This window comes from Pleurodeles waltl, chromosome 10 (assembly GCF_031143425.1).
Source record: "Pleurodeles waltl isolate 20211129_DDA chromosome 10, aPleWal1.hap1.20221129, whole genome shotgun sequence".
Lineage (NCBI taxonomy): Eukaryota > Metazoa > Chordata > Amphibia > Caudata > Salamandridae > Pleurodeles > Pleurodeles waltl.
Genome location: NC_090449.1, coordinates 640171448 through 640459805, shown reverse-complemented (window position 1 = coordinate 640459805; position 288358 = coordinate 640171448). Strand labels below are relative to the sequence as shown.

Here is a 288358-nt window from a genome sequence, read left to right as displayed (position 1 = left end):
TGCAACATTATACTCAAACCCATGAATTCTTGGGGACCTAAACATTTGGTTTGACATACCCAATATACCCCAACCAAAAGCTATCACCACTGGCCTAGCCACATTGAACCTACATCAGATTGTACACAATTCTACACACATTTTTGCAAACCCTGAACTAGTTACTGTTCAAATCATCATACCAATCACATGCTCAGACCACCTTTTGGTAACTTTCTGACATAAAACACCACAAATCAACACACCCGAAAAAAGTACCTTACATACATGCATCTATTGACCATGGAGCAAACTCAATTTTGAAGACTTAGAAACACACCTAACAGCCAACACAGATCTAGACACAATTAAGTTTGTTCCAAAACTTTGAGCGGCTACAGGAAGCTTTCGATATCCTAATACCACTCTTAAAAACTAAAGAAGACAAAAGAAAACCAACACCTTGGAGAAACACAGAACTTAAAAAGATAAATCAACAAATCAGAAGGCTGCAACTGACATGGCTCAAAACACTCAAGACAAACGTCAGCTTCACAAACTTAACAGAATATACAAATTATCAATCAAAAAAGCTAAAAAAAAGGTACTACTCAGACAGATTTCTAAATGCTAAATCTGCAACTAAAGAATTGTATAAAATTCTCAATGAATTTCAAAAACCTAAATGCATGGAAGGAAGTCTACCCACTACTCAAGATTTCACAAACAAACTGGCAACTCATTACATAACTAAGGCAGACATATTGGACTCCTATTTAAAATAGAAGAAAACCATCATCACCAATCTGTTTCCTAAAATCCCCTCCAAGAGTAAACCAACCCAGCCTCTGCACTCCTTCAAACAGATAGCACAAGGTGAATTTATGGATTTGGACAAAACAAAGAGGCCTTCCGGCTGCCCTTCCTGTGCACCACACATGTTAAAGAACATTCTTCTATCTACTTCTGCTGCCACACCTGCAGGAAGAATCATTAATAAATCTTTAACCACAGGAACTTTTCCTGAAGACCTGAAAAAGGCATACATATGTCAGTTATTAAAGAAAACAAACCTAGACCTGCATGACCCCATCAACTACAGACCAATTACAAATGGACCTTTGCTGAGCAAACTGATAGAAAGAGTAGCTTTCGCCCCCACATGTCACAATTCATTGAAGACAACTCCATACTTTCAGACTACCAAACTGGATTCCGCCCAGGAAGAGGCACTGAATTGGCACTCATAGCAATCTGGAATTATCTTAAAAACACAGTTGACCGCAATGGAGTTGTTGCACAACTTCTCTTGGACCTCTAAGTTGCCTTTGATACTGTTGACCATGACACCCTAATTCAAAGACTCCACAAGCCGGCATAGAAGGGACTGCTCTCGACTGGATTACATCCTACCTCCAAAACAGAACTAATATTATCTATTCTCCCCCCTTTCTCATCCAAACCCTACTTCACAAAAGCAGGGAACCCCCAAGGATCAATCATCTCACTTATTTTTTTCAACATCTACATGATGTCATTATCAGAACTGATCAATGATTTTCAACTCACATGCAACAACTATGCAGATGACACGCACATTCTACTTAAATTGGAATGCCCCAAAGACATTGAAAAGTCACAAATCTTCAGTTGCCTCAGAGCCGTTGATCAGTGGATGTCATGGAGCCATCTCAAACTGAATGCTCCCAAAACAGAAATACTGACATGTGGTGACTGAAAAAATGATGACCCATTGTGCGCCTGGCCTGATGATTTGGGACCACCTCCTCAAGTACCCAAAAAAGTTAAAAACCTTGGAATTATCAGGGACTCCAAGTTAAAAATGAATGCCCAAGTGGACAAATTAGCACGATCAAGCTTCATCACCTTTAAGACTCTGCAATGCATCTTCCCCCACATTGTATTTCCACACAAGGTGCAGACTACTATCTCTCTTTTACTATCTAAACTGGATTATGCCAATGGCCTCTACCATGGATCATCTCTATCTATTATGAAAAAACTACAACATATTTAGAACTCAGCTGACAGGCTACTACTACATGTAAAACCACAAACTCACATTTCCCCTGCCATGAGAGCACTACACTGGTTACTGGTTGCCAGCAGATCTACCTTCAAGCTGCTTTGTATTATCCACACAGCTATACATGGAACACAACTGCTTTTCATCTGAAACAAAATAACCAAATACATTCAACAAAGAAACCTCATCTCAAGATTGGCACCCTGCCTTAAAACACCACCATACAATAAAAAGACAACAGGTGGTACATGCTTCTCTGTTCAAGCAGCCAAACTATGGAATTCATTACCCCCAAGTATAAGATCCTCAGATAACTATCTTGTCTTCAGAAGACTTCTCAAGAGTTAGCTCTTTCCTTCATAACCATCTTATTCAAACAGCAATGGACTGCAAATGCCTGTGTTGATAAATATTTATAATCTGATGATGACATTCGAGTTATTTAAGGAATATGTATAGTTACTATTTCATAATATTCAATTATACACATGCTCTTTAAGCCTGTTTAACAAATGTAGATTTACTCACGGTTAAATATATATGTATGTGTGTATGCTTGCGGGTGCATGTGTGTGTGTGTACATATATATACATATGTGTGTGTGTGTGCATACAAGTATGTGTTTTTATTCTATGCTTAACATGTTCATAGGTCATTGGATAACTTCTAGATACGTTGTTATATTAGATACTTATTAATCCCTGCTTTCTTTTTTATATCACAATAGGCAAATGTTATCTTAACTATTTAACAGCAAGCATTTCGCTATTAAAAAATGGAGGAAAGATAAATTAATTTTATAAAAGTACACTTATTAATTAACATCAAATGTTAAAAGTCTGTGTTCGTACAATACAACTTTACTTCTCTAATTATTATACCCATTCTTCTATTCCTTTCAGATGTATTCCCTTACTATGTATTTACATATCTATGTATTTATTACTCTAGTCCTACTGTACCAGAGAAAAATAAATAAAAATAAATAAAATTAAATCTATCAATAAAATAATTAAATAAATAAATAAAAAATAATATAAATGTTATTCTCACGTAACTTTTAATCTGTCGCCCCATCACCCAATGTCTCCATCAATCTATCCTCCATCAACACTGTGACTCATCCCAAACCTATTCTACTACTTTGATCTCCAAAATAACCCTGCCTAAGCTTTTCCCTACTCTACCGCATCTAGCTCACCCCAAACCTCAGTTTACTACAATAATCTCCCAAACAACCCTACTAAATTCTCCCTCGTTTCTCACATTTGACTCATCCAAAACCCTTTCTGCTACTATGATCTCCCTAACCCTTTCCACAGATTCTTCCCTCCTCTATCTCTCCCAATTAACACTTCTGGATTCTTTCCTATTCTATCCCTCCATTACTGTAGTCAATCAAACTAACAAACTCACATATTCTCTGCTCAAAATTAAATCATACTAATAGCAATACTGTACTCATATTTCCCTATACTAATCCACCACTAATTCCTCTTAGTTTGCAGAGTAGCGTGCTACTCACCGAGATGTGCTTTGATGCCTCGTCAGGAGTAGTGAGTGCTATATAAATACAATTACAATTACAATATTAAGGAGTGCAGCAGATGATGCCTTTAAGCCCCCTGCTTGTGGCTTTCTTTACCTCCGACTAGGAATAGTTTGCCAGCATACAATCCTGCCTACTACTCTGTTAGTTTGTAATCTAGGTTTTCAACTTGACATACATTTTTTTGATTTTCAATTGATTTATTGTCCTCTGTCAACCCTGTATGATGATGTACTGAAGTGTCAGGCTTTCATCCCTCAGGCTGCAGGTGATCTGAAGTAAGGTGCAAGCTATGCGCGCAAATGATTTCAGATTTAGAGTTGTGCAACATTACTGCAGTACAAGATTTTTTCACAGCATAAATTGCTTGAGATGGAATTAGGACAAATCTGCATTGGAAAGGCAGGTCAGAACAATGCAACCCATGTGGAATTTCTAAACAATAAGATAGATGGTAGTCAATATCCCACACTGCCTCCTGAAAACACAGTAATGACTGGTAAAATTGCCCTGGGAATATTCCAGTTGGTGCAGAAACAGGTCCACCCTGGGGCGATTTCAAAGCCCAATAATTTCAACACATGCAAGACGAGGGATTAAGGGCCGGATGTAGCAAACGTTTTGCGACTCGCAAACGGCAAAATTTGCCGTTTGCGAGTCGCAAAACGCGTATCCCAATGCAGAAATGCATTTTGCGAGTCGTTACCGACTCGCAAAATGCATTTCAGACTCGCAAATAGGAAGGGGTGTTCCCTTCCTATTTGAGAGTCGCATTGGGATGCAATACCATTTGCGACCGCATATGCGGTCGCAAATGGCATCGCAGTTACCATCCACTTCAAGTGGATGGTAACCCAATCGCAAATTGGAAGGGGTCCCCGTGGGACCCCTTCCAGTTTGTGACTGGAGCCAAAAATATTTTTTCAGGGCAGGGAGTGGTCCAAGGGACCACTCCCTGCCCTGAAAAAAAAACGAAACTAAAGGTTTCGTTTTTTTTTTAAGTGCAGCTCGTTTTCCCTTAGGGAAAACGGGCTACACTCCAAAAAAAAAAAACTTCTTTATTTAAAAGCAGGTCGCTAACATGGAGGTCTGCTGACGTCAGCAGGCCTCCATGTTAGCGAGTGCCTATACTCGCAATGGGGCCGCAATTTGCGACCCACCTCATGAATATTCATGAGGTGGGTCATTGTGACCCCATTGCGAGTTGCAGTCGGTGTCTGAGACACCGTACTGCATAGCAATTTGCGACTTGCACATTGCGAGTCGCAGGGACTCGCAATTTGCAAGTCGCAAATTGCTTTTTTCCTACATCTGGCCCTAAGTGAAGCACATCTATCTTGATCTCATTCCAGTGGGCTGTATTTTTCATATGTTCCTTAGAATACAATGGCTCACAAAGTGGTTGCCCTGCCCTGTGACCCTGGGTACCACCACAGTGACCCACTGGTCTCAGGAAGGAAAATTAGAGCATGTTCCTCTCAAATCAGGCACATTTGCCCTTGAGAGTTTGATTGCTGAAAAGTAAAAGAGAATGCCAAAAAACATGGTGGCCTGCCTGGCATTCAAGTGTGATGAAAGTACATCACCAGTAAAATGGGGTTCTCTAAATATGGTGAGCCATGGGGACCACAGTAATCATTAGTAATTTGAACCATATTGGTCTTTAAAACTAATGAATGATGTCATCAATGATGTCATTTAAAGTCATTTGAGATGTAATATGTGACGCCATAAGCAGTGCATGATGGGTTTCAAGTTATAGTTAATGGATTAACCTATAACAGGTGTATTTCCATGGTATTTGTTTTTTACAATGTTAGTTCTTGTCTCATTAGAACACCTAACCTTAATGTCACTATAGTCTTTTTTCATTGAATTTCAGTTTTTTTTTATCATATTCTAAATTGGTACAGTGCCTAACCATGCACGAACTCCTAATCACCGCTGCCCAGGGCCTTTAGCCATGCACTGCAGGAGTTGGTTGCAGAGCCTGGCCTCAAAAACTGACCCTGAGTCAAACCACCACATGGCACCAAACCAATGTTGTGCACTTCCTCTGGCCATCTCAGTCTGGGTTTGCCACAGGGCCCAGCCTCAGGATGAGGTAATGCACCAAACCCTAAGGAGGTATCAACCCCTACAGTGCACAGCCTCTGGCTGTCCGCAGCAGGGATTGACCAGTGGGCCTGCATCCACTTCTGATGTGGTGTCCCTCAGTGGGGGCCTAACCACCACTGCACACAAAGTTTGTCCACCAAAATCTTTACTATATTAAAATTATGGAGCTGTGAAGTGACTGAGAAAATAAGTAGGTGATGTAAACAGATGGGGTAAGTGGGTACTGTATATATGCAGACATCTCCCACTTACACTAATTTTAACCCATTTAGGTCCACTATGTCTCCAATTACTAAAATCCATACCCCCTCACATGTTTAACTTGCTGCTTTCAAACTGCTTTAAAATGCAAAATGTTAGAGTTCGGTTACAAAATGTCACTTTCTGCAGGATCATCCCAAAATAATTTTGCCTTCTTCCTCCTAATTTTACTCTGCTCTAAACATGGTAGTATTGGCTTATCCCACATTTGGCATATTTTATTTACTTATAAGCCCCTAGTAAAGTGTACTACATGTGCTTAGGGCCTGTAAATGTATTTTAAATGTTGCCTGTGAGCCTGCAGCACTGATTTTGCCATCCACTTAAGTAGCACTTTGACCATGTCTCAGGCCTGCCAATGCAGAGCCTGTGTGTGCAGTTTACATTGCCATGTCGACCTGGCAAAATAACCCTTTTGCCAGGCCCAAACCTTCCCTTTTTATACTTATAAGTCACCCCAAAAGTAGGCCCTGGACAACCCAGAGGGCAGGGTGCAATGTATTTAAAAGGCAGAACATGTACATTTAAGCTTTATATGTTCGGGAAGTGAAAAACTTGCAAATTTGTTTTTCACTACTGCAAGGCCATAGGATAACATTGGGATTAACTCATTACATTTTATTAGTGCAATTCCCAATAGTGTGGTGTCTCTGAAATCACAATTTAAAATTGAAACTTATAGTGAAGTCGGATTTTTAAGTGCAATTCTGAAAATGCCACTTTTAGAAAATTGGCATTGTCTTACTTTAGCCATTTCGTGCCTGCTGCCTGTCTCTTATCACATCTGGGGTGGGTGACAGCTAGGCTTTGTGTATTCCTCCTAGACACCCACACGCAATGGGAGCTTAGGTGTCACTTGATGGGCCATCCGGGCAGAATGGGAGGGAGGAGCTGAACTTAGCCTCACTTACACCTGATTAGGCTGTGTCCTGTCCTGCCCCCACACAGAGGGTTGCATACCCCCCTATAGTGAGTCTGGAGCCAGGGCACCAAGGGCAGGACCTTTGTCGACTTAAAAGGCCTGTCTTTGAAATCTCCTCAACTTCAAAGGCCCAACTGGGTAATAGTACTGGACCTCAGACACCACGCTTCAGTGCACTTCTGGACCTGTGAATATTCTGTCAAGAAGAAGGACTGTTGTGCTGCTGAAGGACTGCCACTCCGCTGGATTGCTGCTTTGCTTGACTCCTGCCTTGCTGTGCTGCCCTGCTGCCTGCTGCTACCCTGCCTGATTGAGAAGGACTGGATCTGTATCACTTGAACCCAGAGTGTCTCCAAGGTCTAGCTAACTGGCCTTCTGATCAGAAGTCTCCAGCACCTGGACTCTGCCATCTGTGAGTCTGCCCTGCCAGGTGGAGCCAGCTCAGTCCTGGACCCTTGAAAGCCTAGGGTGTTTTCTCCAGGAACAGAATCAATGCATCACCACTACTGCGAGGATCAGAACTGGTGCATAGCCGCCACTGCATGAACCGACACAATCAATCAATCAATCAATCAGGGGATTTTAAAGTGCACTACTCACCCGTGAGGGTCTCAAGGCACTGAGGAGGTGGGGGGAAAAGGTGAGGGGGGAGGTGCTGCTACTGCTCGAACAGCCAGGTCTTGAGAAGTTTCCTGAAGGTAAGGAGGTCTTTGGTCTGGCGCAGGTGGGTGGGAAGAGTGTTCCATGTTTTGGCGGCGAGGTGAGAAAATGATCTACTGCCGGTTGTAGTTGTGAGGACACGTGGGACGGTTGCGAGGGCGAGGTCGGTGGAGCAGAGATGCTGGGTCGGGGTATAGAAGGAGAGTCATCTGTTGAGGTATTCTGGTCCAGTGTTGTGCAGTGCTTTGTGAGCATGGGTGAGGAGTTTGAATGTGGTTCTATTGTTGACTGGGAGCCAGTGCAGGTTTTTCAGGTGGTCTGTGATGTGGCAGTGGCTGGGGATGTCCAGGATGAGATGTGCAGAGGTGTTCTGGATGCGTTGCAGCCTCTTCTGGAGTTTGCCCGTGGTTCCTGCGTAGAGGGCATTGCCATAGGCCAGTCTGCTGCTTACGAGGGCTTCGGTGACTGTTCTTCTGGTTTTGGTGGGTATCAGATCTTGGAACTAGAACGGAGCCTTCAGGACTGCCACTGCATGATGCCTCTCCCGGCTCCAGGTCCTTGCATCCCCCATCAATAGCAGCCTAGTCAATGATGCTGAAATTCCTCAACGCAGCTTCACCGCTCATTGCAACCGACCCATCGCCTTGACTGCACAATACATCCTCGACACCGGTCTTCACAGCTCAAGCCCTGTCAGCAAGATCCTTGACGTCGACACACTGTAGGACCTCGCATTGGAGCCCCACTGCATCTCAGAACCAATGCATCCTCTCGGCTGCACGGCTAATCTGTTTCGGACTGACACAATGCTCCGCAACCAGTATTTAAGGTACCTTGGTTCATCTTTTCTGAGCCCTGTAGCCGGTGAGCGCTCCATCGAGCTCGGCCTAAACTTTTGACTTTATCCCAGTGCGGTGCAGCCAGATATCTCTGGTTGCTGCTTCTTGCTTGTAAGTGCTATTTTACAGCTTATTATTCAAAAAGTCATAACTTTAGTTCTACTTATTGGATTTTTGTATTGTTCTTGTTTTATTTATTAAATTCAGATATAATTTTCTAACCCGGTGTGAAATCTTTTTCTGTGGCGTTTTCACTGTTTGAAGTTTTGCACAAATACTTTACACATTGCCTCTAAGTTCAGCCTGTCCGCTCTGTGCTAAGCTGCCAGAGGGTGAGTACAGGTTAAATTAGGATTTGTCGGACTCTCAACATGACTAGGATTGTGGTTGTTGCTTGACCCTCAGTCAACCACCAACTGAATTTCTAATGTGTTCTAGTTGTTCTTTAGAACGCTGAAGTTGATCACTAGGGAACTAACTGACAGGTTGCTGCTGCTGTTGGAAGTGCATGTTTCGCTCTGCATGTCAGTATTTTTTACTGGCACGGATGAGGGAGGGATTTGAGAACTCATAAAATATATGGTGATTTTAGCTTTCTAAACCACTAACTATACTTACCATGCAAAAAGCAACTCCTCATTTCTTCATTCACTGCTGTATCCTCTGTAGCAAATGATTTCACTTTTACACCTTTGATTCCATCAAGATGGCATTTAGGTGTGGCACACTTTAGCTGTTCATTAGGACACGATGGTGAAGCCTGCAGTAGAACAATGGGGATCAACTGACAGGCTATTGCTGATGCTGAAAGTACATGTTTTACTCAGAATACCAGTTGTTTAGACATAATCTATAGATATGTCTCCTTATTTTAGATGTCACCAATGATGTCACTTAACATGTCATGAGTGATGTAATATGTGAGGTCATAAGCAATGCATGGTGGGGTGCAAGTTATAGTCATCTCACGGAACGTTAAGTCTAGAATTTCAGCCAATCACCACCTCCTGTCTTCCCTTCATTGCCTGTGTGCATTCCCCTATCACCTCCCTGCTTCCCTCTATGGTGCCTTGTGCTTCTACGGTACCTCCTGCCTGCCCTACATTAGTAACTTGCTGCTCATGCCCCCCTCTCCTCTGCCATATGTTGTCCATCTGTGGGCACCTGCCCCTCTCTCCTGTTCTCCATGTTCTGTGTACTGCCAGTGTCACGCCTGCCTGCCATGAATGGTCAGTTGCGGCTCTTGCCACCGCCACATTGCTCTCCATTATCAGTGTGCACGCCCCTGCCCCCTCCATCCTACACTCCATGGACTGTTGTGCTGAATCTGTCCCTCCCACCTTCCCTACATGCTCTGTTGTGCTGATATTGACCATTTTGCCTGCGCGTGTGGTCAGCTTGCTGCCCCTGTCACCTACCTCCTGTGCTCCTTTGTCTGAGTCCAGGCCCATACCCCATTCTTCCTGCCCACCACGGTTCGTTGTGCTGCCACTGTCCACCCTCCTGTCTCCCAGGATTCATTGTGCAGTCATAGCCTTTCTCATCTGTCCTGCATGGTAGGCTTGTTACCCCTGCGCCAGCTCCCTGCCCTCTGGTTCATTGTTCTGCCACTACCCCTCCTGCCAGCCCTATATGGTCCGGTTGCTGCCCCTGCCACCTACTTCCAGCTCTGCATTGCCTGAGTTTGTGCCTCTTCCCCGTTCCTCCTTCCCTCCACAGTCCGTTGTAGCATCCACCTCCTCTGTCTTTGCCCTTTGTAGCTCATTCAAAGCCTCTCATTGTTAATTTCCGTTGTGAATTGAGAACAAAAGCAGTGGATCAGCGTCTTCTACATGAAAGATCAAAAGAACAGAAAAGGGATATTTCTGTTGAACTGGAATTATAGCTGAATATCCTAGGGTGCCTTGATCTGACCTGTCTTCCACCTGTCCTAACCAAATCATATCCTTGTAAAACTCTTTCTTGAAAGTTATACTTTCATGTGGCTCAAAAGGGCTTTAATCAATTAGAAATGAAGCAGTAGGAACTGACACGAAGACAGGTTACTGTATTCTTGCCAAACACAAAAGCCTACAACCAATCTTGTTCCGTACACACAGAATATATCAAATGAAATTACAGGGAATGTGACCGAAGACAATGTTAAGGGAAGCGGCAATACAAGAAACTCAGATCAAAGCGTACAAGAGCAAAAACTCGCAAAAAGGTCCTGCTTCTCAGAACTGCTACAGGTGCATTCGACCAAAAAAAGCTCAAGAGGGGGAAATTTACAATGTCTGGTTCACCAGTTAAACCCTCTAAAAAGATGTATCTCAGAAACGTGTGCTATGTATTGTATGAAGTCCACATCAGGCAGCTTTCCCTTACACTTAGATAAAGGTTTTCTTGGAGATTTTTTTTTTATAACAAAAGCCTATGTCAAGGTGCCCAATTGATGTAACTTAAAACAGCCTGACTGCCCTTTTCAATAAAACCATATTTAAAAAGACCACTTTCAGTCTGCCCAATACAAATATTTGGGATTTAGTGGTATAAATATGCTGTGTTTACACATTTATATGCACATAAAGTAGGAAGATGAAGGAATTTGAAATTGAGGTTTAAAGCTTAAGTTTGTTTCCTTAGCTTGATTCTTGGGAGCAGCATAGTTAGAGTAGAAAATCTAATATGCATGATTGCTGGCCTCAATTAGTTTGTGTTTGTGAGTTAAATAAAATATTTCATAATTTATGTACTTGTTTCATGTATACTTCTTTCTGTATTTGTGTGTATTGTTCGGATGCTCAAATAGTAAAAATTGTTTAGGCAGGGTGGTAAAATCCGATGTCCTAGGAAAATGACTGTTGCAGAACAAATTCCCTTTTTGGGAGCAATGCAGATCTGCGCCCTATGGACATTGTGAACCTAACCATCTTGTCCGCCTCCATTCATGGCTGAACACAACGAAACGAATTAGACAACTAAGATAGCTGATAGAAATCCCTACATAAAAAGGTAGTAGCATTGGATACTGCCTCCATCTATTGCTAAAATTTAGGACGAGTGAAGGCGCTCCTCCTGAACATAAAATGAGGAAAACTGATAGTAACAGCATGGGTTGTTCCAAATCAAGATCAAGTGGATCGAGTTGACTGACCACTCAAATCCTCCGGGGACCTCCAAAGGACACATGGGTGAGTATGGGCAACTGTAGTGCGCATCCCTCCTGCTGAAGCACTTTTGCATCCTTTATTCTTTTCTGCACCCTAGAAATAGTCAAATTTGTCAGCCTCTCCAGAGGTATCACCTTCTGTGCTGCACAAAAGTTCAAGAATAATGTCTCTTAAATGTCTCCCACACTTTACTTGGGCAGGCAGTTTAAGATCTATGTTATTGGTCTCTATCACTATTTTTTAGAAGTTGTACTTGCTGCACAGATTTCCCTGGGTATCAAGCATTAATGATTTCACTGAATCATAAAACCACTAACACATCTCTTTGCATTGAAGTCTAGGGCACAATTCTACCACAGCTCCACATCCTCAGGGCACTAACTCAACATATTGCATTCTACCATGCAGACAAAATGTAAATACCATGCTGAACTGCTTTAAAACGTCACTGCCAGGTGAAACTGGAGTGCATCTCTTCTAATGCATTATGTCATGTGGGATTTAATGAATACATTATTCCTGTTGGCAGCTACTATGTTATTCTTTGGCGTATTAGGTCATTGTACCTCAAACCTTCAAATATGAAAATTGATTTTAATTATTTCTTAAAGTTTATAGTTTTCCCAACCACACTTAATTGAAGTAATAGCTCCAAATTCTTATCCTCATGTAATGTATTTAGCTACTACCACTGCCCTTGATGGGAGCCACTGTTATCTGTAAAATATTTGGATATACATCTCTGTGCAGTCAGCGTTGCCTGCTGCAGAACTTACCTTATTTGTGTGTGTATGATTGTCAGATATCCAGAGAGATCCATTTGACCACCGGATAATTGTCATTTGACTAGGGTCAAGACAGGGAAGAATTGGTGGGCCTGTAACAATTGAGTTGGAAGATGTGACTACTTTCTACATTATTATCATTTTCATTTAACTTCTTGTGCGCTTTTAATTTCTTTGTTTCTTTAACCCCATTGGGGTTGGCTGGTTTGGTGCACACAAGAGCAGTCTTACATTTTTTTGCCTCACTGGTTCAGTCACTGCTGACAATGATGACCTAATATTGCATATTATGAAATCTCTTTTTAATTGTGTGTCTTTCTACTTATGAGGCATGGAAACATAGGCCCTCATTATGACATTGGCGGTAAATCCCACTTACCGCCATGCTGACTGCCACCAACATAGCGCTGCCACGGCGGATATCCGCTAACCATATTATGACACAAACCCCCAATCCGTCTCTATTCAGCCACACACACAAATCCGCCAGCCCAAAGGTCAGTGATAAACAAAACCCAGACCGTTACGCCAAAAGAACTACGCCCACAACATTATGATCCACAAATCACCACGGCAGACATTCAATGGCAGTACATACCGCCGCACTCAAAATACACCCACTCAAACAAAACAGCACCACATTGGACACTTTAAATAACACACACCTTACATTCATACACACAACACACCCACACCACTATAAAACACACACCCACACTACCCACAACCCCTTATGACTACAAATAATTGCCAGCAGAGAGAGCCAGCAAGAGCACTCACACAACCAAAGCCACATACCACCATCACCTATACACCACCCACGCACCTTACATCACACACCCCAACACATCACCCTACACATCCTCAACCACACCACTCACACTATAGCCATAGCACCACAACGACACCCCCGATTCTCTGAGGAGGAGCTAAGGGTCATGGTGGAGGAAATCATCTGGGTAGAGCCACAGCTATTTGGATGAAAGGTGCAGCAGATATCCATTGCTAGGAAGATGGAGCTATGGCAGAGAATCGTGGACAGGGTCAACGCCATGGGACAGCACCTAACAACAGGGGATGATATCAGGAAGAGGTGGAAAGACCTACGGGGGAAGGTATGTTCCATTGCAGCAAGACACCAACTCGTTGTACTGAGGACTGGCGGTGGACCCCCACTGCATCCCCCACAACTAACAACATGGGAGGAGCAAGTCTTGGCAATCATGCATCCTGCCATGGCCAGGGCCTGGCAGGAGTAGCAGGAGGACTGGACTCTGGTAAGTCAACTCTCTATTACTATCACCCCCCTACCTGCATGCCATCATATACCCCCACCTTCACTTCCATCACCCCACCACCTCTCACATACCCCACCATCACAACCCACTCATCCCAATGCCAAGCCCTGAATGCCCTACCAATGCATGGACACCACTCACAGACCTGCATGGACACCTATCACTACAGCATGCACACTAGAGACAATCACCTAGCCCACCAAATAACAACTCACACAAGGCAAAGCTGCCAGGGCAATAACAACCGTAGAGGGCAACCCACCCATGCACAATATGTCACACACAGAAACACTAACACTGCATTTACATCCCCAAAGGTATCCCAGCCAATGTCACTGGAGAAGAGGTGCCAGCAACATCCAGTCCCCCCACAGAAGAGGCCCACAGTGATGACAGCAGCTCTGGTCGCCTGGATCTGGATGACCAATCTGGCCCATCAGGGACCTCCGGACAGTCAGTTACCCAGGCACAGTCTCATACCACCACAGAGCCTCCCCCCTCAGGAAACACCACCATTGCACCCACCCAGCAGGCCATACCTCTGTCACGAGGACAAGTCAATCAGCAGTGTGTCTACCACTACAGGGACCCCAGGGCACACCACAAACACAGGACGATCAGGGCCCTGGGGTCAGTGGCAGTGGGCACATGGTTTAGGGGACAGAGGCACAGGACAACAGGGAAGCTGGGAGGACTGCTGTGCACCAGGGGGAGGACAGGCCCAGGGATCCGACTCTCTAGGAGGCACCGCGATCCTGGGAGCATACCAACATTCCCAGGATACGCTGGGCCAGATCCTGGACAAGATGCAGGAGAATATGCGGCTGCAGGAGGTACAATACCTGGGGATCAGGAAGACTTGACGTCCATTAACACCAACTTGGTCTCCATTGCAGGGGTGCTGGCAGACGTGACCAACATGATGAGGGAGGCAGTGGCACAACAGCGGGCCCTGACACTAGCCAGACTACTGAACAACCCTCCACCTCCGCTGCTGCTACTGGACAGGAGGCCCTGCCACAGGACCAACAGGCCACCAGCATCCCTCCCTCTGCAGAAAGAGAACCACCCCGCAAACGTTCCCTGCGATCCAGGCAGAAACCAAAGACTATTGCCAAGACCCCCGCTAGGAAATAGGACTCTCCTGATTGTCACCCTTGTGTCCCACTATGTTACCCTGGCCACCTTGAACTGCCATTGCTCCCCTTCCTTTGCCCCCTGGATATTGCACCTGTGCTACAAATAGGCTGGACTCTAACCTGGACTTTCCTACATCATCATCTCAGCCTATTGCACTCCCCCTTTTTGTCAGAGCTCTGCAGTAAACACACTTTGAAGAAATACAAGTATGGAGTATGTCAAATGATTTCAAAATGTATCCGTCTAACACCGTTCAAACATTGCAATTCAACTGTACAGTAATGTTTACATAGGAAAGACCTGTAGTTGGCTGCACTGAACACACCAGGAGCAATAGTGGGGCACCAACATCTTCAAAAAGAGATGCCAATGGGTACAGTGAGTGGGCATAGAAGTAGGAATTCACAGCCTGCCAGTGACGATGTCACATACCAAACTGTCAATGAAATGAGAAATAACACTGTCTTACCTGTGTATCATTGGAAGTATTGATGAATGACTGCACTTCTGTTGTCCTCATCCTCTGCCTCCACATCTTCACTGTCCAAAGGGTCCACTGCTGCTACCCGGCCATCTCCAGCCTTCCCCTCCTGCAGAAAAGGCACATGGTGTCACAAGGCAAGGTTGTGCAACATAAAGCATGCCACGATGATCTGGCAGACCTTCTTGGGTGAGTAGCACAGGGATCCACCTGTTAGATGGAGGCAACGAAACCTGGCCTTCAGGAGGCCGAAGGTCCCTTCTATTATCCTTCTCGTTCGCCCATGTGCCTCATTGTAACATTCCTCTGCCCTTGTCCTGGGATTCCTTACAGGGGTCAGCAGGCATGAGAGGTTGGGGTAACCAGAGTCACCTGCAAATATCGAGGGCCACACTCTATCCTACATGGCCCACACCATGCCCATACACCAACATCCACTGGGTGGGAACCAGGGCTCACCTATTAGCCACAACCTGTGCCTCTGGAGTTGGGCCATCAGATTTGGGATGCTGCTATTCCACAGGATAAAAGCATCATGCACCAAGCCTGGATACTTAGCATTGACATGGGAGATGTACTGGTCCACCAAACAAACCATCTGCACATTAATCGATTGATAACTTTTTCGATTTCTGAAGACCTTTTCATTTTGCCGGGGGGGGGGACAAATGCAATATGTGTCCCATTAATTGGACCATTGATGTTGGGGATATGTCCCATAGCATAGCCTTCACTGTGGCAAAATCCTCCACCTGGGGGAAAACGATGTAGCTGCACATGTGTTTCATCGGGGCAGCCAACACTCTGGTCCACACTATTGAGAACACTGGCTGTGACATTCCTGCTGCCAAGCCCACTGTCACTTGGAAATAACCAGTTGCCAAGAAATGGAGCACAGATAGGACTTGCACAAGAGGGGGGATCCAAGTGGGGTGACGGATAGCAGATGTCAAGTCAGGCTCCAATTGGGCATGCAGCTCTGTGATTGTGGACCTGTCTAGTCTATAGGTGAGGATAATGTGCCTGTCCTCCATTGTTGCCAAGTCCACCAGGGGTCTGTACACGGGGGATGTCTCCATCTCCTATTCGTCCGCAGCGGTTGCATTCTATGGGGTAAAAGAGTGAGCAGCTGGTCATTATCTGTACATTGTAACCACCACAGTTCAATGCATATTGTGATTGTTACAATATTTAGGTGGCATATGTCCAGAATGTGAAATTGTGAACTGTGATGCAGTTAGGAACCATGGCCTGCCCCCCTTCCCCCACCCCCGGAAATGGCGTCCACCTGTCCAGTATGGAGGGACAGGTGGAAATTAGGTCATTCTGCTGATGCTGTGCGCCGTTGCGGGAAGAGGTCGAGAACCGCCATGCAACTCCGCATTGGTTATCATTGGGCCCTAGGGGTTACAGTGGCCAATGGTGATGTATGCCGGCGGTGACGGTACGCACCGCCGTGGACGTGACAGCCATTTTCTATCTGTTCACTCACTTGCTACCTAACCTTCAACAGGAGAGGATCTACACTGCATGTGCTGCTGTGATCTTTGCCTGGAACCTATCATGGTGCATGTGACTGGGGAAAGGGCCCCTGCCTTCACCTCGACGGAGTTGGAGCGACTGGTGGATGAGGTCCTACCCCTGTACTGACTGCTGTATGGGCCCCTAGACCAACAGGTGAGTACACTGTGAGCACGATGCATGGGGCATGAATGCATGGACTCAGTAGGAGACCCCACCACCAACCATGGTGGTGCAGCCATCCGAGGCTGCAGGGGATGGGCTGGAGCTTCCCCCCACCACCACCAGCAGCAGCATCAGCAGCACCATCAGCACCAGTGGGCAGCTGTCTGAGGCTGCAGGGGATGGACTGGAGCCTCCCCCTCCACCACCACCAGCAGCACCGCCACCAGCACCACCAGCACCAGTGGGCAGCCGTCCGAGGCTGCAGGGGATGGGCTGGAGCCTCCTCCCACCACCACCACCAGCTCCACCAGCACCACTGCCACCAGCACCACCAGCACCACCACCAGCACCAGTGGGCAGCCGTCCCAGGCTGCAGGGGGATGGGCTGGATCTTCCCCCCACCACCAGCACCAGTGGGCAGCCGCCCGAGGCTCTAGGGGATGGGCAGGAGCCTCCCCCCACCACTACCAGCAGCACCACCACCAGCAGTGGGCAGTCGTCCGAGGCTGCAGGGGATGGGCTGGTGCCTCCCGCCACCACTACCAGCAGCAGCACCACCACCACAACAGCAGCAGCAGCAGCACCACCACTGCCACCACTGAACAGCCATCCTCGCCGGCGGACATTCTGTAGACCTGCATCCATGGGCTGTTGTGCGGCCTGCCCCCTGCAAATCCAGTGGGTATGACACCCACCTGGGAGACTGTGACCATGCACTCCACAAGATCTACATCACAGGGCACAATGCTCCCTCCAGAACCAGTGGAGATGCCATCCACTCACTCCATCCTCCCCAGGATGAAGCTCCCTGGGCACGATGCCCCCTCTAGAACTAGTGGAGATGCCATCCACTCACCCCATCCTCCTCAGGATGACGCTCACAGGGCACGATGCCCCCTCTAGAACCAGTGGAGAAGCCATCCACTCACCCCATCCTCACCAGAATGAAGAGCACAGGGCATGTTGGCCCCTCCAGATCAAGTGGGCAAGTCACCCACTTGAGAGCCTGTGGCCTTGCACTCCCGAGGACCAGGAACAGGACATGTTTCCCCCTCCAGAGCCAGTGGGCAAGACACCCACTAGAGAGACTGTGGCCTTGCACTCCCCAGAACAGAGTAATGGGCATTTTGGCCCCTCCAGAGCATGTGGGCAAGTCACCCACTTGAGAGGCTGTGGCCTTGCACTCCCCAGGACAGAGTTATGGCCATGTTGACCCCTCCAGAGCATGCGGGCAAGTCACCACTTGAGAGACTGTGGCCTTGCACTCCCCAGGACCAAGCACAGGGCATGGTGCCCCCTCCAGGGCCAGTGGTGTTATACGATCTTCCAGCTGTGGTGCCCCACATGTTCCCCCTTCCCCTGAGGTGCCTGCCTATTTTCGACCTGATGCCCCTGAGGTGTGGTCTCCGTGTTGTTGCAGGAGTAAAGTGGTGCCTTGGACTTTGTAATGTGGCCCTGTGGTCCACGAACATTGAGGACTGGGCAGTGTCCCTACATTTGTAAATATGTATATACATTTTGATTTGGATACATGTATTGCTACTATTTTATCTTATTACACTCTTTTTACTCTATTGTAGTTGTCCATGCATTATTCCTGAGGTGTACGGGGTAAATATGTTATGTTGCTGCATCTGCTTGTGTGTATGGTGTTGGGGTGGGGGTGTTGCGTGTGTGTGTCACTCTCTTTTTCCTCCCTCCCTCCCATGTGTGCTAGGCGGCTGTACTCACCGTCGACGTCTTTGCCGTCATTGGTGTTCGTAATAGAGCAGCACGTAGAAGAGCATTGGGAAGACATGCAGCTCTGGCTCCATGGAGGCGTAGTTGTTCCCTGAGTCTCCACAGGTGAGTTGTTTCCCTTCTGTGCAGTGTTTCTGCCAGGCTTTTGATGTCGTTGGTACAGCCCCAGAAAAGGTGGTGGATTGGTGTGTCTTAATACAGTGGGCGGAACATTGCCTTCCACCTGGCTGTAGGCAGTTACCACCGTGCTGGCTGTTGTTTCCGCCCTGGGGTCAGTGTGTTAAAGTGGCTGTCTGTCTGAGCTGTTCCCGCCATGGTCATCATTTGGCGGTATTTACCGCCAGCCTGTTGGCGGTATTTACCGCCACTTTATCACCAACCGCCAGGGTTGTAATGAGGGCCATAGTTTTGCGACATGTTTTGGGCACTCCAATGTTACTGATTGAGACCCGTCGTGGTAACTCACTCTGACTCTTTTGAGTCCCTTTTCATCCCTGCTTTCTCCCTTTGTTATAGCTTTTCTGTCTTTCTCTTCTTCCTTCTTCCCCCCTTTGTGGTTTTCTCTCTTTTGCTCTGGGTCAAAGTCTGATGAGGAAAAAGAAATGCCATGCCCCAAAATTGAGTGTGTGTGGGCTCCACCTGCAGCCACAGGCTCAAATTAAGCACTGGGTTGGTTAGAGAAATGTACCTCTTTGTAGTTGCTTGCTTGCTTGATATTTTTTGGGTGAGTTGTGCACATGACAAAGGTGGTAAGGGATAGAAAACCCAAGGTCAAATGTAGAATCACATGCATTTTGCCAAGTGCTCACTCAGCAATGGACAGCTGTAAATCAATCGGATTTCTTCCATGGACTGAAGGGAGGGATGAGAGCTCTCACACCCTTTGAAAAGTACCTCCTATATTGCATGTATGATAAACATTTGATTTAAATCACATAGAACATGCTACACACTACACAAAATCCTCTACCCGTGTGCCTGGTAGGTATTACACTAGACTATGATCAATGGGTAGAAGTGTTGATCCGAGCAACCAACTATGTGTCTCACTCTACAGGGAGGGAAACCATCTTTAAAATACTATACCCCACCCAGCCTCGCCAAGATGAAGGGAGGTCACTGCCCTCTTTGCTTGAGGGGCTGTGGGAAGGAGGAATTAATTACACACTTTCTCTAGTTGTTAGAAATGGGGTCTTTGGTTGACAGTCAGGTTACCCCCTGTTTAAGCAAGGACCCTCACTCTAGTCAGGGTAAAAGAGAATCGCCCTCAGCTAACCCCTGCCTACCCCCTTGGTAGCTTGGCAGAGCAGTAGGTTTAACTTCAGAGTGCTAGGTGTAAAGTATTTGTACCAACACACACAGTAAAGTAATGAAAACACTACAAAATGACACAACACCAGTTTAGAAATATAGGGAATATTTATCTACACAAAACAAGACCAAAACGACAAAAATCCGACATACACAAGTCAAGTTATGAATTTTTAAAGATTAAACTCAAAAATAGCGCTTTGAAACACAAAATGCTTCGATGAGGTGTTAACACGGCGTAGTGACGAAGTCGTTCCCAACAAGCCGACACCTGTGGCGCTGGACACGGAGTTGCATAGACCCCCAAGTACAGTACCTATGGTGAAGAGTGAAAACAAGTCGATGCACAAAGTCGGGGATCGCGGCGCCTGTGCGAAACGTTGAATCCGCGCACTTTGAGCGTCGTCAGTCACGATGTGGTACAGCGACTTCCACGGAGTCATGGACTTCAGTGGGGCTGCAGCGGCGTCGAGCCTGTGAAGATCGACACGTTCCAGCGAAGGTCATGGCGTCGGGTGCAGGCGGCGTCACCGGATTCAGCAGCAGCGGCGGTCCAACGTCATCCGAAGTCGATTTCTTAGATTTCCACCAGCTTTCCTTTCAAGGGCCCAGGGACTGGATAGGGCACCATTTGTCAAGGCAGGAGTCTCTCCAGAGACTCCAGGTGCTGGCAGAGAGAAGTCTTTGCTGTCCCTGAGACTTCAAACAACAGGAGGCAAGCTCTAAATCAATCCCTTGGAGATTTCTTCACAAGATGGAAGGCACACAAAGTCCAGTATTTGCCCTCTTACTCTGGCAGAAGCAGCAACTGCAGGATAGCTCCACAAAGCATAGTCACAGGCAGGGCAGCTCTTCTTCCTCAGCTATTCAGCTCTTCTCCAGGCAGAGGTTCCTCTTGTGTCCAGAAGTGTTCTAAAGTCTGTGGTTTTGGGTGCCCTTCTTATACCCAATTTCTCCTTTGAAGTAGGCCTACTTCAAAGTAAAGTCTCTTTTGAATGTGAAATCCTGCCCTTCCCAGGCCCCAGACGCTCACCAGGGGGTCGGAGATGGCATTGTGTGAGGACAGGCACAGCCCTTTCAGGTGTAAGTGACCACTCCACCCCTCCCTCCTAGCACAGATGGCTCATCAGAGAATGCAGACTACACCCCAGCTCCTTTTGTGTCACTGTCTAATGTGAGGTGCAACCAGCCCAACTGTCAAACTGACCCAGACAGGGAAGCCACAAACAGGCAGAGTCACAGAAATGGTATAAGCAAGAAAATGCTCACTTTCTAAAAGTGGCATTTTCAAACACACAATTCTAAAATCAACTTAACTAAAAGATGTATTTTTAAATTGTGAGCTCAGAGACCCCAAACTCCACATGTCCATCCGCTCCCAAAGGGAATCTACACTTTAATCAGATTTAAAGGTAGCCCCCATGTTAACCTATGAGAGGGACAGGCCTTGCAACAGTGAAAAACGAATTTAGCAATATTTCACTGTCAGGACATATAAAACACATTACTATATGTCCTACCTTAACCAGACACTGCACCCTGTCCCTGGGGCTACCTAGGGCCTACCATAGGGGTGCCTTGCAAGTAAGAAAAGGGAAGGTTTGGGCCTGACAAGTGGGTACACTTGCCAAGTCGAATTCACAGTTAAAACTGCACACACAGACACTGCAGTGGCAGGTCTGAGACATGATTACATAGCTACTTATGTGGGTGGCACAACCAGTGCTGCAGGCCCACTAGTAGCATTTGATTTACAGGCCCTGGCACCTCTAGTGAACTTTACTAGGCACTTACTAGTAAATCAAATATCCCAATCATGGATAAACCAATTACATATAATTTTACACAGAGAGCATATGCACTTTAGCACTGGTTAGCAGTTGTAAAGTGCTCGGAGTTCAAAAGCCAACAGCAACAGCTCAGAAAAAAATAGGAGGCAGGAGGCAAAAAGACTGGGGATGACCCTGCAAAAAGGGCCATTTCCAACACTAGCCATGCCCCAAGATAAAACCCTTCTGGACCTTAATACTTTCCACAAAAGAACACATCACAGGATCTGATCTAGCCAGGGGTGCTGATGTGACTTTGTTGGGTCGCCCAATGCCAGACAATTACCCGCTGTTTGGTTCACTAGATGAATTGATATCCCACCTACTGCTGGCAGGTAAACAAACCACTTCTGGGGACAATCAGCCATAACATCTGAGCACAAATTGATCAACCAATTTTGGTGGAGACGTTGTCGAAGCTTGTCCGAAGCTTGTACAAGGGAAGGGCAAAACATTTACTAAACAATCGGGACACCTCCTAGACCACCTGAAGTAACATAGAGAACCAATTTAAACATAATTATTTTTTAAAGGTACATTTATTTTAAAATTAAAAAAATGCTATTAAAATAATTTCTATGTTGTGGAATGGTTTAAAGCAGAGCGGAGTGGCTTAGAGGGTGTTGTGTAGAGTGGAGATGAATGTTGTACAGTAGAGTGACGTTCTTAGAAATGGGGTCTTTGGTTGGCAGTCAGGTTACCCCCTGTCCAAGCAAGGACCCTCACTCTAGTCAGGGTAAAGGAGAATCACCCTCAGCTAACACCTGCTCACCCCCTTGGTAGCTTGGCACGAACAGGCAGGCTTAACTTCAGTTTGCTAGGTGTAAAGTATTTGTACCAACACACACAGTAAATTAATGAAAACACCACAAAATGAAACAACACAGTTTTTAAAAAATAGACAATATTTATCTAAACAAAACAAGACCAAAATGACAAAAATCCACCATACACAAGTCAAGTTATTAATTAAAATGCAAAAAAGACTCTTCATATTTTTTTAAACACAACGCTAACCCTGTTAGCGTGGAAATGTACATGGGTCGAGTCAAAATAACACACACAGGTGAGTGTGCGTCGAAAGAGATAAGCGGTGCGTCGATTTCTTACCTGCAAGCAAGCTCGTGCGTCATTTCTCCTCCTCCAGTCGGACCGGTGTGCGTTGTTTTTACTCCCCGCAGGGGAGCGATGCATCGATCCGGCCAGCACTCGGGTCCGGGCAGTTGTTGCGTTGTTTTTCCATGCCCAGCAAGGTTTGCGTCGAAACTCCTGCCGCAAGATCTCAGCAAAACCACGCAATGTGGGTTGCGGCGTTAACAGCCTCCGTCAGCGGGTGTGAGCGTCGTTCTTCCAGCTCCATGCATCGATTTTCCAGCCGCGATTCCGGTGGAGCATTGATTTCTGCTGTGATGCCGGTGGAGCTTCAATTTCTGCTGCGAATCTGGCGGCGCATCGTTTTTCAGCCGCGTCTCGGAGGCTGTGTCTAATTTTTCCCCGTACGGCGGTCTGTGTGTGGATTTTCAGTCTTGGTCTGCCAGCTTCACTTTGCAAGGCCCCAGGAACTGGATAGGGCACCACTTGGCAGGGCAGGAGTCTCAGAAGAGAGCCCAGGTGCTGGCAGGAGAAGTCTTTGATGGCCCTGAGACTTCAACAACAGAAGGCAAGCTCAGGACAAGCCCTAGGGGATTTCTTCATAAGCAGGAAGGCACACAAAGTCCAGTCTTTGTCCTCTTGCACAGGCAGAAGCAGCAACTGCAGGATAGCTCCACAGGGCAGCACTTCTCCTCAGCTCTTCTCCAGGCAGACGTTCCTCTTCATATCCAGAAGAGATCTAAAGTCTGTGGTTTTGGGTGCCCTTCTGATACCCATTTTGTCCTTTGAAGAAGAATGCATTGTGTGAGGGCGGGCACAGCCCTTTCAGGTGTAAGTGACCACTCCCCCCCCCTTCCTAGCACAGATGGCTCAGGAAATACAGACTACACCCCAGCTCCCTTTGTGTCACTGTCTAGAGAGAGGTGCAAACAGTCCAACTGTCAAACTGACCCAGACAGGGAATCCACAAACAGGCAGAGTCACAGAAATGGTTTAAGCAAGAAAATGCCCACTTTCTGAAAGTGGCATTTTCAAACACACAATCTTAAAACCGACTTTACTAAAAGATGTATTTTAAAATTGTGAGCTCAGAGACCCAAAACTCCACATACCTTTGTGCTCCCAAAGGGAATCTATGCTTTAATCATTTTTAAAGGTAGCCCCATGTTAACCTATGAGAGAGATAGGCCTTGCAACAGTGAAAACCGAATTTGGCAGTATTTCACTGTCAGGACATATAAAACACATTAGTAGATGTCCTGCCTTAACCACACACTGCACCCTGCCCATGGGGCTACCTAGGCCTACCTTAGGGGTGTCTTACATGTAAGAAAAGGGAAGGTTTAGGCCTGGCAAGTGGGTACACTTGCCAAGTCGAATTGGCAGTTTAAAACTACACACAGACACTGCAGTGGCAGGTCTGAGCCATGTTTACAGAGCTACTAATGTGGGTGACACAACCAGTGCTGCAGGCCCACTAGTAGCATTTGATTTATAGGCCCTGGTCACCTCTAGTGCACTGTACTAGGGACTTACCAGTAAATCAAATATGCCAATCATGGACAGCCAATTACATACACATTTTGTACAGGAGCACTTGCACTTTAGCACTGGATAGCAGTGGTAAAGTGCCCAGAGTAACACAAACAGCAAAAACAGAGTCCAGCAGACATCAACAACCTGGGAAACAGAGGCACAAAGTCAGGGGAAACCACGCCAAGGATGAAAAGTTTAACAGACGTAGAGCAGAGTAAATTGTCAAAGAGTAGAGTGGCATAGAGTGGAGTAGTGTAGGAGAGTAGAATGGCATAGAGTGGAGTAGAGTTGTAGAGTTGAGTGGTGTAGAGTAGAGTGGAGTGGCACAAAGAGTGTCAGAGTGAAGTGGCATAGAGTGGAGTGGAAGTGGAGTGGCATAAAATGGAGCAATGGAGTGGAGTAGAGTGCAACAGAGTGTTGTAGAATGGAGTGGAGTAAAATGGCATGAAGTTGCATAGAGGGAGCTGCTTTGAGTGTTGTAGAGTGGAGTAGTGTTGTAGAGTGGCATGGAGTGGAGTATCATGGAGTGAAGCGAGTGGAATGACGTAGAGTGGGATAGAGTGGACTAGAGTGAAGTGGCATAAATACAGTGGTGCAGAGTAGATTGGCACTGAGTGCATTGGTTTCAAGTAGAGTGCTGTAGAGTCCATTAAAGTAGAATGCTGAGACATAGAGTAGAGTGGTGCAGAGTACATTGCAGTGGTGTAGAGTGCAAGGAGGGAGAGTGGAGTGGTACAGATTGGAGTAGAGTGACATAGGGTGTAGTAGTGTACAGTAAAGTGTTGCAGAGTGGAGTGGTGCAGGGTAGAGTGTAGAGGTGTAGAATAGAGCGGCCTAGAGTGCAGCAGCATTGAGTAGAACAGAGTGGTGTAGAGTGCAGTGGCATGGATTGCAGTGACGCAGAATAGATTAGAGTGACATAGAGTGGAGTGTGACGTAGAGTGTAGTGGCATAGAGTCCATTGGCGTAGAATGCAGTAGAGTGGTGCAGAGTAGAGTGCAGAGGCTTAGCGTGCAGTGGCATAAATTGCAGCCGCATAGAGTGCAGTGTCATTGATGTCCTTTATTGTATGATTAATAAAAATCTTTACAATATATGATGTTGCATTAATCCAAGCAGTAAAACACTGGTACATACAATCAATAAAACCCAAAACTTATAAGAGGATAAAATGTACCATTGGCAAGAGTCTCTTTAAACAATTATTAAAGTGCAGAATTTGAAATATGATTGACCTGGGGAAAATAAAAATAAGGCAGTGTTGAGTAAGTGCAAACACTACCTTAAAGTGCTTTGTCAAAGATGCTTACAATCATCTTTCAGGTTTCGTCTCTCGCTACCAGGTTAAGATGATTGGCTGCTATAATCCCTGCACAGGGCACCAGAGAACCATGTATTGCAGCTTAGAGTCTTTTGCCAGCAAGGCTATAAGGTGCTTGAAGATACTTGTTTCTTTACTAAGGAGTGTCTTAGCCAAGCAGATCAGGCACAATTATTTGTCGAAGGATAGTCAGTTCCAATGCCGCGGTCTCTAGGAGTAATAATACTGCTGTACTTTGCCACTTCTATGCATTGATCATTAGCCTCATTCCACGTTCAAGTGCCAAGGGCAAGAAAAAGTGGTAGCAAAAGTGACGGATAACAGCATAGCAGGTGATTGAAAGAATAGTACTTATAGTTGCAGAGTCTAGAGTGTGAGGGACAGCCATCTCAGATTGACTTACTTAGTTTGTAAGCCCATTAGACTTGCAAATATGATTTGTTTAAAGCAGCCTTTGTGAGGTGCACTGGAGAGACACGGTTGTGGCCTGAGCCAATCCAAATTGTGCGCTAATGTATGACAGCCCCATCACTTGCAGTATTCTTGAATTTTTAAGCTTATCCATGTCATTTACCTTCGATAAACTTTTGTGTTTTTTCAGTGTGGTTTTAAGCGTGACACACATGAGATATAGTTTATTTAATACAGTCTGATCAATTTGAAAGGTGTCAATTGAGCGATGTAAGTATTGCGACCAGGGATTCCCTTCTGGAGAGAAGATGGGCTGGAGGACGCTTTTCATGGTGTTAGGACCCCATGTTCGCTCCCAAGCCCGAATTCCAGCCTTATCAGGCAGCTCCAAAGATACTATGGAAATCTGAAGACCCTTTCATATACCTTGACTTGGTATTTGTCCAAGATGCAAACTAGCTGACCCGGGTAGGCTTCCTAGCTGTATTTAATAGTTGGTAATAGGGTTGCAGCCAATACACGTCTTATTAGACCAGTAGACGTGCTTTCCAGAGAGTTATTCATTGTGCACTCAGTGATTATTATTGAATCTGCCTTGGTAGAGGCATGCCTCCGTAGCTTTTTCGGCCCTCCTTTTGATGTTATCCAGACACCCAAGTAGTTGTAAACGTCGGCTATCTCGATTTTTAGGGGTCCCAGGCTCCAGCTGAAGTTTGGGTTTTTGATAGGGTTACCAAAGACTAGGATTTTGGTCTTTGAGCCGTTTGCCACCATTTTGTTTCCCATGTTTAGTTATGCAAGGCATTAAGAGCTCTGTGTAGGCCTATTCTAGAATGATTCAAGAGGACGTGTAGGCTCTCATTATTCTAATGAGACTACTGGATTTCGAGCTGCAGAATTGCCTGCGGTGTGGGAGACTGAGTCTGACCCTCTACAGGTGACATCTGTCACTGCAATCCGGGTTTTGCTCCGGCTAACTAGCAGTGTCTCATCTCCACCCAAGGGTGGGATGATTGGGCACCCGAGCACATTACATAATTGATTTCTCAGGGAAACCGTGGTCACTCAGGTCTCATCTATTTCTCTCGATTACATTGGTCTCATATACACAATAACAAACAGAGGCAGTATATGTTTCAATAATGTTTTAATGAAGCGACTGCATCTTAGATAGCAAACCATGGGCTGCAATAACCAGGACGATACAGCATGACAAGATTAAAATTGTGACAAGGAGAGTAAAGCATAGAAATAACGCTATCATATTGTCACTGGAGTCAATAGACCAATTCCTACCTAGGCTATAATAGAGCACAGCGTGTCAAGCTCTAATTTTGCCCTTCTGGTTCCCCTGGGAAGACATCATCCCCCGTACCTGAGCAAAGGCCTGAAGTCTGCATAAGCAGCTGTAGCAAAGCTTTCAGCAATCAGCATACAGTTGTGGTTCTCTGGCGGGAATCTCCCTCTAACGTGTAAGGGACAGGGAAGTGTTTTTATAATAAACCAGCTGATGTTCTGAGAAAATGTCCCTACGTAAGAATGTGTGTTTTCTATGAATGTCAGAGACAAAACTTTATACCACGTTCACCGGCAACCTATCTTACTGCAGCCTTGGAAGAAGCTCAGAGTGAGCAAGAATGTCTTGTTTGAGAATAGAGTGCTGGCCTAGGCAAAAATTGTTAGAGAGAAATAAAACAAGACTGTAAAAGTGGCTATTGTAACAATAATAAAGCGATGCCAAATAAAATATATCTAGGTTAAAGTGCACAGCGGCAGGCCTAGTATGTTAAAATAACGTGCATGGAACCATAACTAAAATGGCTACACAACACCCTCCCCTTGTTGGTCAAAGGTGGTTCAAAGTCTAAATATACATAAAAGTTACTCAAACTCAACCTAAGATATATATGTAAAAAATATCAATAATGACAAGTTAAAGGGACACATGAGCATATATAAAAGGACAATTTAAAATGTTGATATGCGGCATAAAAAGGACCGAATTTCAAGAGTCAGAATTATTTTTAGTATTTCCAATCGATTCCGGGACAATGGATGACAGGAAATCTTCCACTTCAGCAGGTGTTAAAGTTGGAAAGGCATCGCTGAGAAGGACCAAGGAACAGTTGTGTTCCATAGCCTGAGCCTCAGCCAAGGCAGCATTCCGTGGTGTGCCCAATAATGACTTAAGAGTCACATCTTCCAGGAATGGCAACTCATAAGCAGCTTCCCGTAGCAAACGCACCCTCAATGCGCATGACTGGTAATGAGCCCTCAGCGAGAACATCAACAGATCAGCATCCAATGAAAGCAAGTGCTGCGTAGAAAGACAAACTTCCAATGCATGTTCGAAAGAGCACCAGAGGCACCGAAACAAGGGCTGCACACAATGCAAGACCGGTCTGAATGACAGGGACCAGCCACACTCCAATTGCTCCAGGAGTGTTGCTCCATGCATCGTCGTGTCGTGAATGCATGCATCATGCATTCACGACACAGCTGTGCTGATGGGAGCGCTTTCATTCCCCCTTGTTGCGGCGGGACAGCCATTGCGTATAAAAAATAGCAACAGCAAAACACCAACTATCATAACCAAAATTATTGGAAATCACCTGAAAATGCTGGAGAGTATTGAGTGGATGGCTGATGGTATTAAACCGAATATGGAGGAGAAGGTGTGACCGAAACCAGAACCAACAGCCGTAAAGAAATTTGCGATTCCAGTGGTACCGGACGCATTAACTATTCATCCCACAAGTTCACCAAGGTGTCTCGGAAAGTTGGTACTTAAAAGGAACTGTATCTCTGCTGACGGCCTTGCCACCTGAAGTGCGTAGGTCCTGCGTGCAGATGTGAGACCCACATGTTTTTGAAACAATGAAGACTTGAGTCTGCTCAACTTGTCAAAATTCACATTAGAAGTAGCAATGAAGCCAAATGTCAGCTACCTCTTTTATTCTAGTGGGAGGAAAACGTATATTCCTGCAGCATGTAACAATCCTAGAGACCGAAACAACATAAACTATTCTGGCTCGCATCCCACAACAGTCTTCACCATTGAGGAGGACATAGCTGCCGTTTGAAAGCACCTGGAACCTAGGTCTAATCAAGGGGACTGGAACTCCCTTCAGATAACAAGCCAAGTTTGCTGTAGATGCGTTGCACGCCACATGCAAGGACAGCTGTTCACAAACCATTGAATGGCTGACAGAAGTCTTGCATTCACTACCACTAAGAAAGACTTCTTTCATGCCACTGAGACATTTGTACGAGAAGGGTAGCTCCCACACATCATGGATGTAACTATCTTCCAGCCTTTCATATCTGCCTACTGGAATGTGTTTTAAACAGGACGTGAATTGTAATGTGGAAATAGGCAGTTTAATAACTCATGTATTAACCACTCAGCCACAATAAAAGGCAACTTTTCGATGTTTAGCATGACATAAGTTGCTTCTTTCTTAGCCATTAGTTGTTGTTGACGCGTTAAATTCAAAGTAGAAAATATTTCCCTTGCGCTGACGTGTTGCCAGGGAACGCGACCTGCCTTCAGTGTTTGAAGTGTCCAACCCAACTGCATAATGGACCTTAGCTGACTCTGTCCATGATGTAAGGAAGACATATCTGTTTGTATAATGTCTATTGCAGAAGAGACAATGTTATTTAAGGTATATATCCGGTCGTACAGGGTATTATTCCCATTATCTACAACATCTAATGCCTTCTGTAAATTGTCCTGGTCTATTTGCCTTAACCGGGCAGCAGCTTCTTGTTGTGAAAGCTTCCAAATTTCATTATATACTTCATATAGGAAGCGTTTTCTGCGTTGTTTTCTGGGGCCTAACAGGAAGTCCTGTAAGTCAGAGTTATTAGACAGGAGACCGAGGTGTTCTCTAACCCCATCTAGTGAGGAACTCTTCAACCACTGGTGGCATAGTTTCCCTACACTGTACGTTGTTACTATACCTGCATGATCGGACGATATATAGCGAGGGACCGGCCTACTAGTTCTAAAACCCCCCGAGGAGTTTATAAAACGTTTATGACACCCATTGGTATCTACTGGCCACAATAACCACCCGCCAGGACATGACAGTGAAACATTAAACGTGGCATTCTGGACCCATTCATCGAGCTGGTCTTCAGTTGCATTAATATATTTTTGCCATTTATAAAATTTTGCAGGGGCAGGTACACTGGGCGTATTCAATTCCTTCATCTTTGCTAAGCCTAAACAACTCATTTGTTCTACAGTTTCATTTAAAAAGATCATTTGAACAGGTATCAGGCATGCTCTAAATAAAGCTTCCTTCCCACATATTTGCCAATTTCTAGTTCCCCACACACTTTTTAAGACAATCGACTTCAGCCAATATTCATAGCCCTCTATAGCCAACCGGGAAACAAAGGAATCGGAATAAATACATTTCGTATTTGTCAACAGTGTGCGTACATTTGCTGTAGGTGGCAATTTAAAATAACATGACTCGTTAATAGAAAGTTGAAGCACATATGGTATTTGAATGACCTCTGTAGTGCCGTGTATATCGAATGTTACTTTATCCCAAACAATCCCATCAGGAATTGGTATGGCGGAAATGTTCATAAAAGACAAGTCTCTGCGGACCTTGTGAGAGAAAAATTTGTTTTTAGGACCTCATCCACCAGTTCAACAGTTGGTTTTGGAGGAGGAAAATGACCATGTATTAACAAAACGAATGTTATAACAAACCCAATCCAAAGCAGGAAAGCCAGTACAGTCAAGGAAAGCCACAGTCAGATCCATGGAAGAATAAAATAAGCCAATTTATCAGCTTACGTGTTTTTGACAGTTCAGTTGTCGAAGAGGCGAATGAGTCCGAAAAGTCATCGTTGATGTCGGCAAAATATCCAGAAGCAGTTTGTGCCAAAACTGGAGCCGTGTTTATAGGTGGTGTTGGTGTTTCCTGCGGTGGCACAGAATAAATGGCACCATCCGTCTGTGTTGAAGTTGTGTCAAATCGATCAGTTATCTCTATATTATTTGATGTCAGTTGTACTAATACAAGATCATTTTCCACCCTCCCCAAGCTCGAAGAGGTATCTGAGTTGCTACTTACAACTTGTAGAGGAACTTCTTGACCAGTAGTGAGAGGGATTCGGGGACTACTGGCTGTTCCTTTTGGTCGGCTGTGCAGGATCGGCCACATGGTGTAGTTTGACACTGTCAATGGAGACAAAACGATTTTCTTTGGCACCTGCCAATGGTGGTGGAATGACAGTTCTGGAGCTGTGTATTCCCAAGACTGGGACTGGTGCATGATAAGAAGGACCAAATGCCTTTTTCTCAGCAACTTTTTCACGTACTAGATCACCAACTTTAGGAATCCAGCATGTAGGCATTACAGTTGCATCCTTAATTCCTGTGGAGGCAGCACTGGCAGAAGCGTTGTTGTCACGGAACTGTTGCAATTCCTGTAAGACAGTGACAATTTCATTTATGTCACAGGGTGTTTCTGCCACCTCTACGCCAGGACCATCAAGATCTGGGACATACATTTGATTTCTGAACAGGCACTCATATGAAGTATGATCCCCCAGGGACCTTCTAGGCAGACTGTTAAGTGCTCTCTGGACTCCATACAGGTGGTTAAACCAACTACGACCCGAACCTAGGACTCTGGCTGTTAAGGATTGCTTTAAATCACAGTTTAATCACTCCACAACACTATTTCCCTCGGGATGAAATGGAGACGAGTACTGGAGTTGGACCCCCAACAAAGCCATGGAGTCCCTGAATGCCCTTGAGGCGAAAGCAGGGCCCTGGTCCGAGGGGAAAGCCTCAACTGCATCTGTACCGATAAAGACTCGGAAATCTTTAATAACAGTCCGAGCGTCAGCCGAGCGCTGTGGCCACACCCATAGAAATCTGGAGCAGGAATCAACAGCGACTAAGATGTATTTGTATGCACTGTCCGGTGTTAGGGGACCGCAAGGGTCCAAGTACACACATTGTAAAGGTTTGTTGGAGATTAGGAGGGGTGTCTGCAGTGGGCGTTTAGCAGTGGAAACTTTAAATTGTTGGCAGATGTCACAACAAAGGACATACTGCTTGGCCTCTTTGTATAGGCCTGGCCACCAATAATGGGCTTGTAGCAAAGATATCGCAGCCGCCACACTAGCATGGGCAGATGCTACCCCCTCATGCGTTGTTTTAATCAACTCTGGTCTTACATCTCTGTTGGGAATATCTCAAACCCCTACACCTGGTATCTTAACCTTAGCGTTTAGGCAGCCTCCCATCCGGTAGGAATATTTAGCAGGAAATGCTTTTGGATAGGGCGTACCATCAGCCGTAGCTTTCACGGCAGCCCATATGTCTTCGTCCGGTTTCGCACTTAAGTGGGTTACTGCAGCAACAGTGGCCATAGCAACTGCTGACTTTGCGGCTTTATCAGCCAGTGTATTCCCAGCCATGTGTATTGCAACACACTGGTGTCCAAGTGTATGTACAACATGAACATTTAGTAGCGTTTCCTTCAGATCCAAATCTCTGAACCCATTCTGAAGCCAGTAATGCAGGTATTCATTGAAGGACTGGACACAATACTACGAATCACAAACAATCAGCGTTAGCTGTGCAGGATCCGTATGTTCCAGTGCCATCACTAGAGCTTTTAGCTCTGCTAGTTCTGCTGTGCAATCCCCTAGGGTTTGCGTGAATGTATGTTGGGGACAAAATGTATTGTCCTCCATGTAGCCACATACGTCTGCGCAAGCAGCGGAGTATTGATGTTTTGTGCCAATTGCAGGTTGCGCTGAGCCATCGGTGTACATGACTCTTTGATATTGATCAATAGGCAGTGTGTTTGCTGGAACTGGGTATTCTAGTTTATATTGCAAAAATTCTTGAGTTTGTAATTTTGGGTCAAAAATGTAGTCTACATCAGTGGCTGTCAAAGACGTTGCCAATTGTATCCAACGTGGATGTAATGCTTTAGCGTTAGGAACGCTGGCTTTTGTGATAGCCTCAAGATGTGGAATGGGAGAAACGACTATAATGCGTTTACCCTGGGCTAGAGGTCTTTCTTTAATGACAGCCGTCTGAACAGCAGTGAGAATTTTCTCAGTGGGAGAAAAGCGATGCTCTGCTGCTGAGTACAAGTGTGATTTGTATGCAGTTAGGACGGTCTCACCCTCATTAAAAGTTACATAGGTGAAACCAATGGCACCAGCAATTACTCTGATGACCAAGTGTGTTTTATTGTCCCTTGTGTGTAGATATTGTACTGCAAGTGACAGGAATCCCCAAGGTGCCTCCTGCGTTATCTGTCAGCATCCACAGGGATTAGGGTTAAATCATATCTCTGTTCTTGGTTAAACCTTCATGTTTCTAAGTAAACATAGGGGGTCATTCTGACCCTGGCGGTAGACTACCGCCAGGCCAACGACCGCGGATGCACCGCCAACAGGCTGGCGGTGCATTCATGGGCATTCTCAGAAACGGAAAACCGGCGGTGTCCCGCCGGTTTCCCGCTGCCCTGGGGAATCCTCCATGGCGGCGCTGCAGGCAGCGCCGCCATGGGGATTCCGACCCCCTTACCGCCAGCCTGGCTCTGGCGGTTTTGACCGCCAGAACCTGGCTGGCGGTAACGGGTGTCGCAGGGCCCCTGGGGGCCCCTGCAGTGCCCATGCCACTGGCATGGGCACTGCAGGGGCCCCCTAACAGGGCCCCACCAAGATTTTCAGTGTCTGCCAAGCAGACACTGAAAATCGCGATGGGTGCAACTGCACCCGTCGCACCCCTTCCACTCCGCCGGCTCCATTCGGAGCCGGCATCCTCATGGAAGGGGGTTTCCCGCTGGGCTGGCGGGCGGCCTTCTGGCGGTCGCCCGCCAGCCCAGCGGGAAACTCAGAATTACCGCGGCGGTCTTCTGACTGCGCAGCGGTATTCTGACGGCGGTACTTTGGCGGGCAGCCTCCGCCGCCCGCCAAAGTCAGAATGACCCCCATAATGTGCTGTGTTACACAATTGGTTTGATCAATGCTTGTTTTACCAATGCTTGTTTGCTAATGTGAGCAGGTGTAGCCATGTGCTTCTAATTGGGTGTGGTGTAGACATGTGCTTCTAATTGGGCGTGGTGACTCATCCACATGTGGAAACTCAACTGCTTTCCTGATTGGCTATAAATAGCAGAGTGAAGCATGCCTCCCTGCTTGGCTTTGTTTTGCTTCCTGATCTCAGCATCTGATTTGGCAGTCCAGCCCCTGCTGTCATCCTCGTATTCAGGACTTTTGAGGCAATTCTTTTCTTCGTTCCTGTACCAGCTGACACCAGGCATTCATCCAGCACTCTGGGAAAGACTGCAGCTAAGTGACTAGTATTCTCCAGGGAGTTTGTTCTTTGAGCGCCACGCTTTCCTAGAACAGCTGGTGTATTTTAGACCTCGTATTTTGGCAGAGTGCTTATCTTGAAGAATCAAATGCATTTCTGAACATTCTACATTATTATTGTAGTTATTTGCCTAAATGTGCTTCAGGAAATATGCTTGAGCTCAAGTGCTACAAAAAGTGACAGTGCAATTTTAAAAGACCATTTACGTGACTTTTCTTTATCTAATAGCATAACTCTTGGATTTAAATTGTCATTCATGCCTGTGTTTCAGGTTTGAGGAATTTCCTTTTGAAGGGTTTTTCACACACACAGTGAAACCAAACCAAACTGTGCCATCCTAAGTGTTTAAACCCAGAGTGGACATTTGTATTTCTTGGATTGTTTTTGTTCCTTTTAGTTTAACCCTATGCATGCAGGAAAGTTATACGTGATATAATGAATGCCCTTGTTTGTCTTTCTTGTGCATGATAAGTGCAACCACAGTTCTAATTGTAATGTGCAACAGTGAATCTCTGTGAAGCCAGCCCTAGTGTAGCAGTACTTATTGTTATGGTACTCAGTTTGGGTTTTTGTAATGCAGTGTTAGTAATTGTATTATTATCCAAGAAAAGTGCTGGAGCATCCCGGTGGTCTTTGACCGCTCCCGTGCCCATATCAGAAAGAGAGATTCAGTTTCAAGGAAGTTGAGTGCACTAACTCTACTATCACTCTATCAGCAACAGCCTGCACCCCGAAGATACAGGGTGCCTGGCTGGACCGGCAAGACGTGGCAGTGTTTTGTCTCTTTCTCTTCCACTCCCCCTTTCCTTTTGGGACACCTGCTGGGGTTTCCGTATCCACCAGGAAGTGCTGAGAGGTGTTCCAGGAGGTCGGGGGCATACCATCGCCCCTGCAGCATCCTGATTTTCAGGTGAGTGGCCCGTCATGACAGCAAGCATGTCCCAGAAACAGGACTCTGAGAAAGGCTATTTTTGTTTTTTTAAGTTGAATTTGTAACCAAATTCAGCAAATCCCCCAACAATGCGGGCTACCCCTCTTAAATGTTGTAGCAATTCATCATCTGTGAGATAGATATCATCAACGTAGGACAATGCTTCAGGGTCAATGTCATTGGACAAAATTGTAGTCACACGAGCTGCGAACATTCCTGGACTGTTCTTGTACCCCTGGGGTAAACTACAGAATTTTTTCTAGGAGCCTAGTGTGCTGAAGCTTATTAAGTCTCTACTCTCAGGTGCTATATTCTGGCAGAAGAAACCATTGGAAATGTCCAGTGTTGTTTTGTATTATTTGCGCACTCTGTTATTCATCAGTGCTGTGCTCTGTGAGATTTGTATAGCATATGTGCGTGTATGACTGTTTAGGTGTCTGTAGTCTAAGACTATTCTATATGAATAGCCCGGTTTAGCTACTGGGAATAAAGGATTATTCATTGGGGAGACACAGGGTTCAATCACGCCCTGGTACTCTAGTTGTGTGACGATTTCTCTCACGGGTGCTTTTGCATCATGTTTTATTGGATACTGAGGTTGAGGTTGGGGTTGATTTTTAATAGGAATTACATGGTAGGGGGACTCTTCATCCCATCCTACGTGATTGTGATATAATGCTGGTGCCTGCGCCAATGCCCGATCGATGGCATAGGATTCACTGAGTTCCTCCGGAACAAGGGGGGGAGGAAGAAGGTTTAATAACATCTTTCACATATGGCCAGGTATGGACAAAATCAGGTGGCCAATCTTGTTCGGCCAACAAAACATCATATATATTTACCACGCGATCCCAAAAGATTGCATCTATTGTGTGTTCAGTGTCTCCTTCTAACTGTAGCGTTACTTTATACACCCTATCAGGCATGGAGACACGCATGTCCACAGTTTCTGCTTGTAGAAAGTCATCAGTTGCTTTCACCTCCAGATGCTCTAGAAGACTCCGGTGAACTATTGTGACCTCTGTTGCGCTGTCTAGCAGCGCTAGTGCCCACTTCCTGTTCTTCAAGAGGACCCTCTTCTTGAGTGGCATGTTGAACTGCAATTGCTGCCACCTTTTTCTTTTGAAAATGGGGTTTCTGTTGGGGAGGTTTCTCTTCCTTTTTGACAGAAACCTCTGTTGAGCGTTGCGATTTCTGTCTCGGTTTCACATACTCTGTTCTTCGCTCTGACCGCCCACCTCTCTCACTGTGTTTTTCCGATGAGTCCTGAAAGGAACGAGATTGGCCTGTATCAGTATATTGATATCTATATCTATCAGGCTTTTTTATATTATCTCTATTTCGGAGATTAAATCTATTCTGTGGGGTCTCCATACACAAAGATTCTCCCCTTTCTTTTTTAGGAGTTTTTTTTTTTTATCCCAGCGTTTCTTGTTACCCTCAGAAGCTTGCTTGGAAAAATCTTTATTAGATTTTCCCTGAAATTGTGGTTCAGGTGGTCTGGCCCCTAGACTATCTCGACCAATACTAGAATAGGTCTTTGCGATAATCTTTGGCAGCTCGCATTCTTGATCCTGTTGAGGAACATCCCGGAGCTGCATGTGCACTGCTAGTGCGACCACTTCCCCTTTAAGGTTACTCAAAATAATTGAGGATACTGTGGCAAAGTTGCCCATTAATTGCATCCCCAAGTCTAGGGCTGGGGGAGCCCCGTATTCATCTTGAATTTGTTTCAACACTTCCGGCAAGTTGGCAAGTGTTGGTGTACCTTGTGCAGTGGTGTAGTGCGCGGCAAATACTGTGCCCCATGTATTACAGTTATATACTGTGGGAATCATCCCAAATGGCAAGCATATTGTTAGAATTCTTCATCCTGAGGTCCTTTATGGGGAAATACTGCTTTCAGTGCATTTATTTTTTGAGCTAGCCAAAACGGAATTTGTACCTTACCCATAATCGAATGTACAGTTGCAGGGTTAATACCTGGCGTCACTGCATGTGGTTGCACTGGAGCAGCATGTGCTGGGTTTGTATTCAATGTATGCATTACAAACTCTATTAATTGTCTATATCTATGGCCAGTAAGGACCATCATTACTTAGAGGACTTAACCTAACTGGTACAATCATGTGGGGTAGGGTGCCATCAAGCCAATTATTATGTTCTTGATAAGATAAAGGTATTTCTAAATATGCATATGCTCTGTATTGTCCAGGTGCGTTTGCAAGCATATAGTGATGAAATGTGTTTGTGTTCCCATCAACTGCTGGAAATGTGACCCAAGAATAAAAAAGTTCTGTTCTATAAGCTGCATGTGCGTCCACCACAAATGTGACTGGCCCCCCGGGCCGGTAGGCCATTTGCCAATAAATGTGCAGTCAGGGGTTGTCTCATATTGACTGCAATTGCTACCTGTTGCGGATTCGCCATATTAGATGGTAGATTTGTTCAGAGATTAGCACCCCAAATGGGGATTTTCCTTTTAGGGTTCAAGCTTGAACAACCTCCAGCATCATATAGGTGTTCCCTATTTAGCTGAGGAGAAAATCCTTGATACCACGGACATCTCTGTATATAGTACTGAGGTGTCTTTGTATATAGTGAGACAGAGATACTCAGGAGGACCAGAAAATTAGAGCCTGACCAAACATTGGCAGCGCCATGTCGTGCAGGCTCTCATTATTCTAATGAGACTACTGGATTTCGAACGGCAGAATCGCCTGCGGTGTGGGAGACTGAGCCTGACCCACAACAGGTGACACCTGTTGCTCCAATCCGGGTTTTGCTCCGGCTAACCAGCAGTGCCTCATCCCCACCCAAGGGCGGGATGATTGGGCATCCGAGCGCATGACATAATTGATTTCTCAGGGAAACCGTGGTCACTCAGGTCTCATCCGTTTCTCTCGATTACATTGGTCTCACATACACAATGACAAACAGGGGCAGTATATGTTTCAATAATGTTTTAATGAAGCAACTGCATCTTAGATAGCAAAGCATGGGCTGCAATAACAAGGACGATACAGCATGACAAGATTAAAATTGTGACAACGAGAGTAAAGCATAGAAATAACGCTACCATATTGTCACTAGAGTCAATAGACTAATTCCTACCTAGACTATAATAGATCACAGCGTATTAAGCTCTAATTCTGCCCTTCAGGTTCCCCTGGGAAGACATCATCCCCCACACTCGAGCAAAGGCTTGAAGTCTGCATAAGCATCTGTAGCGAAGCATTCAGCAATCAGCATACAGTTGTGGTTCTCTGGCTGGAATCTCCCTCTAATGTGTAAGGTACAGAGAAGTGTTTTTATAATAAAACAGCTGATGTTCTGAGAAAATGTCCCTACGTAAGGATATGTGTTTTCTATGAATGTCAGAGACAAAACTTTATACCACGTTCACAAGCAACCTATCTTACTGCAGCCTTGGTAGAAGCCCAGAGTGAGCAAGAGTGTCTTGTTTGAGAACAGAGTGCTTGCCTAGGCAAAAACAGTTAGATAGAGAGGAATAAAACAAGACTGTAAAAGTGGCTATTGTAACAATAATAAAGTGAAGCCGAACAAAATATATCTAGGTTAAAGTGCACAGCGGCAGGCCTAGAATGTTAAAATAACGTGCATGGAGATATAACTAAAATGGCTACACAACGTCATCAGCATATTGTAGTATTGTGACCTTGGTCCTTCCAAATTTTCAGGGGGTGAGGTGTGCTTGTTTCAGCACTGCACTCATGTCAGCAGTGAACAGGTTGAATACCAGGGACACAAGCACACAGCCTTGCTTGAGTCTGTCATCCGTCCTGATCTTTCTGGAGACCGTCATTTGAGTTAGCTTGACTCTGATCCATGTAGAGGTATATAGAAATATAATGGCTAGGAGCAGGGCATCCAGGATGCCCCAGCCTATGAGCTTTCTCCACAGGCTAATCCTGTCGTCTCTGTCAAAGGCTGCTGAATAGTGCACAAAACAGGTGAAGAGCAGGAGTTGATTACTGGTCTTTGCCCCGTTGGTTAGGTAGGAAAGGGCCACAATATTATCCTGTGTAGAAGAGTCTGCCTTAAAACCTGTTTGGATGAACGGAATTATGTCATTTGCTTCCGCCCAAAACTCCAGTTCCTTCAGAAGGGTTGAAACATAGGCCTTGGATTCAATGTCCAAGAGGGCAATGAGGTGATAGTTGGACGGGTCCGCCATATCACCCTTCTTGTAAATGGGGTTTAAAATGGAACCCCTGAACTTCTTTGGAACCTGCACGATCAGTAGACAGGGTTGGTAGAGGGGAAACAATATTGCAGACCACAGGTCAGGATTTCCTTTAAAGACCTGTGTCATTACACCATTTGTGCCAGAAGTCCCAATTTTTCTAATCTTTTTCTGAATTTTGGAAATATCATTTCCCGAAAACAGCGATCCCAGATGCTGGATTTCAGGGCTGCCATTCTGAGGCTCTGTGTCCTCATCGGGTGCTTTTTTAACTGCATATTGATTTTGTACGTTGTTATTCAGAGACAACGTTAACTCTTGCCATATCAGGGCTTATTTTGTTCTTAAAATACCGCCAGAGGTCAGCGGGGCACCATTACACATTTACCTGCACGATCAGTAGACAGGTTTGGTGGAGGGGAAACAATATTGCAATATTGCAGATCACAGGTTAGGATTTTCTTTAAAGACCTTTACCAGTACACCATTTGGGCCAGAAGCCCCAGTTTTTCTAATATTTTTCAGAAGTGTGGAAATATAATTTTCCGAAAACAGCAATCCCAGATGCTGGATTTCAGAGCAGTCATTCTGAGGCTCTGTGTCCTCATCTGGTGTTTTTTTAACTGCATAGAGATTTTGTACATTGTGATTCAGAGACAACGTTCACTCTTGCAATGGTAGGGCTTATTTTGTTCCTAAAATACCTCCACAGGACAGCGTAACCCTATTTACCCATCAGTGAATAGAGATGCATAAATTCTCTTTCTATCTGCTAATGTTTTGCGATCCAGACCACCGGATTACACTGTTTGTTTACGCTTTGTTTAGGATCTGCAACCTTGCTTTCAGTTCGGCCTTGGTAGTAGTTTTCCATTCCTTTTGGTAGGATTTCTAAAGCCTACATAGCCTCAATTTACTAGCAGTAATATCAGTTTTTTGTTTTTTTTAAATGTGTGTAACATTAGCAGATGCAGTTTTAGAGCATAGGTTGTTACCAAACACTCAGTGCATTTCACTGATAACTGATTCCGAGATGGCCAGGAGACGTTTACTGCTTAAGGTGTTAAGGTGGATGCCTCTGGACAACTCCCAGACTCTAAATTTCTGAAATTTCACTCGCCCCCATTAAATCCTTCTAATTAGATTGTGGCTTTCCTGGAGTCAGCTACTATCCTCAGGTTTTTGTGCCTGTTAGAGCTAACTTTTAAGGAAGTAGAAGTGGGAAGTGTTCACTCTCTGGGGAGACGGTATATCAAAGCTTGCTACAGTAGCTTGGATCCTTGCTGTGGTGAACACACTGTCCAAAATGCATAATCTCTTATAAGATTTTTGGAAAAACTAAGCTTTGAATATGTGCTTTTGATGGTGTGCTAGATTGATTTCAGACTATGTGCTTGGAAGAGAGTGGCTAGCAGGATAGTGGTGTTGCATCCCATTGTCAAATTTGCCAGGTCGGTTCCTAGGAATCTCTGATTGAAGTTACCACATGTGATAACTTCTTGTGTTGTATTTTCAAACAGGACTGATTCAAATGAGTCTCGAAGCTGGGGCAACCTTTCTGTGCGTCCTGCACCAAAACAACTGAAGAATACGTTAACAAGCAAAATCTTCATAAGTTGGTCACACAGTCTCAAACCTTATTACACTATACTCCAACCTCTGCATTCTTGGGGATCTAAACATTTGGTTTGACAAACCCAATATGCCCCATCCAAAAGCTATCACCACTGGCCTAGTCGCATTGAACCTACATCAGATTGAACACAATCCCACACACATCGCTGTTCACATCCTAGATGTCATTTTTGCTAAGCCTGAACTAGTTACTATTCATAGCATCATGCCAATCACTTGGTCAGACCACCATATGATAACTTTCCAACATACAAATCCACAAATCAACACACCCCACAACTACTTACATACATACACCTATCGTTCATGGAGCAAACTCAATTTGGATCACTTAGAAACACAACTACCAGCAAACATAGATCTAGATACAATTAATTCTGTGCCAAAACTTTATGAGTGGCTACAGGAAGCTTTTGATATCCTAATACCACTCAGAAAAACTAAACACAACAAAAGAAAACCAACACCTTGGAGAAACACAGAACTTAAAAAGATAAAGCAACAAATCAGAAAGTTGCAGCGGACCTGGCTCAAAACAAACAACAGTCAAGACAAACTGCAGTTACACAAACTTAACAGGATATACAAATCATCAATCAAAAAAGCTAAAAAAAGATACTACTCAGACAGAATTCAAAATGCTCAATCTACAACAAAGGAATTTTATAAAATTCTCAATGAATTTCGAAAACCTACTTGCATGGAAGGAAGTCATCCCACTACTCAAGATTTCACAAACAAATTGGCAACTCAGTACACAACCAAGGCAGACACATTGGACTCCTATTTAAAACAGAAGAAAACCATCAGCACCAACCCCTTTCCTAAAATACCCTCTAAGAATAAACCAACCCAACCTCTACAGTCCTTCAAACAAATATCCCAGGATGAATTTATGGATTTGGTCAAAGCAAGCAGACCTTCTGGTTGCCCTTCTGACCCTTGCCCACCACAAATCTTCAAGAACATTCTTCTATCTACTTCTGCTGCCACACCTGTAAGAAGAATCATCAACAACTCTTTAACTTCAGGAACTTTTCCTGTAGACCTGAAAAAGGCATACATACGACCTTTATGAAAGAAAACAAACCTAGACCCGCAAGACCCCAACAACTACAGACAAATCACAAATGGACCTTTCCTGGGCAAATTGATAGAAAGAGCAGCATTCGCCCAGATGTCACAATTCATTGAAGACAATTCTATACTTTCAGACTTCCAAACTGGATTCCGCCCAGGAAGAAGCACTGAATCGGCACTCATAGCAATCTGGGATGATCTTAAAAACACAGTCGACCAAAATGGAGTTGCTGCACTACTTCTCTTGGACCTTTCAGCTGCCTTTGATACGGTTGACCATGACACCCTAACTCAAAGACTCCACGAAGCCGGCATACAAGGGATTGCTCTCAACTGGATTACTTCCTATCTTCAAAAAAGATCGAATATCATCCACTCACCCCCCTTCTCGTCCGAACCCTACCTCACAAAAGCAGGGGTCCCCCAAGGGTCAATCATCTCACCTTTGCTTTTCAACATCTACATGATATCTTTACCAGAACTGATCAATGATTTCCATCTTGAATGCTACAACTCTGCAGATGACACACAAATACTACTTAAATTAGAATGCCCCAAAAACATTGAAAACTCACAAATCTTCAGTTGCCTCAGAGCCGTTGATCAGTGGATGACCTGGAGCCATCTCAAACTAAATACCTCCAAAACAGAAATACTCATATGTGGTGACTGGAAACGTTATGACCCTCTGTGCGTCTGGCCTGACGATCTCGGACCACCTCCTCAATTATCCAAGGAAGTTAAAAACCTAGGAATCACCATGGATTCCAAGTTAACTATGAATGCCCAAGTGGACAAATTAGCACGAACAAGCTTCATCACCTTGAAGACTTTACGACGCATCTTCTCCCACCTCAGATTTCCACACAAGGTGCAAGCTACTATTTCGCTTGTACTATCCAAACTGGATTATGCCAATGGCCTCTATCATGGATCATCTCTATCTGTTATGAAAAAACTACAACGTATCCAGAATTCCGCAGCCAGGCTACTATTACATGTAAAGCCGCAAGCCCACATCTCCCCTGCCTTGAGAGCACTACACTGATTACCCGTTGCCAGAAGATGCACTTTCAAGCTGCTTTGTATCACCCACAAAGCTATACATGGAACAGGACTGCTTTTTATCAGAAACAAAATTACCAAATACATCCAACAAAGAAACCTCTGCTCAAGATTGGCACCCCGCCTTAGAACACCACCATACAAGAAAAAGACTATAGGTGGTACATCCTTCTCCGTCCAAGCAGCCAAACTATGGAATTAATTTCCCCCAACTATAAGAGCCACAGATAACTTTCTTCTCTTCAGAAAACTAATCAAAAGTTGTCTCTTTCCTTCATAACCACCATATTCAAACAACTATGAACTGCATATGCCTATGTTGATAAATATTTTTTTAAGATGATGTGTATATTTCTTTTTATTTATAGTTTCTTTAGAAAATATGTATCACTACTATGTCATAACAATAAAATACACACACACTCTTTAAACCTGTTTGACTAAGTATATTTTACCCATGGTTCTAATTATGTATTGTATGTGCATATGTGTGTGTATTCATGTGTGTGTGTGTGTATATATATATATATATATATATATATATATATATATATATATATATGTATATATATATATATATATGTATGTATGTATGTGTATATATTGTTTCTGTGCTTGGCATGTTCGTGGATCATTGCATGGCTCCTGGGTGGGTTGTTATACTAGATATCTATGAATTCCTGCTCTCATCTTATCACACTTATCTACTCATCATCATATGTCATGTCTCTATCAAACTATCCTCCATTCTCACTCTGACTCATCCCAAATCCCTTCTACTACTTTCATCTCCTAAATAACTCTGCCTAAGCTCTTCCCTCCGCTTCCACATCTAACTCACCAAACCTCACTCTACTACTGTGACCTCCCACACAACCCTACTAAATTCTCCTGCATTTATCTCACTCTGCTACTATGCTCTCCCTAACCCTTCCACATACTCTTCCCTCCTCCACCCCCCTTTACTCATCCCAAGCCTTTGGGTTGAGTAAATGAAGGATGTACTCCCAATTAACACTTCTGGATTTCTTTCCTCCTCCACCCCTCCATTACTCCAGTCAATCTAACTAACAAACTCTCATATCCGCGGTTCAAATTAACTCATAATAATACTAAAACTGTACTCATTATTTCCCGATACTAATCCATCACTAATTCTTGTTGTGTTCCAGAGTAGCGTGCTACTCATCGAAAAGCGCTTTGACGCCTCGTCAGGGGTAGTAAGCGCTATATAAATACGATTACAATACAATAGAGTGCAGTGGTGCAGAGTAGAGTGGTGTTGAGTTCAGTGGTGGAGAGTGCAGTCTTGCAGAGTAGTGTGCTATAGAGTGCAGTGTCATAGTGAGCAGTGGCTTTGAGGGCAGTGGTGTAGAATAGAGAGGCACAGAGTACAGTGCTGCAGATTACAGTGGCGCAGTGGCGAAGAGTGAAGTGGTGCATAGTAGATTTGGGCGGAGTGCACTGGCATAGAGTGGAGGGGTGCAGAACAGAGTAGAGAGGTGTAAGTGGCATAGAGTGCAGTCCCATAGAGTACAGTGGTGCACAGTAGATTGGATTGGTGTAGAGTGAATTGGCGTAGACTGTAGTGGCATGTAGTGTATTGGTGTACAGTGCATTGGCGTAGAGTAGAGTGGTGCAGAGTAGAGTGCAGTGGTGCAGAGTAGACTGGTGCAGAGTTCAGGGCAGACAGCATAGTGTTGCACAGTAGAGTGTTGTAGAGTGCAGTGGTGTAGGGTAGAGTGGTACAGAGTGCATTGGGTGTGCAGAGCAAAGTGATGTAGAGTGCAATGGCGTAGAGTAGCGTGCCATAGAGTGCAGTGGCATAGAGTAGAGTGTTGCAGAGTAGAGTATAGTGGTAAACAATGCAGAAGTGAAGAGCAGATTAGAGTGTATTGGTTGTGAGCAAACTGGTGCAGAGTGCATTGCGTAGTGCAGTGGCATAGAAAAGAGTGACGTAAGGTGCAGTGGGGTGGCTCAGAGTAAATTGCAGCGGGGCAGGGAGGAGTGGAGTAGAGTGGAAGTGCACAAAGTGTTAAAGAGTGGCATAGAGTGCATTGGCATAAAGCAGATTTTTTTAGAGTGGCGTAGAGTGCAGTGTCACAGAGTCCAGTGGTGCAAAATAGGTTAGAGTGGGTTAGACTGAATTGGCGTACAGTACAGTGTTAAGGAGTGCAGTGATGCATAGCATAGTAGTGTGGTGTAGAGTGCATTGACATAGAGGTGAGTGGTGTAGAGTAGAGCAGTGTTGAGTGAAGTGCCATAGAATGGTGCAAAGTATAGTATAGTGATGCAGTGTGCAGTACAGTGGCATGGCATAGTGTGTAGTGGTGCACAGTAGAGTGCAGAGACATGGAGTTGTGCAGCGCAGCGGCGGTCAACATAAATTATAAGTGGTGGGGGTGTGATGGGAGGCCGCAGGGGGGAACGCGAGGGTGGAGCGTGGGGGGAGTTAATAAACAAAAACACGTGGTGCTGCCAGCCACCTCGCACTCCTCTGCTTCCTGGTCACAACAGTCCCTGGGACAGCATGAAAGGCTCTCTGGCAATCGCATTGCTGCTCTCATGCTATTACCTACCATGAGAGCTGCACAGGGATTGGCCTGAGCGGGCTGGTTTGACACTCGCTCAGGCACAGGGAGTCTGTGCTGTTTCTCCAAGATGGTTGTCAAATACAGCTGGGTGGGAGAAACCTAACTGCGCATGTCTGTTCGGCTGACCTAGAACGGTGGGTCAAACAGATATGAGCACTCAGGGGCACACTCCACTCCCCCCCCCCCCCCCCCCCCCCATACTCCCTCCCATGGGCCAGCCCGGTGCTTGCTGGCTCAGCCAGCAGCAGAAAAATAAAACAATATGAATAATTTTCTTATTTTTCTGCTGCTTGCTCTGAGCCAGCAGGGCAATACTCCTCTGTCATTGCGGAGGAGCTGCCGCTGGTGTAGGGTAGTGTGGAGTGGGGTAAAGTGGAGTATGCATGACATGGTAACGCACTGTCATTACAGACAACACATCTTCAATTGCAATGAGCATTACATTTGAGCAGCCATACAGTTTTACTGGTAAAAGTGTGTGAGCGCGTCTGGCCTTATTTGTTTTTCTATAATCTATTGATAGGGGAACACGTTAGAGGTTCGATGGACCTTTTGACTACGCTTAGAGTGATTCCACCATATACACAATCTTTACTCATATTCTGACCAACAACATAACATGTTCAACGAGTCACTTTATCAGAAACTTTGAGTCAGTAATCTTTACGCACCATGACCCATGTGGCCATCAATAACCACTCTTTTTAGTAAAATTAGAAAGTTTATTTCCCTATATTCACAAAGCTAGTATCACATAAATTAGCCTCAACACCAAATGATAAGCATATACAAACAATACAGGCTGACCAAAAAAATCAGAAGAATCTCAATTTAACTCATGCATTTATAATTAGGCACTCAAGAGTTACAGTACAAATTAATAACATCAATAACTGAACAACAGAGATGGCATACATCTAGGTTCAAAAGGTGAACCAAATCAATTTCTTGTTAATAACATTTCCAACACATTGGGCATACTAACTAACCCTCAAATTAGAATAGCATGTTTGGGCTTCATGCAAGACCAATTTAGTCAAAAGTTAATTTGGAAACCAACTAACTAGGGCTCTATCAAAATAGAGGTTGGTACCTAAAAGAAAGAACAACATTTACAACAGAAACAATAGCATTTTGTTATACCTCTCCTCAATGGATCAGCAAGCTGCGATTTCTCTTCGTCAGTTGGACATCCGTCTGGTCAGCGTCAGCAACAGGAGAGTGGAAAGGATTGGCTCAGCCACGGTTGGGCTCTAAATTAACTGAACCAACTTAAGGAACGTTAAACTAAGGAATCAGCATCTACCATTAACAGACAAGTCAATTAAGCTAAAGTTAGGAAGGAAAGACATCAGGAACTGCTCAGCTCCTTGAAAAGGATTTCTAAAGGGTAGAGAATGCGACAGAACAACCGAACTGTTAGACAAAGGACAGGGAATAATAGGTTCTAACAGGTCTACAAAGGGAAAGCAGCTGCACTCCCTTCTGCAAAGTGTAGCCTGGATATATCAAAATCCATAAAACATTTTCTCATGCCGTCATTGGTCAGAAAATCGTAGGTTTACAGTTAATAGTCTCTGAATTCTAAATTTAAAATATAACTAGATAGTCTTTTACATGTCGATGACTGGCTCCTCTTCTCCCTTCCCATCATCAGGTAACTTTTTTTGTTGCAATCCTAGCTCCAGTCAGTGTGGCTATTGTCCAAGCCTGGGAAGGTCTTTGTCTCATGCATCAAATCTACAAAGTATTGACTTCTAATACAAGACAGTTCAACAGTTTTCATGAGAAAAGTTTAAGACATTTATAAATCGCTTGGTCAGCGCAGTGTGAACAATGAACAATATTAATTTTTTCCTTTCCCAAGACATTTCCGAACATTTATTAGGCCATGGAACTTAATATGAGGATCAGTCGACTAGGCCCAACCCTCGAAATTAATTAATGTCTAACATTATCTAAACAAATGCATAACATCAATTTATTAATATGATCCATTAGTACATTTTATTCTACATTGCGCATTATTTAGCCTATAAGTGTGAATTCTTTAGTAATTGTCGCAAGCGTTATGCTGGCCACTCAAGTGGGCACATTCTCCAAGGTACACATTATTCTCTATGTAAACCTAATTTATGTAAATTCTTAACTATTAATCATTACAAATTCATTAGTAATTAATTCAGCTTTCACATGTGTCCAGAGCACAAACGATAATGTGTAGAAATGGCATCATCTAGGGTACTGATTTGTTTTGATCACATTAAAAAAAAAATTCCCACCACACTTCACAATTACCAAAAAATTTGCTTTATTTTGCATTCCTTATTCTGATATATTCTAAAATATCTGTAGAGTTCATTTATAAACATTTAAATGTTGTTTTGTGCAGAGAAAAAAAATAACATCGTACAGCACACCTGAGTAACCTCACTTTGCAGTTAGCGAAAGAAAAGTAAACGTCAAGGTCCATAGAAGACAGAGCCTAACATGTGATCTCTGTCTTTGAATGGACAGCAAATGTGATAAGATAAGAACAAGATTTAAAGGCCTGTTTACAGAAATTCAGTACTGATGGAAGAATACAAAAAAAAATCAGTAAACAGGTTTTGGACAAGGTGAAGGACAAAGTGAAGCTGGACAGCCTAACAAATAAAGCCAGAAAATAGAAAGTAAGCAAATGTGAGTTACAAACTGGAAAGCAAACGAAAAGCAACGGGTGGAATGCATTCCCAAGGAAACTTTCCAAATGTCTCCAAGATGTTGTTAGCAAACCAGACTGCTGTGCTGTATGGTAGGCTTTGACGGGAAAAAAAGCCAAGAACATTTTTTGAAAAATGAAGCTAAATAACATTGTCACTGTAGGAGGCTGGCCTGGCTTGTAGTGGGTACCAAGGGGTACTTACACTTTGTACCAGGTCCAGTTATCCCTTATTAGTGTAGAAGAGGTGTCTAGCAGCTTTGGCTGATAGAAAAGGGTAGCTTAGCAGAGCAGCTTAGGCTGAACTAGGAGACATGCAAAGCTCCCACTATACCACTAGTGTCATATGCACAATATCATAAGAAAACACAATACACAGATACACTAAAAAAAAAGGTACTTTATTTTTATGACAATATGCCAAAAGTATCTCAGTGAGTACTCTCAGTATGAGGATAGCAAATATACACAAGATATATGTACACAATACCAAAAATATGCAGTAATAGCAATAGAAAGCAATGCAAGCAATGTACAGTCACAATAGATTGCAATGAGAGCACATAGGTATAGGGGCAACACAAACCATATACTCTAGAAGCGGAATGCGAACCACAAATGGACCCCAAACCTATGTGAGCTTGTAGAGGGTCGCTGGGACTGTAAGAAAACAGTGAGGGTTAGAAAAATAGCCCACCCCAAGACCCTGAAAAGTGGGTGCAAAGTGCACCTAAGTTCCCCAGAGAGCACAGAAGTTGTGATAGGGGAATTCTGCAAGGAAGACCAACACCAGCAATGCAACAACAATGGATTTCCAGACGAGAGTACCTGTGGAACAAGGGGACCAAGTCCAAGAGTCACACTCAAGTCGGGAGTGGGCAGATGCCCAGGAAATGCCAGCTGTGGGTGCAAAGAAGCTGCCACTGGATGGTAGAAGCTGTGGATTCTGTAAGAACGAAAAGGACTAGGAACTTCCCCTTTGGAGGATGGATGTCCCATGTTGTGAAGAAGCTTGCAGAGGTGTTTCCGTGCAGAAAGACCGCAAGCAATCCTTGCTAGCTGCAAGGGTCGCGGTTAGGGTTTTTGGATGCTGCTGTGGCCCAGGAGGGACCAGGATGTCGCCAATTGCGTGAGGAGACAGAGGGGCGCCCAGCAAGACAAGGAGCCCACTCAGAAGCAGGCAGCACCCACAGAAGTGCCGGAACAGGCACTACGAAGAAGAGTGAACCGGAGCTCACCCGAAGTCACAAAAGAAGGTCCCACGACGCCGGAGGACAACTCAGGAGGTCGTGCACTGCAGGTTAGAGTGTAGGGGACCCAGGCTTGGCTGTGCACAAAGGAAATCCTGGAAGAGTGCACAGGAGCTGGAGCAGCTGCAAATCACGCGGTACCCAGCAATGCAGTCTGGCGTGGGGAGGCAAGGACTTACCTCCACCAAACTTGGACTGAAGAGTCACTGGACTGTGGGAGTCACTTGGACAGAGTTGCTGAGTTCCAGGGACCACGCTCGTCGTGCTGAGAGGGGACCCAGAGGACCGGTGATGCAGTCTTTTGGTGCCTGCGGTTGCAGGGGGAAGATTCCGTCGACCCACTGGAGATTTCTTCGGAGCTTCTAGTGCAGAGAGGAGGCAGACTACCCCCACAGCATGCACCACCAGGAAAACAGTCGAGAAGGCGGCAGGATCAGCGATACAAGGTTGCAGTAGTCGTCTTTGCTACTTTGTTGCGGTTTTGCAGGCTTCCAGCGCAGTCAGCGGTCGATTCCTTGGCAGAAGGTGAAGAGAGAGATGCAGAGGAACTCTGATGAGCTCTTGCATTCGTTATCTAAAGAATTCCCCAAAGCAAATCAAATCAAATCATTAGCATTTATAAAGCGCGCTACTCACCCGTGCGGGTCTCAAGGCGCTAGGGACAAAGGGGGTGGTTATCGCTGCTCGAACAGCCAGGTCTTTAGGAGTCTCCGGAAAGCGGAGTGGTTCTGGGTGGTCCTGAGGCTGGTGGGGAGGGAGTTCCAGGTCTTGGCCGCCAGGAAGGAGAAAGATCTCCCACCCGCCGTGGAGCGTCGGATGCGGGGGACGGCGGCGAGTGCGAGGCCAGAGGAGCGGAGGGGGCGGGTGGGGACGTAGAAGTTGAGGCGTCTGTTGAGGTATTCCGGTCCCTTGTCGTGGAGGGCTTTGTGTGCGTGGGTGAGAAGTCGGAAGGTGATCCTTTTGCTGACTGGGAGCCAATGCAGGTGTCTCAGGTGTGCGGAGATGTGGCTGCTGCGGGGTACGTCGAGGATGAGGCGGGCCGAGGCGTTTTGAATGCGTTGTAGGCGATTTTGGAGTTTGGCTGTGGTCCCGGCGTAGAGGGTGTTGCCGTAGTCCAGGCGGCTCGTGACGAGGGCGTGGGTCACGGTTTTTCTGGTGTCGGCGGAGATCCAGCGGAAGATCTTGCGGAGCATGCGGAGGGTGAGGAAGCAGGCGGAGGACACGGCGTTGACTTGCTTGGTCATGGTGAGAAGAGGGTCCAAGATGAAGCCGAGGTTGCGGGCGTGGTCTGCGGGGGTCGGTGCGGTGCCGAGGGCCGTGGGCCACCAGGAGTCGTCCCAGGCGGACGGGGTGTTGCCGAGGATGAGGACTTCAGTTTTTTCAGAGTTCAGCTTTAGGCGGCTGAGCCTCATCCAATCTGCGACGTCCTTCATACCCTCTTGTAGGTTGGTCTTGGCGCTGGCGGGGTCCTTGGTGAGGGAGAGTATAAGTTGGGTGTCGTCGGCGTAGGAGGTGATGATGATGTCGTGCTTGCGTACGATGTTGGCGAGGGGGCTCATGTAGACATTGAAGAGTGTCGGGCTGAGTGATGAGCCTTGAGGTACGGCGCAGATGATCTCAGTGGGTTCTGAGCGAAACGGAGGGAGGTAGACTCTTTGGGAGCGGTTTGCGAGGAAGGAGGCGATCCAGTCCAGGGCCTGGTCTTGGATCCCGGTGGAGCAGAGGCGGGTGATTAGGGTGCGGTGACAGACGGTGTCAAAGGCAGCTGAGAGGTCGAGAAGAATGAGGGCGACTGTTTCACCGTTGTCCATCAGGGTTCTGATGTCGTCTGTGACTGAGATCAGGGCGGTTTCAGTGCTGTGGTTGGTTCGGAATCGCAGAGACCCTAAATAGCCAGAAAAGGAGGTTTGGCTACCTAGGAAGGAGGATAGGCTAGCAAGACAGGTAAGAGCCTATCTGAAGGGGTCTCTGACGCCACCTGCTGGCACTGGCCACTCAGAGCAGTCCAGTGTGCCAGCAGCACCTCTGTTTCCAAGATGGCAGAGGTCTGGAGCACACTGGAGGAGCTCTGGGCACCTCCCCTGGGAGGTGCAGGTCAGGGGAGTGGTCACTCCCCTTTCCTTTGTCCAGTTTCGCGCCAGAGCAGGGCTGGGGGATCCCTGAACCGGTGTAGACTGGCTTATGCAGAGATGGGCACCATCTGTGCCCATCAAAGCATTTCCAGAGGCTGGGGGAGGCTACAGTCTCAAGCGGTCCAAGGAGAGGACGAAATAGGCGCACGGCGAGCGTCCCCTTTGATGTATGTGTGACTATAAGGGGACACTCCCCCTCCTGGATACCAGAGGCTAGCAGCCTCTAAGAAAAGGGCCGCCTCAAGGTAATTCCTTGGGTAAGGTAGATCATTCATTTTTCATTTTTTCACTCTTTGATTTCCCCATAGAGTATTTTCCTCCAACGTGAGACGTAGGGATCCTAGGCCCTGACGAATGCCCCGAGACCTTCATTGGCTCACTTCTGAGGGCAGAAACATGTTGGCTATTAATTAGTTAGGTGACCCTGTGAGTCCTTGTCCTCACAGAGGTGTCCCAACCCCCCTTTTTAACTACACCAGTCAGACACCACCATTAAATTTGTTGCTCTTCACAGGTGTCTGCTTAGGTGTTTTTAGTTTTTTCAGTAGATTAGCTGGATCCCGATCTTTCCAGAAACAAGTTTATTTACGCACTCCCTCCTGTTCCTTTAACAGTGAGGTTGAGTCCGCCCAGGTGGCACTGTCCTACCTGGGTGGGTCTAGGTGGTCAAATGATGAAGCATGACACTATATAGTGTGTGAGACCACCTAGTCCGTAAAAGGAAATCCCTTTCTTCCCACCCCCCGTTGTTCCTCTCCGTATATGTACTCGGCAATTTCCAACTGACATTCCACTGACTTTACCCTTCCAAATAGGAATACATACAACCCAGGGCTACGCTAATATCCGCGACGTCCTCTTTTAGAGAACCCCGTACTTTCGTGTGTATTTTGGAGGCTACTCCTCCCCAGCCCTGACACCTTTTTCCAAAGGGAGAGGGTGTAACACCCTCTCTCTGAGGAAGTCCTTTGTTCTTCCTTCCTGGGCCAAGCCTGGCTGGACCCCAGGAGGGCAGAAACCTGTCTGAGGGGTTGGCAGCAGCAGCAGCTGCAGTGAAACCCCGGGAAAGGAAGTTTGGCCGTACCCGGGTCTGTGCTAGAGACTCAGGGGATCATGGAATTGTCCCCCCAATACCAGAATGGCATTGGGGTGACAATTCCATGATCTTAGACATGTTACATGGCCATGTTCGGAGTTACCATTGTGACGCTATACATAGGTAGTGACCTATGTATAGTGCACGCGTGTAATGGTGTCCCCGCACTCACCAAGTCCGGGGAATTTGCCCTGAACGATGTGGGGGCACCTTGGCTAGTGCCAGGGTGCCCACACACTAAGTAACTTAGCACCCAACCTTTACCAGGTAAAGGTTAGACATATAGGTGACTTATAAGTTACTTAAGTGCAGTGGTAAATGGCTGTGAAATAACGTGGGCATTATTTCACTCAGGCTGCAGTGGCAGGCCTGTGTAAGAATTGTCAGAGCTCCCTATGGGTGGCAAAAGAAATGCTGCAGCCCATAGGGATCTCCTGGAACCCCAATACCCTGGGTACCTCAGTACCATATACTAGGGAATTATAAGGGTGTTCCAGTATGCCAATGTGAATTGGTGAAATTGGTCACTAGCCTGTTAGTGACAATTTGTACAGAGAGAGCATAACCACTGAGGTTCTGGTTAGCAGAGCCTCAGTGAGACAGTTAGCCATCACACAGGGAACACATACATGTAGGTCACAAACTTATGAGCACTGGGGTCCTGACTAGCAGGGTCCCAGCGACACATAACAACATACTGAAAACATAGGGTTTTCACTATGAGCACTGGGCCCTGGCTAGCAGGATCCCAGTGAGACAGTGAAAACACCCTGACATACACTCACAAACAGGCCAAAAGTGGGGGTAACAAGGCTAGAAAGAGGCTACTTTCCCCCACAGTCACCCAGCTGAGTTTTCTCACTCTTGCAATGTATTTCACATTAATGCAAATGAATAGTAAATTGTAATTCTTCCAATTTCTCTTTTCAAAGGTCTATCTTTTTTTCTAAAGTGTTAGCATTCTATATGCATACAAAACACACAATGAAAACACACAATGAAACATACGTCACAGACTTATCTGTTTGAAAAACATGGCTATTATGTATAACATATAGCAACACAAATTATACATTCAAATCATACACCTCAGACAACAATAAATTATACATCCCAAACTCATACATGCCAACATTTTGAAACTTTAGCAACACAAAAGGATGGTGGAAGGAGTGCTTAACAATGCAAACACTCACCCCCAGTCACAGATCTGGGTTTAATCCATCGTTCTTTTGCTCACCATGCCACCACAGTTTGGACCCAGCCATATGCAAATCAATCTTGACCCTGTTCCTCAAGGGACATTTTGAAACAAGCAAGAGGGACATTTTTAAAGAAGAATGGGGGGCTTAATTTTCCCCATTGCCTTACATTGAAGGAAAGGCAAATTTAGGCACGCGGCTGCCAAAATTAAGCTTTTTTTGGCTTAGAAAATGGGGAGCCTCCTACTTGAATCAGGTCTATTAGAATCTATACAAACTGTTATGCCAACCACAAATACACACAATTTGAGGTCAGATACACTTACAAAAACACAAACCTGGTTGTTTTGTTAATGCTTGTAAATCAAATTAGGTTTTTCTTTGGAATACAGGGACGTACATGTCAACATTTTACAAGGGGAAAGTGGATGATTTTGAAAAACATCGGGATAATGCATTTTCCCCATCGACATGCATTGCATCAGAGACAGTTTCAGGCGGGAAACCGGTCAAACAAAAACATATTTTGCTTCAAAAATCGGGAGTCGCCCCTCTGAATAAGGTCTACGGGGATGCCTAATTTTGTTTCGGTGCTGTTTGTTACAGTTTCAAAGGTAGCGTGGTGCTTTTCTCTAGTTGGAACTTAACAACCCCTAAGATGGCGATCACATGGATCCAACCCTTGTGCTTCCGTTCTAGAATTGAGAATAACCTCGCTCGCAGCTAGTGTCTGAAGCTGTCAGAAGGGCGGAAACTATAAACACACGTAGGACGGCGTTAGGGGTTGGCACTGCAGTCGGCCCGCCCCCCTTTTACTCAAAAGGCGCCTTTTTCACCACTTCCCATGCTCCAGTTTTGTTTCTCTTCCAGTCTAGGTGCTCTTTCTTCCGCCTGTACCATTTGAAGAGGGTTAATCGTTTTACAGTAAAATCAGGCATGCTATCACAAAAATGAATAACAGTCACAAATGTCTTGCAATGTAGGTGAACACGTCCCTGTTAAATACAGTGGCTGCATAGCAAACGCGGTAACGAGTGAACCTTTAGGTCTACTTTGTGGCTGTTCCCACCTCTAAAGCCAGCACAATGGTACAGGCCGAGGCGCGCGCTGGCCCTGGCGGTTCGGTGCCTGCAGGGGGCGGGGCGCTTCAGTCTGTGGCGCGGAAAGAACACGCTGGGCTTGGCTGTCGGGGCCCTGGAAGCAGGTTCTACTGATGTTGGGTTAGGGAGAGCGAAACTACGGGCCGAGGCCATGGAAGAGCTGAAGGTCCCAGAGGACATGTTTAAAGATGTCAAGTTCTACCCCGTCGGAGAGCTGGATCCTCAGGTACTTGGACAGGATGGACTCGGGCTTAGTGAGAGAGAAGGAGAAGTATCTGCTCAGTGCTTGCCGGCCTGGGCGGCTAGAGAGGACGACCCGGGCACTACAAGGCTGTGGCTTCGTCCTACTCTTAAAGGTTTACCGCCATAGGAGGCCTATGTTAGGAGCTGCTCTGGGTGCAATCGACCTGTTCACCTGCTGTTGGCCCGGGGCCCTAGTATGTCTCTCCCGGGTCTGGGTGGACAGGGCTGTGTTTGGTTTCCAATGTAGGGCCTTTGAGGCCACCGTCTTTCTTCGTAGGGAGACTACAGTGTGCTGCGCGAAAACTGCGCTTGCATTGCAGCTACAGGTGGGAACTTGAGAATCGGTTGGCGAAAAAGACTTGGTCTGTCCTGACACTACAGTCAGGATGCGTCTTGTTGTGTCCCCATCATTCTTTATGCCTTCGCCTTACACTAACATTGCACAGACTAAATGTATCCTTACCTGCACTAAGACAACAACCCCCCTCTGCAATTAGAAGGCAGAAGTACTTATACGTTTATTTGAAACTTGAAACAAATGTTTTAAGCAGAAGGTGAAATTATGTGCCATGCAGGTAGATCATTTTGGGACAGTAGAGACATGTAGAAAGCTTTCGTACCGTCGGGTAACTTTTTCGCCTCCAACGTGACAGCATCCCCCCCCTCTTTTCGGAGATCACACCTAGTTCTTCATGAGGCAACTTGAAAGCAAGCAGGTGTGGCTCTGGTGCATGTATGTTTCTTTATTGGCGGGCAGTGTTTGTCCATAATACCGGAAAGTATTTTGTTTGCACACTTTTTCTCGTAATGTGTCTGCAGGTTAAGTTGTGGATCGTGTTGCCTGCACGTTCTACCTGAATATGGGAGCCCTCTGCACATTATGCCTGTATATAGTGATGTCCTGGAAGTGATTGCCATTTCAATTGAAATAGCATATTCAGAAACAAGGCCATAGATCGAGGTTTGTTAGCCCCTGCCATTGCAGTTATATCTGAACCAGAATTATGACTGTATTTAGTGGCAAAACAAATGGGACCCTAGTGGTCGCCAAACAAAATGTGACACTAGTAAGTTTGCAGCGGAAGCCCAGAAAGGTGTTCTCATTCATTTACATTGAGCTGTTGTCAGTTCATATAATTAAAGTGTTAGCTTATGCAGTTGTTTGATATTAATATGCCGGCATCAAAAGGTTTGTAAAAGGCTGAATCAGATTTTACATAGAGATTAACTATTTCCTGCAGATCATTTCACCTCTGAAAATTCTAGTAGAGCGAAGAGCCTTGCACACTTTTCAGATTATGCTAAACATGCTACTACCCAAAGAGTTACCAATTATGGTTGTCAGTTGCTTTAAGTGGCCAGCCCCTTTATGAAATAGTCATCTTGAGCAGTAGCTGGCAGAAAATATATTTATATTGTAGTTCTATTAAAACCAGTGGTTTTGATAAAGGTGCCCTGGATAAACACATGGTAGTAGTGATTTGCACCGGGTACAAAGGCATTTTTAAAATGTTTCAGAAAAGCAAGGTGATTAGTGGTGACCTGAATTGGAGTTGGCGGAGAATTTCAGGATTTAGCACCTACAATGGAAGAGAGGCTACTGTGGCCTGGTTTTTGATACTTGGGAACGTTCAGCAGACAGGCAAAATATGATGATCAAATGTTCAGGGTACCATGATAACAGAAAACAGGGCCTTTCATAAATTGGGGTATTTTGCCATACATATTGGCACTATGCAAACTTCATATCCCAGATCCATTAGTCAGATAATACTTGTTGAGAAAAGTACACTTACTGCCAGTCTTGCATAATACAGGATTGTCGTGTGCCATTTTTCTCACCAAGTGGAATATTCTCACGGACGTGATGGGGGCACATTCGGAATCCTCCTATTTTCAGTTCCTCATATACAGTGATCAGTTCCCTTAGTGCATTTATTGATACAGATCTCATTTGATTTAAGCTAAATAAATATTTGTAGTGTGAATAGGTTACAGTTTATATGTAGCATACTTTTAAAGACTTTTGGTTTGAAGACCTATTGTGTACAAGATCAATACATAAAGGGAGCTTTGGGTCAGCTCATTGCATATTATTGATTGGATTTCTTTTCTGTTTCATGACTTGCTTCTTATTCAGTGGCTTTCCTTTCACCTATTGTATTAGGCTTCTGGAGCATATCCGCTTTACCACCTCTTGAAGTGGATAAATCGTATCTATCCACTGCTTGCATTCAGGGAACTACTTTTTCTTTTTGATTGTAACATTCCGTTGGAGATTCCTAGTGCTCTTCTGTGTGCCTCCCCCTTCACTGGTCAGAATAAAAAAATGTATGAATGAAGTACCTTGCTTAGATAACATTGTGCATATGCTTTTCATTCGTCTCCAAGATTGGCTACTTTTAACCCTAACTGGACAGAACATCTGTCAAACTTTTGCTTGCATTCATGTCTCCTTCTTTTTTTTTTTTTTTTTTTTTTGGAACATTTTTCTAGCCTATTAAGAACAATTTGTGCTGATTTAGTGGTGTAATCGCCATCGCGTGAATGTAAATTGAATGCTTACTTTCCTTCCTACTTTGAAGATGTGTTCATGTTACCCTGAGATCTTTGGCCACTTGAAATTTCTTCCATGAACTTTTATCACCCAAACACTGCGCCCTTTACACTGAAAGCAATACTTACAGTGCTCCCTAGATGTAGGAAAGTACCATCTTGCCTGGAATGTAACCCCCATATTTCACTGTATGTATGTTGTTTTAGTCCTTGTGTCACTGGGACCCTGCCAGGCAGGGCCCCAGTGCTCATAGTATGTGCCCTGTATGTGTTCCCTCTGTGATGCCGAACTGTCTCACTGAGGCTCTGCTAACCAGAACCTCAGTGGTTATGCTCTCTCTGCTTTCCAAATTTGTCACTAACAGGCTTGTGACTAAATTTACCAATTCACATTGGCATACTGGTACACCCATATAATTCCCTTGTATATGGTACTGAGGTACCCAGGCTATTGGGGTTCCAGGAGATCCCTATGGGCTGCAGCATTTCTTTTGCCCCCCATAGGGAGCTCTGACAATTCTTACACAGGCCTGCCACTGAAGCCTGCGTGAAATAATGTCCACGTTATTTCACAGCCATTTACCACTGCACATAAGTAACTTATAAGTCACCTATATGTCTTACCTTCACCTGGTGAAGGTTGGGTGCCAAATTACTTAGTGTGTGGGCACCCTGGCACTAGCCAAGGTGCCCCCACATCGTTCAGGACAAATTCCCCGGACTTTGTGAGTGCGGGGACACCATTACACGCGTGCACTATAATGGTAACTCCGAACATGGCCATGTAACATGTCTAAGATCATGGAATTGTCACCCAATACCATTCTGGTATTGGGGGGGACTATTCCATGATCCCCCGGGTCTCTAGCACAGAACCCGGGTACTGCCAAACTGCCTTTCCGGGGTCTCTACTACTGCTGCTGCCAACCCCTCAGACAGGTTTCTGCCCTCCTGTGGTCCAGGCAGCCCTGGCCCAGGAAGGCAGAACAAAGGATTTCCTCTGAGAGAAGGTGTTACACCCTCTTCCTTTGGAAATAGGTGTGAAGGGCTGAGGAGGAGTAGCCTCCCCCAGCCTCTGGAAATGCTTTGACGGGAACAGATGGTGCCCATCTGTGCATAAGCCAGTCTACACCGGTTCAGGGATCCCCCAGCCCTGCTCTGGCGCGAAACTGGACAAAGGAAAGGGGAGTGACCACTCCCCTGACCAGTACCTCCCAGGGGAGGCCCAGAGCTCCTCCAGTGTGTCCCAGACCTCTGCCATTTGGAAACAGAGGTGTTGGGGGCACACTGGACTGCTCTGAGTGGCCAGTGCCAGCAGGTGACGTCAGAGGCTCCTTCTGATAGGCTCTTACCTGTCTTGGTAGCCAATCCTCCCTCCTTGGTAGCCGAACCTCCTTTTCTGGCTATTTAGGGTCTCTGCTTTGGGGAATTCTTCAGATAACGAATGCAAGAGCTCACCAGAGTTCCTCTGCATCTCCCTCTTCACCTTCGACCGCTGACTGCTCCAGGATGCCTGCAAAACCGCAACAAAGTAGCAAGACGACTACCAGCAACATTGTAGCGCCTAATCCTGCCAGCTTTCTCGACTGTTTCCTGGTGGTGCATGCTCTGGGGGTAGCCTGCCTTCACCCTGCACCAGAAGCTCCGAAGAAATCTCCTGTGGGTCGACGGAATCTTCCCCCTGCCAACGCAGGCACCAAAAGACTGCATCACTGGTCCTCTGGGTCCCCTCTCATCCTGACGAGCGTGGTCCCTGAACACACCAACTCTGTCCAAGTGACTCCCACCGTCCAGTGACTCTTCAGTCCAAGTTTGGTGGAGGTAAGTCCTTGCCTCCCCACGCTAGACTGCATTGCTGTGTACTGCGTGATTTGCAGCTGCTCCGGCTCCTGTGCACTCTTCCAGGATTTCCTTCGTGCACAGCCTAGCCTGGGTCCCCAGCACTCCGTCCTGCAGTGCACAACCTTCTGAGTTGGCCTCTGACGTCGTGGGACCCTCTTTTGTAACTTCGCGTGGACTCCGGTTCACTCTTCTTTCAAGTGCCTTTTGGGGTACTTCTGCGGGTGCTGCCTGCTTCTGTGAGGGCTCTCTGAGTTGCTGATCGCCCCCTCTGTCTCCTCCAAAAGGAGACATCCTGGTCCTCAGCAGCACCCAAAAACCTCTACCGCGACCCTTGCAGCTAGCAAGGCTTGTTTGCGTTATTTCTGCGTGGGAACACCTCTGCAAGCTTCATCGCGACGTGGGACATCAGTCTTCCAAAGGAGAAGTCCCTAGTCCTCTTCTTTCTTGCAGAACTCCAAGCTTCTTCCAACCGGAGGCAGCTTTCTTGCACCTTCATCCGGGGTTTCCTGGGCTCCTGCCCCCCCTGGACACTGTCGCAACTAGTAGACTTGGTCCCCTTGCCTTGCAGGTCCTCAGGTCCGGAAATCCGTTGTCCGTGCACTGCTGGTGTTTGTTGTTCTTGCAGAATCCCCCTATCACTACTATTGTGCTCTCTGGGGGTAGTAGGTGCACTTTACTCCTACTTTTCAGGGTCTTGGGGTGGGGTATTGTGGTAACCCTCACTGTTTTCTTACAGTCCCAGTGACCCTCTACAAGCTCACATAGGTCTGGGGTCCATTCGTGGTTCGCATTCCACTTTTGGAGTATATGGTTTGTGTTGCCCCTATACCTATGTTCTCCTATTGTAATTCTACACTGTTTGCATTACTTTTCTTGCTCTTACTTACCTGATTTGGGTTTGTGTACATATAACTTGTGTATATTACTTACCTTCTTACTGAGGGTACTCACTGAGATACTTGTGGCATATTGTCATAAAAATGAAGTACCTTTATTTTTAGTAACTGTGTATTGTGTTTTCTTATGATATTGTGCATATGATACAAGTGGTATAGTAGGAGCTTTGCATGTCTCCTAGTTCAGCCTTAGCTGCTTTGCCATAGCTACCTTCTATCAGTCTAAGCTGCTAGAAACACCTCTTCTCTACTAATAAGGGATAACTGGACCTGGCACAAGGTGTAATTACCTTTGGTACCGACTACAAGCCAGGCCAGCCTCCTACACTAGACATATACTGTGTTTGGAATTTTTTGAAGGTAAGAGGGAGAGGCAAATGGATAATCTTTCCTCTACCTCCAGAGAGGCTTTCATTGGAAAACACCCACCACTTTATGGGAATCAAAGTAGATTGTGCTGATGATTCCTACTTTGTTGTAAAATAAAAGCTTTGTGAAGCTACGCCTTCAGTTAGCGAGAAAATGCTGTGTTCAAAAGTGTTAGGTTTATTTGTGACCCATAACCTCCAATCCTGCATACTCCATGACCTAATTCTTTTTCTGGAATAAGAGCTCCTTTTGCAAGAGCCCATCTAGAGAGTACCAAATTTTGATACCGCTACGCTTATATATTTCAGAGTTGCCTATAGCGTCTCTGTAGTTAAGGTTAGGCCAGGGTGTCTATTAAAATGAATTTTTGTTTTGTTTTCTGAATAACTTTGGCGCAGTTTGAATTCGGACAAAAGTCTCCAAAATAACTGCAACCATTTTGCATTCTTCCTGGCAAGTTTTTAGCGATCCATCGAACAGGGTCCCAAAAGGAATGGTAAAGGTGTGTCCCAAAGAGACTTTTTCCATTTTAACTCTCATACAATTCTTTTGTCCTCAATACAGCAAAACAACTAAATGGAATTACACCACATATGTCATGTAAATGGAAATTTACTCATAGAAGAGTCTTTCCTTGGTTTGGTGTAAATCCGTTCAGTAGTTTTCAAGAAGTTTGTGTTTGAAAAAAATGGTTCCAGTCTGGACTAAAATAGGTTACCTGTTTAGAGGTAACTGTACCTTTAATTTATGGATCGTCCAGATTTGCAAGTTCGTGCAGGTTTTGTAAATTCAGTTCAAAAGTAAAGGCACACCATTATACGAGGCACTTTTTCTCATTTTGTGCATTGCGGATTTGCAAATATGTAGCTCTCAATCGGCTGTTCTTCACAGATAATTTGTTTTGCTCATCAGTAAAAAAAAAAAAGACAAAGAAATACGGGCACTGGGGACAGGATGAACCTACTGTCTTGCCCCAGGCCCAGTGTCTGGAACCCCCAGAAATTAACATTAAACAAACAAAAAAATATATAATTGGATTCAATAATCCTGTGCTATGTTCACAAATCTCAGTCTGCTGGACCCAGAGAGGGTCCACAATTTGCAAAACCAAAACTAGATATGCAATTCCTGATTTTTATTTTTTATTTTTTTTATTTATACTTCTATTTACTGCTTTACTGTTCTTGGCATGATGGGGCTCTGAGGGCACCTCCTGCTGTGCACAGATGGAGGCCTTGTGCAACAGGCGGTGACTGAAAGTTGGACATATTGCCTGAAGCTGAAGCTCGGCTATGCATTAATAAAGTTAATGTGTAGAAGAGGTTGGTCTCCTTTTGGATGGTTGTGTGGCGGGTCTGGCCCAAGACCAAGCTTTGTGGCTTACTCCCTTAATGCCATTTAAAGGCTGTGTTTAGTGTGGTTGACTGCCTGCTCTGGCTTGGGTGCAGGGCCTTGGCATCAGCCATTCACTTTGGCCGAACCCCCCACTGTTGCCATCCTGCCATGAACATTGAGTTTGTGTGTGACTGGCTGCATTTACCTTAAGTGCCATGCCCCTTAGTCTTAGCATGCATGCGTTTATAGTTCTCAATGAAGAAGCATTTTTAAAGGAGTTGTATTGTCTCTGCAACCATCACATACTTATCTACAATATACTTTAAATGAAATTCCATGAAACATTTGTTGAAGGGAAGCTTTGGCTACTTCCCAGAATTAACAATTTATAGTTGGATGGGCAGTTCTAATGTCCGAAGCCATGTTTTTCTGTGTTGACAAAGGAATTCCCCAATTCCATCACTGATGCTTCATAATTTTGTACCTTATTCATGTTGGCACTTTTTAACGGTGTGTCTAATATTTATGGCTAATTAGTGGTAGTCTGAGACCGTATAATGGAGTTTTTCGGACCATGACACCACTTCTTAGATGTGACAGTACATAATGGGCATATGAAGGCACTTAGGAGAATGATGCCATTTTTTATTTAGAATTATGCCAGCTTTTGGGCATGTAACTGCATGTTCTAGGGAAGTAACAGGAAGCTTGGGCTTGTGTCACTTCATCAGTGTGATTGCTACTAGTGAGAATATCTTAGTCGAATTGCAGCCTTTGGTCCCCATGTATTGTCTTTGAACACATTGGCTTGTAAGTTGAATAGTCTCCTTTCAGCTTAATGTCATGTTATCTGCTGTGACACAAATAGTGCTTTCGTGTTTAATGACACATGGGGAATTTCAGTGGTTTTAAGATATTTGAATCCAAATCATAAAGCCCCTCAACAGGGGTGCAGAATTTAATAAAATAGTAAAATATCTACTTATCCATGCAGGTAGCTTAATAAATTTACTTGCCCCTTTGGTGCCATGTTGTGCGGCGACAAATTATGGCAGCAATCTCATTATATAAGATCTCTGATAATAGCCTCTCTGATTATGCCAGGGCTCATGCTATAGTAGGGCTTTAATACTAGCAAATTCCTTACTATGCCATCTTTCCACAGACCTACATACTGGGGCTGGAGGTAGCAGTAAGCAATAGTTCCAGGGTTGGAATGCCCTTTTGAGTCTATGCAAACCTACTAACTTTCATGTTGTAAGGGCTTTCACCAGCTGTTCTCTAACCTTTTCCCATACTGAGAGAGGTTGTAAATGTACTCTTGACAAGGGCAGAAGTAACGCTTCTTAAGGGTTGGGGGGAAAAAAGTGGTTGGAGGGAAAGTGAACTTGTAAACGCCCAACAAGTTCTCGCATGAGCAAATCTACACATGCCTATTTGCTTCTGCTAAAATCAGTTCACAAATACTTTCTAGGAGTACAATTTCCTGGCCTACTTCTGTAAATTCTTGTGAATTCATGAAATACATAAATTTGCACTAATACAACAACATATACCATTGGTGCACATTTGTAACATTCTTAACGAATTGGGCGCCTAATTAGGTATAGCTTTTACCAAGACCTTTTGTTCTTATGAAACATTTGTTTGTCTGGCTTCACTGTCAGTGACAGCGGTCTGCTATTTCACAAAGAACATATTGGCACACAAAGTAGTTTTGTTCAGTGCCAGAAACTACTGTGGCAATGTGTGCTTTTTGGGACTAAAAAATATATTTTGCTTTTTGCCAATGTTTGTTACAATTGTGAGGGCCAGCAGCTCCCACAACAATAACGTTTTTTTGTTACAAAAGTAATGTCAAAACAAGACATACATTGACAAAACCAAAAGACTGACCACCAATGTCAGACTTATTGGCTTTGCCAATGCTTGTATATTTTCATGTTTCTCATAGACTTGTTGAAACTGGTTACACAGATGTTTTTCAATTATGAATATTTTTTGGAAGTACTAGCATGCATCAACTCATTTAATTAAATGAGACTTGAAAGAAATGGTATCTAAAATTTCACAGTTATTTAGCAAAACCTTTTTTCCTAGTTGAATTTTTGTGTGAACGTTTTATTTTGACAGCAAAGAATCATCCGTCTTGCTTTCAAGTATCTGCAAATATGTGTATCTAATCAGAGAACATTTTGGGACAATTATATGTTGCCTCATATTGGTAAACTTTGCAAGTGCGTTTACACATTTTTTTTTGGACTTGGTAGTGCAGTCCGAGGTTACAACATTTATTTACAATGTTCACCCTAATTATAAAGGCTTTGCATTAATGAACTATAAATACAAGTTTGAACAGAAATAACAAAACAAATATTACCTTAACTGCAGACAATGCCCTCCCTGCCCTATAATGTGGTACTGTAGACTGGCAGTCAAAAGGTTAGTGCTGCAGGGGTTTGGGCTTACGTGTCCCAAGAAAAGATAAACCTGAGACCTTGTTGTCCTCACCCCAAATAAAATGTCCTGGGTGTTGGGCTATAGGAATTCCAGACCCCTACCTTAAACGTTTATTACAATTTGACTTTTTCGTACAGGTTGGTACATCATCTTAGTAGAAAACATAGTTTCCCTTTGTTTTTCTCCCTTTTTCAGTTAGTGTATTGGGCTTTGTAATTCCCTTCTTTGTGCACTGCTTAAACACCCAAAGGTGGTGCTGTAGCTTGAGGATGGTAGATGCAGAAAATGGTATTTGGCCATACTCTGTAAACTGTGTCGGTGCCTAAAGAATCCATAGTCTTCTGCCTGTGTTCATTGAACCAACTGTAACGCGATTAGAGGACCTGGGCATACATATTCAGGGCCCTGATGATGGGCCAATGATCTTAAATGCATTGAGCTAAATAGTACTGACTGAAGACAACACAGAATGAAAAATGGCGGTTACATGCCACCAATATATAGGTGTTGATTCTGTATGGTCAAGAGATTTTCAGCCCTTTACCTTTGACCGGAGTTAAAGATGTGATACTAAAACAAAAATAAGAGTGCAAAGAACAAATCTTAAAAGTGACAATCCTAAGCAACTTCAACTGTGATCCCCAGCATACCGGAACCATTTGAATTATTATTGTCCTTCCCATATATGAGTACAATGAGGGGCATATTTATACTCTGTTTGCGCCGGATTTGCGTCGTTTTTTTTGACGCAAATCAGACGCAAAACTAACTCCATATTTATACTTTGGCGTTAGACCCGTCTAGCGCCAAAGATCCTGGAGTTTGCGTCATTTTTTAGCGTGGACACCTTCCTTGCGTTAATGATATGCAAGGTAGGCGTTCCCGTCTAAAAAATGACTCCGAGGCATGTGCGCCGTATTTACACTCCCGGCAAAAATGACGCCCGGGAGTGGGCGGGTCAAAAAAAATGACGTCCAGCCGCTTTAGTGTCATTTTCTAACGCCTGGTCAGGGCAGGCGTTAAGGGACCTGTGGGCTCGGAAGGAGCCCAGTGGTGCCCTCCCATGCCCCCAGGGCCACACTTGCCCACCCCAGGAGGACGCCCAAGGATGGAGGGACCCATCCCAGGGAACTTAAGGTAAGTTTTTTTTTTTTTTTTTTTTTTTTTTGTGGCATAGGGGGGGGGGCCTGATTTGTGCCCCCCTACATGCCACTATGCCCAATGACCATGCCCAGGGGACATAAGTCCCCTGAGCATGGCCATTGGGCAAGGGGGCATGACTCCTGTCTTTGCTAAGACAGGAGTCATTTGAATGGGGGTTGGGAGTAAAAAAAAATGGCGCTAATCGGGTTGAGGCGAAAATTTTGCCTCAGCCTGACTTGCCCCATTTTTTGGCGCCCAAGCTCCATTTTCCCCTACGCTGGCGCTGCCTGGTGTAAGTCATTTTTTTTGACGCACACCAGGCAGCTCCACCGGCTAACGTCATTCCATAAATAAGGCGCCTGCATGGCGCTTTGGAATGGCGTTAGCCGGCGTTAAATTTTTTGACGCACAACTGCGTTGGCGCAGTTGTGCGCCAAAAAGTATAAATACGGCCCTAAATCCTGTTCTATTCATGCTTTTGTCATTTGGATATTCCAGTAGTCCTTGTTCTGTTGGTTTGTTCCATAGATGTGCACTGGGTTGAGAGTTGTGTTCCCTTGTAGGTGTCTGCTGATACCTTTCATGAGTCTGACTTTCTGTATATACACTATCTTTGTGTGCAAGGCACATTTTCTTATGCCCAGGCTTGGGAGCTTGTATGAGCTCAAAAGAAGGAGAAGATGGGGCAAGCAGGCCCTAGAGTGAGAAGGCAGAGCAGGAGCAGACATTAAAGTACAATAGTTGGAGCAAACAGGCTAAGTAAAGCAGGGTAGATGAAGGATTAAGGTAGAGCCGATATGAGGGGGAGAAGGTAGAGTTAAAAGGCAGGTGTCACAAGTAGAGAAGGAGTTGGAGGGAAGAAGGGTATGTAGATTAAGCAACAGGTGGAATAAGGAGAAAGATGGGAATAGTAGAAGTAAGGTCAGGAAGTGCACTGAGAAGGGAGGCGAAGGAAGATGAGTAAGGTGATGAAGTGAGAATGGGAAAGGACGGATGGAACAGTTGGGAGACGATTTATGTTTTTTATTATAAAGAGGGCTCACTGACTAGGATTCTTTGCATTTTAAGAATAAAAAGTTACTGTGGAACCAATCCAGAAATCTGTGTGAGGAGAAACCAGTTCCACAGCTTAACCAGACAGATTACCAGACCCTACCTGAACTTCAGTAGACTGCACTTTGTTTGTAGTATGAGGAGGAGAGAATTCAAGATTTAACTATGATAGAATAAAACAACGGGTTTTCAGGACTCAGTGATTTGGCCCTTGATACTATGGAAAGGGAGTGATTAAAAGAATGTAGGGCCACCTTTTGCTTTCTGCAGCACATGCTGCTGAAACTTAGATGCCCAGACTACACAGGGGTTTCAGCAACATAGATAGCACTGTGTACACAGGGGTGTGGAATTTATTAAAATATCTACTTGTCCACGGGACAGGTTGCTTCTCAAATCTACTTGTCCTGTAAAAAGATCTACTTGTCCCTTTGGTGCCATGTAGTGTGGCGCCAAATTATAGCAGCAATCTCATTATGTAAGAGCTCTGATAATAGCCTCTCTGATTATGCCAGGGCTACTACCATAGTAGGGCTTGAATACTAACAGTTTCAATCCCTACTGTAGCAACTTCCTTATTTTTCCACCTTTCTGCAGATCTGCATACTGGGGCTGGAGGAAGCAGTAAGCAATAGTTCCAGGGCTGGAATGCCTTTGAGTCTGCAAACCTACTAACCTGCATGTTTTAAAGATTTTCACCAGCTTCTCTCTAATATTTTCCCATAATAAGAAAGGTTGGACATTTACTCCTGACAATGGCAGAATTAGAACTTCTTCCAGGGTTGGGAAGAAAGTGGCTGGAGGGAAAATGAACTTGCAAATGCTCAATAGATTTTCACATGAGCAAATCTACACATGCGTATTTACCCATGCTAAAATACAGTTCACAAATATTTTATAGGGGTACGACATATACCATGGGTGCACTTTTGTGACTTTCTTTAAGAATTTGGGGCCACATGTAGGTAGGTTCAGATTTGTGACCCGCAAATTGCGAGTCGCAAATCCGAATGTAGGATGGTGTCCCTGACACCATCTGTGATTCGCAAGGGCTTCGCAAATGCTCACCTCATGAATAATCATTAGGTGGGTCGCAATTTTCGACCCCCTTGAGAATGGCTGTCTCAGGGATGGTGGCCTGCTGGAGACAGCAGACCACCATGTCTGTGACTGCTTTTCAATAAAGCAGTTTTTTTTTTATTTTATTTTTTTTGTAATGCAGCCCGTTTTCCTTAAAGGAAAACGAGATGCATTACAAAAACGAAAAATGAAACGTTTTCGTTTCATTTTTTCAGAGCAGGCAGTGGTCCGCAGGACCACTGCCTGCTCTGAAAAAATGTTTACAGTGACATTCACAATGGGGAAGGGGTCCCAGAGGGACCCCTTCCCTTTTGTGAAAGTGTTAGCACCCATTTGAAATGGGTGCAAACTGAGATTGGTTTGCGCCCGCATTCGCAAAACAATCCTACATTGCACTGCGAGTCGCAATTAGGAAGGGAACACCCCTTCCTAATTGCGAGTCACAAACCCGTTTTGCGATTCGGTAACCAGGTTACCGAATCGCAAAACTGGGTTTGTGCATCGCAATGTGCTTTTTGCACGTCGCAAACAGCGAAAGTCGCTGTTTGCGACATGCAAAAAGCTACCTACATGTGGGTCATGGTCCCTAATTAGGTCTGGTGTTAACAAAGACATTTTGTTTTTTATTAAACTTCTATTTCTCTCTCTTTCGGCTGGCTTTACTGTGAGTGATCGCATTCTTCTCTTCCACAAGGAGCATATTGGCACACAAAGTAGTTTTGTTCAGTGTCAGGAACTACAGTGGCAATCAGTGACGTAATGAAACTGGAGGGTGCCCCTTTGCAAAGAACATGGAGGAGCCCCCTCTCCAGACTCACTCAGGGCAGGTGCTGTGCTGAAGGGGCCCCCTGGAGGGCGGCTGCGGGGCCTTTGGTATGCCACTGGTGGCAACATGTGCTTTTAGAGTTCAAAAACGTTTTGGGGGGTTTTTGCCAGTGTTTGTTACAATGTTGAGGACCTGGTAGCTCCCACAACAATAAAGTGTTACAAAAGCCATGTCAAAACAAGACACGCATTGATGAAACTAAAAGACTTATAAAAAAATATGTCAGATCAGTTGGCTTTGTCAGTGTTTGTTTATTTTCATGCTTCCCATAATCGTGTTGAAAATGGTTACACTGATTTTCCATTAGAAATATTTTTGGGAAATACTAGCATGCATCAAAACATTTTACTAAATGACACTTCATTTGCATATAATCAGAGAGCATTCTGGGAGCATTATACTTAGCCTCATAGACTAAACTTTTCAAACATGAGTATACACGTTTTTTTTTTTTATACTGGAACCAACGTCAGTAGTGAAGTGTGACATTAAAACATTTATTTACAGCACTCACCCTAATAATGAAGGTTTTCAAATAATGAACCATAAATACAAGTTCGAACAGCATTATCTCTTGGAAACACATTACCTCAACTGCAGAGAGTTCCACTCTCTGTAAACAGGCAGCCAAAGGGTTTGTGCTGCAGAGGGTTGGGTCTACTTGTCCCAAGGACAAAGTAAACATAAAATCTTGTTGCCCTTGACCCCAAACAAGATGTCCGATAGGAATTCCACATCCCTGTGTACAGTTGGCATGACCTTGAACTGACCTCTGTCAATAGAGAGATACTGGTGAGATCTAAATACAGGGAACATGTGATCTGATTTGGGGAATGAGTTGGGCGGACATATTTTAAGCAGTCTTGTGGAGGTTGACCGAGTTTTACCAGGGACTTACTTTGAATTGGCACAGTTCACTCTCTATTGTATCAGTGAACATATCACTGTGATTTATATGTGGCATTCAGTGAATTTAAATTATTCTGTTAAGGATTCTCAACCATATGAAAATGGTATTAGCAGTTTTGGGCACCTGTTTCCAGACACAGGTTAGAGTATACATAGACTGCTAAGTTATGAACTGAATTGGCAAGTGGGACAGTTGGCTTCTGCCGGCAGCATTGTTCAAACCTGACCGCACCTGGAGTGGTTAGCAGGACTTCTGTTTTAGTTAAAACAAATTTGACCTTCATAGCCTGGTAATGGTCTAGTGTTTGCCAAACTTTCCTGATCCTCCTGCACATCAGAAGTGCCTGTCTGCATTGATAAAAAAGATTAGCTGCTGTATTTGTTCTGTGTCAATACTGTGCCACTGCATGGTGGAGTGGTTTGGCCAAGGGGCGCATATACAGCTTGCAAAGTGCATTGGGTGTGATGGGCGGGGGGAGGTGTAAAATAGACCTCTGCGTGGCCCTTACAAATGGGTTATTTGCTATTGGAGGTAAGAGGAAGTGCACTAGTCATCACTATTATCAATTGGTCTTCATGGATCATAAAGAACTGATATCCCCAATACCTTAGTGTTGTGCCACGTACAGCAGACTTCCTGGAAAGGGTAGATAAGTCTATTCTTTTTAGATTTCTTTACAGTGCATGAATGCATGTTTTTCTGTCACCTGCCCAAAATAAGGGAGTAGAAAAAGAGGGTGAAAATTACCCATATGATTGATTTTCAGGAAAGGCATTTGAAGCAATATTTTAACCTCAGCTGATCTAATCTAATCACTAGTGACTATGCCTGAGTAAGCAGATGGGTGGAGCGGGATGAGTACCCATGTTGAGAGTGATGGGCACATGAGGAATGAGAACAAATCTGTTTGCCTAATGACCCATAGGGCGCTGTATGGAACGTTAGGAGGATCACTTTTTCTCTGGAGTATACGTAATTTGGAGACCATTTAATTAATACTCCCAAGAACTGACCGAATATCAGGAAAATGTTCTTGTATACTGGTGAGAACGAATATGACTTAGAGCAAACTGTATAGTCGTTGGATTATGAAACATTTTGAAATGTATGTATAGTAACCAGAGGGAATAAGGCACATGGTCCCTTGTTGGGAAGGAGTGACCTCATTAAGTTAGTCATGTTTTGTCCCACGTTCAAAAGGACTTGTAATTTTTATGTGATAGTGTATGAGTGGTGCACAAGAGGGAGTGATTTGACTGGAATGGATGGTTGTGTCGTTTTGAGAGCGATGAGAGAGGGAGTATGTGCTGTGATCTGATATTAGTGGTGCGACTTATATTTTGAAATTTGTATATTATTTCTGGAAAAAGAAATGTAAAGATAAAGTAAATGAAAGGATTTGTAATTAATAAAACAGTCTTTTTGTGTATATTTTTCTGCCTTGTACATTGTTGTCACAGCTCCACTGTCTATATTGTGAAAAAATAAGGGATTGGCCCTATTTATTTATTACAGTGAGACAGCCTTTTTACTTAGTCTTTTTTTGTACTATCCCAGTGTAAAGCAGATTGGCTATGGCAACAATCAGACTTTCTGCTAGCCACTAGAAAATGGTAACCTTGCTGAGAAATGTCAGGACTTTTAAAAGTAGAGCAACACCCCCTTGTGAATTACTGATAATGTGCCCGGATGTGTGGGTTCCAACTTTTTTTTTAGTTGTGAGGTGTTGCTGTTCCTATTTTTAGGTCGAGCGTAGCAGCGTACAAGCACTGCTTTTCCGATGTGTTCGTATGTATCTGGGCTTTCAACAACGCCCACCTTACGCCCATCACTAACACTCGTTCGTGAGCTTGCCCTTCAAAAGTCCTTTGATTACATTGGTAAATGGTTTATGTTTGTCCCTCCTTGGGGAGGTTTTGTTACAGCCTTGGCCATCGTCCCTGTTACATGGCTAATTGCACGTGTGCCATAAGTTTGACTGGGAGCTAACTTCTTTTACCTTTTGTGTGTCTCTTCATGCTGATACTCATGGCGGCCGTGTTGCTGTGAATCAGCTTGCTTATTTTAATTTTCAATTTATGTGGCAAGAATAATCTGGTTAGGAGTTTACAACGCTATTAGCTCTAACTCCAGCAAATGCGAGACCCTTTGCGTTGCAAATGCTTGTTTATCTCTGAGGCCTGAAGTCTGTTGACCATGCCTCTTTTTCAATACAAATAAGTTCCCTATTGAAGCCCTTTTTAATAGGGGATTGGCCTGACTCTTGGTGACAAACCTTTCAGGGGCCTTGGGGCAAGCTGGGATTACTGGGCCTCAGCCAAGGTGGCTGGGGCCTTTTACCACTGCTGCCCCATTATCTGACATACTGTGGCTCTGCACACTGTGCAGTAAGTATGCCTTTTGTGCACTTAGCACTAAGAATAGGGAGTGTTGAGACATCAAAGGCTTTTAGAGAGGTATTGTGGAAAGCAGAGACTTTGGCATGTGTGAGCAGCGTTCACGATCCCCACAGGCTGTTCACTCTCATCCTACTATTAAAGAGCTCTCCTACTACCAACTTTTGTAGAACAGAATCACCGCCACATATTTATTGATAGGTGCACACTGTCCTTGTTCTGTTCACTTAGTTAGGGGAGAGGGGGTGGTTGCATCTTCCTCATCGCGCTTCTCCAGCAACACAGGGGGTGGGAGGTCCTACTTCTTGTTTTCCCTCCTGTGTTGATCATGGAGGTTGCATCTCCTGTTGGACAGCTGAGGGACAGATGCTGTACCACACATAACAAACAAGGCGGTCCATCCACCTCCTGGGTTCTCCGACTGCCGTACCAGCTCACTTGGGAATCAGCACAAGATGTTCCTCTCTTGCTGGTGTCTACAATGTCATGATCGGAAAGGAGGTTGCTTTCTTAAGCTGTCTGTTGCACTGGCATGCGATTATATGACCAGACCCACTTCTAGGTTGGGCCACTGCCAGGTAGACTTAGAAGCTTATATATATTATTTCAATGTGCTTTATTTTATTAAGCTGGAATTTGAAAACTTGCCTGTTAATTGACACTCAGCGCATTAATCTGTATCGTAAAGCAATAAAATCGGATCTAGAAAATCAATTACTTTGAATTGTTATTGCTAGAAAAATAACCACAGTTTGGTTGGGTTTCGTCTTTGAAATCCTAGCGTATGTCTTAATTTGCCCCTCCAGTGGATACAGATGATTAAAAAATGGTCTTAATGTAAAGACTAGATTTAACATGCTGGAGTTAATTTGTTTGGGAGTGGGGATGTGGAACGTTGATGCTTGGTGCAGATAATTAACCAGCAATTTTGTCAAAAATAAAGCAAACTGCAAAAATTGCTGCTGGTAAACTTTGGTGAGTTTCGTGCGAAGCCATTACATTTAAAGAGACACGTTGTTTTCAGGGGTGTGGAATTAAATAAAATATTTACCTGTCCATGGGACAGGCTGCTTCTTGAATCTACTTGTCTCTTTGGTGCCATGTAGTGCGGCGACAAATTATGGCAGCAATCTCATTATGTAAGAGTTCTGATAATAGCCCCCTCTGATTATGCCAGGGCTACTACTATAGTAGGGCTGGAATACTTGCAAGCTCAATCTGCACTGTAGCAATTTCTTTATTTTGGCACCTTTCCGCAGATCTACATACTGGGGCTGGAGGAAGCCGTAAGCAATAGTTCCAAGGCTTGAATGCCATTGAGTCTGCACACCTACTAACTTTCATGTTTTAAAGATTTTCACCAGCTCTTCTCTATTTTTTTCCCTTAATGAGAAAGGTTGGAAATTTACTCCTGACAATGGCAGTAGAAGCTTTTGCAGGGTTGGGAAAAACGTGGTTGGAGAGAAAGTGAACTTGAAAACGCTCAATAGATTTTCACTTCAGCAAATCTATACATGCATATTTGCTCGTGCTAAAATACAGTTCACAAATATTTTGTAAGAATAAAATTTCCTGATCTACTTCTGTAAGTTCTTCAGAATTCATGAAATGCACTAATTCAAAAACATATACTATGGGTGAACTTGTGTGTCTTTCTTTAACAATTGGGTCCATAATTAGGTCTGGTGTTAACAAAGACATTTTGTTTTTATTAAACTTCTATTTATGTCTCTATCTTTTGGCTGGCTTTACTGTGAGTGATCGCATTCTGCTCTTCCACAAGGAGCATATTGGCACACAAACCTTTGTTCAGTGCCAGGAACTACTGTGGCAATCAGTATTTTAACGAAACTGGAGGTGGCCCCCCTGAAAAGAACATGGAGGGGGACCCTCTCACCACCCACCCCAGACTCCCTCAGCGCAGGTGCCGTGCTGAGTGGGCCCTCTGGAGGGGGGCTGCGGGGCCTTTGTTAGGCCACTGTGGGCAATGTGTGCTTTTTGAGACCAAAAAAACTTTTTTTGCTTTTTGCCAATGTTTTTTTTACAATGGTGAGGGCCTGGCAGCTCCCAGAACAATAAAGGGTTGCAAAAGCCATGTCAAAACAAGACCTGCATTGATGAAACCAAAAGACTCACAAAACTGTTGGATCGGTTGGCTTTGCAGGTGTTTGTTTTATTTTCATGCTTCCCATACACTCAGTGAAAATAGTTACACTGATTTTCCATTAGGAATACTTTTTAGAAATACTAGCATGCATTAACACATTTTACTAAAAGACGCTTTAAAGAAATAGCACCTAAAATTTCATTTCATAGTAGCAAAACTTTTTTTTCCCTACTTGCATTTTTTCTGAACTCATGCTTACAAGCTTCTGCAAATATTTGCATCTAATCTGAGAGCATTCTGGGAGCATAATACTTCGCATCATATTGTTAAACTTTTCAAACATGTATGTACACTTTTTTTTTTTTTTATTGGAACCACTGTCAGTAAGTGCAGTGTGACCATAAAACGTTTATTTACAGCGCACACCCTAATAATGAAGTCTATTCATTAATGAACCATAAATACAAGTTTGAACAGCATTAACACATGGACACATTACTTCAACTGCAGACACTTCACTTCTCTGTAAACTGGCAGCCAAATTGTTTTTGCTGCAGGGGGTTGGGCCTACTTGGCCTAAGGACAAAATAAACATGAAAACTTGTTGTCCTTGACCTCAAACAATATGTCCTGGGCATCGAGCAATAGGAATTCCACATCCCTAGTCTTTTCCACTCGTGTTTGTCCACTTTGTCATGCGTAGTGGTGGATCCATCATACCCTCAGTCAGATTGTTCTCTCTTGGTTATCACACTGGAGAGGTTCTGGTGAATAATAAGCTAGTGTCTTGCTGAATCAAAAACTCGTGTAGGGAGAGTGAACATGGGACACCACATCTCTTTGAACTCCTGCCTTATATGTATTTGGATTTATGGTTCTTAGACAGTTAAAACAGATAGCTAAACTGTTTAATGATATCCCTGTGATTTATTGTATTGGTCCAAACATGGAAAAGGGAATAGGTGTAAATGTCACTGTAGTTTTTGATATATGTATCACAGTATGGTCACCACTTCTCCACTAGTACTAGCCTGTACTGTAGTTTTACTGTATTCCACCCAGCCGTGTAGCCTCTCCCCCCACCCCCCTTTTACATTTCCAGTCGGGTTTTCTGTACTACTCCACCTGTTATCTCAGTTATTGCAGCCCTCCCTGGGCACCATGCTATTCAGAAGGTGATAGAGTTGCTGGTATCGCTGAAGCGTCTTATTGCTAAAACAATATGTCAACTATCCAATTTGTTACTGTTTAACAGCTTTTCCCAATCATTAAGTTGTTAATTTAGTCATTTTTTATTTTATTTAGGTGATTCAGCTTCTGAAAACTGGAAAAGCTAAGGAGGTGTCCTACAATGCATTGGCGACTCATATTATTGCAGAAGATGGGGATAATCCTGAAGTAGGAGAAGCTCGTGAGGTGTTTGATCTCCCTGTGGTAAAAGTAAGTGTATTATGACATGGATTTATGTTCATGATTTGACATAGAAGTTTTTTTTTAAGGGAATCCCCCAGTGGTGCCGCATTGCAGTGTCATTGATGTGAAACATTAGGTTGTTATCCCAGAAATTAGATTGTTCTCCCAGAAAATGAGAGCGGGAGTGGGTGTGTGTGTCATATTTGACAGCTAAGTGCACACGTGTTCGCCTCCTCTCCAGGCTGCCAAACGCGCACACCTGCCCGTCCCCTCCTCAGTTGGCTGAGCGGTACGTCCCTACCTTCTGCCTGGAGCTGTGATTGGTAACCCTCTAAATCACCTACAGTAAGCATCAGCCCATCATTCTGTCGACATACAAGAGAGGCACCCTTAAGCTCAACGCCAACTGCTCACAGGAAGGATATTTAAATATAATATAGAATTCCGACAGCAGTGTGTGTGTGTGTGTGTGTGTGTGTGTGTGTGTGTGTCCATGGCTTGCTACTGAGCCTTGGCCGTTGTTTAAAATGCATTTTTGTTATTGCTTTAAAAAAGGGTTTATTCATTTTTTTTTCCCCCCATTTTTTTCGTAGATGACATTTGTTTGCTTTAATGTGTGAAGAATTCGAAAGCTTTTTTAATATTGAATACTTTAAGTTATTTTATGTCATTATTTGCGAGATTATAAGAAGGATGTTGTTAACGTTTAATAATTATTTTGCAGCCTTCGTGGGTAATTTTATCAGTTCGATGTGGAGTTCGTTTGCCGTATCCTTTGCCCCTTTTTGTAACTGTGGAATGCTTTACTAATGAAGCTGAACAGAATGTGAAGGGTTTTGTTGGTATTTTCAGGTACTGAATTTGTTGTGCGTTCTGCTTTGTGATGAAACAATATTGTATCCACCCCAAAGCTCAGTATGATTGCCGCACTTTCTAAATGTTCTGCTTTCATAACCACCTGAACCACTGTTATTTTCTATGTTGATTTGCCATTTTATAGTATGTTGTCCGGTTTCATTTTCATCATTCAGGCAGTTGTTAGGTTGCAACCCATAATTTTTCTGAAGGTACATATGTAGAATTTAGGTACACGTAGATACCATGACACATTTTTGCTTTCCATGAGGGCGTGGGGTTGATTTGAGCTGAAATTGTGTCACAGGAACAGTGAAACGGAATGTTTCACTTTAAATGTACTTCAATAGCAATGTTTACGACATGACTTCAGAAACTGAAGGACAGTACATTGAACTGGTCTCTTGCTTGCCTTTTGTATTTGTAGTTATACCTCAAATTCACTTGTTCATGTAGACGACCACCACCATGCTGGCAAAACGTCTTTTGAGCAAGAGATAAAACCGCCTCTGTTGTGATTGGATATACCTGTAACTAGTCCTAAAAGTCCCAAAATGACAGAAAATAAAATCCCATATAACCACATTGTAGTGGTAATTTCTTTGGACACCTGTGGCATTTTCCAGATTAGATTGTGTACTTGTGGGTGTTTTTCTGCTGCACAAAATGCAGTGGTATTAAAAACTCCATATTTCACAGGGACCATGAAATGAGTTCTTCATCATAATGTCATAGCCCCTAAACCACTCTGCTGAGCTTCATCTTTGTTAGGGTTACTAAGATTATATGACAGTTGAGGGCCGAATTGTGCCCGAGTTATATAAATTATGCACAAGTAAAGGACAATTATGTAAAATCGTGGGTAATCCGTAATTGTGTGGTAAAAATGCTAAAGTCACAGAATCTCAATACTCATTTGTTTTAGCAGTGATAGTCATGAAAGGTAAACACCCTAAACTTTCTAATTCCATTCGTTGCCTATTGTTAGCTGCACATTGAGAATAGTTTCAACAATCTCTCCTTTCTACAGAAATAAATTGTTGTGTTTATAACAAGGGTGTTCATTCCTTCAATCCTACTTTCTTAACCTACAACTAAGCATCACTCTCCCTTATTTGTATGCAGACAGTATACTTCAGTATGGTACATTAGAACCCTGGAATGTTAAGAGCTCCATGGTATTGAAGGGAATAGCTTCAAGCTTATAATGTTTGGTATAAGCTCAGAGCCCCAACATTCCAGTGTTTAACTTCATGTTTCTCCATTTTTAATTTAGAACATTCTCCCTTTAGTAGCTTTAAAGATCTTATGCCATGGGCTGTTAAAGGCCTTCTCCCTCATTATAGGCCCTCGTCTGCGGCTCAGGCTATAACTCTGGTTCAGGGCCTTTTAACAACCGGTATAGCCCTTGCCAGCGGGCTATAATGGTTTGTTCACAATTCTCAATGAATATTTCCCTGACTGACATTTTTCAAGCAAAGTACCCAGACTATATGTGTGATATAAAAAAAAACATAATGGGTAACCTGTGTTAAATAGTCCTATATCTTGGGATTCTGATGACATTTACTAACCAATCTGCCTTTGGCTTCATGGTATGAGATATCCCCCTTTATTGGCCTACGTTACTCATAATGTATTGCCCCTTGTGCGGCTTGCACACCTGCACTCTCACCGTCTCTCTCTCTCATTTTTTATATCTATATATTATACTCACAAATGGGCAGTGTAGTATGCTATTTATTACCATTGTTGACTGAGTGGAGAGGGCAATGATGCAAAACAGGCAGAGTCTTGAATGGCTCAGCATGCCCCTCCCCCGCAATGATTGCACGCTGCTTATCTGCATATATGGTTTATGCCATGACATTTTTCATGTGTATTTGTTTAAAAAAAATAGTTTTTATCAAAACCATGTATCAGCGCGGAGATACATTTGTGCAGTAAGTTATAATCACTTTGTACCTTATTATCAGAGTTGCTTCCATGTGTGTTGTGGTTGTAATGTGCTAGATTTTAGGCAGTCACCAATGTTTTCTCATATGTTTTGACCTACTCTGGTAATAAAATTAGATACACTTTTACGTGACTCCCCATTTTCATAAACACACACAAACTACACAATCTTCCATTCCTGATATGAGCTTCTTAAATTGCTCCGTAGGTATTCTAGTTTCCAGTGAGGAGCAATATCAGTGTTTGGTCTGAGTGGTATTGGGACATTCTGACCTTCTCATTTGTGCTTTAGAACTTGCAAACTCTGGGTTCCAGGTTTTATAAATGAAATCGTAGCAGTAAGAGAAGCCATATAACTGCAAGCATTACTGTATTTTTCCTGTATGCCTTAATTTAACCTTAACTTGTGTTGTCAAGGGAGACTGGCTTCTCTCCAGAATCGGGGCAGATCTTTTTTGGAGTCACCGCCTGCCTTTCTCAGGTAAGAATCTGTGCTTTTAACAATTCACTGCTGTAGCTGCATTTTCAAGATTGAGCTGCTTGTTCATATTAGTGTGGCCCGAGGAAATGTTCTCCACAGTGCATGGCATCTTCAATCAGAAAATAAGATCTTTATCTGTTGGTGTATGCTAGGAGTGAATTCTCTTCGACCCATTTTGTAGGAAGCTGGCTCTGTATATACTGTACCAAAGTAAGGTATAGAGTGCAAAGTGTCCAATGGATCCCCAGAGGATTTACGGAGGCTAAAGTAGATAATAATGATGCTCTCTTTTGTGGTAATGTGGGCGAGCAGTTAGGCCTAACAGAGGGTAGTTCTAAGCATTTGTTGTACACACAGTCAAGAAATGAGGCACACACACAATGACTAACTCCAGCCCAATGTTTTATGCATCAAAAATATATTTTTGTTACCTTATTTCTAGAACCAAAAGGGTTTTTGTTGCAGTTAAGTACAGTTTCAGGTATGTATCACTTCTTAAGTTTCAAATGCACTTTGTTTAGAATCCACAGTTAAAGCTGTTTTCAGGTAAGTAATACTTTTCAATTTCAAAAGTAGACACTTAGTGCAATTTTCATAGAAAGCAATGCAGTCCTAGGGGAGGAGAAGTATCAACACAGTTTGCAGGTAAGTACTCAACGATCCCAGTCTTCAGGGGTTAAGGTGTCCACAGAGCAAAGTTTAGGAATGGGTGCATTACCAGCTACATGGGGCCTTCGGGGTGCTGAACTCAAAGTTGGTTTTGGGCGCCCAATGGAGTCATATGGAGACTGGGGGTCCCTTAGAAAGAAACACCCTGCAGGTAAGTACCTGTGACTTCAGGGCACACACCTGGGGTGTTTAGATCAGCAGGGGCCACAGGTCAGCACCAAACATACACCTTCAGCGGCACTGGGGTGGCAGAGCACAGGGTGCAAACACAGCATTGGACCCCAATGCTTTTCAATAGAGTAACCCCTTTGGAGGGGGAGGAATATGTCGCAAAGATGCTGCAGACTTGGTCCAGGGACTCGACTGAAGAAGACAAAAGGCTGGACAGTTAAGTAGAAAGCCCACTGGATGTTGCTGGATTGTCGGTTGAGTTCCGCAAGGCCTGGGGCAGTGGGTGTAGGTGTACCTTTTAGGCATCAGGAAGACTTCACCAGAGCCAGTCACTGTCAATGAGGTCTTTTGGATTTAGGCTGCAGGCGTTCAACCCAGGGTGGACTCAAGGGCAGAATCGCCTGGGGACCATCTCTGGAATGGTGAGCCACCGGGACTTCGGCAGTGGGCATCTGGTCTGGAGTCCTCCTTGGAGTCCTTTTGTGGACAAGGCCACTGTCATCAGGAGATCTTGGTACTTGAGGTAGGCAGGCAGTCCTCACGGGGTTTGTAGAGGTCCCTGTTCTTGCAGGATGCATCGCCTTTTTGTAGCAAGAGTCTTGAAGCTGCAGACAGGCTGGTAGGGCTGCCACCAAGTCAGTTGTCATCTGAAGCTCTTGAGTTATTCTTCTTCTTTGAGGTTGCCAGGAAGCTGGAGAGCAAGGTTCAGGGGTGCCTCTAAATACTAGATATAGGGACGTTATAGAGGTGAGACAGAGGTAGCTGATGGCTACTGCCCTTGAGAGTGGCTACACCCTTCCTGTGCCCACTTCGAATGGGGAGGGGGGACACATTCCTCACCCTATTTGCTATCTTCCTCCAAAACAAGATGGATTCTGCCAGGAAGGGTTCACCTCTGCTTTGGGCACCCTAGGGGTGGTCCCAGCTGGGAGGGACACTCCTCCTTGTGTTTACTAATCTTCCAGCGGGATCTGCCCCAAAAAGTGGGCCTTGGTCCAGTGGGACGGGCATCTCCACTAGCTGGAGTACCCTGAGGCAGCAGAACAAAAGGCAGGAGCCTTTGAGGCTCACCGCCAAGTGTTGCTCTACCTGCCGGGGGTGGGAGGGTGAAGCACCTCCATCCATAGCAGGTTTTGTCCCGAAGAGCACAAAAGCCCTCACCCCATGGGTCAGAAACTCATCTGGTAGTGGCAGGCGCCATAATCCGGTCAGCCATACACTAGAGAGTAGAGTTGGGTGGATTTCAGGGGGCATCTCTAAGATGCTCCCTCTTTGCATTTTTCAATAAATCCAACACTAGCATCAGTGTGAGTTTATTGAGCTGGGAAGTTTGATACCAAACTTCCCATCATTCAGTGAAGCCGTCATGGAGCTGTGGACTTCGTAATGACAAACACCCAGCCAATGTACTCAAAATGGTTACATTTACAGGGTCTAAGAATGGACTTACACACTGTAGGGGCATATTGCTCATGCATCTGTGCCCTCATCTGAGGTATAGTGCACCCTGCCTTAAGGCTGTAAAGCCTGCTAGAGGGGTGGCTTACCTATTCCACAGGCAGTGGTTTGTGGGCATGGCACCCAGAGAGGGATGCCATGTTGACTGTACCGTTTTTCTCCCCACCAACACACACAGTCTGCAATGGCAATGTGTATGGTGTATGGTGAGAGGGTCCCTTGGGATGGCACAGTAAATGCTACAGCCCTTAAAGTCCTTCCCTGGCCATCGTGCCCTTGGGAACACTGGTACTTTTTTACAAGGGACTTAACTATTTGCCAGAGGTGTGTCAATTGTGGAAGCAATGGTTCAGTTTAGGGAAAGAAGACAGATGCTGGGCCCTGGTTGGCAGGATCCCAACATACAGTCAAGTTAGCATCAAATACCAGGCACAAAGCGTATGGGTGGTACTGTAACACAGGCTAGTTTCCTACAGCTGTCATCTAAAATTGCTCTCGTCCAAAATGTTTATGGTATCTATTTTTTAGTAGTGACGCCTGATAGTTTATTATATTCCTTGGTGGCAGAGCTGCACAAAGATAAAATTATTACTTTTGGAAAAAAAAAAAATCTACAATCTGATCTAGTTCAGTAGTCGAAGGTTAAAAAAAAAAACAGCATGGTTTGCTATATTCAGTCTTTCCCACTTACACAGAGCCACACTGTCTGCTTCCTTCACACTATTACCTGGCGAGGAGCAAATATCACACATCCTGAGTGAGCAGCTTTCTGGTTAATTGTTTGGAGGCTGTATGCAGCCAACATTCATTCCAGGACGAGAAACGTCTATTTTTTTTGTGTGTCTTAAGGGGAGGAGGGTTTGAGGTAGAATGTGTCAGGCTGCGCATGACCCAGTCCTGCCCCTCCCAAACCCCAATCCTCTCTTCATACTCTGAAATTGTTTTCGGAGGTTGGCCGGTCTCTATTGCTTTTTCAATTTTTTTGTTGTTGTGGGAATTCAGTTGTATAACGTATAATATGTTCATTTTTTAAAGTAAGTATTTCATTGTAGAATGTTTTCATATACCTTGGTCACATTTTTTTTATGCCTTGCGACGTCTTCCAGGCACAACAAAAGTTGGTTGAGTTTATCCTTTCCTTTTTAGCTGCCCCTATGCCATATTAAATCTCTTAATAGAACTCGAATCACACAAACTGAAAAAATCACGATTACACAAAACACAGCAATGAATAAAATAAGTTATTTTAAAGAACTACTATTATTGCCAAAAAACACATTTGTCATTGACATTTGATACCCCTAAAATGTCATTCTCTTGAAGCTGCACACCGAAGCATTTCTATTGTGATTTATACAGTTAAGGTTATTCTAAATTAAAACAGTATAGTTGATAACAAAAACAGTTGAAATTATAAGACTTCGTTCATTCTGCAGCATGAAACAAAGTTGGACCACAATTAACTGAATAAAAAAAGTATGCAGGAAACTTTGTGTGCTTTGAATACTAAATGAAATGTAAGGTTTATTCTCAGAAATTGTGGGTGAAACCGTCGACGCTCTCCCTATCTTGGAGAGGCGCCCCGAGTTTCAGTTGAGCATTTAATAAAACTGTAAAACTTATCTAATCAAGCAAAGTACAGATACAAGGATACTGATTGCGTTATTCAATTATGTCTCAACAAACGACATGTCTGCAGCTCCATCTCGGAAAGACTTTCCATAGCCTCTTTGATATATAAAGGGTGGTACAAAGAGATGGATTCCTTCCTAGCTTTTCATCCTTAACTCAAACCTCTCAGCTTAACCATGAGTTTTAATCCCTGATGAGTATTACTTTCCCTATTTTGACAAATTTCTTGAATCTCTCACTGAAATGTGGAAATCTCATTTTTGGGACCGGTTATTTCAGTATTTTCTATTTTTAAACGTCGACGAAGTTCGGGTTGTTCCCGTTCTCCAAGATTGCTTCATATTTCAACTTCTGAAGGCGAACTCCATATTTATCGACAGTTGCATGACCAAAGAACGGATGAAAGACTAAAATTTGCATACTTCCATACAGAAATGCATAAAAAATAGATATGCTTCATTTATGTAAATTGTTTTTTTTTTTTCAGCCGAAGGAGGTTTTCAAAGGGTCCTCGTAAAATGTTTTCACATGAGAACATTTCTTGGAAACGCAAGATTCCCAATCTTCTCTTCATCGTTTGTTTCAGCCGTCTAGTTTTGGAATGTGGTTTAGTGCAGGGGGACTTTACAAGAAACCATCCATGTTTATTGCACCAGCTTGAAGAATGCTTAAACATTTCCAGTGGCATAAACCCGTAGTGCCAGTTGTAGTTCAGATGCCTACATTTTTTATTTCAATCTGTTCCAGTTCCATCCTCTGCTAGTTTCTCAAGTTTTGAATTTCTTACCACACATTTTAAATGAAATGAGAAACACGAGTAATACAACTCAATAACATGAGAAATGTGCCATTTTCTTATATTTCAGGCAACCGAGGTTCTTATTTTGAGTCTTTAGTTAGCTGGATAATTGCTCTTGCCGTCTGGTTTGACTCCCTGCTTACCCTGTATCCCTATTCCAGACTATTTTCCGCTCCTCTAGCCTGCTCATATTCAATTTACTTTGCACTTCTTATATTTCTTCTCTTTTTGTCTCTTTGCTTGTTCTCTTTAAATTCTGTTCTTTTGTGCCACGTATACCTGTATACACAAACCTGCCTCCTCTTGCTTATTTTGACTTGGTACAGTCTACGGCCCTGCTTATAACCTAGTTACCCCTCACCTTCACTTCATCTACCCCTGTCATCCTGGTCTCATCTGTTCTATCTCTAGTCTTTGATTCTTCCAATTATCTAAAATTTTACTTGAGGTTTTCTTTTTATATTTGTACTATTTTAAATCAATGTACATACCGTTAGCGAAGGCACTTAACAAATCCTTTAAATTTAAATTAAGTGTAGCAACTCCATATTGTGGACATCTTATCCTTCCACACAGTTAAGCCTTTCAATGGTTATATAGAAATCAAGAGTAGCGGTCAGGTGTTGCACATGGAGAGAAGGTGGTTACTTGAATTTGCAACCTCTCCACATATTAACTGTCTTGTAATGTTAGCACCAGCCACACACATCCTAGCGATTATTATGGAAATGGAGTAAGTCTACAGGAGTTAGATTTACTTCCCCTTTATTTGACTATTAATGCTAGTTTTCTCCTTCTAAATGTATACACCACCATAATCTCATTGGTGGAAATGCCAAAAATGGAATTGTGATCAGTACTTAATCATGCCAGGGAATGCAAGGATGGTGGTGTCTTTTTGGCTTTTTATAAGTATCTATATACCTCAAGCTCAGTCACCTCTTTTTAATGCCATATAGAATTATTTGGTTGGATCCTCCATCTGTGTATTGAATTAGGTAAATATTAAACGTTGCCGACTTTGAATCTCAACTTTGGGTAGGGTATAGCATCTGTTTTTGTGACTGACTTTGTCAAGTTTTCAATATTAAATTGTTTCCGACTGCAAATGTACTTAAATCTGTTTTTTTTTTTCTTCTCTGGTACCCAAAGATTTCCTGTTCTGACAGATGTCTGTACTTTTTCTGTTAGTTTTCGCCGGAGGACCGTAATGCGATCTGGGCTTTGATTACATTTTATGGAGGCAATTGCCAGTTGAGCCTCAACAAGAAATGCACTCATCTTATTGTTCCTGAACCAAAAGGGGTATGTTAACTGCATAGTTTTAATACAGTAAAAGCTTTTAGATAAGAGATCTAATGTGGTTCTTGTAATTTTTGCTATCGTTTTACAAGTATTTTTTTATTTAATGGTACCTGTACTTGTTGCTAATTTAACTTGCTAAAATTTGTAGCGCTTGGAATTGCACATGGGTAAATCATGTCTGCTGTCACCTCAGCCTCCATTCAATTCCTTTAAAGGTAAAATACCATTAGTACTGCTTTCAGTCGTGTTTAGGGAAGGCCCTCTTGCAGATATCTTTTGATATAGGTAAATATTAAATGTGCTGTTAGTGCTTTGTGTTTTTGTATGCAGAAATCAGACATATCACTAACATTTTAAACTCTGCTTGACATTACAATGATATCCTGAAGTCAAGTGTTTCGTTATATGGGATCAGGTTACACCGTTTATCACTGGACTCTTGAGGAGCATTTGTCCTTTTGGATGCTCTCCTGTTATGTCGTTCTTATCTTTAACAGTTCTAAAACACTATGTGCAAATTGGTGCCTTTCTGTATTACAAAACATTTAGATTCTCCCCAGTAGGGTTGTTAGGCATTGTCTGAATCTCTTCAAGGGTCAGGTGGCAAACGGGTGTTAGTGCACCAAAACCCAGTGGTTTTGCAGCCGTCTGCTTTTTTTCTTCTGTCCCATGTCATGGCCAATGGCTGCACTGCAAACTAGGCACCAAGTGCACCCTTTCCATAGTTGACTGCTAGGGTGGTAAGGACAAACAGTCCAAGACTTCTCATGGAGGTAGTGTGGGGGTAGAGACTCAGGACACTGTTGCTCAATAAATGCCTAAGCATACAAATATTCAGGCATTAATAGGGCACAGGCGCACGGTCATTAAAGTATGGTGCCAAGCAGCTTGTCTGGTTCTGTGACCCACAGTCCTGTCTGTATAGGTGTCGCTGTTTAGGTTCTTTACATGTTTAAGTCCTACTGCTTAAATGCTTAACCCCTTCGCTGCCAGGCCTTTTCCCCCTCAAGTAGCAAGCCTTTTTTTGGCTTTTTGGGGAAGTTTGCGCTTAGGCCCTCATAACTTTTTGTCCACATAAGCTACCCACGCCAAATTTGCGTCCTTTTTTTTCCATCATCCTAGGGATTTTAGAGGTACCCAGACTTTGTGGGTTCCCCTGAAGGAGACCAAGAAATTAGCCAAAACACAGCGAAAATGTTGTTTAAAAAAAAAAAATGAGATGAAAGGGCTGCAGAAGAAGGCTTGTGGTTTTTCCCTGAAAATGGCATCAACAAAGGGTTTGCGGTGCTAAAATCACCAGCTTTCAGGAACAGGCATACTTAAATCAGAAAACCCAATTTTTCAACACAATTTTGGCATTTTACTGGGGCATACCCCATTTTTATTATTTTTTGTGCTTTCAGCTTCCTTCCACCTAGTGACAGAAATGGGTGTGAAACCAATGCTGGATCCCAGAAAGCTAAACATTTCTGAAAAGTAGACAAAATTCTTAATTATTTGTGTAGATCCTACAAGGGTTTCCTACAGAAAATAACAGCTGAAATAAAAAAATATTGAAATTGAGGTGAAAAAAACAGCCATTTTTCTCCACGTTTTACTCTAACTTTTTCCTGCGATGTCAGATTTTTTTAAAGCAATACATCGTTACGTCTGCTGGACTCTTCTAGTTGTGGGGATATATAGGGCTTGTAGGTTCATCAAGAACCATAGGTACCCAGAGCCAATAAATGAGCTGCACCTTGCAATGGGTTTTCATTCTATACCCGGTATACAGCAATTCATTTGCTGAAATATAAAAAGTGAAAAATAGGTATCAAGAAAACCTTTGTATTTCCAAAATGGGCACAAGATAAGGTGATGAGAAGCAATGGTTATTTGCACATCTTTGAATTCCTGGGTGCCCATGCTAGCATGTGAATTACAGGGCATTTCTCAAATTGAAGTCTTTTTTACACACTGTCTTAAATTTGGAAGCGAAACATGTAGAGCAAGACAAGGGGCAATAACACTTGTTTTGCTATTCTGTGTTCCTCTAAGTCTCCCGATAAAAATGGTACTTAACTTGCGTGGGTCTAATGGGCCTAATGCTCGCGACAGGAAACGCAACATGGACACATCCCATTTTTACATTGAAATCTGACATGTTTTTTGTAAAGTGCCTACCTGTAGGTTTTGGCCTCTAGCTCAGCCGTCACCTAATGAAACCTACCAAACCTGTGCATTTTTGAAAACTAGACACCTAGGAGAATCCAAGATGGGGTGACTTGTGGGGCTCTGACCTGGTTCTGTTACCTAGAATCCTTTGCAAACCTCAAAATATGGCCCAAGAAATACTTTTTCCTCTTATGTCAGTGACCGAAAGTTCTGGAATCTGAGAGGAGCCACAAATTTCCTTCCACCCAGCGTTCCCACCAAGTCTCCCAATAAAAATTGTACCTCACTTGTGTAGGTAGGCCTAGCGCCCGCGACAGGAAATGCCCCAAAATACAATGTGGACACATCATATTTTCCCAAAGAAAACAGAGCTGTTTTTTGCAAAGTGCCTAGCTGTGGATTTTGGCCTCTAGCTCAGCCGGCACCTAGGAAAACCTAGCAAACCTGTGCATTTTTAAAAACTAGACACATAGGGGAATCCAAGATTGGGTGACGTGTGGGGCTCTGACCAGGTTCTGTTACCCAGAGTCCTTTGCAAACCTCAAAATTTGGCCAAAAAAACACTTTTTCCTCTGATTTCGATGACAAAGTTCTGGAATCTGAGAGGAGCCACAAATTTCCTTCCACCCAGCGTTTCCCCCAAGTCTCCCGATAAAAATGGTACCTCACTTGTGTGTTTAGGCCTAGTGCTCGCGAAAGGAAATGCCCTAAAACACTATCTGGACCCATCAAAATTATCAAATACAAAACTACCTGTTTTTTTGGGGTGGAGGGGGGCGGGCACCTGCGTTTTTGGTCCTGGGCTCAGCAGCCATCTAGGGAAAACTACCAAACCCAGACATTTCTGAAAACTAGACACCGAGGGAGTCCAGGGAGGTGTCTTCCGTGGATCCCCCAATGATTTCTTACCCCGAATCCTCAGCAAACCTAAAATTTAGCTAAAAAATCACTTTTTTCCCACATTTCTGTGTGGGATCACCGCACCAGGACAAATTTACTACCACCCCACCCAACGTTCCCCTCAGTCTCCCGGTAAAAATGATACCTCACTTGTGTAGGTGGGCCAAAGGCCTATGACAGAGAAGAGCCAAAAACATGACAAAATTGAGGGGGAACCAAAGCAGGTCCAAAAGGGCAGTTAAAAAAAAAAATCATTTTTAGGCTGACAAGTGCAGCAGAATTTTTATTGGTATAGATGAGACAATGTTGGGTGGTAGGAATTTTGTGGATCCCTGCAGATTCCGGAAGGTTCCATCTCAAAAATGTGGGAAAAATGTGTGATTTCCAGCAAAGTTGGAGGTTTGCAGGTCATTGTGGGTACGAAAATGGTGCTGGGTGCATGTGAAGCACACCACCCTGGAATCAACCAGATGTTTAGGTTTCAGATGTGTCTGGGTCTTGTGGATTTTTCTACATGGCAGCGTCCCAAAGTAAAAAAAAAAAAAAAAAAAAAAAAAAAGTGCAGCCTTAACATTCCAAGTGGGACGATTTTGAGTTACCAAGCTCTCATGGCCCAAATGTAAAACCAAAACCCAAAATAATCAGTATTCTTGCTTGCTGTGGGATAAGATGTTTAAGTGAGCGGGGGGAGAGCTGAAAGACTGTTACCCCCTTCAGTTGGGGTGGGGGCATAACCAGGCCCATACTGGTTGGTAGCCACCACCCAACTATTTTTTATTTATTTTTATTCCTTGCCATCTAGTATAATTTCTGCCCTTCTCTCTCCCCCCCCCCCCCCCCCCCCCCCCACACACACACTTCCCCGGGGTGTGGATCGGGGGTAATTGTCCCATCTGCCCACTGGTGGGCAGAACAATTTTGGCCCCATTTATTTGGGATGGGGGTATGGCCATACCCCCACCCTCTTATTTTGAAAAAAAAATCTTCCCTGGTCTCTGGTGGGCTTTCTTATCCCCCTTGGGGGCAGATGGGCCTTACAAAAATAGTCCGATCTGCCCCCAAGGGGGGCAGATATGGCCAACAGTAATGTGCCCCATGGGGAGCGACCCTTGCCCAAGGGGGAGGGCAGAAAAGGGCAAAAAATATGTTGCCCCCAACCCCTAATACCCCCATCCCCTAATACCCCCATCCCCCCACCCCCACCCCACCTCCCGGTAGCCGCCCTTGCCCAAATGTGTTAGTATTAAAAACAAAAAAAATCCCTGGTGTTTAGTGGCTTCTGCCCCCGGAGGGCAGAAATGGCCTAAAAATAATTTGGCCTCCCGGGGAGCGACCCTTGCCTAAGGGGTCGCTCCCCTCATGTCCATTTCAAAGGGGGAAAAAATTCCCTGGTGTCTAGTGGGCATTTCTGATGCGATCGGGCAGCAGAAATGCTTGCAGAGACATGAAAGGAAAGGCCTTTCCTTTCATGCCTCTGCTGGCCCCCTCCTCCCGAGCGGAAGAGAAATGCTGGGCATTTCTCTTCCGCAATCGCGATGGGAGGTGACCTCTGATGAGGTCAGCACGCTCTTGCGTGCTGACGTCATCAGACGTCACGGGGTGGGGGGGTCAGAGGAGGAAGTGGAAGCGATTACCCTTCCAGCCCTGACCTGGGGTGTTAAAGGGGTGGCCCTCGGGGGGAGCACTAGCACTTCCCCCGAGGGCCAGTAATTTGACGTAAAGGTTACATCCGTGGCGCCCGAGTGGTGCAGCCATGGTCGTAACCATTACGTCCTTGGCCCTCAAGGGGTTAAACTCTAGCATGTTATTTAACTCTGAGAGAGAGACGCAGTATGTGTTCAAGTTCATGCAACTCAAGTTACCTGGTTGATCGGGCTCTTAAAACTCAAAACTGTTCAGCAGCTGGTAACTGCAGTACAGGCCAGTGAATCTAATCTCGGCTCCCAGGGGTGCGGGCTGGTAGCCACACCTCCTCAGATTCAGTGCTGGTACTTGAGCACAGTTGCTCTAGCGTGGGTCTGGCTCCCCCCTTAAGTCAGGTTCTTCTGGGGTGCACCACACTCCAAGCTCAGTGGCTGGGGATCTCCTTCTCGTGCAATCTCTTCCTGCTGGGTCAGGTGTTGATTCCCCCCTTTTGCAGGCCAGGCCACTGACAGATCCAAAGCTGTCCAGTAGATACAGACTTCAGGTGATGTCCAATCACATCTGGGAGACTGGTTATCAAGGAGGCCGGCCCTGGATCTCTGCATTCTTTCAAGTACTCTGAGGAGCACTCCCTCACTTGGTCACTGAAGGACGTCAAACTGGCACCAAGTTTGAGTCCCGAGTTTGTACGCATTTTCCAGACAGTGGATGTTGACCTCACTGTCATTATAGGGGAACTAGTTTGGAGCTGTTCCTTTTCATAGGTTAATTTTTGTTCTGCAGAGCCTGCGCATTCTTTGGCAAAATTGATGGGTCTTGCTGTAGGCCAGCTCAAACTGAAGCACCCAAACATGAGCACATGAAACTTGAAGACACTGCACTTGGATGATGTAAGCCTTTTGGACTATCACTTATGGGGAGGAGGGAGTCGGGTAAAAGCCCTGGTGGGAAAATGTCCTCCATAAGACAATGCTGGCTCACCTCCCCTTCTCTAGTATCCACCCAAATGGTAGTGCTCAGGAAGAGATACTCATCAGATTTATTTTTGCAGTTTTATATAACAAGAACCTGGCGCAGTGGCATCAGAGCACCTTTCATGAGCACCTGTTACATTTCACAAGGTCAGATTAATGTTTTTTGGCATATGGAGATTGATTAATCTGCCCAGAACCAATGGATGTTAATACAACACCTGGACTCAAACCTAGTTCCCCAGTTCAAAAGTCAGCAGGTCTGGCCGTAAAGTCACATCCTCTTCCATTATATAAATTCCTTGCTAACAGGTCACGATTGATTAACTATGGTAATCACCTCTCCATCCTCTGACACTTCTTTGTCTAAGGCTAAACTCTCTAGCTCAGGAATGCAAGCAGTGCGGCATCACTGTCTGGGGTGGCTGTTCCTCAACCTCCATCTTTTACTATGATTTACGAGGGATATCCAAAATGTATCCCCCTGGTGTCTACACTCGCACTCACACACAAACACTCACTCCTGCTACCACTGCTGTCACCAATCGTACAACAGGCACATGGGTCGCACACAGATGTCAATGCAAGGTCAGGGTGACACATTCAAGAGGGCCTGCTGACATGGAAAAACTCTGGTCAGTATTCTTATTGAAAATATTGGCACACTCCCACCACCACTTAATGTTTATGACCCACCACGTTGAGAGCGGTCCCGTGTCTACTAGGGGCATGCTTTGTACACCCCTCCAGAGCATGGACCGAGACCCTGAAAAACCATAATAAAAAGCCTAGGTCGTACTGCACATGCATGATTTTCGTGTGCAGTGGGGAAAAAAATCATAACACCGCATAACCTACATCTGGGATGACTCTGGGCAGGGTTGCAACTCTGTAAGAGGTCATACTAGTCACAACAACCCTCATTTGTTGTTTGGCTCCTCCATGTAAGAATTATTTGCAGTCCCCACTCTTTCCAGTAGTTTAAGGGGTTACACTGAGTTTTGGCTTCTGAGCTTTTCCAGCCAATGACTTCTATTTACTTGCAACTGCATTGCATGGATATTCTATCTGCTGATACTGCTACTCAGAATTGAGGCTCTTTCAGCAGGGCAGCATTTTATGGTCTTTCACAAAGACGGCATTTTAAAATCCACATTAGTTACCCATCCTCCTCCTCCTGTCCAAATCCTCATTTGGACCCAGAAAAGGACACCATGGAGTTCACGTTGGTGGGTCCTCAAGTTCGTAAGCTCTGTTTGCTGAGTTTGCAATTTTTCATGACTTACAGTGGTCCTTTGCTTTGTAGGCAAGAATAGAATACTGCAGCTGCCTGGTGGATTGTTTAGTTAATACTGCAGTCTTATTTGTTGAGGGGACCGCCCTTCCCATGTGATCATCAACAGAGACTGCTTTAAGCGATTGCCCATTTAAGCTATAGTTCAGTTCTCCAAGTGTTTAGCATCCCTGGTGTGCTAGCTGCGAGTTCTAGAGTCAATTTTCATTTATGCCACGTGTAAGGAAATGCCTCCTTGGCATGGTTGCCCCCTGACTTTTTGCCTTTGCTGATGCTATGTTTACAATTGAAAGTGTGCTGAGGCCTGCTAACCAGGCCCCAGCACCAGTGTTCTTTCCCTAACCTGTACTTTTGTATCCACAATTGGCAGACCCTGGCATCCAGATAAGTCCCTTGTAACTGGTACTTCTAGTACCAAGGGCCCTGATGCCAAGGAAGGTCTCTAAGGGCTGCAGCATGTCTTATGCCACCCTGGAGACCTCTCACTCAGCACAGACACACTGCTTGCCAGCTTGTGTGTGCTAGTGAGGACAACACGAGTAAGTCGACATGGCACTCCCCTCAGGGTGCCATGCCAGCCTCTCACTGCCTATGCAGTATAGGTAAGGCACCCCTCTAGCAGGCCTTACAGCCCTAAGGCAGGGTGCACTATACCATAGGTGAGGGTACCAGTGCATGAGCATGGTACCCCTACAGTGTCTAAACAAAACCTTAGACATTGTAAGTGCAGGGTAGCCATAAGAGTATATGGTCTGGGAGTCTGTCAAACACGAACTCCACAGCACCATAATGGCTACACTGAAAACTGGGAAGTTTGGTATCAAACTTCTCAGCACAATAAATGCACACTGATGCCAGTGTACATTTTATTGTAAAATACACCCCAGAGGGCACCTTAGAGGTGCCCCCTGAAACTTAACCGACTATCTGTGTAGGCTGACTAGTTTTAGCAGCCTGCCACAAACCGAGACATGTTGCTGGCCCCATGGGGAGAGTGCCTTTGTCACTCTGAGGCCAGTAACAAAGCCTGCACTGGGTGGAGATGCTAACACCTCCCCCAGGCAGGAATTGTCACACCTGGCGGTGAGCCTCAAAGGCTCACCTCCTTTGTGCCAACCCAGCAGGACACTCCAGCTAGTGGAGTTGCCCGCCCCCTCCGGCCAGGCCCCACTTTTGGCGGCAAGGCCGGAGAAAATAATGAGAAAAACAAGGAGGAGTCACTGGCCAGTCAGGACAGCCCCTAAGGTGTCCTGAGCTGAAGTGACTCTAACTTTTAGAAATCCTCCATCTTGCAGATGGAGGATTCCCCCAATAGGGTTAGGATTGTGACCCCCTCCCCTTGGGAGGAGGCACAAAGAGGGTGTACCCACCCTCAGGGCTAGTAGCCATTGGCTACTAACCCCCCAGACCTAAACACGCCCTTAAATTTAGTATTTAAGGGCTACCCTGAACCCTAGAAAATTAGATTCCTGCAACTACAAGAAGAAGGACTGCCCAGCTGAAAACCCCTGCAGCGGAAGACCAGAAGACGACAACTGCCTTGGCTCCAGAAACTCACCGGCCTGTCTCCTGCCTTCCAAAGATCCTGCTCCAGCGACGCCTTCCAAAGGGACCAGCGACCTCGACATCCTCTGAGGACTGCCCCTGCTTCGAAAAGACAAGAAACTCCCGAGGACAGCGGACCTGCTCCAAGAAAAGCTGCAACTTTGTTTCCAGCAACTTTAAAGAACCCTGCAAGCTCCCCGCAAGAAGCGTGAGACTTGCAACACTGCACCCGGCGACCCCGACTCGGCTGGTGGCGATCCAACACCTCAGGAGGGACCCCAGGACTACTCTGATACTGTGAGTACCAAAACCTGTCCCCCCTGAGCCCCCACAGCGCCGCCTGCAGAGGGAATCCCGAGGCTTCCCCTGACCGCGACTCTTTGAACCTAAAGTCCCGACGCCTGGGAGAGACCCTGCACCCGCAGCCCCCAGGACCTGAAGGACCGGACTTTCACTGGAGAAGTGACCCCCAGGAGTCCCTCTCCCTTGCCCAAGTGGAGGTTTCCCCGAGGAATCCCCCCCTTGCCTGCCTGCAGCGCTGAAGAGATCCCGAGATCTCTCATAGACTAACATTGCGAACCTGACGCTTGTTTCTACACTGCACCCGGCCGCCCCCGCGCCGCTGAGGGTGAAATTTCTGTGTGGGCTTGTGTCCCCCCCGGTGCCCTACAAAACCCCCCTGGTCTGCCCTCCGAAGACGCGGGTACTTACCTGCAAGCAGACCGGAACCGGGGCACCCCCTTCTCTCCATTCTAGCCTATGCGTTTTGGGCACCACTTGGAACTCTGCACCTGACCGGCCCTGAGCTGCTGGTGTGGCGACTTTGGGGTTGCTCTGAACCCCCAACGGTGGGCTACCTTGGACCAAGAACTAAGCCCTGTAAGTGTCTTACTTACCTGGTTAACCTAACAAATACTTACCTCCCCTAGGAACTGTGAAAATTGCACTAAGTGTCCACTTTTAAAACAGCTATTTGTCAATAACTTGAAAAGTATACATGCAATTTTGATGATTTGAAGTTCCTAAAGTACTTACCTGCAATACCTTTCGAATGAGATATTACATGTAGAATTTGAACCTGTGGTTCTTAAAATAAACTAAGAAAAGATATTTTTCTATACAAAAACCTATTGGCTGGATTTGTCTCTGAGTGTGTGTACCTCATTTATTGTCTATGTGTATGTACAACAAATGCTTAACACTACTCCTTGGATAAGCCTACTGCTCGACCACACTACCACAAAATAGAGCATTAGTATTATCTATTTTTACCACTATTTTACCTCTAAGGGGAACCCTTGGACTCTGTGCATGCTATTCCTTACTTTGAAATAGCACATACAGAGCCAACTTCCTACATTGGTGGATCAGCGGTGGGGTACAAGACTTTGCATTTGCTGGACTACTCAGCCAATACCTGATCACACGACAAATTCCAAAATTGTCATTAGAAATTGATTTTTGCAATTTGAAAAGTTTTCTAAATTCTTAAAAGACCTGCTAGGGCCTTGTGTTAGATCCTGTTTAGCATTTCTTTTAGAGTTTAAAAGTTTGTAAAAGTTTGAATTAGATTCTAGAACCAGTTGTAGATTCTTAAAAAGTATTCCAACTTTTAGAAGCAAAATGTCTAGCACAGATGTGACTGTGGTGGAACTCGACACCACACCTTACCTCCATCTTAAGATGAGGGAGCTAAGGTCACTCTGTAAAATAAAGAAAATAACAATGGGCCCCAAACCTACCAAAATACAGCTCCAGGAGCTTTTGGCAGAGTTTGAAAAGGCCAACCCCTCTGAGGGTGGCAACTCAGAGGAAGAGGATAGTGACTTGGAGGAAAATTCCCCCCTACCAGTCCTATCTAGGGAGGACAGGGTCCCTCAAACCCTGACTCCAAAAATAATAGTCAGAGATGCTGGTTCCCTCACAGGAGAGACCAACACCTCTGAAATCACTGAGGATAGCCCCAGTGAAGAGGACATCCAGTTAGCCAGGATGGCCAAAAGATTGGCTTTGGAAAGACAGATCCTAGCCATAGAGAGGGAAAGACAAGAGATGGGCCTAGGACCCATCAATGGTGGCAGCAACATAAATAGGGTCAGAGATTCTCCTGACATGTTGAAAATCCCTAAAGGGATTGTAACTAAATATGAAGATGGTGATGACATCACCAAATGGTTCACAGCTTTTGAGAGGGCTTGTGTAACCAGAAAAGTGAACAGATCTCACTGGGGTGCTCTCCTTTGGGAAATGTTCACAGGAAAGTGTAGGGATAGACTCCTCACACTCTCTGGACCAGATGCAGAATCTTATGACCTCATGAAGGGTACCCTGATTGAGGGCTTTGGATTCTCCACTGAGGAGTACAGGATTAGGTTCAGGGGGGCTCAAAAATCCTCGAGCCAGACCTGGGTTGACTTTGTTGACTACTCAGTGAAAACACTAGATGGTTGGATTCAAGGCAGTGGTGTAAGTAATTATGATGGGCTGTACAATTTATTTGTGAAAGAACACCTGTTAAGTAATTGTTTCAATGATAAACTGCATCAGCATCTGGTAGACCTAGGACCAATTTCTCCCCAAGAATTGGGAAAGAAGGCGGACCATTGGGTCAAGACAAGGGTGTCCAAGACTTCAACAGGGGGTGACCAAAAGAAAGGGGTCACAAAGACTCCCCAGGGGAAGAGTGATGAGACAACCAAAACTAAAAATAGTAAAGAGTCTTCTACAGGCCCCCAAAAACCTGCACAGGAGGGTGGGCCCAGAGCCTCTTCACAAAACAATGGGTACAAGGGTAAAAACTTTGATCCCAAAAAGGCCTGGTGTCATAGCTGTAAACAGCATGGACACCAAACTGGAGACAAGGCCTGTCCCAAGAAAGATTCCACTCCAAACTCCCATCCAGGTAACACTGGTATGGCTAGTCTCCAAGTGGGATCAACAGTGTGCCCAGAGCAAATCAGGGTCCACACTGAAGCTACTCTAGTTTCTGAGGGTGGGGTGGATTTAGCCACACTAGCTGTCTGGCCGCCTAACATGCAAAAATACAGACAGCAACTCTTAATTAATGGGACTAGAATAGAGGGCCTGAGGGATACAGGTGCCAGTGTCACCATGGTGACAGAGAAACTGGTTTCCCCTGGCCAATACCTGACTGGAAAAACTTACACAGTCACCAACGCTGACAATCAGAGAAAAGTACATCCCATGGCAATGGTTACTTTAGAATGGGGAGGGGTCAATGGCCTGAAACAGGTGGTGGTCTCCTCAAATATCCCAGTGGACTGTCTGCTTGGAAATGACCTGGAGTCCTCAGCATGGGCTGAGGTAGAACTAAAAACCCATGCAGCAATGCTGGGTATCCCTGAACTGGTGTGTGTGAAAACAAGAGCACAGTGCAAGGCACAGGGTGAAAAAGTAGAGCTGGAGTCTGGAAAAATGGCCCAGCCTACCAAGAGAACAGGAAAGTCAGTTGGGAAACCAACTGCAACACAGCAAAAGAAAGGGAACCTCTCTTCTCAGGAAGAAGTTCTGCCCTCTGAGGGAACTGAGCCTTTGGAGCTTGAACCTTACCAGGTTGAGCTCTTAGGCCCAGGGGGACCCTCAAGGGAGGAGCTGTGTAAGGGACAAGAAACCTGTCCCTCTCTTGAAGGCCTTAGGCAGCAAGCTGCTGAAGAGTCCAAAGGCAAGAAAAATGGAACGCATAGGGTCTATTGGGAGGATGGACTCCTGTACACTGAGGCCGGAGACCCCAAACCTGGTGCCACTAGGAGAGTGGTAGTGCCTCAGCTGTTCAGGAAGTTCATCCTAACATTGGCCCATGACATTCCCCTTGCTGGACATTTGGGACAAACCAAGACGTGGGAGAGGTTAGTCAACCACTTCTACTGGCCCAATATGTCCAACATGGTTAAGGAGTTTTGCCTCTCCTGCCCCACCTGTCAAGCCAGTGGTAAGACAGGTGGGCATCCAAAGGCCCCCCTCATTCCACTTCCAGTGGTGGGGGTTCCCTTTGAAAGAGTGGGTGTGGACATAGTTGGTCCACTAGAACCTCCCACAGCCTCAGGAAATATGTATATCCTGGTAGTAGTGGATCATGCTACCAGGTATCCTGAAGCTATTCCCCTTAGGTCGACTACTGCCCCTGCAGTAGCCAAGGCCCTCATTGGTATCTTTACCAGAGTGGGTTTCCCTAAGGAGGTGGTGTCTGACAGAGGTACCAACTTCATGTCAGCATACCTAAAGCACATGTGGAATGAGTGTGGAGTGACTTATAAATTCACTACACCATACCATCCACAAACTAATGGCTTGGTTGAGAGATTCAACAAGACATTAAAAGGCATGATCATGGGGCTCCCAGAAAAGCTCAAAAGGAGATGGGATGTCCTCTTGCCATGTCTGCTTTTCGCTTACAGAGAGGTGCCACAGAAGGGAGTAGGATTCTCACCCTTTGAACTTCTGTTTGGTCATCCTGTAAGGGGACCACTTGCCCTTGTTAAAGAAGGCTGGGAGAGACCTCTCCATGAGCCTAAACAGGACATAGTGGACTATGTACTTGGCCTTCGCTCTAGAATGGCAGAGTACATGGAAAAGGCAACCAAAAACCTTGAGGCCAGCCAACAGCTCCAGAAGTTTCGGTATGACCAAAAGGCTGCACTGGTTGAGTTCCAACCAGGGCAGAAAGTCTGGGTTCTGGAGCCTGTGGCTCCCAGGGCACTCCAGGACAAATGGAGTGGCCCTTACCCAGTACTAGAAAGGAAGAGTCAGGTCACCTACCTGGTGGACCTGGGCACAAGCAGGAGCCCCAAGAGGGTGATCCATGTAAACCGCCTTAAGCTCTTCCACGACAGGGCTGATGTCAATCTGTTGATGGTAACAGATGAGGATCAGGAGGCAGAGAGTGAACCTCTCCCTGATCTTCTGTCATCAGACCCAAAAGATGGCACAGTAGATGGAGTGATCTACTCAGACACCCTCTCTGGCCAACAGCAAGCTGATTGTAGGAGAGTCCTACAACAGTTTCCTGAACTCTTCTCCTTAACCCCTGGTCAGACACACCTGTGTACCCATGATGTGGACACAGGAGACAGCATGCCTGTCAAGAACAAAATCTTTAGACAATCTGACCATGTTAAGGAAAGCATCAAGGTGGAAGTCCTCAAGATGCTGGAATTGGGAGTAATTGAGCGCTCTGACAGCCCCTGGGCTAGCCCAGTGGTCTTAGTCCCCAAACCTCACACCAAAGATGGAAAGAAAGAGATGAGGTTTTGTGTGGACTACAGGGGGCTCAATTCTGTCACCAAGACAGATGCTCATCCAATTCCAAGAGCTGATGAGCTCATAGACAAATTAGGTGCTGCCAAATTCTTAAGTACCTTTGACTTGACAGCAGGGTACTGGCAAATAAAAATGGCACCTGGAGCAAAAGAGAAAACAGCATTCTCCACACCTGATGGGCATTATCAGTTTACTGTTATGCCCTTTGGTTTAAAGAATGCCCCTGCCACCTTCCAAAGGTTGGTGAATCAAGTCCTTGCTGGCTTGGAGTCCTTTAGCACAGCTTATCTTGATGATATTGCTGTCTTTAGCTCCACCTGGCAGGATCACCTGGTCCACCTGAAGAAGGTTTTGAAGGCTCTGCAATCTGCAAGCCTCTCTATCAAGGCATCCAAATGCCAGATAGGGCAGGGAACTGTGGTTTACTTGGGCCACCTTGTAGGTGGAGGCCAAGTTCAGCCACTCCAACCCAAGATCCAGACTATTCTGGACTGGGTAGCTCCAAAAACCCAGACTCAAGTCAGGGCATTCCTTGGCTTGACTGGGTATTACAGGAGGTTTGTGAAGGGATATGGATCCATTGTGACAGCCCTCACTGAACTCACCTCCAAGAAAATGCCCAAGAAAGTGAACTGGACTGTGGAATGCCAACAGGCCTTTGACACCCTGAAACAAGCAATGTGCTCAGCACCAGTTCTAAAAGCTCCAGATTATTCTAAGCAGTTCATTGTGCAGACAGATGCCTCTGAACATGGGATAGGGGCAGTTTTGTCCCAAACAAATGATGATGGCCTTGACCAGCCTGTTGCTTTCATTAGCAGGAGGTTACTCCCCAGGGAGCAGCGTTGGAGTGCCATTGAGAGGGAGGCCTTTGCTGTGGTTTGGTCCCTGAAGAAGCTGAGACCATACCTCTTTGGGACTCACTTCCTAGTTCAAACTGACCACAGACCTCTCAAATGGCTGATGCAAATGAAAGGTGAAAATCCTAAACTGTTGAGGTGGTCCATCTCCCTACAGGGAATGGACTTTATAGTGGAACACAGACCTGGGACTGCCCATGCCAATGCAGATGGCCTTTCCAGGTTCTTCCACTTAGAAAATGAAGACTCTCTTGGGAAAGGTTAGTCTCATCCTCTTTCGTTTGGGGGGGGGTTGTGTAAGGAAATGCCTCCTTGGCATGGTTTCCCCCTGACTTTTTGCCTTTGCTGATGCTATGTTTACAATTGAAAGTGTGCTGAGGCCTGCTAACCAGGCCCCAGCACCAGTGTTCTTTCCCTAACCTGTACTTTTGTATCCACAATTGGCAGACCCTGGCATCCAGATAAGTCCCTTGTAACTGGTACTTCTAGTACCAAGGGCCCTGATGCCAAGGAAGGTCTCTAAGGGCTGCAGCATGTCTTAAGCCACCCTGGAGACCTCTCACTCAGCACAGACACACTGCTTGCCAGCTTGTGTGTGCTAGTGAGGACAACACGAGTAAGTCGACATGGCACTCCCCTCAGGGTGCCATGCCAGCCTCTCACTGCCTATGCAGTATAGGTAAGGCACCCCTCTAGCAGGCCTTACAGCCCTAAGGCAGGGTGCACTATACCATAGGTGAGGGTACCAGTGCATGAGCATGGTACCCCTACAGTGTCTAAACAAAACCTTAGACATTGTAAGTGCAGGGTAGCCATAAGAGTATATGGTCTGGGAGTCTGTCAAACACGAACTCCACAGCACCATAATGGCTACACTGAAAACTGGGAAGTTTGGTATCAAACTTCTCAGCACAATAAATGCACACTGATGCCAGTGTACATTTTATTGTAAAATACACCCCAGAGGGCACCTTAGAGGTGCCCCCTGAAACTTAACCGACTATCTGTGTAGGCTGACTAGTTTTAGCAGCCTGCCACAAACCGAGACATGTTGCTGGCCCCATGGGGAGAGTGCCTTTGTCACTCTGAGGCCAGTAACAAAGCCTGCACTGGGTGGAGATGCTAACACCTCCCCCAGGCAGGAATTGTCACACCTGGCGGTGAGCCTCAAAGGCTCACCTCCTTTGTGCCAACCCAGCAGGACACTCCAGCTAGTGGAGTTGCCCGCCCCCTCCGGCCAGGCCCCACTTTTGGCGGCAAGGCCGGAGAAAATAATGAGAAAAACAAGGAGGAGTCACTGGCCAGTCAGGGCAGCCCCTAAGGTGTCCTGAGCTGAAGTGACTCTAACTTTTAGAAATCCTCCATCTTGCAGATGGAGGATTCCCCCAATAGGGTTAGGATTGTGACCCCCTCCCCTTGGGAGGAGGCACAAAGAGGGTGTACCCACCCTCAGGGCTAGTAGCCATTGGCTACTAACCCCCCAGACCTAAACACGCCCTTAAATTTAGTATTTAAGGGCTACCCTGAACCCTAGAAAATTAGATTCCTGCAACTACAAGAAGAAGGACTGCCCAGCTGAAAACCCCTGCAGCGGAAGACCAGAAGACAACTGCCTTGGCTCCAGAAACTCACCGGCCTGTCTCCTGCCTTCCAAAGATCCTGCTCCAGCGACGCCTTCCAAAGGGACCAGCGACCTCGACATCCTCTGAGGACTGCCCCTGCTTCGAAAAGACAAGAAACTCCCGAGGACAGCGGACCTGCTCCAAGAAAAGCTGCAACTTTGTTTCCAGCAACTTTAAAGAACCCTGCAAGCTCCCCGCAAGAAGCGTGAGACTTGCAACACTGCACCCGGCGACCCCGACTCGGCTGGTGGCGATCCAACACCTCAGGAGGGACCCCAGGACTACTCTGATACTGTGAGTACCAAAACCTGTCCCCCCTGAGCCCCCACAGCGCCGCCTGCAGAGGGAATCCCGAGGCTTCCCCTGACCGCGACTCTTTGAACCTAAAGTCCCGACGCCTGGGAGAGACCCTGCACCCGCAGCCCCCAGGACCTGAAGGACCGGACTTTCACTGGAGAAGTGACCCCCAGGAGTCCCTCTCCCTTGCCCAAGTGGAGGTTTCCCCGAGGAATCCCCCCCTTGCCTGCCTGCAGCGCTGAAGAGATCCCGAGATCTCTCATAGACTAACATTGCGAACCCGACGCTTGTTTCTACACTGCACCCGGCCGCCCCCGCGCCGCTGAGGGTGAAATTTCTGTGTGGGCTTGTGTCCCCCCCGGTGCCCTACAAAACCCCCCTGGTCTGCCCTCCGAAGACGCGGGTACTTACCTGCAAGCAGACCGGAACCGGGGCACCCCCTTCTCTCCATTCTAGCCTATGCGTTTTGGGCACCACTTGGAACTCTGCACCTGACCGGCCCTGAGCTGCTGGTGTGGCGACTTTGGGGTTGCTCTGAACCCCCAACGGTGGGCTACCTTGGACCAAGAACTAAGCCCTGTAAGTGTCTTACTTACCTGGTTAACCTAACAAATACTTACCTCCCCTAGGAACTGTGAAAATTGCACTAAGTGTCCACTTTTAAAACAGCTATTTGTCAATAACTTGAAAAGTATACATGCAATTTTGATGATTTGAAGTTCCTAAAGTACTTACCTGCAATACCTTTCGAATGAGATATTACATGTAGAATTTGAACCTGTGGTTCTTAAAATAAACTAAGAAAAGATATTTTTCTATACAAAAACCTATTGGCTGGATTTGTCTCTGAGTGTGTGTACCTCATTTATTGTCTATGTGTATGTACAACAAATGCTTAACACTACTCCTTGGATAAGCCTACTGCTCGACCACACTACCACAAAATAGAGCATTAGTATTATCTATTTTTACCACTATTTTACCTCTAAGGGGAACCCTTGGACTCTGTGCATGCTATTCCTTACTTTGAAATAGCACATACAGAGCCAACTTCCTACATTGGTGGATCAGCGGTGGGGTACAAGACTTTGCATTTGCTGGACTACTCAGCCAATACCTGATCACACGACAAATTCCAAAATTGTCATTAGAAATTGATTTTTGCAATTTGAAAAGTTTTCTAAATTCTTAAAAGACCTGCTAGGGCCTTGTGTTAGATCCTGTTTAGCATTTCTTTTAGAGTTTAAAAGTTTGTAAAAGTTTGAATTAGATTCTAGAACCAGTTGTAGATTCTTAAAAAGTATTCCAACTTTTAGAAGCAAAATGTCTAGCACAGATGTGACTGTGGTGGAACTCGACACCACACCTTACCTCCATCTTAAGATGAGGGAGCTAAGGTCACTCTGTAAAATAAAGAAAATAACAATGGGCCCCAAACCTACCAAAATACAGCTCCAGGAGCTTTTGGCAGAGTTTGAAAAGGCCAACCCCTCTGAGGGTGGCAACTCAGAGGAAGAGGATAGTGACTTGGAGGAAAATTCCCCCCTACCAGTCCTATCTAGGGAGGACAGGGTCCCTCAAACCCTGACTCCAAAAATAATAGTCAGAGATGCTGGTTCCCTCACAGGAGAGACCAACACCTCTGAAATCACTGAGGATAGCCCCAGTGAAGAGGACATCCAGTTAGCCAGGATGGCCAAAAGATTGGCTTTGGAAAGACAGATCCTAGCCATAGAGAGGGAAAGACAAGAGATGGGCCTAGGACCCATCAATGGTGGCAGCAACATAAATAGGGTCAGAGATTCTCCTGACATGTTGAAAATCCCTAAAGGGATTGTAACTAAATATGAAGATGGTGATGACATCACCAAATGGTTCACAGCTTTTGAGAGGGCTTGTGTAACCAGAAAAGTGAACAGATCTCACTGGGGTGCTCTCCTTTGGGAAATGTTCACAGGAAAGTGTAGGGATAGACTCCTCACACTCTCTGGACCAGATGCAGAATCTTATGACCTCATGAAGGGTACCCTGATTGAGGGCTTTGGATTCTCCACTGAGGAGTACAGGATTAGGTTCAGGGGGGCTCAAAAATCCTCGAGCCAGACCTGGGTTGACTTTGTTGACTACTCAGTGAAAACACTAGATGGTTGGATTCAAGGCAGTGGTGTAAGTAATTATGATGGGCTGTACAATTTATTTGTGAAAGAACACCTGTTAAGTAATTGTTTCAATGATAAACTGCATCAGCATCTGGTAGACCTAGGACCAATTTCTCCCCAAGAATTGGGAAAGAAGGCAGACCATTGGGTCAAGACAAGGGTGTCCAAGACTTCAACAGGGGGTGACCAAAAGAAAGGGGTCACAAAGACTCCCCAGGGGAAGAGTGATGAGACAACCAAAACTAAAAATAGTAAAGAGTCTTCTACAGGCCCCCAAAAACCTGCACAGGAGGGTGGGCCCAGAGCCTCTTCACAAAACAATGGGTACAAGGGTAAAAACTTTGATCCCAAAAAGGCCTGGTGTCATAGCTGTAAACAGCATGGACACCAAACTGGAGACAAGGCCTGTCCCAAGAAAGATTCCACTCCAAACTCCCATCCAGGTAACACTGGTATGGCTAGTCTCCAAGTGGGATCAACAGTGTGCCCAGAGCAAATCAGGGTCCACACTGAAGCTACTCTAGTTTCTGAGGGTGGGGTGGATTTAGCCACACTAGCTGTCTGGCCGCCTAACATGCAAAAATACAGACAGCAACTCTTAATTAATGGGACTAGAATAGAGGGCCTGAGGGATACAGGTGCCAGTGTCACCATGGTGACAGAGAAACTGGTTTCCCCTGGCCAATACCTGACTGGAAAAACTTACACAGTCACCAACGCTGACAATCAGAGAAAAGTACATCCCATGGCAATGGTTACTTTAGAATGGGGAGGGGTCAATGGCCTGAAACAGGTGGTGGTCTCCTCAAATATCCCAGTGGACTGTCTGCTTGGAAATGACCTGGAGTCCTCAGCATGGGCTGAGGTAGAACTAAAAACCCATGCAGCAATGCTGGGTATCCCTGAACTGGTGTGTGTGAAAACAAGAGCACAGTGCAAGGCACAGGGTGAAAAAGTAGAGCTGGAGTCTGGAAAAATGGCCCAGCCTACCAAGAGAACAGGAAAGTCAGTTGGGAAACCAACTGCAACACAGCAAAAGAAAGGGAACCTCTCTTCTCAGGAAGAAGTTCTGCCCTCTGAGGGAACTGAGCCTTTGGAGCTTGAACCTTACCAGGTTGAGCTCTTAGGCCCAGGGGGACCCTCAAGGGAGGAGCTGTGTAAGGGACAAGAAACCTGTCCCTCTCTTGAAGGCCTTAGGCAGCAAGCTGCTGAAGAGTCCAAAGGCAAGAAAAATGGAACGCATAGGGTCTATTGGGAGGATGGACTCCTGTACACTGAGGCCGGAGACCCCAAACCTGGTGCCACTAGGAGAGTGGTAGTGCCTCAGCTGTTCAGGAAGTTCATCCTAACATTGGCCCATGACATTCCCCTTGCTGGACATTTGGGACAAACCAAGACGTGGGAGAGGTTAGTCAACCACTTCTACTGGCCCAATATGTCCAACATGGTTAAGGAGTTTTGCCTCTCCTGCCCCACCTGTCAAGCCAGTGGTAAGACAGGTGGGCATCCAAAGGCCCCCCTCATTCCACTTCCAGTGGTGGGGGTTCCCTTTGAAAGAGTGGGTGTGGACATAGTTGGTCCACTAGAACCTCCCACAGCCTCAGGAAATATGTATATCCTGGTAGTAGTGGATCATGCTACCAGGTATCCTGAAGCTATTCCCCTTAGGTCGACTACTGCCCCTGCAGTAGCCAAGGCCCTCATTGGTATCTTTACCAGAGTGGGTTTCCCTAAGGAGGTGGTGTCTGACAGAGGTACCAACTTCATGTCAGCATACCTAAAGCACATGTGGAATGAGTGTGGAGTGACTTATAAATTCACTACACCATACCATCCACAAACTAATGGCTTGGTTGAGAGATTCAACAAGACATTAAAAGGCATGATCATGGGGCTCCCAGAAAAGCTCAAAAGGAGATGGGATGTCCTCTTGCCATGTCTGCTTTTCGCTTACAGAGAGGTGCCACAGAAGGGAGTAGGATTCTCACCCTTTGAACTTCTGTTTGGTCATCCTGTAAGGGGACCACTTGCCCTTGTTAAAGAAGGCTGGGAGAGACCTCTCCATGAGCCTAAACAGGACATAGTGGACTATGTACTTGGCCTTCGCTCTAGAATGGCAGAGTACATGGAAAAGGCAACCAAAAACCTTGAGGCCAGCCAACAGCTCCAGAAGTTTCGGTATGACCAAAAGGCTGCACTGGTTGAGTTCCAACCAGGGCAGAAAGTCTGGGTTCTGGAGCCTGTGGCTCCCAGGGCACTCCAGGACAAATGGAGTGGCCCTTACCCAGTACTAGAAAGGAAGAGTCAGGTCACCTACCTGGTGGACCTGGGCACAAGCAGGAGCCCCAAGAGGGTGATCCATGTAAACCGCCTTAAGCTCTTCCACGACAGGGCTGATGTCAATCTGTTGATGGTAACAGATGAGGATCAGGAGGCAGAGAGTGAACCTCTCCCTGATCTTCTGTCATCAGACCCAAAAGATGGCACAGTAGATGGAGTGATCTACTCAGACACCCTCTCTGGCCAACAGCAAGCTGATTGTAGGAGAGTCCTACAACAGTTTCCTGAACTCTTCTCCTTAACCCCTGGTCAGACACACCTGTGTACCCATGATGTGGACACAGGAGACAGCATGCCTGTCAAGAACAAAATCTTTAGACAATCTGACCATGTTAAGGAAAGCATCAAGGTGGAAGTCCTCAAGATGCTGGAATTGGGAGTAATTGAGCGCTCTGACAGCCCCTGGGCTAGCCCAGTGGTCTTAGTCCCCAAACCTCACACCAAAGATGGAAAGAAAGAGATGAGGTTTTGTGTGGACTACAGGGGGCTCAATTCTGTCACCAAGACAGATGCTCATCCAATTCCAAGAGCTGATGAGCTCATAGACAAATTAGGTGCTGCCAAATTCTTAAGTACCTTTGACTTGACAGCAGGGTACTGGCAAATAAAAATGGCACCTGGAGCAAAAGAGAAAACAGCATTCTCCACACCTGATGGGCATTATCAGTTTACTGTTATGCCCTTTGGTTTAAAGAATGCCCCTGCCACCTTCCAAAGGTTGGTGAATCAAGTCCTTGCTGGCTTGGAGTCCTTTAGCACAGCTTATCTTGATGATATTGCTGTCTTTAGCTCCACCTGGCAGGATCACCTGGTCCACCTGAAGAAGGTTTTGAAGGCTCTGCAATCTGCAGGCCTCTCTATCAAGGCATCCAAATGCCAGATAGGGCAGGGAACTGTGGTTTACTTGGGCCACCTTGTAGGTGGAGGCCAAGTTCAGCCACTCCAACCCAAGATCCAGACTATTCTGGACTGGGTAGCTCCAAAAACCCAGACTCAAGTCAGGGCATTCCTTGGCTTGACTGGGTATTACAGGAGGTTTGTGAAGGGATATGGATCCATTGTGACAGCCCTCACTGAACTCACCTCCAAGAAAATGCCCAAGAAAGTGAACTGGACTGTGGAATGCCAACAGGCCTTTGACACCCTGAAACAAGCAATGTGCTCAGCACCAGTTCTAAAAGCTCCAGATTATTCTAAGCAGTTCATTGTGCAGACAGATGCCTCTGAACATGGGATAGGGGCAGTTTTGTCCCAAACAAATGATGATGGCCTTGACCAGCCTGTTGCTTTCATTAGCAGGAGGTTACTCCCCAGGGAGCAGCGTTGGAGTGCCATTGAGAGGGAGGCCTTTGCTGTGGTTTGGTCCCTGAAGAAGCTGAGACCATACCTCTTTGGGACTCACTTCCTAGTTCAAACTGACCACAGACCTCTCAAATGGCTGATGCAAATGAAAGGTGAAAATCCTAAACTGTTGAGGTGGTCCATCTCCCTACAGGGAATGGACTTTATAGTGGAACACAGACCTGGGACTGCCCATGCCAATGCAGATGGCCTTTCCAGGTTCTTCCACTTAGAAAATGAAGACTCTCTTGGGAAAGGTTAGTCTCATCCTCTTTCGTTTGGGGGGGGGGTTGTGTAAGGAAATGCCTCCTTGGCATGGTTGCCCCCTGACTTTTTGCCTTTGCTGATGCTATGTTTACAATTGAAAGTGTGCTGAGGCCTGCTAACCAGGCCCCAGCACCAGTGTTCTTTCCCTAACCTGTACTTTTGTATCCACAATTGGCAGACCCTGGCATCCAGATAAGTCCCTTGTAACTGGTACTTCTAGTACCAAGGGCCCTGATGCCAAGGAAGGTCTCTAAGGGCTGCAGCATGTCTTAAGCCACCCTGGAGACCTCTCACTCAGCACAGACACACTGCTTGCCAGCTTGTGTGTGCTAGTGAGGACAACACGAGTAAGTCGACATGGCACTCCCCTCAGGGTGCCATGCCAGCCTCTCACTGCCTATGCAGTATAGGTAAGGCACCCCTCTAGCAGGCCTTACAGCCCTAAGGCAGGGTGCACTATACCATAGGTGAGGGTACCAGTGCATGAGCATGGTACCCCTACAGTGTCTAAACAAAACCTTAGACATTGTAAGTGCAGGGTAGCCATAAGAGTATATGGTCTGGGAGTCTGTCAAACACGAACTCCACAGCACCATAATGGCTACACTGAAAACTGGGAAGTTTGGTATCAAACTTCTCAGCACAATAAATGCACACTGATGCCAGTGTACATTTTATTGTAAAATACACCCCAGAGGGCACCTTAGAGGTGCCCCCTGAAACTTAACCGACTATCTGTGTAGGCTGACTAGTTTTAGCAGCCTGCCACAAACCGAGACATGTTGCTGGCCCCATGGGGAGAGTGCCTTTGTCACTCTGAGGCCAGTAACAAAGCCTGCACTGGGTGGAGATGCTAACACCTCCCCCAGGCAGGAATTGTCACACCTGGCGGTGAGCCTCAAAGGCTCACCTCCTTTGTGCCAACCCAGCAGGACACTCCAGCTAGTGGAGTTGCCCGCCCCCTCCGGCCAGGCCCCACTTTTGGCGGCAAGGCCGGAGAAAATAATGAGAAAAACAAGGAGGAGTCACTGGCCAGTCAGGGCAGCCCCTAAGGTGTCCTGAGCTGAAGTGACTCTAACTTTTAGAAATCCTCCATCTTGCAGATGGAGGATTCCCCCAATAGGGTTAGGATTGTGACCCCCTCCCCTTGGGAGGAGGCACAAAGAGGGTGTACCCACCCTCAGGGCTAGTAGCCATTGGCTACTAACCCCCCAGACCTAAACACGCCCTTAAATTTTGTATTTAAGGGCTACCCTGAACCCTAGAAAATTAGATTCCTGCAACTACAAGAAGAAGGACTGCCCAGCTGAAAACCCCTGCAGCGGAAGACCAGAAGACGACAACTGCCTTGGCTCCAGAAACTCACCGGCCTGTCTCCTGCCTTCCAAAGATCCTGCTCCAGCGACGCCTTCCAAAGGGACCAGCGACCTCGACATCCTCTGAGGACTGCCCCTGCTTCGAAAAGACAAGAAACTCCCGAGGACAGCGGACCTGCTCCAAGAAAAGCTGCAACTTTGTTTCCAGCAACTTTAAAGAACCCTGCAAGCTCCCCGCAAGAAGCGTGAGACTTGCAACACTGCACCCGGCGACCCCGACTCGGCTGGTGGCGATCCAACACCTCAGGAGGGACCCCAGGACTACTCTGATACTGTGAGTACCAAAACCTGTCCCCCCTGAGCCCCCACAGCGCCGCCTGCAGAGGGAATCCCGAGGCTTCCCCTGACCGCGACTCTTTGAACCTAAAGTCCCGACGCCTGGGAGAGACCCTGCACCCGCAGCCCCCAGGACCTGAAGGACCGGACTTTCACTGGAGAAGTGACCCCCAGGAGTCCCTCTCCCTTGCCCAAGTGGAGGTTTCCCCGAGGAATCCCCCCCTTGCCTGCCTGCAGCGCTGAAGAGATCCCGAGATCTCTCATAGACTAACATTGCGAACCCGACGCTTGTTTCTACACTGCACCCGGCCGCCCCCGCGCCGCTGAGGGTGAAATTTCTGTGTGGGCTTGTGTCCCCCCCGGTGCCCTACAAAACCCCCCTGGTCTGCCCTCCGAAGACGCGGGTACTTACCTGCAAGCAGACCGGAACCGGGGCACCCCCTTCTCTCCATTCTAGCCTATGCGTTTTGGGCACCACTTGGAACTCTGCACCTGACCGGCCCTGAGCTGCTGGTGTGGCGACTTTGGGGTTGCTCTGAACCCCCAACGGTGGGCTACCTTGGACCAAGAACTAAGCCCTGTAAGTGTCTTACTTACCTGGTTAACCTAACAAATACTTACCTCCCCTAGGAACTGTGAAAATTGCACTAAGTGTCCACTTTTAAAACAGCTATTTGTCAATAACTTGAAAAGTATACATGCAATTTTGATGATTTGAAGTTCCTAAAGTACTTACCTGCAATACCTTTCGAATGAGATATTACATGTAGAATTTGAACCTGTGGTTCTTAAAATAAACTAAGAAAAGATATTTTTCTATACAAAAACCTATTGGCTGGATTTGTCTCTGAGTGTGTGTACCTCATTTATTGTCTATGTGTATGTACAACAAATGCTTAACACTACTCCTTGGATAAGCCTACTGCTCGACCACACTACCACAAAATAGAGCATTAGTATTATCTATTTTTACCACTATTTTACCTCTAAGGGGAACCCTTGGACTCTGTGCATGCTATTCCTTACTTTGAAATAGCACATACAGAGCCAACTTCCTACACCAGGCATTAATAGAGCATCTTTCTTGAGCCTGCTTGGACTTTTGTTCAGGAGCTATTCTCGGTGAGTTATTTGCCTTCCAGCACTTAGAAATGGAAGTAACAGGAGCCTGAGGGTGTCCAATCAGCCAAAGTTACTCCACATAACCACTCCTTTCCTCTTGGTTATAGGAGCTGTCTTTATGCAGCTCTTTAACCGTCTCTCCCCCCGGGACTGAGCGGTGCCGATTCATCTATTGGCTGGTGGGTGCTGGAGCTTGGGCTGTGGGAGGCGGTTAGCTAGTCTTGCACTTGGGCGTCCAGTGTGCCTCGGCAAAGTGTTCTAATCTCTCCCTGTACTGAAAACTGACCAGTTAATAAAAAATAAAAAAATAAATTGGTGAAAGGACTGAGATGAAACACTGTGAGCCCGAGTCCTAGTGGTGAGTAACGTGTACTTCTTAATCACGATGTCTTTATTGATACTCTTAAACACTGAATAGTCCTGCCCATGTACTAGATCCTAACTAAGATTTAAAAAAAAAAAAAAAAAGAGTTCAACATTTGTAAACTTTTATTTGTTTAATGGAGTTAAGTCTTTCTCATTTAGCTGGCATGGTAAGGAGAGATCTTGATGTTTGGAAGAGCTTCATAGAAGAGGGTTACCGTCATTCCCCTTTATGCACTGAGTGTGCTGGGTGCTTGGTCATCCGTTATGTAGTTTCCCAAAGATTCTCCTTGCCTTGTTTTTAACATCAGGTGCAGCATCTCCGTCAATGTAATAGCACTGTTGATGTGTTGTAGTTTTTTATGTCAGGGGCCCTGTCAGGTTCGATTGTAATTATGTTTTTTTCTATTTCTAGGAAAAATATATATGTGCTTCAGAAAGGGAAAGTATTAAAACGGTGACTCCAGAGTGGGTATTGGATTCCATATCCGATAAAGTAAGAAAAGATGAAGCTTCTTACCACCCACGTCTCATCATTTACGAAGAAGAGGAGGAGGAGGAAGAAGAAGAGGAGGAGGAGGAAGAGGAATATGATGAAGTGGATAATGAAGATCAATATTCTGAAAACGAAGCGAGTGGTGATGAAAAATATTCCTCTAGGTCAAGTCCCATCTCTTCCCGAGAAGGCTCTCCCGTGGGTGACCAGGAGTCTTCACCAAAACCTGATAGTGCAGAGAAAACCAAAGGAGAATTAATGTTCGACGATTCTTCAGACTCTTCCCCAGAAAAGCAGGAGAGAAACTTGAATTGGACTCCAGCTGAAATTCCTCAAACTGCCACAGCCAAGCGCCGGCTACCCCAGGGCAAGGACTCCGGACTAATTAACTTGTGCGCTAATGTTCCACCAGTGCCCGGCAATATATTACCTCCAGAGGTTCGTGGTAATTTAGTGCCTACGGGACAAAATGCCCAAACTACTGAACGCCCGGAAGTGCCATCCTGGAGCCCAGCAGCAAGGACGCTTAGGAACATTACAAATAGTGCTGATATTCAGCAGATAAATCGCCCATCAAATGTTGCTCATGTAAGTCCGCTCTATAATGTCCAGCCACGTAGCATGTTTTCAGTGAGTGTTTCATAATTGTTGACGTTTGGGGATTATTTCATGCTTTCTTTCAGCTTAAGTTTGGAATATACACTCTTAAATGTTGCAGTGCTTAAAATAAGTTTCACATGACTATTTTATTAGTTTTGTTCTTTTATTCTCACTGCACGGAGTGTGTGGAACTACTCGTGTTGGGATTCACAGCATGTTTAATTGTTTATTTCATGCTGTGGAATTCATGTTGTTTATGAGTAGATAGATGAAATGGTAGGCTGTTTGTTGAGACTCCTAAATACCTTGCTACTTCTCTTCCACTGAATTTCATTATTTTAGAGCAAGGTTGGTAAACCAAGAATGCTAACCATCAGCTGATCCAAAAGGAGACCTATGTCAAGCCTGATTGGTTCTTCTGTTTGTTCTAGACTATATCCAGCGGTGAAGGCCTTGGGTGTAGGCCGTGTGAATGGTAATATGACACTGGGATATAGTTTTTATTCAGTTAGGGGGTCAGCAATAGCTTTGGGTGGTGAAACATGGCTGTGAAGCTGACAGTCTGATGCTTGTGTGCTGTACCTTTACCCATTTACATTTGGAACTTGCTCTTAGTCACATTATATTATCTAATGCCTCCATTAAATATGGAATGGATATCGAAATATTTAAATATGCCATTTATACCTAATGGCTTAGGGACCTTTGCAGTAACTTTCTTTTATGGTCCATTCAGGGAAAACCTCTGAAGTGTTCACATCATATTTAGAGTGCAGGCTCTTAAAGTGCAATTTGTAAATACTGAAAAGCTGTAAACGTACTCAAAAGTGCAATTTGTGAATCAGGCCCTAAGTATTTGGACCAGCTTGGAAGGAAGGCTTTGCCTCGGAGAGCCCGGTGCTTAAGTCCACAAACATAGCCTGGTCCTTGTAAGATATTCCCGTGATCATCGAGAAGTGGCAATATTACTAGTGCCAAGCTTACTAGAGTCCATGCCCAGTCTTTTATGGATTTATGTAATGATGGGATCGACACTGTAAACTAACTCGTGCCATCTGAACTTAACATGGTGGATTTTGTCCCAATTCTTGAGCTTGCCCTTGGTTTTCAATCTTCCTTCATGAATAAGAACAGTTTAGTTTTCAAGGGATGGCCAGGTACAGTTGCTGGATATTCTCCATTGTGCCTTTTCACCAGCAAAGTTTTTAAAACTTGTTATTTACTTGTGTGTGTGAAACATAGGAAGGTGACAGCTAAAGCTTTAGGCCTATCTTCTTTGGCTAGATCGCCTTATAAAAAATGCTGTAATTACCATAGTTACACCCCTCATTTCGCAACAGGGATGCAGGCCAGCTTGCTGCTGCAGCAGTACTCCCTGTAATTTCATGGACAAAGGCTGGCAACCAACTCCTCCCCCCCCCCCCCCCCCCCCCCCAACCACAACACATTTCTTCCATTCCCACAAATAACAAGTTTTTATAACTCTGTCCAGCATAAAACACGTGCAGTGTTACTACATTAGAGAGAGAAGCTTGAGAGGAAGCGAGCAGACAGAGAAGCCTATAGCTGTGAAGTAGACACTCATGCAGGTCAGTACAAGCACTGACATGGTGGGGGCACAACCATACACTTAATAGCATCAGATGACAGACGAATTCTTTACTTCGACTAACCTGTTAGTGTCATTGGCTGGGGAACAACCAGCCATTGGTTGTACAGGATGAGCGAAGAATGCCAGTTGTTGAAAGAGGTGAACCCAAAGTCTGCTGTTTGTATATTGTTAGCCACAGATCTGTTTAGCAGCTAATCTGTCAAAACCCAAACCTTTAAAAACATTGGACCCTGAGACTGATTCTGGATCTCAAATTCCTCATTACGGTTTTGTAGGATAATTGATTATTCTTTGCAGTGGACAAGTATTCATCTCCGATAATAAGGCCACCTCCTGATAGGTATCATACAAGGGAAATAAACTAAATCCATGCTCGATCCTTAGTAAGGTGACACAAAGCAGTCTGCCTTAAATCAAAGGCAATGTGTAAAGTATTTAAGCAGTGCATACACGGTGGAAAAAGCCACAAAAAACACAAAGCTTCAAACCAATTTTAAAATTAAGAAAAAAAAAATGTACGAGAAAATTAAGTAAAAATAACACCTAAAAGCACAGTGCTTCAGTGTTGGTCTATGGAAGTGGTAGACCATGACCTAGAAAAGATATGAGGCCAACTGCAATGGTACCCTGACTGGCTACAAGTGGACTGGTCTGGGTGACAGCCTGGAAACTAAAAATCTCGAAACAGATTCCAAGTAGTCTTAACATAGAAAGGGACTTTGTCAGTTCTTGAGAAGAAAAACCTCTCTGAACATGCCGATGCTGAAATTGGAGCCATCATTGTGGAACCGAAGGCCAGATAAAATACCTATTGTAGGAGGTTGGCTCTGTATGTGCTATTTCAAAGTAAGGAATAGCATGCACAGAGTCCAAGGGTTCCCCTTAGAGGTAAAATAGTGGTAAAAATAGATAATACTAATGCTCTATTTTGTGGTAGTGTGGTCGAGCAGTAGGCTTATCCAAGGAGTAGTGTTAAGCATTTGTTGTACATACACATAGACAATAAATGAGGTACACACACTCAGAGACAAATCCAGCCAATAGGTTTTTGTATAGAAAAATATATTTTCTTAGTTTATTTTAAGAACCACAGGTTCAAATTCTACATGTAATATCTCATTCGAAAGGTATTGCAGGTAAGTACTTTAGGAACTTCAAATCATCAAAATTGCATGTATACTTTTCAAGTTATTCACAAATAGCTGTTTTAAAAGTGGACACTTAGTGCAATTTTCACAGTTCCTAGGGGAGGTAAGTATTTGTTAGGTTAACCAGGTAAGTAAGACACTTACAGGGCTTAGTTCTTGGTCCAAGGTAGCCCACCGTTGGGGGTTCAGAGCAACCCCAAAGTCACCACACCAGCAGCTCAGGGCCGGTCAGGTGCAGAGTTCAAAGTGGTGCCCAAAACACATAGGCTAGAATGGAGAGAAGGGGGTGCCCCGGTTCCGGTCTGCTTGCAGGTAAGTACCCGCGTCTTCGGAGGGCAGACCAGGGGGGTTTTGTAGGGCACCGGGGAGGGACACAAGTCCACACAGAAATTTCACCCTCAGCAGCGCGGGGCGGCCGGGTGCAGTGTAGAAACAAGCGTCGGGTTCGCAATGTTAGTCTATGAGAGATCTAGGGATCTCTTCAGCGCTGCAGGCAGGCAAGGGGGGGGTTCCTCGGGGAAACCTCCACTTGGTCAAGGGAGAGGGACTCCTGGGGGTCACTCCTCCAGTGAAAGTCCGGTCCTTCAGGTCCTGGGGGCTGCGGATGCAGGGTCTCTCCCAGGTGTCGGGACTTAGGATTCAAAGAGTCGCGGTCAGGGGAAGCCTCGGGATTCCCTCTGCAGGCGGCGCTGTGGGGGCTCAGGGGGGACAGGTTTTTGTACTCACAGTCTTAGAGTAGTCCTGGGGTCCCTCCTGAGGTGTTGGATCGCCACCAGCCTAGTCGGGGTCGCCGGGTGCAGTGTTGCAAGTCTCACGCTTCTTGCGGGGAGCTTGCAGGGTTCTTTAAAGCTGCTGGAAACAAAGTTGCAGCTTTTCTTGGAGCAGGTCCGCTGTCCTCGGGAGTTTCTTGTCTTTTCGAAGCCGGGGCAGTCCTCAGAGGATGTCGAGGTCGCTGGTCCCTTTGGAAGGCGTCGCTGGAGCAGGATCTTTGGAAGGCAGGAGACAGGCCGGTGAGTTTCTGGAGCCAAGGCAGTTGTCGTCTTCTGGTCTTCCTCTGCAGGGGTTTTCAGCTAGGCAGTCCTTCTTCTTGTAGTTGCAGGAATCTAATTTTCTAGGGTTCAGGGTAGCCCTTAAATACTAAATTTAAGGGCGTGTTTAGGTCTGGGGGGTTAGTAGCCAATGGCTACTAGCCCTGAGGGTGGGTACACCCTCTTTGTGCCTCCTCCCAAGGGGAGGGGATCACAATCCTAACCCTATTGGGGGAATCCTCCATCTGCAAGATGGAGGATTTCTAAAAGTTAGTCACTTCAGCTCAGGACACCTTAGGGGCTGTCCTGACTGGCCAGTGACTCCTCCTTGTTGCTTTCTTTGTTCCCTCCAGCCTTGCCGCCAAAAGTGGGGGCCGTGGCCGGAGGGGGCGGGCAACTCCACTAAGCTGGAGTGCCCTGCTGGGCTGTGACAAAGGGGTGAGCCTTTGAGGCTCACCGCCAGGTGTCACAGCTCCTGCCTGGGGGAGGTGTTAGCATCTCCACCCAGTGCAGGCTTTGTTACTGGCCTCAGAGTGACAAAGGCACTCTCCCCATGGGGCCAGCAACATGTCTCTAGTGTGGCAGGCTGCTGGAACCAGTCAGCCTACACAGATAGTTGGTTAAGTTTCAGGGGGCACCTCTAAGGTGCCCTCTGTGGTGTATTTTACAATAAAATGTACACTGGCATCAGTGTGCATTTATTGTGCTGAGAAGTTTGATACCAAACTTCCCAGTTTTCAGTGTAGCCATTATGGTGCTGTGGAGTTCGTGTAAAACAGACTCCCAGACCATATACTCTTATGGCTACCCTGCACTTACAATGTCTAAGGTTTTGTTTAGACACTGTAGGGGCACAGTGCTCATGCACTGGTACCCTCACCTATGGTATAGTGCACCCTGCCTTAGGGCTGTAAGGCCTGCTAGAGGGGTGTCTTACCTATACTGCATAGGCAGTGAGAGGCTGGCATGGCACCCTGAGGGGAGTGCCATGTCGACTTACTCATTTTGTTCTCACCAGCACACACAGGCTGGCAAGCAGTGTGTCTGTGCTGAGTGAGGGGTCTCTAGGGTGGCATAAGACATGCTGCAGCCCTTAGAGACCTTCCTTGGCATCAGGGCCCTTGGTACTAGAAGTACCAGTTACAAGGGACTTATCTGAATGCCAGGGTGTGCCAATTGTGGATACAATGGTACATTTTAGGTGAAGGAACACTGGTGCTGGGGCCTGGTTAGCAGGGTCCCAGCACACTTCTCAGTCAAGTCCGCATCAGTATCAGGCAAAAAGTGGGGGGTAACTGCAACAGGGAGCCATTTCTTTACACCTATTCAAAATGGTACTTAGTCGTATTTTTGGAGGTGCTGGAAGGAATCTGGGATGGAATTCAATGCCATGGTACTGCCACTTCAATATTTTTTCCTGCAGGCCCCCTGCAGCTGTGGAGGAAAAGTTTTCAGAAGTTCCAAACTTTCTTCTGATGCCCAAACTACCACAGGAGTACATACACTTCTAAGACCTCAGTGGCGGGCACTTAGAGACTCTCATGCTATTAGGCTGATACCAACAACAAAATCCAGTCAAGGTCCAGTTGCCACTGGTCAGCTGGGCGTTGCCAGGAAAAATACTCTTGCAGCTTCTGTCTGTGTGGCCATTTAGGAGTTCAGCCAATTGACCACTGAAGTCCAGTTTTTTGTCCTGGATACAAAAAGGAGCAGGACTAAAGATCTCCGTTAGCAGGCCCAGCCCTCTTTTGATCATCTGGTCCAGTAAGTGTTCTGAAGTTGTTTCCCAGTGATGCCACGGTTACCCCTGGTACCAGCTAGTTGGCAGGGGTGCCTCCTGGGCACTCCCTAGCCAATGGGGTAAAGGTCTCCAGGGTCAGCCCTAGTCACTTTTGACAGTTCCTGATCGCCGTACTGCAAACAATCCCAAAGTGCCCCTCACTCCTTGTGCAGAGCCTGTGTGCTCACCAAGGGATGTGGCCAGGGTAATGAGCACTCCCCTCGTCTGTGACAACTCAAAACCGGTTCATGGGGTAGTGTTCTTCCCACTGGGTTTGATGCCAGCCTGACTAGGTGGACAAAAACTGAGGCCTTTCAAGGTGTCACCTAACATTTACTTGTAACATTGAAGGCCCCTTTGTGGTAAATTAAATTGGCTGCCCACCCCAACTCATCTTTCTGCCTATTGAAGAAAACATCTCACCACTCCCAGACCATTTTCTCTACTCTGGGGGCAGCCATCGTACCTTTTTCCACCTATTTTAAGCCGAATACAGGTTGGGCAGTTGCTGCAGAGCTGGTGGAAATTAGCCCATGCTTGCCATGCTTCATGCATAGTAAAGCTAACTTTCTAAAGGCTACATTTCCAATATATTTAATAAAAATCTATCTTCACCATTTATATTGGAGTTTTATTAAATATAAAAAAAAGTCATTGAGTGGTGTGTGTAGCAGGCACAGTTCATAAATTATTAAAGTGTGTAATCTATACCTATTTTTCCTATGTGCCAACTACAACCTGATAAGTAATTCATTTTGATCCTAACTACTGTGCTTGGGGTGACATACTTAATATTTAAATCTGGTTTTCCTACCTGTAAAGAGTGATTTTTGACAGGTCGGGGCAGCCAGATTGCAGCAGCAGCTGTTAGACTAAACAGGATAGGCCTGAAACAGTTTTCACTGCCACTGTACTGGAAGGCACGATGGGGCCTGCAGTTCACAAGTGACAATTGGATTTCCATGGCATTGGTGTGTTTCTGCACCATGTGCTATGGCCTTATAGGAAAGTTAAATAGGTCAAGCAGGTTGTAATTAAATTTCAACATGTCTTAGGGGCCAGAACACATACTCTAGGCAATGGATAGCAGTGTTTAAGTGCTAAAGTTCAAGATCATCAGCAGGTGGGTCCCCAAAAAATGAAAACATTGGGTTACTATCCAAAAAGTGTTAACTTTGCAGAAAAAGAAAGGCTTGGAGTGGTAACCCTTAAGTACATATCCTCACAGATGTTCAGTTTCAGGAATGTCTTTTCTCACTGAATTTGAAGGACTTCTATTTTCACACACATGTCCACATCACACAGGTTTTAAGATTCAATTTTGAAGACCTTCAGTGGTCTTTTCAGGATGTTTTCCCCTCCAAGAGTCTGCAGTAAGGCAGTGCGGTAGTTGCTCTTGACTGTCAGGGTATCCATATCTCTGTGCAGCGACTGGCTTCTGAGGGGAAGTTTCCTGGAAGCTCCACAGTAGTGTCTGCATTATCACCCCTGCTTAAGTCTGTGTTAAAGCAAATAAATCATTTTTTTCCCTGCATATATCCCCTCCACTTGTAGGATGTGTATATATCCCCAACACAAGAGCAACTCAACCACATTATCCCAGTCGTACATGAAACTGCAAGCTGTTTTGAGGCTGCTGGTTTGATGGCCTTTTTGAATTCTTAACTGTGAATATTTAACTGTTAACATTAAAAGTTGAGACCCATCCGTTTACTGCTATCCATACATTGTGTCAACAATACTTGGCATTTCAATATAGAGAAAAATAGGAAAAATTTAAACAGTCGTAATATTAGTCTCCCCTCCCATAAATCCCTGTTATTACTGAATAATCGCTTTCCTTAACTATCCCTCATCTTGCTTCATTTTCCACTTATTCAAGAATCCCCCAAAGTGTCTTCAAACTTAATTGATCATTTAACTTGTATATCGTGTTCTCATGACTTGCCCTTCTTGAACATGTTTTAGCCAGGAGTTTCCTTGTTACCCTAGATTTTCTAGTGCCTCAGTATTTCAATTTTTGCCATTGATGTAACAAACCAACTTTGTTGTTTGTATGTAATTGTTGGGAGTGTGTGGATGTCACCCAGTAATGTCACTGATGCTGAGAATGCTATGTGATTACCACCTAGTCATTTATTGTGTTCTATGCCAGTGGTTCCTAGCCTTTTGACTTCTGTGGACCCCCACTTTATCGTTACTGGAACCTGGTGACCCCCACTGAATTATTGTTGGAATCTGGGGACCGCACACTGAGACATTACTGGAAGCTGAGGACCCAGGCATAAAGATTGTCAATTATTTGAACCGCAAAAAAATACACAAATAATACGGAAACAAGTGTTCCATCAAACACATACACAAATGATAACACATGTTATTTAATTTGCAAACAAAATTTAAAAAGTTAACTTTTTAAATTTTAGTAGGAAGGTTAAAGCTTTTCTAAATTCAATTGAAACCACACATCGTCCATACTGTATTCTGTTTGATGCACCTGCACTTCTCCCACAAATCAATCTGAGTGTTCTAATTTAATTTTTAGCCTCCAATTTCAGATTCATTGACATTTAAAGTATGTTTTAAAATTTTCAGTTCTACATTTAGCCAATTTATTTCTATACACTTTATTAATCTGTTAATATTAGTTAATTTTCTAAGTAGTCACAGACCCCCTGAGGAGGCTTCGCGGAACCCTTAAGGTCCCCGGACTACAGGTTGGGAACCACTGTTCTATGCAGTTGAGCAATATTGTTTGAGTCTTAATACATTCCCAGACTATGTGCACTGTATCACATCTGTGTTTGCCATTTTGACCATAGAGCTATGTGAGCTGTTTGTAATGTGTGTGGTGACCAACTAACTCTATTTTAATTTTGCTTCCCATAAAATGTAAAATATTGATTTCTTCCCATTCCTCACCTGCGTATTCAATTGATAACCATTTTCCCACCAGTCCGTTGATGTATGTTGGGAGAATAGATGATTAACGATAGTCCCTTAGGAACTCAAGTCAGATGCTTTCTTATGTTTGTCTAGTGCAGTAAATATAGCTTCACATGAAGCTTCATCAGTGGTTCTGAGATGACAATGAACCATATTCTTCTCAATACAAGCTTGCAGTGCCTGCTGTCTGAACAGTTAACGCTATCCCAGCCTGTTTATTGTGGAGCCAATTAAAGCCTATTGACCACTTCTCACATTAATGACTGTTGGATGAGTCCCTCCAGTGCTGGAAAGCAAGTGCTTTTGGGTCAGCTAGCCCTCATCCACTCCAGGTGGAGTGCTGTCTTCATGTCTGCCTGCTGGAATGGAAGACGATAATGTTAGCACAGAGACCATAGAGCTATGTGAGCTGTTTGTAATGTGTGTGGTGACCAACTAACTCTATTTTAATTTAGCTTCCCATAAAATGTAAAATATTGATTTCTTCCCATTCCTCACCTGCGTATTCAATTGATAACCATTTTCCCACCAGTCCGTTGATGTATGTTGGGAGAATAGATGATCAACGATAGTCCCTTAGGAACTCAAGTCAGATGCTTTCTTATGTTTGTCTAGTGCAGTAAATATAGCTTCACATGAAGCTTCATCAGTGGTTCTGAAATGACAATGAACCATATTCTTCTCAATACAAGCTTGCAGTGCCTGCTGTCTGAACAGTTAACGCTATCCCAGCCTGTTTATTGTGGAGCCAATTAAAGCCTATTGACCACTTCTCACATTAATGACTGTTGGATGAGTCCCTCCAGTGCTGGAAAGCAAGTGCTTTTGGGTCAGCTAGCCCTCATCCACTCCAGGTGGAGTGCTGTCTTCATGTCTGCCTGCTGGAATGGAAGACGATAATGTTAGCACAGAGACCATAGAGCTATGTGAGCTGTTTGTAATGTGTGTGGTGACCAACTAACTCTATTTTAATTTAGCTTCCCATAAAATGTAAAATATTGATTTCTTCCCATTCCTCACCTGCGTATTCAATTGATAACCATTTTCCCACCAGTCCGTTGATGTATGTTGGGAGAATAGATGATCAACGATAGTCCCTTAGGAACTCAAGTCAGATGCTTTCTTATGTTTGTCTAGTGCAGTAAATATAGCTTCACATGAAGCTTCATCAGTGGTTCTGAAATGACAATGAACCATATTCTTCTCAATACAAGCTTGCAGTGCCTGCTGTCTGAACAGTTAACGCTATCCCAGCCTGTTTATTGTGGAGCCAATTAAAGCCTATTGACCACTTCTCACATTAATGACTGTTGGAAGAGTCCCTCCAGTGCTGGAAAGCAAGTGCTTTTGGGTCAGCTAGCCCTCATCCACTCCAGGTGGAGTGCTGTCTTCATGTCTGCCTGCTGGAATGGAAGACGATAATGTTAGCACAGAGACTACTTCTACTGAGAAAAACAAAACGATGATGGTTGAATGTTTGAATTAATCTCCAATACTGGTAAATATCTCTGGTCACATTCATCTTGATGGTTCCTTTGCCCACTGTGCCACTCCAGATGAAAAGCAAGCTTATCTTGCATTTGTCCTGCTCCAATAGTAACTATGCAGCTTGAGCTGCTGGGCAAGGTACCTTCTGAATGGGAAAGGACCAATCCAGTACAACTTACAAATGTGAAAGGTATTGTACCAAAAACTTCTGCTGATTTTTTTATTTTATTTTTTATAGCAGAGTTACTTTCCTGGACACCTAATTTAGCAAACAATTTCTCCAGCTATTTGTTTTAAATCGCGTGATATTTTACAAAGATTAAGTACCAAAAAAAACTTCAACGGCCTCAAAGTTTGCTCATGCCACAGAGAGCTACAGTCGACAGGGAGGCCTGCAGGAGTGAAGTCTCAACATATGTTCGCCACTGCGTGTGCATCCCTCACCTTAATTGCACGTGCGCTGTAACTTTGACCTTGTCTACAGATTTTCAGCTGTGTGTTTTGAGAACGACTTACAGGTGGTATTGAAAAATATTGATTCAGCCTATACCTGAAGAATGGTTTACCTGTCTCAACAAGGATAGAAGAGACATTGTACCAAATGTAACATGCTTTTCTGTCAAATAGGGTGTAGTGTAGGTTTCAGGTCTGCTTCCCTGCTACACACGGATTTAAATCACACAGCGTATGTATATTTGACTCGTAATACACATTTCTTAACTGTATCTCCATGAACTCAGAATGGATGTCTAAGATTACTGTGAGGCTAGTTAGATCTATGTCTAAATGTTGCTCATCGAAAAGCTTTTCATCTGCTTCATGCTCCTGATACCCAGTAGAGTCCTAGGGACTGCATATAATAACGGGTAGTTCTGCAGTACATAGCCAATCCATTAAATTCTCAAAATGCCTCCCCGGCCTGCCGAGTGATATATACTAGAGACGTGACTCAAAAAGAAGAGTGAAGATGTAAAGAAAACAAGCAAGGAATGCATAATGTGGGAGCCAGAAAACGGAGTGTGTAACTTGAGCCTTCTACAGTTGGTTGGTACCATGTGGCCTGTGATTTGCTATTGCCTATTTCTCTAAAACGCATGCTACAATATTCTGTTTATTTAGGTTGGTTGGAACCTGTACTGTGCCGAAGGTGAATGCACCTACCTATATACCTGGACAGCACAATAATAATGAGAGTCCTTCTCGCAATAGTGTTGTGGGTACATAAGAAGCTACAGTTAATTAATGAAAGCTACTCTACTCCAGTTTCTCTCTAGTTCTGATATTAATCCTTTTTTCCATGCTTAAGAGGGGAACCCAGAGCCAGTGGTCCTTACAGAGGTAATCTGCACAACCCCTTTCCAGGAGTGTGGCCTCCACAATGGCCATTCAGATTAAAACTATGCAGTATGTGCCCACAGTCTAATGTGAACGAGTGCTATGCTGGTGCTAGCTCTCAGGTGATGAAATACAGCACCGCAAAGCAAGGCCCATTCTCTTCATGAAAAGTGACAGCTTGCTAACTGCTGAGGTACCTGCTTCTTTCTGGAGGACCTCGTAGCTGAAAACACTTGAACTAATGAACACACTAAAGAGCTTTATCATGTGGTGAGTAATTGTCTGTGTTCGTTACCAACCATTCTGTCAAGAGACATCAAGCTTTTAATCAGGCTCCTTGAGTTTAGGTGCCAACAAGGCCTCCGCTCCACACATAGCCCACTTGACTGGAAACCGCTGGACTTCGTACCTTTTCTTCTGCTCTATTACCCCCATCATGCTTTTGTGTAGTATCTTGTAAGTAACCTGTTCCAAACTCCAAAGGACTACTTTGTCTGCACTAGAACATTTGTTTGACCAGCCATCTCTACACGGTAATGTTTAATAAGTATTTACAGTCAGCGACATTTTTTTGTTTTTTTTACTTTTTTCAGTACGCAACAGAGGGCTGATTGCATTAGCTACAAAGCACACTGACATAACAAGATGGAAAGGTGCCATAAAGGATATTAAAGGAAGACTTAAAATAATTGGTGTAGTGCTAATAAGAAATTACTTTGCATTACCCTTCAAGTCTCTCAAAATACAAATATCTTTTAATGTGTATATTATACTGTTCTGTTGAATTATCTGCTCTGATGCTCATATTTTTCCCTTAGATTTTGCAGTCCCTTTCGGCTTCAACGAAAAACTTAGAACAAGTAAATCCTAGTCAGCAAGGGCATCCAAATACAGTGGCCTTAAACCAAGTAAAACAGTTAACACCAGAGCCACATTTATTACCACAGTCGCATCAAACTCCACCACAGCAACAACCTCCACAGCAGCACCACCCTGTCATACAGCTTCAGCCACAGCAGCTAATGCAGCTTCAACAGCAACAGATAACACAACAAACATTTCAACAGCAACAACCTCATCGGTTCTCGCAACAGCAACAACCGCAGCAACAGCAGCAAGTTCATCAGCAGCACCAGTTTCCGCAGCAGCAGCTGCAGTTCTCACAGCAGTTGCACCCTCAGCAGCAGTTGCACCCTCAGCAACAGTTGCACCGTCCGCCACAACAACAACCACAACAGCAACAACAGCAGCAGCAGCAGCTTCAACAGTTCCAGCAACAACATGCCTTGCAACAACAGCTTCAGCAGTTGCAACAACAACAGTTGCAGCAACAACAGCTCCAACAAATGCAGCAACAGAACCTCCAACAACAACTTCATCAGCAACAGATGCAACAGCAGCAGCACCAATTACAGCAACAACATTTACAAAGGCTGCACCAGCAGCATCAGCAGCAACAGCTGCAGAACCAGACCCCTCCACGTCAAGCACCTCAGCAAGTGCTACATAAAGTTGTTCCACAGCAGCTGCAACAGCCTCAATCCAATCAGTTATTTGGGCATGAACCTGGTGTAGAGAGTAAGTGTGCTTAAATTAATATTTTGCTTGAGAGTACCGATTTCTAGGGTTCTAAAAACGTTGTATCCTTTGTCTAGTCCCATTCAAATTAATAGGGGATGTTGCCCATGCAGTTGTTTAATAATTTTAGTAAGTCTGGGTGCCATTCATAACATTATTACAGAAGATCTATGTGTGCACGAGCAAGTCTATTTATACTTTACAGCATCATGATAGGGCATAGAGGTTATGAAAGATTTTATGCTTCTAGTATTTACTTTTTTTGGTCTCTACCTTCATTGGCCACCTTAACTTCATTTTGTACGGTGACCCTGAATTCCACCACCTACATATATTGTTTGTTATAGTGTAGATGCCATGTTGGTCTGAACCGAACTATAGTTACTTTAACGGCCTTCAGTTTTACATGCTAGTTTATGATATGTTAATGCTAGTATTGTGAGAATTGAACCATGTGTAAACTTATCCTTACGAGTTCGATGTGACACGTTACGTGGAGCAATTTCTAATGGACATTAGGTCACATGTTTTGGCGCACAGTGTAAGCTCACATTGACAAATTTAAAAGTGCTGGTCATATCTTTAAGTATTATGTTCATTTTACTGTGGTGCTTGAAATGGGCCTCTTACTTTGGTTGCCTTAGGAGAAAGGTATTGAAGGTTGTTGAATGGTGGGCACTGAAGGTAATCATGAGTGGGTATATTTAATCTCCGTCAACAGTGGCATTGATAGACGTTCAATGCAGTGGCTTCAGAGTGCAGCATATACAATTGGTTACAATCGGAACATGCTGGCAGAGTCGTAGCTTAAAAACAAAACCTAATAAAATGTACCGTGGAAGTCACTGAAATGATCTGAGCCTATGTACCATGCGATAAAAGGCCTTCATATTTGGGGTTGAGATGCAAGTTCCTGCTCTGTTGGTCTCCGAAGTGCAGTGCACAACATAATAAGACACTACCAATTAGTTAAATCCCCTATCAACACGTCTTTCACAGTTATAAACGATAAGCCTGGTCAGCTATGTTTCTGTGTTCTCCACGAAGCAATGTTTCCCAAGATCGAAGCCTTTGGCTGTAAAGGTGTTGTACTGCAATAGTCTCTTCAAAAGGGCATCCGTATGGCAGAAACTTAAGTTTCACAAAATCTCAGCTCCCCTTTTTCTCTCTCCTTGGGGTGTTGTGAAGGAGAATTTGACTGATATGCTTCCAAATGCAGCTTTCCAGCCAGGCTTGGTAGTAGAGAGGGCTCCTCAAGTGCTTTTTGCCTACCCCCTTCCCTGACTTCATCATGTGTTCTCCACCATTTGAAGCGATGCAAACAAATTAATTAGGCGGAGCCCCACTGAGCCTTGCATGTTTGGCTGGCTGTTTCATAGCCAGCTTTTATGTCCCCACACAAGTAATATGTATTTTATAGAAATTTTGAACTAGTCACCTCCATTGTTAAAACAAGAGCACTAGTCACTTAGCCTCTACCCTCCGGCTTCTTTCTCTTTCCTACACCCATACATGTTGCACGTTCTGGCTTACGTTAAACATTATCTGTAATGGAAATATACCAAACATGTGTCTCAATTGTATTTGCAGCCCTCATAGAGTTACAGCAGCTGTCGACAGTACAGTTGTATAAGGTGGTAAATTGTATACATTAAAAATAGGTTACATTGATGGAGTAAGGTGCTTTGTTAACTTGGTACACAAGAAATACAAATGCATGTCCAGTGTTCCCTCGTCACGTAATACATCAAGCCTCTTCTGCCGCTAACTAACCCTTTTATATTTGTGAATTGAACACATATGTGCCCTTGTTTTGATTAACAGTAGGTGGTGTAGCTGCAACCGTTTCAGTTAATATTTGTGTCACTTTGACTTTGGTAGAAAGGTACCCATTGTTTCACGTGGTCCTATTTCTCTGGTTACCCCCCATGGTGGAAATACCCTCTTCCAGACTGGTGTTCGCTTTCGGAATGTTTTGTGCATGATTTGAAATCATCAGTAGCAAAGATCGTGATTGAGCGTGTTGCGAGTCCCTCTGTAATTTTTTTTAGCATCTCATACTTATTTCGAAATCAAGGGTTCTTAACCTGTGGCCGGGGGGGAGGGGTTTGGGAAGGAGGGGTGCTGGAGAACCAGAAATCCTGCTCGAGGTTCCCCACCTGTTTAGAAATTACATTTTAAAAGATTAATAAAAGTGTATATACATGAAGAAGCCTAATGTAAAATTGAAAATGTTAAAACGCTCTATAAACAAGAAGGAATTTGAATTTGGATGCTAAAAATTAAGATAGTATCTTCAGATTGATTTGTTGGAGCAGTGCAACTGCATCAAACTGAATATAGTTTGAACGAAGACTGCCCTCAATTGAATTTAGAAGAGCGTCAACCTTTCCATTAATTTTGATTTTTATCATATTTGTGAATTAACATATTTGTTTGTGCATTTGGCTTCTTGTTACGCCTGTTTTTTATGGGTTTTTTTTTTGGTTGGTTCACATGATCTAAAATGCTTAGGCCAAGGTCCCCAGTTTCTAGTAATGACCCAGTGGGGGTGCTCGGATTCCAATAATGATTCAGAGCCCCTGTGTTCCAGTAATGATTAAGTGGGGGTCCACAGAAATCAAAAGGTTAAGAACCGCTGATCTGCATGTTTCCTCTGGCCCAAAGGGAGCAAGATCAGTAAATAGAGGCTGCCTGTGTTCTGTGAAGCTTGGGGTGGGGAGGAGGAAGGTCTTGGATAAAGCAAATGACCGTAAATTATAACTAAATACTATCTATTGGAATATTGGTTTCTGAATACAAGCCACATTTGTCAGGGATGCCTTAGAATGATCTGTGCACGTCTGTCTGTATCAGAGTCCCTAGATGGAGGCAATAATTGGCAAATCAGAATTAAGGTACTTGTTGTAGGGGATTTATTAGCAGGGAGCAAATTGTTGGGGAGGACTGGCAGAATGCAGCTTTTTTGTAGGTATTTTTTGTTGTCTTATGCCATTTGTGAGAAGGTAGCCTCTTTCTAGCCTTGTTACCCCCACTTTTGGCCTGTTTGTGAGTGTATGTCAGGGTGTTTGTCACTGTTTTCACTGTCTCACTGGGATCCTGATAGCCAGGCCTCAGTGCTCATAGTGAAAACACTATGTTTTCAGTATGTTTGTTATGGGTCACTGGGATCCTGCTTGTCAGGACCCCAGTGCTCATAGGTTTGTGGCCTATATGTATGTGTCACTGGGACCCTGTCACACAGGGCCCCAGTGCTCATAGGCGTGCATGTATATGTTCCCTGTGTGGTGCCTAACTGTCTCACTGAGGCTCTGCTAACCAGAACCTCAGTGGTTATGCTCTCTCATTACTTTCAAATTGTCACTAACAGGCTAGTGACCAATTTTACCAATTTACATTGGCTTACTGGAACACCCTTATAATTCCCTAGTATATGGTACTGAGGTACCCAGGGTATTGGGGTTCCAGGAGATCCCTATGGGCTGCAGCATTTCTTTTGCCACCCATAGGGAGCTCTGACAATTCTTACACAGGCCTGCCACTGCAGCCTGAGTGAAATAACGTCCACGTTATTTCACAGCCATTTTACACTGCACTTAAGTAACTTATAAGTCACCTATATGTCTAACCTTTACCTGGTAAAGGTTAGGTGCAAAGTTACTTAGTGTGAGGGCACCCTGGCACTAGCCAAGGTGCCCCCACATTGTTCAGAGCCAATTCACTGAACTTTGTGAGTGCGGGGACACCATTACACGCGTGCACTACATATAGGTCACTACCTATATGTAGCTTCACCATGGTAACTCCGAATATGGCCATGTAACATGTCTATGATCATGGAATTGCCCCCTCTATGCCATCCTGGCATTGTTGGTACAATTCCATGATCCCAGTGGTCTGTAGCACAGACCCTGGTACTGCCAAACTGCCCTTCCTGGGGTTTCTCTGCAGCTGCTGCTGCTGCCAACCCCTCAGACAGGCATCTGCCCTCCTGGGGTCCAGCCAGGCCTGGCCCAGGATGGCAGAACAAAGAACTTCCTCTGAGAGAGGGTGTAACACCCTCTCCCTTTGGAAAATGGTGTGAAGGCAGGGGAGGAGTAGCCTCCCCCAGCCTCTGGAAATGCTTTGTTGGGCACAGAGGTGCCCAATTCTGCATAAGCCAGTCTACACCGGTTCAGGGACCCCTTAGCCCCTGCTCTGGCGCGAAACTGGACAAAGGAAAGGGGAGTGACCACTCCCCTGACCTGCACCTCCCCTGGGAGGTGTCCAGAGCTCCTCCAGTGTGCTCCAGACCTCTGCCATCTTGGAAACAGAGGTGCTGCTGGCACACTGGACTGCTCTGAGTGGCCAGTGCCACCAGGTGACGTCAGAGACTCCTTGTGATAGGCTCCTTCAGGTGTTAGTAGCCTTTCCTCTCTCCTAGGTAGCCAAACCCTCTTTTCTGGCTATTTAGGGTCTCTGTCTCTGGGGAAACTTCAGATAACGAATGCATGAGCTCAGCCGAGTTCCTCTGCATCTCCCTCTTCACCTTCTGATAAGGAATCGACCGCTGACCGCGCTGGAAGCCTGCAAACCTGCAACATAGTAGCAAAGACGACTACTGCAACTCTGTAACGCTGATCCTGCCGCCTTCTCGACTGTTTTCCTGCTTGTGCATGCTGTGGGGGTAGTCTGCCTCCTCTCTGCACCAGAAGATCCGAAGAAATCTCCCGTGGGTCGACGGAATCTTCCCCCTGCAACCGCAGGCACCAAAAAGCTGCATCTCCGGTCCCTTGGGTCTCCTCTCAGCACGACGAGCGAGGTCCCTCGAATCCAGCGACACCGTCCAAGTGACCCCCACGGTCCAGTGACTCTTCAGCCCAAGTTTGGTGGAGGTAAGTCCTTGCCTCACCTCGCTGGGCTGCATTGCTGGGAACCGCGACTTTGCAAGCTTCTCCGGCCCCTGTGCACTTCCGGCGGAAATCCTTCGTGCACAGCCAAGCCTGGGTCCACGGCACTCTAACCTGCATTGCACGACTTTCTAAGTTGGTCTCCGGCGACGTGGGACTCCTTTGTGCAACTTCGGCGAGCACCGTTTCACGCATCCTCGTAGTGCCTGTTTCTGGCACTTCTCCGGGTGCTACCTGCTTCAGTGAGGGCTCTTTGTCTTGCTCGACGTCCCCTCTCTCTACAGGTCCAATTTGCGACCTCCTGGTCCCTCCTGGGCCCCAGCAGCGTCCAAAAACGCCAAACGCACGATTTGCGTGTAGCAAGGCTTGTTGGCGTCCATCCGGCGGGAAAACACTTCTGCACGACTCTCCAAGGCGTGGGGGATCCATCCTCCAAAGGGGAAGTCTCTAGCCCTTGTCGTTCCTGCAGTATTCACAGTTCTTCAGCCTAGTAAGAGCTTCTTTGCACCAACCGCTGGCATTTCTTGGGCATCTGCCCATCTCCGAGCTGCTTGTAACTTTTGGACTTGGTCCCCTTGTTCCACAGGTACCCTCAGTCAGGAATCCATCGTTGTTGCATTGCTGATTTGTGTTTTCCTTGCATTTTCCCTCTAACACGACTATTTTGTCCTTAGGGGAACTTTGGTGCACTTTGCACTCACTTTTCAGGGTCTTGGGGAGGGTTATTTTTCTAACTCTCACTATTTTCTAATAGTCCCAGCGACCCTCTACAAGGTCACATAGGTTTGGGGTCCATTCGTGGTTCGCATTCCACTTCTGGAGTATATGGTTTGTGTTGCCCCTATCCCTATGTTTCCCCATTGCATCCTATTGTAACTATACATTGTTTGCACTGTTTTCTAAGACTATACTGCATATTTTTGCTATTGTGTATATATATCTTGTGTATATTTCCTATCCTCTCACTGAGGGTACACTCTAAGATACTTTGGCATATTGTCATAAAAATAAAGTACCTTTATTTTTAGTATAACTGTGTATTGTGTTTTCTTATGATATTGTGCATATGACACTAAGTGGTACTGTAGTAGCTTCACACGTCTCCTAGTTCAGCCTGAGCTGCTTTGCTAAGCTACCATTATCTATCAGCCTAAGCTGCTAGACACCCTATACACTAATAAGGGATAACTGGGCCTGGTGCAAGGTGCAAGTACCCCTTGGTACTCACTACAAACCAGTCCAGCCTCCTACACCATTGACCTAAGGTTCGATGTTGAAAATTAATGCTGCCATAATTGTTAATGCTTTGCTTCGACACAACTTGGAAGCTGTGCAAGTTCTCCCATTTCCAAGAAATAGGATGGAAGCCTACCCAGTGACGAAAAGGAGGCTTATTATGCTGTATAAGCAGGCAAAAACACGGGCATTGCTATGGTACGCAGGTGTTAGGATAACCTCCCCTTGACAGCAGGAGTGCCTTCAATTTCTGCTGTTAAACATCGCAACTTTGAGAAGGGAACAAACTGACACGTGGGCTTTAAAGAACTTCGTTATTTTGTTAATAGATTCCATGCATTTAATCAAATTATGCAGTAAGTAGAGGTAGGAGGGATTGAAGAACAATGCTGGACACCAGCAGTAGAGACGTTCTTATAAGGGTACAGAAGCATGCCACTTTAGCTCGCAGTAATCCAACAGCTAGTCACCATAGAAGATGGGGGTAGTTGAATGTAGGAGAAGCCTGCACCCCGCAACATTACTAAAATTACTTTCGGATTAAAACCTTTTTACTTTGCTAAAAAGTTTGTGAAGCAGAACCATTGGAGGCAAACTATGACTGCATGAAAACAAAGATACGTGACGCAGCTATAATAGGCAGGAAAAAAGGGGAAAATTGTGAAGATCAGTATGGTCTATTGTGCAAATACTAACTTGAAATATACACACAGTAGATTATTTTGGCAGCCGCTTTGGTTAAAAAACGAACTTTCTTACATTACTGTTTTTTTTTTTTTTTTAAATAATTCCAGTTCCAGAAGACTACTTCTTATTGGGCTGTGTCTTTGCAATTGCGGATTATCCAGAACAAATGTCAGATAAACAGCTCCTAGCAACATGGAAGCGGGTAAGATGCTGTATTTTCAAGCGAAAAAATGTGCATCATGTCATTTAGCTGTGGAATTATTAAAGATTTGCCCAGTCAAAATGCCACCTGTGACACCTGCAGACAACAGAGGTCAAGAATGCCGTAAAGGGTGTCATGAACGTCTTGTTAGCCATGACTGCTAACTTTTTCAGAGTAGAAAAGAACAAGAACTACCCAGAGTAAACGTGTTATGCCTTCAGCAATTCAAAACTATATTCTGCACTCTCATTAATCTTTTCATCCATCCATACACCCACACGTGCCATTTTCTCATAATCCGCCCATGTACTCTGACGCTCATCTATTCACCGTCTCTCACACTTTCATCCATAAAATCTCTCATATATTCATCCACCCCTATGCTGCCCAATGGTAATTGCAAAAAAGCCAGACCTTTTGTGTAGGACGTTGGCTCTGTATATACTATCTCAAAGTAAGAGATAGTGTGCACAGAGTCCAAGGGTTCCCCTTAGAGGTAAGATAGTGGCAAAATTAGATAATTCGAATGCTCTATTTTGTGGTAGTGTGGTCGAGCAGTAGGCTTATCAGAGGGTAGTGTTAACATTTGTTGTACACACACATGCAATAAATGAGGAACACACACTCAAAGACTTAACTCCAGGCCAATAGTTTTTATATAGAAAAATATATTTTCTTTATTTTTAGAACCACAAGTTCAAGATTTGAAGTAAATACATAAAATGCAAGGTACTCCACACAGGTAAGTTAGGAATTTTGAATTAGAGCAATAACATATAGTTTTTGTTTAAATGGCAATAAGCTATTTTAAAAGTGGAGACAGTGCACAAATCAACAGTTCCTGGGGGAGGTAAGTATTGGTTAGATTGTGAGGTAAGTAAGACACTTACAAGTCTCAGTTCCTAGGCATAGGCAGCCCACCGTTGGGGGTTCAAGGCGACCCCAAAGTTACCACACCAGCAGCTCAGGGCCGGTCAGGTGCAGAGGTCAAAGAGGTGCCCAAAACACATAGGCGCTTATGAAGAACAGGGGTGCTCCGGTTCCAGTCTGCCAGCAGGTAAGTACCCGCGTCCTCAGGGGGCAGACCAGGGGGGGTTTTGTAGAGCACGGGGCGGGGACACAAGTAGGCACACAAAACACACCCTCAGCAGCACAGGGGCGGCCGGGTGCAGTGTGCAAAGCAGGCGTCTGGTTTTGTATTGGTTTCATTGGAGGGACCCTGGGGGGTCACTCTAGCGGTGCAGGCAGGGCACAGGGGGGCTTCTCTGGCCAGCCACCACCTGGGCTAGGCAGAGGGTCGCCTGGGGGTCACTCCCGCCCTGAGGTTCGGTTCCTTCTGGTCCTGGGGGCTGCAGGTGCAGTGCTTGGTCCAGGTGTCGGTCCCTTGTTACAGGCAGTCGCGGTCAGGGGGTGCCTCTGGATTCTCTCTGCAGGCGTCACTGTGGGGGTCGTCTCTGGCTACTCACGGGGTCGCAGTTGCCGCGGAGTCCTCTCTGTGGTGTTGGTTCCCTGGATCTCGAGCCGGGGGTGTTGAGTGCAGGGTGTGAAGTCTCAAGCTTCCGGCGGGAAGAATGAGGTCTTTGAAGTTGTAGAAAAGTTGCAAGTTTGTTGCTGGTTGTTGAGCAGAGCCGCTGCTCACAGGAGTTTCTTGGTCCTGGGATTGAGGGCAGTCCTCTGAGGCATCAGAGGTCGCTGATCCCTGTTGGATGCGTCGCTGGTTGCAGGTTTTCGAGTCAGGAGACAGGCTGGTAGGGCTGGGGCCAAAGCAGTTGTCGTCTTCTGTCATCTCTGCAGGCTTGTAGGTCAACAGTCCTCCTTCTTTAGTTCAGGTTGCAGGAATTTGATTTCCTGGGTTCTGGGATGCACCTAAATTTAGTGGGGGTGTTTAGGTCTGAGAGGGTGGGGGGCACATCCCTAATCCTATTGGGGTAATCCTCCAAAACTAAGATGGAGGATTTCTAAAGGCAGGGGTCACCTCAGCTCACGGCACCTTAGGGGCTGTCCTGACTGATGGGTGACTTCTCCTTGTTTTCCTGACTATCTCCTCCAGCCTTGCTGCCAAAAGTAGGGGCAGTGGCCGGAGGGGCGGGCATCTCCAGTAGCTGGGATGCCGTGTGGCGCTGTAACAAAGGGGGTGAGTCTTTGAGACTCACCACCAGGTGTTAGTTCCTGCAGGGGGAGGTGAGAAGCACCACCACCCAGTACAGGCTTTGTTCCTGGCCACAGAGTGACAAAGGCACCCTCCCCATGTGGCCAGCAACTCGTCTGGATGTGGCAGGCTGGCAGAAACTGGTCAGCCCCACATTAGAAGTCTGATTGGTATTCAGGGGGCACCTATAAGATGCCCTCTGGGTGCATGTTACAATAAACTCCACACTGGAGTTTATTGTAGGCAGGGATCACCTCCGCTCAGGACACCATCGGGGCTGTCCTGACCGGTGGGTGACTCCTCCTTGTTTTTCTCATTATGTCCTTCAGCCTTGCCACCAAAAGTGGGGGCAGTGGCCGGAGGGGTGGGCATCTCCACTAGCTGGGATGCCCTGGGGGTGCTGTAACAAAAGGGGTGAGCCTTTGAGGCTCACAGCCAGGTGTTAAAGTTCCTGCAGGGGGAGGTGAGAAGCACCTCCACCCAGTACAGGCTTTGTTCCTGGCCACAGAGTGACAAAGGCACTCTCCCCCATGTGGCCAGCAACATGTCTGGTGTGTGGCAGGCTGGCAGGAACTGATCAGCCTACATTGGAAGTCAGGTATGTTTTCAGGGGGCATCTCTAAGATGCCCTCTGGGTGTATTTTTACAATAAATTGCATACTGGCATCAGTGTGCATTTATTGTGCTGAGAAGTTTGATACCAAACTTCCCAGATTTCAGTGTACCCATTATGGAACTGTGGAGTTTGTGTTTGACAAACTCCCAGACCATATATTCTTATGGCTACCCTGCAATTACAATATCTAAGGTTTTGCTTAGAAACTGTAGGGGCATAGTGCTCATTCACATAAGCCCTCACCTGTGGTATAGTGCACCCTGCCTTAGGGCTGTAAGGCCTGCTAGAGGGGTGACTTACCTGTGCCACAGGCAGTGTGAGGTTGGCATGGCACTCTGAGGGGAGTGACATGTCGACTTAGTCATTTTCTCCCCACCAGCACACACAAGCTGTGAGGCAGTGTGCATGTGCTGAGTGAGTGGTCCCCAGGGTGGCATAGACATGCTTCAGCCCTTAGAGACCTTCCCTGGCATCAGGGCCCTTGGTACCAGGGCTACCAGTTACAAGGGGCGTATCTGAGTGCCAGGGCTGTGCCAATTGTGGAAGCAAAGGTACAGTTTAGGGAAAGAACACTGGTGCTGGGGCCCAGTTAGCAGGGTCCCAGCACACTTTCAATCATAACTTAGCATCAGCAAAGGCAAAATGTCAGGGGGTAACCATGCCAAGGAGGCATTTCCTTACATTTTGCCTTTGTCAGTTTCTGTTTTAACAAATCCTCTGTGCTGCCTTCTAACAATCTAATGCGTGTTCCCCCGTCATGAGCCACAGCCTAGCCACAGCCTACCGTTGGAATTCATTATATTAGTGCCATTAGCACATACTCCTGGCGACCACTGGCTTTTAGGGTTGAACTGGAGGGCATCGTGGTAATTCCTTTCACATCAGTGCACAGTATTAGTAGCGAGTTCATTTGGCAGCAGCGCCTAGTTTCAGATCCAGCAGCAATGATAAGTCACACTTGATGGTGTTTATTTGGCCTTACATTGTGCATCCCTCTACAAGCGTGCTGCAGAGCACTGATTTGTAACCTTTCTGCAGTGTCTGTCTCTTTGGGCGCGTGATCATATATATATCTGATTGCTGTTAATCTGGTTTGGAGGAGCAAATAAAACCTATGCTTTTCTGTCTAAGCGAGAGGCATTTGTACCCGAGAATAACCGCGCTCAATAAAATTGCTGTAGTATTTGTCATTAATTCGAAGCCAGTCGTACTTTTTGTACTTGCTAACTTAAGTACTGCCTTGTTTACTATATATTGCTGTTTATAAAGCACCAGAATTCCTGCCGAACGTCTGATATTAGCTTGCACAAACTCTTGGGTAATGATGTATTTTTGTTACCTGTATCTGTCTGACTTTAAAGGAACAAGATATAAAGTTAGACAAACAGGCAATTACTATCTTTAGTATGAAAAACAAATTCTTGCTTGTAAGAATTGTCTGTCTTAACACGACAGAATCATGTATTGTTGAGAACTGTGACCGGTAGATCTATTTCCCTGTGCTATTTGGCGAGAATGTTTTTTTTCTTAGACTGAAATTATTGTAAAACAGCATATGATTTTAATACAAATCTCCTGTAATTCATACTTGCAGTTAAATGCGTTACATCTCGCCGCCAATTGATACCATTGATGGTCACGTGATGCAGACAAAAATTAAAGTTGCTTTCCTTCCTCTACAGATAATCCACAGTCACGGTGGCACTGTGGAACCTACTCTTAGCACTAGATGTACTCACCTTCTGTGCGAGAGCCAAGTGAGCAACATGTATGCACAGGTAAGTAGAAACCATGTGCTAGAGGGGACATCAGATCTGCTGTTAGTTATGGATTGAAACTTTTCTTTTGACCATTCAGGTTTGACCTTTTAATACAGTTCGCCTGTAATAACTTGTTTCCGAATTTTGTCTTTCTTTGTTTTCGCACAACCGTTCTTGCTGCTCATTTTTTCTTAATTTCTCCTTGTGTTTCAGCACTCTTGCTGCAATATGTTAAAAAAAGAAAAACTGGAAGTAATGAAGGCTGTTAAGAAAAATATATTACATAGCCTGTCGTGATTTGTTGCTGTTTCCTTCACTGCGGCGCATAACTTCCTTTCATTTTTCAGGCCCTTCCATTGAGAAACCTAGTCCTTGTGTAGCCCAAAATGAAAAATTCTAAAAATGGCATACAACTCGAAATCTCTGTTTGTTGTGTGCAGACCTTGACAGATTGTACATGCTCACGACACAGTGCTGCCTTTTAGTTTATAAAGACACTGCAGACTCATACAGCAAATAGGTTACATAAATCCTATGAACTAAGGTCTCTAAAACAGAAGAACAAACCATGTTTTAATTTTGTTGAAATAAACACATTTTCCCAAAATTAGACCTTATGATTTTGTTGAATAACGCGCAATCCTAAAATAAATGCTTTTAGTAAATTCGAGTTAGATGCACATCGATATTTAATGTTCATCACATACTCACGTTTACCTTCCCACACCCAAATTCTGCCTTTCCGGCATCACCACGTCATTCATTGGATGCCCACAATATTCATAGCATTGCCACCATTATAGCTGGGTGAACCCCCTTTCTATGGAAGTCAACAGAATACCGGACATTACCACTATTATACATGGGCTTCGATTATATTAGGGTGAAGCTAGACATATTTAACAGTCTCTTACAGCAGCCATATCACTCAGGAATGGAGACCTCACAAGTCTGGAAAGACAGGTTACACCAGTTTTATTTGATAGGACGACAGAAAGCAAGAGCAGTTAGCATTGAATGTCTGCTTTATATGCAATCCCTTTAGTTTCAAATATCTGGGTGGGCGACACACACTCTTGTTATTTTCTTCACCTCACCCGGATCTTGCTTTTTGTGATCTGCTCTAATGGATTTTCACTTATTGGCAGAAGCTGTGCACACGGTAATTTTGATTGAATCTGCTGTGCCTCTAATGCACCTATAAGAGATGGTGCTGCACAGCTCAATGCCCTTTGGAATAACCGCGAAAATTATAACTTAAATAATGAAAATAGCATTTTAGATTGGTACATGGCATCTAATGACTGAACAGTTAAAACAAAGCGAGCAGCACCATGGTCGTTATGTTGGGGACCTTTTCACTCATTTTACTAATTTCACTCTGCTGTACATGTGATCTTCAGTGGTTTCTCGTTCAGAAAGACGAGGTGGTTTCATCATACTCGTACCTGCTCAAAGAGAAAATGATGAGGAGATAATTTTATTAATTGAATGTCATAGCTTGAACATAGTATTTCCATAATTATGTGAAAGAGTAAACGTTTTGTAAGGTATTTGAAGACAGAAATATTTTGTATGTAGAAGAGATGCATTTAAGAGCATTTTTTGGAAGAAACTTATGATCAAAAAGGGAAGCTTTAGCACAGCATTTCACCTTTTCTGTTTGCTGTATTGATGCGTAGTTGTGACTGTCCTTGGGTGAAAAGTTTTGCAAAAAACGAAATCGTTGAAATCCACTTTTTTATAATGTCTGTCTGCGAATGATTTTGGTTTGAAAAACTGCCGGATCTGTTTTTGGGCAGCCTCAGAGAAGGATGGGGTGTTATGTCTGAACAAAGAAACCCACCGATATTTGGCTGGCCCGTTTTCCCTAATCCATCTGCCCTCTTTTTTAATTTGCTGCTGGCAACAAACTGAGAAGGTTTATAGCACCGTCTCCTACATTACTCAAAATGGTGCCCACTCAGATTTATGTTTTTATCACTTTGAATGACCCCCCTTCCATGCTGCCAGTGTGAATAAAGCCCATTGTCATGTACTTCTTGAATGGCTGCCAGTAGTCAATCAAATTCGTTATTTCACACACTTTCTGCAACATATTTGTTGACCGGCAATCTCGCAGCAGTCCGTGAACTGGTGTTCAAAGGCCTACCGTTGTCCCAGCTGCTGCAGAGGGCTATCCAAATGTTCAGGCATGGCTAAACATGTGCCATTATGGGCACATAATAACTATCACTTGGGTTACCAAGAAGAGGCATTTGCAAACCTTTTCCCCCAAAATGTATGTATTGATGCCATCAAATGAACCGGTATTGGAAACATGCCTACTGTATGGTGTGTTGTTGTGTTTTTTTTTTTTTTTTTTTTTTTTTTAATTCCTTAGCAGAAACAGAGTTCCCGAAAGACCGATTTAGCCGCCGTTCTACTTCAGTTTACTGTGGATTTTTAGAAAAAGACATTTGCCAAGCCTTTGTTGCGATAGCTCTGCTTTAAGTGCAGTTTTTGCTCGATAACGTCTGAGCTAAATTATAGCTTCAGAGGTTGCAAATGTGAAATGGAACGTTATCTGTACTGCATGAATACCTTTTCCGTAGGGCTATCGTTTGAAAACTGGATGTGTAAGGTACTGCTTACTAACCGTGATTAATATTGCAACAGTCTCATTTTGCTTTGTTTTCTGTTACCTGCCTTGTAGAGCACAAAGGTCCTTATTGCTTTTGCCACAGTACAAATGTTTTTCATTCAGCTTGTAAATATTTTGTAAGTAAGTCTTATAAAGCTAACTTTATTTGCATTCATTTCCATATGAACATTGTGTGTGGTGTATTTTTTTGTTTTTAATTTCTGTCATATTTTTTGGTAGGCAATGAGGGAGCGGAAGCGATGCATCACAGCACATTGGCTTAATTGTGTCCTGAAGAAGAAAAAAATTGTGCCACCCCACCGAGCTCTACATTTTCCTGTCGCGTTTCCACCCGGGGGAAAACCTTGTTCTCAACATGTGAGATTTGAAAATGGCCTTTTATAGTAAAACTTAAGTTTGTATGCCTAGTGATATGTTTTTAGGATTTATAGTGTACCTTGAGACATAAGGGCCATTGAAAGGAGATTACAGTTGTCCATCCGATGCACCGAACATTTGATTTTGGTAGGTCCTTTGGTCATAGCAATTGATAATCAACAGTTTCTGTTTGACTCCCAACGTATCTTGGGTGTTCGTTTGCTGTCTACTGTAGATTGAGTTCAACAGGAAATATTATTTTTTTCTTTTAAAACTTTCTTTTTTTGTACTTTAACTTTTAGACTAAGTGGTTGACGGATTTTGTAGGAATGACTTCGAATATTAAGTTTCTTTAATGATTCCCCTCTGCTTAATATCCAATTTCAGTTTTCTTTACCTGCTTAGGAAATTTCCACACCCCGATATTTCAGTAGTCCTTCACTTGCTGTAGTAGAGCTGTAAGTCCATTCAAGTTTTGGAATAGTATCATATAGAAGTGCTCTTGAGTCTGAGATTTCACTGCCTTTTATCCCACTACTAGAATGGCAGGAGTTGCTGGTGGTATTGTTGTTTGGAATCGTTTGTGTTACCCGTGTCATTTAGTAACCATATGTTCGATGCCATCTGTCGCTGTAGATACGCATGTTTTGCATAGCTCACCATCTGGTGTTGGGCCGGAGTGTTACAAGTTGTTTTTCTTCGAAGAAGTCTTTCGAGTCACGGGACCGAGTGACTCCTCCTTTTGTCTCCATTGCGCAGGGGCGTCGACTCCATCTTCGATTGTTTTTTTTCCGCCATCGGGTTCGGACGTGTTCCTGTCGCTCCGAGTTTCGGAACGGAAAGATAGCTAATTTCGGAAGATTTTCGTCGGTATTGTTGCGTTCAGGGTCGGCGTAGTTAGATTCAACACCGCGTCTAAGATCGAAGAGCTCCAGTGCCCTTCGGGGTAAATTTTTCGATCCCCCGTAGGGGCCTGGTCGGCCCGACCGCCTGCAGAAGAACGCCGATGGAACGGACCCCGTTCCGTTTCTGTCCCAAATGCCACAATAAATATCCCTATACAGACCAACACTTGGTCTGCAACCTGTGCCTGTCACCTGAGCACAGTGAAGACACCTGCGAGGCCTGTCGTGCGTTCCGGTCCCGAAAAACTCTCCGAGACCGTCGAGCCAGAAGACTTCAGATGGCGTCCGCGCCGACAGCCCACCGGGAGTTCGAGGAACAAGAAGAGGAGGGAACCTTTTCGATCCAAGAATCGGACTCCGAAGGATTCGACGATACACAAACCGTGAGTAGGACGTCGAAAACCACTCAGAAGAAGATTTACAAGGCCCAGGGGACGCCACTGCCACCAGGCCATGGCTCGACCCATAAATTCGGTGACCGACCGTCGGCACCGAAAAAGGCCCAAACAGTGCCGAGATCATCCGACTCCGGTCGAGACACCGGCACGCAGCCTTCTCGGGACCGAGAAAGTGCTGGAGACAAGCATCGACATCGAGATACCGGTGTAGACACGGCTCGACGCCGAGACAGCGGCACCGAAGAAGATCGACGGCGAGAGGTTTCGGCCCCGAAAAATTAAAAAAGTCACCTCGGAGCCGAAAAAAGATGCAGACAGGGTTTCGGTGCCAAAACAAACTGCAACCGACCCAGTTTCAGGCTCTTATACAGAAGAGCACTCGCTAACCTCCCAAATGCAAAAGCATAGGTTTGAGGAAGAACTACACTCAACGGATGTAGACCATACGCAAAAGTGTATTTTCATACAGCAGGGGACAGGAAAAATAAGCACCCTTCCCCCTATTAGAAGAAAGAGAAGATTGGAGTTCCAAACTGAACAAACACCACAAACAAAAGTGGTGAAAAAAGTTACCCCACCACCTTCTCCTCCACCTGTGATTAACGTCTCACCAGCACAAACTCCATCACATTCCCCAGCTCACACCACCATGAGCCAGGGTGACCAAGATCAAGACGCATGGGACTTATACGACGCCCCAGTGTTAGATAACAGTCCGGAGGCATACCCTACGAAGCCATCTCCACCAGAGGACAGCACTGCGTATTCTCAAGTGGTGGCTAGAGCAGCACAATTTCACAATGTAAGCCTCCACTCAGAACAGGTCGAGGATGACTTTTTATTCAACACACTCTCCTCCACCCACAGCTCCTACCAAAGCCTGCCTATGCTCCCTGGTATGCTCCGGCACGCAAAAGAAATCTTTAAGGAGCCGGTCAAAAGTAGGGCAATCACACCAAGAGTGGAAAAGAAGTATAAGGCGCCTCCTACAGACCCGGCTTTCATCACTACACAGCTGCCACCAGACTCTGTCGTTGTAGGAGCAGCTAGGAAAAGGGCCAACTCCCACACATCTGGAGATGCACCACCCCCAGATAAAGAAAGCCGCAAGTTCGATGCAGCTGGTAAAAGAGTAGCAGCACAAGCTGAAAACCAGTGGCGCATCGCTAACTCCCAGGCACTACTTGGGCGCTATGACAGAGCCCATTGGGATGAGATGCAACATCTCATTGACCATCTGCCCAAGGACCTACAAAATAGGGCAAAACAAGTGGTTGAGGGGGGACAGACCATTTCCAACAACCAAATCCGCTCCTCCATGGACGCTGCAGATACAGCTGCACGGACAATTAATACATCTGTAACTATCAGAAGGCATGCATGGCTCCGAACGTCTGGATTTAAACCAGAGATTCAGCAAGCAGTTCTCAATATGCCTTTTAACGAAAAAGAACTGTTCGGTCCAGAAGTGGACACAGCGATTGAGAAACTCAAAAAAGACACGGACACTGCTAAAGCCATGGGCGCACTCTACTCCCCGCAGAGCAGAGGGAATTACAGCACATTCCGTAAAACACCCTTTAGAGGGGGGTTTCGGGGTCAGAGCACACAAGCCAGCACCTCACAGGCAACACCGTCCAGTTACCAGGGACAGTACAGAGGAGGTTTTCGGGGACAATATAGAGGAGGGCAATTCCCTAGGAATAGAGGAAAATTTCAAAGCCCCAAAACCCCTACTACTAAGCAGTGACTCACATGTCACTCACCCCCTCCACACAACACCAGTGGGGGGAAGAATAAGTCATTATTACAAAGCATGGGAGGAAATCACTACAGACACTTGGGTTCTAGCAATTATCCAACATGGTTATTGCATAGAATTTCTACAATTCCCTCCAAACATACCACCAAAAGCACAAAATTTGACAAAACATCATTCCAATCTCCTGGAGATAGAAGTGCAGGCACTATTGCAAAAGAATGCAATCGAATTAGTGCCAAACACACAAATAAACACAGGAGTTTACTCACTGTACTTTCTGATACCAAAGAAGGACAAAACGCTGAGACCAATCCTAGACCTCAGAATAGTGAACACATTCATCAAATCAGACCACTTTCACATGGTCACACTACAAGAAGTATTACCATTGCTAAAACTACACGACTACATGTCAACTTTAGACCTCAAGGACGCGTATTTCCATATACCAATACACCCATCGCACAGGAAATACCTAAGGTTTGTATTCAAAGGAATACATTACCAATTCAAGGTACTGCCTTTCGGATTAACAACCGCACCAAGAGTCTTTACCAAATGTCTAGCGGTAGTCGCTGCACACATCAGAAGGCAGCAAATACATGTGTTCCCATATCTAGACGACTGGCTAATCAAGGCCCATTCGTTAATAGAGTGCTCAAATCACACAAATCAGATCATACAAACCCTCTTCAAACTAGGGTTCACCGTCAACTTCACGAAATCCAACATTCTGCCGTGCAAGGTACAACAATACCTAGGAGCCATAATAGACACAACAAAAGGAGTAGCCACTCCAAGTCCCCAAAGAATTCAAAATTTCAACACCATCATACAACGCATGTATCCAACACAAAAGATACAAGCAAAGATGATATTACAACTCCTAGGCATGATGTCTTCATGCATAGCCATTGTCCCAAACGCAAGACTGCACATGAGGCCCTTACAACAGTGCCTAGCATCACAGTGGTCTCAAGCACAGGGTCATCTTCTAGATCTGGTGTTAATAGACCGCCAAACTTACCTCTCGCTTCTGTGGTGGAACAACATAAATTTAAACAAAGGGCAGCCTTTCCAAGACCCAGTGCCACAATACGTAATAACAGATGCTTCCATGACAGGGTGGGGAGCACACCTCGATCAACACAGCATACAAGGACAATGGAACGTACATCAAACAAAACTGCATATAAATCACCTAGAACTTCTAGCAGTTTTTCAAGCACTAAAAGCTTTCCAACCAATAATAGTTCACAAATACATTCTCGTCAAGACAGACAACATGACAACAATGTATTATCTAAACAAGCAAGGGGGGACACACTCCACGCAGTTAAGCCTGCTAGCACAAAAAATTTGGCGTTGGGCAATTCACAACCAAATTCGCCTAATAGCACAATTTATACCAGGGATCCAAAATCAACTCGCAGACAACCTCTCTCGAGATCACCAACAGGTCCACGAATGGGAAATTCACCCCCAAATTCTGAACACCTATTTCAAACTCTGGGGAACACCCCAAATAGACTTGTTTGCGACGAAGGAGAACGCAAAATGCCAAAACTTCGCATCCAGATACCCACACAAACAGTCCCAAGGCAATGCCCTATGGATGAACTGGTCAGGGATATTTGCTTGCGCTTTTCCTCCTCTCCCTCTCCTTCCTTACCTGGTAAACAAACTCAGTCAAAACAAACTCATATTAATAGCACCAACTTGGGCAAGGCAACCCTGGTACACAACGCTGCTAGACCTATCAGTAGTACCCTACATCAAATTGCCCAACAGGCCAGATCTGTTGACACAACACAACCAAAAGATCAGACACCCAGATCCAGCATCGCTGAATCTAGCAATCTGGCTCCTGAGATCCTAGAGTTCGGGCACTTACAACTTACCCAAGAATGTATGGAAGTCATAAAGCAAGCCAGAAGGCCATCCACCAGGCACTGCTATGCAAGTAAATGGAAGAGGTTTGTTTGCTACTGCCATATTAATCAAATACAACCTTTACATACAACTCCAGAACATGTAGTGGGCTACTTGCTTCACTTACAAAAATCTAACCTGGCTTTCTCTTCCATTAAAATACACCTTGCAGCAATATCTGCATACCTGCAGACTACCTATTCAACTTCCCTATATAAGATACCAGTCATTAAAGCATTCATGGAGGGCCTTAGGAGAATTATACCACCAAGAACGCCGCCTGTTCCTTCATGGAACCTAAATGTTGTCCTAACTAGACTTATGGGTCCACCTTTTGAACCCATGCACTCCTGCGAAATACAGTTCCTAACCTGGAAGGTTGCATTTCTCATCGCCATTACTTCCCTAAGAAGAGTAAGCGAGATTCAGGCGTTTACAGTACAAGAACCTTTTATATAACTACACAAGAATAAGGTCGTCCTAAGGACTAATCCTAAATTTTTGCCAAAGGTTATTTCACCGTTCCATCTAAATCAAACAGTGGAACTTCCAGTGTTCTTTCCACAGCCAGATACCGTAGCTGAAAGGGCACTACATACATTAGATGTCAAAAGAGCATTAATGTATTACATTGACAGAACAAAGAACATCAGAAAGACTAAACAACTATTTATTGCATTTCAAAAACCTCATGCAGGAAACCCAATATCAAAACAAGGTATAGCCAGATGGATAGTTAAATGCATCCAAATCTGCTACCTTAAAGCTAAACGACAGCTGCCCATTACACCAAGGGCACACTCAACCAGAAAGAAGGGTGCTACCATGGCCTTTCTAGGAAACATCCCAATGCAAGAAATATGTAAGGCAGCCACATGGTCTACGCCTCACACATTCACCAAGCACTACTGTGTAGATGTGTTATCCGCACAACAAGCCACAGTAGGTCAAGCCGTATTAAGAACATTATTTCAAACTACTTCCACTCCTACAGGCTGAGCCACCGCTTTTGGGGAGATAACTGCTTACTAGTCTATGCAAAACATGCGTATCTACAGCGACAGATGCCATCGAACTGAAAATGTCACTTACCCAGTGTACATCTGTTTGTGGCATCAGTCGCTGTAGATTCGCATGTGCCCACCCGCCTCCCCGGGAGCCTGTAGCAGTTTGGAAGTTACCTTCAACTATTTGTATATGTATCATCTCAACCTTAAATAGGTACATACTTAGTCACTCCATTGCATGGGCACTATTACTACAATTCAACTCCTACCTCACCCTCTGCGGGGAAAAACAATCGAAGATGGAGTCGACGCCCATGCGCAATGGAGACAAAAGGAGGAGTCACTCGGTCCCGTGACTCGAAAGACTTCTTCGAAGAAAAACAACTTGTAACACTCCGGCCCAACATCAGATGGCGAGATATGCAAAACATGCGAATCTACAGCGACTGATGCCACGAACAGATGTACACTGGGTAAGTGACATTTTCATTATTGAAGGTCCGGTTTTGGGCACAATTCTGGAGCTTTGTGATTTTCATTACTGGAGAAGCACTGGGTCCCGCAGGTCAGGTTTTATCTGCCTTGATAGAAGTGTGTTTGGTTCCCATACCTGCTACAGTGGATTACAATTGATGTACATTGGAATATTTGTGCATGGTTAGTGTTAAGTTTCTTCATTAGGCCAGTTTTCTTGATGTCTTTATCTCAAAGTGACTTCAAGGCTCTGTGAGAACAAAGCACACATTGAGTAAGTATTTTCAGCTGATGGTCCCCTGATTTTTTATTTTTTTTACATGGAATTTCATTAGGAGCCACTTACCGACTAAGCCAACGACCCACCATTTTCTTAGCTTCTACAACGGGCAATGCAGTGGTGTAGGCCTTGCTTAATACTTGGTGGCTTTGTGGGCACATAGTGACTACTAATTAAATTACTGAATAAGATGAAGTTTCAAAATTGATAACTTTTCCTGCTATTTCCACGACACGTGTGATGGATGCATGCCGTTATGAATATATTTCTCCCAAATTTAAAGTGATGCCACCATAGGATGAATTGGTGTAATTTCAATTGGTGTCTTCAGTTGATAGAATTGTTGTGCTGTCTTGATCATGCAACTTCTTTTTTTAATTCCAGATCATTTCAGTGACTGGCTTTACAGATAGTGATAGAGATGACCTGAAGCTAATGGCCTACTTGGCGGGAGCCAAGTATACAGGCTATCTGTGCCGTAGCAACACTGTACTAATCTGCAAAGAGTAAGTTATACCTTTATGTTGAGATTTGTTGATTGTAGGAATTTAGCACATTTGGTTGTTGTTAAATACTGTCCTAAATAGATTTCCTTAAATCGTTTTAACAGTGGTTGCGTCATTGCCCCAGCTCTAAAAAGGGCATTATACAAAATGTAAAGAGTTTCAGCATTATTATGTAATGACTGTGGCATCTTGGTTTTATTGTTTTTAGGGATGTTTGGTTTATAAACTTAGTATCCTTAAACCACACTGTTGTATCATCTCGTGATGATCCTAGACACACCAAAATTAGTGGAAGACCTTTTTGTAGAGGCCGCATGCATCAGAAACCTGCACAACTCTCCCTCACGTTTCTTGTACACTTACTGTAGAAGGTTGGATCGTTTGCTGTTTTCTCCAAATTGAGTACTTCGGAGCCCATGGGTTCTTCCCTCTGTGCTTTAACTTTTAGTATAGGTGTGCAGTCCGTCTTTTTTTAGCACTCTCAATGTTGGTTTATGGTGTAACTGAAGCAAAGATAAGTAGATTGCTCCATAGCTCACCAGGTATCGAAGTAGATGAGTAGTGACTAAAGCCTAGTTTTCATCTTTCTGTTACCAATTTTAGTTTTCAAAGCAGGAATATAATACATTGGAAATATCTGAATGAGAAGTGAAGCTGCAGATTCCTTATCTTTTTTTTTTTTTAATTACTTCTTTTAACCTTTAGTGAAAGTATGGTGTGCATTCTTTTCCAACTTTTTTCAGAGATGTTCCCGAAAATAATCCACAAGGTTCAAACCTTGTGGCACCTGCAATCAACAGATGTCGGTGACATGCCTCCACTTGGTATGTCTGTGGTGCCTGGAGAGGAACCACAACTTTGCGTCATGTGTGGATTGCAAGTCCATGAACCCCAAGGCCATCTGCATGAGAGACAGGAAGCTCTTGGCCGCTTGTCATGCGACTCCATGTTGCTCCAAGTCCCGTTCACGTCAGAGGTCTCAGAATCACGCTTGTCTGTCCTCGTTCCACTCCAGTACTACTACTTCTGAGTCTCACAACAAGAAATCTGCGAAGTTGAAGTGCTCTTTGACTTTTCTGCTTTGCTTCCATTCTTCAGACGAATTGAAAGAATGACACCACAAGTCCGAACCTCAATTTCCGGTGGTACGTGTGCAATCAGTTTCACTGAATTCACTGGAGCCGGAGCAACTACCACCTACCTCCAAGAGTTTTGAAGCCATGAGCCTCATTTGTGGGCGGTCTAACCCCTCTGGACCACCTTAGGGTCTCACAAGTTTGGGAGGGTTTTCAAATAGAGCTTTGCTGGCAAGTTCTTCCCCTGTGCCATTCAGCCCCGACTGTGAATTTTTAACCTCATTTGGGGGACTGTTCCAGTGCACAGTTCCTGGCGCTGCCGACGCCCAACAAGTGGCGCCAAACTCATTGTGATTCCTGATTCTGATACAGACGTCTATTCTGGCGCCGACCAGGCCACATGGACTGAATTGGAAGACCAAGCCCTATTTCATTGAAAGCCTTACTGATGAACACAAATGGGGAGGGGGGTCTGAGGATCCCTATTCCTATTGTGATCCCCCTAGCAGAGTCCATGGCTGATGACAACTGGTATGAGGACCTGGTTGACGCCAATGGTCTGGACACCACCAGACCCTGGCCTCCTCACTCCTCCCACAGTGGCTATGGAGGAAGGGGCCTCCTTTATGATAGTGGTTCGGAGGGTGACTGAGGTCCTGGTCCTACAGCTGGCTAAGGTTCATGTCAAAACAAATGTTTTTACACAAGTGCTTTGACCTGGAGGTATTCCCATCGGAATCCTTACTACCCTTCAAAGAAGCCCACACTGATGTCTTGCTCAGGGCCATGCCCTGCACAGGACCCTTTGCCCGCATCACCCTGCTGCTGGGGACCCCTTTGTATCATATTACACTATCCCTGAGAGTCTGGTATTCAGGTCTCAACATCCCTACTACGCCACCCCATAGGGAATCCAAGATGCTAGATACCTTCAGAGAGAGGAGTTTTCTTCAGTCTCCTCTCACTGTGATCTGTGAACCATGCATGCTTATTGGGCTGTTATTCCCATACTGTGTGGGACATGGTTGATGAAGTGCTACCTTTGATTCTAGATGAAGCCCAGGCCATACTTTTCCAACTGCAAAAGACCTGCTGTGATGGCTCATTCACTGTGATTAGGTAAACGGCAGACCACTCGCTGTTCCCCACCTATAGCTCACAGTGATGACAGATGTCTCTCCTGCATTGGGGAGGCCATTTGGGAGAGGTAAAGATCAAAGGACTCTGGTCTATGATGGAGAACAGGCTTCAAATCATCTTGCTGGAGCTTCAGGCGAACTAGTAAGACACTGAAAGCTTTTCTTGCTGCGATCAAGGGAAGGCTAATGCAGGTGTCCGCAGACAAGATCACCGCCATGTGGTACAGCAACAAGGAGGTCCTATGCCTCTAGACTTGGGTGGAATGTCTTGGCATTTCCCTGGTGGTTCAACACATAGCTGATTATCTGAGTGCCAGAGCCGACAAACTCAGCCATTGAAGTCTAGTGGATCGCAAATGGCGTCTTCATCCGGAGGTGATACAAGGTCTCTTCAGAGATTGGGGAGAGCCTTCGTTAGACCTATTCGCTACCGCCAAGAACACGCAATGACAGCTTTTTTGTACTCTGGAGTTTCCAAAGTGACTCTGTTCAATATGCATGTCGTCTTGAGTGGAGCTCAGGATTTGTACGCTTTTTCACTTGTACCACTCTGTCCAGAGTTCTCAAGTAGATCAAGAATGACTGTGCCTGAGTTATCCTAGATGAAGAAGTTACTTACCTGTGGTGGTAACACTTTATTGGTAGAGACTCTAGCAGCAGATTACTTATCGGCCTCCCTCATCCTCCTCAGATCCTTTTTATTTTGCTAACTGTCTTCTCTCAATAAAGAGATTATATGGGCCCTCACTGGCACACTAGTCATTTCTTCTCAGTTTGGCTCCATGCTTCTGGTACAAAAAACGTTCATGAACTTGGGTGGCACCTATATAGGCACCACTCATGTCCTTATCAGCAAGAACAAAGCTACGCTGAGCCAAAACGAACAACTTGCCGGCACGCAAGGGGGATTGCTAAAAAAATTCCATATCCAGTCTGAATCCTGCAAATGTTCTAATGTAAGGAATCTGCTGCTAGATAGTCTCTACCAGATAAAACGTTACCAAAGGTAAGTAACTTGTCAGCTCAGGCTGCACCAAGCAGGTGATGGGTTCACAACCACTTTGGTGTACCAAAAACATAATTACAGACGTTAAAGTGGTACCATTGCTAACTGAAGAGGGGGAAACACTTAAGTTGTGTATTTAGCAAATTACCTGTGTCATATTCAACAATTGGGAGTGCAGATCCACAGGGTAATTTATGTACATTAATTATTCAGTACTGTCGAAGTTTCTGAAGACAAAGCATCAGGCAGATAAAGCAACTTGTTCATTCAAATTTTTTAGATAAATAATTTTCCAGTTTATATAATATAATCCTAAACTTGTGTACAGTCTTGGGCCTCATCCATATAGTCACAGCTTTCATGTATTCCTTTACTGTGGAAACTCCTTTATGACCCAGTGTTGTTCTCATACCTAATACACCACACAATTCTTCAACCACATCTTTTCAAAGTGCACATGTTCTTGTATGTTCAAAAATCAGGCATAACATGCCATCTCGAAGTCCTTTGTTTAGGGTTTGAAAAGTCCCCATCCAGGTGAATCTTATGTAGTCTGTCAGGTTTTAAATGTTTGTTGAAGTGTGGTGAATTGAGGAACATTAAATCTAGCCTTGCTGAAAACGTATTCACATGCTGCCTGTACTCCACCAGCTGTGTCAGACTCTGTATATACTTGTTGTCATTGTTTTCACTGCTTAGCAGCGCAGATTCATTGTCCAGATAGTTCCCCCTTCCTCATTTACCTGTCAGAGTATTAGACATTTGGAAATCATCAGGACACACGTTTGATATACCTGAGTATCTATAAATCATTTCCCTCTGAAATCAATACTATTTTTCTACTAAATTCTACGTTATTTCTGCCTCGCTTGTTTCCTCTTAGTTAATTAGTTATTTCCTTGTTTCCTTTGTATCACTAACTGCCTCTATTTTTGTGTCCTTAAAAGCGTCATATCTCAACTCCTCTGGGCTTCCTTTCTCTAGCTCGCACACCTCCCCTCTGAAAGTTTTTTTCCTCTGTTGCCCTCACTTACCACCTCACTATAACCACATCACTCCCTACTTATATTTCAGTCCATCTCTACCCATACCACTTCCCCCATTCTTACTTCCTCTCCTTCTCACTCACTCTGCCATCTCTACATTCACTTACTTTATCTTGTTGTTTATTTTAATTTAGTCTCTTGTGTAATTTTCCTTCCTCTGTCAGAAAGATGACTTTTTCTTCTCCCTTATTTTATTTCCACTTTCCATTAATTGTTCATTGTATCCCTCCTTTAGTCTTGTTCCCTCTCGTTGTTTTTTAGTACCCCTTTCTTGCGTTCACCCTTTTGTCTGTTATCTTTTCCCATTATCCCCATCCTCCTTCCTCTTTTTTTCCTTTAGACCTATTTCATTCTTGCATGTACCTCTCCACTTTTCTCCTCCTTCTCTTCTCTACCCACTCTTCCCTTGATACCCCACCACATCCTCCTCCTCTATTTATATCCTAAACAACAGTTGACCTCTCCCACTCATGGTCTGAACATAAATGTAGAGGAGATGGAGTTCACGTTACCTTCTGCAGTATATCCAGGGTGTTATCTGTGGTTATGCTGCTGCTCGCTGAGAGCTCCATACTTTCTGTTTGATTCCTCACCATAGCAGCTGCAAGTGCTCCATGCTTGGTATCCATTTTAGACTCTGGGTGCTAAGGCTTCGATTCATAGCTTGACAGGGCACCCGGCCTCATCTTTTCCCGATGTGACAGTGGCCTTTTTGAGCTTAAGCCCTAGTGTTGTTCAGGGCTGGGCTTTCTGATTGGTGGATCTCAAGAACCAACTCTTTAAGCCTTTTTTTGACAGACAACGTATATCTTTTAGTGCGTAGAAGGTGACAGCGGGCTTCTGGGGAGGCGTTTTGTCATAAACTCAGTTGTACCCGTGGATTTATGAATTGCTTAGTGGGGAGATAATTGAACTGCCCAAATTACCCACTTGTCCCAACTCACATGAACACTTTTTTTTTTTTTTAACACTTCCTCCCTGCTAACATGGATATCTAAATAGTCTTATTGCTCATCAGATTAGTCAGATTACAATCCACCTGCGTCTCATTAGTGTGGGCTGCTCACGGGAAGAGGATGGTGCAAGACTGTCCCCTCAGACATGCAAACTACACATTGTTATTGCATTCTGTATCGAAAATAGAAAATCTTGCGGATCTCAGCACTAATGGCCCTGACAGAAATTTTCCCCTTAAGCAGTCAGACCAGAAGATGTGTACACAATTAGGATTTGTCTAGGTCCTTGCTCTGAACGTGATTGTGTTTATTAGGAACCCAGAGAACTAGTTCTTTTCTGCTCTGTCGGTCGTTTGCAATCTGGTTTGCACACAGTTACTAAGAATGTAAAATGTCATAGCTGTCGTAACAGAAAGTTGCAATTCTATTAAAGACACAGAATTGAGGATTAGGCTAATCTTTCTTTACTTTATTTGCCAAAAGCCATTAACGAACCACAATAACAGTGATAAACAAAACTTAATTTCACATGAGGCTTAGGGAAATGAATAAAACACAGTCCATCCAATCAGGATCCAACATATTTCCTCAAGAACCTCTGTAGACCTTCTTTCCTCTCTTTCTTTTGCGACGCATGCCGATGAAGATACACTTTAGTCCTGTCTAGAAGACTCTTCCCTAGGGGAAAAATGTAAAACTTGTGAAAACCGTCGTGTCCCAATGTCCAGACAAATACACAGCTTTTTTTTTTGTTTTTTCCCAGTCTGGAAACAAGAAAAAAAACTTTTGTCACCTTAACTGCAAACATTCACAAGAGTAAACAGAGCAGGCTCGACTGCAACAATAAAAGGTTGTGAAGTTACTTACATTCAAAGTAGTTGTCAGTCAGACATGATTATCCCATCCTTACCTGGGGAGGGATATTCCTCGCCTTCTTGACATTAATAACATTAATAGAATTGAAACATTCCATTACGATAGCAAGGACATTTTACATTCTATGTCCGGACCAGAGGCGAGCATTAGTCTGGTTCAAAGCTTTTCCACCACCAGCGACCCAAAATTAAGAATTGGTTTAAAGTAAAACCTTTTAAGGGTAGAATCTGAAGACCAGTCCGCTGCATTAAGGATGCCTTCAAGGCATGCTCCCAGGTTAGAAGCTTTGCAGGCCATAGCCTCCCGTGCTCAATGTGTCTCAAACATGCAAGTGTCAGTACCTGCTTCCTGCATGACCGATTTTACCCATCTGGCAATGGTGGGGGAGGAAACTGCCTTATGGGGCTTTCTCAAAGCAATTAACAGCTGGTATTCCTCCGGGGGATGAATATTCTCTATCCAGGATTCATATCTTAACGATCTGTACCACATATAACTTTGGTAGATCCAGAAAACTAGTATATGAATTACACTTAGTTCTCCTTGAAATATGAAAAGTATCTCCATCTTGGGTAAATACTTTACCTGTTACGTCTAACGCTCAGACATCTGAATCACTCCTGCAAGATATGAGGCATAACAAGGTAGCCAGTGTTGCTGACATTTATGTGTCAGATACTTATTAGAAGGTCATGAGACGAATATGTTCAAAACTTTGACATATCACAATGTGGAGCATCTAGGTTCTGGATCAGTGGACAGCCAAATCCTCCTGAGGAGTTTGCCTCCCCCACAAGATAATTAGCAATCTGGACTGCAGAGCTCACTGAACAGAAGGTATTGATGGACCTATCTGCTAATACCTCAGATGCTAGAGAGGCAAGAAAATTCAAAATATGCACAATGTTGGTCCCCAAGGGATCCAGATGTCTTTGACACCAACTCAGCCCTCTAGTCCAAGCTGATCGGTACCGTTTGAGAGTGCTATCTGCCCATGCCTTTGAAAGTCCTCAGCTTGTCTCGAAAGTCCTGGGACTTTCCAGCATTCCCTGTAATTCTCCATGAGATTCAGAGAACCATCCAACACTAAATTGTGATTGTTGCCCAGGAGAGCCGGAAATAGGGCTAGACGGATTGGAGAATCCCAAATAAGTTCCATCAGATCTGGAAGCCATATCTGGGTTCTTCTGAAATCACCACGTCCGCTTGCTGTCATCTGACTTGGGTGGAGAGTCTTATGATTATGGCGAACGGTGGAAAAGCATACCCAGTCTCGTTTCTTCAGTCTTGTAGGAATACAACTGTTGCCACTGCAAAGGGAACTGGCCTCTAGCTGAAGTATCTGGCCACTTGGTGGTCCTAACGGGAGGTGAAAAGACCCACCTGAAAGGACACCACAGTCCCTGAACAGATAAGGACCCAGTTTACGTAGGCTTGTCATGCCAATAGCGGAATTGCCAATCCCCCAACGGATTTGACTGACGAGGGAGATGATCTACTGCCATCAAAATCTGATTCCGTAGGCAGTATTGCGAAAACATCTGTGCTGAGCTTTGGACCTTGTCCCCATGAGGCGAATGATAGACCCATTGTCAATTTTCAGAAGGACACAGCATTGAATCCGGTCCCTGACAACTTATGTGGTGGAGCTTCTTCTCTGCGGAAGACCACTTTCCTCTGGTAGAGTACTCCCCACAACATGCTCCCCATCCGGTGTTGCTGCCATCGAATTTGATTACCAGATTGGGCGGAGATCAGAAGTTTGCCCAGGGGTTCCAGGCTTTCATATGCATAATCCACCATCTCTGTTCTTCCCTGGCTTCCTCTGACAGCGGAACCTGTTGTGTGTAGATAAGGCAGTGTCTGAGGTAGAAGGCCTTCAGACACTGAAAAGCCCAGAACTGCAGGGGCCCTGGAAATATGACCTGAATGGAGGATGATAGGAGACCGGGCGAAATTCCATAGGGTTGTAGAGGATTTGTCCTCTGTCCTTCTTAGCACGTGTTTTTTTTTATTCGTCAGTTCCCGAGAGTGAAGGCTGAGGATCGCATTGACCACATCCACCACAAAGCACAGCAAGACTAAAGAGTGGCTTGGTGACGGTACTGTTTTGTGATCGCTGATGACAAATCCTAGGGACTCCAGGAGGTCTATCATCATCTGCAATTTTTATGTCAGTTTTATCGGACATTGACCAATCAGAAGGATGTCCGCTAGGTAGACTGTGAGACGTATATCCCTGGCCTGAAGATGCTCCACCACATGCTTCAAGTTTTTCGTGAAGCACCATGGTGCCAAGAAGAGACCAAAGGGGAGTGTTGTGAAATCCATCGTCTGACCGTGCCACTGGAATTATAGAAAGCGGCGATGTGGAGGGTAGATGCACCATCCAGTCGTTCACTTGCAAGAGGTCCCGGAGAAGATGGATCCCCTCCATCTTGAAGTGGTGGCAAACAAGCCACAAGTTGAATTCCCTCAGGTTGTTCACGCGTCATTGACCTCCATCCTTTTTTCTATCAGAAAAAGGTTACTGAGGAAATCTCTGGGGTGCATTTGAGTCAGAGCAATCATGCCTTTGGTAGGAGGTCCTCCACTTCCAAGTCCCTTAAAATAAAAATTACAAAGACTGTATTTGGGCCTGAATTAGCCACTCCAAGTAAGGTCTCAGCCTTTTTACCCTGTCATTTATTGGACTAGAAGAGTCAGACGACGAAGGGACTTTTGGAGATGCACACAGTCCTTCAGAGCTCCGGGTCAAATACCAGAAGGAAGATTATGACGACGAGAACGAACAGCAGTGGTAGGAACTGTACTATGCCTCTCCTAGACATCATTATGAACAGTAAGAGTATCACCCACATCCTCAACCTAGGCAAGATGTCGTGCAGATGCCTACTTCGATAATCCAGGATCTACATGCCATGCTGCAAGATTGTAGAAAAGATTTCCTGAACTTACAAAGGAACAGCAGCCCGACCCACCCCAGCCTGTTTCTCCTACACCACAAAGCATCCCTCTTCCAGTTAAGCCCAGAATGACACCAGTCTAGACTACTGCAGCACCTCGTAGAGAAGATCATTCTTCCACAGAAAATGAGAGAAAGGAACATCCACAGGACAAATGGGAGACTACCTTCTTCTTACTACGTCTCTTCCCCCAGAAGACATTGGGGGTTTTCACAACCTAATGGACCATGCAGCTGCAGATCTTGAGGCGTCAAGGATTGCTAGAGGCTACGCCTTTTAGACCAGAGGCCCAATCAAAAATCCTAGACATTGTCTACAAAGGCAAAACTCAATTTAGCAAATAAATTGATGGCACCTTCTTGGCTATAAAAACAGACACCGCTAGGTCTCTTGGCACTCTCCAGTTCAAAAAGTTGCCCTTTTGAGGGATTAGAGGGCAAGGTTTATCCACATAGAGAAGAGGCTATCACAACCTATGCAATACCAGCTGCAATCTCAATATAGACCCTCTTAACATCAGGTCTACCACCAACCACCCTCTGCAACCTAAGGCAAGTAAGTCGCGCACCAAAACCAAACCCCCCAAGGCCACGACACTGACCACAAAGAATGACCTGGATAAGGTACCACCTACATCCGTCCCTTTACCACAGGTGGGGGGCAAACAGTTCCAACTACCTTCCCCAATGGAAGGAGAGAACATCGGCCAAATGGATGTTGGACTTACTTAACTATGGCCATACCTTGGAGTTTGTACAGAAACTGCCAAACAACCCTCCGAAAGGAGCACACCCACCTCATCTTCACTTACCGAGGAAAGAAGCCCTAATGATGATGACCAAGGATGTAATAGAAAATGTTCCTTATCAAAAAAAGACATGGTATTGTACTCCTGTTTTTTCCTTGTAAGAAAGAAGACCGCGGAATGGAGACCTGTCTTGGACCTCAGGAAACTGAACATGTTTTTGCACAAACAATCTTTAAGTATGATCACTCTATCCGACATCCTGCACCTGTTAAACAGTGGAGATTACATAATGTCCCTAGACTTTCAAGATGCTTACTTCCACATTCTCATACATTCCAAGCATCACAAGTATCTCCATAGCTGGTACCCATTACCGATTCAAGGTCCTTCCCTTCGACCTAAAATCTGCACCTCAAATTTTCACCATATGTCTTGCCCTGGTAGCAGCCACACTCCCCAAGCAAGTCTCACTCTTAAAGTTTCCCCATATGGAATGCTATAGATCCAGTTTTCAGGGAGAAAACCTGTGGCATGTAAAAGTGTGTCACCTGTGTCATCCTACTGAGGTCCTATTCCTAGATTTAATAGTATATGTAAGAGATAATCGGTTGTATACAAAACTGTTTAGAAAACCTACAGCTGGTATAGGGAAACTTAAAGGGTGAGATAACTGTAGTGAGAAGGTAGAGGAAGAGCAGGCAATACAAGAGTTATCCATACAATTTTTGGAAATGAGTTATAATGATAATTGTATCAATGAAGCAAGTCACAAGGTGAAAGCAAAATCACTGGAGAGAATCCTGTTTGGCCAAAATAAGTGAAAAACTGAATAAATTCGAATCTAGTTATAGATTTGTGACCAACTTCAATAATCAGGAAGGGGCAATATGCTCCATTCTGAACAAACATTGGCACTTAATTAAGAGTGATCCAGTGATGGGTAATCTGGTTCCACATAGACCAGGTATAACCTTCAAGAGTGCAAGGTCAATGAGAGATGCTCTGATCTAAAAAAAAAAAAAAAAAAAAAAAAAAAAATTGCCCTGAGACTGTCAGTATGGAAAAACAGATCTGGATTAGCCAAACTCGAGGTTTTACGAGATGTGGAAAGTGTAAGGCTTGTATTTATGGAAGGAATAGTTCAGAGTATAGCTCTGCGCTCAAACACAAAAAATATAAAATCAAAGGAGCATATCATTGTAAAACAAATTTTGTTAATATATGTATTACATTGTCCATGTAATCTAATGTACATAGGCTGTGCTATACTGCTTGTGGACGAGAGAATGCTCCAATATCTACGTGCCATCAGGAATAAGGACCAGACAAACCCAGTAGCCCAACACTTAGAAATTTGTCATCGGGGGACACTGAGGGTCTGAGATATTATGTGATTGATTCCCTGCCTGGCAGCATAAGAGGGCCCTTAAAAGAATGGAATCAATGTATGTAATTAAACTTAATATGAAGAGCCCATGTGGTTTGAATAGTGAATAAGATCTTCTCTCACATTTATAAAAAGCTGTTTGCACTTGTACAGGACCTCAGGAGGGATAGTTTAAATAATGCGGATTTACTAGTAGTAACTGTAAAAAGTTATAATTTTTTTAATTCTTAAAAAAATATTAGCTATCACTTTTGGAATTTTGTCCTTATTAAAGGTTTTAAGCTTAGTTGCACAAGGTGGGTGTAGGAAGTTGGCTCTGTATATACTATTTCAAAGTAAGAAATAGTGTGTACAGAGTCCAAGGGTTCCCCTTAGAGGTAAGATAGTGGCTAAAGTAGATAATTCTAATGCTCTATTTTGTGGGGGTGTGGTCGAGCAGTAGGCTTATCAGAGGGTAGTGTTAAGCATTTGTTGTACACGCACAGGCAATAAATGAGGAACAAACACTCAGACTTAACTCCAGGCCAATAGGTTTTTATATTGAAAAATATATTTTCTTAGTTTATTTTAAGAACCACAGGTTCAAGATTTACAAGTAATACTTTAAATGTGAGGTACTTCACTTAGATACATTAGGAACTTTGAATAAAAGCAATATCATATATAGTCTTTGTAAAAATGGCAATAAGCTTTTTTCAAAGTGGGCACTGCAAAAATCAACAGTTCCTGGGGAGGTAAGTAAAGGTTAGGTTTGCAGGTAAGTAAAACACAAGTCTCAAAGTTGGGGCCAAGGTAGCCCACCGTTGGGGGTTCAAGGCAACCCCAAAGTTACCACACCAGCAGCTCAGGGCCGGTCAGGTGCAGAGGTCAAAGAGGTGTCCAAAACACATAGGCTTCAATGGAGAACAGGGGTGCCCCGGTTCCAGTTTGCCAGCAGGAAAGTACCCGTGTCCTCGGGGGCAGACCAGGGGGGTTTTGTAGGGCACCCGGGGGGACACAAGCAGGCACAGGAAGTACACCCTCGGCGGCACAGGGGCGGCCGGGTGCAGAGTGCAAACAAGCGTCGGGTTTTAGATTGAAAACAATGGAGGGACCCGGGGGTCACTTCAACTATGCAGGCAGGCATGGGGGGGGCTCCTCTGGGTAGCCACCACCTGGGCTAGGCAAAGGGTCGCCTGGGGATCTCTCCTACACTGGCGTTCGGTTCCTTAAGGTCCTGGGGGCTGCGGGTGCAGTGTTGGTTCCAGGCGTCGGGTCCCTTGTTCCAGGCAGTCACAGTCAGGGGAGCCTCTGGATTCTCTCTGCCGGCGTCGCTGTGGGGGCTCAGGGGGTTGTCTCTTATTACTCACGGGCTCGCAGTCGCCGGGGAGTCCTGCCTGAGGTGTTTGTTTTCTGCAGGTCGAGCCGGGGGCGTCGGGTGCAGAGTGGAAAGTCACACTTCCGGCGGGAAACGTGAAGTCTTTAAAGTTGCTTCTTTGTTGCAAAGGAGTTGCAGAATTTTGAACAGAGCTGCTGTTCACAGGAGTTTCTTGGTCCTTGGGTGCAGGGCAGTCCTCTGAGGCTTCAGAGGTCGCTGGTCCCTGTTGGATGTGTCGCTGTTGCAGTTTTCTTCGAAGTTGGGAGACCGGCCGCTAGGGCTGGGGCCAAAGCAGTTGTCGTCTCCGTCTTCTCTGCAGGGCTTCAGGTCGGCAGTCCTCCTTCTTGTTAAGGTTGCAGGAATCTAGTTTTCTAGGTTCTGGGGTGCCCCTAAATACTAGATTTAGGGGTGTGTTTAGGTCTGGGAGAGCAGTAGCCAATGGCTACTGTCCTTGAGGGTGGCTACACCCTCTTTGTGCCTCCTCCCTGTGGGGAGGGGGGCACATCCCTAATCCTATTGGGGGAATTCTCCAAACTCAAGATGGAGGATTTCTCAAGGCAGGGATCACCTCCGCTCAGGACACCATCGGGGCTGTCCTGACCGGTGGGTGACTCCTCCTTGTTTTTCTCATTATGTCCTCCAGCCTTGCCACCAAAAGTGGGGGCAGTGGCCGGAGGGGTGGGCATCTCCACTAGCTGGGATGCCCTGGGGGCGCTGTAACAAAAGGAATGAGCCTTTGAGGCTCACAGCCAGGTGTTAAAGTTCCTGCAGGGGGAGGTGAGAAGCACCTCCACCCAGTACAGGCTTTGTTCCTGGCCACAGAGTGACAAAGGCACTCTCCCCCATGTGGCCAGCAACATGTCTGGTGTGTGGCAGGCTGGCAGGAACTGATCAGCCTACATTGGAAGTCAGGTATGTTTTCAGGGGGCATCTCTAAGATGCCCTCTGGGTGTATTTTTACAATAAATTGCATACTGGCATCAGTCAAATCAAATCATTAACATTTATAAAGCGCGCTACTCACCCGTGCGGGTCTCAAGGCGCTAGGGGAAAAAGGGGGGGGTTATCGCTGTTCGAACAGCCAGGTCTTTAGGAGTCTCCGGAAAGCGGAGTGGTCCTGGGTGGTCCTGAGGCTGGTGGGGAGGGAGTTCCTGGTCTTGGCCGCCAGGAAGGAGAAAGATCTCCCACCTGCCGTGGAGCGGCGGATGTGAGGGACAGCAGCGAGTGCGAGGCCAGAGGAGCGGAGGAGGCGGGTGGGGACGTAGAAGCTGAGGTGTCTGTTGAGGTATTCCGGTCCCTTGTCGTAGAGGGCTTTGTGTGCGTGGGTGAGAATTTGGAAGGTGATCCTTTTGCTGACAGGGAGCCAATGCAGGTGTCTCAGGTGTGCGGAGATGTGGCTGCTGCGGGGTATGTCGAGGATGAGGTGGGCCGAGGCGTTTTGAATGCGTTGCAGGCGATTTTGGAGTTTGGCTGTGGTCCCGGCGTAGAGGGTGTTGCCGTAGTCCAGGCGGCTCGTGACGAGGGCGTGGGTCACGGTTTTTCTGGTGTCGGCGGGGATCCAGCGGAAGATCTTGCGGAGGGTGAGGAAGCAGGCGGAGGACACGGCGTTGACTTGCTTGGTCATGGTGAGAAGAGGGTCCAAGATGAAGCCGAGGTTGTGGGCGTGGTCTGTGGGGGTCGGTGCGGTGCCGTGGGCCACCAGGAGTTGTCCCAGGCGGACGCGGTGTTGCCGAGGATGAGGACTTCCGTTTTTTCAGAGTTCAGCTTTAGGCGGCTGAGCCTCATCCAATCTGCGACGTCCTTCATACCCTCTTGTAGGTTGGTCTTGGCGCTGGCGGGGTCCTTGGTGAGGGAGGGTATAAGTGTGCATTTATTGTGCTGAGAAGTTTGATACCAAACTTCCCAGTTTTCAGTGTAGCCATTATGGTACTGTGGAGTTTGTGTTTGACAAACTCCCAGACCATATACTCTTATGGCTACCCTGCACTTACAATGTCTAAGGTTTTACTTAGACACTGTAGGGGCATAGTGCTCATGCACATATGCCCTCGCCTGTGGTATAGTGCACCCTGCCTTAGGGCTGTAAGGCCTGCTAGAGTGGTGACTTACCTATGCCGCAGGCAGTGTGAGGTTGGGATGGCACTCTGAGGGGAGTGCCATGTCGACTTAGTCATTTTCTCCCCACCAGCACACACCAGCTGAGAGGCAGTATGCATGTGCTGAGTGAGGGGTCCCTAGGATGGCATAAGGCATGCTGCAGCCCTTAGAGACACCCCCCCCCCCCAAAATCAGGGCCTTTGGTACCAGTTACAAAGGACTTACCTGGGTGCCAGGGTTGTGCCAATTGTGGAGACAAAAGTACAGTTTAGGGAAAGAATACTGGTGCTGGGGCCTGGTTAGCAGGGTCCCAGCACACTTTCAAATCATAACTTAGCATCAGCAAAGGCAAAAAGTCAGGGGGTAACCATGCCAAGGAGGCATTTCCTTACAGTGGGTAATAGTTAAAGGTGACTTTGAGCATAAATTAATTCTTGATAGGTGATTGAGTAGATAAATATATTAATAGCTCTTTTTACTTCATTGGGTATATGTAATATGATCATCTTCTGCGATATTGTGGCTACATAAAGGATAGATTTAGAATATTTACCCCACTTGGGTGTGATTGTTAACCAAATGCAATTCTGACCCTTCTGCGATGTTTTAATTCCTTGATTTCAGTTATTTTGGATAAAGCATGAGATAACAGAGGACTATTGCGTTCTATACTTATGAACTGTTAGGTATGTTTTCCCTTTGTAGTAGTGGATATTTTTGCCACTTAGTCTTTTTACAGTTTCAATGTGTACGTCACAGGTTACATGTATGTGTTAAAGGATTATGAGACCTATTCCCTTTTATCAGTGATCAAGGAAGCGGCGGTGACTGAAATGGTTTTGATAGCAGACACAGAATAAATATTTTTGAGTGTCGGAGCCTTTGTGTATACATAATGAAGCATTTGGGACGATATTACGGAGTGCGCAGACTTAGTTTGTTCCGATGCGTGCTTCAGTTTGGAGCATGCGGCTGGCAGCGAATTGGAGAGAATATGTATGTGTATATATATATATATATATATATATTTGTATTTATTTTTTGTTTGAACTCCTATAAAGTGTATTGTTTGTACCCACCATCCTCTGTGGGTACTTAAATTACCTACCATACTGCTTGCTATTCTGATTCAAGCATGTGAATCTATGAACGATCCAATACCGGATAAGAAAATAAGTTACCTAACTGTAACTGCAGTTATCCAGTATAGGTATCTTTCATAGATTCACATGAAACCCACCCCCTCACCTGAGAGGCTCCCCTTAAAATTAGGGAGGTTATTCCTAATTGTGTGTGAAAATCTGAGGGAATCCGACTCTCTCAGGAGTGTTCTAGAGGGTGGTAACACCTGATTGGTCATAGTTCAAGTTTGGGCCTTTTTTTCAAAAAAGGGCCTAGATAGGCTGTTAAGCTAATGGCCTATTGCCATTACAGCCTATGATAGTTTTACATGCTGCTTTACTATGGTACCGTGGGACTCCCATAATGACAACAGGGAATGATTCAAGCATGTGAATATATGAAAGATGGGCCAATAACTAAAAAGAAAGGAAAAAGTGTGAAAGCTTTTCTTAAAGTGGGTTAGAGGAAGCATCTCAGAGGTGCGTATGGGAGCAAAAACAACTCCTGGAATGGGAGGCAGAAGCACTAATGGCTCGGGTGTGGGGCCTTTTCTTTTTGTTTTAATTGGGTGGGGAAAGCAACATAGGGTGGAACAACAGTGCCAGGTGGGGGTAAGCAACACGGGCATTGGAGGGGGAACGAAAGCAACATAGTCGAGATTGGGGGGGGGAAGCAAAACTGGGCAAGGGTGTTGGATCAAACGGGCAAAAGAGAATAGCTTGGAGATGGTGGAGAGAAGGCACACTACACTGGTGAGAAGGCACAGAGTGGGAGAGAAACACACTGGTGAGATAAAGAACACAGCACGCCTAGACATGAGGGAGACCGCAGTAAAACGCATGCACTCTTATGGAGTGCTTAAACAAAAAGAAAAAAGTAGCATGCGAAAAAGCGGGTAGTGAAGAACATAGTAATTAGCCCATTCTCCAGGTGTGGAACAAACAAGACGAGGAGGAAAATCTCACACAGAAGAAACAGAAGCAAGCGAGTGAGTGACACTCTATCTAATGGTAAGCAATGGGTGGGCTCTCAGCCCACCGTAAGATAACTGTCTTGCAACAGACAGCTACTGGACAGTCTCAGGCGAGGCGTAAAAGGTATTCATTTGTGCTGCATACTGTGTGTGAAGCGATATAGAATGCGTGCACTCTATCAGAATGCGGTTGCCCCTAAACATCCACCATATTCAGATCAAACAGTTCTTCTCAAATCAACTTGAGATTGGACACCCTTGCTAAGGATATCAGTTTTACCCTAATTTGGACACCTACTGTTAAATGACATTTGTATAGCTGTTGCATGGATTTTAGTGCATATTCTGGCAATATAACTGTCTGGACTCCAGACTAGGAATGGCGGTTGAGTTAGTCTTAAAAATGTGTCAATAAATGCTTCAAAATCGAAGCCTTTAATCTACGGGTTACTACTATATAACAGCATAGTTATAATAGTGTATCTCCTAGTTCTAGTATGTGTTTGTCAAAACCTTTAATTTACGGACGACTATTATAATTGAGCCATTCTGCAAAAATTTATCTTACTCATGCAATTGTCTGTAACGTCTATTTCTGCTATTGATTTATCTTCACCCAACTCGCTTGTTTTGAAGAGGACTGCATGATTTAAGTTGGTTTTATGTGATTGTGAAATAAATAAATGTGAAGCTGCTGTCGACCTGAGGGGCATTGTGGCACTGTGATCAGTATCAAGGCATGTCAACCACTCAGGAGATTTAAAACCCTTTTCATTAATGCTTTCCTTAAGTGTTTCACACCATTTATTAGATGGCAAGATTATGCACAGCATATGAATCTGAAACAAAACATTCAAGCAACAGTATTATTGCTACAGATGCCGAATGTCTGACGCCAGTCGTCTGGTTCCTAAATTTAGAAAAAAGTAGCCTGGCACAAGGTTGGTACTTGTGTTAGTGTTAATTTTGAGAAACTGAGCCTAACGAGGGGAACTTTAAGCTTGCTCATAATAACCAAGGCCAGCTTTTAAAACCTGTTTTTTCTTATTCTAAAAGGCCCACAAACCTGAAGTATGAGAAAGCTAAAGAGTGGAGGATACCTTGTGTGAATGCACAGTGGCTCTGTGACATACTTCTTGGAAACTTTGACGCATTACGACAGATTCAACACAGCCGGTATACAGTCTTTAATCTTCAGGATCCACTTGCCCCTTCGCAACCCTTGGTTTCAAACCTTCTTGGTAAGTTTAAACCCTTACATTGAGTTTAACAATGCAATTGAAGGCTAGATAACGTACATATTTATGATGTGCACGGTAGGGATTGTATGAATGATTTACTTTACGTCACAGGTAATGCAACTAACGTATTGTAGCTGCAGTATTTTAATGTGGTTTTGTGTATAGCCTAAAAAGAAATAACGTCTTTGAAACCTTTAAACATTAAAAAAAATGTGTTTTTTCTACTTGTCCCATACTGTATTATTATTTTGTCCAATTTTTTAAAACTGATATATTTTTGTGTTCTCTTCATCTAGATTCTTGGAGAGTGCCAATAAAGGTATCCCAAGAGCTCTTAATGGTATGTTGTGTTATTGCCAGTTTAATTTCCATTCAAAGTAAATATTAATCATTTTATGAAAAGGGAATCATATTTAGGAACGTATTACCACATTGAGAGGACCCAACCTTTTCTTCTACTAGGCCTTTCAGAGACGTGCATTTACTTGTGATATTTTCATTGAGAAATTATTTCACAAATTAACATGCTTAGAGCTCACATGTATAATTTTTATTTCAATACGAAAATATTGAACAGTCGTAATGTTGTTGCTATTATGGATCAAATAGGTATTGGGTGCATTGAATTCTCACTGGTTTTACTTTTTTCTGCTGAAGTTACTTATTTTACGTTTTGGTTTGTCAGTGAGGGCTAGGGAGAGCTTTTCTGACTTAAAATTGTTACCCCGTGATCGTTTTCATATTTTGAGTAACTCAGATGTTGCAGTAGTCCGTGTTCGTATCAATGACCAGTTGATAAGTTGCTACACTTGTTTGAGTTGTAAATGTCAAATCAGTTTACTTCTTGTTGAGGAGGCATGGGAGTTTTCTATTTATTTAAGTAATACATGGAATAATGAACATCGATTTGTTTTATATTATCATTGAAATACAATTATTTTTATTGTACTGCCAATAACTGCGACAACTCTTAGAAATCTGGAGGTTTATTTCTACACTGATTTATCTTTCTATTCATGTCAATAAACTATCCTGCACTTGTTTTGGACATTTTAGGACACTTCTGAAAATACTACCACTATTACCATTGCATCTTCGCCCACTTGTAGTGCAGAGTAGCGTCCTGAGTAAACTTGACTATGGCAGTGCTCTGTTTCTAGGGTCACCCGGCTGTTTTCTTCGGCGCTTGCATTGTGTACCGGCTGCCACAACAAAACTTGCACACTCTTTGCCGCGTTACTCCTTAACTTCAGGGGATTTGAACACTCTACTTTGGATTTCAGGACCAAAGCAAATTGAATTGAAATTACTATGCATAAGCACACCAAGCTTTTCATTCCAGTGTACCGCATCGGCTCAGTCATAAACTGCACCATTACACATCTCTTAGATTGCTATGCTTTGTCAATGCCAATTTATTGAAGGTCCCTAATTTTTTTTTTTTTTTTTTAAATCATACTGGCAGCAGAGCGTTCTCTGTGCAGGCGGCTGGTCTTTGGAATAGCTCGCCCATTGACAACCTTTATACTTTCAGGAAAACTTTGAAGACCTGGCTTTAAAATCTATAGGCCTTGAAATACATATCACATTGGTCACTAATAGGGAGAGTCACGATTACTGTCTTGGTAACAGTTTGCACTTTACAAGTGAACTAATAGTTATTGTATTGGATATTTGTAATATGCCTTTGCATTTTAAGAAGTTGCTTCAGAATAACACTTCTGGCTTCATACTTTATAGATTCCCTTTTGGAATATTTTACTTATTTTCTGTCCCGTAACGTTCCAGATTACGGGGACCACTCTAACGATGTAATGCATTTATTTTGGTAACAGATTGGTTAAAGATGCCCATAATGCAATTTGAGCATTGTTACCAGCAACCTAATCCATGACCACAGGGATCTTCACATGTTTACGCAATCTCACGCATATGGCCACTCAAATATTCACTTTCATAAATCAGAACTCACGGTAAAAGCACTAGGTATAAAAGTGCAGCCTTACCGAATGGTGTGTGGTCTGTTGGAATACCAAAAAGAACAGTAGGTTTATTCATAGGTACTTGGTGACAAGTCCTTTTGGTAATTTTCTTACCACCATCTTTCAAAAGCAGATTAAAGCAGGACAAGCTAAGCGTTTACTTAAGACATTTCTAAATTGTGAACATGCTCACACTGTATCTGTGTTCATCATATTTATTTTTGCTGGAGACAGATACAGCCTATGGACGGTATAGAAGTGATTTTGCTTTAACTTGACAGTCCGATCCAGGCAAAGGTACTTGCCGTATGTCATCCAAGTTATCATCTGGATGCAGTGGCAGGAGTGGTTTCCAAGTGTGAGGGGGAAATCATCTGTCCTTCAGTCTACAGCAAGCACCCATCCATGGGTGCCAATTCACCTAGAGCACCAATACTAAAAAGATCTTCTATCGTTAAAAGGGCTTCAGGGTGCAGCCCTAAAAGTAGGCATATGGTATTTTGAACTATGAGAAACTATTCTTGCCTGTATATCTTCCCATCCAAATATGGGTGTTACGTGCTAACCCCGCAACTTCCTTGGGATTTATAAATAATTGTTGCAACAGAACACACAAAAAGTGTCTTTAAAGATGCTCTGGGGACCTGGTAGGAGATCCGTAAATGTTGACCCTAAGAATAGCAACAAAAAAAAAGTAAATATCTCTTGCATACATCTCTCCTTTTACTCAACCGTAAGTGCAGGGCCTACTATTTGACTTGTGTTTTTTATAGCTACCATACTGAAGGGTGCAAAACTTGTCCATAACCCCTGTCTGTCTCTAAACTGGATCATGGACAGACATAAGTTATATTTCTTTATTGTTGCACATTCCCTTAAAGAAGGACAAATCTGGCCCAAGTTGAATCCTCCAGCAATAAAGCAAAGACCTAAAAAGGCAAGGTGGCCTCTTCAAAAGACCCTTTCTAAGCTTTTTGCTATTCAAAAACCATTATTTACCCATATAAGTTGAACCAATGTAGATTATACTTGTAGTGTTAACTTTCCAGAATAGAAAGGACTTGCCTAAAAACATTTTATTATAACTCTACCAATAATAGTTTGGGGTTACCTTTTCCAGGACACAAGCTTTGTTTTGATAACGTTCAACAATTTGTCCAAACTTAAATTCACCAAAATTCCAAGATTATTTGTAATATAGATTGCTCAATATTTAAGAATTGTTGAACGCAATGGATTTAGATACTTGGAGTCTGAGCAAAGTGTCCAGACCTAAAACCAAGTTAGATATACTTAAAATCTGGACAAAAGTCCTCAAACTAACCCCATTTACATTCTGTCAAGAAAAAAGGGTCGACATTAGATTATGTAATGCTAGGAAATAATAATGACGGGTTTGAAGTATAAAATATCTTTGGCTTACAGGGCACTTTTACTCTCCCATGTAAAAAAAACTACCTGTTTTTGATGAATACCAACTGCAGATCGCTCACCTTTAAAATATATCCCGGTGCCATTCTGGATACTGATATTTTTCTTAGCAGTGCTCCTAAGCATCTGTAGGTGCTTTGTGTGGCTCTGCGAAGAATGTGATGCCTTGACAGTGATAGAGTAGTTCTGTATATAAGTGGATGTTACTTCCTTTCTTTCTGCGTCCTTTGATGTGGAATGGAAGGTCTGCTCCCAACCTTTTCAGTCTCATAGTAGGATTTTCAAAAGTGTGCTAGGGAACAATGTCCTCATCAAAAACAACAGCCTTCAAACTGTGCCAGGAGTGCAAGAAGCAGATGTCAGTCACCAACCTACAAGAGGTATGTCTTAAGTGTTTGGGCTCTGGTGAAGACTAGAAATTGTGAAACATGTGTGCCGTCATACACCTGAAGGTGACCTGAAGCTGGGAGCCGAAAACACAGTTTGTAGTTGAAGCATAGCTTCTTCTGCTTCAAGTTGCTGGCTTGCTTCTGGTCTCTGTGTTCTCCTGCGAACGATCTACTTCCTGTCTGAAGTTTTCTGGTAAGTTGAAGTCCAGCACAAACAAAAAGGTGCCACTTGAAATACAATGAGAATACTTTGGGTATTCATGATACAAATCAAACCCCTTCAAAGTCCCCAGAATCTGAATCAGTTCTGCAGTTGGTCCCAATACTGTATTTGTTACTCTGACAGTCCCCGACTCCCCAGCAAGGAGGCAATGATGCAGGTTTTTATGCAATTCCAGCTCTCTCTAGTGTGTCTTTTGGACCCCTCGGAGCCAAATATGTCTTTAGTGGGACTACTGTTGGCTGGCCAACCCCTGACGCTGGTTGCCCTGTTGCACCCATTCAGACCTGCTACCAGACCCCGACAGACTCCGGTACAGACTTTTGCTCCAGCACCAAGGTCCATATCTGTGTCTTCCATACTGGTGCCAAAACCACTTCCTCGGTTACTGATAGAAAACATGGTTCTGGCATTAATCTGACCCTTAGTCAATATCGGCCAGACAGATGTTGTACTAAGAAATCACAAAAGCTTTACAGCTGTCATACAGCCTCACTCTAATCCAAGAACTGTCCCTTAAGGGCTCTCCCAAAAGAGACTCCATTTGGTTATTGTTTCTGACTTTGAACCAGTACAGGAGGCACATATTGCCCCTCTGGATATTAATAAGGAGTTGGATTGCTTACCCCTCATTATACTGATTGTACTACATGTATAGACCTATTGTGCCAGTTGACTAGATGAATCACCTGAAACATAACTTCACTCGCCTTATGGATCAACAACAGAAGAACGTGCCTCGTTTGCAGTGGTGGTTTGTAGGGCAGTTGAAACACTAGAACTGGAGTTACCCACTGTGGAGTTAAAAAAAAATCTTCTGATTCAGATTCTCCAACCAAGGCCTGTTTCAACACAGCCACTGTTTAAAGAAGCATTTATTGATACCCTTATGGCTATGTGGTCCAAACCATGTTCATGTCCACCAATCAGTTAACTGGTGGTTTGGTGATGTAACTCAGCTTCAGATCATCCAGACTTTCTAACTAAACTCCTGACAATGGACAGCATGATCATTCAAACCTCAACAAGTAAGGTCAGCTGAAAAATTCCAATTCTCAGATAAGGAATCCAAAAGGTTTGAGGCTCTTGGATAGAATGCTTTCATCAGTTAGCCTAGCCCTTAGATCCATGAATACTGTTTGCTTATTGGGCAAGTACACACATGCATTATGGAACATGGTTAGTGGAAACATGCGGGCATTCTCAGAAGACCTTTGGGCCCCACTGGCCCAGACGTTACATGATGTCAAAGTAAGTTCTCTAGGCTGGATGAGCTGTTGGCACCCTTTTTTTGCTGTGAAATAATTTGTGGATGAGGTCAACAAGGTTATCTGTTGACGTGCAAGCATCTCTAATGGATATGCCCACTGGTATTCTCAGACTAATGGCTAATTTTGGGCAAGAGCAATTCAGACAGTTGCAACACAGCATGAACTTTGGGATTGATTGGCCAGCTGCAAGGCCTACGAAGCCACTTCAGTTTTCCCTCAGCACTAGGCCAGCAGTAACTAGGATTCAACATTTCCTCCGCAGCTGGATATCCATCATCTCAGACAGATCGGCCTTACAGACTTATAAAAATGGCTACCTTTCACCCATTATTTTCCCATCCACCCTTCCTTCCACACCAGAGCTAATTTCGGAGGAGCACTGTTCAATCCCGATGCAAGAGGTCAATCTGTTACTCTCCAAGGTTTTCATTCAGTTAGTACCAGACTCTATGTAGGGTGCTATTTATGTACTTAATAATTTCAAAGGGGGGTGTGTGTCTCGGGCCTAATTTGATCTGCCCGTTAAAGGCCTTTTCCACAGAAAGACCAATTTAAAATAATCACGTTGGCTCCCATCCTGTCTGCTCTGGACCCAGATGACTGGATGGTGTCTTTGGACTTGCAGCACAAGTGCTTCCATATACCTGCCCTGAATTCATGCAGGCATTACCTGCAGTTCAAGGTATGCTAATTATTGTTTCAATTTGCTGTTTTCCAGTTCAGCCTTACCATGTTTCCTCAAGTGTTACCAAAAGTCATGACAGTAGTTGCTGCACCTCTTCAGAGTTTAGAAGTACATGTAGGGCCAAATGTAGGAACACATTTTCCCATAGGCATAGAATGGGTAAAACCCTTTGTTATATCTGGCCCGTAATGCCATACCGTGATGACTGTCTGCTAAATGCAGGCTTGCTGCAGTCAGACTACCTCCAGAAGATGGCCGAACTCCTTACATCTTTGGGATGCACTATCAGTGAGCAGAAGTCCCACTTCAGCGCCATGCAAAGGATCTCATTCATTGAGGCATTCCTGGACAAGGTGGTGTTCAGGGCTTTTCTTCAGTCGCAGGTAGTATGGGACAACGAGGGTATGATCCTGATAATATGAGGATCAGTCCTGAGTTTCAGTGAGGATGGCTCTGGGGCTTCTCGTACTACTGACCGCATGCATCCTTCTCATCCCACATGACTGCTCAGGATCGGCAGTGGTGGTGGGCGGACACCAACCTGAAATCAGCCAAATCAACACTGTCTACACTAACGTCAAACATTTGTGTGACTTTTTTATGTTTGAAAGAATTATGAAAATCTGCCTTGTGACTGATCACTTAGACTGGCTGTCCTGGTGTATCACATATCTCTTGGCTTCCTACCCAAAGCTGTACTTAAGCCGTGACTAGAATTTCCGACATTCTGGATTTTTTTTATTTGTGATTTTGATGTGAAAACCGTAGCCTTGCTCACCTGACAAAGTTTTTTTGTGAACACGCATGTGCTTTTCTAGAAGCTAATAATACCTGTAAAAGTGTAAAAAAACTGGTCAACATATATTTTTTTTGCTGACATTATGAATATTCTAATATAAAATTATCTAAATTGTCTTCAATCGTTTCAGTATCCAATCCGATGGATTGTCATGCTCTTCAACAACTACACTTAACTTTATTTTTCAGTTCTCAGTACTATTTATTCCGTAGAGTGCTAGTCTACAGTTTAGAATTCATATGATCGAGACCTCACATTTTGTGAGCGAGCATCACTCTGTCACACAAAACAAAATCTACTAGTACAAAGTTATTTAAAATCTGATTCTCATTTTATGCTGCAGTTTGTGTTTTTAGTTGAGGTTATTATTCGTAGATCTTTGTCTCTCATTGCCCATGACCATTTTCACTTTAACCTGCGTGAGTTGCTACAGCCCGGATACATTTTATCCTTCAGCAAAAGATCTTCCCCTATTCATAGCTGTAGCATCATTTGAGGCTTCTCCAGGGGATACCTGATTCAATTGAATGTATTGTATTTTAAGACAAACGTGTTATTACTTTGCACTTCTTAAACAAACACTGGCAAAGCCAGTCTGTCTCGATATGCCAATGGACCGTGATCCCCACTGTTGGATGTGCCATTGGCCAGTGCTTTTAGAGTGTGGCTGCCATTTTAAAAATATAGAAAACCATGTTTTTATACTTTCAAGATGGCCCCCACGTTGTGCGACGCAAACTCATGGCAACACAGTCATCTTGAGCGTTTGAAAACGTTGTTTTCTAGGCCTTCATAGAAGGGCTAGAATTGTGACAGATACCCAGCAACTTTCTTAAGTGTGTATCATCCCTGCTTCTATGCCAACTTGCATTGTCATGCAGCTTGCTAGTCTATCTCCGATAATCGTGTAATTAAAATACCCAATGCTAAGGAAGAGAAACCTACTTACCTCGAACTATAGACTTGCATATATACATTCTTCCTCACTTCTCGCGCTTTTCAGAGTTTCTTCCACATGGTTCCGCTTACGTCTGTACTCTGATGGCCTCTAGTGGCAATGGTGTTCATTGCACATGTATCCTACAGGCTATAGTTGGCTTTTAGGAATGTACTGAATAAGTGTCTAAAGAAGACACTTCTATCTTAATTTTGCTGCTTCTACTCTTACCACAGACTTCAGAATGATAATGCTTGATGTCTCATGCCTGTGTATGTATAGTTCCACAAGAAAGGATGCATAAATAAAGTGCTAAAGGGCCATAATGGTTGAAAGTGCTATGCAGATGGCTGTAGAATAACATAGGATGGTAACGTGGGATAAATGTTTACAGGTAAATAACTTTTTCTCGCTGCTCAAGTCCTCTAAGTGTCTTTCTGCAATCATACAGGAAGACATTTTACATCTCTTTCAGCTGTTGGATTGATTTCTGTTATGCTGCTTATGAAGATGACCGCTTTCATTTGTGCTTTTTTTTTCCCAGACATAGATCAGAAATTACCAATCTCCTATATTGATTTTTATTGTTTGTTTATAGAATTTTCCTCTTGATAGTAACATTAAACAAAATGACACTTGTTGACAGTCTTATTTTCGTTTGTAGTGTTGACCATTAGTCATTAGAATGATGAAAGTGGTAATGCTAGTAAGCACTTACCCTCCAGCACACATTTGCTGCTGGCACTACCAGACCACCTTGGCATTTTACAAATGGCATGTAATTGGCTACTTTGTCTTCTTGTTTTTTTCTGCTGCGGAAGAAGGAGGAAATATATTTTATTTATTAGGCAGTGAGTGTGCCCCTGAGTGTTTGTGATCCATTGTCAAGAAATGGAAAGTCCGTTCCAAACCTTGTTATTGTTGTGGTGGCCTCCCCTAATGAATCTGGGGAGCTCAGAGTGGGAAAATGTGGCGTTAACGTTAGATTAGGACGTGGTGCAGATATTGGTTTCGCCTGGGTGTTTAAAATGTTGAAGACGCAGTGGTACTTAGCTACGTGGGCATATGGGATGAATTCAGGTAGTCTAGCTGTGTTGCCATTCAGGCATGTGTAGTTCATCTATCTGCTCTACTACTTTCTGTTATAGTTGACACTTGTTGCAGCTTTTATCCTAATTTTTTGCACAGCACTTTGAAAACTGAAGGCGCAGAACACAATTTGCAAGTCGATTTGTTTCATAGTTAGATAAGGTATTTTTTTTTTTACTTGTGGAAGATCGCGGGCTTCTAGATCCTGGACTACGAAATCAGTGAAAGACAATACGTGTATTTTATTTTATTTGTCAGACTTTGGCGTTGATAACACTGCATAGAAAAAGATTCCATGTAGGTGGTTTGAAAGCCAAGATATTTTGCATGTTGTCTAACAAGTGGTATTGTGCCAATTAAACTACAGGGAACAATTGCATTTGTGTTCACATTTACTTTGTGTAAACTTTTTAAAATTATTTTTCTGTAAAAGTTTCTGTTCGCTAGGTTTGTTACAAATAGTAAAATTTGTATTTCAGGGGATAAGATTGCCTCTTAAACCAAAGCAAAATGAACCTAGTTTCCAGCCTTCTTCCAAGAAAGCAAGGTAAATTTAAAAATAGAGCATCTACGTGACAGTTATGTAATTTTTGTCAACTATTTATACATTTTTTTGTTTTGTTTTTGTTGTTAATTTTTGTTTGATTTCCTTTTTTATACCTGTGTTTTATGCCCTTGGCAATTATTTTTTTGAATTGGGTTAGAACCTTGAGCGCCCACTACAGAAACGATTAAGAGAATATAAAGCTTGCTGCAAGTTTGTGATTGTTTAACCCAGCTTCCCATCACTAAGCCCCATGAATAATTCATGAAAATTTTTCTGCCACAGTGAAATTTAATAGTGATTTATTACGTGCTTTTATTACAGGACTGTAAAGCATGATAAACGCTCACCTTAATTTTTATCACAAATGTTGCTTTTTCGACATCTTACTTTCCAGGAGTCCCTGGTTTATTTTGACAGTTTTCTTCTTTGTGTGAACATTGGGTGTCAAGCAGAGAGCCAAGACTACATTGGAGAACCTTGAGCTGCTCTCTGATCCCGAGTAGCTTGCTTAAAGTGCATTTAGCGAGTAGCTTGCTTAAAGTGCATTTAGCAAATAGCTTCCTGTTAGACCTGACAGCCTTAGGATGGTCACCCCTAACTTTTTGCCTGCCTCCCCCCACTTTTTAGATACTGTTTTTGCTGGTTTTAAGACTCTGCTCACTCTACCACTGCTAACCAGTGCTAAAGTACATATGCTCTCTCCCTTTAAACATGGTAACATTGGACCATACCCAATTGGACTATTTAATCTACTTATAAGTCCCTAGTAAAGTGCACTATATGTGCCCATGGCCTGTAGATTAAATGCTACTAGTGGACCTGCAGCACTGATTGTGCCCTCCCCACTTCAGTAGCCACTTAACCTTGTCTCTGGCCTGCCATTGCAAGGCCTGTGTGTGCAGTTTTACTACCAATTCGACTTGGCATTTAAAAGTACTTGCCAAGCCTAAAACTCCCCTTTTTCTACATATGACACCCCTAAGGTATGCCCTAGGTAACCCATAGGGCAGGGTGCTGTGTAGGCATAAGGCAGGACATGTACCTATGTAGTTTACATGTCCTGGTAGTGTAAAACTCTGAAATTCATTTTTACACTGCTGTGAGGCCTGCTTCCTTCATAGGCTAACATTGGGGCTGCCCTCATACATTGTTTGAGTGGTAGCTGCTGATCTAAAAGGAGTAGGAAGGTCATATTTAATATGGCCATAATGGTGACATTAAATCCCGCTGACTGGTGAAGTTGGATTTAATATTACTATTTTAGAAATGCCACTTTTAGAAACTGAGCATTTCTCTGCACTTAAATCTTTCTGTGCCTTACAGTCCACGCCTGGCTGGGTTTAGGTGACAGCTTCCTTATGCATTCTCTGACACACCCCAACCACACAATACTCAGCCTCACTTGCATACATCTGCATTTTGAATCGGTCTTCCTGGGCTGGGAGGGTGGAGGGCCTGCTCTCAAACAAAGGACAGCCACACCCACAACTGGGACCCTGGCAGACAGGATTGAACTGAAAGGGAACCTGGTGCACTTCTAAGCCACTCTTTGAAGTATCCCCACTGCAAAGGCACATTTGGGTACATTAACAGGGCCTTGCCCCTACCAACTCGAACACTTCCTGGAGAAGAAACTTGTAACCAGAACCTGCATCCTGCCAAGAAGAACTGCCTGGCTGCCCAAAGGACTCACCTGACTGCTTTCTGTGAAGAACTGCTTCCTTGCTGTTGCCTTGCTGCTCTCTGGCTTTGGTGAAGAAGTACTCCCCAAGGGCTTGGATAGAGATTGCCTCCTGCTCCCTGAAGTCTCAGGACCAAAAAGACTTCATCTCTTCAAGAAGGACTCCTTGTGCGGCGAAATTCGACGCACAGCCTGCCAGGAACGACGCACAGCCTGCACCGCAGTGAAAATTTCACTGCCCGCCGAACCGGAACAACGCAGCCCATCTTCGCAACAAGATCGACATTGCGCCAGTGTAGTGACCGGAAATTCGGCGCACGCCCCACTGGATCGACGCATAGCTGAGCCGGAACGATGCTGCCTGACTTCCAGAGAGGAATCGACGCAGCATCTACCATGCGGTAGAAATTTTGACGCAACGCCCACTGGATCGTCGCAGCTCCTGTTACTTCATCCTGCCAGCACAGGAAATCCACGCACCGTCCCTAGGGCGTCTGAAAACCCCGCAACCGAAGAGGATCCACGACCGAGCGCCGGAAATCCACGCAGAGCCGACCTTGCGTGGAAACAAAACAACACATCACCGTGTGTGGCCTGAGAAATTGGCGCACACACCTTTGTTTCCACGCTTCTCCTCCTCTGCGGCCCTTTGTGGAGATTTTTCACGCAACCAGGTACTTTGTGCTTGAAAGAGACTTTGTTTGCTTTTAAAAGACTTACGACTCTTTATCACTTTTCAGCGATATCTCTAAGTTTACTTATTGCATCTTTGATCGTTTTGGCCTGCATTTAACCAGATAAATATTATATATTTTTCTAAACACTGTGTGGTGTATTTTTGTGGTGCTATATGGTGTTATTGTATGATTTATTGCACAAATACTTTACACATTGCCTTCTAAGTTAAGCCTGACTGCTCAGTGCAAAGCTACCAGAGGGTAAGCACAGGATAATTTGCATTGTGTGTGACTTACCCTGACTAGAGTGCTTGCTTGGACGGGGTAACCTGACTGCCAACCAAAGATCCAATTGCTACACTTCCCTTTAACTTCTTTCTCTCAGAAACTTTCTCACACTGTTATCAGCTGGATGCAAATCACGTTCCACAAGATGGCTTCAAATTGTTGACTGGCTGATCTCTATGCTCGATGTTGGAGACAAGACCCCTGTTGCTTGATCGATTTTTACATTATTACTTTTCTCCATGCAGTCACTTTGCTTCTGTGAACTCCGTTTTTAGGATTAATAGTGTATTGCATGTAGCTGTACTTGCACATGTCAATAGAATATTTTTGTAGTTGCATCACAGATCCTGCTTTTATAGTGCCATTTAAATCCTTCTACTTCTGCAATCCTATCATGAGACTATAAGCAATCCAAATGCACATTTGTTGTGGATACTTCTAGATGCTGAATCTTCACCTCTTAAATGTATCTTGAGGTGCCAGACTGAATCCAAAACATCATAGCTGTCCTCTGCCAGCATGTGGTGCTTACTCCATCAGAGCACCGGAAGCGGTACAATTATGTCACTGGAGACATGAAGCACCACACCAGTGTACCAAAGTCAGTTCCTTTTTTTTTTTCCCCCACCCCTTTTGACGTGGATCCAGGACAGCTCTCTGATTTTGCACACTGTAGGAAAGTGCATCTTTTTGATATGCTTACAATTATCTCCCCTCTGCCCCCCTCAACATATCACTCACATTTTTGCCTTGTACGTGATGCGATTTTGACCGAAGGTGCACTGGGTTCCTGCAAACGAGGTCCCCAGTGACAGAGCTCTTTCCAAAACTGCACAGTTGTTTCCCCAATTGGCAAAACTTATAGTACCACTTTAAGTCCCTAGTAAATGGTACACCTGTTACCTGTGGCCTGGGGTACTAAAGGAGGTCCCTAATGACTGCAGCATGAATTGTGCCACCCTAAGTGACCACACACCAAGCACATGGCAAGCTGCAATTGCAGGCTGCATGTATTGATGCAGACAGAAGTGAATTAGAAGAAATAACCCCCTAGGGGAATTAGCATGCTAGCCACCACCCAATTCTCTTCTTACACATTCATTCACTCAAATGATCAGTCTTAATAAAGGAATATAAAAAAATCATATATAATAAATAATACTATACTCAATCAAAAAAATTAAAAACAATCAATCATAAAAAAGCCAACAGGCCCCACGGTGGACCTCTGTACAATCTCTCGCCTAACAAAATTGGGAGACCACACACAAGGCACCCTCCCTGGTCTATTGTCTTTTTGCTGTCCCAAATCAGGTATACAGTGGACAATTGATTCATGCAACTAATATCTCATCTATTTGTGGCCAATTCCAATGAGTCCAGCAATTCAACTTGCGTCAATACGTTTGTGGTTTTTCACAGTCCTTTTTATCACCTTCCTCAGGGTGATTTTTTTATTTTCCCAATCCATATTCATTCCATATCTGCATTCATAGAGGATTATACTAATATCAAAATTCAGTGGTAGTCACCAAATCGTATCCTTATCCAGAGGGTATTTCTCAATTTTTTTTTCCCAAGGCGAATCTCCTCATATATTCCACTCTTTCAGCAAATTCATAAAATTATTTTAAAAGGAGTACTGTGCCGTTAGTTTGGCTCTCAGTCTCAAATCTTGTCGGCTGAACCATATTCTCATCCATTCTTTCTTCAACAATGAATGACACCGCATACAATATATGTAAGTCACCCCTCTAGCAGCCCTAAGGCAAGATACACATGTTAGGGCATATCCGCATGAGAAGATATAACCCTGCTATGACTTTGGCAACTCTCAGGTATAGTAAGTGACCAAGGAAGCCATTTTAATGACATGTGCTAGCCTCGGGTCAATATGAGTTCCCCAGCTACATGATGGCTTCCCAGAAGATAGGGATTTTCAGTATCAAACATTTCATATTGGTGAACCCACACCGTTGTCAGTGTTAACATATACCAATACAAGCACCCAGAGGGCACCTTAGAGGTGCCCCTGAAATCCTACCAGCTTCTGGTGTGCTCACTGACTTGTTTCTATCGGCCTGCCACCAGAGACACCTTTCTTGACCCCTGAGGTTAGAGCTTTCTGCTCTCGGGAGGCCCAGAGCAAAGGCCTGTCCAGGAAGTGAGTGTAACACACCCTCTCACAAGATGACCTGCTGATTGGCCTTCATAAGGTGGCAAGCCTTTAAAATGTGAATCTGGCTCCTCTCACAGCAGAGGAAGCCACCTCCCCCATCCAGAGCCTATTCGCCTTCTGGACAGGCAGAAAAATTAACTAGTCAGGTAGGCGTGCCACCTCCAGGCTAGTACTACCCCTAATGTGGGCTACTGCGTGGTGGACATGATTTTTCAAAGATAGCCATATTGGAGATGGCATACCTAGGAATTCTGGGACAGGGTAATGCCCACTTCCCACAGGAAGTGGTCATATAGAGGGCGTACTAACCCCAAGGGTCAGTAGCACATTGGCTACTACCATACACACCACTAACTCCCCATAAATACTGAACTTAGGGGTGCCCCTGGCACTAGAGAAGCAGATCCTGATGACCTAAGAAGACCAAGGGGACTGGAGGCGTGAGAGCAGAAGAGTAGCAAAGCAGTTGACTTGATACCAACCCCGCTGGCCTGTCTGCATCCCTCGACGAAATCTGCACCAAAGGTGACACGTCCTGCAGCTGTGACTCCAGAAACCTGGTAGGACTGCCTGCTTTCGAAAAAAACCTCAAGATCTCCTGTGAACAGAAGACCTGTTCTCCAACAACCTCCAAAGCAGGGACACTTTAACTGCCCAAAACCCAACACATGAAGTCACCACTGCTCTCGCTGTTTCCAACCTGAGTTGAAGTGTACCACTGGTGCCAACAAGGTTCTCCAACCCTCCAGAGTCTGAGTCATTGTGGTTTCACCTCTCTTGGACTCTCCCCGACATCTGCAGCCTCTGTGCGCAGCCCCCCTCCACTGTGACTCCTCCGGTCAAGAAAACCGGACACCCAAGGACACCTCTGCACCGGTCAACCATGAGCTGTATAGAAGAGGACCAAAGGTGCCTACCTGAACCCGAGAATCACTGTTTGTTCAGCCCAACTGGCCTTCTGGCCAGAGCCTTCAGCCTCTTTCCGCAGTGATCGGTCTCCATAGGAACGCACTGGGCACCCAATGCTGTTTTGCACTTTTCACCCAGCCACCCCCAGGCTGCTGAGGATATACTGCAAGTGCTGCCTTGGACCTTGCCCACTACTTACCTTAACCCCAGGAGATTGGTTTTGTAAGTTGGTGTACTCTTCCTGTTTGCAGAACTTGTTTTTCCTCCCTTATGATAACATTGCAGAACTCAGAAACTGCCCACTTTTTAAAGTGAAAAGAATTCCTATTTAAAAACGTACTTACCGGAATGATTTGCCTCTGATGCCTAAATATGTATAAAGATACCTGCTATTTTTTTTATAAATTGTTGTGGATCTTCTTCTTGAGTAGTGTGTTTTATTTATCAATTATTGTGTGTATCTGTAGATGTCCTGCACTCCGCTGTGTTAAGCCTAAGGCTGCTCGGCCACACTACCTCTAAATAGAGCACTTTGGTATTGTACAGAAGGTCTTGTCTACTCACAGAGGAACCCCTGAACCTTTTACACGGCATTCACATATCACATAAAGGGCCAGCTTCCTACACAGACTCTCCCATGTTTTACATATGTTTTTTACCAAATTCTACGTGTGGTGCATAGGGATATATCCTCCGGAAAAATCAGGATTCAAAGCCTGTCGCTCCTGCAATGAACAGATGCCTGCCCTTGGTGTCTGGAGGCCAAAGCACAACTTGAAGTTATGCAACAAAGGAGGACTCATGCACACCAGTGCCCTTGAAGACCAAACTCTGTTGCCTGCAACAAGTGTCTGGCTCTACCCCGGTCAAAGTTTGGTTCGAAGTCCCATTCCTTTCTGTGTGCCAAATCCTCAAAGGTGAAAAGGAAGAAGCACAAGAAGAGGGGACATTGTGACACTCCTCAACGTCACTCAGGCTGTCAGGATAGTTTACCTCAACACAATCTGCTTCCAGCGGACTCCTGTTCGAAGCCAAAGTTCATGGATAACAGCTTGCCCGAGGAACCTGATGCAGGTGCCGCAGACACTGACATCCACCACAGGGCCAGTCCCCCAGCCCTCTGCTACCTTTAGTGTTTGTGGCACCATTGCAGATGTCTATCTGAAATTCACAATGCCTGGAGCTGATCCAACTCAATTCCTCAATGCCATAATGGTGTAATTCAGACAGACCACAGTCCCCTATAGTGCGTCTTCGTGATCCATGTGGTCATGTGGCTGCCTGGCCAGCCCACTGAACCTTTTTTGCCTCTGCTGGCACCATGGCTTTTGTGAACAACTCCTCCATCCGTGCCATTACTGACTCCTCACTCGGCTCTGACACCAGTGACTGTCCAGGAAAAGTAAAAACACCTGAAGATCTTAACAGTTTCAATGCAGTCTAGGTGAGGAGCCCAGAGGTTAGCTGAAGAGGCCAGAGTCAGAAGTTTTGCAATCTGAGCCCTCACCGTACCTAAATCATATTACCTCTTCAGGTTAGACTCAGATCATATCCAGATGACTGACCCACTAGTTCATGATGATGACCATAGTGAGCTATTGCATTTGCTGCCTCCTCCATCTTCTGACACCGCAGACTATTTGGCATTACAAGACACCTGTGGGGCTGGGTGGAGAGCACTGTGCTTCCATACCTAGACGACACTCATCGTAGATGGTGTTGGACCATCTGCAGGCAACTGCATTCTTCCTGTTTGACTTGGGCTTTCCATCAACATGCCCCCAAACAAATCTTTCTTAAAGCCCCTTCAGCGCCTTCTGCTCATAAGGGCAGTACTACCCACAACATGCGTGAGAGCTTTCCGATTCCGATGTTTTAGAAGACTACTGAAGTTCCAGTCCCGACTATTCTTTGTCTGCTAGGTCTCCTAGCTTACTGTATCCCATCTTAATAAGGTTCAAAGTTAGTTGTTGCACCGCAAAATTATCAATATGATGTTACGTTTGTCTCTGTCTCTAAGGACATGGCAAAACTGGACAGGAATTGACGTTTGTGCACCAGGGTGGCAATATATGACTCCAGTGATGTCACATCTGCGCCCCTTCCAATGTCATGATATCTCCTCATGCTAGCAGAGGAGAGCCATGAAACATTTCCAGATTTGGATTAGTGCTGTGGGTATTCAGTAGGTGTGGGACTTGCATGTAGATGGAGTATCCTCAAGAAAGTGGTTAGCAAGGTTTGTAATGTTTCTCTTAAACTCATGAACTCTAACTTAATTCCTGTCATTCTCATCAAGTTATAAAACATTAATTTTATTCTTGTATATATATATTTTTTATTCTGTTTGGAATTGTTCCTTCTGTAGAATTGAAGACATACCACCACCGTCAAAAAAATTGGCACCAGAATTGACACCTCTTGTGCTGTTCACAGGATTTGAACCTGCTCAAGTACAACAATACATCAAGGTACAGTATTTATTTTTCTGTTCGTTATAGTACATTATAATTTCTTATTGTTTCTAATTATGCTCCGCCCAAGTGCTGATATAATTGTTGTGGAGTAACATGCATTGGCTACTACAAGAAAACTGTGGTCTCATTCAAGAATTTGCCCGAATCATAATAGGAAGGGATATTACCACAAACTCAATCTGATCTTCACCCATCTTACCTCCTTGGATAAAAGGATTCTGCCAATGTACGACAGTTCTAAATATGTGACCAACAGTTTTTATTTTTTAATGGATCATAATAATTACAGCTATTACTGAATGCAACAGCTGTTGGTTGTACCATTGTCGAGTAATCCGACACCTTGTCTAATGCAAAGTCGAGTCCATGTCATATTAGACAAGAGAAACCAAAAATTGTGCAATGAATAACCGTTACACAGCAATTGAACTATTCAGTTAACATTTGTCTACAGGTTTATATTTGAATCATATTGTGATATCTCTTTATGGAGTTGCTGTTTGCAGAGGTTTCCTTTTCATCAACATGATCATGAAACTGCAGAGCTGGTAAATAATGGCATAAATGGAACGCCTTCTTTGCACATTAAAATTACCTAATTGTTCTCAATATATTTCGTTGTTATAATAGATGTGCAGTATAACAAAAAAACAATGTATTAAATCAATCAAATTTAATTGTGGTAGGATGTTGTATCTCATTCATATTTTTGTAATAATTGCTAGTGTGAAAACTCTGTTTAAATGCAATAAATTAACTACCCTAGTCGACATCTCAAGTCTTCCTGGTTTTCAAGGGCAGAACTTGTCCAGCCTTGATGCCACTAGCTTCAGAGTGAAATTTTTTTTATTGTTTAAATTACTTTAAGGATGACTAGCAGAAGCACTTGAAGCTTTCAAAATGAGGATGATTAGGCAAATAAAATAAAAAGTTACTTGGAACAGCGTGTCAGTCATTGCACTTGCCTGCTAAAATATCATCCACCAATTGTTTTAGAATGGCATCTATTACTTTCTAACTAGGCTTGAAGTGCTAACATACGTCCACTCGTCAGCCCTATTTACATACCATTCATGCAACAACATGTTACACAGATAAAAGAGAAAGCTAGTTATTACTGCACACTAAACACAAAATTATGCTTTTATCTCATTTTTCAACTTCCCAATTGGCTTTTGTCATATCTAATATGCTAACATTCTTTAGCCTATAGGCTTCTAAAACACAGAATTATTCTTGGTTCATTCCTGGGCAATTAGATTCCTATCCATATCTTTCCTTCTACCTTAACCTCCTTGTATCCCTTCCCATTGTTAAAGTGTACCTTGCTCCTTTCCTTACATTCCTTAACAAATGTTGAACCTTAACCACAATCCTATCTTCTTCATACATGTATGTTTTAACTTGGATGCTTGTCTTTTCTTTTTTTTCTTTTCCCCTCATGACCTAGCCCCAGTCAAAACTCTGACCTAGTAGTAGCACAGAGATGGTCTCTCTGGATGTCTAGCTGCTCTTGATTGTTTTTCTGGATAAAATTGACCTTGCTTTGTTGGTGTTTGACTTTACTCCAGTATTGGATCTTCCATAGAGTCACATGCTTGAGTCCTTCCCCGTCGTCGAGATGGGAGTCCCCGGTGTAATACAGAAGCTATGCCCAATTGCATATAAACATTACATGCATTAGGCCATTATCTTAGAAACATATCAGTGATTTTGTGAAAAAAAGGACCAAACATTAGAAACAACCAATCAGGTTACACCACCCTCTAGAACCCTCCTGGAGCAGCTTCCTTCCCTCAGATTTTCCACCGCACATTGTGCTCCTGAGCTCTGCTCAGTTTTCTCTCAGATATACTTTCTCTGAGGTGTTTGGATTGACGTTTTCTTCAGAAATTCTCATCATTTGGGTGCTTCAACTGACAACCATGTCAGACATCTAAAAAGGGGCTTTTTAGAGCCTGTGCTACCTGCATGAAGAAGAGGCTACATGTGGATGACCAGCATAAGGACTGCATATGCTGTCTCTATCCTAAACCATAAAACCAGGGACTGTAAGGTATGTAGGACATTTTTAACTAAAACTAAAGGACAGAGGGGGGTCGTCTTCTACTTTGTCTGCAAAAGTTGAAATCTAGAGACAATCCGGTCTCTGAAGATGACCATGCCTTATCTTCTAGGTCTGTCACCTAGTCACCTGTAAAGAGACATTCTGAGGAATCTACTGCCACTGACGAACCTCCTAGAAAGGCACCTAAAAATTCATCTGAGGGTCCCTCAAAAATTCGTAGCCAATCAAAGAAGCATTTGTCTCAGTCGGGAAATCTAAGGAGTCAGATTCCCTCTTAAAAGCCAAAAAGAAAACCCTCTCTGAGCCCTCAATGCCACCTGTGTGGATAAAGCATACTTTCAAGAAGCCAGCCTCTGCACCGTTGACGGCACCATCATCGACAATATCTTCGGCGACGGCTCACACATCGACAACATCTACCGCTGTCACCATATCTATGTCAGCGGCAGCTTCAGCAGAGTCCTCTTCGACTATGCGCCCCATTTCGTCACCGCGACTACAGTCTCTATCGACTCTGCTTATCTCGTCAACGATCCTACCTTCGACGCTTCCGTCAACGGAACACTTGTTGAGGCTCCCACAATCGACGACGCCTCTGTCGATGATCACCTTGTCGACATAGTCAACGATGGCGATCCACCTCTCGTTGACGATCAAGGAAACACCGTCACACCTTTTGGATGAAGCTGACTCTGAGGATGATGGACTACATGGGGTCGCCAAAAGTCCTTCACAATTACGAGTCAAATGTCAGGAATACTCGGATGATGATTCTTACTATGACCAGCAATATTACGAGCAGCCACAACGGCAACAGCAAGGGCTGGTATGTCTACTTTCGGGCTTAGTATTGGACTTGCAAGCAGTGTTGGCGGATTACAGGGAATGTTTTCCACCAATACCTACATTGTTGCAGCAACCAACAATTCCCACCATACCATCAACCCCTCAGCAGTTTCAGCAGCTGCAGGTTTTAACTCCCTTCTCACCCACTGGCTTCCCCCAGTCTGTACCTGAGCAAGTTCAAACCTCTTTGCACGAAGTTGAGGAGGATGAAATTCATACACCCCAAGATAAATGAGATGAGTATATAATTCCAGCACCTACCACTCCTGGAACACCTATAGTGTTATCTCCGCCTGAGGATTTCGGTGGGTTTCATAACCTGCTAGAAAGGGCAGCCGCACGATTCAATTTACTGATGCCTGCAACTCAGCAGGACTGTTTCCTGTACGATTTCAAAGAACCTCACAGGAAAACGGACAGGGCTATTCCAATAATTGCCCATGTTTGGAGTCCGGGTTTGAAAATAATGCGTAAACCTGCAACAGTAGCTGCGGTCTTACCTAAGTTGGACATTCCTGCCTGCCTAACGGGCCATCCAAAACTGAATTCCGTCATCTCACAGGCGGCACAACTGCGCTCCAGGAATCCTTCTACAACATTAAGTGCGCTGCCAGATACGGAAGGGATGCGTCTTGATAACATTGGGAAGCGTTTTTCCTCAATGTCCGCCATTGTGGTGCGAGCTGCCAATTCTTTAGCGCTCCTTGGCAGATACGATAGGCAACTGTAGTCAGACTTAACTCAGTGTTTGGAAGAACTTCCGGAGACTAAAAAGGTGCTCATGGAGGGACAACATTCCTGTGCAGAAATTAACTGTGCACTTGACATCGCCGCCGTGGGCGTTAGACTGCTAGCTGGAACAGCAGTTTTGAGGCGTCAAGGGTGGCTCAAAGATTTAAGATCTTCCCTTTGATGGAGAGGTGCTATTTGGGAAGCATGTTGATGACGCGCTTCAAACCATAAAGTCGGACACTAAGACCGCCAGATCGTTGGGCACTCTGCAGTATAGGATAGTGCCTTTTCATGGAGCCAAGGGCAGAGGGCAACCTTCATTTCGTGGAGGATACCAACAGTACAGATTTCTATTGTACTCCACCACCTTCCACACGTCCAGGCCCCAATATCAGCAAAGGCAGTCGCCCCCAGCGGCTTACAGCAGACCTTCTTGCAGAGGAAAGCCTGGAAGGCAATCTAAAGAAGCCGCCTGTGTGCAATGACTGTCTTCAAGCACCGACTGTGTCTCATTCTTCCTTTTCAGCGAATGTTGAAATATCATATTAATTGTTGGCGTCAAATAACCAAGGACAAATATGTACTGGATGTAATACAATTTGGCCACCTCCTAGAGTTCCTTCAGATACTCCCAGTGACGCCACTGCCCCAGGTGCAACAAAGACATCTGCGTCTACTCAGCTTAAAAGTGGAGGCCATGTTGAGCAATGGAGCAATAGAAGTTGTACCCTATTACCAGAGGGGGAGAGGTGTCTACTCCCGCTTCTTCCTCATTCAAAAAAAAATCTTGTTTGTGGACGCCAATCTTAGACTTACGAGATCTGAACAAATACGTGAAAAAGCAAACATTCCGTATGGTCACGTTGCAAGACATCCTGTAGGTTCTAAACAGAGCAGACAACATGGCTTCCATGGATCTTCAAGACTCCTACTCCCATATTCCCATTCACCCAAGAGAGAGAAAGTTCCTGAGATTCATGGTAGCGGGCAGGCACTTTCAATTCAAGGTCCTTCCCTTTGGCCTCAAGTCCGCACCGCGGATCTTTAACAAATGTCTGGCTCCGGTCGCAGCCTACCTGAGATGCAAGAGAGACAAATTTTTCCCTATCTAGACGACTGGCTAGTAAAAGCTCCTGACTTCCAGTCAGAACGCAGGTCCATCAGAGCGACCTTAGTCCTTTTCAAGGACTTGGGCCTCACTCTCAACCAGGAGAACACATTACTCAAACTTCGACAAGGATAGCCTTTCTGGGTGCTATAATAGACACAGAACAAACCAAAGCCTACCCAACACTGGACAGACAGGAGAAGCTAATCTCCCTAGCGAAACAAATTCAAGGAAGAAAGTCTTTCAGTTCGACACTACAAATCATTACTAGGGATGATGTCATCTTGTATAAACCTCATTCCCCATTGTCGCCTTCATATGTGTCCAATTCAAGAGGAGCTGGACAAGCAATGGAAACAAGTGCAGGGATCCTTCGAGGACATAATCCAAATAACTCCGCTCATTATAGCTTCTCTCGATTGGTGGACAGTTACCAAAAACATTTCAAGAGGACTACACTTCTTTCCTCAGATTCCTCCGCTAACCAACGACAGATACGTCAATGAACGGATGGGGCACTTGCCTGCAGGACCTTCAAGTAGGCGGCAAGTGGCCTCCTTCTCCCCACACTTTTCATATCAACCTTCTAAAACTGAGAGCAGTGTATTTTGCATTGCAAGCCTTCCTCCCAAGAATTCGCGTATCAGCAGTGCTTGTCAGGACAAACAATACCACCACAATGCACTGTCTCAACAAACAAGGAGGAACTCGCTTGCACCTACTGTCCCGAGAAGTGCAAACCATTTGGAGTTGCTGCATTCAACACCCAGTGCACATAACAGCAGAGCATTTTCCAGGCCTTCAGGTTCAGGCCATTGCAGATTCGCTAAGCAGGTTAAAGACATCTCCTCACGAGTGGGAATTGGACCAGAGGACCCTGGACAGAATATTCTCCTAGTGGGACAAACTGAACCTGGATCTTTTTGCAACCTCCCAGAATGCCAAATGCCCATATTACGTAAGTTGGCATCACCAACAAGGCTTGTTGGGTAGGGGGATGTCTTTTTGATTGCATGGTCAGGGATTTATGCATAAGCCTTTCCTCCAATTCCCCTCTTCCTAAGAGTAATCAGGAAAATCAAGTCAGAACCCTGCCAGATAATTCTAATAGCTCGAGCGTGGCTAAGTCAACTTTGGTACATGGAGTTACTGCTACTATCTTCATGTCCGCCCATCAAGATAAAGCCAGTTCCAGAATTGCTCACCATCAACCAGGGACAAGTAAGACACCCGGATCCCAAATCTCAGAGCTTATTGGCATGGCTCCTAAATTCTACAAATTCGGCCTGTTAGACATACCAAAGGATTGCAAGGACATCCTTGCTAAAGCACGGGCGGATAGCACAAATGTCTTAAAGTGGAAACTATTTTGTTTGTGGTGCGAGTCCATGAATATACACCCTCTCTCCTCTGCCCCGGGAAAAAGTCTTACCATACTTGTTACAGCAAGCATGCTCAGGGCTTGCCCATGCGTCCATCATAGTTTATCTGGCAGCTATTTCTCGATTATAGGAGAATGTCTGGGAAACCACCTCTGTGTTCGCAAAGGCTGATAAAACAATTCTTGAAAGGTCTTTTCAGATCCTTTCCTCTGGTGAAAGACCCTCCTCCAGCATTGTAACTTAACACAGTCCTAGGCCAGCTGATGAAAAAAGCCCTTCGAGCCCATACATAGGGCGGACATCAAGTACCTCACCTGGAAGGTGGCACTCCTCCTCGCCCTTACTTCGGCACGTAGGGTCAGGGAAATCTAGGCTTTTACAATACAGGAATCCTCCTTACAATTCAAAAACGACAGTTATTTCACACACCAACCCTACATTCATCCCCAAGGTGCCTTCAGACTTTCATATTAGTGAACCTGTAGTACTGAAGTCATTCTTCCCAAACCCCCGGACTGCTGCAGAGAGATCCCTTCATTCACTTGATCTAAAGAGGTGCATCAAGTTTTATTTGGACAAAATCCTTTAGAAGAACAAACAAGCTGTTCTTTGCCTTTAGTGCCCCAAGAAAAGGATACCCTGCAACTAAACAGACTATTTCTCGAAGGATTAAAAATGCAATCGTCTTTTGCCATCAGAAAGCTCGTCGACCATTGGATACTAAGGTGCGTGCACATTCCGCCGTATCCACGTCCTGTGCATTGTTTTCAGGTGGATCGATACTGGACATCTGTCGAGCTGCAACCTGGACACAGACACTCCAAGGTGCAGCGGTTTCACAAGCAGTCTGTAGACATCTGTTCCAATAAAGGTGAGCCATTTGTTGTTCCCTCCGTCCGCTTGTAGTGTTTCATGCCACATTTTCTATAGCGTAATAACTTTCTGTTCTCCAGACTCTAAACTACAAACAAAAGCTGTAAGAACTGTGCATGCTGTCTCTTAAATAACAGTATGTGGGTATTGTACATGCAGTAAATGTGCTACTCACTGCTTGCTATTCTGATTCAAGCATGTGAATCTATTAAAGTTCTAATACTGGAGTAAGAAATAAGTTACTTACCTGTAACTGTAGTTCTCTAGTATTGGGAACTTTCATAGATTCACATGCAATCCCACTCCCCTTCCCGGAGAAGCTCACTTTTCTCTCTTTCTCTCTTATCCTCTCTTTAACACACTTGTGCTTGGAAAATCTGAGGTGCTGGAGCGTCTCTCAGGAGGATTCTAGAGGGTGGTGTTGTCTGATTGGTGGATGCTCAAGTTTGGTCCTTTTCCTAAAATGACTCTGATAGACTGTTAAATTGAAGAGGCCTTGTGTAATTTGTACCGGGGGCTCCCACCTCGACGACGGGGAATGATTCAAGCATGTGAATCTATGAAAGATTCCAATAATGGATAACTACAGTTACAGGTAAGTAACTAATTTTCTTTTTGTCTATATAAGTGATCCAAGCCAGATTTGTGTCCTTTTTTCCAACACACTGGGGATTCTAAAGGTACCCAGGGTTTGTGGATTTTCCTTGAGGGAACTGAAACAATAGCAAAAATATAACTAATGAGCTTTTGGGGATAAATAGGAAAAAAGTGCTCTCTATAAAAGTGTCCTGTTTTTTCATAAAAATGGCATAAATGAACTGATTGATGTGCTAAAGTTTCCATCTTCCCAGCTTTCAGGAACACACAGAGTTGAAATAAAAAAAAATCGAATTTTTGTTTTACCACAGTTTTGGAATTTTTCAAAGAGGTAGCCCATTTTTCCTATTTTTTTGTGCTTTCAATCTACTCCAGTTTGTTGTGCAAACCAGGTGACCCTGGGAAGCTAAATATTTCTGAAAAGTAGACAGAATTCTGTATTCAGCAAGGGATCAGATGTGTGTAGGTCCTTCAAGGTTTCCCTACAGAAACTATTAAAATAAATATTGAAAACGAGTGGGGGAAAACACAGCAGTTTGTGACAATGTTTTCATCTGAAACTTTTTGTCACAATGGCTGATTTACATAAGCAGTGCACCATTACGTTCACTAGACCCAGATGATTCTGGAGAAATATAGGGGTTGTAGGTATTCCAAGAACCTGAGGTACCCAGGGCTAACAACTGAGCCCCACCGTACAATGTGTTTTTCATTGTGTAGCGTATAGACCAATTCATATGGTGAAATGTGTAGAGTGAAAAATGGATGTCAAGGACACCGATTTATTTTTGAAATGGGCACAAGATGTGCAGTTTAGGAGCAGTGGTTATTAGTACATCTGATTTTTTTTTTTTTTAGTTTTTTTTTTTCTGGGTGCCAGTATGAGCACATGATTTAGAGGGTATGCTTAAAATTTCTTTTTTCTTACACACTGGCTTACATTTCAACCACAAAAATGCAGCGAAATCCAATTGGTAGTAAAGAATATTCTACTGTTCTACGCTCCCACATGTTTTTTGATAGCAAACATTTGCAAAGTCAATAGTTTTCGCCTTTGCAACTTCTATTGGCTTTGTCCATGTTCCTTTTACGTGTCGCACAGCAGTTGCACTGTTGTGCCACATGTTTTAAAATAAAATAAAAAAACAGCCATGTTGCACAGCAGCTCAACTTCTTTGCAATATGAAAAAAACACTGACAAAGTCAATAGAATTTGCATAGGCAAAAACTATTGGTTTTGCTAGTGCTTGTTATGAAACATGCCTTACATCTGTCAAAAGCTTAGTCAAATGCTATCAACAAGGTAACCTCCAATTTATATTGAAACCTCTGGGGACCCATGGCTTTGAGCACTGTCACCAGGCCTGGGTGTATTTTAGGTGAAAGCAAGTGGATGAATAGTAGGAGGTTTTGAGTGGATTGGGGAAAGCTGCTGGGCGGGGAGGGGGTAAACGCTGATAGGTGGAAAGTAGTGGAAGGGATGGTTCAAGTAACAGTGGTATGTGTGTGGGATGGGAGAGGGATACTTTAAAACACCAAGCAGAAAGGGTCTGGGTGCAGTGGACCTTGGGCACGGATGGCGTCTCAATCAAAAACAAATAGTTTGTTAGTTGCTTTTTTAATCACTGCTTGTGTCATGTGATGATGTTTCCTTGAAAGCCATTATTTGCTTTATTTCCCTTTGAATTGCATTTTAATTGTACTTCATGTGCATCTGGTTCTTAATTTATATTGCTTTTAGTAGTGTAACAGTGCGTGATAAATAGTGTTGGGACCCTCCTCTCACTCGACTGGACTCTACCTTTATCCTTGCTCTTTACTGCATTTCCATCTTGACAAAGTGCTGTGAAGGAGCCTCGAGGAGCTATGTAGCACCAAGATAAATAACCTTAAAAACAACACAGCTCTGTTCAATTTAAGAAACCTTATATGTACAGGAGACCTTTTGATGAGAAGCAGTTATGTTGAAAGATTACCACAGAAAATCTTTACTAGGTTTTCGAAAACAATAATTTTTAATCCCCCTGTACGAGAAAGATAAACAGTTGTACTGTATTCAGGGACTAGATTCATTGTGAGACTGTTGTCATTCATGTTGAAATGCGATGACATTACCAAAGTATAATCGCCACAGATTAGCTGGTCACTGTTCTGCTCGTAGCAGAAAGAGGAAGCATCAGGGCATGGAAAGCGTAAGCAGGGATGAGAGGAAGATGGTGGAAGGAACGAGGGGGCAGGTGCAAGCGGTCACCTGCAGACACATGTACTGTCAGTGCATATTCAAAAGTAAATTAAAAAAAAAAAGTGAACCTGCAGACTAGTGAAAGGCCACAGGAAGCAGTACTTGGTCCAATCTTCAACGCATGGACGAAGGATCCAAAGAGCTGGAGGAAGTCGGATGCCTGGAGTAGCTGCTGACTAGTAGGAAGCAAGGAAACAAGACACATTTGGGGAACCAGCTAATGGTGAATAGTCACATGGGATTAGCCAATGGTAAGTAGAGGTAAGTAATGGGCGGGCTTTAGCCCACTTTTAAGATTTTTCTATTTTTTATTAAACACTATAGATTTCACAAGCACAGCACAAGCGGTGTACAGGTGAAACATAAAAATGGTACCTCACTAGTGCGTCTAGGCCCTGTGCCTGCGGCGAGAAACGGCCCAAAATGCAACCTGGATACATCACATTTTTCCACTGAAAACAGACCTGTTTTTTGCAACGTGGGTATCTTTGGTTTTAAGGCATAGCTCAGCCTACACCTAAGGAAAACTAGCAAACCTGTACTGTTTTTTTTTAAAACTAGACCCTTGAGGGAATCTAGGATGGAGTGACTTGTGTGGCTCTCACCAGGTTGTTTACCCATAACAGCTTGCAAACTTCAAACTTTGACTATAATCACATTTTCCTCATTTGATTTTGATGGTCTGTGATTGAAAGTTCTGGAATCTAGGGGGACCCACATACTTCCTTCCTCCCAGCATTCCTCTAAGGCTTCTGATAAAAATGATAGTTAATTTCTGTGGGTAGGCCTAGTACCTGCAGCAGGAAAGGCCCCAAAATACAATATAGAGACATCAACATTTCCTGTCACAAAAATGATCTGATTTGGCAGTGGGGGTAGCAGTGTTTGTTTAGCGGGGGATAGACAGCCATTCAGGGAAACCTGCCAAACTCCAGTATTTCAGATAACTAGACATCCGGGGGAGTCCAGGGTGGTATTCCTTGTGTGGATCCTACAATATTTCTAATGCCACCCATTTTGATGCGATGATGGCCTAGGGCTGTCCTTCGCATTCGAGGACATGTGTGGAGAACAGCCTAGACCTGTCCTCGGCACCAAAGCAGTTGGCTACTAAGAATTCAGATAGGCCGCTGAAATGAGTTCAGTTAAAGAAAACATTTAAGGAACAAAGATGGGAGATACTAGCCAGAAAGAAGGGAAAATATCTGCAAAAATTGAATGAGAAGGAAGGAAATAAAAACACATTTCTTTATAAGCACTGGAAAAACACCATCCCCATGATTCCCTGTGGTACAAAAAGAGAGTTAAACATTAATAATCAAATTTTTTACCCTTTTCGGTTTTTATATAAAATGTGACACATTGAAAAAACCCTAGTGGAGTTCACAAGAAATAGAAACTGAAAACAGGAAAGCATATCTATATGCAGTTGTGGGTGGAAGCAAAATGTTAACAGACCTGTGGGTGAAAAGGGCTGACCCCAAGCACATCTGTATATGCATGTGTATTTTATTTATTTATTTTAAATTATCCATGTGGTATTTCTAAAGCGCAAACCTAGCCAAAAAGCAGTATGGCTACGTACATGGCTGAACATAAATTCAACGGGAGATAAAATTGGCTAGTTTGTAGACTGTTAATGCTTTATGATGTAGCGCTCTTTCAAGAGGTGCATGTTCAACTCTTTTTATTATATCTTAATGGTGAGACAGTATAAGCTGTACCTAGACCAGACTTAAAAATACATGCATAATAGTATGTATATACATACTTTGGTTGAGCCTTTCAAAGTTTTAACAGCTAACACATCTTTGAGGTTTTGCGTTAAGAAACCATTGTTGATTGTGCACTCTATGAATTGATTTAACTTAACAGATACACATACCTAGAGGGGCTTTCAGTCAGGGTCAAGCTGTATGTTCAGCTCTCATTCACATTTTATTTCGGCGCAGCAAAAAATCATTGATGTGACTGTGGTGCAGCCCATATTAGCCATTGACTGACTTGCACTGAGTGGCAGCATTTTTACTGATCACATCCGCGTAAAAAGATGTGCTCATCTGCCTTAAAAATGTGCACTTTAATGCCAGGGTTCTGAGCCAGTAAATTATTTTCCCAGTGTTGTTTTCTTTGTATCCTTTATTCATTTTAAAAAAATAACCCTTGGGCGTTTAAACTATTTTTAAGGTTGCAATAGTTTAAGGACAACAGCACTTTTTTTTCTGTCAGTCCTATATATACCTGTGATCTGTATTAACACTCAAAAGGGTTTCTGAATCTGTTTTAACTACACCTGCCAGGTGGAAAGCATGCATAATGTTCTATTTAAATTCTATGCGATGGTTAATTTTTTTAGAATGTATAACTTTTATTGGAAGGGTATGGCTGCTACGTTTAGGAAACGATATGTGTACTTTTTTCTTTTTTAGTATGCTGGTTGTTATGCCTTATAAAAATAAAAATCACCTCAACTTGCCTGCGGCGGGCCTATTAACTTTACAAAGACTTGTTCAGCAGTCTGTTTTTTTAGATACTGCATTTGATGGGGACTTCGGCAGCAGTAGCTTTGTAATACTATTTGAGCTTTCACTTTTGAATTCAACTGAAAATGTTTTGTATTTCAGAAGCTGTATTTTCTTGGAGGAGAGGTTGCAGACTCAGCCCACAAATGCACTCACTTGGTTGCCAGCAAAGTTACACGAACTGTTAAGTTTCTCACTGCGATTTCCATAGCAAAGCATATTGTGACTCCGGAATGGTTAGACGAGAGCTGCAAATGCCAAAAATTTGTTGGTGAGTAGATATTTGAGAACTTACCAATAACAATGCAAAATGTTTGAACTTGATATTTCTACAAAAAGTATATGTTCGATGGCATCTGTCGCTGTAGATACGCATGTTTTGCATAGCTCGCCATCTGGTGTTGGGCCGGAGTGTTACAAGTTGTTTTTCTTGAAGAAGTCTTTCGAGTCACGGGACCGAGTGACTCCTCCTTTTGTCTCCATTGCGCATGGGCGTCGACTCCATCTTCGATTGTTTTTTTTCCGCCATCGGGTTCGGACGTGTTCCTGTCGCTCCGAGTTTCGGAATGGAAAGATAGCTTATTTCGGAAGATTTTCGTCGGTATTGTTGCGTTCGGGGTCGGCGTAGTTAGATTCAACACCGCGTCTAAGATCGAAGAGCTCCGGTGCCCTTCGGGGTAATTTTTTCGATCCCCCGTCGGGGCCTGGTCGGCCCGACCGCGTGCAGAAGAACGCCGATGGAACGGACCCCGTTCCGTTTCTGTCCCAAATGCCACAATAAATACCCCTATACAGACCAACACTTGGTCTGCAACCTGTGCCTGTCACCTGAGCACAGTGAAGACACCTGCGAGGCCTGTCGTGCGTTCCGGTCCCGAAAAACTCTCCGAGACCGTCGAGCCAGAAGACTTCAGATGGCGTCCGCGCCGACAGCCCACCGGGAGTTCGAGGAACAAGAAGAGGAGGGAACCTTTTCGATCCAAGAATCGGACTCCGAAGGATTCGACGATACACAAACCGTGAGTAGGACGTCGAAAACCACTCAGAAGAAGATTTACAAGGCCCAGGGGACGCCACTGCCACCAGGCCATGGCTCGACCCATAAATTCGGTGACCGACCGTCGGCACCGAAAAAGGCCCAAACAGTGCCGAGATCGTCCGACTCCGGTCGAGGCACCGGCACGCAGCCTTCTCGGGACCGAGAAAGTGCTGGAGACAAGCATCGACACCGAGATACCGGTGTAGACACGGCTCGACGCTGAGACAGCGGCACCGAAGAAGATCGACGCCGAGAGGTTTCGGCCCCGAAAAAGAAAAAAGTCACCTCGGAGCCGAAAAAAGAGGCAGACAGGGTTTCGGTGCCAAAACAAACTGCAACCGACCCAGTTTCAGGCTCTTATACAGAAGAGCACTCGCTAACCTCCCAAATGCAAAAGCATAGGTTTGAGGAAGAACTACACTCAACGGATGTAGACCATACGCAAAAGCGTATTTTCATACAGCAGGGGACAGGAAAAATAAGCACCCTTCCCCCTATTAGAAGAAAGCGAAGATTGGAGTTCCAAACTGAACAAACACCACAAACAAAAGTGGTGAAAAAAGTTACCCCACCACCCTCTCCTCCACCTGTGATTAACGTCTCACCAGCACAAACTCAATCACATTCCCCAGCTCACACCACCATGAGCCAGGGTGACCAAGATCAAGACGCATGGGACTTATACGACGCCCCAGTGTCAGATAACAGTCCGGAGGCATACCCTACGAAGCCATCTCCACCAGAGGACAGCACTGCGTATTCTCAAGTGGTGGCTAGAGCAGCACAATTTCACAATGTAAGCCTCCACTCAGAACAGGTCGAGGATGACTTTTTATTCAACACACTCTCCTCCACCCACAGCTCCTACCAAAGCCTGCCTATGCTCCCTGGTATGCTCCGGCACGCAAAAGAAATCTTTAAGGAGCCGGTCAAAAGTAGGGCAATCACACCAAGAGTGGAAAAGAAGTATAAGGCGCCTCCTACAGACCCGGCTTTCATCACTACACAGCTGCCACCAGACTCTGTCGTTGTAGGAGCAGCTAGGAAAAGGGCCAACTCCCACACATCTGGAGATGCACCACCCCCAGATAAAGAAAGCCGCAAGTTCGATGCAGCTGGTAAAAGAGTCGCAGCACAAGCTGCAAACCAGTGGCGCATCGCTAACTCCCAGGCACTACTTGCGCGCTATGACAGAGCCCATTGGGATGAGATGCAACATCTTATTGACCATCTGCCCAAGGACCTACAAAATAGGGCAAAACAAGTGGTTGAGGAGGGACAGACCATTTCCAACAACCAAATCCGCTCCTCCATGGATGCTGCAGATACAGCGGCACGGACAATTAATACATCTGTAACTATCAGAAGGCATGCATGGCTCCGAACGTCTGGATTTAAACCAGAGATTCAGCAAGCAGTTCTCAATATGCCTTTTAACGAAAAAGAACTGTTCGGTCCAAAAGTGGACACAGCGATTGAGAAACTCAAAAAAGACACGGACACTGCTAAAGCCATGGGCGCACTCTACTCCCCGCAGAGCAGAGGGAATTACAGCACATTCCGTAAAACACCCTTTAGAGGGGGGTTTCGGGGTCAGAGCACACAAGCCAGCACCTCACAGGCAACACCGTCCAGTTACCAGGGACAGTACAGAGGAGGTTTTCGGGGACAATATAGAGGAGGGCAATTCCCTAGGAATAGAGGAAAATTTCAAAGCCCCAAAACCCCTACTACTTAGCAGTGACTCACATGTCACTCACCCCCTCCACACAACACCAGTGGGGGGAAGAATAAGTCATTATTACAAAGCATGGGAGGAAATCACTACAGACACTTGGGTTCTAGCAATTATCCAACATGGTTATTGCATAGAATTTCTACAATTCCCTCCAAACATACCACCAAAAGCACAAAATTTGACAAAACATCATTCCAATCTCCTGGAGATAGAAGTGCAGGCACTATTGCAAAAGAATGCAATCAAATTAGTGCCAAACACACAAATAAACACAGGAGTTTACTCACTGTACTTTCTGATACCAAAGAAGGACAAAACGCTGAGACCAATCCTAGACCTCAGAATAGTGAACACATTCATCAAATCAGACCACTTTCACATGGTCACACTACAAGAAGTATTACCATTGCTAAAACTACACGACTACATGTCAACTTTAGACCTCAAGGACGCGTATTTCCATATACCAATACACCCATCGCACAGGAAATACCTAAGGTTTGTATTCAAAGGAATACATTACCAATTCAAGGTACTGCCTTTCGGATTAACAACCGCACCAAGAGTCTTTACCAAATGTCTAGAGGTAGTCGCTGCACACATCAGAAGGCAGCAAATACATGTGTTCCCATATCTAGACGACTGGCTAATCAAGGCCCATTTGTTAATAGAGTGCTCAAATCACACAAATCAGATCATACAAACCCTCTTCAAACTAGGGTTCACCGTCAACTTCACGAAATCCAACATTCTGCCGTGCAAGGTACAACAATACCTAGGAGCCATAATAGACACAACAAAAGGAGTAGCCACTCCAAGTCCACAAAGAATTCAAAATTTCAACACCATCATACAACGCATGTATCCAACACAAAAGATACAAGCAAAGATGATATTACAACTCCTAGGCATGATGTCTTCATGCATAGCCATTGTCCCAAACGCAAGACTGCACATGAGGCCCTTACAAAAGTGCCTAGCATCACAGTGGTCTCAAGCACAGGATCATCTTCTAGATCTGGTGTTAATAGACCGCCAAACTTACCTCTCGCTTCTGTGGTGGAACAACATAAATTTAAACAAAGGGCGGCCTTTCCAAGACCCAGTGCCACAATACGTAATAACAGATGCTTCCATGACAGGGTGGGGAGCACACCTCGATCAACACAGCATACAAGGACAATGGAACGTACATCAAACAAAACTGCATATAAATCACCTAGAACTTCTAGCAGTTTTTCAAGCACTAAAAGCTTTCCAACCAATAATAGTTCACAAATACATTCTCGTCAAGACAGACAACATGACAACAATGTATTATCTAAACAAGCAAGGGGGGGACACACTCCACGCAGTTAAGCCTGCTAGCACAAAAAATTTGGCGTTGGGCAATTCACAACCAAATTCGCCTAATAGCACAATTTATACCAGGGATCCAAAATCAACTCGCAGACAACCTCTCTCGAGATCACCAACAGGTCCACGAATGGGAAATTCACCCCCAAATTCTGAACACCTATTTCAAACTCTGGGGAACACCTCAAATAGACTTGTTTGCGACAAAGGAGAACGCAAAATGCCAAAACTTCGCATCCAGATACCCACACAAACAGTCCCAAGGCAATGCCCTATGGATGAACTGGTCAGGGATATTTGCTTACGCTTTTCCTCCTCTCCCTCTCCTTCCTTACCTGGTAAACAAACTCAGTCAAAACAAACTCAAACTCATATTAATAGCACCAACTTGGGCAAGGCAACCCTGGTACACAACGCTGCTAGACCTATCAGTAGTAACCTACATCAAATTGCCCAACAGGCCAGATCTGTTGACACAACACAACCAAAAGATCAGACACCCAGATCCAGCATCGCTGAATCTAGCAATCTGGCTCCTGAGATCCTAGAATTCGGGCACTTACAACTTACCCAAGAATGTATGGAAGTCATAAAGCAAGCCAGAAGGCCATCCACCAGGCACTGCTATGCAAGTAAATGGAAGAGGTTTGTTTGCTACTGCCATATTAATCAAATACAACCTTTACACACAACTCCAGAACATGTAGTGGGCTACTTGCTTCACTTACAAAAATCTAACCTGGCTTTCTCTTCCATTAAAATACACCTTGCAGCAATATCTGCATACCTGCAGACTACCTATTCAACTTCCCTATATAAGATACCAGTCATTAAAGCATTCATGGAGGGCCTTAGGAGAATTATACCACCAAGAACGCTGCCTGTTCCTTCATGGAACCTAAATGTTGTCCTAACTAGACTTATGGGTCCACCTTTTGAACCCATGCACTCCTGCGAAATACAGTTCCTAACCTGGAAGGTTGCATTTCTCATCGCCATTACTTCCCTAAGAAGAGTAAGCGAGATTCAGGCGTTTACAATACAAGAACCTTTTATACAACTACACAAGAATAAGGTCGTCCTAAGGACTAAACCTAAATTTTTGCCAAAGGTTATTTCACCGTTCCATCTAAATCAAACAGTGGAACTTCCAGTGTTCTTTCCACAGCCAGATACCGTAGCTGAAAGGGCACTACATACATTAGATGTCAAAAGAGCATTAATGTATTACATTGACAGAACAAAGAACATCAGAAAGACTAAACAACTATTTATTGCATTTCAAAAACCTCATGCAGGAAACCCAATATCAAAACAAGGTATAGCCAGATGGATAGTTAAATGCATCCAAATCTGCTACCTTAAAGCTAAACGACAGCTGCCCATTACACCAAGGGCACACTCAACCAGAAAGAAGGGTGCTACCATGGCCTTTCTAGGAAACATCCCAATGCAAGAAATATGTAAGGCAGCCACATGGTCTACGCCTCACACATTCACCAAGCACTACTGTGTAGATGTGTTATCCGCACAACAAGCCACAGTAGGTCAAGCCGTATTAAGAACATTATTTCAAACTACTTCCACTCCTACAGGCTGAGCCACCGCTTTTGGGGAGATAACTGCTTACTAGTCTATGCAAAACATGCGTATCTACAGCGACAGATGCCATCGAACTGAAAATGTCACTTACCCAGTGTACATCTGTTCGTGGCATCAGTCGCTGTAGATTCGCATGTGCCCACCCGCCTCCCCGGGAGCCTGTAGCAGTTTGGAAGTTACCTTCAACTATTTGTATATGTATCATCTCAACCTTAAATAGGTACATACTTAGTCACTCCATTGCATGGGCACTATTACTACAATTCAACTCCTACCTCACCCTCTGCGGGGAAAAACAATCGAAGATGGAGTCGACGCCCATGCGCAATGGAGACAAAAGGAGGAGTCACTCGGTCCCGTGACTCGAAAGACTTCTTCGAAGAAAAACAACTTGTAACACTCCGGCCCAACACCAGATGGCGAGCTATGCAAAACATGCGAATCTACAGCGACTGATGCCACGAACAGATGTACACTGGGTAAGTGACATTTTCATTTTTTTACATTTCTTTTAGATTCATGTAAACCCATCAGATTGAAGAACAGTTGCAAAATGTATGCCTAAAGTTAGCTTGGTGATTGTATTTTGATGTATTTTTTTGCTTGATGTGCATTTTTGAGCTGGGTGTATGATAAATCCGCTCAGTACAGACTCATAGTGGATACTTTGAGTTAAACATGACCACAATTTTGGACTTTTGTTGACAGAAAAGTTTGACTTGTACGTATTCCAGAAAAATACAAACATTGTAGAATTAAATTTACAAGTAACTTTTTAATATGCTATGGCCCACACCAACACGGGTCCCACGTGTGCTTCCAAACCTAAAAAAAAAGTGCCTTACAAGGGACCTTGGGTTTACTTCCTAAACATTGAACTTTGAACCTAGCACCATATCAAAATAATGTTGGCAATCCCATAGCAAGACATATTAGTAACCTTCACTGCAACCACACTAGTGTCTGCGGGACGACTCCTGTTGGAACCCTTAAATGCTATGGAACCCCTAAATGCTATGGTCGGAGGACACTTGCATATTGTCAGGCTTCTCTGTAAGGGCAGGCACTTTAGTCATTCAGTGCTTTGGCCTTGTAGACTGTTCCCATTGCTGAGGTTTGAGAAGCACATAGAGATTTTCGGACTTTTTCACACTAAGTATCCTTCTGGAATGCCTTTTTTTCAAAGTGAATGCTTTCTTTATGGCAGATAAATTAGCTACATTTACTCATCAGAGGCTAAGCAGTCAACTGCGTTAGTAGTGACATCACAAAGGCCGGTAGACTTGTTTACTGGACGGTGGAGCGATATTCGCCATTGAATGTGCTTTACAATTGCAGGGTTAATTTTGCTTTTTAAGGTTAAATTTAGCCCACTTGGCCTCGTTGGATTCTGTTGCCATGACTTTAAGAATGCTCCTGTTTGCTTTATGCTTCCTGAAATGTAATTTTCGCAGTGAGTAAATTGCTGGTTTAATTGGACTTGTTTCTTTTTTGTCAATACGTAGCTCCTATGCAATGTTATTATGGATAAAGAAAATCCTACAGCATTTGTGCATATTTTTTATTAAGATGCGCTGTGCAGACCCTGACAACTTGTAAACCATCATTTTTAGTATTAACAATGCATTAGTCCTGTTCGAGAACACGATCTGATTAGAGAGTAAGTCTGGTGACTATTGTAGTATAATCAAACACTTTATTTGACAGATTTGGAACATATCACACATTAACTGTTGTCTTTTGTGTGACTGGATGCTAGCATCCCTGTATTGTTTTTATAGTTGCTTTGTTTAATTAAGTCACTTCTTGTCTGCCCTACAACCAGCACTTTTCTGTGCTCGTATTAAATAGGAACAAAGAGTGTAGCACCCACACTAAATGTCATGCAAAGTTTAGTTTACCCAGTGTTTTGAATAGGGGAACCCATTATGCAAATGTGTGCAGTTGTTCCTGTGTGTACGGGGGTAGGAGAAGTGAAGATTTTTAGCCTGATTGTTGCACATGAAGGTGGCATTGGATCTCCGAAAGCTAATGCACTGAACCGTTGTTATATTTTATTACTCCAGTATTGGAACTTTCGTAGATTCACATGCTTGAATCATTCCCCGTCGTCGAGATGGGAGTCCCGGTACAATTTTCACAAGTAATGTTAAAACATATTGAAGAGAAAGGCCCTAGGCCTCTTCAATTTCATAGTCTATCAGTCATTTTGTGAAAAGGACCAAACCTGATCCTCCACCAATCAGGCGACAGCACCCTTCAGAACCTCCTGAGAGAAGCTCTAGCACCTCAGATTTTCTACCGCACGTCGTGCTAGGGAGTCTCCTCAGAGCTCTGCTCTGTCTTCTCACCTTTATTCAGCTCTTTTTCTCTCAGAGAAACTCATTTATTTGGATTTGTCAGCTATTTTTCAACTATGTCTGACAAGGAAAAGAAGAGTCTCTTCAGAGACTGCAAGACTTGTGGGAAGAAAAGACTTCATTCTGAAGACCCTTATCAAGACTGCATTTACTGCCTGTACCCAGATCATTCAGCCAAGGACTGTAAGATTTGCCGTACTTTTTCTTCTAAGACCTTAAAAGATAGAGAAGGCAGATTATTAATATGGCTGCAGAAACTAAAACATAGGAAGGATCCAGTTTCTGGTTCTGAGAGTGAGGAATCATCAACATCTAAGAGATCAGCTAAAAGGGCAAGATCACGCTCTAGATCTCCCTCACAAATCTCAAGAAAAGCCCTCTAAAAGGCTGCTTCAAGGTCTTATAAGGGTCGCAGCCCATCTTCTTCCCCAACTAAACTCTCAAGTAAAGAGGGGAAAAGACATTCTTCCAGTTCTGAGAGGCACAGGAAATCTTCATCTGTTCCACCATCTGTATCTTTCAAAAAGCCATCCTCTGTGACTGGAAAAAAGGCCTCGTCGACGGATTCCCCGTCGACGGCACCGTCGATGGGCGCATTGCCGACGACAACAGCTACTTCAGGATTTCCATCGTCAACGGCTCCGTCGGCGACATCGTCGACGAGGACAAGTACACCACCGTCGACGAGAACTGCAACGACGACATCAGCGCCGACGACCGTCTACACCTCGTCATCGGTGCTGATGTCAGTGTCCGCCCTACCGTCGTCGACGGTAGACTCGTCGGCGAAGCTTTCTGCTATTAAAATAACTGTGCGTCCAGCGTCGACGGCACCGTCCATGACAAAGTCGATTTACACGTCGTCGACGAGGGAAAAACATCAAAAAAGAGGAGAAAAGTTAACTCCAACCCACACATCACCTAGTAAGGTATCCTCCCTGGTGCCAGTACATCTTTTGGAGGGAGATGAAGATTCAGATGAAGACGGGCCTTTTGGAACAGCCCACAGCCCGTTCTGAATTGAATGTAAAATACCAGGAAGAGGAGGAATATGAGGAAGCTTATGATCCCCAGGCTTACTCTGAGCATCAGCAGTATCAGCAGGGAGCGTATATTCCTTCCGACCTGCTTACTGGCCTTAGAGCGATGTTAGTGGATTACAACAGAAGGTTTCCTCCACAAGGAGAACAGCCTCCTCCATCACCTATTTTTGGTGTTTCTACTCCACATCAAAGACCAACGTCTTTGCATCTCACAGATGTGGCCACTCCGGACATGACAATTCCCCAAGACACCGACATCTCAGAAGGAGATCAGGAAGAAGGAGAGCTCGTAGACACTCACTCAGAGTGGGACGAGTACATTATTCCTGCTCCATCTTCTCCTTCTCATTCGAAGGTGGAATCCCCACCTGAAGACATTGGAGGTTTTCACAATCTCCTAGAGAGGGCAGCCTAGCGTTTTGCTTTACCGCTACCTACGAAGCAAACAGATTGTTTCCTATATGATTTTAAAGAGCCCTTTCAAAAGTCTGTGCGCTCTATCCCGATGGTGAACTACCTGTGGGAAGAGGGCCTTAAAGTCATGAATAATCTGGCAACAGTCACGGCAGTTTTGCCACGTCTGGATAAGAAATACAAAGCTCCTGATGATGCACCAACATGCTTGACAGGACATCCTCCTCCGGATTCAGTAGTAGCTCAGGCAGCTCAAAGAAGATCAAAAAATCCTTCTGCCCCGATTTCCGCACCCCCAGACAAGGAGGGTAGGCGGCTAGATAACATAGGGAAAAGATTTTCGTCTATGGCCAGCCTAGTGCTTAGAGCTGCCAACTCCTTGGCTATTTTGTCTCGATACGACAGACAGCTTTGGGCGGATATTGCACCTTTTATTAATCAACTGCCAGAAGACGTAAAATCAGAGGCAAATAAAACTGTACAAGAAGGTCAACGCACGTCTGCAGAGCTTATAGACTGTGCAATGGATATAGCGACCACTGCTTTCAGACAGCTTGCAGGTGCTGCTGTATTAAGAAGACAGGGCTGGCTTAAAGCCACCTAATTTCGCCCAGAAGTCCAGAATAAAATCCTAGACTTACCCTTTGATGGCCAAGCGCTATTTGGGAAACATGTGGACGAAGCCCTACAGTCACTCAAAACGGACACGGCAAGGTCATTAGGGACCCTGCAATATCGAAGATCGTCCTAGGGGGAGTGGCCAACCTTCTTACAGAGGGGGATATCAACAACAGAGATATTCTTCCTATCCATCATCTTCACAACAATATCGTCCATACTACTTCCAAAGGCAACAGACTTAACCAGCCTATAGTAGACCGGCAGGCCGTGGACATTCAACCCACCCGGCCAAAGATTCAGCTCATAGAACCTGATGTTTTCGAGGCGCTGGCTACGCTCAGTCCTCCTCCTGTCACCCTGGGCGGGAGAATTTCCTTATTCCTCAGTCAATGGCAAACCATTACGACAGACAAGTGGGTCCTACAATTAGTGGAACGGGGCCATACTTTAGAATTTATCCAGATACCTCCCTCCAACCCCCCCCTCAGGACTCCTTCAAGATATCCTCAGCAACTCAAAGAAGAAGTCGACAAGCTGCTTCTCAAGGGAGCTATAGAGAAGGTGCCTCGGGCTCAACGAGGAACAGGATTTTATTCCAGGTTCTTCATCATTCGAAAAAAGTGGAAGGATTGGAGGCCGATCCTCGATTTAAGGAAACTAAATGTATACCTAAAAAAAGCAATCGTTTCGAATGATCAGCCTGCAAGACGTCCTTCTGCGTCTCAATCAAAGAGATTTTATGTCATCACTAGACCTCAAAGACACATACTTCCACATACCCATCCACCCTGCCCACAGAAAGTATTTGAGATTCACCGTAGCCGGGAGCCATTATCAATATCGCGTCCTTCCCTTCGGACTCAAATCAGCCCCAAGAATATTTACCAAATGCCTAGCACCAGTCGCAGCCTTTCTCAGGAAAAGAAAGCACCAGGTTTTTCCATACTTAGACTGGTTAATAAAGGCAAAGACTTACACAGGAGCACACAAGTCAACAAGAAAGTGCATTTCCCTACTGACCAATCTCGGATTCACAATCAACTGGGAGAAGTCCAACCCTCTACCAGTACGCAGTATTACTTTTCTGGGAGCAAAACTGAACACTGAATCCGGCATGGCATGTCCCACGTTAGAGAGACAACAAAGATCACTACCCCTAGGGAGTTCCATACACACAAGACGAAAGGTTACTGTCCGTCTCTTCAAATCACTGTTGGGCATGATGTCTTCATGCATACCTCTGATCCCTCTGTGTCGGCTAAAGATGCGCCCCTTGCAGGAGCAGCTAAACCGTCAATGGCTCCAAGTATCAGGCACTTTCGAAGACCAGATACAAATAACTCCGATAATGATCAAAACTGTCAAATGGTGGTCTCAAAAGCATCATCTGTCAATCGGTCTCTCGTTTCTTCAACAGCCAGCCCCGTGGACCATAACAACAGATGCCTCACTGGAAGGCTGGGGCGCAGTATTACAGGACCTGAAAATAAGTGGCAAATGGCCAATCCATCTGGCATCAATGCATATCAATTGGCTAGAACTCAGGGCAGTGCACCTCGCCTTACAAGCGTTTCTCCCAAGAATCTCAGGATTGCGAGTGGTGAGGAGAACGGACAACACCACTACGATGCACTATCTCAACAAACAAGGAGGTACAAGATCTCTCACCCTCTTCAGGGAAGCCCAAGCGATCTGGAACTGGGCCTCACAGCAAGGCATCACACTATCGGCGGTACACTTGCCGGGAATAAACAACAAGGCAGCAGATGCACTCAGCAGGCAGAAAGGGACTGCCACGAGTGGGAGCTAGACCAGACAGTACTGACCCAGATTTTTTCCCAGTGGGGAACACCAACAGTGGATCTGTTTGCGAAGAAGGACAACGCCAAATGCCAGTTCTTCGCAAGTTGGCATCACCAAAAGGGATCTTGGGGGAATGCGTTTTCGATAGTCTGGTCAGACATCTTTGCTTACGCCTTTCCTCCCATTCCGTTGATCCCAAGGGTCCTCACGAAGATGAAAACCGAACCGTGCACTTTCTTACTGATAGCCCCGTACTGGCCGCGCCAACATTGGTTCACGTAGCTCCTCATTCTGTCAGTCAAACCTCATATTCCACTGGAGCTGTTACCTCATTTACTAACAATGAACAACGGCCAAGTTCGGCACCCCGATCCGCAGTCAATGCGGTTGTCAGCATGGCTCCTCACCACAGAGAGTTTGCGCATTTGAACATCCCGCAGGACTGCAGGGATATTTTGTCAAAGGCCAGAGCGGATAGCACTAACAAGACGTATCAGTGTAAATGGAAAAGATTCTATGCCTGGTGTCATCCGCGTCAAATCGACCCTCTACTCTCACCACCAGAAGAAATATTGCCGTATCTCTTACAGTTAGCTCAATCTGGCCTAGCACACTCGTCCATTAAAGTTCATGTAGCAGCTATAGCTGCATACAGACGTTCAGATGACACACCCTCGCTCTTCTCTTCTCGGCTGATTAAGAGATTTCTAAAGAGGCTTTTCAGGGTTTACCCTCCTTTCAGACCACCACCTCCTCCGTGGAATTTGAATTTTGTTTTGGCACAACTGATGAAGCATCCATTTGAACCGATCCACCGTGCTTCCCTCAAATACTTGTCGTGGAAGGTTGCCTTATTGATAGCTCTTACATCAGCTAGGCGGGTCAGTGAGGTGCAAGCGCTGTCCATCCAAGAGCCATTTCTGCAGCTTAAACAAGATAGACTATTAATGCGCACTAACCCGCATTTTATTCCAAAGGTTCCGTCAGACTTTCACATGAACGAACCTTAAGTCTTCAAGTCTTTTTTCCCTCATCCATCTACTCTGGCGGAGAGGGCATTACACTCTTTAGACGTGAAAAGATGCGTTCAATTTTATTTGGACAGGACTAAATCTTTTCGGCGCTCTAATCAGCTATTTGTGGCGTACAGTGCTCCTAGGAAGCGGTGCCCGCTATCCAAGCAGAGTATTTCTAGAGGGATCGCCTCTGCTATTCGCTTTTGCCATCAGGCAGCGGGCAAACCTTTGCAGTCATCTGTGCATGCTCACTCGACGAGAAAAGTCTCATCGTCAGCGGCACTGTTTGCCACTACAAGACATATGTAGGGCAGCAACATGGAAGAGCTGTCATACCTTCACTAAGCACTACTGCTTGGAGTCCCTCTCGCACGGAGAGGTAGCAGTGGGCCAGGCGGTTCTCAGGAATCTCTTCAGGTGAAGGTGAGCCATTTCTCCTACATCCCTCCATCCTAGAACAGGTATGCACATTGTTTAAAAAAAAAAAAAAAGAAATGCATGTAAGGATAAGAGAACGCTATCATAATCCCATAAGTAAGCGGGTTTTCAGACATTGATCATGTTACAGTAGTGTCTTATGATGATTTCTATTACTGTTTTGTTCTTCAAATTTCATCATGTATCTTCACAGGTATATCTCTATGTTCGATGGCATGTGTAGCTGCAGATACACATGCTGTGCACAGTCCGCCATCTGGTGTTGGGCTCGGAGTGTTACAAGTTGTTTTTCTTCGAAGAAGTCTTTTCGAGTCACGAGACCGAGGGACTCCTCCCATTTCGAATCCATTGCGCATGGGCGTCGACTCCATCTTAGATAGTTTTTTTTCCGCCATGGGGTTCGGACGTGTTCCTTTTCGCTCCGTGTTTCGGGTCGGAAAGTTAGTTAGAATCTCGGAAAAAATCGTCGGTATTGTTTGCGTTCGGTATCGGGTTAGTTAGAACAAATCGACACCGAATTTTGAAGTTCTCCGGTGGCCCTTCGGGGTTTTTTCGATCCCCCGTCGGGGCCTGGTCGGCCCAGCCACGTGCGACTTCAAGGCTGATGGAACGGACCCCATTCCGCATCTGCCCAAAATGCCATAACAAGTATCCGTATACGGATCAGCATCTGGTCTGTAACTTGTGCTTGTCCCCCGAGCACAAGGAGGATACTTGTGAAGCCTGTCGAGCGTTTCGGTCGAGGAAGACGCTGAGAGACCGAAGAGCCAGGAGACTACAAATGGCGTCCACGCCGACAGGTCAAGAACGTTTCGAGGAGGAAGAAGCAGCTTTCTCCATCCGCGAGTCGGATTCTGAAGAACTCGACGCCGAAGAAACACACCAAACCGTGAGTAAGACGTCAAAAATCAAGACTCACGAGAAGTCCACAAAAGCCCAGGGGACGCCACCGCCAACAGGCCATGGCTTAACCCGAAAACTAGGTGACCGATCCAAGGCACCGAAAAAGGGCATGCTGGTGTCGAAGTCATCGGACTCCGGTCGAGATACCGCCACACAGCAACCTCGGAGCTGAGACCGCAGCTCCGTGAAACTTCGGCACAGAGACAGCGGCACCGAAGACTTTCGGCACCGAGACACCACGCCGAAAACAAAGAAGGTTTCTTCGGAGCCTAAAAAGACTTCCGAAAAGGTTTCGGTTCCGAAACATCCAGCCTCGGAGCCGAAAACTAGTTCCTATACAGAGGAACAAGGATTAACCTCCCAATTACATAGATTTGGAGAGGAGCTTCAAGCAGTAGAGCCTGACTACACGCAAAGAAGGCTTCATATTCATGAGGACACTGGGAAGATAACCACTCTTCCCCCAATCAAAATAAAAAGGAAACTTGCCTTTCAACAAAAGGACAAGCAACCACAGGCAAAAGTGGTGAGAAAAACAACCCCGCCACCGTCTCCACCACCATCAACACATGCATCACCAGCAACAACTCCACCACTGATGCACTCACCAGCTCATACTACAATGAGTCAGGATGATCCCGATGCATGGGACCTTTATGATGCTCCAGTGTCTGACAACAGCCCAGACTCCTATCCCACAAAACCGTCCCCACCTGAGGACAGTACATCCTACACACAGGTGGTCGCAAGGGCAGCCGAATTTCACAACGTCACCTTACATTCTGAACCAATTGAGGATGACTTTCTGTTTAACACCCTATCCTCCACCCATAGCCAGTACCAAAGCCTTCCCATGCTCCCAGGAATGCTAAAACATTCAAAGCAAATATTTCAGGATCCAGTTAAAGGCAGAGCCATAACTCCAAGGGTGGAGAAAAAGTACAAGCCACCGCCAACAGATCCAATCTATATTACAACACAACTAACACCAGACTCAGTAGTTGTCGGGGCAGCTCGTAAGAGAGCCAACTCTCATACCTCAGGAGACGCACCACCTCCAGACAAAGAGAGCCGCAAATTTGATGCTACGGGAAAAAGGGTTGCAGCACAAGCAGCAAATCAATGGCGTATTGCCAATTCACAAGCACTTTTGGCAAGATACGACAGAGCTCATTGGGATGAAATGCAACATTTCATCGAACACTTACCCAAGGAGTTCAAAAAGAGAGCGCAACAGGTGGTAGAAGAGGGACAAAGTATCTCAAATAATCAGATACGGTCTGCCATGGATGCAGCAGATACAGCTGCAAGGACAATAAACACTGCAATCACGATACGAAGGCACGCATGGCTGCGCACTTCAGGGTTCAAACCGGAAATCCAACAAGCTGTGCTCAATATGCCATTTAATGAACAGCAATTGTTTGGGCCGGAGGTTGACACTGCCATTGAGAAACTCAAAAAAGACACCGATACAGCCAAAGCCATGGGCGCACTGTACTCCCCGCAGAGCAGAGGCACATTTCGGAAAACACCTTTTAGGGGAGGGTTTCGAGGTCAACCCACAGAAACTACAACCTCACAAACAAGGCCTACTTACCAGGGTCAATATCAAAGGGGAGGTTTTCGGGGACAATATAGAGGGGGCCAATTCCCAAGAAATCGATGAAAATTCCAAGGCCCCAAAACTCCTCAAAATAAACAGTGACTCACAAGTCACGCAACCCCATCACATAACACCTGTGGGGGGGAGACTAAGCCAATTTTACAAACTTTGGGAGAAAATAACAACAGACGCCTGGGTCTTAGCAATTATCCAGCATGGTTATTGCATAGAATTTCACCAATTCCCTCCAAACGTCCCACCGAAAACACACAATATGTCAAAACAACATATAGATCTTCTAGGACTAGAAGTTCAAGCATTGCTACAAAAGGACGCAATAGAAGTAGTGCCAAATCTACAAAAAAACACAGGAGTTTACTCACTGTACTTTCTAATACCCAAAAAGGACAAAACTCTGAGACCAATACTAGATCTCAGAACACTAAATACCTACATCAAATCAGACCACTTTCACATGGTCACGTTACAAGACGTAATCCCACTGCTCAAACAGCAAGATTACATGACAACATTAGACCTAAAAGATGCGTATTTCCATATACCACTACATCCTTCACACAGGAAATACCTAAGGTTCGTATTCCAAGGAATACATTACCAATTCAAAGTGTTGCCATTCGGAATAACAACTGCGCCAAGAGTTTTTACAAAATGCCTAGCAGTAGTAGCTGCACATATCAGAAGGCAGCAAATACATGTGTTCCCGTACTTAGACGACTGGTTAATCAAAACCAACACGCTAAGACAATGTTCACAGCACACAAACTACGTCATACAGACCCTTCACAGGCTAGGTTTCTCGATCAACTACGCGAAGTCACACCTTTGGCCGTGTCAAACACAGCAATACTTAGGAGCGACAATCAACACAGCAAAAGGGATTGCCACTCCAAGTCCACAAAGGGTTCAAACATTTCACAAGGTAATACAGGCCATGTATCCAACACAAAAGATACAAGTCAAAATGGTAATGAAACTCCTAGGCATGATGTCTTCATGCATAGCCATTGTCCCAAACGCAAGATTGCACATGCGGCCCTTACAACAGTGCCTAGCATCACAATGGTCACAAGCACAGGGTCAACTTCTAGATCTGGTGTTGATAGACCGCCAAACATACATCTCGCTTCTATGGTGGAACAGTACAAATTTAAACAGAGGGCGGCCTTTTCAAGACCCAGGCCACAATACGTCATAACGACGGATGCTTCCATGACAGGGTGGGGAGCACACCTCAATCAACACAGCATCCAAGGACAATGGGACATACATCAGAGGCAGTTTCACATAAATCACTTAGAACTGTTAGCAGTATTTCTAGCGCTGAAAGCATTTCAACCCATAATAACCCAAAAATACATTCTTGTCAAAACAGACAACATGACAACGATGTATTATCTAAACAAACAAGGAGGGACACACTCGACACAGTTGTGCCTCCTAACACAAAAAATATGGCATTGGGCGATTCACAACCACATTCGCCTAATAGCACAATTTATTCCAGGGATTCAGAACCAGTTGGCAGACAATCTCTCTCGAGATCACCAACAAACCCACGAATGGGAAATTCACCCCCAAATACTAAACAATTACTTTCAAATTTGGGGAACACCTCAAATAGATCTATTTGCAACAAAAGAAAACTCAAAATGCCAAAACTTTGCATCCAGGTACCCACAAGATCAATCCCAAGGCAATGCTCTATGGATGAACTGGTCAGGGATATTTGCGTACGCTTTTCCCCCTCTCCTTCCATATCTAGTAAACAGGTTGAGTCAAAACAAACTCAAACTCATACTAATAGCACCAACATGGGCAAGGCAACCTTGGTACACAACACTACTAGACCTTTCAGTAGTACCTCATGTCAAACTACCCAACAGACCAGATCTGTTAACACAACACAAACAACAGATCCAACATCCAAATCCAGCATCGTTGAATCTAGCAATTTGGCTCCTGAAATCCTAGAATTCGGGCACTTAGACCTCACACAGGAATGTAGGAGGTCATAAAACAAGCTAGAAAACCTACCACTAGACACTGCTACGCAAATAAGTGGAAAAGATTTGTTTATTACTGCCATAATAATCAAATTCAACCTTTACACGCATCTGCAAAAGAAATAGTAGGATACTTACTACATTTGCAAAAATCTAACCTAGCTTTCTCTTCCATTAAAATACATCTTACGGCAATTTCTGCTTACCTACAAATTACGCACTCAATTTCATTGTTTAGGATACCAGTCATATAGGCGTTTATGGAAGGCCTAAAGAGAATTATACCACCAAGAACACCACCAGTTCCTTCATGGAACCTCAACATTGTCCTAACATGACTCATGGGTCCACCTTTTGAGCCCATGCACTCTTGTGAAATGCAATACTTAACGTGGAAAGTTTTTAATTGCCATCACATCTCTAAGAAGAGTGAGTGAGATTCAAGCATTTACCATTCAAGAACCATTTATTCAAATACACAAAAATAAAGTTGTTCTACGGACCAATCCTAAATTTTTACCAAAAGTGATCTCACCGTTCCACCTAAATCAAACGGTAGAATTACCAGTGTTCTTCCCACAACCAGATTCGGTAGCCGAAAGAGCACTACATACATTAGACATCAAAAGAGCACTAATGTACTACATTGACAGAACAAAACTAATTCGAAAGACAAAACAATTATTTATCGCCTTTCAAAAACCTCATACAGGAAATCCAATTTCAAAACAAGGCATTGCTAGATGGATAGTTAAGTGCATTCAAACCTGCTATCTTAAAGCTAAAAGAGAACTGCCTATTACACCAAAGGCACACTCAACCAGAAAGAAAGGTGCTACCATGGCCTTTCTAGGAAATATTCCAATGAACGAAATATGTAAGGCAGCAACATGGTCTACGCCTCATACATTTACCAAGCACTACTGTGTAGATGTGCTAACTGCACAACAAGCAACAGTAGGTCAAGCTGTATTAAGAACATTATTTCAAACTTCTTCAACTCCTACAGGCTGAACCACCGCTTTTGGGGAGATAACTGCTTACTAGTCTATGCACAGCATGTGTATCTGCAGCTACACATGCCATCGAACGGAAAATGTCACTTACCCAGTGTACATCTGTTCGTGACATTAGTCGCTGCAGATTCACATGCGCCCACCCGCCTCCCCGGGAGCCTGTAGCCGTTTAGAAGTAGATCTTACACATTTGTACATTTGTAAATATATTACTTAAAACTGTATTATGTACATACGCATTCACTCCATTGCATGGGCACTATTACTAGCATACACAACTCCTACCTCACCCTCTGCGGGCAAAACTATCTAAGATGGAGTCGACGCCCATGCGCAATGGACTCGAAATGGGAGGAGTCCCTCGGTCTCGTGACTCGAAAAGACTTCTTCGAAGAAAAACAACTTGTAACACTCCGAGCCCAACACCAGATTGCGGACTGTGCACAGCATGTGAATCTGCAGCGACTAAGGCCACGAACAGATGTACACTGGGTAAGTGACATTTTCCATATATATTAGAGATAAGTAGATAGTTATATTTATGTGTATATATATGTATGTATATAGATATATAGATATATATATATATATGTTCGATGGCATCTGTCGCTGTAGATACGCATGTTCTGCAATAGCTCGCCATCTGGTGTTGGGCCGGAGTGTTACAAGTTGTTTTTCTTCGAAGAAGTCTTTCGAGTCACGGGACCGAGTGACTCCTCCTTTTGTCTCCATTGCGCATGGGCGTCGACTCCATCCTCGATTGTTTTTTTTCCGCCATCGGGTTCGGACGTGTTCCTGTCGCTCCGAGTTTCGGAACAGAAAAAATAGTTAATTTCGGAAGATTTTCGTCGGTATTGTTGCGTTCGGGATCGGCATACTTACATTCAACACCGCATCGAAGTTCGAAGAGCTCCGGTGCCCTTCGGGGTAATTTTTCGATCCTCCGTCGGGGCCTGGTCGGCCCGACCGCGTGCTGAAGAACGCCGATGGAACGGACCCCGTTCCGTTTCTGCCCCAAATGCCACAATAAATACCCCTACACAGACCAACACTTGGTCTGCAACCTGTGCCTGTCACCTGAGCACAGCGAAGACACCTGCGAGGCCTGTCGTGCGTTCCGGTCCCGAAAAACACTCCGAGACCGTCGAGCCAGAAGACTTCAAATGGCGTCCGCACCGACAGCCCGACGGGAGTTCGAGGAACAGGAAGAGGAAGGTACCTTCTCGATCCAAGACTCAGACTCCGAAGGATTCGACGATACACAAACCGTGAGTAAGACGTCGAAAACCACACAAAGAAACATTTACAAGGCCCAGGGGACGCCACTGCCACCAGGCCATGGCTCAACCCATAAAATCGGTGACCGACCGTCGGCACCGAAAAAGGCCCAAACAGTGCCGAGATCGTCCGACTCCGGTCGAGACACCGGCACGCAGCCTTCTCGGGACCGAGAAAGTGCTGGAGACAAGCCTCGACACCGAGATGCCGGTGTGGACACGGCTCGACGCAGAGACAGCGGCACCGAAACAGATCGACGCCGAGAGGTTTCGGCCCCGAAAAGGAAAAAAGTCACCTCGGAGCCGAAAAAACACGCAGACAAAGTTTCGACGCCGAAACAAACTGCAAGCGACCCAGCTTCAGGCTCTTATACAGAAGAGCACTCGCTAACCTCCCAAATGCAGAAGCATAGGTTTGAGGAAGAGCTACAAGCAACTGATGCGGACCATACGCAAAAGCGTATCTTCATTCAGCAGGGGACAGGAAAAATAAGCACCCTTCCCCCCATTAGGAGAAAGAGAAGGTTGGAGTTCCAGACGGAACAAGCACCACAACCAAAAGTGGTGAAAAGAGTTACACCACCACCCTCTCCTCCGCACGTGATTAACGTTTCACCAGCACAAACGCCATCACACTCCCCAGCTCACACCACCATGAGCCAGGGTGACCAAGACCAGGACGCATGGGACCTATACGACGCCCCAGTGTCAGATAACAGCCCAGAGGCATACCCTACAAAACCATCTCCACCAGAAGACAGCACCGCGTACTCTCAGGTGGTGGCTAGAGCAGCACAATTTCACAACGTAAGCCTCCACTCAGAACAGGTCGAGGATGATTTCTTGTTCAACACACTCTCCTCCACCCACAGCTCCTACCAAAGCCTGCCTATGCTCCCTGGTATGCTCCGGCACGCAAAAGACATATTTAAGGACCCGGTCAAAAGTAGGGCAATCACACCAAGGGTGGAAAAAAAGTATAAGCCGCCTCCTACAGACCCGGCTTTCATCACAACACAGCTGCCACCAGACTCTGTTGTTGTAGGAGCAGCTAGGAAAAGGGCCAACTCTCACACATCTGGAGATGCACCACCCCCAGATAAAGAAAGCCGCAAGTTTGATGCAGCTGGTAAAAGAGTCGCAGCACAAGCTGCAAACCAGTGGCGCATCGCGAACTCCCAGGCACTACTTGCGCGCTATGACAGAGCCCACTGGGACGAGATGCAACATCTCATTGAACATCTGCCCAAAGACTTCCAAAATAGGGCAAAACAAGTGGTTGAGGAGGGACAGGCCATCTCCAACAACCAGATCCGCTCCTCCATGGACGCTGCAGATACAGCTGCACGGACAATTAATACATCTGTAACTATCAGAAGGCATGCATGGCTCCGAACGTCTGGATTTAAACCAGAGATTCAACAAGCAGTTCTCAATATGCCTTTTAATGAAAAAGAACTGTTCGGTCCAGAAGTGGACACAGCGATTGAGAAACTCAAAAAAGATACGGACACTGCTAAAGCCATGGGCGCACTCTACTCCCCGCAGAGCAGAGGGAATTACAGCTCATTCCGTAAAACGCCCTTTCGAGGGGGGTTTCGGGGTCAAAGCACACAAGCCAGCACCTCACAAGCCACACCGTCCAGTTACCAAGGACAGTATAGAGGAGGTTTTCGGGGACAATATAGAGGAGGGCAATTCCCTAGAAATAGAGGAAGATTCCAAAGCCCCAAAACCCCTACTACTAAACAGTGACTCACATGTCACTCACCCCCTCCACACAACACCAGTGGGGGGACGAATAGGTCATTATTACAGAGCATGGGAGAAAATCACTACAGACACTTGGGTTCTAGCAATTATCCAACATGGTTACTGCATAGAATTTCTACAGTTCCCTCCAAACATACCACCAAAAGCACAAAATTTAACAACACACCATTCCAATCTCCTAGAGATAGAAGTGCAGGCACTATTGCAAAAGAATGCAATCGAATTAGTGCCAAACACACAAATAAACACAGGAGTTTACTCACTGTACTTTCTGATACCAAAGAAGGACAAAACACTGAGACCAATCCTAGACCTCAGAGTAGTCAACACTTTCATCAAATCAGACCACTTCCACATGGTCACACTACAAGAAGTATTGCCATTGCTAAAGCTGCACGACTACATGGCAACTTTAGACCTCAAGGATGCTTATTTCCATATACCAATTCACCCATCGCACAGGAAATACCTAAGGTTTGTATTCAAAGGAATACATTACCAATTCAAGGTACTGCCTTTCGGATTAACAACCGCACCAAGAGTCTTTACCAAATGTCTAGCGGTAGTCGCTGCACACATCAGAAGGCAGCAAATACATGTGTTCCCATATCTAGACGACTGGCTAATCAAGGCCCATTCGTTAATAGAGTGCTCAAATCACACAAATCATATCATACAAACCCTCTTCAAACTAGGGTTCACCGTCAATTTCACAAAATCCAAAATTCGGCCACGCAAGGTACAACAATACCTGGGAGCCATAATAGACACATCAAAAGGAGTAGCCACTCCAAGTCCACAAAGAATTCAAAATTTCAACACCATCATACAACGCATGTATCCAACACAAAACATACAAGCAAAGATGGTATTACAACTCCTAGGCATGATGTCATCATGCATAGCCATTGTCCCAAACGCAAGACTGCACATGAGGCCCTTACAACAATGCCTAGCATCACAGTGGTCTCAAGCACAGGGTCACCTTCTAGATCTGGTGTTAATAGACCGCCAAACTTACCTCTCGCTTCTGTGGTGGAACAACATAAATTTAAACAAGGGGCGGCCTTTCCAAGACCCAGTGCCACAATACGTAATAACAACAGATGCTTCCATGACAGGGTGGGGAGCACACCAAGATCAACACAGCATACAAGGACAATGGAACGTACATCAAACAAAACTGCATATCAATCACCTAGAACTTCTTGCAGTTTTTCAAGCACTAAAAGCTTTCCAACCAATAATAGTTCACAAATACATTCTCGTCAAAACAGACAACATGACAACAATGTATTATCTAAACAAGCAGGGAGGGACGCACTCCACGCAGTTAAGCATGTTAGCACAAAAAATTTGGCATTGGGCAATTCACAACCAAATTCGCCTAATTGCACAGTTTATACCAGGGATACAAAATCAACTCGCAGACAATCTCTCTCGAGATCACCAACAGGTCCACGAATGGGAAATTCACCCCCAAATACTGAACACTTATTTCAAACTCTGGGGAACACCTCAGATAGACTTGTTTGCGACAAGGGAGAACGCAAAATGCCAAAACTTCGCATCCAGATACCCACACAAACAATCCCAAGGCAATGCCCTATGGATGAACTGGTCAGGGATATTTGCTTACGCTTTTCCTCCTCTCCCTCTCCTTCCTTACCTGGTAAACAAACTCAGTCAAAGCAAACTCAAACTCATATTGATAGCACCAACTTGGGCAAGGCAACCCTGGTACACAACGCTGCTAGACCTATCAGTGGTACCCTGCATCAAATTGCCCAACAGGCCAGATCTGTTGACACAGCACAACCAAAAGATCAGACACCCAGATCCAGCATCGCTGAATCTAGCAATCTGGCTCCTGAAATCCTAGAATTCGGGCACTTACAACTTACCCAAGAATGTATGGAAGTCATAAAACAAGCAAGAAGGCCATCCACCAGGCACTGCTATGCAAGTAAATGGAAGAGGTTTGTTTGCTACTGCCATATTAATCAAATACAACCATTACACACAACTCCAGAACATGTAGTGGGTTACTTGCTTCACTTACAAAAATCTAACCTAGCTTTCTCTTCCATTAAGATTCACCTTGCAGCAATATCTGCATACCTGCAGACTACCTATTCAACTTCCCTATATAAAATACCAGTCATTAAAGCATTCATGGAGGGCCTTAGGAGAATTATACCACCAAGAACACTACCTGTTCCTTCATGGAACCTAAATGTTGTCCTAACTAGACTTATGGGTCCACCTTTTGAACCCATGCACTCCTGCGACATACAGTTCCTAACCTGGAAGGTGGCATTTCTCATCGCCATTACTTCCCTGAGAAGAGTAAGCGAAATTCAGGCGTTTACTATACAGGAACCTTTTATACAACTACACAAAAATAAAGTCGTCCTAAGGACCAATCCTAAATTTTTGCCAAAGGTTATTTCACCGTTCCATCTAAATCAAACAGTGGAACTTCCGGTGTTCTTTCCACAGCCAGATACCGTAGCTGAAAGGGCACTACATACATTAGATGTCAAAAGAGCATTAATGTATTACATTGACAGAACAAAGAACATCAGAAAGACTAAACAACTCTTTATTGCATTTCAAAAACCTCATGCAGGAAACCCAATTTCAAAACAAGGTATAGCCAGATGGATAGTTAAATGCATCCAAATCTGCTACCTTAAAGCTAAACGACAGCTGCCCATTACACCAAGGGCACACTCAACCAGAAAGAAAGGTGCTACCATGGCCTTTCTAGGAAACATCCCAATGCAAGAAATATGTAAGGCAGCCACATGGTCTACGCCTCACACATTCACCAAGCACTACTGTGTAGACGTGCTATCCGCACAACAAGCCACAGTAGGTCAAGCTGTATTAAGGACATTATTTCAGACTACTTCCACTCCTACAGGCTGATCCACCGCTTTTGGGGAAATAACTGCTTACTAGTCTATTGCAGAACATGCGTATCTACAGCGACAGATGCCATCGAACTGAAAATGTCACTTACCCAGTGTACATCTGTTCGTGGCATCAGTCGCAGTAGATTCGCATGTGCCCACCCGCCTCCCCGGGAGCCTGTAGCAGTTTGGAAGTTACCTTCAATTATTTATATATGTATCATCTCAACCTTAAATAAGTGCATACTTAGTCACTCCATTGCATGGGCACTATTACTACAATTCAACTCCTACCTCACCCTCTGCGGGGAAAAACAATCGAGGATGGAGTCGACGCCCATGCGCAATGGAGACAAAAGGAGGAGTCACTCGGTCCCGTGACTCGAAAGACTTCTTCGAAGAAAAACAACTTGTAACACTCCGGCCCAACACCAGATGGCGAGCTATTGCAGAACATGCGAATCTACTGCGACTGATGCCACGAACAGATGTACACTGGGTAAGTGACATTTTCAATATATATATATATATATATATATATATATATATATATATATATAGAGACATATGTCAGTATACTTATATACTTCATCGATTTATGCATGATGATAAGGTTTTGTGGTTTAAGATATTTTGTTTATTAAAGATGTTGTCATTTTACAATGTGCATAGTTATTGCTCTCTACTCTGATTCAAGCATGTGAATCTATGAAAGTTCCAATACTGGAGTAAGAAAATAAGTTACTTACCCGTAACTGTAGTTCTCCAGTATTGGAATCTTTCATAGATTCACATGCGACCCATCCGCCTCCCCGGAGAAGCTCACTTCACCTCTTTCTTTCTATTTATACATATATTCAACATAATATAAGCACTTGTGCTTGGAAAATCTGAGGTGGTAGAGCTTCTCTGAGGAGGTTCTGAAGGGTGCTGTCGCCTGATTGGTGGAGGATCAGGTTTGGTCCTTTTCACAAAATGACTCTGATAGATTATGAAATTGAAGGGGCCTAGGGCCTTTTTCTCTTCAATATGTTTTAACATTACTTGTGAAAATTGTACCGGGACTCCCATCTCGACGACGGGGAATGATTCAAGCATGTGAATCTATGAAAGATTCCAATACTGGAGAACTACAGTTACAGGTAAGTAACTTATTTTCTTTTCAGTGTGTCTCCTGTCATTCTAACATGAATTCCTAGCCTTTAATTGCTTGTGGCAGTTATCATATCTACTGTCTGCGCATAATGGATTTCACCTGCTCTTGAATTCTACTATTTGTGACCCCAGCCTATAAGAGCCAATAGCCTAGTGACATACATGCTTGATTTGTCCTCATTGAGGTGTTTACACATGAGCATTGAGGAATCTATCAGTTGTTCTTCAGTGCTGCCCTGTGGTTAAGAGGCTAATAAATGGTCAGGTGAGACAATCTATTACGCCCCGTTACAGTCTTATGGGGTGGAATGTATGGAATTCTTTAGCCTCTCAATTAGCATTTGTGTTATAAAGATATTCAAACGTTGTTGTTAGCCAAAAGGGTGTCCTGGTGACTCTGAATCCGTTTACAAGGGCACAAGTTTGGTTGAATAATTCTTTTAGTGATTTTATTAACAGGAGGTGAGTAGAAGTATCTTTCATGGAGCAGGGAAGAGCATTCCAGTTTTAAACGTCAAGATAACAAAATGTACAATCACATTCCAGTGTTAAAGTTCTTATGATAATCTTACGTGAAGCCCATTGGTAACTATAAAGTGATTTTAGGGTCCAGGAATTCCTGTCTCTGCTCGGATACCTCTGGGATCCAGCTTGGTAATTCTTCCAGGCAAGATAGTTGTGCCAAATGGTCAGTAGTTTCTTCCAAGTTGTCCTACCGATGCAGTGCCCCCAGACACTGCTCTTATGACTGAGAAGTCTATTGAGGAATCCAAGAACCTGTTGAAATTGACTCCATGAATAGCCTTCTTTAAACTTGTGAAAGGTTTCTTCTTAGTACCTTTTGCAAGGTTTTGGTCCCCGAGGTGATTAATCCTGCCCAATGTGTTTATAATGTGCAGTAGTAAAACTCCTTGACTTGCTGGGCAATTTGTTTGTATACTTGAGCTCATTGTTGCATCCAGAGGGAATGGAGATCTTCATAGTCCATGTGGGCTTGGGGAATTAAAAGTCCTTAATTCACTGTAAACTGTTTTTGAAGGAATATTGACTGTAAGTTGCTTTTAAGAAATGGGCTAAAAAAGATAGTGGTCCCTATAAAGATGCACATTCTCCTGTGTGGAAATATGAGGAGGTAGAAACTGTGAGCAGAAAGACTTGAAAGCATCTCGAGGACAGGAAAAGGTTGCTGTAGAAGACTGTTTTAAATTAACTAATTCAGCTAAAATTAATCAACAACCACAAATGAATAAAACCTATCCTAAATGATCAGGATTGTATGTGGAGGAAAACAATAGAAGTTAATCTGGGAGAAAGGCTTTTATGTAGCCTAAATAACTTGTAAATAGCTTAGAAATACAGTAAAAAACTGGACAAGCTAAGGGTTATGGATTGTACACTTTATGTGCATAATTATTATAGCATTGTACCATTTTCGTTTTCCAGGATATTGCAACTGTCATTCGTTATAATTAGTTGGCTAATTGCCCCATCTCTCATAAAGGTACTTTGTTCTTTTTACAAATTACACAGCAGAAGTAATTTTATCCAGGAGCTAAGTATGTCTATTTTTCTAGGGATTGCTCCAGTGCATGATAATCCCAATTTAATACCACCAGTTGTTTACTCTACCGTGAGTAAGACGGTCTGCATCTTCTTATGGATCGAAGTCTTGAATGTGTTGTGTACCTTTTGACTTTGACTCCACACTTTCAGTCGAGGGCAGCTGAATTGTGACTAGTAGGTAGGTAGGTAGGTAAGGGTAGTTTTTGTAGCTACACAAATTCCGGCAGTGCCGAGGTTAGAGAGATGCAGGTTTTGTGAACAAGAGGACAATTCCATACTGTGACATATGTGACAGCCTTCCCACTTGAGACCTACAATAGAGTACAATACCCCTTAAGCTCCCTTGCTACCTTAAAATGCCTATTAAATCTCAGAAGTCGTGGAACTAGGCATCCTGAGTCTCGGCTTGCCTTCCGAGAAGTAGTCACTCCTCTTTGTGACAACAAGAATGTCTTTCAACTTAAGCCAGAATGATGAAAACAGAACTTTTAACCGAGTCATGAAGGTGCCTATTTTTGGACAGCTGCAAAAAAATGAGGAAGGAAATAACTGGTTGTTATAATGTGATGGTAGTGGACTTGATAGATGAAAACACAAGATTCTCCAGCATTGGATCTTTCATAGGTTCACATACTTTAATTTTTGTCTGCCGTGGAGGTGGAAGTTCCAAATACTTGTGAAGTAGCAGTGTGCTCAAACCTCCATAGAAGCAAACAAACCTTTGCTTTAATATCATATTCACCTCTTTAGAGATTAAAATAGTCCATCCTATAAGGAGAGGCAGCTTGAATTGCACTCTCCTTGTGCCTGCATTATGTCAGATTTTCTACTGCAAATTGTGCACGAGCCCTGTTCAGAGCTCAGCTCATAAGATTATTTTTCTCTTCAAAAAATCGAACCAGTAGTGTTACCATTGTGTCTTGGAAATTCCTGCGACGGTTCCTGTAGCAGGATTTCTGTTGTTGGGCTGAAGCTTAGTGGACAGGTATTTCTTTTTCTTAGAAATGTCTGATGTGAAGGCATCTATTTATTTCTTGCGCCTCCTGTAGCAAAAAGCCCTTACACTAAAGAGTTGCATACTGAACGCATATATTTTCTGTCCACTGCACGAGGCCAAGTGTTATAAAGTTTGTATAATAATCTCAACAAAAGCCATCAATGAAGGAGATGGTTGTCTGCCAATGTGGCTCTACAAAAAGATGGCATCAGGAAAGTCATCCTTAGGTGAGGAATCTTTCCAAGACCCAAAGAAAACCTGCAAAGAAAATCTTGAGGGAAATCCATCTGAGAGGACAAAGTCGGTCAAGGAATTGCCTTCCATTTTGGGAGAGCCACCCAAGAAGGCCACTGAAAATCCAGTAGTCAGCTGAAATCCAACAGACAGGTGGATAAACTGAGCAATGTGTCCTTGAAGTCTCCTTTTCGGCAAAAAAAATAAACATTTGAACACCCAGCCAGTATACAGCCATTCCTTTGTCCAGCAGGATCTCACTATTGATGGCAAACCACCAACTTTCGCTCCTCTATCTAGTTGATGGCACTAGTACTGTTGACAAAATTCCTCAATTAGAACTCCATTGCTTCCTTTGCCTCTATAAGAACAACATGCCAACCCAGATGGTAAGCCTGTTAAAAACGCAGGATACATTTCAACTTAATGTGTCAGCTTTCAGTCCAAAGAAGTTGTTTGACGCAGAGGGAGAATCTCATGGTGGGGGTCCTTTTAGTACACCACCAGCACAGCTCTGCTACATTTTATATATCAGAACAATGTAGAGGCGGAAGAATCTGAACCAAAAGGACACCAGTCATAACAAGTAAGTAGATGTTATCAAGAACGTATCTTCACAGGGTTTATGATCGATTGTGTGCAGAATATTATGAAGACCACCAATATAAATACCAGCCGAAGCTCACAAGTAGCTTAATATGACTTCCCTAGATGATAGATCAGGGCGATTTCCCATCGTGGATGGCAATGCAGCACTAAAATCTTGCAAACCCCTGCTTTTGTCTCCAGCAGGGTGCTTGTTTGATTCTGTGGACATAGACACTCAGTGCAAATCCTGCAATCCCTTTTCCCTGTGCACTGCTCCTCCTGATAAAGAAGGGTGAGAAAAGGATAGCTCTGGAAAAGAATTTCCACCTAAGCAGCAGGATGCGTTAGCCATAGTAAGACGCTGTGACTGGCAAGTATGGGCAGACTTGGCCTAATATACTCAGTTTTTACCCGAGGACAAGAGGTAAGCACTCACCGACAAGAGAAAGAGAGAAGTATCAGCTGTAATAATTGTTGGTGCTCTTAATGTGACTTCTACTGGGTTTTGCCAGCTATGCTGTGGCATCGGGGATTGCTGCGTTCTGCATCTTTTCAGCCCAAAATCCAACACTGGATTTTAAAGGTTCTCGTAAGAGACTTGATATTCTAGGGTGGGCAATAGCCCACCTCAAAGGAATAATGACACTAACTTGGTTGAATGATTTCTCTAATTCATTAAATTACCCTGTGCTCAACCAGCTGGTGGGTATGGCACAGAGCAGAGGCTTAACGTAGGGCAGTTATTAAGTATACAGTACACAAAAACTGTAAGTAAAAACACCAAACAATAAAAATCACAAACCAAATTGGATAAATACGTACATTTTGATAAACACAATGACAGCAAAATGACCAGTATTCAAAAGGGAAACCAGAGATATGAACTTCATGAACTGGAAAGGCACAGAAGTGAGGGCAGCCAATTCACAGTGTAATGTAAGGAGAGACCAGAAGTGAAGATCTTTATCTCCACGACCCACAATAACCTGGTTGGCTCAGAACCCAGTGGGAAGAAAACTATCCCCAGAACTGGTTTTGAGTGACCACATTGGAGGAGACAAATAATTTCCCTGGTGTAATCTCTGTGTGGGAACACAGGCCATGCACAAGAAACAAAAGGTTCCTCCAGCTTGAATTTTAGCAGCAAGGTGCACTTTCGGATTGTGTACAGTGGGGTAAACTGGACTGTAGAAAATGTAGGTAGGGTTGCTCATGGGAACTTTTTATCCCTGGGTTAGGACGGGTCCTTAAGTCACCCCCACTGACGCGACTGGCTGGTGCCAACAATAAACATGGCATTCCAAGCAACCCTCCCATAATATTTTCTGGCCTGCAAAAGATCAGAAGAGGTCTGGACCCTGCTTGCCTTGACCAGAGAATAGCCCTAAAGGACTGGACCTGCTCCCTCATGTACCAAGGAACAGAAAAACTCCAAGAGACTCCAAGGGTCAGTGGTTAAACCTTCTTTGTGGTTAAAGGGGCACAACAAACTGCAAGAGTGCATTGAAGGTGGCCTGGCCTTTGAGTATGCTTTGAGGTCCTGGGGAGCCTTAGAAGTGACCCCGAAGAGCTGCTTCAGAAACCCTGAAAATTAGGGACTTTGGACTTCAAAGTCCTCCAGAGCCGTCAAGGGGACCTAGTGGCAAAGGTGTCCAATTTCAAAGCACTTTCCTCACATACAGCTTTAGGCTTGACCTGCTAAAGGATTTTGAGGTACATAAAAAAGTCACATGGGTCCAAGTCTACCACTTTCATAGGCTATCATTCATGCTTAGTGCTTGTTGGCATTATTTTTATTTAATAAGCATATGTGGCTGTATATGTATCTGCTTCTGATGGGTATCAAACTTCTTCTGCATTTATAGAGAATCGGTTTGACTGAAGCACTGGTGTCAGATTTCAGGGCTGGTCTGGGAATTTTCAGAGCTAAAAGTGGTTTTATGTTTCAGCGAACCTGGTTACGCCAAATCTTTTGTCACTGAAGTGAAGATGGAGTTGGGTGGCCAGGCACCGAGGTGGTTGACCTAGGCTTTTGTTTCGGTGTTGAGTCTGAGGGTGGGGCATCCGCATCAGATTTTCAGTGCCAACCATGGCCTGTTGTGAACCATGGCAATGTTCAGATGTAGATGAATGTCTATTAGGTGGCAGGACAGGGATATAAGATCTGCCTCTGGCTCTGAGTCGAAGCTCTTGATGGAAAAGGCCTCTTCTGAAGCTGCTGAGGCCTCGTGGAACTCTTCCTCCACAACATCCTGGCACTTGAAGATATCTGTTGTCATCGAACTTCTGTCTTTGCATTTCCCTGTAATGGTCTTGTAAGACCTTTTTGGACCGCAACAACTTGCAGGCCTCGTACTTGGATAAACCTGCTCATCAAAGGCAAATCGTTGAAGGAAACAAAGATGTCAGCTGCTGAACGTTTGGATCTCTTTCAGTGTATTGGCCTCTCCCACAGCATCAAGTCTCAAATGAAACCTAAACGGATACAGTTTCTGAGAGAGTTTGGACACAGCTAACCGGAAAGCTATCCCGTCTCAAGAAATAATCCAACAGTGACAAGCCTTTTCTACACAGATCCAAGGACAGAAAACAATTACAGTTCAAACATTTCAGTCACTTCATTCACTCTTAGAAATGATGTTGGCATACATCCTTCTAGTCCCTTAATGCAGACTCAAAATGTGACCCTTTAAAAGATGAATTGGCGTCCCAGTGGTTTCTGGAGCTTGGATCAGTGGAAGAATTAATCCAGATTGTCCAGAATCAGATCAGTACTTGCTAAAACCATTGAAAATGACTGAGGTATTAGCTTTCCACCTGGAACTGCCTAATTTGTTATGACGAGCGATGCTTCTCTAGATCAGTGGTGCTATCCACTGCAGGAATTGGAAGCCAGGGATCTTTTGTTGATTGCAGAAAGTCAACTTGACCTCAACTCCTGCATCAAAAAGCTGTCCAAGTCTCTTTGTGATCTTTCCTTCTGCAGTTGAGCAACTGTTCAGTGCCTGTAAGGAAAGACAACACAACTGTGATGTTCTCCATCAACAGACAAGGTGACGCAGTTGCTGGTGTTTTTAGAAGTGTCAATATTTGGCCATCAGTTGAAGCATCATCCACTGACAGCAGAGCACCTACCAGCAGTAGCCAATGCATAGTTGTATGCATTCAGCAGGACTACAGACGTCAGCCATGAGTGGTTGTTGACCAAAGAGCGGGGAGGATCTTTCATTAGTGGGCCCTTCTGGCGTTTGATTTATTTGTGACACCGACGAGCATAGAAATGCAGATTCTGTGCATTCAAGTAGTGTTACCCAGGATCGATACGATCAAAGCTTTGATGTGATTGTCAATCTTTACATACACTTTTCCAATGTGTCTTCTCATACCACAAGTGATCTAGAAAGAACCATGCAAACTGAGCCTCGTAGAACTGGCATGGCCTCATCATTATTTGTTCACCAACTATCTGCAACTGCCAGAATCTCCATGCACTCATCCAGACAGTCAGCATAATTTGCTGTTCAATGGTAAGGGCCAGATCTTTCATCACAATCCAGTATCTCAACATTTTACATAATGGCGTCTGAACATCTGAGATTTTCAGGAATATGTATTCCACAAACTCCCAAGGTATTCAGCGCCCAGCTAACGCATGTTAAACAATTAAACATTATGCATTTAGTACCCTTTCAAAGGTTGCATCCTGTCATGTCTGAACTGTCTTCTGTATCTATTTAAAATTAGCTATGCCTCTATCAATATTTGCTTGGCTGTACCAATATTTCTTTGCTCTTAGGATTTTACCTCCTTATTGGCTTTCAGAATCATTAAACAGTTCATTAAAGTTCTTTTCAGGACATTTCCACCTATGAGATGCCTGTCTCCTTTATATGACTTAGCCAATTGATTACCACGTTATTTGAACTGATACATAGGGCAATCCTATAACATATTACTTGGAAGACACCACTATTGTTAAATCTAACAGGGAGAGTGTTTCTGGCATCATAGCATTTGCTATTAAAAGGCCATTTCTATAAAAAAAATAAAAAAAAAAGTGGTCAACAGAACCAACAAGTTTATTCCAAAGATGCCAACCTATATTCAAATGAATAGGACTGTCATTATTAAAACTTATTTTCAAAACCCTTCAACTGTGTCTGAAATAACTTTATTCCTTGGATATTCAATGATATATAATGTTATCTAGACAAAACAAAGTCAGAAGATGAGACCAATTATTTGTGATCTACAGGCCACCAAAAAAGGAATGGCTTAAATCCAAATGGAATAACTAGATGCATAACGTCTGCCATTTCAAAGCTGGGCATTCACTGAAAACCTATCTCAGTTAATTCCACTAGGAGTGAATTAGCAACTGTAGACTTGTTTGTCAGGGGCCATCTAGCTGACATTTGCAAAGCTGGAGTATGTAAAAGCAGCCACACACTTGTGAAGCATTACTGCTTGGATACAGTAGCATTAAGAGACACTCGCAGGAAAGACGACCTTGTTAATCTGTTTGGCTGATGTATGCCTCTTGTTTATGCTTCATGAGGATATTATAGCGTTGATCATCCTTTGTTGTATACCATAATTAAAATGCGGTCTGTTATTTATTTTGTACTGCTGGCTACCCTATTCAAGCAGGTTAATGTGGAAAAAATTAATCTGTAACTACATTGCTCAAGCTTTGGTACCTTTCATACATTCAATGCGATGGTCTCTCCTCCACAGACGAAAGCTTTAGACATTTTCTCCTTCTACACATGTGTTATAGAAAATTTGACATAATGTAGCCTTATGCCGAGGAAAGTTCAGTCTGATTTCACCTCGTTGTTTGGACTCCGTTTTTTCTAATCTGGTGAATGGTTCATTAAAGCAAATGTTTTCTGTTTAGTTTAATGGAAGTCCGACTTTACTACTAATATATAAATGTATATTGAACTCCCAGATCTGTATTGCAAAGTGACTAAGGCATATTCATCTATGAACATAAAGCTTTAGAACTGCAGGAACCATATTCTTCTGGTTAATATCTATTTTCCAGGCTGCTTGATAAATTGTTTTTATTTCTTAGGTGTACTGCCGCAAATCAGAACTGAAAGTTAGACTATAAAACCTTACTAGTCACTATCAGAGATTTCCAAGTACAATGCAACATAGCATATTTCCAGTTTGACCCTCCAAAATCTGTTAAGGAGAGAATGCGAAATTCTTTTAAACTTTTTCTGTTGTAATTGCATATTAGTGAAATGAATGTGTTTTTTTTTTTTTTTTGTATTCCTCTAGAGGAGCAAAACTTCATTCTTCGAGATGCTGAAGCAGAGGTGCTGTTTTCCTTTAGCCTGGAGGAATCTTTAAAGAAGGCTCGTATCACTCCCCTTTTTAAGGTACTTTTTCATATTTTTTAATGAGAAATGTGATCTTACCTGGGGGGGCATCCACCGGGTAATATTAAAAAAAAAAAAAAAAAAAAACTAATGGTGACTCGTCTTACTAAATCTACCTTTTGTTTACAAATCTATGAGATGCAAGCTGTTTGCACATTTCACAATGCATGTAATAGTAAAATGTTATAGCCAAGGCTGAGAGATTTTTAGGTGTAAATATAGGCTTGTGAAATAACATGTTCACTGGCATGTGTAGCTGTAGATAGAGCTGCTGTGCAAAAGCTAGCCATCTAGTGTCTGGTTCGGAGTAATACAATTTGTTTTTCTTCGAAAAAGCTTTTTTGAGTCACAAGATCAAGTGACTACTCTTCAGTAATACTGCACATGGGCATCAACTCCTTTGTTAGATTGTTTCTCTTTGCGTCGGGTTCGGACGCGAGTTCCTCTCGTTCTGATTTCTCGGCTCGATACAGTCCAAAACAGTATTCATTCCATCTTTCTATCATTGTCGTTATTGTTTTGTTTGTGTCTTCTCCCATACTTACTCTTTCGGTTCCATTTTCCACCCGGAATTGAATTTCAGCCCTTTGGGGCAGACGTGGCCCTCTCTGGCCCTCTTCGGGCCTACATATTCCACGTGGCATCTAAGTATGGAACGGATCCCATTTTGGTTTTGCCCTTGATGCCACTCAAAATTTCCGCACACGACCACCACCAGGTAAATTTCCGCACACCGACCACCACCAGACCAGGTGTGTGATTTGTCCCATCTACCACCCCCCTTCCCTCCCCCTCCCAAAACAACAAATCGCAGACCTGCAAAGTGTGCCATTCCTTTTGGTCAAAAAAGACACTTGGAGATTAATGAGCTCGTCTGATGGAAATGACGTCTCAAACTCCAGATGAGACACTTGACATCTTCGGCGACGAGCATGCACAAGAAGAGTTGGAGCAGGAGAAGGCCTTCTCCATTCAAGACTGACTCTGATGTACAGTCTGACATCGAGAGTCAATTGTTGCATTCGGCACAAACCGTGAGTAAAAAGAGCCCTTCACCATTGACCAAAACAACATCAAAAGAGGTCACCGGTCAGGCACTGCCTTCCAGCCATGGTCGGACACGAGAAACTCATTTGGATGCCCCACCTTCCGGCTCAGCACTGAAAAAAGCCAAAGAGAAATCTTCTGCACCGACCTCCAGCAACTCTGCTTCAACTCGGATGATACCTAGTGCTGCAGTCCCAACTACTTCAGTACTGACCACTCCGGCACCAAAAAAGAAAAAAACATCCATCCACAGTTTCAGCACTAAAATACCCCAGGCACAAAAGACTTCAGAACAAAAAAATCTTAGACTTTCAGCAATCCTGGACAGTCTCTAACCACCACCTCTTCACCGGTTGAATCAATTTTGGAAGTTATGGACGCTTGTCAGCGCTGACTTCAAATTCAAGAGGGATCAGGGCGGATTATAACATCACCTCCTCCCCCTTTAAAAAGGAAACTGACTTTCCAAGAAGCTCTTGATTCCTCTCCACCTCCAAAAAAGATTACAAAAGAAAAGACTCCTTTTCCTTACTCAACCCTCTCCACCTACTTCTCCACAACATAATCCTCCGCCAACATCTCCCTCCTCCTTTGGGGTTCACACCACCCAATTCAGCACGTGGTGGGGCTCATGATTTAGTGGATACATTAGATGATCAGTACCCATGGGATGCATATGATCAGGATCCTATTACATCTAATGATCTTGATCTCTCCCCAGCTAGACCATCACCACCTGAGGATTCCACCTCATATCAACAGGTTATAGCTGGGCAGCAGCATATCACAATGTACATATGTACACAGATCCAATAGAAGAGGATTTCTTATTTGATACCCTTGGCGCAATACATAAGGAGAGTCGATTCTTTCCAATGCTTCCAGGCATGCTCAGGCACGCAAAATATTTAAAGAGCCTGTTAGACCATGGGTTATCACTCCCAGGGAGGATAAAAAATACAAGGCTGTACCCACTGACCCTTTATTTATAAAAGCACACATCCCTCCAGACACTGTTGTTGCCTCCACTGCTCGCAAAAGGGCTAATCAACAGGAGAGACACACCTCCTCCTGATAAGGAAAGCACAACATTAGATGCAACATGCAAAAGAGTGGCAGTTCAAGCAGCCCATCACTGGTGGATTGCTAATGAACAGGCGTTGTTATCCCGGTATAATAGAGCTCACTGGGATGCCATGGAGGAGCTTTACAATACCTCCCGGAGGAACATCTTAGAAGGGGGATAGAAATTATAGCTGAGGGACAAACTATTCCATTAGATGTGCGCTCAATGCTGCTGATACAGCAGCACACAGTGTTAACACCAGCGTCATCACTAGGCGACATGCCTGGCTCAGGTGCTTAGGCTTTAAACCAGAGGTACAACAGGCAACTTTGAACATGCCCTTTGATGAAGAACATTTATTTGGGTCTCAAGTGGATACCACACTTGAGAAATTAAATAAAGACAGTCAAACTGCCAAAACTATGGATCACTCCAAGCCAGCACACACTGGGTACTTTTCGTTGCACAGGATTTGAAAGGGCCTTTCGGTCATCATTTCAAGAACATTCTTCCTCTCAAACATAGCCCACCTCTCAATACACTAGAGGTTATTTTAGAGTTTCCTATAGAGACAACAGTAACAAGGGAAGAGGAAAGCCATCTACGTCTAAAGGCTCCTCATCCACCACTAGGCAATGACTTCCACCAAAACCTACCAACTCACACCACTCCAGTAGGGAGAAGGTTACAACATTTTTACCGCAGTGGTCTCAAACTACCACAGATCAATGGGTACTTCATACTATCCAAAAATGGTTACTGTCGGGAGCTCACTTCCACTCTACCAAATATACCCCCTCGGACTCACAAACTCTAACAAGATCATCTCACTCTGCTCAAAAAGGAAGTACATTCTCTTCTTCGCAAAGGGGCTTTAGAACCAGTACCATTACAATACCAGGGAACCGAAGTCTACTCCCTGTATTTCCTAATATAAAAAAAAGACGGGTCTTGCACACCAGTATTAGATCTCGGACCCTTAAACCACTACATCCTATCAGAACACTTCCATGTGGTCACTCTTCAGGGTGTTATTCCCCTTCTACAAGAAGGCAACTTCATGACAGCATTAGACCTAAAAGACGCTTACTTTCTTATTCCCATTGATCCAGCACACCCCAAATACCGAAGATACGTAGTTGCAGGAAAACATTACTAATTCAAGTGTTACCATTCGGAGTCACAACCACGCCTAGAATATTCACAAAATGCCTCGCGCTATTCTCAGCACATCTCAGAAGACAGCAAATTCATGTGTTCCCTTATTTGGACGATTGGCTCATCAAAGCCAATTCATTCACACAGTGTCAAAGCCGCACTTGAACCACAATTAGTCTCTTATACTCCCTGGGGTTCACCATAAATTTCCTCAGTTCTCATCTGCTCTCTCTTCAGATACAGCCCTATCTAGGAGCTATCCCCAGCACACAATTAGGACTAGTGTTTCTCTGCTCAGCCAGAGTTCAGGCTTTTGAAACAATGATTGCTACATTAACAGAGAACCAAGCATACACAGTAAGAACTGCTATGAAATTGTTAGGGATGATGGCATCTTGTATTGCCATTGTACCTCATGCCAGACTTCATATGCGTCAACAATGTCTCTCTTGTTAATAGTCTCAGGGTCAGATGGAAGATCTAGTGTTGTTGGACCGCCATATTTATTGCGCTCTGCATTGGTGGAACACCACAAATCTTAAGAAAGGGCGGCCCTTTTTAGACCCTGTACCTCAGATCACTCTCACAACAGACGCCTCAAACACTGGTTGGGGAGCTCATCTCCTCAAACTCAAAGTTCAGGGCATAGGGGACAGCACTCAGCGGTCTTTCCACATCAATTACCTGGAACTGCAAGCAGTATTCCTAGCAGTGAAAGTGTTCCTTGCACATTTGCAACACAAGATAGTGTTGGTACGTACAGAAAACATGACTGTCATGTATTATCTTCAGAAACGGCGGGGGGGGACACAATCACATCAACTGTCCCATCTTGCACAAGCAATATGGAAATGGGCAATTCATCACCACATTCACATAGTGGCACAGTATCACCCAGGGACAGACAGTCACTTTGCAGACCTGCTCAGCAGGATGCAGCAACAAGTCCACGAGTGGAAACTTCACCCACAAGTCCTTTACCAGTACTTCCAAAAGTGAGGAACACTTCCAATAGACGTACTCGCCTCATGTCAAAACAAAAAATGCCAAAACTTCGCCTCCAGGTACCCACACCCTCAATCCAAAGGCAATGCTGTACGGGTGAGTTGATCAGGGATATTTGCTTACGCCTTGCCCCTCTCCCACTCGTGCTTTTTCTGGTCCGGAAGCTCAAACAGTCTTCTCTCAACATGATCCTGGTGGTCATACATGGGCATGTCAACCATGGTTCACAACACTTTTAGAACTCTCTGTTTTTCTACATCAAAAGCTTCCCAAGAGACCACTCCTTCTGACACAAAGATGGGTCAATCTAATAAGACATCCGAATCCCAAATCCCTAAACCTAGTGATATGGCTCCTGAGGTCATACAATTTGGTTTTTTACAATTACCACAGGAATGTATGGATATTCTTAAAAAAGCATGCAAACCCCCAACTAGATAATGTTACGCGACAAAATAGAAACATTTGCTATTGTCAAACACAAAACATTGACCCTTTCAAGCTAACAGTGCAAGACATATGTTATTTGCTACATTCACAAAAAACAAATCTAGCTTACACATCCATTTGTTTACATTTAGCAGCCATATCCTCAAAGACATACTTCTGTGTTTAGAATTCCAGTTATCAAAGTGTTTATGGAAGGACTGCGAAGAATCATTCTACCAAGAATTTCTCCAACTCCATCTTGAAATCTTAACATTGTACTCACAAGGCTTATAGCTCCACCTTTTTTGAGCAACTTCACTCCTGTTCCCTACAGTTCCTGTCACGGAAAGTAGATTTTTTTGTCGCTATCACTTCCCTTAAAGGTATTGGTGAGCTCCAAGCTTTAACTGTGGAAGATCCTTTCTTTCAAATTCATAAAGAAAAAATTGTGTTAATAACAAATCCAAAATTCCTTCCAAAAATAGTCTCACAATTCCATATTAATCAGACAATAGAATTACCAGTTTTCTTTCCACAACCAGATTCTGTGGCAGAAAGAGCTCTACATACTCTGGATGTTAAAAGGGCTCTTATGCATTACAGGGAGTGCAGAATTATTAGGCAAATGAGTATTTTGACCACATCATCCTCTTTATGCATGTTGTCTTACTCCAAGCTGTATAGGCTCGAAAGCCTACTACCAATTAAGCATATTAGGTGATGTGCATCTCTGTAATGAGAAGGGGTGTGGTCTAATGACATCAACACCCTATATCAGGTGTGCATAATTATTAGGCAACTTCCTTTCCTTTGGCAAAATCGGTCAAAAGAAGGACTTGACAGGCTCAGAAAAGTCAAAAATAGTGAGATATCTTGCAGAGGGATGCAGCACTCTTAAAATTGCAAAGCTTCTGAAGCGTGATCATCGAACAATCAAGCGTTTCATTCAAAATAGTCAACAGGGTCGCAAGAAGCGTGTGGAAAAACCAAGGCGCAAAATAACTGCCCATGAACTGAGAAAAGTCAAGCGTGCAGCTGCCACGATGCCACTTGCCACCAGTTTGGCCATATTTCAGAGCTGCAACATCACTGGAGTGCCCAAAAGCACAAGGTGTGCAATACTCAGAGACATGGCCAAGGTAAGAAAGGCTGAAAGACGACCACCACTGAACAAGACACACAAGCTGAAACGTCAAGACTGGGCCAAGAAATATCTCAAGACTGATTTTTCTAAGGTTTTATGGACTGATGAAATGAGAGTGAGTCTTGATGGGCCAGATGGATGGGCCCGTGGCTGGATTGGTAAAGGGCAGAGAGCTCCAGTCCGACTCAGACGCCAGCAAGGTGGAGGTGGAGTACTGGTTTGGGCTGGTATCATCAAAGATGAGCTTGTGGGGCCTTTTCGGGTTGAGGATGGAGTCAAGCTCAACTCCCAGTCCTACTGCCAGTTCCTGGAAGACACCTTCTTCAAGCAGTGGTACAGGAAGAAGTCTGCATCCTTCAAGAAAAACATGATTTTCATGCAGGACAATGCTCCATCACACGCGTCCAAGTACTCCACAGCGTGGCTGGCAAGAAAGGGTATAAAAGAAGGAAATCTAATGACATGGCCTCCTTGTTCACCTGATCTGAACCCCATTGAGAACCTGTGGTCCATCATCAAATGTGAGATTTACAAGGAGGGAAAACAGTACACCTCTCTGAACAGTGTCTGGGAGGCTGTGGTTGCTGCTGCACGCAATGTTGATGGTGAACAGATCAAAACACTGACAGAATCCATGGATGGCAGGCTTTTGAGTGTCCTTGCAAAGAAAGGTGGCTATATTGGTCACTGATTTGTTTTTGTTTTGTTTTTGAATGTCAGAAATGTATATTTGTGAATGTTGAGATGTTATATTGGTTTCACTGGTAATAATAAATAATTGAAATGGGTATATATTTTTGTTGTTGTTAAGTTGCCTAATAATTATGCACAGTGATAGTCACCTGCACACACAGATATCCCCCTAACATAGCTAAAACTAAAAACAAACTAAAAACTACTTCCAAAAATATTCAGCTTTGATATTAATGAGTTTTTTGGGTTCATTGAGAACATGGTTGTTGTTCAATAATAAAATTAATCCTCAAAAATACAACTTGCCTAATAATTCTGCACTCCCTGTATATAGGTAGTAAAAAAAAGAGTTTGGGAAAACAAAACGTTGTGGCTTTCTCCTTGCCACATAAAAGAGAGCATATATCTAAAGCAACTACAGCTAGATGGATAGTCAAGTGCATTAAAACTTGCTATAGTAAAGCCACATGACAATTACCTGTACCACATCAAGCACACTTCACTAGGGAAAAAAGGTGCATCTATGACATTTTTAGGTAACATACCTATCGCAGATATTTGCAAAGCAGCAACATGGTCCACACCACACACAGTTACTAAACATTATTGTGTAGATGTCTCTGCACGCCAACAAGCAAATGTTGGACAATCTGTACTTAAAACACTCTTTCAATCAATTGAAACTCTGCGCTCTAGCCACCGCTTTATGGAGGGACTGCTTTACAGTCTATGCACAGTATGAGTATCTACAGCTACAAATGCCATTGAATGGAAAATGTTACATACCAATAGGCATCTGTTCATGGCATTTAGTGCTGTAGATTCACATGCAAACTTCCTCCTCCCCAGACGCATGTGGACGTTGCAATTTATTAATATGTAAATAGTGTTCATATGTAGATATATGGCATGGACATCTTTTCTGTTCTTCTGTCTGTTGTCACAACTTCACTCCTGCTTGCAGAGAAACAATCTAACAAAGGACTCAATGCCCATGCGCAGTATTACCGAAAGGAGGAGTCACTCGATCTCTTGACTTGAAAAGCTTCTTCGAAGAAAAACAAGTTGTATTGCTCCGAACCCTAGATGGCAAGCTTATGCATAGCATGTGAATCTAAAGCACTACCTGCCACAAGCAGATGTCTACTGGTAAGTAACATTTTCCTTGTTCATGGTTGCTAGTACAGCAGATACCCGAATATATTTTACTTTGTTGTGTAAAGGTTGGTAAACGAAGACCATTCAAGTTAAGGGTTAAGCCTCACTGAGCATAATCTCTCTCAGATAGCTGACTGAAGTGAAATAAAGCCTTGCCTCTAACATAACCCCAGCACAAACGTCTTGCTTGCTGTTATATTCAAATATTGAGCTGGAGCCAAAACTTGCCTAAATGATTCCCATTTAGGAAAATGTATGTACAAGATAGGTGTATTTACAGAAAACCAACACCATTAAATTGATAATGGATGTTTGGGTATGTATTTCAAAGATTGTGTGACTCTTGCAATTACACTGGTTTGTAACCACCTAAAAGCAGCTCAAGATAAGTCAGTTAAGGTGCAGCTCTTCCTGTTTCAGTGGGTGCCGGCAGAGAGGGTAAAACAAAAATGACTAAATGTCCGCTGGTGTGATTGCTAATATAATGGTGACACTTAGGCAGTTGTTTTGAGCAAGAAATACAATTCATATTTATGTCGAGAGTACCAGTAGCACAAAATAACATCGAGAGTACCAGTAGCACAAAATAACAGCATATCTTTTACCAGTGACCTTAGGAGCTGAGCCGAGAGTCTGTCTGACAAATTCATACTGAACTGTGGCAGAACGTTTGATTTTCCCTATCTGCTTCTGCTAAGGATATGTCCTGGTTTGCTGTAGAACCTATTGCTCATCCAGGATTATGATTTAAATGTGTTTCTCATTAGAAGGACTTGCTACGGTATTTTGCCCTCTGTGAATGATCTATTTTCTGTCCCATCTATTAAGAGTAGTAGATAGGTTTTGAATAAGGATTAGAGTCTTGGCAATAAAGCATCTTGGAAAATAAGTGCACTGAATGAAGCCTTAGTCGATTTCTATTTTAAACTGATACTAAGAACCTTAAAATGTACACAACTACTTGGATGTCAGAGCCTTGAATAACAAGCAATGATTCTCTAAATATAGTATACTATGTTTAATGAATGTGTGAAATGGGCTTTTATTGTATTTTTGCGTTGGAGTGGGCATGCATTGCTATACCTGGAAAATCGACGATGTGGCAAACGTCATGGAGATGTTTGTGATGAGTGGAAGGTTGACTTGTGAACATATTGATCAGCGCTTCTGTATGTCAGATTCGTTGGTGAGGGGGCTAGGAAGATCCTGATTAATAGGCAACATTGTGTGTTTGCTAACTGATTTTAATTGAGATTGTAAATGGATATCCCAGAATGTCACTCCTTAGGTGCTTCATCAGTGCAAGACATGGATATTAAAAAATGCCTTTTTGTAGGTTGTCTCTACACTGATTTCACTTTGAGACCATATAAAAGGCATAGTTTAAAAATTCTGAGTGATTTAAGAAGTGCAACCAGTGGTTAATTTGGGCCAGTGGTTTCCGGTGCTTGCTACCAGCACGTAAATGTCAACACCGGCACTTGTGACAGTCTGCCTCAAGGTGGCACTGCCTGTCTAATTTAAAAATGAGCACAACAGTTAATTATTAATTTGTTATACATTAAAAATACTCTATTACCTACTGCCAAAGCCATTCGTATAGCTTTGGGGACCTGCAATAGTCTGAATTGTCATACCTGCACGAGTGTGATGGTTAGTAGCTGTGTTGTTACTATCACTAGCAGCAGGGGCAGTGTGTGTTGCAAGCTGCAGTGGGCTTCTGAAGCCTGGCACTAATGTTTTTAGTAGAAGGACGTGTTGGACAATTATGTTTGATAATTAAATGCAGTACTAGGGGCATGCATTGTTCTCCTAATTGCTTCTAAAAGAGATTTCACGATAGGCTGGAGGTAAGTTGAACGTTTTAGGGAGGTAGTGGTGCTCAAGATTAAAAATGAAATATTGTGTTTATACACATACACAGCTGCTGCCCACGAGATGTTAAACCAATGCAGTTGTACTTCTGAGTCGAGGAGCACACTTCTACCGCAAAGGCAAGGCTGGGCTTCCCTTTGTACATAGCTGGGCAGACGTGTTATTGCTGTGATACAGCGGTGTGGAACACGAAAGCAGACAGGACTCTTTAATGATCCCAATTATAGACAAGCCCACTTTTTGCCTAACTTAGTAAACAAGCGAAGTTCTTTGCAGTTTTTCGTTTTTGACACCCTTTCCATCTGCATATAAACCTAAGTGCTGCATTTAATATAAAGGCAAGCTTTTCCGAAGGGTCTTGAAAATTGCATGAAATAAATAATCCTTCCTGTTTTTTGACTTTCCTGTTTTTATTTTAATCAGGGAAAATATTTCTACGTCACTCCTGGTATTTGTCCTAGTCTTTCAACAATGAAGGCAATTGTGGAATGTGCAGGAGGGAAGGTGCTATCTAAGCAACCTCCCATTCGCAAACTTATGGAACATAAACAGAACAAAGTAGGTACAACAAGCGATCACCACCCTTTAATGCTCGTGCCTGTTTTACGGTCTGGTTTGTTGTCTAACTCTGTTAGTTCTTACTTCTAGGGTTTACCAGAGATCATCCTAATATCGTGTGAGAATGACCTCCACTTGTGCCGAGAATACTTTGCAAGGAATATAGGTATATTTCATTTTCCAATGTACTTGAATTCTGTTTAATTGTGAATAAGTGAATGCATATCTTTTAACCTCTTCTTTTATATTTCCAGATGTCCATAATGCAGAGTTTGTTTTAACTGGAGTACTTACTCAAACACTGGACTATGAATCATATCCTTTATTCAAAACATTTAATACGTGAACTTTGTCTAAAGATATGTGCTCTTGGTGGTTAGAAAATGTCTGTCACAACTTGTACCTTGCATTAGGGGTTCCCGTTACATTAAAATGCATTTTATAGCAGCTCTAGTCGCATGTGATTCTCAAACATCCTTGATAGCGAGTTGAGTATGCCTTTTTTTTTCCTGCTAAATGCTAATAGAGCTAACGTCTAATAATCATCTTTCTAACTCTTTAGCTGCGTATTGGAAGGCCTTCTGATGCATACTCTCTGGGGAAACAAGGTACTGCGCCATGTTATCACAGCAGCACGCACAAGTATGTCTGAAATGTATTTGCCACTAATGATCTTGAAGGTGCACTGATATCATCACTGGTTCAGCAGTATCCAAGATGGGATCAAGAGTATCAGAGTTGACATGAAGCGGACACCCACAGTTGGAATAACTTAATTAGAGGATAATTTTTTTTTGGATTACATAAATTTCAACCAGTGTACTTTGAGTTATGGTTTTATAGGAACATACAATTGTTTATAAAAATAGAAAAAATAAAGGCAATTACTATCCAGTTGTTTCATAAACTGCCATACTGACCTTGATAAAATGGGGGTGGTTGAAGGCCACTATCATGATAATGAAAGGCGAGATGCCTGAGCACTCCAACAATATTTAGTGTCTCCTATTGGTGAACACTGTAAAGTCTATGCATTGGCTCCTGAAGGCACACGAGGTATATCAGCAGACCAAGCAGTTGATGAATAAAACGGGTACTGAGGTAGGGCATGCTTGGAAGGCCAGGCCGACTATATGGAGAAGCTGGCCAGAAGAGTAAAGGGAAGTACAACAACTTGTACTAATGGCTGCCTGGCATGCGTGCAGCAGCAATGCAGGCTGCTCTTCATAAAGGAAATCTAGTAGTAAAGTTTACATTGGAAGTTTAATCTGACTGTTTTGAGTGGTGCAGTACAGAAAAGCGTATGAAAGAAACTGGCATAAGGAAGAGCATTTGTCTATTTACTTTTGGATTCATGCATGGTACCTCTTGCTGATGTGGACCACTTCTATTCCAGTTTGTCAAAACAGATCCTTACGTGGTTAATAAAACATGGACAATTTCTCGTCTGCTGTGTCCTGGACACCATCTTTTCTAGGTCAGTGTTTTTGACGAGCAGGAGCTGCAGAACTCCAGATGATGCGCTTCATGTGTTGGCAAGATTCAGAACTGCTGTAGAGTGGATAATAAACCTTACTCTGGCTTTGAAGGGCTTGCTTTTCCGAAATGCTTATTTTGACATTGCCTTAGTCAGAAACAGCCAAGTGACAGTCTATGTACCCATGCTACTGGATGCTTAATGCCCTTTCCTGAGCAGACTGGATCAGATAATGTCCTGGGATACAGTCATTTCAATTTGAACCTGCTTTTATAACCCCTTTTTAACCCCTTATTTTCTCTAGAAAGTGCTGTGAAATTGGTTAAGCAGAGTATCTCTTATACCGCACCAGAGTAAAAATCTGGCTTGTCTTTTAATCTTTTTTTTCTTGCTAGATTTGTCCTTCAAGATCTGGATGCACATTGTCACTGAGTTTATACTGAGTCTTAGTGGCGTGAACAGAAAATTCAGTGCCAGTAGTACTAAATAAAATCCTGTAAGGTTACAAAGACTTCATTTTCATCTATTCCAAGCTGCCCAGATAAACTGTTTGCAATCCCCTCCACCCGCCCAAATTTTGCCTATCTAGTGCTTACTTATAAACAGAGTGCCAGTACAGGATTGTAGTTATAAATGCTAGTTGTTAAAAAGACGTTTCAACTATCTGTTTATCTAGGTTTGTAAACGAAGCAGACCAGTAGAAAGGCAGTACGGCTTCTTCAAGTTGTCACAAAAGCATATTATCTGTTATTTATTGGTTTTAGGCTAGTGTTCAGACACGAGCGCCGTTTAGACTCACGCATGTGAGGTGCCTGTTCTAAATTGAGCTTACAAGGTCCTCTGCTCAGGGGAAATGGGTTAGCCGTCTTTAGTTAGGTATCTCAGTCCTCGTTTGTTTTGATCGCCAAATATCTCACTTGCTTAGTGCCTTTATAAAGCACTTAGGGGCATATCTACAAGCCCCTTGCGCTGCCCAACGGATTTTTTTTTTTTTCACACTAAGGTGGCATTAAGGAGGCCTTTCTCCCACGATGTATTTACAAAGTGGTTCAATGCTTGCCTTGCGCTAATTTGTTAACCCTTGCCCCACATTATGCCTGCACCAGGCACAGTATATGTGCAAGGGGGTCTTTCTGATGCACGTAGTCCTGAAAAAATGGTGCAGTGAAATTTACATTTCACTGTGCCATTTTTTCCGTCATTTTTAAAGCCTGCTCAGAGCAGGCGTTAAAATGACACACCCATTTTAATCAGTGGGCCTCCTTGTGCTTTGCTGCACTAGCATCAAACTTCTTGACACTACTGCAGCAAAGCGCCACAATAGGGCAACATTTTTTGACTCTATTGTCCTAACAACCGCCATGGTGCACCGTATTGTAAATATGACGCAACCATGGTGTCATTACGTGGGGCAGGTGTGATGCAAGAAAAGAGGCGCATTGGAACTAATGCGCCACTTTCTTGGAAATTTTCCCCTTAATTTGATGGGATGTGGTGTCCACTCTCATATTTCCCTTGGTACAGCATAGCAAAATACATACGAAATATACTGGTTTGATGTTAACCAACATTGCATTTACTTCTAGCATTCATGAACACGATGCCTCCGTTGGTGTGAGCCATCATAGAAGTATGGTCGCACTTGATTTTGCTGTATGTGGTTAGAAAAACAGCACATTTCAAGTGCAGGACTACATTTTTGTCCCTGCTGTGCCATATCGTGTGTTGGCAGCTTTCTTGACGTGTGATTGGGCATAAAGGGCTATTGTAAAAGTGGTCATGACTTGTCACTCAATAGTTAATTGGATTTCGTCTCTACAATATTTTATGTCTGTCTGAACTGTACTAATTCTGACCTGATTTGGGCAACTAATTTTGTCTTAAAAGTAATGTATATACTTTAAGTGCTGCAATGTATTAACCTGAATCTTAGAAAGAATCCAACATTGGCGAACTTCGCAGTTGTTATTCTGGCGTTTGCCCCTCTTTGGAGCGCAACTTGATGTTAGTGAAAGCAAATTTGATGTAAACAATGTTGACCTATAATATGCTAGTCTTGACTCAGTTTTTTTTTCAAAAGGTGAACGATATTTTGTTGTGTGAACTGGAATTTCTGATTGAAACTGTTTTCTCCTTAACTATCTTACATATAAGTTTACGTGATGTCCACCAGGCTTCCTGATGACGTCGATCTTTATACAGCTTGGCCATTCAGCTGCATCATGAAGCGATCAAGATTTCCTGCTGGCGCTGTTTACTTCCAACTATTTTCCTTGACTTCTCAAGAGCAGAAATGCAGGAATGTTTAAAACTGCATCTTTTTTAGGATGTGTAAGTTTGTTAAAATAAACATAAATTATGTTTGTATTATAGTATAATTTTAAAAACCCAGATTAGGGTGATTGATTTCTGCCTGTTTTAAATGCTGCAAAAACATTTCTAGTACTTTTGATAAAAGTATGATTGGGTGTAGAAAGTGAGCTCTGTTAAATTATGAAAGTTGAAAAATAAAATTTTTGTACAATGTTTTTTATTTCTTACAAAACTTTGTTAATATTAATATTTTGCCTCAATTTTAAATAAATATACCTTTACAAAGTGAATTGTATTTTTCCGTACAAGACATGCAACATGATCAAAGTAAACGAAGAATGCAAACTCACCTACCGGATCTGCTTCTAGAAAAGCATTGACGGGGTCAATCATCTTGGCACTTAGATAGTGAACATGTTTTTTAAGCGTCAGTAAGAGGCAGAACGTACCAGATAAGAGTCACGACTGCCAACATCCCTCACACACGGAAAAGGTACAGTATAGACCTTTGCAGTGCAAGAGTCAACCGCACAAAACTATTCAGATCATTAGAAATGATTCAAGCATCGGTTACGCACAAAGAATAGACTGCATGACACGGAGTTGTTACTACGAGCAGCAGCAGCAATGCAAGCTTAACTCGCATATAGAACCAATGCAGTACAGGCCTTGGGGTGCGCACACGCGTACACTCATGTGGACGTAACGTTCTGTAGGAGGGACGGGAGCACTGCTAGCCTTCACAACCAAGGCATGTGCATTTGTGATTACCAGAGTCGGTTGTCTTATTCAAGGCACAAACCCTAACTCCTTGTTGTGCGGTCCTCATGTTTGTCTTGGAGTGTGTAGTGTTCTAATGATTATTTCTGTTTGCAGTAGCCCCTATTTTTGCCATTAGATGGTGCACAGTACACCCTTCGTTCCTGGGTACCATGATAGCCTGTCTCAGTTGGTTCTGCTTGTGGAGTTACCATCTATTATCCGCTTATCACATGATCTGTGGATCTGCCTGCTAGTTGCAGTATTTGACAGTCTTTGTATGTGTCGAGTTTCAGAGTTTGTCTCTTTGTGGGGCTGTCCTGTATAGCCATGTATAAAGCCTTTCACTGCATCCAGAATGCTGGTCTTTTCTGTGTTGACCCGATCAAGCGATTGCACACTAATTGCCAATAGCTCCAGCACAGGTGTCTGATCTATCAACCTATTCACAGGATCCTACAGATCTTGAATCTCATCCCTCTTATCGGTGTTGTCAAATCACTGGCGGGTATCTCCCCTCTTGGATAGCCTTGCTAATTCTATTGCTGCACCTTTGTCCCCTCGAAAGCTGAGGGAGCATCTTTGGGTGGTGGAGGACAGACTATTGGATTTGGTGGTTGCCGGCTTACCAGGATGATTTCTCCCAACAGAAGCTTAAGAGAGGTGTAGATCCCTTGCTTTGTGCAGTACTGTGCTCGCCCAACCTTGGGGGACTGACCCTCTGAGTTGCCATAACCATGATTGCCATAACCTGGATGGCCCATTTTCTGCCACAATTAGTTTCTTCTGTCTTTCACAGGCGTTCTAACGGTCATTCCTCCTCTGGTGTGAAGTATGTAAGGTCTGGAAGCTGAAGCCACTGACTTTTTGCAGACGGGCACTGAAGTGGAGCAGGGGAGAGCCGTGAGAAGCAGGCCACACTTGCTGCTACTCCTACCAGTGACCTCTCTCTTTATGTGCTTGGCTAGTATGGTAGAGTTTTAGCTCAAACTCGTGCAAAAATAGCTAAAGTTTAAAAAAAAAAAAAATAATCACAAGGAACAATCTTGTCAGTACACCGGATGAAGTCAAATTATACTCCTGGGCACAACAACAAAAATCAAAGGGTCGTTTAGTGACTAACCTGTGTAGCACCATTAAGTTGCTAACATATTTGCTGTTTGAGCACATAGCCTACTGCCCTACTGAATAATTGAGACCATAGAAACGGATGCCTGGGTTATAATTGTTAGCTTGCAGCTTGAAAAGGATTGTGTGACTTGTGGGCAAAATACTCAATCTCCATATGCCCTGCATTGATAGTGTATGAAATAAAAAAAATAGTAAACACAGTAAGGGAATAGAATAGGGTGAGCAGTAAAGACTACCTTAAAAGCATGTCTGATAATCCCACGTTTGGCTCCTAGAATCGATTATTTAATTCTGAAGAAATCACTCCATCTATCTGTTCCTCATATTATGAATATATAGAAATTGTGATACAGTCCCTGTAAAGGGACAATAAAAGCAACGGTGTTGCCGTGGCATGGTGGCATCTTGATGGAAGTGATGGGCGCAGTGGCTTAAAATGATCACCTTGCGAAATCCTTCCCCAAAAGGAGCATCACCTTTAGCTGTACATTCCAGAGTTTTTAAAAGTGAGAAAGGTCTACAATGGCCAGAAGTGTTACATTATAGTTTTAAGGCTGTATCACTACAGCAGTTCCATGATGTCAAAGCCATTTGTTTCAGGAGGAAAGTCCGTTGTCTTTGGAGATATGTTTTCCAGGTCAGAATGTATGTTTCTGCGTACTATTTGTATCGTATAAACCTACCCAAAAGGTAATAGAGCAGTGTACATGGTCAAAGATTAGCATACAATCATTACAAGATAAGAGGGGAAGCCCACTTCTGGAAGTCATGGTGGATTGTTACTTTGTTGCGATGTGGTGCTCTTTAAAGAAGTGTCTTCACCTCTTTCTCAAATGTGAGCAGGGTTGGTTGGTAATAATGGATAAAGGTATGTCATACCCAATTATGGCTGCGTAAATCAAGAGTGTCTGTTACTTGATTTTCCTTTCTACAATTCGTTTCGATTTGGTTGGTGACAGAAACCACTGGAGGTGGTGAGCATGTTGTCCAGAAAGGCAGTTCTGCTGGTCATGATGGCTTTGTAGCTGGTGCAGTATGTTTGAAAATAGTGTGTGCCTGCAAATAGTCATTGGACTGATGTGGTCATATTTCTCCGAACCTTGTTGAGGCATACTGCAAAATGCAGCGGGCATGCGTGTGCTTGGACAAGAGTTGGAGTCTGTGGCGCCATAGAACCTATCCATTTTCTACATCCAGATGGAGGAGTCCAAGGGCTTGAAGTTGATAGTTTTTTTTTTGTGTATTGTGTTTGTCTTTGGGGAAGAGCTGCTACTAGGCCATCTTGGCTTACTTGGTGATGTGTTCACGGCGAGTGAAGTCCATGTCCAGGGTGTAAACCAGTGACTTGGAACAGGATGAAAACTGGGTTTCGAATCAGTCCTGGTTTTTGTCATTAAGCCTTGTTTGTACAGGTTGCTTCTTGCTGTTCTTGGCTTATAGTAAGGATTTCGGTGTTTGGATTGGGCTCCAGGGAGGTGCTGGACCTTAAGATCTTAGTGTGGAGCGACAGTGTTTAGGTGTTGGATATTTGGAGTGGAGGGGGCTTTGACATAGAATTATGTAATTGGAGTATTGGTATATTTCGATATTATTGGTGATTAGAGCCCCCAAAGGTTTCATGCAGAGTTTGAAGATGACTGAGAACTCCTAGGTACCAGATGATCACTATCACCTGATTTGTGCCTTTGTGAACAAAATGGTGTTTGATGGATATGTAGGAGCAGAACTGTTGGAGGACATTGCCACTGAATCCTATTGAAGACTTCCCGGTATGGATAAGGATGGCATGAGCAATGGTACTAAACGTAGCTGAAAGGTCCAGCAGTATTAGGAGGCATGGGTTAACTTCATCTTTGAACAGGAGCACGTCATTTATGCTTTACAATGTAGCTGCCTCTTCTACAGTCTGATCATAATCCGCACTGGTAGTTATGAAGGAAGTGGTTGATGTGACCTTAGAATATTTGTAGGCTGTTTTTTCAATATTTTTTTAGATGATGGGTTGGCAAAAGATGGAGTATACTCACAAAATACTGCGGTCCACCTACGGTAGTAAATAATTCTTATGACTCAAAATATAACCATTTAGATAGTTTTTCATGTTTGTGTAGGCTTTTAAAAAATAAATAAAAGGAAGCAAACAGCTAACTCATTCTAGGTGGTGAGCTTCAATATTTTGGTATTCTTTCATCTGCAGTTGACTCACCTTGACTTTTTTGTGTTTAATGCAAATTGTATAGGGGGTCAAACAAGTGATATAAAATTGTGTTCCTAGGTAGACAGGTATCTTATTAGTCTTGTCTAGTCCCTTGATTAAAAAAAGGTTTACCAGCCGTCATAGCATGAGTGTATTATCACCAAACGATTTGCAGTGTCTAATGGATCAGGAATGTAAACTTTTTGGGGGATTTCCTTTTCTGTTTTTTGTCCCATAAGCTCTCTGCTCCTCAGATACATTGAGCTAGGGCGGGACTACTGCTGGCCTAATAATTACCCTTTCTCTCATCCTTTGTTATAAATCTTGGTGGCTGATGGCTCAGTAAGAGTCAACGTCATCTTGATCTATTGAGGGTTTCTTCAGAGGTGGGAGGTGCCTGTTTTGAGTTTCTGGGAAAATACCTTGATTGAGGGAAGTGTTGATGACCGTGAATATGATGAGAGCCTCTCCACAGAAAACAGAAGGCTCTGATAAATGCTAAGGATAAGGCGTCATCTTGGCAGGAGGTAGATTTGAGGGAGCCGATACCCAGGATGTTTTATACAGGGGTTTTAAGAATAACCACTGTGGGATGCTGTTAGGAAGAGTTGGTGTCAGAAGAGAAGCAGGCTTGGCAAAGCAGATGTGCTGTCATTTCTCCTGATTTCGTTTTCCCTGAGTAAGTGGCTGAGGCCCTTGCACTTGTCTGTGGAGTGTGGGATTTGGGGGCGGGGGTGGGGATTGATGCACTGCTTGACCGCCTTGAGGCATGTTCTGTTTCCTTTGGTATTTTCATTGTTTGTAATGGCATGATACTTTGCTTTGGCTGGTGATGATTCATGTATGAAGCCATTGCTTTATCCAGGAAGACTTCACATGATGTGGAAGGTACTGACTCTCTTGGATGAGGACTTCTACATGTAGATTTCTTTAACAGGGACCAGATTGGATTTGTAAAAGATGAAATCGCTCTCTTCCAGGTGATGACATAGGTTGGTCCCATGGGTAAAAATTGAACCACAGATCTACAACACCAACGGTACCAGATCCAAAATTGGTATAGTAGTGTCAATAAAGGCTCACCAGTAGGTCCAACTAATTGATTTCAATGGTGCTGTAATTGCATGTGAACCTCAAGTGTATGCTCTGGGAATTAAGCCTCTCTGTTAATGCATCTAGCTCAGTCTGAGCTCTTGAAAGCCAAGTTTTACTAACCTGTAAGTGGTGATAGTGATACCATCAGAACAAGAACTGCTCATAAGACAGTGACCATTTTAGACTTGTCCGAGAGTTCTGATGACACAGTACAACCGTGTACAAGTAGCTTGACCTGAGAGCACCCCTTTACTTCACAACAGTTTTTTTTTTTTTTTTTTAGGATACAACAGTCTGCAATATGGAAGGGGCAGGCGGAAAGGGAGAGGATGGTGGCGGGGCCTATATGAACCAGAGAAGAGGCTGATAAGGAAACAAATGTACAGGTGGTGAATACTATTCATAACATCAGAATGACATACCCATTCACAATTACTCTGGCTATGTTTTGACCAAAGAGAAGAGTGTTCTTTGTACAGAGCAGTACTTTGTAATCACCAACAGGCCCAATATTGTTTTTTCAAGACAGAATATTTCTGTTTATTCATGAAGATACATCTGTACGCACACTCTAAATGTGCATCATCTGTGCAGGAGGAGAGTGGTACTGGTCTCAAACCTTCCAGTTTTTATCCACATCTTGTTTTAATTAAATATAGATTCTGGCTTTTGAGAATGGGGTATTAAAACAAATCAAAGCCTTAGAACAACAAGAGCCCATTTACCACCTACTATATAGCAAAAAAGGAGCAGGAAGCACTGAATAGACCACAAAAGGATCTGAATATCATGATTAAGGCTGCAGATAAGGGCGGGGCTATTGTGATCCAATCCCCTGAGCAGTAAGAGAGTGAGATACTCAGACAGTTAGGGTATGGATTACACTATAGAAAATCAGCAAGGGACCCCATGAAACAAATCCAGAGACATCAAGAGTCTGACATTGGACTCCAGACAGAATGCATCAGTAAAAAGGAATATGAATTTATGAATGCTGTTCACCCCTGAACACCGGTAATTTATACGTAACACAAAATACAGCAAGATCTCAATGACCCTCCAGGGAGACCAACTGTATTGAGCTATGGCTCAGTGTAGGAACCAGTATGCAGGTACGTTGGTACCTTCCTGAAGCCACATGTCCCCAAAATAAGGTGGTACATGAAGGATAGCATATACTTTACTAGTATTGTGAAGGGGATTTGCTTTAATAGTGATAATGACATCTTTGTAACTTATGATGTTGAGTCACTGGAGACGAATATCCCACAGGATGAGGTTCTACAGACACCAAGACATTCTGAGGGGGACATCGGGACAACCCCGACTTAATTGAGTTTATTGACCAGTTAGCTGAGGCTTGAAACAGACCTTTATGTGGAAGAAAGAATTGTACCTTGTTTTGCGCCAGATATAGCTAACCTTTATGTGGATACTCTTGAAAGTCACTTTGTATTCAGATCAGCAAACCCCTTTTTGGAGAACACCAGAGCCTGGCGCTGGTATATTGGCAAAATAGTTATGATATGGCAGGTACACCAGACCAAGTTAGATGCATTCATAGTGTGGCACAATTCCCACATCATACACTTAAGGTTCAAATGCAATTATAGCACCATGGAAATCACCCATTTGAACTCATTGGTGATCATTTATTGATACGCTACCATAACCCATTATGAGTCTGGTACAGTATTTGTGGCAGATCCATGATTCCATTTTTACCCACTGGACTATTGTGTTTTTGTTTTACAAATTGACCCAGGTTCTGACCTGGGTGTATGGTTCGATCCTTGTGTTTTCTTGTATAGCATGTTTGAAGCCATGTGTGGAGCCAGCTGCCACACTGATGTCGGGCTTTTTTCCCATATGACCTTCAATTTGGAACCAGAGATGCCCACTTTGGAATTTTTCCTTTAAATGTTACTTTTGCAGTGCGTTTGGCATAATGTCCTCTCTAAAATTGTCAGGATTTGAAATTTTACTCCTTTACAAGCAGTACAAGCAAATATCAATTTCGGACCTCTGTGATGTCATTCTCTGATGCCTTTAGCATAACTCCAAGGCCTGTGAGAAATGTGGAATCATGTATGCTAAGGATGTCTAACAGTAAGAAGCAAAGCTCTTTTTGCCTCAAGCTTGCGAAGAACATTGTGGTTGTCGCTGCTCCAGGTTAGGGTCGAGCACTACACAAAAAAACAAATTGTTTCTCTGTATTTAGATCCTTTGCTACTTGTATGTGTTGTATAATTTTTACAGTGCTTTGTTTCATGAGCAGAAGTTTTGAGAACTAAAACAACTTTCACTTAATTTCCTTGTGAGCAGTATTGAGGGAGTTACAAAAATAAAATCCTTTGTTTGCATAATGTCATCTGTAGTTTATTGATAATTGTACTGCACAGTCATGGGTGTAAACCAGCTAGGGGGAATCCATAATGTACATTTTTTTCATTGAGTGGTGATTGATATATACATTGTTGTTTGAATGATTTGTTGAGGAGGCTGGTTAAGCTCCAAACTAACCACAAGAGGGTTTCTTGGTGTTTCTTTCTGTGGCCTTCACTGCTGGTGTGCTGAATGGATGTTTCTAACTTTTCCATTCCAGCCATTAGATTTCCCTCCTAAGATGCATCACTTCTACCACCAGCTCAGTGAAAACCTGTGCTGGAGATAAAGAATAATGTTCACCAATGGGGATGTCTCTAGCAAGAGTTCCACTGGTAAAAGGTTGGCAGACCGAATATCAAGTTGGCGGAAAACACGATTTGTGGCAGACCACTGTCACATTGCTCTGGTATAGGTGGAAGTCGCAGTCAGTGGAATTTGTGTAGACTAAAATCTCACCAAGGCTCCAAATCTTCAGATCTTGGATTCCATACCTACTTCTCCCCCTATGTGCCATAGTACCTGCCATGTCTGTAATAGCTGAAGGGAATAGTATATACTATGGGAACACATTACTTGTCAGTACTTCTTAGACCTGACACTCCTGACTGGTAGTTCCCTTGAACTTTTAGCTTTCACCCCTCCTGTGTTGCTGACTTTGTTTTTGTTGGCTTTTGGACTCTAAATTACTTGTGCTCTCTCTTTCTAAAACATGGTAACATTGGCTTGCACCTAATTGGCATATTTAATTTACTTATAAGTCACTAGTAAAGTGTATACCTTATACACATGGCTGGTAAATTAAATGCTAATAGTAGGCCTGCAATACTTATTGTGGCTCCCATGCTATTGCAGTCTCCATGTAGGTTTAAACTGCCAATTCGACTTCGCAAAAAATAAAAACCTCACTTTATAATACATAGGTCACACCTAAGGCCCTAAACAGCATATTGGGCACGGTGCATTGTATTTGATATGATGGACTTGTATTTTTAAGTTTTACATGTGCTGGTAGTGAAAATTCACAAATTAGTTTTTTTCACTATTGGGAGGCCTGCCTCTTCCTTAGGATAACATTGGGTTACCTTAGATATAATCAATAAGTGGCAATTCTTTTTTGGGGGGCAGGTTGAAATGTCATGTTTGGTGTCAAAGGAATAATACTTTAAAGGCCTATTTTATGGTAGTGTCAGATTTTAAGTCACAACCCTAAAAATACCACTTTTGGAAAGTTGGCATTTTCTTGTCCTATTTGGTGCCTGCAGCCTGTTTATTCAATCACATAACTAGTGTAGTTAGCAGTTTGTTTTTGTGTATTCCTCCCACGCAGCCACACAGTAGAGGGGCTGGTTGTTGGCAAGATGGATCATCCAAACAGGATGGAGGGGCAGAGCTGTGCACAACCCCACTTGCACCTCAAAGGCACTGCCAAACCACACACACAAAGAACTTCATACTAGCATATTGTGCCACCAGACATCCTGGGAGAAGAACAGGAAGGCAGGAAATGCTGTTGGGAGTGGGTTAGGGGGTTTTGTACTTTCAGAAGATTTTCCTCTTCAAAGCTGGCACCAGGTATAAAACTAGCACCCTGAGAACCACTCAGTACACTGCTGGACCTGTGTACACTATAGAGTTCCTGATCCTCAAGAGTGTCCTCCCCGTCCTGGACCTTTGATGTGAAATCATTTGAGTCCCTCCTGTAAGAAAGGGAGGAATCATGAACTTTTGGCCTCCGCAACCACCAACAGGTCAGTTTGCACCAAGATCTTGCAGTCCATGCCAAAGTGACCTTCCATTGATCTCGACTGTTCGTGCTACAGCAACCTCCACTGACTACTGGCAACACAAGATCTGCCCCTCATGCTGCAGATCCACAGCCTGTGGTGAACATCAACAAGAATCCAGCAACAAACGTCTGCGATACCCAATAGGATTTTCACACTACAAGGAGGACCATCCACGACACCCAGCCAGCTCTTTGTGCTACAGCTATGACCATCTGCGACGCTCTCACTGCCCCTTGCGGCTGCCTCCACAGCGAACTGGACTCCTCACGTCTGACTTTGAGAAGGTATCTTTTTCAGTGTGACCAACTTGGTCTCTATATCTAGCCTGTTCTCCATCATGGTCGGCCTGAACTTGTGACGTTCGCCCAGTATAACACGAGCAGATAACCATGAGTGGCTCTTTGTTCTTTTAGATGCTATACTTTACTTAAATATTCATATTTCCTGTTCTAGATGATTTGACTTTTTGTTGTCTGAAATGGGGTCTCTAGTTGGCAGTGATTTTCACCCTGTCCAAGTAGGGACCCTCATCCGGGTCCCGGTGCCACACAGCTAAGGTAACCCCTGCCACCTCGTTGGTAGCTTGGCTCGAGCTGTTAGGCTTATCTCAGAGGCAATGTGTGAAGTACTTGTACACATACAGTGAAAACATCATAGAAGTACTCCACACCAGTTTAGGAAAAATAGCCTATATTTATCGGAGTAAAACAAGACCAAAGACAAAAATCCAACATATACAAGTAAAGATATTACATTTTATAGGTTTTAATGAGCCTTAATCCATAGGAATCAATGATAGTGCCTTTTAGCACAAAGTACCTAGGATGGTAAAAATAGACTATGAGTGCCTCAGAGAGGTGAGGCCCTGAAAAGAAAAGCCATGTGTCGGTTCGTTATTGCGCTAGGAAGGCAATACATCGGTTCCTTACTGGCAGGGGAGGTGATGTGTTGATTCTTTCCTCTCAGGTAAGATGATGCGTTGATTTCTGGACACGCAGCCTTGGTTCTTTACTGCGGTGCAGTCTCAGTGCAAAATTGATGCCCCCGGTGATGATGTGTGGAAAATATAGATGTGCTGAGTTGATGGCGCTGTGGTGAAACAGGAGCTGTGTCGATTCTGTAGCCGCAAGACAGGTGCTGCGTCAGTTCTCCAACGCGGGACAGGCACTGCGTTGATTTTTCAGCTGAGGTGCATTGGTGCGTGGATTTGCTCCTTCAGGTCTCCAGCTTACACTTCCAAGGGGCAATGGGCTGGAGTTGGCACCCCTTGGCAAATCAGGGCCCTCAGCAGAAGATCCCAGGCACTGGCAGACGAAGTCTTCGATGTCCCTGAGACTTCTTAACAGGAGGCAATCTCAGTTCAAGCCCTTTGAGAACCTTGAAAACCAAGATGTAAAAAGCAAAATACAATCCTTTCACTCCCAGGACAGAAGCAGCAAGCACCAGGCCAGACCAACAAAACCGGCAGAATGCCAGTCCCTCTTGCATCATCCCACTCTTCTTGGCAGAATGTCCAAAGTGTTCTGACTTTGTGATGTCAGAGGTCTAGTACTTATACCCGTTTCTGGTTTTGAAGTATGCAAACTTCAAAGAGAAGTCTTTGTCGTGCACAAGACCCTGCCTTTCCCTGCCCTGGCCCCAGACACACTCCAGGAGGGTGGAGACTGCTTCGTGTGAGGACAGACACAGCCCTATTCAGGTGCAAGTGTCTGCTTCTCCCACCCCTCTAGCTCAGAAAGACCCATCAGAAAATGCAGAGCACATCATAGCTCCCTTTGTGCTACTGTCTACAATTAATTCACAAGCAGCCCATCTGTCATCCTGACACAGGTGTGTATTCCACAGACAGGCAGAGGCATAGTATGGTGATGCAACAAAATGCCCTCTTTCTAAATGTGGCAGTTTTAAACTTAACATTTAAAAAAACTTCACCCAAAGATGTATTTTTAAATTATGAGTTCAGAGACCCCAAACTCCAGACCTTTGTCTGTTCCCAATGGGAAATTACAATTAAAAGATGTTTCAAGGCAATCCCCATGTTATCCTATGGGAGAGATAGTCCTTTCAACAGTGAAAAACAAATTTAGCAGTATTTAGCTATCAGGCCATGTAAAACATACCAGTAAATGTACTAAGGGAGAAGGTTTGGGCCTGACAAGTGGGCGCACTTGCCAGGTCAACATGGCAGTTTAAACCTGCACACACATGTACTGCAATGGCAGGCTTGAGACATGTTTGCAGGGCTGCTCATGTGGTTGGCACAAGTGCTGCAGGCTGTCTAGTAGCATTTGCTTTACAGGCCCTTGGCAGACCTGATGCACTATGCTGAGGACTTATTTTAAATCAAATATGCCAATCGCGGATAAACCAATCACAAGGACATTTTAGACAGCATATGCACTTGAGCACTGGTTAGCAGTGGTAAAGTGCTCAGAGTCCTAAAGCCAACAAAAACCAAGTGAGAAAAAATAGGAGGAAGAATGCAAAACGTTTGGGGATATCCTTGCAAAAGGGGCCAGGCCCAACAGTTGTTTTGGTGGTAAATCATTTATTACATTTTACTAGTGTTATGATTTTACTTATTTGCTGTCTTTGTGCTGCAAAAGTACTTCAAACTATGCCTTTATTTCAGGCCTGACTGGTTTTGTTCCAAGCTACCAGATGGTTAAGCACAGGTTATTAAGAAACCAAGGAGTGTGGCTGTTGTTTGAGAAGGGCTCACACCCCCCTCAACCCCTAATTTCTCGCAGTTCTTCTTAATTCTGTCAACATATTACAAGCAAACCACTTGCTAGCACCTACCTTGCTTTGTATGCTGGTCTTTAATAAATAACATACCATACATTATTAAAAATATGCAAGAAATCAGTTCTGTTTCCCCAGTTTTGACATCTATAAATCAATAGATGGTGTCCCCTTTTAGCGTCAAAGCCAATATTAATTTCTTGAATTCTGCCTGTCGAGACAAATTTGCTGCAAGCATTTCCATAGATACAGGTTCTGCAAGTTAATAATGTTCTGCCTTTTAAAATGATGATTGCTAGTTCAAATTATACACATACCACAACCAGTTCAGTAAGAGTAATCTATTAATATTAAGTGTAAAGTATTGTTTATGAAAGTGTTATGTTAGAGATTCGTTCGCATTTCTCACTTCTGCTGCAGTTGGCTTCTGGTAGAAGGTTTAGGTTTATGAGAATCAATTTCATTTTTTCTTGTTGCTCACATTCTTAGCTGAGCGTCCCACAATGAAGCTTGAATGTAAATTTCACCTATAGGCAGGTTTCAGTGGAACAACAAAAAACTTTCTGGGGGACATATTAAATAATTGCAGCCCACCCGGCTCGTGTATCCCAAACCAACGCGTATATACACCCAATGATGTTGATTCACAGTTTTCTCAATCGTGATGGTATGTAAGATTATATTAATACTATTAGAACATGTCCCTGAAAGCACGCAGGGCGGGGAAGGGGGGAGGGTTTACAAATTACTTCAGGATCTAGTTTAAGATGCCAAACATGAAACTGTTGCTTTTGTGTAATTGTCTACTGAGCAATGTTGGGAGATAATCGTTGTGGGAAGCCATCCTCATTTTCATTTGCTTTGAATTTGTTTGGATTTCGATAAAGCACTGCATACCACCATGCTGTGGCCTCAGAATGCTTTCAGACCGTGATGCATGCAGGAGGGAGAATACTTAGAAAAAAATGTTAGTTAATGGAACCAGTCTGCCACAAAGCAGAAGAGTGAGTCTGCTAGCGGGAACCTTCCCAACTGTAACCAGACGGACAGTTCGAAACTCCAAATAAAGAGGGTGGAGGCAGTAATCTGTTTTAGTCGTCTGATTTACAGGAAAATAGAATTGGTCTGAGGTGGATGACATGTGGATCAATGTGTTGGAGTAAGTGTACCCATGCGTATCCTTGAAGACATGGATTTACCACATGAATTGTAGGAAATCCGTTTTTAATCCATGTGGGCTGAGGGGTGTTGAGTACTTTGAGATGGCTAAGCATTAGTAGCAAAGCCTGAGAGAGTCACGTTTTGATTGGTCGGCTCAGAAACGTGAAAGGTCCTCTTTCCAACCAAGCAGACAGTTTTAGATTTCCATTACATAGCCTGATCATATTCACAATCCATGCACATGCCCACATTTGGGTCAGCACTCTTTAACTATTTGCCCTCATGCTTTGGCGTCAGTCTGACATTTTGAGGATGAACACATTTGAGCTAGTCTTCCGAGCTCTAGAAGGGAGTCCTTGGGATAGCGCTTATTGTTGCTCATGTGCCTTTTGCAATATATGTGATAACCTCAGCATCTCATCCCTGCCTGTTTTCATTTTCTGTACCTGGACTATGACCTTGGCAGACAAAGGTGGCAAGATATGTCCTTCTCAGAGAGGTATTTTGTGTTATTCCTTGAACAGCCCCCATTTTCCCATTGCACTGGCTGCATGAACTGGCTCCACCAGGAGCAGGCAGAGTGCTGGGCACCCACACCTTGCTGCCCAAGGTCTGGCAGTGCCTGGTGATGAGTATGTATTCTGTGAGGTATTGTCTCACACCCCATCAACAGCACTGGCATATTTGTCCACTCTCACTGCTGATAAAGAGTCACCTATGCTTAGTTTCCAGCACTTCAATCCTTCCACATTCCACATTGACCCCTATCTCCCAAGCTTCCTCTCCTTTCACACCAGGGCTCCCTAACCCACCACTCCAACCTCATGTCACAGCACCCTCCATTGACCTCCACCTACACTCCCATGCCCTCGATCGCCTTCCAACCCCACCTCCATGAAGTATGATTGCAACAAGAGGATGATGATAAACTGCCTTCTCATCAATTCAAGTATCATGAACAAGAACTGTCTCAACATATTTGACTTAGTTTCCAAAGAAGAATTGAACCTCATTTTCATTGGAGAAACAGGCCTAGCAAGTGTGGAATTCCCCCGAATATGGCATCATCAACAAAAATTAGAGCCGTAAGATTGGAAATGGTCTAGCAGTCAACCATCAAAATATTTCAGATATCCTGCATCAGAGACTGCATCATGAGAAACTGTGAGGCTTTGCTAGTAAGAAGTCACCTCTCTACATCTTTGACTTGTTACTTCTACACAATCTGTAAACCTCCTCCCAGGAAGGCAAATTATAAGGATACTTTACTAAATGCAGGAACCAAGGCTCTACTAAACCACCCAATCTCTACATCCTATGAGACCTCAATAACTACAACTATCATGTCCTCGAGGCCTTCACCTTTTAGGAAATTGCTTTTTAACTGATTCGCTCTGGCACTTGCAAACTCAGTGCCATAGTCGCTCTCCTGGGATATACCTGTGTGACTGACATCTCCCCAGTCATCTAGAGAAACCACTACATCATTATCTTCAGGATCAGCATACCGATCTATAACATCATCCCCAAGACACCAATAGCCAAAACAACTACACATAAAGACAATGGAACAAACTGGATCTCCTATTAATTTGAAAGAAAATCAACCAGGGAGAGGATGTGCTGCAACTGCTAGAGCTGCTCAACCTGGTTCGATTGTTGGCTCCACATTGTGTGATTCTGGGCAAATCACTTAATCTCCCGGTGCCTACCAAAAATAAATGTGTCTTTGTGTAATGTGACTGGTGCTCATGTAAAGTGCTCTAATACTTTTGGGTGGAGTTTGCGCTACATAAAACGGCAAAAAAAAAGAGAACAACTTAAATCAATATGCAACCGCAGAATGCACCCACCTTCTATAACTGGATCTCCAAAACATTACCATCACATGACTGAAGACGAGATAAAAAAAAAGTGAAAACTCTACATGGCATCCTAAAATGCAAGTGAAAATGAAGGGATGGAAGTAACAAACGTACTGCGCAGGCTTCAGAAAGGCCACCAGACAGACAAAAAGACAACACTGTTCCGCATGCATAATTGAGGCCGCCTGCCCACCAACTGAGTTCCGCAAGATTCAAGCAGAATTCTGCAATCCATAGAACGAAAATGCCGAAAACCCATGCCTGCAAGCATTTTACAACCAAATCTCCATGGAAGTGACAAAAAAAAAAATGAAACCTGGGGACCTCAAATCAAAATGGTGATGGTGTTTGGCAGACTCCAGGACACGGACCTTCGCTACCCTGAAAGGTCCGTGTGCTGTTGTGAGAGTTGATGCCAGACCCCAGCTGCAATATACATAGTCCGTGAAGACAGGGGCCCTGCCGGAGTGCAGGGAGAGTGACGGGCCTGCTGAGGTGCGTTCCTGCCTTGTGCTACTGATCAACTCTGCTGTTCAGCACCGCTTCCCAACTTACCCATCAGGAAGCGAGAGAGGCCAGGGTGGTGGCACAAAATAGTTTCGAACCGACTGAAGTTGCGGCAGTCGGGGAACGCAGTGAAACGGGCAGAGATGCACTCACATTCACAACGGCCCCAAATACCAAGAACAAAGATGAGACTTTTAATGTGCAGCAGCCAATACAAAATAAAGCTATGAACTTACATACTAGTTAAAACATTCTAAGTAAGGGCAATCTAGACTTCCCCTTAAAGAGAAATCGCTACAACAAGAATGGTAAATCTAGATGGTTGTTTGTGAAGTTTGTCTTCAAATAGTCCATATTCAACAAACACGAACCTCCAAAGAGAAATAATTTTCAGTTAATTTTCGGGGTCAAGGCGAATTCACACACGCAAACCAGAGGCAGAATTAAAGTAACGTTGCTTGCACAAAACCCAAACCGTGGTCGTACCAGCACTGCTAAACAACCTAGTTCATGTCACTGCTCCATAAAAGAACTCAGCTCAGCTTAATGACAGAGTTGTTTGACACTTCGGACAACGGAGACCAAAACCTGACAGGGTCGGACACCGAGGTGACAAAAGCTTTTTCCACTCACAAAAGAGTATTAAAAGCATGCTTGTCAGAGATAAAGATGGACGTAGAGAGAGCATTCTGAGGCATTATACCAAAACTACGAACTGAGACTGGGAAAGATTTAGCAGAAATTAAAACAGGTCTCTAAAGCATGAGACCAGGGTTGTATCAAGCTGCAAGATGCATCCAAGCCAAAGCACGCTTAGAACAAGTGATCACTACAACCATTTGTCATGTGTAGACAAAATGGCTGTTGGCAAAGTGTGAGGACCTAGAAAACAGGTACCAACGGAAAAACATTCAAATTAGAAATCTGAAGGAAGCCACTGACGGCAGTGACATGACCTGCTGTATCATAGAACTGGTCACAAATGTCCCGAAAGTAGTGGCAGATTACCCCAAAGGAACTAAGCGATCACAGCAAGTGGGCTGCAAACCAGTTGAGGACAGTGGTGTAATGAAACTTGAGCCCCCCCCTTGCAAAATACATGGTGGACCCAGTTAGGCGCTCTTAGGCCAGGGGCCTGCTGTCTGTGCACATTGTGGAAGCGTCCCCCTGGAGCTCGGCCCCTCACACTGCAGGGCTGCAGGGGCTATTTGTACGGCACTGGCTGAGGAAAGAGACAAACTTAACTTAGAGACATAGTGGTCAGACTTTCTTATTACCCTCAGAAAGAGAAAATTATAGTCACATCACGCAACATTACCAAATGATTTACAGTGACAGCAAGATCTCCCTATTCCAAGACCTGGAAGCAGATACGCTGCAGAGAAAGTGAGAATATACAAAAGTAATGCTGGAGTTTGCTAAACATCACATTCATTACACATGGATCATCCTGGAAATATACAGTTTCTCTGGAAAGGTCGGAAAAATAATAAAGAATCCAAACGTAGGACGCCCCCTTCTACGCCTTTAAAATGAGAATGATGGGGAATCAGAAAAGTAAGACTTCAGTGTACATTTGAAAGATCGGGGAGACCCAACAATATCAAAGTGGATAGATCAATATCATAAGAATAGGCTACCACCAGGGTGCTAATCACTGTATGACCTACAAGTGAACCTGGAATAACATGACTCTGTTAAGAGGGCATGCCTCAAAATGTCTAGAAAGAAACCAGACCATCTGTTAATAGTTGTTAACATAAGACAGCCCAATGAGAACTGCTATTACTTGTGTGCAGTTGTCCTTCATGCCAGAGACACAGATCAGTAAGAATCTCTGTGTCACCCTGGGCACCATATGCCTTTTAGATTGGCTTCCTGGGGTTGGGGGCATGGCAGGGGGTGCCTGATTAACCGAATAATACAACACACAAACGCATCTTATTGACTCTCCACACATACTGTTGCCACGGACTTCACGTTGTGCTAGGGGGACCTGTACACCTTAACCTTAGTGTGATTAATATAGGCAACATTGCCCTTAGGGGCTGGTTTTATGTTACCTATGTTATGTTTATAATGAAGAAGACCATCAGTTATTTGGTCCGGCATCTATCACATCACAACATGCACAACGTTAAGACTTAAACAATGATGATATCTACAAATAGAATTTTCCATTCAAACTTACAACACTTGCTAGACTTGGCATCCTTGGAGTGGTCTCACCCTATCTTTTGCCTCTGTTTCCCAGGTTGTTGATGCGTGCTGGACTCTGTTTTTACTGTTTTTGTTACTCTGGGCACTTTAGCACGGGACAGCAGTGGTAAAGTGCAAGTGTTCCCACGTAAAATGTATATATGATTGACATATTTGATTTACTAGTAAGTCTCTAGCACAGTGCACTAGAGGTTCCCAGGGCCTGTAAACCATATGCTACTAGTGGGCCTGCAGCACTGAGTGTGCCATCCACATAAGTAGCCCTGTGAACATGCCTCAGACCTGCCACTGCAGTGTCTGTTTGTGCAGTCTTGGACTGCCAATTCGACTTGGTAAGTATACCCACTTGCCAGGCCTAAACCGTCCCCTTTTATACATGTAAGGCACCCCTACATGTATAGGTAGCCCCAGGGGCAGGATGTAGAGTATATTAAAGGTGGAACATATACGTAAGTGTTTTACATGTCCTGACAGTGAAATACGGCTGAATTTGGGTTTCACTATTGCAAGGCCTTTCTCTTTCATAGGTTAACATGGGAGCTACCTTTAAATGTGATTAATGTGCAGATTCCCTTTGGGAGCAGATAGAAATATGGAGTTTAGGGTCGCTAAGCTCACAATTTAGAAATACATGTTTTAGTGAAGTTGGTTTTCAGATTGTGTGTTTGAAAATGCCACTTTTAGAAAGTAGGCATTTTCTTGCTTAAACCATTCTGTGACTCTGCTGGTTTGTGGATTCCCTGTCTGGGTTAGTTTGACAGTTGGGCTGTTTTCACCTCTCTCTAGACAGTGACACAAAGGGGGCTGTGGTGTAGCCCGCATATCCTAATGAGCTGAAGGGGAGGAGTGCTCACTCACACCTGAATGGGCTGTGCCTGCCCTCATACAATGCAGTCTCCAACCTCCTGATGTGTGGCTGGGGCCTGGCCTGGACAAGAAAGGATCTTACACACACTTGAGACTTTACTTTGAAGTTTGCCAACTTCAAAGGCAGAAAGGGGTATAAGTAGTGGACCCCAATCCCGACTTTAGATTACTTCAAGGATTCAAGAGGAACCTCTGCGTGGAGAATAGCTGAAAAGCTGAGGAGAAGTGCTGCCCTGGCCAGTGAGTGTCCTGTATTGGGCTATCCTGCTGTTTCTGCTTCTGCCTATTCAAGGGGATGGAGACTGGACTTTGTTGCATTGAGAAGTGACTCCAAGGGCTTGGAGTAGAGCTTGCCTACTGTTTTGAAGCCTCAGGGACAGCAAAGGCTTCACAAACCAGACCTCAGTCTACTTGTTGTGGACTGTAGCTTGCCAGAGGGTGCCAATCCAGTTCCTCGACCCCTTGAAGTGAATTCTGGAGAAAAAACAGTCTAACGATGCTGTGTGACTTCGCAAAGGGCGCCACTGGGCAGAACTATGACGCCGCTTGCCCCGAGGCCGTGGACCTCGCTGAGTGCGACAAATCCAACTACCCTGTGAGCTGACGCCACTACGCAGAACCGCAGTGCCGCCTGCCCCAAGGCTGTGGACCTCGTAGAAGTCCGAGGACCACGTTGGACTTTCGTTGCTGCAGCCGCTGATCCCGCCCTACTTCGCTGACACCGAAGTGTCGAAAGTTCAATGCCTGTGATGATCTGACACCATCCTTGCACCTGCGGCCCTGTGACATCATTACAACACTGTGAGGTTGCCCTGCAGCATTGTGACTCCGCTGGACTTCGCATCTGCCATAGCCAAGGGACAACTTTGCCTCTGACGCCACTTCATCTCCACCACCCTGTAGTGAGGACCCGACGCCGCTGCGTGACACGCAGTTCTTCTTCCCTGTGGCACCGGAACCGACGCCACATCGGACCCAGAGAAGCCGCTCTCCCTGACTCCGTGCACCAGCCTGTTTTCTACTTGTTTCTTAAGGTACTGTACCTGAGAGTCGAACGACTCTGTAAACGGCACCATCGGAGTCACATTGTAGGAAGCGACTACGTCACTACGCTGCATAATACCAACTTGCAGTATTTGGGACCCAAGGCACTGTTTTCATACTTTTAAGTGCTAAATTCGTATTTTTAACTGTATATTGTGGATATTTATTGTATTTGGTCTTGTTTATTTAGATAAAATATATACTATTTTTCTAAACCTGTGTTGTGTCATTTTGTAGTGGTTCACTGTATTACGGTGTGTGTTTGTACAAATAGAGTTAAGCTGGCCTGCTCGTGCCAAGCCACCAATCTACCAAGTGGGTGAGTGGGGGTTAACTCAGTGTGATTCTCCTCTACCCCGACTAGAGTGAGGGTCCTTGCTTGGACAGGGGGTAATCTGACTGCCAACCAAAGACCCCATTTCTTACAACCCTAAATTTGTGGGTCCTCAGTTCCACCATCAAACAATGCTTGATCTGGAAATGACATGTGAAAATATGCAGCCAGATGTTAATTCAGGAAACTCATTGGACAAAGATCAGTTTCAAATTAAGAATAAAGGCCAATGGAAGGTTGCAGACCACTCAAAATAGCTGCATAAAAGTAGTGCCCTCTCCTCAAAATCACTATAACCTGATTTCAAGCATATCTCACAAGGGGAGTGGACTGAGAAATGAGACACCTTTTTCAGAAGGGGCATATTCAGTGGAAGGGTTTTTTGTCCTGAAGGGGTGATAAAGTGAAGGTCAAAATTGCTCCACAAGATGCTGTGTATTCACCTGAAGGGATATAGCATGTTGCTATGGCTCTGCCATCATTAGATCTATTGTATCATTTACCTATATTGACAGTAAGATATACAACCCATTAGACATATTTATTGTATTTTGAATTGGTTTCGTCCTAATCTCATTTAATAATTTAACTTATTTTAAACTAACAGCAGGTTCGCTGGAACTATGTAGCATTGTTGACTAAGTTATGCACCGAAGAAAAGGCAAACTATGTGGTTGTAGTATCACGCTGTTTTGTCATTTTTACACACATTTGTATGAGTAGTTTCTTAACAAAAAAATACCCGCTTGCCAGATCCTACTGATTTTTTTCCCCTAATAGTAATGATTCTGCCTACGCAAAGCTCAAAAACACTTTTATAACACCCATTTCCTATAAAACTGGATTACAGCAGCGGCTGCCACAAATCCGAAGGGGAGGGACGGGCAGGCAGTGGTGGGGGGAGAGGGGGCAGGGACGGGGTAAAATAAAAAAAATAATAATAAAAAAGACTTTACCTGTTCCTGCTGCGGCCGGCCTCCTCACTCCTCTCCCAATGGTGATGGTGTCCTAGTAGTCCCTGGGACACCAGCACGGGCTCCCCATGCAATCCTGGTGCTGCTTTCGTGCTATACCTAGCATGACAGCAGCACCAGGATTGGTCTGAGCAGCTTGGTCTGCTGCTAAGCCAGTGCACCAGAGTTTGTGCAGTTTCTCTAACCCAGCTGTGCAACACAGCTGGGTTGGAGAAAGCTAAGTGCACATGTCAGTTTGGCCAGCCTAAGATGGCCGCCCAAACTGACAAGTGTAGTTAGTGCAATCACTCCACTCCTCCTCGCCCCTCCCATGGCCCAGCCCCGCCCCTCCCTGCACATGCTGGCTGAGGCAGCAGCTAAAAACTCAAACAATAGTAAAATATAGTTTTATTTTTCAGCTGCTGGCTCTTAGCCAGTGGGGCAACGCTCCTTCGCCATTGGAAAGGACCCACCTCTGCTAGATTAGTGAATTACAGGAAGTACGCATAGGTAGGCTTTTCTTTTCACTGTAGCACTCAACACAAAATAAGTGTACATGAGTGCACTTGATGTCATAAAATGTGTCTCTCTTTTTCTGGGTATGTATATATATATAACCTGGTGGTGGTCACCACTAGGTAGTTATAGTTAGGACCTAGCTTCTATAGAAAAAGCATTTTTTGTTTTGCTAATAACTTTGGCGTTTGGTGAATCTTCACGAAATTTTCCCAAAAAAGTACAACATTCACTTTAGCGTCTGTGTGGGCAGTTTCAGGTGATCCGTCAAGCGGGGGCTGAGAAAAAGGAGGGATCCCAAAATGCTTTTTCCTGATTAATTTTTACCTAGGGATTTTTAACAGTGATAGCGGAAATACACAGAATTATATCAAATTTGGCAGAAAGGTAGCTCTTGGTCCAGAAAGCGACCTTTTTGTTATTTATTGTAAATCCATTCAGTAGGTTTAGAGAAATTATAGAAAATCCAAATTTGTATATATAGGGACGCGAAGGCTTTGCATACCCTCCCAATCTCATGCTGAGATCTGATTGGCTGCCAACACTTCAACAAGGAAGAGTTTTGGCAGCCATGTAGAGTCACCCTGGCCCCTTAGCTCCGGTGCCGCGGTCCCAGAGGAACCTCTCCAGAGCTAAAAAGCATTTCTTTTTTTTTTTTTTTTTTTCGGCCAGAGTCCCAGCGGATCTGAGGATCTGCTGAAAATTTTAAAAAACAAACAAAAAGAAACAAACGCCCCCAGGTCGGCCAGGTCCCAGGAGATTTATAATTTCAATGACAGGAGTGTGCTTCAGTTCCCCCACAGCTCCAGAGACCGCCACCTCTCCGGGACTCCAATGAAATTAAAAGCAGGGCGCTGCCTGGCCACTTCCAAGGCACTATATTCAAAACAAATGCCAGGGCGGCGTAAGCCAAACCGCTGCAGCCACAGGACCACCACCTCCCTGGTACACACATCTATTTGAAAGAGGGGGTCTACGTGGCCACCTCACAGCCCCGGGACCGCCACCTCCCCAGGCACACATCTATTTAAATGCAGGGAGTGCACGTCCCCCTCAGATCCTGGGGATCACCACCTCCCCATGGCTACATGCAGAGTTGGAGGGGAGCCACAGATGGCTCTGGGGGCAGCCACCACCAGGACATAGCTGTTTGTTTTTGCTGTGTGGGAGCTTTGACAGCTCCCACTAAGCAAAAGCAAAGTCCGCGTTCTGCAAGAGAGAGCTGTCAACCAGCTCTCCCTTGCAGAAAGCAGAGTTTTCATCTGTCTTCCCTGCATGCAAATATATGTGCAGGGAAGACAAATGAAAACATTGTTTCCACATGCAGGGAGCTGCTACTTAAAGCAGCTCTCTGCTTGTGGGAGCAATGCCGGCTCATGCAGAAGTCAGGAGTTGGATAGGACAGCGGGGGTTTGAGTCTCTCCCTGTGGTCCTTTCACTCTCTTTCTCTCTTCCATCCCATAATGGGGAAGAAATAAGGAGTTAGGGGTAATGGTTAAGGTCACAGACCCTCACACTGAAAATTGAGGGTTCTAGTCCGGGTCTGTCTGTAGTCATTTCCCTACTTTAATTTCCTTTCAAATTTAAAAGTATAAGGTCCATCTATAAGGGTTATCTAACTATTTTTAATTGATAAATATGTGTTGTGTCCACAAATATTGCATTTTAAGTAAGCCTAACTCAGACCCTCACGCACCCCCCTCACAGCCCAACTCAGACCCTCATTCACCCTCTCACAGACCCACTCAGGCACTCATCCACTCAGACCCTTGTGCACCCACTCACAGGCCCATTGAAATCCTAATGCACTTATTCACAGACAGTTAGACTCACATTTTAAGCGTAACAAACCACAGAAAATCACATTTTATAGTTATCTCAAGTAACTATAACTCGAGCCATAAGGTTGCTATAACCCATGCCCCCACCATGCATCTTTATCTGATCAATCATTTTACTGCAGATCTCACAGTGACATTACATTGATGTTATCGAAGATGTCATGAATGCTGTAATTTGAGGGGTAATTAGCAGTGCATGGCGAAGGTGCAAGTTGTTGTAGTTATAGTTACCTTAGGGCTTAAGTTAAAGTTCCTTGAGATAACTCTAGGTATTACAGGCGAATTTCTATGGTTTGGTACGTTTAAAATGTGAGCCTAATTATAACAAACCCTGTAACCTTTGTTTTTTTAAGTGAAAAAAATAAATATATATATATATATATATATATATAGTGTTAAGGACTACTTAAAGCTAGAAGCTGTCTCCCAGTTTGCCTGGCTAAGATATGTTAAAAACTTTAATGACTGATTAAGGTCATGTGGAATATTGTGACCAGCCAGAACTTTTAAAGTCTGTAAATAGAATAGAAAGCAACTCAGAATAGACCGTCTGGCTTTGTGCAATGATCAAAGGCTAACTTGTGAACTGATGAAGCCCACTGTTCATAAGCATGCAACAACCCTGATTTCACCTGATTTGCAACCTTACCTGTTCTTTGTATCCAACGATCAGCCCACATTTATTTGAATCCATTTTAGGTTAGATGTATTCCATCACCTAATCAGTTTTCCGTTAACTTATGACTGGTGTAGGAATTTAAGCAAATGCCTCTGTGACCATATTTCTGAACAGCGTACAATGCACTGTGTTTTATTCTGTAAATGCTATAAGGATTTGAGGAAGCTTTGGATTTTACCAATTTTAAAGTCCCTTGGTTTTAGACAATGTCGCCCCACCTATTTATTTCTACAGTTTGTATCAGACATATATATTTGTTATTGTATGACGAAGTCTTTATGGGCTGGGCTCAAACGTAGAAATCTATTGATGACTTTTTAACCTGTAATATATTTGAATCTTTTTTATATTGCTGTATGCTTAGTATGCAATGAATGATTATCTGCATATGACTTTGTGATGTATGGCTTTTATGATTTTACTACTTGAAATTGAATAAAGCTTTATGAATATATATATATATATATATATATATATATATATATATATATATATATATATATATATATATTATAAATGTGCCAGAGCTCAAACCTCTCCTCTGAAACACGCAGCTGTTGCAATGAAATGTGCGAGCATGGAATACTGAGGCAGTGTACTCCTAAAGCCATCTCGGGCCTCTTTAATCCATTTACAGCCACTCCTTGCCCCTTCAGCTCACTCTTGCAGCTTTCTGCTACCTCCCTTTGTCCTTTGTGATGCTTTTTCGTTTTTCTCTTCCTCCAGCTTTCCCATATGTGTCTTCAGCTCTCAGTAAATACTTGAGGATGAAAAATAAGTAGTACCGACTGTCAAAAGTAAGTGCAAGTGCTCCAGAAACCACTGGCTCAAATTAAGCACTATATATATATATATATATATATATATATATATATATATATATACACACATATATATATATACATACATACATATATATATACATGTATATATAATCACTGTAAGAGTCAAAACCTTACTAAGTGATGTAAACATGTTAAGGATTTTTCATTTGCATTAGTATTTAAACAAATCCTTTTACAACAAACAAGGAATTGTTGTTCCCACCCTTGTCGAATTATATTTAAATATGTTAGCATGTTTTTCATGATACAGGCATAAGCTCTTCCCCAAGTCATCAGTTGGGGACATTGATACTGTCTAAGCAAAGGTTTCGTCCTATCAGTACCATTTCAATGACAAAATACAACTATAGATCACAGAAGATGTTTAATTTTTTTATTTTGATTGGAAAACGCATACAGAGATATTATTATATCATCTTAGGTGCATACCACTTGGCTTCTATTTCAAGCACAGCAATAACTGTGACAATATTCGCTGCCACTTCTCCTTTTTCAGCTCACAATTCTGGTACGACATGGCATCTTTTTCTGTTGTATATGTAGAGTTAGTTTTTAGTATTTTATATGTAGGGGTCGTTTAAAGTCTGGATTATACGCACACCCTGGCATGTTCCACTACCCCCCTTCCTCGCCCTCCCATTCTCCCGTTCTTATGTACTCAGTGACAGAATGAGGGACAGGTCCTCTTCTTTTTGTTTCTAATGTATTGGTGACGGCATGATGATCGTGACGTTCTCAGTCACGGTCCTGACATACTGTAGACTGAAACGCTATTTTGTGAACGATGTAACCTCTATATCCATGTCATTTCATCTGCCATCCAAATCGTGTTTCACCATAAAATGCACCGTTCATGGTGCTTAAGTGGCATTGGCATTTCCTCTAGTGAGGATTATTCTCTGCCCTGTGCAGGGAGGTTCTTATGCTGAAACTATCACTCAAGCATGATACAGACGTCTCATGTCCTTCTGAGCAGGACAATGGTTCTCTTAAAGGATTTGAGCCAAAGCCCCTGTGGGGGGGAAAATGTTGCATTGGGGGTATCTTACCATGTATAGGACGTCCAAATTCTGTAATTGCAAACATTGGGCTCTTCACTAAGAGCCAACGTTGTTGGACAAAATACACTGAACACCGTGAGATGTAAAGTGGTATGGGGAGCCTGTAACCTGCGGTTTATATAGATGGCCAGCCTTTGGAGTCTATTACAGAAATGCATCTTAAATATTGTTATTGCTGGGCTCTCATCTACTGACATGAAAACTGGCGACAAATAGGAGCGGGGGCACCTCAGAAGTGAAACAATGTATCAGATTGTGATACAGAAGTGACAGACTGGCAGGGGAATAGACAATGATAATTTTGACACAGTGGTGCCCTTCCACAATACTACCACTATTTTGGCATTGGCTACAGAAGAAGTATGAAGCTTTATTATGCTCAACGAGCATCCACAGGCATGGTGAAGTGTTCGCAGTCACAGATCACCCGACAAAGAATCCCAGTTGTTGAAACCTGCAGACTTCAAACTCCTGAGCCTTGCACTCGCACCCCAGAATCTGTCATAGAATGCTGTGCAAGTGATACCTAATGCAAAGGCCTGCCCTTGTGGGAGGACAAGCGATGGTAGGATTAGATCACCCACTACTTCTCACAACAAACCCAGAAAAGAAAGCGGACGCCACTTTTCAGCCTGAACTTGGGGGATATCAGATGTATTTCCTAATTCAAGAACAGGAAGCAAAAAAGCCGGGGGAAGAAAAAGTGGGCATGGGGCTGTCCTTTCAGTTTTGTGATTTGCAATCATTCTTCATATTGTACTCATCATTCTAAACTGAAAAGATGTTTGTAATAAAGTAAACACAACCTTAACATTGTGTGGACCTAAGTTGTTTGGGCATCGTCTTTCATCTGTACTTGTTTTGATTGCTGCAATCATTATTGTAAAACCAAAATCCATAATGTTTTGGTTCATCCAACTCATAAACAAATATAAACAAAGGATTCCCTTCGTTCCAGGACAGCACACATAAATTATATTGGGCAGTCAGTGGGTGTCACCATTGGGTGCAACTCCTGCAACCCAGTAACTACACGTTACTGCCACCAATAATCCCTGGATAAATTCAGATAGGGGCAGGGACTTCCCTGTCAGGTGGGGTAATGTGTATATTTAATGTTATGTCACCTTCTCTTTGGGTTGTGTATATGTTTCTGCAGTGATTGCTATCGAGCAGGTCACCTGGTGTGAGGACATCTGGTCTGGTTATTCGATCGGACAGTAACTTTTTCTTTTATTGGTAGTTTGACTGGTGTTATTTGGCAGCACTCTAATCAGGTAAGGTGGTCCAGGAGTAGAGCCCCTCTTGCATTCACCTGAAATAGTTATGGACAAAGGCCCCACAAAATGTGGTTGTGTTCTTTGATCATAGCACCTTGTGCACTTTCGAGATAGCAGGAAATAATGTGTTTTATCTATTTATTAAAGTCCTGGAAAACTATTGGGAACTCTACTCTTGCCTATTGGTTGTAGGCAACACCAAAACTCTCCACAGGCCACTGCAATGGTTTAATTGGGAATAATACTTTACCTCTAATAATAGTGAATTGTGTCCCTCTCAACACTGTAAAACAACTAAACAAACGAATAAAAACCCTCAACTGCCACTACCCCCACCCTCCCCCAGGAAATCAGTTACACCAGTTGCCTACACTCCGTGGTGTAATACAATGAATTTGCCCATGCAATGTTTCAGCCCACCGCACAGTTGATATATGTCTGTAGTTCTTCTGAGCAGAAGGGCCTCTCCCCAGCAGTTACTCAAACAAGTCTAATACTTTCTATCAAAGAGGAATCATAGTATTCAGGAGGCCAGACACATGACACCACACAAAGGCATCTATTTAGTTGCAAAGCCCTATAGAGCTCCATTCATATTTCTAGTCAATTATTCCAAAGCCAGAATTGTCCAAAGCCTTTGACACCACAGTGAGAGCGGCAAGGTCTCCCTCTTTTTCCAGTGGAAAACTATTGTTAGCTTAGCGACCCCCAAGCACTATAAGGCCATGTGACATTCCGTTTTAGACATCCTATCCAATGTAGGGGGCTTCAAACCAAGCAGCAGCTCCTCTTGCGCAAAATGCATTGGGTTACACAGAATCTTCTTCAGAAAAGCTGCCACTCCTTCCCAAAAAGGGTGGACCTGATCACTCACCTGAGGACTCTTCCCCCAAACATGCAGAGCTTTTCCCCTGGCTCTACAACTACTCCAGTAATTAGGAGTGTAATTCAGAAACTTGTGATGCAAATGGGAAGGGGTATAATGCTATCGAAACAAAATTTTGTAGTGAATCTCTCTCTGCATTACAGATTTAGGTGACAGATGGATATTCCTGCCCAACTGCTCCCACTACTTTGGGTATACCTCAATACCGTGCCCAGTCTTTGTTATGTCACCAATTCTCGGGAGTCTCTAGGGCAAGCAAGATTTGATACAAATTGGAAATGGTTCCCTTAGAGACCGCTTGTTTACGGACTAGAGCTTCAAGTGTGGTTTTATCCTGCGTTGCACCTCCAGAATTCAGGGATTGTTGATCCTGTGCTTAAGTTGCGCATATTGTAGCCGATCATGCTCAGAGAGGCCAAAATCAGTCTTACATTGGAGAAGTGTCTTAGATGTAGAGGCATCAAACATATCAGCCAGCATTTGGTACTCAAACCTTTTGCCAGGTCCGGAAGGCAGTGCCCTCTAAAGCAAGGGCAAAAGCTTTGCTATAATCATTAGGGGTATACAGTGAGGGGTATGCCACTAATCCATGTGCTACGTAATCATCCCATACCTGAGGTGCTGTGGCTACATGTGTGCTTAGACAGGTATTAGATACCCTAAGCCTTATATCCGACCACACCAAAGCCCAAAATGGCCTCCTAGATATGTCGTAGTCCATGCACCTCCAGTTCTTATATGAATCAGCCATGGATAAATCCACTACAATCCTCAACTGTGAGGCAGCCTAATACACGGTGATATCGGGCATGGCCTGCCCCGCCCCTCTACCCTGCCTCTGGGAGACCCTGGGCACCTTCCTCCAAACAAAACATGATAAATGTTGTTGTATGTGCCACAAGTACATTTTATCGAGACAGATCAGGAGAGCCTACAACAAATAATCCAGACACAGGTGTGCATTCATTTTGATAACATTTATCTTATAAATCAAAGTGATAATCAAGCAGTCCTATAAATCTAGGTCTCTATAAATTTACATCAGAGGAGCGGAGATAATTAACTTGGAACAACTTCTCCTAGTGTTTTAGTAATCTGCACTCCCAGGTAGCTAAAAGATTTCATGGCCTAACAAAGGGGGAATGCCCCGCGCAAGTAGACCACCTCTAAGTGTTAAATTAAAGACCACAGATTTACTATCAAAATTGATTGTGTACCCAGAAGCCAACTCAAAAGCCCTTACGAGAGGGATAAAACCGCAAGAACAGACGCTCACTGAGAAGCTAGAGTCAGCAGAACGTCATCTATATAGAGGGATTTTTTGTGTTCCTGGGTGCGAAATGTAATACCCACCACTTTGTCAGAATCATGGATCAGACAGGCAAGATGCTGTATAAAAAGGGCAAATAAAAGTGAAGCAAGGGGTACCCCTGTCTAGTGCATCTGTATGTGTGAAAAAGTTGGGAAACCTGACCATTAAGGGCTACCTTGTCCATAAAGTTAGCATAGTTGGAAAAAAACATATTTTTAAAAATGTGGGCTGATACCTATCTCCCGGAGTACAAGGTGCAAGTACAACCAACGCACACACTAGAAGAAAATTTATGTTTGAAATTCACCTATTTTGTGGTAAATTGGTATGTTTCTGAAAAATATTTTACATCTTGTAGGAAAATAACCATATTTATGGGTTTCAAAATCTGTGGGAATCAAGAGCATCCTTATAAAAAAAGGTGCAACCTCAGCAGGGAAAATTAAAGGTTCATCTAAGTCTGAGGTTTTTCGTCTCCATGAAAGAGTATGACTGCTGTGTCAATCCAACTGAATCCAGCTTTGTGTATGCATTACGTCTTAGCTTGGCCCTTGTGACCAAACCAACCTCCAGTAAAGCTGTTAAGTTCAAAGATAAAAAGTGTGACCGGACTAAACCCCTCATCCAAGTAAAATGGCTGCAGACACAAGTTGGCTTCACTTGTTCCTCAGTATGGTCAGAATTGCACTCTGGACTTTGCCCTTTTTAGGGTTGAGCACAAAAGTGCTCTGTCCCTGTTTTAATTTCTCTGTGGGCTTTTAACCATGCCCATGTCACGCTCATCACTTTAGTTGGTGCGTGGGTTTGCCTTTTAAAATTTGCTTGATTTCATAAGTGAAAGGCATGCATACCTCATGCCTTTTCTGGTGTTGAGCCCTCCTCGAGTGCACCGGCCAACTACTGAAAACATACTTTTTCTCTTTATTTCGTAGGTAGCGTGACATCGCTTGGCAGCAATCGATCACTTTCCTTGACTACCAGTTTATTTCTATTGTGTATTCTAGCACTTCTTCGCAAATTCAAGGTATTACACGCGTGATCCTTTAAAAAAAAAAAAAAAATACTATGCAAAGGCAAAACCGGACAGGTCTTTTTGTTCTGATTAGTCACCTTCACGCTCATGGTGTGAGTCTTTAAATCGGCTCCCTTATGTGAAATTGTATTACTTTTCAGTTTCAGTTTATGTGGCAAGAAAAGTCTGGTTACAGGTTTACAACGCTAATAGCTCTAACTCGAGGAAACGCGAGACACATTACATTGCAATTGTTTGTTTAAACATTTCTATTGCTTCCACGGAATTTAAGTGATGTCTGCCTTTCTTTGTTGTGCTGCAGGTATTTTGTTCTGAACCCTTTATTCGATGTTCTCACTTTGTGGGGAGTTACTCATTAAGGTTCTGATTCACAAAAGTGTATCTTACTGTTGTACTCATGGCTTACCCCTTCATTGCATAAGCCATCCAAGTCAAGAGTACCTTTGTGAATTGAACCCAGCTTGCTTCTCTTAATATCTGTAAGCGGCTGGACCTTTGAGTTTGTTATTGCACTGAATGTATTAGTGTTGGTTAGTTTTATTACACACACAAACCCCTCACTCACCTTTCTTTCGAGGTTTGCCTTCCTGTTCAGGTCGCTGATCGATACCTGAGGGAAGTACTCACTTCGAGTAAAATGTAAGTTAGAGCAAATTATACAAGGTCAGGCTGGAGAGAACCAACTACTTTCGCCAAGTATTCTAATCACGATTAAAAACAAAATGCAGATTCGCTCAAAACACAGCTATGTATCAAACAATAACCCACAAAATACAGAATCACCATGTACCAGCATGAAAAAAACTGGATCGTGGAAATGCTTCAAAAACATTCGACAGCACGTTAAGAGTAATTCACAAGTGTGAATGAAATTTCTAATAAACGTAGACACGTGCTTGATGTTTTTGAGACTTCAGTTTCAATAATATTTACAATAACTATAGTGTATATACAGTCCCAAGATGGAAGTCAATGAATGTTTACACACAGGCTTGCAAGGTCACCTGTTATTGGACTGTTGGCATTTCGTGTCGTTGGGTAGAAAAAGTGTAATGGCTACTAACGCAAGCCTGTAAAATGCTTCCCTATCCTCCTGTTTCGGAGTAAAAGACCGCTATAATTGGAATGAAGCAAGCGCTTCACCGCCCTGCCCCGGTGCCACTGCTCCTGCTGTACCACTAACAGGTACGTAACTGTAGTGCAGATCGGGCAGTCGGCGGTATGGGATGGTAAAGCATCATCGAAGGAATAAATACATAGAGATAGGAAATCATGTGGCTGTTTATAAAATGACGTGGAAGTTGCATGGATATTATATTTTTTTTCTATTATCACGATTTGAGAATCCTACAATCTCCAGTTTTGCAGCTCAATTTCAAGCCATATTACAGTATATAAAACGTTGTGATCAGGAAACGTTGCCCCCTTACCATAGCACAGCTTCCAAGGTGGCGTCGTTTCTGCTGGTGAAAGCTCTCCACAGCACTGTCAGTCACAGCATATGGTACTCCTTGCTAAGGAACCGAGCATAATGATGGGACAAATCAATCCCCTAGGGCCGGTGAAATGCGGTGCATCTGCTCTGTCATCAGCAAGGACACTGCTTTTATTTAGCCAGCAAACCAGTCTGACTGATTTGATTAACCTTTTCGACGTGAACCTGCCAAGGAAGTGGCGCAGCACGAAAACAAGAGCTGTCTGAAGCCAACTGTCGTTTACAGGTGTTATTTAGAACACATTTGGAGGAGAAGCCATCTGCTTTTATGAGAATTTATAGGCTATTTGCACTGTGTTTGATTTCTGGAAGAGATTGTGGTGCACATTTACTTTTACAGAATTCCACTTAGGGTGTGTTCGAGTGCGCCACGGGCCCTACGTACTAACATTGTGTATCCACAAACCCATTTGCAAAGCATAAAAAGGGTAATGTGAAGTGTACGGAAGTGGTATAGTGAAGGACTTAGTGAACTAGCACACCACCAACATCCACAGCGAATCATAAAGGAAATTGCCATTTACGAATCCCAATTTCAAATGCTGTGTATCAAACATTAGGAAGCTGCAAATGAACGCAGAATAGGCTTGCTACACCTGCAAATTGCCACCATGTGGGAGGAAGCGGTGGGCAAACTATAAAATGAGCTACTGAACGCAGCTCTCGCTGTTAAAATATCACTTTTGAAAAATTGGGATATTGGTTGAGGGTAGTGCGAGTCCTTCTTAAGTAACAGCCACAAGCCTTGCCAGGGTTAAGCACAAAAAGCCACTAAATTAACCTGTGCTTAACCCTCTGGTATATTGGCACAAAAGCATTCAGGCTTAACTCACAGGCAAGCTGTAAACACAAGAAAAACCCAACAACAATTTAAGAAAATAAAGTAAAATGTAATATATTATTTGACACAAAAACAGCAAATATCCAACCAGTAGAACGGTAGACTTGCAATTTCAAAGATTTAAGGTAAGTATAGTGCTGAAAAGCACGAAGGGGAACTCGCAGTTCTCTCGTCGTGCAAGACCACATGAAAGTCATGAGTTCAGGGCAAACACAATGGAGAGAGGGCCAGATACATTGACCAGGTTAGTTATGCTGAAAAAGTTACCTTCTCAAAGTCAGGCGCATAGAGTCCAGTTCGTGGAGGAGGAGGCTCCAAGGAGTAGGAAAGGCTTTGTGGATGATTATAATATAGTGCGAAGATCCTGTTGTTTGTTGCGAACAGTCGTTCCTGGAGCTTTGCATTGCATTGGCAGTCACGGCATGCGGTCAGTGCTGTTGCGTGAAGTGCAGATCCTTTGTTGCCAGTCGCTGGTGGTGGTTGCTGTAGTTCAAAGAGTCAGATCCATCGGAACTTCATGTTGTCAGTCGGCTCTGGCAGCAAGGTCTTGATGGTCGAGAAAAGACCAAAAGTTCAGGACTTCTCTCTTCCTTCTTTGTGGAGCTCAATTTATGGCCCACCATGGGTGAAGGACCCAGGAGGCACCACTGGGGAATCAGGGACTCACTCCAGCAGATCAGCTGGGCAGTTGCAGGGAAACCTCTGCAGCGTGTTATGTCCCTGTAACTCAGAATAGGAGGCCAGCTAACTAGCCCTTGGAGTCACTCAGGTTGTCTGGGATGAAAGGAGCAGGTTCAGTCTTCGTTTTCAGACACAAGGCAGACCGCAGTCAGCAGGGCAGTTCTCTGACAGCAAGGCACTCCTTCTTCTGTAGCATCCACAGACCCAGGAGTGTGCTAAAGAATGGATCTGAGGGTCCTAGTTTTGTACCTGGTACCTGCTTTGAAGTGGAAGAAACTTCTAGATTATCCCCCTTATAGACGTGGCTGGAATTCCCTGCTTCACTACTCTGGTCCCAGGATGTCTGGAGTCACAATGGCCTAGAGTGAAGTTCTTTGTGTGTGTGAACTAAGGCAGTGGGGCTGGGCACAGCTCCACTACCACGCCCATCTTGCCAGAGTGTCCCATCTTGGCAACAACCAGTACCTCAATTGTGTGGCTGTCAGAGAGAAATATACAAAGGCCAATTGGCAATTATACCTAGTCATGTGACCCAGGAACAGGCTGTAGTCACCAAATGGTTAAATCATGCAAATGCTAACTTTCTAAAAGTGCCATTTTCAGATTTGTGACTTAAAATTTGACTTTTCTGTGAAAGAGGATTTAAAAATGCAATTCTTTAGACACCAAACATGATATTTCTACCTGCTTCAAAACTAAAGTAATCACTTATTAAATGTAATAAGATAACCCAATGTTATCATTTGGTAGAGGTAGTCCTCACAGCAGTAAAAAAAAAAATGAGTTTGTGAGTTTTTTAGTACCTGGTCATGAGAAATTTAGAAGTACTAACTTTTTAAATACAAGGCACCCTACACTGTGGGCTGTTTCAGGCCTACCGTAGGGGTGACTTTATCAGATACCACAATTACTGAACAGAGAGCGACTAACTTGTGATAACTGGCCCAGCAGGAGTGATGCACAGTTTTTGTCCTTACATACCCCCTGATGCTCAAGCAACTGAGTTCTATACAGCACTCATTCTGGTAGAACACCAAGAGGAATGGATGACTGGGACAAAAAAAGAAAATAGCGAACCGCTGACTGTCTGACAGATTCCTTGTATCATCCTTCAAGCTCGTCTGTCATATGCCTCTCAGTATGTAACAACAAGAACAAATATTTAGGTTTTTCTAAAAAAAAAAAAAAAAAAAAAACCTTTACAGCTTTTGATTAGAGTTTCAATCATTTAGATTGTCTCTCCCTCTCAATAATAAAGACTCAATGAGGATCCTTTAATATATTAATTCTTTCTCTTCTAGTTGTTTCTTCATTAGAATTAAACTAGTTTCTGGATTTTGCACATGCTGTGTGGTTTCCTTAATCTCTCTCTCCGGTTCTCACACATTGTGCGATTCCCGAATAATAATTAAGCACCTTGTAAATAATCAAGTATCTTGCATTTGTGCCAACAAAGTTCTTTTACTGATGCTCCATCATGATTAATTTGTCTCAAACTCCTGACTTGCATGCGTGCATGTAGGAGGTAAACAATAAATGTACGTAGCATTCGGTTGTCTCTTTAACTCTTGCAGGTCGTCAAGAACTCTCTCTAGGAAGTGCAAGGTTCACAGAAGAAGAAGATTTCCATAATGCACAGGTAAGCTAGATCGATAGTAGACACACAGGTGATATCTTTACTGGAACTCCAATATCCTTCAAAAGGGTGTGGTCCAAGGGAGTGTTATCTATACCCTCCTGAAATCAAAGATAGCTGCCACTATCATATGGCTTTTTCCAGAACCTTCTGGATTGTTCCAGAAACTTTTGGGTTGTTCCAGATGGATTGCCATGTGCTGTCAAAGTCTATTTACCCCTCGATCTGGCTACTGTATCACTCAGGGATGCTGCTGTGTTTCCTTGTTGGGCCCCTTCCTCCCTGCCCCACCTTACCCCGATCATGCCTGTTGCACTAGATGAAGGACGATTATTTTTAGCACTGTCCGCTGGTCTGTTGATGCTTACTATACTTACAGTGTACTGTTGTTGGTTAATATGTTATAGTGTACTGCATTGTTCTGAAGGGGTGGGCTCTGCTCTGTCAGGCCACTGTGGAAGTCATGTTGGTTTGGTTCCCTAATCTAACAACACAGATGTCTTACCTCCCTATGCTCGCTTAGTCAGAGCAGTTAAGTGGACCTGGATCTGAACTCTTCAAAATGTTATGAACATAAAAGGGGCGATTGGTCTGATCTTCCCCCCTGCTGAAAGCACTATGTAATAATGTAGTACACAATTGTATGTGTTTATCTTATGAATAAATAAACAAGTAAAAAAAAGTCTATTTACTGGCTTAATTCAGAACCTTCTGGTTTGTTCCAGAATCTTCTAGATTGTTCCTGACAGATTGCAATGAGCTTTCAATGTCTATTTATAAGCCTTGAATTGACAACCTTGTTTTCTTTAAGGCACAGTCTTAAATTATGTTTCTTCATTGCAGTTCTATAACATATTAACACTTGTGACTCCCCCCACCATCAAAGCTTTGGGGACCATCTTTTTGCATCTCTGAGAACATACCCAAAAAGACCAACACTCTGGGATGTTCTGCGGAACTCCTGACTCTTTAAACTGGGTGGCTATAACCGCCCCCTCTTTAATATCTGTTGTCTCGCTGGGTGACCTGGCTTGGTGGGATTCTGGCTGTGGAAGTTGCAAAGTAATTGTGGTGCGTGGAGATAACTAGCTGGTTACTAAGACCTTTGCTCAGGACCGAACGTTCTCCATCCAATTAAGTAGTAGGCTTCACTTCATATTTTCTTATAATCAAGTACACGTTTGATTTCATATTCAACAGCTGGGATATATTCTCGACAAATTTCTGGATGAGAAGGTTTGAGTAATGAAAGGTGGAATACAGGATGCACCTGGAGTGATGTAGGAAGTTCCAATTGAACTGCCACTGGGTTAATTATCTTTGTCATAAGGTAGGGCCCTATGAATTTTGGTTTTAGTTTTCTATTGCCTTTTAACATCAAATGTTTGGTGTATAGCTAAACTCTGTGACCAATTTGAAACTGAAGTTCTGTGGAATGCTTTTTTATCAGCATAAAGCTTACTCCTGAGTGTTATTTACAGATTTTAGAATGAATTGTAGGTTCATGTGTTGCTCCTGTACTGAAGGGTGATTGGACCTTGCTGGTTATTCAAATGAAAGAATTTTGGGGTGATAACCATTTGTGCAATAGAAAGTGGAATAGCCCAGTGTAGCATGTTCTAAATTATTATAAACAAATGTGGCCATCCGCAAATGCCTATTCCAATCTTCAGTATGAGTCATTGCTACACGCCCAAGATATTGTTCAATGTTTATTTTAAGCTTTCTGTTTTATCATCAGTTTCCGGGTGAAAGCCAGTAGATAAGTGAACATCAGTTTTCATCAGTGAAGATAAGTTTGTCCAAAATGTGAAGGGATGCTGATTGCACTAGGTATGCCAGGTGAAGTGCATGTCGAACTACCTGCTCCTCAGACACCAGGTGACTTCTCACAGTAGTCACACTGGCTCCTATGTCTCTCAGAGCCTCCACCCTCTTTCCATTGATGGTAACCCGCTGTCTGTATTTCTTAGTGTTCTCAGGCACGAGTGTCTTCTGGACCATCTCACTGTCCCCTAGTGAGACAAGGGTCATCTCAGCTGGCTCCCATCCACCTGGAGCCAACTCCTCCTCAAGCGCTATACTGGTCAAACCCTGTGACTGAGCAGCACTGGGTGCCGGTGTCCACTTGGGACATTTGCGATCCCCTCTCACATGACCCACCTGGTCACATTCATAGCACTTGCGGGAACCCCTCTATGTAGGTTTCCTTGCAGATCCAGCAGCATTTTAGGGTCCATGACAGCAGGTGGTGTGGGCTGTTGCACCGAGGTCAAAGCTGTTGCAGTTGTGGGTGTTGATGTGGTGGCAGCTGTGCCCCCCTGCACTGCTGTGGAGCTGGGTCTCTTCTGTGTGGCCTCTGCCAGTGCGAGGTCCCCTTGTGTGAATGACCACCACTCCTCCGTTGATTTCTCAGCATGATAGCTGCGAGCCATCTTCCGGAACCCAGATTCCACCACCAGAATATGGCGGTACCCGACTGCCTTCTTTTGGAATGCATGCAGTTTCTCATTGGTCATGTTGGCAGCTGTTAAATGGAGACAGGCAACCATATCAGTCTCAGCATTGTGTGGAGTATGTACAGATTATTAGCTTATACTTTTACATCTAATTACACATGCACTCCAACTCACATTCCAGAAAAGACAATGGCCCTGATAAATGTAACAACAACGGTTCCTTAGTTTCATTTTATTGTCACCAAAGCAACACAAAACAAGAATATGAACCAAACACATGGAGGTGTCCATTGCTTTTGCGTAATATGTAATAATGCAAAGGCAGCACAAACTTCACATAGATCAGCCCCAAACTTCCTCATCATCTGTATCAATTTTCAACCATACATCACCAGTAACTTGAACATGTTATTGGGATGATGGGATGATGTTGGTAACCATAAGGGGTCAGTGCTGATAGGTACACATGCAAGCCTGATCAATATGACTGTCACCTACACTGTGAACATCACATCTACCTACAAATTTGGTATTCCTCTCCCCCTGTGCCTAAGGGGGGATGGCCATGCAATCCATCATCTCAACTGTCCTGGTCATCCACCAAGGCATGCCCACTCATACATAGAGTCAGGGAGTGAACCATATGTTAGGAGGGCTGACTGGCATCCATAGGTCTATCACATCTACATTCATGTGTCCAGGTGTAGACACCCATCAAAACCTGATCTGCCAATTCAATTCCTTACAAATCCATTTCGATGCCAGCACATGTTTGGCCTTGACCTGCATGCATGCCAATTACAATCCACATAAGTGTTACATACATGGACTGTGAAATACGGAGCGCTATGCTGGGGGACAATTGCCAGCCCAGTCCTCCATCTTCATGACAATACAGGGATGCACCAAATTGGGTTAAAAATATTGCATCCTGGTGTTGTGAGAATGATGGAGTGCCCCACTGCCAATATTCTCACAGTGTTGCACTCTGTCATTCTTAGTCACATGTGGCTTGTCATCACCTTGTTTAAACAATGCTGGCCATTGAGCACCACAAGCCTCACAAGAAGTGACCCTCTGGTGGTGCAAGGGGATCCTTTCAATGGGACACAATGTCACCATCCAGCCTACTATGATATCTGATCATTGGACGGCTTATCAAATCTAGCATTATATGCAACACACATGACTCACTCACACCAAACCCTGGATTACTGCACAGGACACACATTACCACACATACTGGATACATCTGGGTCTTCAAATCGCTCCACCTCGCTGATCGTGTAGGGGGCAGGTCCACCTGTAAGATATGAATGGAAAACCATGCTAAGTGTCATATGACAGTCACTACTAGTGGACATCAAATTTCAGTGTGTGTACTATTTTAGAGGAGTGAGCCAGGTATCCTAGTGTAAAACAGTGGAACAAACACACCACTGCGATCACACGATGACACAGACACTCAGGTGATTGAGATACACACATCTGTACACTTTCACTGATTCAGAGACTCAAATAGTGCTACACCCTGCAACAGCCATCTGTGGGCAATCTATAGAAGATGGAACTACATGGTATGATGGGGAGTTGTGCAATAAATACATGACACTACCCTGGTGCTTTGCAAGACATTTGACTCAGGTACTCAAGCTTGTCCTGCAAGGCACCCAGAGGCACTTTGTAAAAGACATGCGGCTCAGTTATAAGTTTGCAATGATCATGCGTTGAGTAATCCATGACTGATGTGGCAAAGTTGACTAATGGTATCAAATGCCCCATATACATTGCCCCCAAAGGCAGGTAAGCCCCCTTTGCTGACATAATGGCAGGGGCAGGGATCATGTGTGTGAAATTATGACTAAGTTGCGCTATACATGCATTTCCCAACTTTGATGACACAATCCGGGGAAAAATGGTAGGCTAATGGTGTCTTGGCATCTCATACATGACACTATGCCACGGCACAGGTGTCGCCATGGTGCCTGGAATGTGTGACTTTGTGATGGTTGTGCTTGGCTCACCAGTCATCTGACCTGCATTGGTATCATATTTTGACATGTGAACCCCATGACTAGACTGGCGCAGATACACTTCATTCTGGTTGCATGCAACCTGTCCACAAGCATTGCATGCAGCACTCCAGCTTGTCTGCTACTGTAATTCAAGAGCAGTGAACAGTAAATAGTATGCCAATGGGACACTCACCAACAGGTCCGCCGATCTCCACACCAAGAAGATCGAGCAGATCCTACTCCATGGCCACCAGATCTGGCCAGCGATACTTGAGCTGGTGCTCATTCCTGGTCCTCTTGTAGACTCTCTTCAGGTGGTGGAGCACCGTGCCCCACCTAGCCGCCTGGCCTTGGTCCGGTAGCCCTGGATGACCCAGCCCCCCCATCTCCAGCATCATCAGCAGGTAGTGGGCTACCACCCACACAAATCCACCCAACTCTTCCTCTCCCATCCTGGTCAACCTCCCCCTACCAAAAATGTTATGAATGGTGAAGGTTGACCCCAAAAAGAACAATTAATGAAAACTTAAGCCCACAAACTAATCCCAACTATCCCAAATGATTAACTACCTGGGACAGACACTCCACAGTACAAATACAAATCTACACAAATACACACAAAATCACAAATACTGGGACAAAAAGCAGACAATATTTAACACAACATAACACGAGAGATACTACGAGATCGAATAAGCAACCAAGACACAACCACCAGCTCCAAAACACAACCACACAGCCAAAAAGGCACAGACTGTAAAGGGAAACTGAAACTACACACACTGTACCATGCTTGTAGACATGATTTCCTATTACATAACTTCCTGTCCCCATGTGCCATGTTTCAGTTATGTGCGTATTTATATGACGCATTTGATATTTGCGTGGGTTTTTTAGGTGCATAATACATATGCGCCATTTATATTGACACATGACCGTTATGAGTCGATTTCACTGAAAATCAGCATTGGGAGGAGTGCGAAGGTGGAATTCACACTAAAGGCCCATGTTTCATTTTCTTTGTGTTTGTGGATGTTTTAGATGCATTTCCATCATTTTTTTTTAACTCAATTCCTGATTGCATTTTTTTCCATTGTCCTTAGATGCACCCTGAATCAACATACATATAATATGGGCTGTGCTGCAGTGTGGTATATTGGGTATGGCCACATGTGGTAGTCCATGCAACAATGGGATGAGGGTGTTATTGGTCTGTTCCACCAATGTGTGTGTTACAGAGACAACAGCATGAAAATAGTTGCATGTCATGCATGTATATGCATGTGTCACAACAATGGATCCAGATATGTTTGGCACTCAGTACAATGAAGTAGTTCTGGTTTGTGATTGTGTATTGTGTTTTTATATGTGATGTGTGATATTATCATACAGAGCATAATATTTAAAACTGCAAACACAGCTCAAGCATTGTTGATGATGTGTGAACCAATGCTACTTGGGAAATGTTATCCGACAACTGTCTCCGTATGTAGATTTGGTGTTTATAGAGACTTGTGTGTGGCCTACATATATGTCTGGCATGTGCACATCTTTGGTATATAATGTGTATGACACACTCTGCCTGCATTCCACCCAGATTATGTTTTGACCACAAAAGTTTAATTGAACTCATTGCACATACCAATGGTTGTTGGTGTTGTGTGGTGGACCTGCAGCCCTAGCTGCATATGTTCTCATCCATACTGAATTGCACTCCACAGATGTGTCCATGCAATGTTTGTGGTCATGTGTACCCTGTGTCAGAATTGGGCCCCATGGCAGTGGCAGGACAGATTACCATGGATGTACTGCGCAGGCCCAACTTCTTCCATTGCTTGTAATACCTGGGCAAATTATGATGACCATTGTTACCAATAATGTCCCTCCCTTGTCACACATGTTCCATGCACCTATTGCACCTCTCATACTGAGTTGTGTCAGTGTTCTGTTCCAACATGACTAACTTTCTAATTTTGGTCATCCTCTACCTCATGTGTGGGCCCCTTGAATACTTCCTATTTGGACACGTTGTAGTTGTGTGTGATGAGCTATTGATGAACAAGTTGGCAATGTGGTTGGACAATATATGTTGAGGTCCATAGATTGTGTCCTTCAGTTGTCACATACCAGTGATGAGGCCATAAGTGATATGTGTTTAGGTGGCAGTACAATCTTACACATAACATATGATGTTGCAACAGTACTTGTCAGATTCATATTTGTAACATGCTCCCTGAGCTTAGACTCACAATCCTATGGTATATATAGTGGAGACTGAAGAGACCAAAGCAGGATTTGTTGTATAAGTGAAGGGTTTATTTACAAAATTGACAAGGTGATTTAAGTGGCTCTTAAGTGGAAAAAGTTCTCAACTATGTGCTGTCTGCGGCGCATCCCAGCAGCTGTGTTGTGCTGTTCCCCCTCAATTTCTTCATCACCATCCTCCTTCTCCTTCTCAGGCAGGTCATCAACCTGGTCATACATGGGGACGTTCATCCGCACACATATGTTGTGCAAGATAGCACATGTCAGGATGATTTTGCAGACAATGTGTGGGGCTGCCTCCTGTGAGGTCCAGGCACCTGAATCTTGACTTCAGTATGCCAGATGTCCTCTCCACGATATTCCGTGTCTCATGATGTCCCTCATTGTATGCACGCTCTTCTGCTGTGCTTGGGTTTGCAAATGGGGTCATAATCCATTGCTGTATGCCATAACCTTGATCCACTGAAAAAGATAAAAGGAGGTGAGTTGTTGTTGTTAAGGATTGCAACAAGTTTGTCATGTAGCATGGCAGTTGTTATTTTGAGTTGGTTGTGACTCATATGTGTTTGTGGTATGGTGTGAGTTCCTGGCCTTGTCCAAAGTTTTCTTAGCACTGTGTTGTTGGACATGACAATCTTGAGTATTGGCTCAAGGACCTGGGACATATGATTTGGAATCCTAACTGATGGTTATTATGTATGTACCTGGCATTGTGTGGTGCACCTTTGTGTCAGTGTGTTATCACTAGAGAGGATATGACACATCCTCACAACACAATGGGGTCATATGTGGTGGCAACATGGTAGCATTACAGAGCCTCGACATCCCAGCCATTTTGACATGTGTCACTACATATGAAATGAGACACTTAGGCCCATTTAAATGAATAAGTGACAATGCACAACACAGATCCAACATTGGCAGCACTGTGCTGCAACATTTTGGCAATGCAGGAATGCACCATGTGTGACATGTTACCAGGCAACCCTTTGTTGTCCCCTGTGCCAGTGGCTAATATGCAGCCGTGCACCAACACTTCCAACCTTGCACCAGGGTGCTTGGCTAGCTGCCCTGTGGAGGTGGATGTATCTGTGCAGGAAGGGACACCTCCCCATACACATGCTGTTTTGATGGCCAATTGGCTCTCTGTGTGTGCAGCAGCATGCTGCATGCACTGGATGGCACATTCATATGAGTTCAAATCACAGTCTATTTCCTAATTGCAATCTGGAAACAGCACCCCTAGGGTGGTGTTTGATGTTGGCACTGCCTCAGGTTTTAGGTGACACCCACATCTGAGTCAGCATCATGATGCTATGTATCGTGTGGTGACAGACCTGCAGCAACACACATTGCACGCCCCTTCGACGCTAAGTGCTGCATGGAAGGGTAGCTGATTTCCAATGTGGCTTCAAATCACAAAAGAGTGGTCATCCGCAAACTTGTACTTACAGTGTAGGCCATGACAAAGGCACTGGGGGCTCTTACATAGGTCCCTTAGTGATCCTGAGTGGCAGCTGATATTTGTGCCAGCAATCAATTGTCCAAGGGTGTGTATCCCATTGTTTCAGGATGATCAACATTACTACCAGTGTCTCTATTATCTTCCAAAACGTGATTCAGCATTTATACTGTCAACACATGCACAGTGCAGGCTATGGGATGGAGCTCAGCTACTTAGCAAATGTGCCCCTTGGCACAGTGCATGTAAGGTCAGTGAAGTCCTCAATACTCCTACGGGGTCCCACAATGGCATCCATGATCTGCACTGTCTAACAGTGACTCTGCCCCATGGTGGGCCATTTATTGTTTATGGTACTGACATGATGGTGTTGTGGGTTAGTAAGTGGTGCGTGTGACGTGGCACTACAGTAGGTGTGGTGCCACTTCTCGCAAATCTGGCACATGGTATATGATGAGCATTAATTTTGCATTCTTAAGTGTGTGACCCATTGCGTCAGGCAGATATATATGCACGCTACAGGTAAGTAAGGTATGTGTTGATGAGATGTAGTTGGTATTGGCACCAGTTGTCTGGCATTTGATGTTTGTTCTGGCAGTGACTTGCAAAGCATGATTTGAAGGATCTGTACCTATGTGAGACTTATGTAACATGAGCATGTGTATGCCATTGACATTGCTGTGCTATTCTTTGTTTGGTGTACTGTGTGTGAAGTGCACGTAGTAAGCAACCTGTGGGCACTTGTAGCGGTTTGTGAAGTTCTTCCATTGGCAACGGGTACATATCTGCACCTGCCCTTCACGTGGTGTGCCTGTCAAGTTGTGGGTGTGTTACGTACATGTAGGCGTATGTGTTTGTGGTGTGCACTGATTGTGCTGTACTGCAGCATGGTGCATATGTGTTGTTAGCTGCTCATCTGTGTTACCTGGCCATGTGTTTTGTAATGGTGTAAGTCTTGTGTATCCTACAGGGTTGATGTGTTGTGTGTATATTGCTAGGTTTGTTGACTCACCCACAAGTAGGCCATTTCCATATTGTCCATCCTGGAAGTGTTTGTTGATCCTGCTGTGCCGGGATATGAAGGCGTCATGGACACTCCCAGGATACTTGGCCAAAATGTTGGTGAATAGTTCCTGGTGGTCCACTATGGCCTGCACATTAATGGAATGCG

At 44.1% G+C, this 288358-nt stretch overlaps 1 protein-coding gene across 2 annotated transcripts; it reads left to right on the top strand.

Moving 5' to 3' along the window:
- Window positions 1-55553: 55553 nt before the first annotated feature.
- On the top strand, window positions 55554-243809 carry PAXIP1 (PAX interacting protein 1). Of its 2 annotated transcripts, XM_069211133.1 has the most exons (21): window positions 55554-55751; window positions 76047-76181; window positions 76879-76922; window positions 79383-79446; window positions 85367-85480; window positions 111704-112372; window positions 124540-125299; window positions 132219-132313; window positions 136761-136856; window positions 139702-139839; window positions 146982-147103; window positions 164909-165093; window positions 165390-165433; window positions 174376-174443; window positions 182546-182648; window positions 195127-195295; window positions 229804-229904; window positions 239903-240037; window positions 240128-240203; window positions 240292-240356; window positions 243666-243809. In XM_069211133.1, exons 1-21 carry the CDS (start codon window positions 55677-55679, stop codon window positions 243675-243677), a joined length of 3270 nt encoding a protein of 1089 aa, XP_069067234.1. In that variant the 5' UTR covers window positions 55554-55676; the 3' UTR covers window positions 243678-243809. The 2 variants fall into 2 exon arrangements, with proteins under 2 accessions (XP_069067234.1, XP_069067235.1); XM_069211134.1 differs by lacking the exons at window positions 229804-229904; window positions 239903-240037; window positions 240128-240203; window positions 240292-240356; window positions 243666-243809 and adding an exon at window positions 224713-224911.
- Window positions 243810-288358: the final 44549 nt, after the last annotated feature.

Excerpts from the sequence above, each read along its gene's own strand:
- PAXIP1 (XM_069211133.1), top strand. The coding sequence starts at position 55,677 with ATGGAAGAGCTGAAGGTCCCAGAGGACATGTTTAAAGATGTCAAGTTC. Across the intron at positions 76,182-76,878 it reads TTGATCTCCCTGTGGTAAAA|CCTTCGTGGGTAATTTTATC; the intron begins GTAAGTGTATTA and ends ATTATTTTGCAG. Across the intron at positions 195,296-229,803 it reads CAAATGCCAAAAATTTGTTG|AGGAGCAAAACTTCATTCTT; the intron begins GTGAGTAGATAT and ends GTATTCCTCTAG.